This window comes from Chrysemys picta, chromosome 11 (genome assembly GCF_011386835.1).
Source record: "Chrysemys picta bellii isolate R12L10 chromosome 11, ASM1138683v2, whole genome shotgun sequence".
Classification (NCBI taxonomy): Eukaryota; Metazoa; Chordata; order Testudines; family Emydidae; genus Chrysemys; species Chrysemys picta.
In genome coordinates this window covers 47595929-47884286 of record NC_088801.1, presented here as the reverse complement: position 1 = coordinate 47884286, position 288358 = coordinate 47595929, and the positions used below count along the sequence as shown (strand labels likewise).

At 40.0% G+C, this 288358-nt stretch overlaps 2 protein-coding genes across 2 annotated transcripts; one reads left to right on the top strand and one right to left on the bottom strand.

The window, feature by feature from the left end:
* Positions 1-34353: 34353 nt before the first annotated feature.
* Positions 34354-36161, top strand: LOC135974362 (uncharacterized). Its single transcript, XM_065561951.1, has 2 exons — positions 34354-35020; positions 35574-36161. Exons 1-2 carry the CDS (start codon positions 34480-34482, stop codon positions 36041-36043), a joined length of 1011 nt encoding a protein of 336 aa, XP_065418023.1. The 5' UTR covers positions 34354-34479; the 3' UTR covers positions 36044-36161.
* A 19936-nt stretch (positions 36162-56097) lies between these two features.
* On the bottom strand, positions 56098-282954 carry ZNF804A (zinc finger protein 804A). Its single transcript, XM_065561982.1, has 4 exons — positions 281687-282954; positions 123645-123788; positions 63735-63865; positions 56098-59532 (listed from the first exon to the last, which is right to left on the bottom strand). The coding sequence occupies exons 1-4, from the start codon at positions 281795-281797 to the stop codon at positions 56250-56252; spliced, it is 3669 nt and encodes a 1222-aa protein (XP_065418054.1). The 5' UTR covers positions 281798-282954; the 3' UTR covers positions 56098-56249.
* Positions 282955-288358: the final 5404 nt, after the last annotated feature.

Here is a 288358-nt window from a genome sequence, read left to right as displayed (position 1 = left end):
AAAAAAACAATCCCATAGGCTAAGTCCCATAAGCCTGAGTCAGCTGCCACAGCTGTGTGTGTTTAATTGCACTCTATACATACCCAGGGAGGCCAAGGGTTACAATCACAAAGGAACTTAGCTGCCTTGAACATGACTGGGATTCACAAAGCCTGAATTAGGGTCTCACCACAGGCTTTCTGCACAATGAATGGAGGGAGATAGGCACCTGAGAATTGGAATCACAAAAGCTCCCTGCCTAAGCTAGCCAATGGGAGATGTTGAAGAAAGGTATGTGCGAAGCCCCACCCCTCTCAAGGAGTTCAGCACCAGAATCCAGGCTGGAGGGAAGTAGCACCTTTTGCTTGGGATTCCAAGCTGCAAACCCTCTTCTGGAGTTAGATGCCGATGCTGTTTTTGCAAGAAGCTGGGAGAGGGGAAGGGGGAATTCCCTCATAACTTTTAGCCCAGTGGGATGTGGGAGACCTGTGGTTGAAGTCCCTCACCCTCCTCAGGGGAAAAAGGGATTTAAATAGGGATCTGACATCTCTCAGGTGAGTGGGCCAACCCCAGGGCTATGGGGTATTCTGGTATGGGGGTCCCTCGATCTCACCTGTTGAAGCTGTTGCACTGTGGATAAATAATGATATTGGGGCAAGGAGGAGCACAAGCAGCGTCCAGTCCTCCAGCTTTAATGACTTTCATTATTTTTTCCAAAGAATATCCCAGCATAGCCCAGTGGTTAGGGCACCCTTAGGCAGAGGGGGGACTTGAAAGGGGGAAGGGAGGGAGTTCCAACATCTGATGTGAGTGCCCTAACCACTGGACTAAAGGTTATAAGGGAGTTCCTCCTCTCTCCCCTCCCCTGCTGGCTATTTTGTGTGAGCTCACCTACAGGGACCCAATCCACTAGCTTAGCTCTGATTCTGATCAGGCCCTGCAAATTTGTTAGAAGTGAGGTTCTTACCCACGAAAGCTTATGCTCCCAATACTTCTGTTAGTCTCAAAGGTGCCACAGGACCCTCTGTTGCTTGTTAGGTGGAAAAACACTTATTTTCCCCTGGTTTGTGCATCACTCTGGGGTTTAGGTATCTGGACCCCCATTCACTCCAAAAACTTAGGTGCCAAATGAGTTCAAGTGCCTTACAGGGTTTGGTGGTAACTGAGGAGGGCTTTTGTGGATAGCAGTTGGCCTTATTCTGGGATTTAGGTGCCTAAAGTGGCAGTTTGGTGCCTAAGTCCCTTTGTGAATCTAGCCTGTTAGGGTTACATTTAGATTACTGGTACGACTACAGATAACACAGACTCAGGCTTGGTCTACACTACCCCCCCTAATTCGAACTAAGGTACGCAACTTCAGCTACGTGAATAACGTAGCTGAAGTTCGAAGTACCTTATTTCGAATTAGTTGAAACTTACCTTGGTCCACACTCGGCAGGCAGGCTCCCCCGTCGACTCCGCGGTACTCCTCTCGGCGAGCTGGAGTACCGCAGTCGACGGCGAGCACTTCCGGGTTCGACTTATCGCGTCCAGACTAGACGCGATAAGTCGAACCCAGAAGTTCGATTTCCAGCCGTCGAACTTGCCGGTAAGTGTAGCCAAGGCCTCAGTCACATTATTAATCAAATATTATTAGTCAAAGATTAGTCAGCATGATACAGAAAGGGAAATACATTAGGAAAGCAGTCTGACAGTCCAGTCCATTCCAACTATCCTTCAGAAACTCACCCCTTTAAATACCATACTTGTTTATGAAAAAGAGACAAATAAAATTCCTTTCTCATGACCTGTTGACCCATGCAGTTTCTTTCATAGCATCTCAATTTATATAACGGATAAACTAAACGCAGCTGTCAAAAAGTCATTATCTCATCAATCACAGAAGACACCTGTAACAACAAGTATTCCCTTTCTTGGTTTCCTGGACATTTAGACCCATTTTCTAAGGTTCTATGGGTCAGAGCAAGAGGTCACAATCTATCAATCAACACCACATTAAGATTTAGCCTGATTGATAACAAAGGATTATAGATACAGACCATTATGGGACTTTGGTTTATCTGCTAACTGAGTTGCCCACAGGAAGTCTGTGGTGGAGCAGGGAACTGAACCTTAGTCTCCTAAGTCTTAGACAATTCCCCCAATCATTGGACTGTCCTTCCTCTCTGGGATACCTATGCTCACATTAGCATTCAATTGTAGACTATAAAACTAAAGATAAAAGTACTGCTCCATGGGAGGTATAATTACAAAAAGAATAGTTGAGTAAGATGGGAGGAATTAGCCCAGTTTTGACTAGGAGACAGGATGATAGAGGTGTGTGTGTGTGTTGGGGGTGGGGGGACAAGGCCAGAAATATGCACTATTCCTCCTATGAAAATATAGCAGATTTTCTATCGAACTATAAAGGTAACATGAATCCCTGATGCAAAATTCATTTGTATATTACTCAATTTAACTGTACAATTGTCCCTCCCCCAAAAAGGAAAATAAAATTTAAATACATTGGTTCGAAATTTTTTAGAAACTAAAAAAAACCCACCATCCTATTGAACCTAATATTGTGCAACATGGCTGAGTATCTGGACTTGGCTTACTAAACTGCTGCTCCTTGTGTTCTCCATCTGTGGGCCTGGGAACACATAGGTCAGCTTGTCCTCTTACTCCTGCATGTAGCTACTCAGCTCTCCTCCTCCTCCTCCTCCAATAAAAATCCTTGAGTAATTTCTCCATTGTCCTGCAGACAACTGGCTCTCTCCCAGAGGGTACTGAATGTGGAATGTAGACTTCCCATTTCTAATTCCTGGCCATACCCACTCCGTTATTCCATGGAGAAGGCTCTCCATTTCCTTAAAAGCTGATTTTGCTGTTTCAGCTTTGCTCATCTCAAAAGCGTTCAATTCAGAGTTTGAACCAGTAGCATCAAAGACACCTTCCTGCTCAGAACAAACCCCAGCAATCAGGCCGTAAGAAGTGGGATGGTTTCTAACAAGGATAGCAGTCCCTCTAGACCTGGAACATGATTTAAAGAGTATCCTTTCACTTGTTAAATAGCTGCAGAAGTGTAGTCAAGTGAGGCTATGGGTGTTAGCCAACCACTACATAACCTTGTGACATTACCTGTAGTTATTCATATGAACAGCTTCACCATAGCTTTGTAAATGGCTTAATGTGGGCACATGTTTATGTAAATTTATATAAAAATGTAGGGGAGAAAATGTCGCCTCAGACTATTTTAAGGACATAGTGCATCTTTAACAAAACTGAGAGTGGGAAGCTATTATTTCTGGATCATATTCTTGGATAATTGAACTAGCTATTGGAAAATATTGTATAAATATTCTAAACTACGTAAAAAGTATGAATTATGAATAGGTTCCCCCCCCAAAAAAAAACAGATATAAAGAGTTCTGAAGAGCTCATGATATAGCTTCCTTCTTAAAATACTGGGCCACTGTTAATACAAACTGCCCATCCCTTAAGGAAATTATACTCCTTAAGATGGCAGAAGGCTGGTATTTTAAAAGAGGCCCTAACATTGAAAGATAATGGAAGCTGACAGCCTAGCTCCCTTTGATAAGCCCAGCCTGAAAGATGAGCTATCAGGTCAATTCCTGTTCCCATTGACATGGCTGACTGCATGTGTGAGATCACAGTATAAAAGTTCTGCCAAATGTGATATAGCCTGCATGGAATAATCTGTCGATCACTCCATCAGACATTAAGACCCAGGTTTTTAAAGGTATTCAGACGCTGCTTTGCTCAGTGTTGCAAGGATCAAGTACAACTTTCAAAACGGAGTTAGGCCTCTAAATCACCCTTGTGAATCTAGCCCTAAGTACCTATCTTCCCTGTCAGGCATCATTGGCATTCACAAAGCCACTAGTCAGCTGCCACCTAATCCATAGACACCTATGTTTCCAATAGTAAAGTCCCCTAGATACTGAAGTTTTTGCAGGTGGGCACATGCAAAACTGCCATTGACATTGACAGTCTGCTTGGTGCCTAGTTCATGCCTAAACCCCAGTGGAATTCACAAATGAAGTGTTCCCCTGCCTATCTTACTCTATTAGCATTCCCCTTACACATACTCTTAGCCTTCACAAAAGATGGTGAGGGTGCCCTCACCTGCACTGTGGAAGAGAGAGGTTCAAATCCCCACTCTACCTGATTTGAAGCAGGTTGTACAATGTCTCCCACATGTCAAGAGTGTGCCTTAACCACTGGGCTATGGGGTATTCTGTCTCTCCTGTTGAAGCTATTGGGCCTACCACCACCACCTCATGTTTAATTTTTCTTAAGAAAGGGCTAACCTTGTGTAGGCATCTTACTCCAGGAGACAATTCATAGCTGTGAATCCCAGATGGAGACAGGTGCCTAACTTCCTCTGATGGGTAGGGCTTGACATTTCTATTGGGTAGCTTAGGCTGCCAACTTAGTGTACTGGCTTCTCAGAATCACTTTTTGGGCATCTAACCTCCCCGTGAATTGTATAGAGAGCCTGGGCACCTAACTTGGGGTTGTGAATTCTACTACTGCTCAGCATTGCACAACCTCCTTGCGAATCTAGCCCTTACAAGGCTAAGTCTTATTGAAAGTCCATAGGACTTGGGCTTTTAAGTCCCCTTTGAAAGGGGGACTTGGATGTTTAAATTACTTAGGCCCAGATTTTAAAAGTTATTTAGGTATTACTGTCCTGAGTGTTGCAATGCCTACCTGACTGAGGAGACTAAATCTCATTTTGCAGAGGGATTTAGGAGTCTAAATCCTAAAATACCTCTTGAAAATGAGATTGAGGAGCCTTATTCAGTTAGGCATTGCAGTGTTGAGCATAGCAACACCTAAGTACTTTTACAAATCTGCACCTAAGGGTCCATTTCACCTGTCATTGAAGTCAATGGCAAATCTCAAAAGATCACTGACCCTTCAGAGGAGGGGTAGCCTAACTGAATTATGCCCCACTGAGAGTTCTGGGAGCATACAGTATAGTAATTCCTGGATGACATTTATTAAGGAAAGTTTCCCACTACAAAATCTTACCACATTTGTAGGGATGTGCATTGATAGTCATGTGGATTTATAAGCACCAACCAAAAGATCTAGGAAAATATGAATTAATTAAATCACAATATTATTGATTAACATACTCACAAAGTGACCTGAATGTTACCTCTGGAACAGAACCTGGAGCCCCTCCCAACCAACCCATAAAGCAAAAGCCTATATAGTCACTTAGGTTTGGAAAGTGCAATAAAGATTAACATGTCTAGGCTCTGTAGGACTAGCTAGGGCTGCATTGACCAAACCTTTAAAAAAACAGGTGTGCTCTTCCCCAACCCCTCCCCACCCTGGCACATGCCTCCACAAAAATGAAACCAATTCCACTCCTTTAAGCTACATGGTGTTAAAGGTCGACACACCTATTTAGACATCCTTTGTGCTCCTTTCCCCCATCTAGTCCTTTATGCCTCCCTTCTGTACCAGCCTATGCTTTGGGATATGCTGAGCTAAAGGATGATACTCCAGAGTTGAGGGGCCCTCACCAAAAATATCCTGCCACCATCCACATTTATATCTGGAGGTTCTTAGTTCAGCTGGAACTTAATGTAAGGAAAGAGGCAGCCTCTATGAGCAGCTCCTGCCTTAGTAGGGCTGTTTATAGGAGTGTCCAGGAAATGGTGAAGACAGCCATTCTCAAACTGTGGTATGCATACCACTGGTCAGACATGGGCAGCATTCAGGTTGTACACAGATTGGTTTAAAGTATAGTGTCTGCATAATGATCCATTATAACTCCACTGATTAAAATTATGAAAGCAGCAGGGATAGACTGACCGATTTGTATTGCAGATGGATGAAGCTGGTATCAAACTTTTCTCTTCTCTTTTTTGCTAGAAAAGAGAGAGCGAGAGAGAGAGAGCACGATTGGACTATCCCCCATCACACATTTTATCTTGAGGCCTAATCCAACCTCACCAAAATAAAAAAAAAAATAAAAAATCATTGACTTAGGTGGAATTTGGATTTGGCCCTAAAAAGCTTTCCCACTGTAGGAAATAGAGCTTTTGTTTTGCAAATTATAAATAAGGTCTGTTGTAGAGTAGTCTTATCAGAGATAACTGTTTATCTTCAGTCAATTGTTTTCTTACAGATTGTTGTAATTTGTGATTGTTGATGCTTGTAACAATGTTCATTCTGTCTTGCATTCTGTATTCTGTCTTAGTAGTTCTGTATTTTTATAAAGTCCAACAACAATAAATATAAAAAAGATTAAAAGAGCATAAAATTGCTAATGTGTTGGAAAACAATTTAAATCCTGTTTCCTGAACTAACAACTGGATTAAGATAATTCTGTTTACCACATTCTGCACCTTTTTTGACTGATATTAAACACTGTAAGGATATATGCCAGAATTTTCTAATTTTGGTTCCTAAAATTAGGCACATAATCCATACGTAGGCCCCAGAATAAATGGTCTGATGGTCAGAGATCCTGCAGAGTATAAGTCCAGTTTAAGCAGAGGAAATGCCTTGGGCCTGAGTTTCCACTGTCTACTACCAAAAATGCTGCGATTCTCATCTGGTATATTTTGCATTTACTTTGTATACGTGTAAAGAACTATACAAAGTGCAAGGCAGTGGGGGTATTGGGCCCTTCTCATTTTTTAAAAAAGGACTCTGGCATTACTTTTGTTCTCTCCCATGTAATGCCACATTTATTAAGTTTGTTCTACTTGTTTATAAATTATCTACTTGGACTCTAATCATTTAACACTTTTTTGACTTGCTTCCAAAATTAAGTTGTTCATGCCTTGGATTTAAAATAGCTGTTCACAGCTGCAGCAAATCGATGCATCCCTTGAAGATAGATGGAAATAGCATCAAAAGGAAAGCGGTTTGTTTGTTTATTTAATTTCAGTCTGTGAACTCATTCTAAACTGAGGGACAGAAGGAATATTCACCAAAACTGCTTCATTGAGGGGTTAGACTAGATGACGCTTGGGTCCCTTCTAACCTTATGAATCTATGATTGAGAAGCCACTTAATAACCATGTTATAGGAAAAACACCGGGATAAAAAGCCAATAGTAAAGAAGTATGATAGGCCGAGGAGAGAAATCGCAAATGAAATCATTAGCTAATAACTGATACACCCTGAAAGGAGTATAAACGCTTGTTGCTGTCCTAGGGACTCCTCTACCTAGTGTGCAAAGTTTTATTAAATTCTTATAATTGAAAAGAGCTTTTGTTTATAGAGATTGTTTTCAAAGAACAAATAGACCAGCGGTTCTCAAACTGTGGGTCGGGACCCCAAAATGGCCTGGGCTGGCTTAGACTTGCTGGGCTTGGGGCTGAAGCCCGAGCCCCGCCATCTGGGCTGAAGCCGAAGCCCAAGGGATTCAGCCCTGGGCAGTGGGGCGCAGGTTACAGGCCCCCTGGCTGAGGCTGAAGCCCTTGGGCTTTGGCTTTCACCCCTACCCTGCCTAGGGCAATGGGGCTCGGGCTTTGGCTTTGGCTCCCCCGGGGGCAGTGTGAATCAGACAGACTCAGGCTTCAGTCCCCCCTTCTGGGGTTGTGTAGTATTTTTTATTGTCAGAAGGGTGTCACAGTGCAATGAAGTGTGAGAACCTCTGAAATAGACTATTGGATTCTAAAGTATCAAATTCCCCTTCTTGTTTCTGCAACAGGGAGATCTTGAAACTTCCTACACAATCTTGCAGAAGGCTTTCACAACACTGATGGTGAAAAAAGATCCAACTGAGGACATGCAAACCATGTGTAAAACTATTTCACACAGTTTAGTCACCAGTTAGAAATCAGCAGGCACTCTGTGTGCCACTGGTATGAAGGTGAATGTCATGTGTGCCCCTGAAAGTTTTTTAATTTTCTTTTCTTTTTTTCTTTTAATTGGCACTGCTTTAAATAGATGTCAATAATTCTGTGGGTAAACAGGAAGCTGTGGAAAATATGCCAAGAAGAACTTTCAAATGTGCTCACTTCAACTTTCCTTCATAGCCTGTCATAAAATGTTTGCTAAAACCTCTACCAACTTGCTTCTTTGTTATAGTTTAAGTGTTCTTTTTGTGTGTATGATTGGTCATGGGGATTCTTCATTTCATTAGAGGCCATGACTAAAACATAGTGAAAGGTTCAGATCAAGACCCTCTCCTCACCTCTTCAGTCTCAATCTCTTTGGAACCTGCTTTCTAAAATCCAGGTAGATGATACTGTAAGCTTTACTAGAGGGGCCTCTGAACTTTATTGGGAGTGTTCCAGGAGAAAAGTCTGTGTGCTGCACTCTAGCCTTAGAGATTACAACTCCCATCATGCCTGGAGGATAGAGGGAGAGACTTCCTCATCCAGAGAGAGCAGGGGTGGACTCCATTTTGGGAAAAGGAGTGAGATTGCTGCTGCGGAGCTCTGTCCATACCAGGAGCTGCTGCTGAGAGCCTGCAAGGGCTTTGATCGAACAGGGAGCCTCACAGGCTGTTGGTGACTTCAGTGGAGCCAGGGCAGAGACTGTTGCTGTTCCTAGAGCTGACTGAGGTGGGCCTGCAGTGAAGGAACTGTGCGTAACCCCCCACTGTTGTTTGGGAAAGTATTTGCAAGGGAAGGGGCACAGTGGAGAGTCTGAGTCTAAGGAGAGGCGGAGCGATCTTCCCACCAAACCAGGACCCAGAGCTGCTGACATTTCGTGGGGCCAGCTCCAATCTTCAGAGGGGTTGTGCAGCTTGTTGCCTTGGCTAGACTGATACACAGAACCAACAGAATGCTGCAGATCTTCAAGCTGCAGATCTTCAAGCGTGCAAGTGTCTAGGACTCTGAAAACCAGAGCAGTGTATGCTCCGGGATGGGGTAAACTGTGGCAGTGTAAATGCCAGTTAGATGAGTTTCATTTATTACTGTATGCTATATTTGTTAATTGATATTATTCAACTGCCCCCTGTGGATTTAAATTAGTAGTTACATTTAATCTTAGTCTGTTATACCTTGATTTTTTTAAGTTGTTAAGTAAAGGTGTGTTATCTCTAATTTAAGTATATTGAATGTATATTATTTATAATTGATATTTTTGAGTTACACCCATGCCACAGATTATAATTAATAATAATATTAGAATAGGTTTATTCCTGGAGGTTCCCAAGGCATGCCTTTGAGGGTGTACAGGGGCCATCCAGGTGGAGGTACCGCCAATTTAAAATTCCTTTCGGCGTAAAGGGTGAATAAAGGATTCCCAGCTATCCAATATCACCATTGGGATACTCAGGATCTTCTTTAATGTCAACAACATCAGGCACCTGGGCACACAGGTGAGTGTTGCCTGCTCCCGAGTAACCCAGGGAGGAAAGGGGGGTTACAAGACCCAAATCTATATCCCCTTCACCAGCCAATGGGAGCTGTGGGAAGCAGTGGCCAGCCCGTCCCTGTGGCTCGCACTGCTTCCTGCTGCTCCCATTGGCCGGGAACAGCAAACCGTGGCCACTGGGAGCTGTGGATGGCCATGCCTGCAGAAGGTCAATGTAAACAAACTGTCTCGCGGCCCACCACCGGATTATCCTGCAGGCCACATGTTGCCCACCACTGCCTCACACTCTGTCTTCCCGTCTCTCAGATTTAACTGGGAGATTTGTCTGAGTAATGAGTGCAGAAATGGCTTCATTTAAGATTTTGACCAAAACTGAAAGATGAAGAAGTAAGGGTCTCTAAAACATGGGAAAAATGGAATCTCCTAAAATTATTTTTTTTTAACCTGACACCACTTAGAGGGCCAGTTCCTCAGCAGCTACAAGTTGATATGGCTTTTGGTGAATGGAATGTAAACACCAGCTGTACTTTCTAAAGATCATTTTAGTTTCTTCTAACACTGGTAGAGCAAAATAATTTGCACTTTGAACTGAAACCCATGGAGTCCTACTGATTTACACTATCTGAGGATCTGACTCCACAGGCTTTTCAATAACAAATTCAAATATTCTTGGCTCTGCTTAAGCCTGGATATTTGTGAAAACCACTCCCACCGCCAGCAAAATCTTCATGACTTCGCTTATTTTTCATCTAAATCTCAAAGTCTCTGGAAAATAGCAAGTAGCACAGCTCAACAAGCTTGTGTTCTATACCACCCAACTATCAGCAATATTAGTGCAGCCACTATAGTTATTACCCAAATTAGAATTACTTTATAAGTCAGCAACTATTGATTGCTTTTTAAATTACATCAGCTTTGCTTTCAGCACTTCTCACATAAAAATCAAAAGAGATTTAATCTCATTTGAGTTGTAAATGAAGTTTCCTTACTCTCCCTCCCCACACACACAATACAGAGCTATATAAAATACACAACATATAACTATCTCCTGGTTTTTAAAATGCAAAAACTAGAAATGTTGGAAGAATATCAACGTGAAAATTATTTTGATGTCCATGTTATAGAGAAGAATAAAACAGCCTTTAGAAATTGTGTTTGCATTCCACCAACTTGTTTATGCAAACACTTACAATGTATAGGGCATTAGGAAATAATTTACCTTTATTAGACTTTCTGTGAGGATGCTATAAATCACTGTTTTCATTTGGAGAGCATTATTACAAGATTTAACGGAAGAAATTCCTCCTCATGGCCCATAGGAGTGAAAGGTTAATGGCATAATGAATTCCTATAAAATAAATAGTGGACTTTTACCATCCTTCAGCCAGCAGATGGTAAATTAGTAGGTAATAAATTGCATAAGTAATCTGCATTCACAAGCCAATAAATAATATCCAGAGGCTAGTTTTGCTTGCTCTAGGTGACAGTGCATTAGTGTGACTATACAGTTCCACAGGACAATAGAAAAGGTACAGTAAATAGACTGCAGTTGATATTGGAGGACCCTGACTTTTAGCACTGATACATGCCTGATATTACCAGACAGATATATCTAGGATATTATAACAACATTCATAAATTTTACATTGCACAGTGAAAAAGAACATTTTCTACAGGTGGCAAATATATATTCTTGTGGTCCTTTTAACGTGTGACATTTACTCTACTATCATATTACCACTGTTGGCATTTCACTCCGCTAGTGCAATGACTGGGGAAAAATGTTAATATGCAGCAGTGCTCACAAGGGAAACAGGTTTCAGAGTAGCAGCCGTGTTAGTCTGTATCCACAAAAAGAACAGGAGTACTTGTGGCACCTTAGAGACTAACAAATTTATTAGAGCATAAGCTTTCGTGGACTACAGCCCACTTCTTCGGATGCATATAGAATGGAACATATATTGAGGAGATATATATACACACATACAGAGAGCATGAACAGGTGGGAGTTGTCTTACCAACTCTGAGAGGCCAATTAATTAAGAGAAAAAAAACTTTTGAAGTGATAATCAAGCTAGTCGAGTACAGACAGGTTGATAAGAAGTGTGAGGGGAAACAAACACCCTAAAATAAGCCTGTCTCTTGCTGAGAAAGTTAAAGATATCAAGCTATTTTTCTAAGCAGGGTTGTTAATTATCCATTGAATCTGCAAGAGCTACACAACTGAAAATGTGTTGATTCTTTCCAGTAATATGAAATCATGTTGCCTTTCAGTGTAATTAAATCAAAATACTATTTAAAAAAAACCAAACACTTTTAAGTAGCATTATTTTCTTAAACACAATAAGAAATCATCAACTTCCTTCTTCGTTTCTACTCCAAAATATTTATAATAAAGGGTAAAAATCTTAAATATATTTTCTTTCCACTGATGAAGTACAGAGAAGATCCTCGGGGAATTCTTTGTTGCTACTGCTGATGCTTGTATAGTGATATAGACCAGGATTACTGGAAGTCAATTGAAAGGCTGGTGAAGTGAATGCTGCTGCTGGAAGTATAAGAAGTATAGTTGTTAGTTTCTGTCCGGAGGCAATAGGTAGCTGCTGGCAGTTAGTTGGAGCTTTAGGATATGATTTTTATTCACATTCACTTGAATAGGAGAGGCCCAGATTTTTAAAAGTATTTAGATGTTGCTCCGCTCAGTGCTGTAAGGCCATAAGACCAGATCCTCAAAAGCATCTAAGCCCAGCATTTAGGCACGACTGGCATTCACATAACTTCTGTTCAGCTGCCACCAAACCCTGCAGGTGCCTAAGGTCCCTAAGTGCCTATGTTTCAACTGTTAAATCCTGAGGAACCTGTATTTCAGTGGCTGGGCATGCACACAGTCACCCAAATCCTGATGCATTTCAGCAGCTTGGCATTTAGCTCATGCCTAAACCCAGTGGGATTAATAAAGTAGCACTCCTCATCTTTCTTGCCCTCAAGGGCCGATGCAGTAGGCATGCTCTGAGAGTGCCTAAACCTGTCCAAGGAGGCAGTGGTAGTGGTACTGCTGTCTCTCTCTTATAACCTTTAGCATATGCTTAGAACACTTACCCTTGAAGTGGGAGACCTGGGTGCATTCCAGCCTAATGTACAGAAGGGACTTGAACTTGGGTCTCCCACTTCCTACCAGAGTGCCCTAACCACGGGCTGTGAGGTATTCTGGGGGCTGGGCTTTCTCAGTCTTTCCTGTTAGACTGTTCCAAAGTGGATTAATAATTAAATAGTCACTGGATGAGGGTGAGAGCCCTAACCACATGCTATAGAGCCATTTCTCTCTCTGGCCCAATGGATATTTAACTATTCCTTAGGTTCCCCCCTCCTTTTTTTTTTTTCTTGAAAAATGGCAGACCTGTCTTAGGCACCTAATTCCAGGAGAAGGTTCATGGCTGTGAATTCCAAGTGGAGAGAGATGCCCCCTCCAGCCTGGAGTTAGGTTCCTAATTCCTTTGAGTGGTGCTTTGGCCACACCCCTCTCTTCATCAGTTTCTACTGGCTATCTTAGGCAGCCCCTCCGTCCCTCAGCATGATGGCTTCTGTGAATCCCATTCTTAGGTGCTTAACTCTCCCCTCGTATTCTGTACAAAATGTGGGTACCTAACTCAGAGTTAAAACAACAAGGAGTCTTTGTGGCACCTTAGAGACTAACAAATTTATTTGGGCATAAGCTTTCGGGGGCTAGAACCCAGTTCATCAGATGCATGGAGTGGAAAATACAGTAGCAGGTTTAAATACACAGCACATGAAAAGGTGGGAGTTGCCTTACCCAGTGGGAGGCCAGTCTAACGAGACAATTCAATTAACAGTAGGATACCAATTGTCTCGTTAGACTGGTAAGAAAATATATTGGGCCAGGTCGTTAGCTGAATAAACTATGCTAATTTACACCAGCTGAATATCTGGCCATTCTTGTAGGCAATAATCCTGCACTGGCCAAAAGTATAACTGGGTTAAATAAAGACTTAGATAAATTCATGGAGGAAATGTCCATCAATGGCTATTAGCCAGGATGGGCAGGGATGCAACACCATGCTCTGGGTGTCCCTCTCCTGTTTGCCAGAAGCTGGGAGTGGACAACAGGGAATGGATCACTTGATAATTGCCCTGTTCTGTTCATTCCCTATGGAGCACCTGACACTGGCCACTGTCAGAAAACAGGATATTGGACTAGATGGACCATTCTTATGTTCTTATGCATTGGCTAGAGATGGACTAGCTGACCAAAGAGTATTTTCCATGTCTAACTCCTATGATTCTATAGTGTGATAATATTATTTAGCCTTAAGTAGTGTTTTATATCTTCAGCATGCTGTGCCAACAATATGCACAATTAACTGTCTATTATAATTTCAGTAAATGGAAATATATATTTGATGAGAACAAGATTTCAGGCTCAGTTCTCTTCTCACACCAGTTTTACACTGGTGTAACTCTATTGAGTCCTGTTTTGCCCTGATATAAGTCAGATCAAAATCGGGGACACATGAGTATTTCCTATTCGTAGCACTGACGATTATAAGAAAGATAAGACAAAAGCCAGGAGTGTTTTCTTATTTCACTTATTGTGTGTGGGGGGGGGCAAACTTTTCTTGAACTGATTGAAGAACACCAACCTAGAAAACAGTACTCTATTATGCTGTTGCTGAGAGTAAAGAGTTATTGTAGAGAAGAGACAAGGAATGTCAGAGCTCCCTGGGTTTTCTTTTGTGTATGTGTATTTCTTTGTTGTTTTTTAACTGTGTACTTCATTCTCTGGCTCTTAAATCATGAGCCAGTTAAGTGCTTGCTTGCACTGGGTAAACTAACCAGAACTATGCCATCATTGCCAGCAACATTCCAAAAACAAAATACTTGCAGGTGGACAGGCCCAAACATAAAGAGCCATTTTACTGAGAGAAAGTCAGGAGGTAGAATTGTTTGCACATTGCAGTCTGCATGGAGTACGCCATTTAGGCCATGGTGTACAAATTGAACGGATGCCAGGGCAATTCAGTTTAAATACATGGGATAAGCTGAAAGACTTTTGAACATGCTGTGGAATTGCAGAGAGTTTAAAAGGTGGTGCTGAGGGTGTGATTCAAAAAGCTATAGTTATGAGTGCTAATCTTTTTGCTTTCTAATCATACAACTACAACGGTGCAGTTGTTGGAATGGATAGTGACATTTTAAGAGTACTCGAACTGCCTCTGTTCACCTCTTTAGATAGACAACATATGAAGCACAACATGTCATAGCTTTTATTTGTTAACAAAAAAAGGTATTTAGGAGACTTGCTATATGTATACTTAAAATGAAAAGATTCATAAAATATGCTATCCCTTCTGCTCTGCTTCAAAAATGTACCCCTTACTGTTTTGCCTCATATGAAGATATATGAATAGACTTCTGGGGTATTGCCTGGCTGTCTGGTTAATTTTTCATTTTGTTGCTGCCGGTGGGTCTGCTTTTCAGAGTGGGTCCCAGGTGTGCATGTGTTTGTGTGTGTTTTGAGGCAGGGGAAGCAAAACCCTTGGCATTAGTTTTTGGTTTAAAGATTCTTTCTCTTTTATCTGCCTAAAGCAAGGTTTCTCACTGTTTTGATCTATGGAGTACAAACATGACTTTCTATAGCAGCATTATACAATAATTTCACAAAGGCCTTCCAAGGAGAACAAAGTAGAGATGCAGATTTCATTAGGATCTTCCTAATCCGGAGAAGTTAATCCAGCTCCAAAGTGCCATAAGAAGTGCATATAATTAACTGTCATTATATTAATATGGTACTATATTAAGAGTACACTATTTGATTGTTTGCAGTTGTAAAACTCCCATGACCATAGAACCTGGGGTTAAGAGGAACATAACTACCCTCTTCTTCTCCTCAATTATAGCTGACTCCTTAAAGTGGAGCACCTATCCCCTTCAATTAGACACAGGAGCCCAGGCCCTCCTGTCTTGGAATCCTGCCCTCAGACACACACACTTGATGCTCACACATGGTCTCTTGGATGCCTACGATCAGACCCAGCTGCTAGGATGGCATTGTGCCTGCTCACACAGTGCAGTGCCAGTTTCACTTGGGTGCCAAGCAAAATGAGTTTAGATGGGCAGTTTGCAAGCAGCATCTCATCTATAGGAAGTCCCTCCTCTGTGACAGCACTGACCGCTGATGCCAAATGCCTCTTTATATTTGATCACATCTGTTGTCACTATGGGTGCCAAAAAAAGGAATACCTAAACAGAGGGGGAAAGGAAGACAGAAATCCTGGGTCGTTATGGCTGCCGAAAGACTAGCTGTGTTCAAACATAAACCCATTAAAATGACTTAGGATATCAAAATCTTTGTTAAAAAAAGAGCACAGCCCCAAAAGAGTCTGTTAAGGCAAATTCACAAGTGATGACACCAGGAGATAAGGAAAAAAAGGTAGTAGAGACAGAATACAGTTTTGCATGCTCCCTAAGGAGGGTGAAAGCACCTGCAGGCATATCACCCCTGCAGGTGCTCTCACTTTAGATTATCCTGGGTAAAATTGGAGAAGTTCAGGGTTAGCTGAAGCTAACCCAAATCTTTCTCTCTTCATTCAAAAGTGTACATAAAATCTAGGTTTCATAGTCTTGGTCCCAATAACCATCCCTAAGCCTGCCTACCTATCTATGCATATGTTTATACTCTGCTCATCACTGTGGTGGCTGAGGTCCTACACAGGGCCGGCTCCAGGCACCAGCTGAGCAAGCACCAGCTTGATTGTTCAAGGCAGCATTCTGCTCAATCCTAAGGCGTCACGGCAGCTTTTTTTTTGTTGTTGTTCTGCTCCGGCCGTCCTGTAGGGGGCGGCGGCATGGAGAACCAGAGCGCCCTGCAGGACAGTCCTCTTCCTTCCCTCCCCGCCGACCGGAGCGGAGCCCTCATGGCAGGCGACAGGAGGCGGCGTATCGGGAGGGGCCGCATGGTAGCGCCCCTGCTGTAGCCCTGCCCGACCACTTCTCTCTCTCTCCTGCCTGCTCCCTCTCCCTCCCACCCCCCAGCCGGTCCCCCTGTACCCGCGCTCCGGCCATGCTGCAGGTGTTTTTTACATGGTGCTTCTAACATGGTTCTAGCACTCTTTACAGTCACCTGATATTAACCAATATACCCTTCTAAAAAGCATTGGTATATATCAGTGTAGCTCCATTGCCTATAGTTTTCTCTTATGATAAGTCAAACTACTGACCAGTATTTTTTAAAGTTATAGAGAATTCCTAGTGTGAATTCCTATCCTCAAAATCCTCAATGACATCCTATGGTATTTCAGGAATCAGTACAAAGCCTCTCTCTTTGTCTTCATGACTATCTATGGATTTACTATCCTCAATTTTTCTGACCTAAGCCCAGATTTGTAAAGGTATTTAGGTGTTGTGTTCTGATTTAGGAGCCTAAATAACATTTTCAAAAGGGATTTAGGCACTTGGTAGCCTCAATCCCATCAAAAGTCCTGTGTGCCTAAATTGCTTTGAAAATAATATTTATACTCCTAAATCAGTTAGGTATTGCAGCACCTACAAACCTTTAAAAACCTGGGCCCTAATTTCTTATTTACCACCATGCTTCCTTCTGTCCTTCTTTGCATCAGTCTTCATGGCTGAGGATCTGAGGGAGATTCCCAAATCTGAGCCAGTCTTTTTAGGTGACAAATCTGAGGAACTGTCCCAGATTGAGGTGTCATTAGAGAAGGAGGCACAAATTGATAAACTAAACAGTAATAAGTCACCAGGACCAGATGGTATTCACCCAAGAGTTCTGATGGAACTCAAATGTGAAACTGCAGAACTTCTTAGTGTAGTTTGTAACCTATCATTTAAATCAACTTCTGTATCAAATGACTGGCGGATAGCTAACGTGATGCCAATTTTTAAAAGGGCTCCAGAGGTGATCCCGGCAATTACAGGCTGATAAGCCTGACTTCAGTACTGGGAAAACTGGTTGAAAATATAGTAAAGAACAAAATTGTCAGATGCATAGATGAACATAATTTGTTGGGGAAGAGGCAACATGTTTTTTGTAAAGGGAAATCATGCCTCACCAAACTACTAGAATTATTTCACGGGGTCAACAAGCATGTGGACAAGGGGGATCAAGTGGATATATAGTGTACTTAGATTTTCAGAAAGCCTTTGACAAGGTCCCTCACCAAAGGCTTTTAAGCAAAGTAAGAAGACATGGGATAAAAGGGAAGGTTCTCTCATGGATTGGGAACTGGTTAAAAGGTAGGAACCAAAGGGTAGGACTAAATGGTCAGTTTTCAGAATGGAGAGAGATAAATAGTGGTGTCCCCCAGGGGTCTGTACTGGGACCAGTCCTATTTAACATATTCATAAATGATCTGGAAAAAGGGGTGAAGAGCTACCAATGGATCTCACAAAATTGGGTGACTGGGCAACAAAATGGCAGATGAATACAACACACAGTCAACCTTTTGGAACTCCTTGCCAGAGGATGTTGTGAAGGCCAAGGTTATAACAGGGTTCAAAAAAGAACTAGATAAGTTCATGGAGGATAGGTCAATCAATGGCTGCTAGCCAGGTTGGGCAGGGATGGTGTCCCTTGCCTCTGTTTGCCAAAAGCTGGAAATGGGCAACAGGGGATGGATCACTTGATGATTACTTGTTCTGTTCATTCCCTCTGGGGCACCTGGCATTGGCCACTGTTGGAAGACAGGATACTGGGCTTGATGGACCTTTGGTCTGACCCAGTATGGACGTCCATGTGTTCGTATGTCCTTCTCCCCTATTCCTGCCTCTAAATTGTAGCTATTAGAGCCCACTTCTATGTTCTCTTCACTTCCTCTCCCTGTTTCTCTGCATCTAACCTAGGGCAATTTTCCCCTTGCTTACACCCAGCCCCCTTTCCCAATTCTATCTCAAGAACAACTTCTTCTGTCTGGCCGATGACTCTTAAAAACAATCAATTCCCCCTCCTTGAGTTGCTCAGTTTCACTGCTCAGTCTTTTATTTACTTATTTACTTATTTACTTATTTATTTGCAGTATCATAGTGTCTGGAGGCCCAAATTAAGATCAAGACTCCATTATGCTAGAAACTGTACACACACATAGCAAGACAGACCCTGTGCTGAGAGGCAAATCTCCATCTAGAGCTGAATCTAAAAAGATAAGAGAGACAAAGGATGTGAGCTGAAACAGAAACATACAGCTGTGAAGTGGTTTACCCAGGGTAGTAGACACAGTTTCCCTCTTCATTCTCTTTGCTCTGCCATATATAGAGATAATGCCTCTAGCTTGTAGTTTACCTGAGTAAAATTGGTTCTGGAGAGCCCTGTGCTGTTTTTATATAAACACAATAAGGTGTTGCAATTTTATTGTAATCTGTTTTTTGGCTGTAACCCTTTGGATTGGCTAATCTGTATCAGGTTCTTTGTGATTCTCACTCTTTTTTCTAAATTATGTCTTTTATCTCCTTGTTCCACTTCAGGGTCCTCCCCCCCCCCCTTCACACAGTTTTACATCCTGAGGCTGAGATATTCTAAGCCCCCAATTCAAAAGGGTTTGGATGCTCAAATCTCCTTAAAGGGAACGGAAGGTCCAAATCCTTTAGAGGTATTTGAAAATCTCAGCCTGAACTTTTTTTGAGTTTGACATTTCTATCCAGTTTATCTTTACTTAAGATGCTACGAACAGCAACGTACACATAGGGTATTCCATCGATTATTTGTTAACACTTTATATTTAGAGAAGAATCCTTGATAAAGTCTCTTATTTCACACTAACATGGCTCTAATACATTTTAATGTGCTTGCATCTTGTCTGATGGGAGTGTTATCTGATTCACAGATTAGGTGACAGGACCACACAGCATCACATCACTCAGTGTTCTCTCACCTAAATTGCTAACGAAAGAAACATGCCTAGTGAGGGGAAGGGCTCTAACAAAGAATGGCTTTTATTCCATCTTCCTGTCTCCTTTTCTTGTGCTTTCTGCTCAACTGACACTGAGTGTTTGATCATTTATGAATCTAAAATTGGGGGCTAACTTTCCTCTCATTTCCTAGATTTTCGTATGGTTTTATAGCCCTTTCTTTGGCAATTCACAGAGCCCAGCCTAACCATTATGTGACTTGGGGACTGATCCTGAAAACCCTTATTCCTGTGAGTAGTCCTTACACATACCAGGAAGGCCCTTTGAGTTCAATGGGACTATTCACATAAGCAAGGAATGAGCCTATTGCTAGACTTCGCTGTCAGTACCACTGTAGATAATGGCACCTCTTCCTCCAAAAATTCATATATTCCTATAAATGAACCACAAAATAGATATTTCAAGCCAAATTCTCCTCTCTTCTCTCCATTGACTCCAAGTATTTCTGAACAAAGCTTTTGGGGGAAAAATATCCATTTTAACATTTCAGGTGTCAGGAAAAGGGCTCAATTCAATTCTCCTTGTGCAAGAGAAGCTCCCACTGAACTCAATGAGAGAGACCAGTACTCAACAGCTAAAAAATCAAGCTGCTTATTTAGATAACTAACTGTGGATTTGCTTGGGCCTGTGTTAGACACCAAAGTTTAACCGAACTGTGGTGGGGTAGAAACATTTTCCAAAGCACAGGCCTCTACCACTTGAAATTTCATGTAGCAGTAGTAAGCTTGTATCTTCTTATGTGGAACCAGTAAAGGGAAACATGCAACACATGCTGAACCATTGAGTTACATAGGCACAGCAGGAGAATAATCTTTTTACTCCTTACTCTGAATAGCCCAGCTTTATCTATTTAATCTTTTATGGGGGGGTATTTAATGCATTTTTGTTTGTAATGTTATTATTGTAGTATGTAACTACTGCAAAAATGAGCTTCAAGGGCAACCTAGATGAGACTCTGAACAAAACGTGACTAGAGAGAGTTGGACAATAAATATAACAAACCAAAAAAGAAGGACAGTGAGCTGACTGGTTGGTTGGTTTTATTTTTCCTGTCAATGTCTTTATAATTCTAATTTATAAGATATAAAATAAGATCTCCAGGTATTTACATGTGGGAGATAACTTTCTGAGGATTTTATCGCCCCTTGTCAAGATATAATTCAGTTTGAATTCAGCCTCGACAGCAGCCCACCTGTGCTAATGGTATTTGACATTCTGCAAATAGCTCATGAGTTCAAGTGCAGGGTCTGCTCCCTTGATCACACAATACCTGAGCCAACCCTCATTGATGTCAAAAAAGTCAATGGGAGCTAGATCATAGCATCATAACCCTTATCATAAATAGCATAGTCCACAGTTCAGGAAAGCATTTAAGCATGTACTCAAGTCTATCCATATTCAAGAAAGCACTTAACATATGGTTAATTTTAAGGATGTGCTGCAGTTCCATTGTCTTCAAATGGGACTCCAGCATGTGTTTAAAATTAAGAATACGCAGAAGTATTTTTTTTCCTAAATCAAGATAATTGATCATTTTTTTAGTTAGAACATTTACAAAATGTATCTTTTATGCAGTAATTTGTATTAAAGATCTGAACTGTCAATTATTTCTAGATTTTTTTTCATTTCCTTTCATACACATTCCACTATTACAGATGTACTGCTGTTTTTATTTGCCAAACAAGTCTGATTTTATTATTCTGTTCATTTCACACCTGGCAACACAGAAAATGCAGAGATAATAAAGGGGAAACCCTTTAGTGATAAGTAAAACAACTTGAACTACAGTGGTGATGTGTGTTATTTTCTCAACCAGCAATAAGCTGTATATGAAGTTTCCTGGGAACTACAAGTCATTGTTTGCCAGAAAGTTACCAGAATATGCTTTACCAGAACCAGATAGTACACATTGTAACTATTGTGAGGAGAAAAATCTAATAAAGGATGCACTCTAACATGATGAAGAATATATATAGCACAAGACGTGGATCGTGATGTCAGCAAATTGAGAAAATTGCATATGAATTCATACTTATTACTTTCAGTAGGAAACAAAGCCTGGTATGTAATTATAGCAGGAATATAAGAGTATGTTTAGATTTGGAAAAGTGACTCCAAAAATGGCATTGTACAGTTCAATGTCACTTCCCTCTCAGTTTTGCTTAGTTATAAGTAAATAGTCTTTTCTTCTATTTATTAGCCCTTCAGATAACTTTGAGATCTGCAAAATAAGCTGCATTTTTTCTGGCTCATCAGTAGAGATGGGCCAAATGAAAATTCCAGACCAGAGCACATGTGAAATATGCATCCAGATATGCATTTGGCTGTGAACAATGAATCTCAAGCCCATTTTTAACCAGCAGCAATAAATACTCTAGTGTAGGCATTTAACTTACTATTCTGTTGAAATTGTGTTAGTCATAGTAGAATCTGGCTCCTTCTTCCATAGCATTGCATGGTCAACATAGTTAGCAGGAGTGATGCGGAGGAACCATTAGAGTTGCCCGGGATCTGGCCCATGAAGTTTTGAGTTTTTGCAATGTTAAAGTTAATGTAACAATGAGATGGAGAAGTTAGAGAGAAAGAGACTGAAGTATGGGATGCATATGGAGAGACAGGTTAGTATAAAGAAGAAAATGTAGGCATCGTCAGCATAAAGAGGATAGTTGAAGCCACATGAGTTGAAAAGATCACCTAGAGAAAGGTTATAGAAGGAGAAGGGGAACACTACCCTTATAAGGGCCATCCAAACCCCATGAAAGATAGTGGAAAATCATCCAAGTCTTTAGATTCTTGCTCTCCAACTCTTCCGAGACTTCTTGAACAACTACATTAAAACATGCGTTTCTGAGGTTCTCCCTCATGCCTTTGGCATGAAAAGTGCCCCTCAAAATTTATTTAGAGTTTTATGTTAATTATGTTTACATTTATTACCTTCTTTGCACCAATTACTTGCTTTCCACCCGTTCTACTGCTACTATAACATATTAAGATGTCAGTGAAGCAACAGACATGTCAGTTGAATAAATGTTGTGGCATTAATTTCCAAGTTTCCTTTATTTGAGAACTTCTATCTTTAAAAAATATTTAAAGAAGAAAGTCAAATATTGACTAAACAATTAGCAGAATTTTATTTTCAGAAGATTAATGAAACTAATGTGTAAAATCCATAGAACTTTTCACACTTTGCACTCCTTGCAATAGTCATACTATGGAGAACTGAGGGGTGTGGGGAGTTACAATTTGAACTGTGTTTTGCAAATAGTAAATATTATAATTATTTTATCAATGACTTTGTTGTTTGAAGAAACCTGCACAACATTTAATCTGAGGAAAAAGTGAAAGTTATTTACAGCCAAAGAAATGTATCCTGGCAATTTTGGACTTCGTTTTTGATGGAGTGGTGAGCCTGCAGGGGCTAGCGAAAAAGTAGGAATATATGTCATCTTTTCTTTTAATTATATACCCATGTGCTTTATGTAATCAAAATGAATACATCAATTTGTTACATATTTAGCTGGAGGAATACCGGACATATGGAATAAAATCCCCATGGGCAAACAGTCTCACTCACCTGAAAAACAATGTGTGTGTTAATAGAGTAATTTGTTAATTAAAAAATCTAAAATGTCCACCAAAGCTATTTATTTCTGAATTACCACTTCCTAGATTTGAACAAGATTCTGAGTAAAATGTAATTAGAAGCTCCCTTTTTCCTATGTCTCCAATGTTTTTGAGCACAATCAATTTGACAAGTATCCCAAGAGCTACCACAGCAGCAGATGGTCTATATACTATCCTCATCAGCACAGAGCACCAAGAACACAGAAGATAAAACAATTTCACGCTTGTTGTTAAGGCTCTAAGTTACAGTGCTATATTGAATTATTTTCAAATTAAGCTTCTTACTTGCAATGGAACACAACACAGGGACAATTGCAGAAGACAAATAAAGATGAGTAAAAACATTCATTTATACAACTGAATAGACTGAAAGTATTTTTAGAAAGCAATGAAAATGTGGGAGGTTTCATTTAAGCATGCTAGCTTTAATAGGTAAACTTGAACTTGAATATAAAGACTCTATCTAGAGTCAGATTCCCTTGGTACCAAGGAACACTTCCCCTTTTCAGCTATATCACAGTCCATTAGATAATGGATAGCTAATTTACTGTGGTAAACACAAAGAAATTACTACATTTCATTTTAGAACTAATAACCCTATGCTTTTTTTAATGTAGTGAAAGATGCAAAGACAGATGATTACCTTAGCTCCAGTATTAACTTAAATAGGCAACAATTAGATAATTAATTCCTAGGTATGTATCAGTGGCACAATGACAGGGAATACGAAAAGTTTATGCCACTAGGAAAAGGAACAGTTCTGACTGGCTCTGTCTTGCCACCCAAGGAACCCTCCAATTCTCTTATTTGCCTCCACCTGATAGGTTTGTAAGGAGAGTGAGGAGCAAGAGGCTCTTGGCTCTCTTCAGAGGCTAAGACCGATGACAGTCCTGGTTCATAGCCTGTGGAAGGAAGTGTTCATGAAAGACTAAGGAACTAGGATGGTGTTGGAGAATGTGGGAATTTTGGTAATACTTCTATGAACAAGATGAGTTACTCAGTTTGCGCACTGAGCGCTAAGAATAGGAGGACTGAAGCATTGCTGAATGGCACCTACCCTATGGGAATGTCTGAGATAGATGTGCCATCAAGCACCAAATCGACTCAACCCATGTGAATGAGCAACCCAATGATTGGAGCATTAACTCCTAATGATCAGCAGACAAAAAACATCTGACTTTCTCCATCCTCTCTGCAGGGAGGTGGAGTGAAAAGTCCAGAGCAGGAGAAAGTGGTGTGACTAGACTATTTCAGATTGCTGCTGAGAGCACAGAGCCACACAGATACAGAGGGGTCATGGAGAGGTGTTCTTGGTCAGAGGAGTGGGGTGAAGATAGATTCAACATGAGTGAAAGTAGTGAGCAGTGTAGAAGGTGTAGGTATGTATTGTAGGGTGGATAAACAGGTTGGTTGGTTGGTCAGTCTTTTACATTCAGAATTGCTCCCTGTAGATTTGCAGCTTTAAAAGGGGGCAGGCATAGCATTTTCCCGAAGAAAGTTGCTTTAACAGAAAAAGCTTCATGTCCAAGCTGAATTGCTGCTGGGAATATTCCTCTCAGAGCTGTCAGCCTGTGTTTCAAACAAAATAATCATTCTTTTGAATAAGGCAACACACAGTACATAGAATGGTGCATGTAGTTATTCTCTGATGAAAAACAGGCGTTCCCTTGTCTACAGCTGAATTTAAGAACAAAAGACATTCTTATCCTATTCCCTACCACATACCTTTAACCTTCCAAATTAAGTCTTCTATTTTTGATCTGGGATCAGATACATAATGTATTCTTGACCTGTGCATAATCTACCTACCGGAAGAATATATATGATAATCCTCTGATAAATGATTTTGATTGAAAAAAGTAAGCATGCAGAAGAAAGGTAATTGAAGTAGACATATATGCGCAGAATATACTAAGGGTATGTCTACACAGCAAAGAACAACCCACAGCTGGCCCATGCCAGCTGAGTTGGGCTTGCTGGACTCAGGCTGTGGGGCTATTTCATTTCTTTGTAAACTTTCTGGCTGGAGCCCAATCTCGAGGACCTGCAAGGTGGGAGGGTCCCAGAACTCAGGCACCAGCCTGAGTCCAGCCCCAGTGTCTACACAGTAATGAAACAGCCCAGCAGCCAGAGGCCCGCAAGCCCAAGTCGGTTAGCACAGGCTGGCCACGGGTTTTTCTTTGCTGTGTAGACATACATTATACAAACATACATACAAACATTATAAACACATGTAACTTTAGTGCCTCGTGGCCAAGATGGAGTCTGCTCTGCAGGCAGCTCTTGCCAAGAGAAGGCGTACGCAGGAATGCAGCAGCAGAAATCCCTTCCACCCCAGGGACACCTGTTCCAACCCCCCCCAGAGTGAACACACCCACCCACAGGGAAAGTACAGTGGATATAACAAGGGAAATATTTATTTACAGAGGGATGAGAGTAGAAAAACAACAAGGGGAAATATAGGGGGAGCAGTAAGACAGGGCTGCATCCAAGCCAAGGCCCCACAGGCCCAGCGGTAGCACAGTCTGGAAGGGCAGACACCAAGCAATGTGTCTGCACACAGAGTTCAGGAGTCCTGAGCAAAGTTCCAGTCCAGTGGTGAGTCTTGGGTGCTCCTGGTCATCTTCGGCACCAGTGAACTTTCCCCCAACAAACCTCTCCGGTGCCCTCTTCTGCCGCTCTCTGCAAAGCCACACAGAGCGACCACCTCCCCACTTAACTAGCTAGCAACCTCCCTCCTTGTCCCCAATGCAGAGTCACAAGCCCCAGTATTCACAGCCCCATGCAGCTCTGGGCAGCAATGATACTGGGTCCAGCTCCAGCCCGTCCTTCTCGGGCAATTCCTCCCTGGCACAGTGCTCCTCCTGGCTCCTGTCCTGGGGTGTCCCCAATTGGCCGCCCTGTCCTTCCCAGGCTTCAGGCAGGTTCTCTGCTGCTTCACTTTGTGAGGGCCTGCGGGCTGCCTCTCCCTCTCCCTCTTCCTCTCCCTCTCCCTGGAGCTCCAGCACTGCCCCCTGGCGTTTCCCTCCTTTTTTCTACTCTCCCCCTCCCCCTTAGGAAAAAGATTTAAAGGGCCATGCTCTCTCAACCCCAAAGGGGTTACACACAACTTGTAAGACACAATGTACTAAGATGACTTATGGTAAATAATGTTCTGTAGTAGATCAGATAATTGCTATCATGGGAACATTCTGTTCATTACTAGATGTCAGCATCACAATGCAAAAGTTAACATGCCTGGGCCACGCATAACCATGTGGGTTCTACAATCAGTTCATATTAGTGTGCCCTACCATTCAATGATATGTTTGATCTCTTCTTGTGGTATTGCCCACCCATAACACCTTTTAGTCTTTAGGACGGAGGTTTCTATACTTCATTTTGTTAATTGTTCTTCTCTCTCTCCATGTGGTACCAAGTTTATATTTTGGCATCCAACTTGCATTCCACTTTGATGGTAATTGCTTATGTCAGTTCTTTGCTGGAGTGCAGCAGTGGGCTGTGTGTGTGTGTAGGGCAGTGGTCCCCAAGCATTTTACATCGCCCCCCCTTACCCTCGTCAGCACCACCTCCCACACACCCCCAGAGCCAGGGCCAGGAGCTGGGCCATGAATCCAGGAGTGGGGGATGCGAACAGGGGTAAGGGAGCCAAGGCTGGGCTATAGGTGGGGACATTTGTCAGAGGCATTTTGAATTCTAATCCTGTCTTCCAAAGTGCTTGCAATGCCTCAGAGCTTGGTGTCATCCTCAAATTTTATAAGCATTCAATTTTAAGTTATTAATGAAAATATTGAATAATTCCAGATCCAGGACAGACCCTATGGGACTCCTCCCCATTTGGCAGTGAATCATTGATGATTACTCTTGGAGTATGTTTTTTCAACCGGTTGTGCATCCATCTTATAGTAATTTCATTTAGACCACATTTCCCTAGTTTGCTTATGAGAATGTCATGTGGGATTATATGAAAAGACTTACTCAAATTGAGATATATCATATCTACAGCTTCTCCCTATCTAGGAGGCCAGTAACCCACTCAAATAAGATAATTAGACTGGTTTAACATGATCTTTTAACAGATGCATGTTGGCTGTTACTTATAACACTATTATCCTTTAGCTGCATACAAATTGATTGTTTAATAATTTGTTTCAGTATCTTTTCAGGTATCAAAGTTACACTTACTGGTTTATAATTCCTCAGGTCCTCTTAGTTCCTCTTTTAAAAGATAGGTACTTATGTTTGTCTTTCTCCGGTCTTCTGGTGCCTCACTCATCCTCCCTGAGTTCTCAAAGATTGCATCAGTTAGTTTCCTAAGTATGCTAAGAAGAATTTCTTTCAGCCCTGCTGATTTGAATGTATGTAACTTACCTAGATATTTGTTAACCTGTTATTTTCCTATTCTGTCTTGTGTTCCTTCCCCCTTAGTATTAGTATTAATTGTGTTAAGCATCCGGTCACAATTAACATTTTCACTGAAGACTGAAGTAAAATAGGCATTAAGCACTTCAGCATTCTTGGTGTCATCTGTTATTAGCTCTCCTTTGCCACTAAGTATTGGACTTATACTTCCCTTCATATTTCTCTTGCTCCTAATGTATTTATAGAACTACTTCTTCTTGTTTTTGTCATAGAATCATAGAATCATAGAATATCAGAGTTGGAAGGGACCTCAAGAGGTCATCTAGTCCAACCCCCTGCTCAAAGCAGGACCAATTCCCAGCTAAATCATCCCAGCCAGGGCTTTGTCAAGCCAGGCCTTAAAAACCTCCAAGGAAGGAGACTCCACCACCTCCCTAGGTAACGCATTCCAGTGTTTCACCACCCTCCTAGTGAAATAGTTTTTCCTGATATCCAACCTGGACTTCCCCCACCGCAACTTGAGACCATTGCTCCTTGTTCTGTCATCTGCCACCACTGAGAACAGCCGAGCTCCATCCTCTTTGGAACCCCCCTTCAGGTAGTTGAAGGCTGCTATCAAATCCCCCCTCATTCTTCTCTTCTGGAGACTAAACAATCCCAGTTCTCTCAGCCTCTCCTCATAAGTCATGTGCTCCAGACCCCTAATCATTTTTGTTGCCCTCCGCTGGACTCTTTCCAATTTTTCCACATCCTTCTTGTAGTGTGGGGCCCAAAACTGGACACAGTATTCCAGATGAGGCCTCACCAATGTCGAATAAAGGGGAACGATCACGTTCCTCGATCTGCTGGCAATGCCCCTACTTATACAGCCCAAAATGCCGTTAGCCTTCTTGGCAACAAGAGCACACTGTTGACTCATATCCAGCTTCTCGTCCACTGTGACCCTAGGTCCTTTTCAGCAGAACTGCTACCTAGCCATTCGGTCCCTAGTCTGTAGCAGTGCATGGGATTCTTCCGTCCTAAGTGCAGGACTCTGCACTTGCCCTTGTTGAACCTCATCAGGTTTTTTTCTGCCCAATCCTCTAATTTGTCTAGGTCCCTCTGTATCCGATCCCTACCCTCTAGTGTATCTACCACACCTCCTAGTTTAGTGTCATCTGCAAACTTGCTGAGAGTGCAGTCCACACCATCCTCCAGATCATTAATAAAGATATTAAACAAAACCGGCCCCAGGACCGACCCTTGGGGCACTCCACTTGAAACCGGCTGCCAACTAGACATGGAGCCATTGATCACTACCCGTTGAGCCCGACGATCTAGCCAGCTTTCTATCCACCTTACAGTCCATTCATCCAGCCCATACTTCTTTAACTTGGTGGCAAGAATACTGTGGGAGACAGTATCAAAAGCTTTGCTAAAGTCAAGAAATAACACATCCACTGCTTTCCCCTCATCCACAGAGCCAGTTATCTCATCATAGAAGGCAATTAGGTTAGTCAGGCACGACTTCCCCTTCGTGAATCCATGCTGACTGTTCCTGATCACTTTCCTCTCCTCTAAAAGTTTCATAATTGATTCCTTGAGGACCTGCTCCATAATTTTTCCAGGGACTGAGGTGAGGCTGACTGGCCTGTAGTTCCCCGGATCCTCCTTCTTCCCTTTTTTAAAGATGGGCACTACATTAGCCTTTTTCCAGTCATCTGGGACCTCCCCCGATCGCCATGAGTTTTCAAAAATAATGGCTAATGGCTCTGCAATCTCACCCGCCAACTCCTTTAGCACCCTCGGATGCAGCGCATCCGGCCCCATGGACTTGTGCACGTCCAGTTTTTCTAAATAGTCCCGAACCACTTCTTTCTCCACAGTCCTTTTCTAGGTGTAACTCATTCTATATGTATGTGCTATTCTTTTGTACGCATCCTTAGCAATTTGTCCATGTTTCCATTTTTCAGAAGGATTCCTTTTTGATTTTTAAGTCATTAACCTCTTGCTGTTCTTCTTGTCTTTTCTTTGCATCAGGATAGTTAGCTGTAGTGCCTTTAATATTGTCTCTTTGAGAAACTGCTAATGTTGACAATAATCTGTCTGCATGTTTTCCTCTATTGAAATATTTCCTTTCCCTCCCACCTGCTGGTGAAAAACCATACATAAGCTTGACTTCAGCAGGAGCTGTGTTAACATGGGACTGATTACCCCCAAATCTAGACATGAACCTCCAACAGATCTGGGGATATTTGTGACTTTTATATACCACATTCTGTCACTTCAGTGTATAAGTAGAGGCATCCACCCCTTTCAGGTGATGGAAGAATTAGGAGAAAATTCAGTGAACACAGTTTCCAGTTGCTGGTGCAGGCTATTTCTTCATAGAGGAACAAAGGGTCCTATCTTCTGTGCAAGAATCAGTAATCCTGTAACAAAGAAAGCTGGCCTTCTTCTCATTTGTGTACTTCCACTTTCACATTTTACTGCTGCACAAACTTATTTCAAGAAATAACGTTCATAAGTGCAGACAAAAGGGTGAATACATTAGCTCTATAATAAACTCAAAAGGCTGAATATAATTATTTCTTTTGAAAAAGTGATGCATTTGCAAATAAATAAATAAAAAATTATTGCTCTCTCAGATGAATGGGTTAATTTCAGTGGCACCGTATAAGCTGTTTATCAGTGGAAAATGCAACTACCTTAAGTGCATTTTTTTTATTTCTCTGAAGAAATGATTTTTTAAAAGAAAACCTGACTTAAAACCACAGAGCTGGTTAAAGGAGAAAAAACCTTATATATGAAAAGAACTACACTGAAATATATTTTGAGGCTGGAAAACAAAGTCTGTGGTCTTATAGCTGCTGGCAGAGCAGCCTGTAAATCAATGACAGGCAAATCAATAAGATAATCTAATGGGACCATGAGAACAACTTGAAACTCTAGATGTTGAACCAAGGTCTGGAACAGATCTGCCACTGTAACTGAACTATATCTTAAATTTGAAGAAACAAAAGAGTTTTGAAAATCTTTGACCCATTCTTTTGACAGAGTAGGTGCAATTCAACTGTAAAATAGTCAATACAAGTAATAATTCCCTTAACGACTACAAGTGAAAAGGTTTTACTTGATGTAGTGCATAAATATTTGGCATAATTGTTGCTGTTAAAAATAAATCTTCAAAGATCAGAAAATGTCAGTCAAAATTATAAACTAAATTGTAGAAATAGACTGTGAATTAAAATTTGGTCCATTCCAAAAGAATGAAGCTATGGAAGATCAGAATTATCTATTTCTTTCTGTGTAAGGAATGGAACATTTTAAAACAAGTCTTAGGAGTGAAAGTAAACTTCTGCTTCCAAGTCTAAAGTACAGAATATCTGAGTTGGCAGTCTGAGGAACAGTCCTGAACTACTTACTTAAGCAAAGCTGCTGAAGGCCATCGCTTGAGCAGGCCATTACACTGAAGTCAATGAGAGTTTCTCCTGGCTAAGATGTTCAGGATTCAGCCCCTAGCAGATAAAATAATAATATACCTTGATCAGAAACAAAAAAGTTATGATACCAAAGCAATTTTAAAAATTCTTACAAATCGTAGCCCAGAAATTCAGCCCCAATGTTGGCGAGTGGCGTTTTCATGGAAGTTGGACTGGCACATTGCATGACTGTATTTCTCCATGTCAATTCTGTATGCATCTCCATTTGGCTTTAATGGGAGTCCCATGTAGACTTTAAATTACCAATAACTTTTATGTGAGCTGGATTAAGCCTTTTAAGAAAAGTGCTATAAGCGGTATTATGATCTTATAAAAACAAATGACAGTGTATTGGTCAATCTCCTATGATTCCTCACCTGGAACTCTTGCAGATGTCAACAGAAGTTCTGGGTGCCGGTGCACATTAATGTACTTTTTAAATCCAGGGTCTGATTTTGCTCCAGTTGAGGGCAATGAAAGTTTTACTGTTGACTTCAGTGAGAGCAGGCTCAAGACTCAAAATATGTTATACAATAAAAACCAACCCAAACCTCATTGGAGTGAATTAGGGTCTCTATATTGACTTCAGTGGGATTTTGATCAGGCCCTAAAACAGCAAGAGGCAGATCCTTGAAGGCGAGGGAGTTTTAACAATTTACACCAGCTGCAAATATGTCTCAAAATATGCCTTATAGCCCACTTTAACCCTCCTATGAGGGGGTGGGGATGGATGGATGGTGTCACAATAAAGATACCAATAGTTACAAACATGTAATCTATATAGGATGTGGGACCCTTTTTTGACATGTTTTGGGTTCTTCACTTGTCCCTGACACCACAAACTATTTGCCTCTAAACTAAAGAGAACCCTCTTCCCCTTTTCCATAAGACTTTTCCATTTAACCATTTTAAAAGTCATTTTTGCAAAGGTGATACAACAATGAAGATAGCGGAGAAGTGTTTTGAAATGCCACTCTAAGTTTGGGAAGTCCTTTATTATTCAAGCAGTGTCACACTTTTTTTTTTAAAGCTGACTCTGCTCCAAGCTTGAGACTTAGTTGTGCTTTGAAGACATTAGCCTGTGTTTGGTGTGATACAGAGATACATCACTCCAATGGGAGTTCTAGGAGGCATTGTGCCCTAGTAAGTCATAATACTTCCTGGGCTTTGCTGGAATACAGGGAAGAGCACTCATTGATGCTTCCCTTAAGGGGTCAATCCCTTCCACAGCCATGGTCACCCCCTCCCCAACCCCTGCCCATTTTCAGGTGATTAGCATATGAGGATTGCAATAGTGCTGGCTCATTCATGAAATACTTTGTTTTGAAGATGTGGTCAGCAAATCTAATTTTTTCCCACTGAACATTCTGGGGTGGAAAAAAAAACAAAACAAAAAACCTTTCCAAACTCTCTTGACCAGAAAGTTGCAGATTTTCCTTGGGAGTTTGCATGTTGAAACAAATTGACTCATCCCAAGGGAACGTAAGTGCAGAAGAGTTAAAAGGGGCACACCTGGGCATTAGAAGCCCTTTCTCCATGCAGCAGGAAAAGTAGCACCTGGTCTCCCTCCCCTTGAGGTGGCAAATACCAGGTTTGGTTAGGACCTGTTGTGGGCATTATGCTAACCGCCCCTTTTTAGGGGGGCTGGGAAGGAATTTTTCCCTCACCACCAGATTGGCCTAGCTGGAGGGGAGTTTTTCTCATTTTCCCCACAATGGGTTTCAGGGAGGGCTTATTATGGTGAGGAGGAAAGGGGGTTGGGTTGTATGTCACAGCTCATTATGTAAGTATGGGGTTTGTGTCTGGTATAGATACTCCATAGGGAAGGCATCCAATGGCCAGATAAATGGCTTGGTAAAGGACTTAAAAAGGAGATGCCGGATAAAGGAGTGGACATGGGGGGGGGGAGGGCGGGGTTCAGGGCTCATATGATTGGTACGGCAGGGAACCAACCCCCATTTCTTATAGCCCACTTTAACCCTCCTATGAGGGGGTGGGGATGGATGGTAAGGTCCAAGCAATGGGTTGGCGGGGGAACCTGGATGGAAAATGAAGGGGGGGCTGGTGGAAGCCCCCAGGTAGTTATTGAATGAACATGGAGTTGCCTGCACTGTACACTTTTATCTGCCGGGTAGTTCCAAACATTTAATAACAAAGTTGCGGCCTATTTAAATTCATATCAAGCGTCTCCTGTCCATCTTTTGGAATAGCTGGACAACTGCATTGTTTTTATAATGTTGCTGTATGTTATTTGTGAACAGCAGCTGCATATCATGCCAGATAGGGATGCACAATGGTGGTGATATGTTAACAATGTTCTGAGGTTTCAGGATCCTTTGGGATGGAAGGCACACACAGGATCATTAATATTCATTAGTCAACACTTTATTATAATAAAGGATGAGTTATTTACAAAGATTTCTTACATCTTCAGAATTTAGTTGTAACTGTGCTAATCTTATTCTATAAATCTTAATCTTATATAGCGTAAACTAAAACAGGATTAAATACAGTCCATTTAATTATTCTTACATATGAATGTACATATTAATTTACAATTTTATGACCTAGTTTAATATTGGATAACCATATTTTACAACAATATTTTATCATCTAAAGTCCTAATAGAAAATTAATATATATGTATGTCTAACATGGTAGGGCATAAGTGTGTCAACTCCGTCTCTCTCCTCAAGTGTAGTATAGTTATTTTTCATAATTCCCAAATGAACAGATGTTATTAAAATAGATTGCAGATACTGTGTAATAATACTTCAAGAGCTTACTTAAAGGAAAATTATATCCACAACTATTTTTATAGTTTTTTTTATGTTATATATTTTTGAGGCAAATTTTTAGAGGCAGAACATTTAAGAGGCTTCTATGATGATTTGTGGAATGAGATTAGTGTTATGAGTGTATCGTATACTTATAAAATCATATTGTTCATTTCATTTTATTTCAGTATTGTATTCCTTCACTGAAGTCAAATAACATGACATCATATAAAGCCCAGGTGATTTATCCTTCAGTAGTTCCATAGTTTGACCTACCACATTTTTAGGGTGAATTTATTTCAGTGCCCCAGTGCTCTGTCATCCTAGTTCTGGTTACATGACAACCTTGATGGTCAGTGGAACATGCAAGCTGTGTTATGTCATTATATGTAATTCTAATAAAGGGCCAGAGTCAGATAACCTTATTCATTGCTGGGTAGTACTTTATTCCAAGACTAGTCACATTTAAGTCAGTGGGGCCATTTGTGGAGTAAGGTGCTACTCCAAGTGAGGCCTGGTCTACACTACGGGTTTAGGTCGACTTTAGCAGCGTTAAACCGAATTAAGCCTGGACACGTCCACACAACGAGGCCCTTTCTTTCGACTTAAAGGGCCCTTTAAACCGGTTTCTTTACACCACCTCCGACGAGGCCTGGTCTACACTACGGGTTTAGGTCGACTTTAGCAGCGTTAAACCGAATTAAGCCTGGACACGTCCACACAACGAGGCCCTTTCTTTCGACTTAAAGGGCCCTTTAAACCGGTTTCTTTACACCACCTCCGACGAGGGGATTAGCGATAAAACCGGCCTTTGCGGGTCGGAATTGGGGTAGTGTGGACGGAATTCGATGTTATTGGCCTCCGGGAGCTATCCCACAGTGCTTCATTGTGACCACTCTGGACAGCGCTCTCAACTCAGATGCACTGACCAGGTAGACAGGAAAAGACCCGCGAAGGTTTGAATTTCATTTCCTGTTTGCCCAGCGTGGAGAGCACAGGTGACCACGCAGAGCTCATCAGCACAGGTAACCGTCATGGAGTCCTCCCAGGATCGCAAAAGAGCTCCAGCATGGACCGAACGGGAGGTACGAGATCTGCTCGCCATATGGGGAGATGAAGCAGTGATAGCTGAACTCCGTAGCAGTAAAAGAAATGGAAAAGTATTAGAAAAGATCTCCAAGGCCATGAAGGACCGAGGCCATAACAGGGACACACAGCAGTGCCGCGTGAAAATTAAGGAGCTACGGCAAGCCTACCACAAAGCCAGAGAAGCAAACGGAAGGTCCGGGGCAGAGCCGCAAACTTGCCGCTACTACGCGGAGCTGCATGCGATCCTAGGGGGTGCAGCCACCACTACCCCAACCGTGTGCTATGACTCTCTCACTGGAGAAACACACAGGGAAGACGGTTCGGGGAACGAGGAAGATGACGATGGAGGTACTGTAGGTAGCTCACAGCAGCAAGGAAGCGGAGAAACCGTTTTCCCCAACAGCCAGGATATGTTTGTGACCCTGGACCTGGAACCAGTAACCCCCGAACTCACCCAAGACCCTCAGGGCACACAGGAGACCTCTGGTGAGTGTAACTTTGTAAATATTTGTAAACATTACCAAAAAAAAGCAAGCAAGTCTGTTAACGTGTATGGGGATGGAGCGGAAATCCTCCAGGGACATCTCCAGAAAGCTCTCCTGGTTGAAATGGGGTGATTTTATTAAGGGGGACATTCAGAGGCGCCCGTTCCTGCTATTCTGACCAGAAATGTTCCCCGCTGTTAACCACGCGGTGGGGGGGAGGGGTGAAGTGATCATCCCAGAGAATCGTGTGTGTGTGGGGGGGGGGGGGGGGGAGGCTTTACTTGTGTTTGTGCCGCATGTTAACCGGGAAACCGCAGCCCCCTCCTTTTACATTGAAACCCCATTTTAAATGGACAACCCAATTCATCCTTGATATGGGAAATGCGCTGCTGTTTGCAACCTTTCCCGCATGTTAAGAAGGTTAAAAAAGCCAAAACACTGTGGCCTACGATGGCTGCCTGCAAGCCGAAATATGCGACCTTGTAATGAAAGAGTGTACCCATTGTTCCCTAAAATGTGTCTTTTTTAACCACCTCTCCCTTCTCCTCCACCAGCTGCAAATGTTTCTCCTTCGCAGAGGCTCGTGAACATTAGAAAGAGAAAACGTAAGACGAGGGACGAGATGTTCACGGAGCTGCAGATGTCCTCCCACGCTGATAGAGCACAGCAGAATGCGTGGAGGCAGTCAATGTCGGAGATGAGAAAAGCCCAACATGAACGAGAGGAGAGGTGGCGGGCTGAAGACGATAGGTGGCGTCAGCTTGCAGACAGACGGCAAGAGGCAATGCTCCGTCTGCTGGAGCATCAAAGTGATATGCTCGAGCGTATGGTTGAGTTGCAGGAAAGGCAGCAGGAGCAGAGACCGCCGCTACAGCCCCTGTGTAACCAACAGCCCTCCTCCCCAAGTTCCATAGCCTCCTCACCCAGACGCCCAAGAACACGGTGGGGGGGCCTCCGTCCACCCAGTCACTCCACCCCAGATGATCGCCCAAGCATCAGAAGGCTGGGCTTCAATAAGAGTTAAAGTTTTAAAATGCAGTATGTCCTTTTCCATCCCTCCTCCCCCACCCATCCCAGCTACCTTGGCAATTATCCCCCTACCTCTGTAAGGAACTAATAAAGAATGCATGAATGTGAAAAAACAATGACTTTATTGCCTCTGCAAGCGGGATGGGAGGGTGGGGTGGGGTGGTTGGTTTACAGGGAAGTAGAGTGAACCGGGTCGGGGGGGGGGGGGTTGGAGGGTTCATCAAGGAGAAACAAACAGAAGTTTCACACAGTAGCCTGGCCAGTCACAAAACTCGTTTTCAAAGCTTCTCTGATGCGCACCGCGCCCTGCTGTGCTCCTCTAACCGCCCTGGTGTCTGGCTGCGCGTAATCAGCGGCCAGGCGAGTTGCCTCAACCTCCCACCCCGCCATAAAGGTCTCCCCCTTACTCTCACAGATATTGTGGAGCGCACAGCAAGCAGCAATAACAATGGGGATATTCTTTTCGCTGAGGTCTGAGCGAGTCAGTAAACTGCGCCAGCGCGCTTTTAAACATCCAAATGCACATTCCACCACCATTCGGCACTTGCTCAGCCTGTAGTTGAACAGGTCCTGACTCCTGTCCAGGCTGCCTGTGTACGGCTTCATGAGCCATGGCATTAAGGGGTAGGCTGGGTCCCCAAGGATCACGATAGGCATTTCAACATCCCCAATGGTCACTTTCTGGTCCGGGAAGAAAGTCCCTTCCTCCAGCTTTCGAAACAGAGCAGAGTTCCTGAAGACGCGAGCATCATGTACCTTTCCCGGCCATCCCACGTTGATGTTGGTGAAACGTCCCTTGTGATCCACCAGGGCTTGCAGCAGCATTGAAAAGTACCCCTTGCGGTTTACGTAGTCGGTGGCTTGGTGCTCCGGTGACAAGATAGGGATATGGGTTCCGTCTATGGCCCCGCCACAGTTTGGGAATCCCATTTCAGCAAAACCATCCACTATTGACTGCACGTTGCCCAGAGTCACTACCCTTGCTATCACCAGGTCTTTCATTGCCCTGGCAAATTGGATCACAGCAGCCCCCACAGTAGATTTGCCCACTCCAAATTGATTCCCGACTGACCGGTAGCTGTCTGGCGTTGCAAGCTTCCACAGGGCTATCGCCACTCGCTTCTCAACTGTGAGGGCTGCTCTCATCTTGGTATCCTGGCGTTTCAGGGCAGGGGAAAGCAAGTCACAAAGTTCCATGAAAGTGCCCTTACGCATGCGAAAGTTTCGCAGCCACTGGGAATCGTCCCATACCTGCAGCACGATGCGGTCCCACCAGTCTGTGCTTGTTTCCCGGGCCCAGAATCGGCGTTCCACGGTATCAACCTGCCCCAGTAACACCATGATTTCCACATTGCTGGGGCCTGTGCCTTGTGAGAGGTCTATGGCCATGTCAATTTCCTCATCACTCTCGTCGCCGCGCTGCAATCGCCTCCTCGCCTGGTCCGGGTTTCGCCTTGGCATGTTCTGGCTCTGCATATACTCCAGGACAATGCGCGTGGTGTTCATAGTGCTCATAATTGCCGCGGTGATCTGAGCGGGCTCCATGATCCCAGTGCTAGCTATGGCGCCTGGTCAGAAAAAAGGCGCGAAAGTAGTATCTGATGGACCAGGAGAAGGAGGGAGGGAGGGAGGGCCGAGTGACGACATGGCGTACAGGTACAGGAACAGGGAGAAACACAAACAACTGTCACACAGAATGGTGCCCCCAAAGATTAAACTGGAAACCCTGGGCTTAGCAGGCCGTTGATTTCACGGAGGAAGGGGAAGCAAATGAACACAGAACAAATCTATTTTTTACATCTTAAGGTGGCAGCCGACGCTGCAGCATGAGTGACAGCCATACCAATATGACGACGACAGGTACCAATCATAAAATACCATCATCTGCCAAAAGGCAAGGGGCTGCTGCTGTGTAGCAATGCAGCCCCACGTCTGCCAGCCCCACGTCCGCCAGCACCCAGCATCGCCCTCGGCCTCTTCTGGGTGCTTAGCAGACAATACTGGGCAATTGGCAGAAAATAGTATATTATGACTGGTAACCGTCATCATCAAAACAGTAGCATGTCTGCCCAGGTGGCCATGATTGACAGCCATACCAGTATGACGACGATGGGTACCAGTCATAATATACCATCGCCTGGAAGGGGCTGGTGCAATGCAGCACTACGGCTGCCAGCCCCACGGCTATCACTCATGCTACACTGTCTACCGCCAAAAGGCAGTTAGCAGCTGCTGCTGTGTAGCAATGCAGTCCCACGTCTGCCGGCACCCAGAGGACATATGGTGACGGTGAGCTCAGCTGAGCTGAGCGGGCTCCATGCTTGCCGTGGTATGTTGTCTGCACAGGTAACCCAGGTAAATAGGCGCGAATCTATTGTCTGCCGTTTCTGTGACGAGGGGGGAGGGGCCTGACGACATGTACCCAGAACCGCCCGCGACACTGTTTTGCATCATCCGGGCATTGGGATCTCAACCCAGAATTCAAAGAAAAGGCGCGAACCGCTTCTCGGCTCGAGCTGTGGCGCAAACGTAGTATCTGACGGCCTAGGGGAAGGAGGGAGGGGGGCCGAGTGACGACATGGCGTACAGGCACAGGGAATTAAAATAAAGAACGGTGGCTGTGCATCAGGGAGAGACACAAACAACTGTCACAGACTGGTCCCCCCCAAAGATTAAACTGAAAACCCTGGGTTTAGCAGGCCGTTGATTTGACGGAGGGAGGGGGAAGCAAATGAATACAGAGAAAATCTATTTTTTTACATCTTAAGACGACGGTGCAGCGTGACTGATAGCCCTCGGCATCTTTCTGGGTGCTTGGCAGCAAATACGGGGCGGTGTATGACGATGGTCTTCAGGCCTATTGCACAATCGGCTGCTCGGGGAAGACTCTGCTAACGTGCGATGACCCGACTTGTAATAGGCCGGCTAACAGTCATAATACACCATTTACTGCCAAAAGGCAAGCCCCACGGCTGCCAGCACCCAGATCGCCGATGAAGGCTACCAGTCTACTGCACCGTCTACCGCCAAAAGGCAGTTAGCAGCTGCTGCTGTGTAGCAATGCAGTCCCACGTCTGCCGGCACCAAGAGGACATATGGTGACGGTGAGCTCAGCTGTGCTGAGCGGGCTCCATGTTGTCTGCACAGGTAACCCAGGTAACCCAGATAAAAAGGCGCGAATCTATTGTCTGCCGTTGCTGTGACGGGGGAGGGAGGGGCCTGACGACATGTACCCAGAACCGCCCGCGACACTGTTTTGCATCATCCGGGCATTGGGATCTCAACCCAGAATTCCAAGGGGCGGCGGAGACTGCGGGAACTGTGGGATAGCTGTGGGATAGCTACCCATAGTGCAATGCTCCGGAAGTCGACGCTAGCCTCGTACTGTGGACGCGGTCTGCCGACTAGAGCACCTAGAGCATTTTATGTGTGGACATACACAATCGGCTGTATACAACCGATTTCAATAAAACCGGCTTCTATAAATTCGAACTAATTTCGTAGTGTAGACATACCCTGAGTGTGGCCCAGAATAACTGTGTCATGCTACATTTAGGATATCCCATACAGCATCTTTAACCCCTATACTGAACAGTATGCACCAGTTTTGTTCGCTCAACATAGAACTTTCATGGCGTTTTAGTGGGGGCTTTGGCCTTGTGCTGGTCTTTTGCCCAGGGTGAATTTCACTCCTGTGGGGTATTTCATGTATGAGATTTCCATCTGTTTTTGCTGATCTTTACTGCGTTGCTATGAATTTCACACTGGGTATTTGTAATGGAGAGACAGGTATTGCTGTGTTAGTAGCACTTTTTAATTTAGTTGGATTGCTTTGCCTCATAAACTATTATCCAGCAACCATTGCTGCCTGGCTGTTTGTTTCATCTGTTGCATCAGCATGATGTAAATGCTAAAGAGTTGCATGCTGATGTAAGTGGGGAGATGAGTGGGACAACAGACTAAAGGCAGATAGGAAAATATTGAGAAACCGGCATGAGGGCAGGTGGCAATTTACTGTGAAATGCAGTCATGACATAAGACAACTGAGTCTAGACAAGAAGCAGCAAGAAACTTGGAAAGCAGAAGTCAAACTAAGAAAGATTGAGATAAATCAGGACATCTAATCAGTTTGGAGGTGGAAATACTGTCTTGTGAAGGTGAGGCTTCCAGGGGTAAACACTATATATCCAGTATGGTAGCATCTCTAAGCCAAGCATTTGGAGAATATCTTGCAGATACCATACCTGGTATTTCTGAGGCCTCATCTTTTAACAGCAGATATTTGACTCATAGGTAGAGTGGATAAATAAAAGGTGTAGAAGTTGCCCCCAGGCACTCCTGGGTCAGGAATATTTCACTCTAGGAGATATCTATTTGCAATTGAAAACGTGCGTTGATTAAAATGTCAACATGGAAATGTTTGCTTGTAGTATAGTCTATGTGCAGATTGGATTTAAATTCATAACATCTGTAACCATGATCAGTCTTGCAAGCCCCGAAAACAATTAAGGTAGCTGCAAGGAAAAACATTAATCATGACGGAGCAAAACTGATGAAGAGTGTAATGCAACAGGCATAAAAAAGCCTGTTTGAGTCTCTCATTAGAAATTTCAAATACCGGGTATGCTTGAGCATTGCACAATGGAGCTTTTTGGCAGGAAAACTGAGTACATGAGTGATAGTGGTGTACCATACTGTGGTCCCCTACCTATGGTGAACTCAGATATAATGAAACTATGTATAGTAGAGTTGAAAGAAAGTTTCATATTACTTCAATGTAACGTGCATGTTGCATTTCCATTTCTAGTGACGTTCTACTGATATTGAAGATTTTTAGTCAGAAAATGACTTCCATTTGGTCATCAAGAATGTGTAGGGGGCTTATGTTTGGTTTTGAAAAAGTAAGTTTGATATGTTGTTTCACCATAGATTGAATTGAGTTTGACAAAAACACCCCCAAAATAAATCAGAGATTTGTTAGAATCAGATCACTCTACATCTCTGCTTTTAAAATGTGCATATGCCAGGATAGATAAAGGCCAAAGTTACGATATTTAGAGGTGCTTGCCAAAGTAGAGACATTCTTGGATTTTGATTCATCCCATTACAGCACGGGAGGGCAAACTGCAGCCTGCAGGCCGGATCCGGCCCATCAGGGTTTTCAGTCCTGCCCGTGGGATTGCCAGCCCCTTGGTGCAGCAGGGCTAAGGCAAGCTCCCTGTCTTCCCTGGCCCCGTGCCGCTTCTGGAAGTGGCCAGCACCACGTCCCTGCAGCCCCTGGGGCGGAGGGGGCAGAGGGCTCCTTGTGCTGCCCTTGGCTGCAGGCACCACCCCCTGCAGTTCCCATTCACCAGGAACGGGGAACCATGGCCAATGGGAGCTTCAGGGGTGGTACCTGCAGGCGCGCGGCAGAGCTGCCTGCCCCACCCCAATCCCAGGAGCCACTGCTGGACATGCTGGCCACTTCCGGGAGCGGTGCGGGGCCAGAGCAGGCAGGGAGCCTGCTTTAGCCCTGCTGCGCACCGCTGCCACCCCAGAGCCACTTGAGGTAAGTGGCGCTGGGCCCAAGCCCACATCCTGAACCCCTCCTGAACCCTGCACCCCAACCCCTGCCTTGAGCCCCAGGTTGCACCCCTCCTGCACCCTAACCCCCTGCTCTGAGCCCTCTCCCACACTCTGCACCCCCTCCTGCACCCCAGTCCCCTGACTTGAGCCCCCTGCTGTAACCCTCCTGCACCCCAACTCCCTGCCCTGAGCTCCCTCTTATACCCTGTACCCCTCCTGTACCCCAATCCCTTGCCTTGAGCCCCTTCCTGCACACTGCACCCCCTTCCACATCCCATGCTCCCTCCTGCACCCCAACCCCCTGCCCCAGCCCTACAGTCATGGCCCTGCATACAATTGCCCCACCCAGATGTGGCCCTCAGGTCAAAAAGTTTGCCCACATCTGCATTACAGAGTGAGAGTAGCTAGCTGCAAAATTATCATCTGTATCCAAACATATCCAAGTTTGAGGAGTTGGAACCAGGGTTTGAGCCCAAATCTATTTTCGAATTAAACATCAGGGAATATTTGTGGCTTGATTAATAGAAATACTCAGCACAGCATCTCTGAAAATCTCAGCTGGCACTTAAGGTCAAACAATAGGAGTGTGTGTCCTTAGCATTGACTGCACTTTGACCAGTTTTTGAGTTTATTGCTTCTTCTGTTGCTGTTTTGCTGAGAAGAAATTAGACCACTGAGTATCTGTTTCACCACAGTATAAGGTCCAAGATGTTCCGAGTCTCAATGCATAACAGTCCCAAACTAACAGGGAGCTTGGTGTGAATTATTATTTTACTGCTTCGATCCTTCTCCCAAATTTGACTTTCTTGATATCAGCTGGATGCAGTGAGTCATGAACAGCTTTCTGGAATTCTGCTTTGTTACCCTCAGAGGAATTATTGATGCGTAATATCTCTATCCAGAAAAGCAGAGTTCTCTGCTACAGTATACTGTAATTCATTAACTCTAGTTTGTTTTTTCTTTTTTTTCCCTTTTTTTTGTAACTAACCAACATTTGAATGGTATTTGACACTTAGCCATATCATTTAATTGTTACCAAATAAACATGGAGGCAGTGAGGGAAGCAGTTTTTTTCACAAATAGGTACACTAAATGCTGTCTATTGGTGGAAGTTATGGGCAAGGCCACATTTATCTTTTAGAGAATAAGAAGTTTGGGTACAGAAAGATGTGGCATCTATAATTAAACAGCTAAAGCAGAAAAGAGATTGAGCCTTCTAAATGCACCTATTAAACTCAAAGAGTTACACTGTAGCCCTTACCCCTCTGACACTCCTGTCTAAACTGTCTTCAGTGATGTCAATGGAAAGATCTTTGTTGACTTCATAATGCTTCAGATGAAGTTCCCGTGAATACGTTTCCGAACTATAACAAGTTTATTATTCACAGTAACCTGTTATTTAAGGTTATTATTTTCCATATAGTTCCCCCAGACCATTCATTTTCTTCCACTTATAAAAATACAGGGGCTTACTTGAAACAATGGAAATTCATCCATACAATAAAAAACCTGCACATTTTTTAATGAAAATCACAATCCAAGCAGCAGTCTTACTCACATAGCTATAGAACCCTTTAATAAATCAAAATCAAGCTCCTGCAAAGCTGATCAGCTTTTCATTACAAACAGCAAAAACCCAACAACTCATTGAAACCTCCCTCTTTTCATGTGGGGGGACAAATTGTAAATTATCGAGTGGGACTTCAGCTGTCAAACGCCTACAACTCTTATTTCCATAGTGCATATGTTTTGTTATGTACAAAATTTGGTACAATGACTGAGATACTGGAAATATAGTTTATTTGCTGGAATTTCCTATACAATTCCTAATGTACAAATGCACAGTATTCTTAGTATGCTAAGTCTCAGTAAATTTATGGGTTCATGCAACTGGTAGGAAAATTAACAGTTTTGTCAGACAAGTAAACTACTATCGATTTTTTTTAAATACACCTCTACCCCGATATAACGTGACCCGAAATAACACAAATTTGGATATAACATGGTAAAGCAGTGCTCCCCGGGGGCGGGGCTGCGCACTCCGGTGGATCAAAGCAAGTTCAATATAATGCAGTTTCACCTATAATGCGGTAAGATTTTTTGGCTCCTGAGGACAGCGTTATATCGAGGTAGAGCTGTAGTTAAAGTCCCTCTCACATTGACACAATACATTAAATTCAGAATCTTTTATTGGATTCAGGAATTTGTAATTAGATGCATGAAGTTGACAGAAATAGACCCACAAGCTGGGATTTGAATATGAATTTCCCCAGAGTTCAAGAGACTGGGCTTTGGTTCAGATTAATTATTCATTATCAGATTCATGATCTTGATGTTTCGTAACAGAATCATGAAATCATTACCACTTGACATCAGATTCATAAACAACAGTTTCTTCTCAGATTCATAATAAATTCATATGCATGTCTATTGGATTTTTAAAATCAATAATCCCTTACTGCCAGAGCTAGCCCCAAGATGCAAATTTAGATCCAGATCTGAATTTCCTTAAAATTTGCGGGGTATTTGGATCCAAGATTTCAGATCAGGAGCATCTCTACTCAACATAAATTTATCAGATTCATGAAAGCAAATGGCCCTATCAATTTCTTAAATTTATTATGTACCAACAGGTTCATGAAATTAACAGTCACTTTCAGAATCATAAATTTATTTTCACAGCCATGAATACATAAAACTTGTAGTTTTCTGTGGAAGAATATGGATTAATCATTTCATGAATAATGCAGACATAATCCTGAACTTTACTATCATGTACTGAATACAAATATTTGGTAACTATTTAATAGTAAAAAATAATTACAGACTTATAAAAATGTTCAACACAACAATGAACTGAAGTTTTGCATGTTTGTTGTGGAAATATGAATGATTATAGGAAAGATGGAAAACATGTATAACAGTGTTTCATTTCATCTGCCATTTTGACACGTTCTTTTGTGAGGACACACAGAGATTGCACTAGAACACCCCTAAGCTGAACACCTGAAGTCTGTTGAATTAGTGCTCATCGTTAGGAGGAAGAGTTCTGCAGCTCAGTACTTGTAATGTATCTGATGTAATTGTGCATGTTCCATGTCTAACCACTAGAGGGCATCTGTATGTATCAAAATCCCTAGTAGTGGAACAGCAGAATGTGGTAGAACAAGAAACAACTCTGCAGCATGTTACTTAGCGCTCTGTGTTAACTGGTTAATTCCTGGGTCCAGATGTACCAGATCTAACAGTCCTACACAGCAAAATTTCAGTCACATACTACGGGGAACATTATTCTTCCACCATTGACCTTCCATGAATAAATCCCACCTTTCCTTGCCTGCCCCTAGTGGATGCCACCCCATTGCTCAAAACAGAAAGAATCGGGGTAAGGTGGTATCTGAACTTCATGGTCAGGAGTTGAAGATGTAATGACTCAGGTGGTTTGATGTTGAAAACACAGGTGACAACTGACAAGATAGGTGTAGGGAGGGGAAGCTCACTGATCTTTGTGAGGCTATAGTGAATCCTATAGTGGTTGGGTAGGAAATGTGCAGTTGGCCTAAGATGCCCGGGGAAAGTATACTCTCTTCAGTACCTCAGTGTAATTTACTGAGAATGTGTACTCAGCCTTAAATTACTCCCTTATTTTAGCACTTTTTTTGCATGTTTAATAAACTTGTGTGTGTGTGTATGTGTGAGAGCGAGAGTGCAAGAGAGAGTGCATGTACACGCCACTGCCCTCTATTGGATGAAATCAGAACCGTCCTAGGTGACCAGAGATAAGTAAGCTTGGCATAATGTTTATCTTTTTATAATTTTGACATATAATATCAATGTTTATTTTGTAAGGATTTGTAAGCATTTGGTAGGCATTTTGTAAGCATTTTTATAGATTTTTGTCAATTTAAATTTTCACAGTTGCAGGAAATTAGGGGGGTGAGACAATTATTAATGATAATAGCCATTGAGATTCAAAAAGTTAAAGCTTTATAAACCATGTAAACACAAATTTTCAATATCACTTATCGAAGTATGCAAAGTAAATATCCTTAAATCAACAAATCATACCTGTTTTTTTTACTATTCATTTGCTAGTCCAGTTGTAACAAGACTAATTCAAAAGTCTTTATCACTGGATTTTGATTCTAAGAAGTTCTCAAGCAGCATTTTTCTTGCTTTGTCGATCTTTAAATTTTTATTATTATAGATAGAAATATATTTTTGCCGGCTTCTGAAATTGGGTGAAATTGATTTTTACTGACATTTACCGATACAAATCTAATCTTTCCAATCCTATAGATAAGTTATTGGTTCTACTGCTAGAATTATACAAAAGTGTCTCTCAGAAATTCTTATCTTGGTCTGTGGTAATATCTGCTTAATCCTCCCTGTTCCTCCCTCCTGATTATGTAGGTGATTGCATGTGACAGCTGGTAACTCATCAGAAGACCAAAGAAGCTGGTAATCAAATGTTAATCAATTTTTATTTAAAAATACCTTGTAAGACATTTTTTTATTGTCACTGCAGCTTTTGCAAAAATTGTGTAGTTTTTAGATGTTCCTGCTGACACATCTGCTTGTGAGATATCAAATCAAATCTATCAGCCATCTTAAGCATCATAATGCTGCATGATAATGAAAAACAGATGGAAGGAATTTAGTTTTGATACAGTACTTCACACTATGACATAGAAGCACAGAGATTTTAAAATATTTAAATAGCAAATAAAACCCCTCAGAATGGCTGCATTCATGTTTTAACACACCTCTGCTCTCTGCGAAAAATATTCTATTAGGTGTTTGCTACTGAAATCTTTTCAGGTAATTAGTCCCTTTGGTGCCTGAAGATCCAGGGGTCCTGCTATTTATGCTAATACCACATTATGTCAGGAAATCCCATCCCTTCAGCATCCAGGGGTTAAAAAGTAAAAGAAATAATAAATGGATAAAAGGAGGTAGTGGGTTTCCAGAGATTAACTATTACTACTTTCTATAGGCCCCAGTACTGCTTATTCAAGCTTCTTGTCCTCATCTTTAAAGACCTTCATAACTCCGTCCCTCCATTCTTATCTTTTTTTCTCTCTCATAAAATTTCTTAGCTCTGTGAATGATAACAGCCTCAACACTTATTGTCCACTTTATCTACAAGCATCCTCATGCTTTTGTCCATGTTGTCTTTTACAAAGCAAATGCCCTCAACAAACTAGTTTGTATAACCACCACCCTGTCTTCCTTCAAGGTACTAGCCTGGGTAGCAATTATTATTCCTTTAAAATCAGGAACCTGATTTTACAGAACACAATATTTACAAATTATTCTATCATATCTGTCCATGTCTTACCTGACTTCCATCTCACCTCCACTACACTTCCATGACAGTACTTGTAACTGTGTACGTTAGTTAATCTCTATACAGTACTTTGAATATGTAAAATGCCAGGTAGGAACTAAGCCTTCTTACTATTTATTATTATTGCTGAGTAGTCATAAGGCTCAAGCCATCCAAAATGGCTGTTTAGCTTGACATCAGATGTCCCTATGTTCTTTCTCACTGTGTCTATTTAGTTTGCTTTTCCTCCCTTCCTCCCTGCAGAGCAGTATTTTCCTTTTTTACATTAAGCCTGCAGATATACACTTTATATCAGTTTGTCATGGAAGAAATACAAAATATCCCAGATTCTAGATTAAACTGCTAGTCATTTCCTAAGACTCCAAACTTGGCCTGACGCTAACATGGAAAACAGATTCCAATTAACCCTGGTCACAGTCAGACTGAAGCAGTGCTCCTGAATGCCTAAGACAGGATGGCAGGACACCATCCTGACTTCATAGAATTCCTCTACCTACGTAAATCAAACATTTGGTAGAAATGCTGCAACAATCATGAATCCATAATGCACATATTCAGACTGTTCATTTGTATGATCTCATTTTGATATGACCATGTAACTCAGCCACAGCATAGTAGTCCCGTATCTCCATATGGCATCTGGGCTTCCAGCAACAGATCAACATTGAAATGAAACTTCTGCACACTGCTCCACCAAAGTATCTCCGCTAATGCGCATGAGATGCAAACTCCTCTCAAAGTGAGAGTGTAATTCATCTCCATGCCTATCCAATTACATACCCCCCCCCCCTTTTTTTTAATGTTTCCAACATGGAAAACCTTTTAACATAGAGAACTCTGCATGCTAGGTGCTGACCTCTGTGTCTAATAAGACAGTAAAGCACCTGACTAAAAAAAATAATTGTTTTAAAATCATAAACATACTGTAACTTATCAATGAAATGTCCTATTCAACTACCTAATGCCATTTTTTTCATGTTATTTTTACTCATATGCTACTTTTAAACTGGCTGTACTTTGTTCTTAAGTAGACAAGAATACAAAAATATGCAGTGACAGTGACATTGTTCCCACCTATCAATAACACCTTTGTAAAAAATACAATTAATTCTTTGAGAATTTCCTTTGCACCCAGGCCCTAGAACAGATGTATACTGATGTTGCCAGATGAAAGGGCCTTTTTTTTTCTTTTCTTTTTTTGTTCTGCTTGTAGAGAATAACAACTTACGAAATAGAAAGATGACAGAGAAGTTGTACACTGAAATGTAGTTCTATTGAATTATTTCTCCAGAGAGAAAACTGAAGCAAACTGTATGCAGGTCTTCTCTCATTAACCTATCTCTTCTTGACAAGAATTGGTTGGAGGACATTTTAGCAGAAAGCACAGCTGGTAAACAAAATAGCACTGTTAATGTGAAAGAGAAAAATGTACAAAATACAGATAAGCACCAAAAGCTATCTGAAACTATCATTCCACTGAAATAGAAGTATATATCACACAATACAGTCACCTCCCTTTCATTATTCTGACCATGTCAACACCCTTCACATACTTGAAGACAGCCAGCCAATGAAGGGTTTCAATCACATCAGTTGCAAGTGAGGCAGTGATAATCTGTCCCTATGTGCATGTTAGAATATATATTTAAAACCCACCCTACTATTCACAGTGATATTTCCACCAGCAGCTGATACATTTTGGGATGTGGATTTTTCTGGCCTTTTCCTTTCATAGCCACACACCCTGTATGTCTCTTATTATGGTTTCATTTCTTCTACAAACATTCCCTTCCATAACCACCATTAATGCCCCTTATGAAAAAGGGAATAAAGGTTGGTGTATAGTATAGGTTGCCAGAGCTGAAATGACCTAATAATCACAGTTTCTAAGAATCCCTTATATGTAGGTTTTTTGGGGTCACATTCCCTCATATTGCTGGGTTTTATCTTTTTTTTTTCAAGTGAAACTTCCTGTCTGATTTAGTTTTCATTGACACCAATGTCACACCAGTGTAACCCCATTAACTTAAACTGAGTTACTCCTCTGATATATTCCAGCTTGAGGGGGTGATCAGGCCCATTTAGAACAGAACTTTCTTCTTCTAGGTTTTATTCTTGAACCTTCCTCATATGACTGCTTTGGAGCCGCAAGGAATGTGTGTAAAATATAAGGGATGATTAGAAGGTCCAAAACTTGCCTGCTTGAGTGATCTTTACTGTGAAGGGGTGCTTATTTCAAAATAGGAAAAAAAATCAATTTTCAGAAATGCTTTCCTATCCATTCTGTTTTCTTTTTTAAAATTGAAATCAGTGTCCTCCCTTTTTAAAGCTATCAGACATGCAGTGCAGCAACAACCTTTTTAATTTAAAATTGATCTTCTAATTCACACAAGTAATGGAAGATCCATTGCGCATTACTAAAATTTGCAACTTAGTGAACGCTCTTCTTTTTGGATTTGTGCACCAGGCCCCTGACCCGACACAAATGAGATATTTAAATACTGTGATTGTGTCACTGTAAAGTGCCCACTGCCTCACACCATCTTAATACTGTATGAATCTTGTCATGCTCAGTAACGACTCAGAAATCAAGTGGGATGGAGAGAAAGCCCAGCATTTTATTAGCTGCACAAGCACTTAACTCTTTGTGACTCAGGATAGACAATGGTTATATCTGTTTTTGAAACCACAATGATGTATAATGCAGAAAAATTAAAAATTAAAAGGATTTTGACAATTAACTCCAGATCCATTCTTTGCACCAACAGAGATAAAATAATAACGTAGAAATGTATCTAATCATTTTACTGAGTTGTGCTCTTCTTTATTTCATATTAAATTGGAATTAAATTGAAAACAGTGAATATGTTAGTGGAGTTAGTAAATAAAGAGCCCTCTTTAAACACCCAGCTGAAATTCCATCCCCATTGAAGCTAATGGTACAACTCCATTGTAGAAGTCAATAGTAAAACTCCATCTGGGTTCTGAGCACATGGGACATCTATAAACGTAAAAGCTTTAAACTCAAATGAGAAGTCTTTGAATTGGTACAGTGGGTATATTTATTTTTACAATTAAATGGGGAATGACTTAGATTTTATTTGCAAATATAAATTCTAAGAAACTTTGATGTCACTAAATGACAAAGAAAGGAAATTAACAAATCTTTATAAAATATTCAAAGTAGGAGTAAAGAGAAGAAATAGTATAAATAAAATATTTAAGTATATAGTTACTGTAAACGTTAAACCAAAATTATCTACAAAATTTCTCTGTACATATTATATAATAAACCCAAATTATCTACAAAATTTCTGTGTACATATTATATAATAAGTCATGTAATTTATACAATTAGTGACATTTGTACAGTACTGTATATCATATTTTATAAAAAAATCTCTAATTTCAATAGAAAAAAGAGTTAAAATAACATGGTAAAATTTTACAATAAGACAACATATTGCATATACATGTGAAGTGGTACAGTTTGCATATGTACAATTACTGAGCAATATACAGCAATGCAAATCAGTATATTCTGTACAGCTCATGAACTTTAGAACAAAATAACCAACAGGTTAAAGTTTATAAGCCTTCCTTACAAACAAGCAGCCTCTAGAAATGTGTGTGTTACAGATTTACTGCTTAGATTCCATTTTTATTTGGGACGTTTTAGGAGATTTATAAAATGCAGTGATCCAAATCCTCAGCACAAGCAAATCCGTGTGGCTCCATCGAAGCCAACAGAGCTGCACTGATCTCCGCCCGCCGAGGAGCTGGCCCAATATGTTTACAGCAATACGTTAAATACAGGGCGCTATCAGATAAATATGACCATATTGCTAAAATATGTACATTGGGGAAAGACACTGTAGAAAATGTACTGAAGGCAAGGTGTAGCATTTTGGGAAGCTATGCAGTTTTATAAAAGCAAGCACAATATACTAAACTGAAATATGTATGGGAAATAGATGCTGGGACCAGCACTCTGTATGAGAAACTCTCCCAAGAAGAAAAAATATAATTTTAAAAAGTCTAGTTTTGATACAGGAATTAATAGAATATTCATATTTCAACAGTAATCACTTTTTAGTATCATGATTTCACTCTATACCAATAGCTAAAAAGAAGAATGATAAATGATGCTTCGTTGCACACTGTAAGAGTATGAGAGCTCCTTTGAGAGAAATCTCCCATGGTTGTGGGACTACCAGTATTATGAATCCCTAAAAGAGTCTCAAAATTAGGACAGTTGGAGTCAAAAATGAGGGCAGCAGAAAAGAAAGGTAAATTGTTCCAAGTAACGTTATCTAACATTTTGCAGTAAAGTTAAAGATGTACACTGATGTGGACTATGGCAATTTGTTTAACTTCTCTTTACAATACTGATAAATTGAGAAGGTAACTGAGCAGTAGAATGAGCATATTTAAAACCCTAAAATGTAATGGTTCTGATGTTCAGTTAAATTTGAGTTAAATTGAGTTAAATGTGAATGCAAAGAGCAGTGTTTCTCAAACTGGGGTCGCTGCTTGTGTAGGGAAAGCCCTGGCGGGCCGGGCCAGTTTGTTTACAAGCGGCGACCCCAGTTTGAGAAACACTGGCAAAAAGAAACAAGACAGTGCTGGAAATGCTGGATTTTAACAGCTGAAGATTCACTTGCTTTCTCCATTGCATGTACAAAGGAAAAGAAATGTACTTTGGCATTTCTCCTGGATACTAATTTGTAGATATCTCCTGTAGGCCCCAGTTCAGTAGTTAAGTACCATATGTGCCAACCTTAAAGCACATGAGTACTTCCATTGAAATCAATGTGACTATTAATGTGCTCAAAGTTAGGCATGTATTTAAGTAATTTGCTGAACCAGGGCCTTAAGAATGGAGATGAGTGAAGAAAGTTTGGAATAAAATTAGTCCATGTTCCAAATGCTGGGGCAGCATCAATAGTTGAGACCTTGTATAATTTTATCTTTTAAGCCTTTGTCTTTTTTCTCTGAAATGCCAATATAATGATGTGAACCTAAATTTTATGCTTTCTAAACTGAAGAGCTTTTAAGCATGCACACAATGCATTCATCTTCCTCTAATACAGTGTTTCTCAAACTGGGGTCGCGGCTTATGTAGCGAAAGCCCCTGGCGGGCTGGGCTGGTTTGTTCACCTGCCCCGTCTGCAGGTTTGGCCGATCGCGGCTCCCACTGGCCGTGGTTCACCGCTGCAGACCAATGAGGGCTGCTGGAAGCAGCGGCCAGTAAATCCCTCAGCCCGCACTGCTTCCAGCAGCTCCCATTGGCCTGGAGCAGCAAACTGCGGCCAGTGGGAGCCGTGATCGGCCGGACCTGCGGACGGGGCAGGTGAACAAACCGGCCCGGCCCGCCAGGGGCTTTCCCTACACAAGCGGCGACCCCAGTTTGAGAAACACTGCTCTAATAGACTAGGCACACAAGACTGTGCGGTGATGTGTCCACAACTCCCAGTGACTTCAGTTTACATTTCTGGGTGCTCGGCAGCTTACAGTTGTTCAGCATTGTGCACGATCAGGCTCTAAAAGGTGTGCTTTTTACAACTGTCTGGGGATCAGATGTCTCAATCTGTAAACCATTTTGCTCATTCCTACAGAAACCCCGTGTGAGTTTATTCCTTTCAGGCAGAGTTAAAATTTAGGATAATCTGTGGTTAAGTTCAGTAAAATGAACAATTGGATTCTTCTGCTTTCTGTATGTATTGTAGCATTTTAACTGTTCTGTGTACTTACAGTTTAGAAAGGCAAGTGTACAATTAGTCTAAAATGCCTATAACAATGCAAGACGATTATGATTCTTAATGCTTGAAAAATCCTATTTAGAACATTATTTTATGGTGCATATTACCTGAGAAATGGCATGCCTCCAGGAAGGTCATGGTCTGGACAGATTGCTGCTTTCCAAGGACAGGAAAAAAACACATTTCTCATCTCAGTGGAACATATTAACTTTTCAATCATTTCTTTGTGTAGCTGTTCTGGGAATGGGAAGCCATTTAACAAAATCTATAACCTAATTTAGGTTTATCATTGCAATCTGAAGATAAATTAATTCCAACAACTCAGGTGATTTAAAGGAATGGTAACTTATTTTTATTCCTTTACCTTGGAATCAGACTCCAATCATTATATAAGTTGGCAATATGAGTTGGAACTGCAAAACATTAAAAGGCAACATTTCTGATTAGATTTGAACATTCTAAAGAAATTAATTCGATTTAAGAAACTTGGCAGGTTGTGTATCTAGGAATCGTAGTGTCTTCAATTATTCAGCACTTGCAAAGATTTCCAAACTTTAGAATGAGATAGTAAAATCAGAAAATACAAGTATACATTCTACAAGTATACAGAACTACACTTAGATTATGTATCCAGTAAAGATTATTTAGTAATACAATAGCAACTCACATGAAATATTTATTAAATAATTTAATTTAGCTTGTTCAATTTGAAATTCAGTCGTTGATATTAGAAAACATTTCTGTATTTCTATATTTGAAGTCACATATACAAAACAGTGCTAGTTCTTAGCGTATTAATCTATAAAGAGTACTTACAGTACTTCTTGTTATTGGTATTTTACTTATATCCGTTAACTTTATACACTATTGTAATGCAGTTAATGTATATAATATATAATTTTGCAATATCTTAAAACTGTTAAATTCCTTAATAGACAATACATTTAAGCTAAATTCCAGTGAAAGTGTAAAATCCAAAGTATAAAATAGAACTAGTAGAAAAATTTGTAGCAAATTTGGGGGATTTTTGAAAACAAAAAATGATTTTTAGATGAAAATGTTTGTTGAAAATTTGAAATTTGGGAAATTTTGACTAGCTGCAACATAAAACTTGTTAATAAAACTGTACATAATTGTTTTTCACAGTATCTTATTATTTTCTAATTGTAATGTTATAAAATTGCTATTTTGCCCCTAACCTTTCCTAAACAATGTGTTAAATATAAATTGTTACTTAAATCAGAAATTAGTCTAAAACCATTAAAGCAGGAAAAATACGTTTCACACACATAACATAAAAAACATTAGCCGTTAAGCTAGCCTTTTCATATGCCAGATTAAACAAAATTAGGCATAAAACCACAAACTGGAGGGATGAAAACTAAAAAAACAACAAATCTTTTAGTTAGATTTTCAAAGTTGCTCAGCACCTGCAGCACCTGTTACCACAAACCCATGTGTGACCTCTCAGCCTCTTGGAAAACCAGGCCATCAAAGTGCTCCTTTGTACCAGCCTTTAGCACAGTAACATAGTTTTCCTCTTTACAATGGTACTATACCTGCAAGATGTTGGAACAAGTAAAATATGTGTACCCAGAGCTTTAAAATTGTATTTGAAAGTGATTGAAATGGCTTTTGAATGTAATATGATATTAAAATTTGCTTGATTGGCAGAGGTAAGTTTTAGTATTATAGATGGCAAATATAACAATATATTTATACCATTTTACTCTCTCTTAAGAGTGAAGTTGGTATTAATTATTTAATATATTCTTCAAAAATTATCTTTCCTTGAGCTTCACTTTTACTTAATTTTATCATAATCATATAAATGAAGAAAGGAAGCCAACATGAATTTCAAAATTATCCCTTACATTTTATTACAAGAGGGTATGCTACTACCACTATGAGTGATTTTGCAAACCCTCCTCTTTATCCACGTGACTAGTCCCATTTACAGTGAATGGGACTGGTCATGTGAAAAAGTGTCGCTGGGCTAGGGCCATATACATTTAGGGCTGTGTCATCATTATGGACCTAATCCAACTCCAGTAATGCCAACAGAAAGTTTCCCATTGACTTATATGAGAGTTGGATCAGATCAGACCTAAATAAGGGGATTGGGGTAGTAGAGAGGAATGTCAGAAGGACCAATTTATATATATATTTGACAAAATGCTATTAGAACCATACAATATGAAAACATTCAGACAAAACTGTTAATGTGATAGTAAGGGTTTGATTCAACCGCTTAAAAGATTGGAAATTCCTAGTCAGGGTTGTAACTTTCCTCAGTTCAAATACGCCCAAATATCCTTGCCATTTCCACTTATCACATGAAATGATACACAAGTGGCAACATTCTCCCTTCTGATATGCTTGTTTGTCTCCCACTGAGGTAAACATGAGCTATGTGTCCACCAAGGGAACAATGTAATTATTTGGCTAAATTTTCTGAATTGATCACCATTTAAATGTGCCTATTTTTAGGCATAAAATAAATTGCACTCACAAAAAGGGCACCCCCCCCCCCTTGCTCCCCTGCACACACTGCAGGTCGCATGACCAGCTATTCCATTTCCATGTAGAAATGTGGGTTTTGCAGAAGCAAAATGGCAAAACAACTTTGGTGGTTTCAATCACGCATATGTGCAGATGTGGATGACATCTGGCAGGAAATGTAGTGCTATTTATGCTGAAGAAGCTAAATGCAGTTTACTCCAAATGTCCTTGCTTTTTCCCCCATGTTATTTATGTTACTTTAAAAGAGTTGGTTTTGGTTTAATAGAAAAGAGAGCGTCTCAAACAGTCAGCAGTTTGTCCGCATACTACAAGTAGACAAAATTTGTCTCAGTGACATCAAACTGCTAACACAAATAGATCTATTACCCTTTGTCCCTGGCTCGGTAAGACAGTTACCCTTAAGGCGTTAGCCTCTGAGCTTGGTGATAAATCATTGAATGATAGGAAAGCTGATTATCCAAACATAGCAGGAGTAGGCTATGTTATTCAAGTGCTGAAACCCATCATCTGTGAGGCTTACAACGAATGATTTTTGATATACTTAAATAGTTAACAAAAAATTTATTGCAAGAGATAGTTTGTCACTAGATTTACAGTTTCAAGAAACATAGTACAAAACAGTGCATCAGCTTTGTCTAAACATTAAATAGGTGCAAGTTCACAAAGATTAAAAAAACAAAAGGAGCATACTTTACAACATAAATTACAATACTATAAATATATTTTATATACATTATACATATTCTAAGACATGATTTTCATATATTTATAGTTCATATTAGTATCAGACTATTCAGTGCTTTAGTTATATTATGGAGCTGAACTTTACATACATATTTGCATTGTTACACTTATAGTAAATGATTCAAAATTAATGAGGCATTTTAACCAGTTTATCCCAGTCACTTAAAGAACCATTTGTCAAAACTGATGAGTGGTTACTTATAGCAGTATGTTCATTTGGAGACAACTCTTTCCATTTTGATTGTTGAAAACTTGACCTAGAAGAGGGGCTGCAATGGAATGACAGCTGGGTGCGGTGAAAGGAGCGAAGGAAACAATGCATGAGGTAATGGGGGGAAAGCCAGGTGACTCGGATGAAGGACAGAAGTTGGAATTAGTGGCAATTGTGGTGGAGCAACAAAAGTTGTGTGGGTTCCTGGACAAAGTCTAGGTCCTACTGCGAGATGAGGTAAAGGTGTTCTTGATAGGGTTGGGACCTGTGAAAGAAACTGTTGGTGAGGCTGGAGAACCTTAAATGTACTAGCAGCGGCAGCAGCGGCAGCATGCTGCTGTAAAACAGTGTGATGGATTGTGGTTACAGAGGTAGAGCATAATGGCTGCTGCAAGGGCAAAGGCTGCAGAGGAGAATTAGAAGGTTGGATTACAGTGGGAGGAAAGGCAAACTTCACCTTGTTCGCCAGCATGTTTTGCTGCATGAGCTGCTGATAGGCCTCAAATTGCAAGTCTTTGTATTTTCCATGGTTTTCTGGGGGAAATATCAATGTCTGATCAGGCAACGTAAATGGGGCAAGTATCTGTTCAGTGGTTAAAAAGGTATGACTATTTGTATGTGCTTCTTTGAATGACAAAGGTGGAGGGCTGTTAAATGTGCCTGAATTATACCGCAGCCATTCACTGGTTGTGTCATTTATTTTTTCTTGTGGTATGGTCTCTGCTACTTCATATTGGCATAGATATGATTTACGAGGAGTTTGTTCCACATTTCTGTCAATACTGGGCACTTTATAAGGAGCTTGACTTTTACGAGCCCTTACATTTTCATGTTTCTTTTCTTCTTCTAGCTTGTTCTCTGGTGTTGCAGTTGTCAGAATACTATGTTCAATAACAGAAGCAGAGGAATGCGTGAAGTCCTCCAAAAATGTACTTGGAGAGCTCTCCACTGCTGAACACTCTGTTGACTTGTTACTTTCTGATAAAAGTAAACAATCAGATTGTAGAGTGAACTTGTTTTCTACGAGCTGTGTTGTTTGCACCACATTTTCTGTATAATCTTTTATGGGTTGAGTTTTTGTTTGTTGTATATTTTCTTGAGTTAACAGTTCCCCCAAAATATTTAATGTAGAATTGCCTCTGGGAGGTCTATGGTTTTCATTTCTTCTTGGTTCTTTGTTGACAAATATGTGATGGGTTCTAGATCTTTTTCTCCTTCTTTTCCTTTTAGGCTTACAATGTGCAGCTAAATTACTTGTTTGCCTGAGATACTCTTCTGATAAAAATGCTTGTCTACATGAACTTTCATCTGATGAACAAGAATATGTATGTTGTCTTCGCTTTCGATCGGATCTTTCAGGTTCATCAGTCAGAAAGTTGTAGGCTCTCTTGATGGACTGGCTTTGACTTGTACATTTTTCCAAACATTTATGATCTGGGCTACAGCTAGCTCTTCTGACCTTACAGCTACATAATGTTCTAGAATACATTAAGTTATGTCTTCCCGAATTCAAAGTCAGTTGTTTTGATTGCCTATGAGAGTTTGCTTTGTACTTTCTGTGCAGAGGTTCAGAGCCAATGCAGTGGTCATCACTATTTTTTGTGTTCCAAGTCCCACATGGGCCTTTGTCACCATGTATGTGTGTTGATGTGGACATGGTTCTTTTGTGAGCGCTGTTTTCAATGCCAAGTTTTTGACATGACTGTTGTAACTGCTCTGTAGCTAACCATATGCTTCCAATTTCATCTCTGCACTTCCCTGAAGTATTCTGAAGGTGCTGATGTTTTTCTTCATTGACATAATTAATTTCCTGTTCAGCTGTTGAAGAAACTTCAGCATCTGCCTTTGCTGTTTCCTCATGATGGTGATGACATAATTTTCTCCTTCTTTTCCTTTTCCTATTTGTGTGAAACCATCTTTTGTGAGTTTCTTTGTTCCAGACTTTGTTGTGTTTATCATCTATCACGGTGTCCTGTCGTATATGGCCTTTGGAAATGTGGTATTTTTCTGTTTTTCCAGTCCTGAAAGAGGCATCCAAGCACATTTTATCTTGATTTGTTGCAGGTTCACAGCTTTTAGCTAACGAAACATCTGTTATAAGTGATGTTGCTTGCTCGCACGCATTTTTATTAATTTCTGTTTTGTAATCAGCACATTCTGAAATAGATTTACCTGTGTCATCTAAAACAAGACTCTGGTTGGACTCAGTTTTGTGATGAGAATGAGATACATTTGACTGATTTTTAGTTTTCTCCATGCAGTCACTTGCTCTTGATGACTTGAAGTCAAAACATAAAGGATTACAGCTATATGAAATGGATGGTTCTGTATTTGTGTAAATTAACATTTCAGAGGGCCATTGAAGAACAGACGATCCATGTTTGCTCAGAACAGGAACAAATGGTTCACAAGGTCTTTTATGTGTCTCTTGTTTGTTTTGTAAGGCTGTACTCTCGCCTTCAGAATTTGATGACATATGTACATCAGACCCAAGTTTTTTAATTTCTGCTTCAGTTGTGGATGACTCACTATTAATGTATTTATCATTTTCCTCTGTGATATCTTGCAAAGGTAAGCAATCATCAGTGATATCAAGAGCTGGGGATTTCTTTCCCAACCTCTCAGAACTGTGACTTTCTACGTGTAGCACCTGATTATTAACGGTAACTGTGGACAATGATTGATCTTGTAATGTTGTTGAACTGACATCAACACAATAGCCATCTAAATCACAAGACACAGGTTGTTTCAAATGAGAATCAGCAGGAACTAATACTGTATTATCTAGTATTATATTATTCTCTTTATTGGATAGTTCTTTTGACTCCTGAACTTCAGAAGCTTCTGCTGTGTCAGTACCTTTTTCCATCAGTGGGTGAATGTAGTTTTGTTTCTCCTCAGAGCACAAAACTATTTCTGTTGCTGATGGAAACTGAAAATTACAAGCTCCTGGAACAAATCTACTTCTTCTGCTAAATCCATGTTCACTAGATGTTTCATCATTATATTCATAGAAAACAGCAGCTGAGGACTCCAACTTCACTGATGCTTTCTTAGGAAAAGCAAAAGAGAATCCTATTTTATGTCCATGGGCTCCTTGAACTTGATCCCCAAATTTGTGAGTGTCAGATTTGTTATTACTTGCGCTTTCAGAAGCAGAAAAAGCACTAGAAGTAACTTCTTTTGCATTCTGTGCATTGTGCATTAATGTACAATTGAAATTTTGTTGTTTGTTAGAAGAGTCTATGATAGTACTTTGTGGAATTTCATGGAAATTATCTCTCACAGTAACTGTAGTGGACTTGAACATGGGACCACTCCCAGGAGCACTAAAAAACAAAACAAAACCTTCCATAAGTACACTTCAAAGAAATTAGATGTTCAGAGTTACTGCATTCCGATTGTACTATTATTTCCATAACATTGTGTTACATTTGTTTCCACAAAGATTTCTAGGGGAACAGGTTAACTATTCTAAATCAATAGCTCCAAAACAAGACTACATTACAGCAGGGACTTTCAAACTTCTTTCTACTGCAGAATATAGTAGGACTGAGCATGTCTCATAAATCACCTCCGTCTCACAGAGACTGCCTCCCCATCCATATGTGACCACCCAGTCAACCTCTCCTCCTATTTGCGATCACAAACATAACTGTGAAAACCTTACCAAATTCTTACATGCAAAAAAATAAGATTAGGTGAGTGTTTATGTACTTTCAGCTGACCCTAGTGCAATAAGTGATTTATCCTTCATGAAAAAAATTAATCACACTGTCTACTTTTGTTCTTGATTTTGTCTCCTCATCCCATCTGTTCAGTTTGACTCAACAAGAAGCAAGGAGATGAGCCAACAGAGCACCAGTAGTCTACAGACCACAATTTGGGAATTTCTGCATTACCATAAGTCATGCTACTTTTGAAACTCAGCCAGTAAAGGCCTATCTTTCACAATTTTTTTTTAACTGAAAAATCAAACTGACATGTTTGAAGTAATGATGGAAAAACCTGAAAACCTTCACAGATTCAATACCGGTAATCATCCAGAAGCATGGATGTCTATCTAGTTTAATCTATTTTGGCTGGAAATTGGGGTGGGTATCTCACAAAAAAGGGGTTTCACCTGAGAGAATTCCTGTGTTACCTGACTCCAGATAGGTTGAAAATACCTTTAGAATAGCTCTTTCACAGAAATAAGTTTTGCCTTATTTTACTAGCTTAACCTACTCTAATATTAGCACAAAAATATTTATTTATTTACTGCCTTGCATAGCCCCTATAAGAACAATAATACAATAATTATTACATACAGACAGAACACAACATTCAGACACAGTCTTACCCTTCATATAAACATCATCCCCTCAAAACAGAAAAAGCATCTGACAAAAAACAGAATGGAAACAAAGCCAAAAATATGTTTGTTACCAACCTCACTAAAAAGTGGCTTTACAATATGATCTAACTTTAGTGACAACAGTTAGGAAGGTAAGGGGAAGAGGCAAACCCCCTTTCTCAAAGAGTTTTGCACTTGCTCTAAGTTCCATAGGCTGCAAAGCCCAGGAGTAGAGCGGCCATGACCCAACCACTTTTATGCAGTGGTTCCACACTAAATCAGACAGAGAAGCAACTTGACCATATGTCAGTGAGTGGTGTTTGCAACCTGGTGCATGGGATTGGACTATTCAAATTTGGCCTGGCCACCCTTCTGTCTAGATGGAGGGGCAACCTGGCCAAATGATGTTGTGATGTGGAGCATGGAGAGTCTGTTCTTCTACAGTGGAGCACAGGGGAGTCAGCCAAGAACTTGACTCCTGTCAGCAACTGGCTGAGGGAGGCCTGGGTCCCTGTGGGAGAGCAGGCACTGAGCAGGGGCCTTGCTTGGGGGGAGAGGTGGCAGGGATCAGAATTTTTCCTCCCTCCAAAAAAAATCTGAATTGGTGCCACTGCCTGAAGTTTTCCAAATTCAACATTTGATGGACATTTCAGAGGAACAGTTTCCAGAGATAGGAGCACTCATCTGAGAATGAGTGGCTAGCTGCCAAATTAAGACTAACAACTAAGACATCACAGCAGACTAACTGTATCCCAAACTATATATGCCTTTACAGATTGTTACTAATATCTGAACTACAGGCAGAACTCAATAGTGTGTGCCATTGGAGAGCATGGAACACAGGGATTACATGTTCATGTCAATCTGCCCTCCTGGGAAGGACTGATCCTTGCTTCTGCACTAGCTGAATATTTTGAAAATTCCTCAAAGCCCACCTGAAGTAGAACACATTAGAGGAGTTAGGGCTGGTCGAAAGTGTTCTGTTTTAGACAGAAAACTGGGTTTTCCACAATTTATTTTTATGAAAAGTGTTTGCTGTAGTTTTGGATACTAATTTAAAAACACATTAATTGGCAGCTCACTGCTCTATTCCTGACACACAGGATCACCCGCACCATGAGCCAGTGGTATTAATCCATAAGGCTAGATCAGATTCTTTACTCTCCTAGTCCTAAAATGTACATTGCATTCTATTTTGTCAATTAAATATTTTAATAAGGTTTTCATTTAGTTGAAATTATACTAATTTTAATGCTGCTTTTGAACCTACTCTCAGTTACTTAGAACAATATATGGGAATCAACAGATCTATCTATCTATCTATCTATCTATCTATCTATCTATCTATCTATCTATCTATCTATCTATCAGAAAAGTAACTGCAAAAATAACATCAACCTCTTAACTATATCTGTTCCTTTTCATCTACATTTTCAATGATCTTTAATTCTGTCAGTAAAGTTTGTAAGTTCATCCATTTTACACATGTAAGTGCCAATTTTGCTAGAAAACATGTTTTTTGTACTCACACATGTATGCACTTGCAAATATTTTGGGCACAGTTAAGGAGTTTGAACCTATATGTCTTTATTCCAACACATGTATATTAGCATACTGACAAAATGAGGTACTTACTATGTTAGCATTAAAAAGAGTCAATACAGTATGGATGTGCAAGCTGGACTTATGTACCATAAATAAAAACATAAAAAACTAATTTCTGATTGCAGAATTCATATTACTGGACATGAATTGTAGAGAATTTTCAGATCACATGAGTTTATAAAGCTAGTAGTTAGAATTTTTGCTTGTAAACAAATCAAGTTCAATATGCAAGTCATTGAGATAGAATAAATATGGAATCTCAGTGTAATTTTAAACAGTCACTTTTCACATTATAGTCAGACTTTAACAGATATGTTTGCCTTTTTTCTGATGTAGCAAGTAACACTCCTGAATTGTGCGTCTTAAGCATTTATAGCCATATCTAGATGCATACACTATCCCAGGAGTCCAACTAGCAATTTCAACTCAGTATATACACTAGCTGCTCCATTGTCTTTCATCCTATCTGCTGTATACCATTAATAGCTATGCCATTTTGTATTATCACTAACACAGCATGGGGAGTTAGAGAGAAGAATTTAGCTGTGTGTTGTTTAAAGGTTGCAAAGCCTTGATTCAGTAGTGAAAAAACCTGCCACTTCTTGTTAATATATATATGTTGCCTCAAAGAAATTACAAACTGTATGACTGTACTGTTCATTCCATACACACCTACCTGCATCCAGGACATGCCCACTTATTTAGCTGGACTTTGTTTCGATATGTCGTGCAACATACAGATGTTACCAATTTTTAACAGAAAACTATAGACCTCACATTCAATTGAATAATGTGGCAGTTCACCGAGCGAGATGCAGGTCTCACCATAGACAACATCTGAATAAACATTCCATTTACAGATTAACCACCGACTAATTTTTTCTGTGATTGTTAGATCTATGTTGGAGCAAACTGAAAGTAGTTCAAATTCTTTTACACTGAGTTGTCTGTTTCATAAGCATGTAATTTTTTGGTAAAAAGGCTGTCACTTCAAACTAAGAAATATCAATATCAACTAGAAATATATTTCCAGATTCAATAGAGAATATACATCTGGTGAGATGTGATTGTTATGGTTAGACTATGCACCCTGATGGGTTCAGAAAAAGGAACATTTTCTTTTAAGGTATTCCCTTATATAGTTTCTCTAGCTATTAAAATTTTAAACTAGATTTCCTGATGCATTCCCAGGTGAGCAGTTCAAACTCTAAGTCACACAGATTTGTTACATCCAGGAAAGATAGAGTGTATCCTTTCCTCATCAATAAAATAATGCCAAGCTTCAAATGCTTGACCTAGTTCTCTAATGCTTTCAACACTGTGCCTGGCTTTATGAAATATATATGGAACATATTTTTAACTAAAAATACATGTCATTTTAGCTCCACTAAAAAAGTAACGTTAAACATTTATTTCTTCACATAGTGCCAGCTCACATTACTGCATACATACAGCTTAGAGCTTGCCATAAAAATATGTGCATCTTGTTCTGGGCTTAGGATCTTAACAGTCATGTGTCCCACAACCCCAACTAATAGTTTGGGGGTTATTTTTCCAGTGCTTTTTCCATTTCAGTAGTTATTCACTCACCATGCTGCCTCTTTCCTCAGTTCAGCTAACTTGTGCAAACGTTGGAGGGCTTTTTCCTGTTTCCTTTCATCTTTTCTTGACTTGGAAGCTACATTTCGAGCAAACTCCCTCTGTTTCAGTTCCTTGAGTCGCTATTAAAAATAATAATAAACATATTTAATATAAAGAGAATCCCTGACAGCCCTGGTAAACAACTATAAGACTGTCATTTTCTCTTGTTGGGTATGTAAATACACCATAGCATTACCATTACTATGGTGTTATTTTGTTCTGCTGACAAAGTTCAGTTGCACTTTTGTTGGGTTTTTTTATTTTCGTGTTAGAAATCACACATTTAGGTAGTTCAGCAATATTCAAAATATTACATAAGATTACTGCATGGTCCTTTCCCAAAATATATTTATTGAGTAATGGTATGTTGTTGTATCTTTTTACTTAAACAATTTAGACCAAGTTCATCCCTGGTGTAATTCCATAGAGTACAATGGTGTTCCATCCGTAATTTTGTCTGCTATGTTGAAAGGAAAAACAACAGTTATGTGTGAAAAACATTTTTGATACACTGGCCAAAACAATCCAGAAATTAATTTTATTTGACTTGATGGATAGCTAAACTTTCCCCTTAAGTACAGGCTTATAGCACCTATGCCTTAATTTGCTTCTGCTCAGAATCATAACTGCTACCTCCACATTTTCTTTGTGAAAGCAGGTTTCACCCACACCCATTATCTTCTGTGTTGCTAGGCTGAGCAAAGGAAAGTTTAGAATGTTGTTTCCTTCAAATGATAAGTCTCTTTTTCCTGGTTACTGTCAGCTTCCAGATCATGGCAAAATTTGTGCTCCAGTTGAGTTTCAAAACCATATCTCCCACAGAAACTTTGCAGATTTCTACTATATGTCATTGATGTGGTCATCTTACACTTCTGTTTCCAGTATAGAGGCAATCACATATTCCATGTATGCAATGGGATCAGGAGCTTTCCTCTCCAGTTGGAAGTGGATGCCAACTCACCAGATATTTTTGTTTCTGATCTGATTCTCCAACACCATCTCAATTCATCCATCTGAGATTGCCTTGTAATTAACACAGCTTTATCTCACTGCCATTCATCAAGTAAATCTATTTGTTTGGGTGTGCCTCTCTTCACCCTACACAAACTTTGCTCCACATGAATCATGCAAGCAAGCAATTTGTTTCAGATTAAAGTTTAATCAAGTTTTCCAGTGAAACAATTTTTGTCTCAGATCTACCAGTTTTTGTATTTTGAAGAAGATGACTGCAGTAAAACTCTGAGCTACCAGAGATTTCGATTTCAGAAGATCTTTCGGATTTTCTTCCAGGGGGTCAACCCAATGAAATTAATAGGCAGTGGATTTAAATCAAACTAAAGGAAGTATTTCTTCACACAACGCACAGTCCACCTGTGGAACTTGCTGCCAGGGGATGTTGTGAAGGCCAAAACTATAACTGGGTTCAAAAAAGAATTAAATAAGTTCATGGACGATAAGTCCATCAATGGCTATTAGCCAACATGGTCAAGGACACAACCTCATACTCTGGGTGTTGCTAAGCCTCTGACAGCCAGATGCTGGGACTGGATGACAGGGGATGGATCACTTAATAATTGCCTTGTACTTTTCATTCTCTTTAAAGCATCTGACATTGGTTATTGTCAAAAGATAGGATAGTGGGCTAGATGGACCATTGGTCTGATCTAGTATGGCCATGCTTTTAGCAAAATTTCCCAGTATCTGACCTAGATGACTATCTCTATAATCCCTTCAAATTTTCAATATTAATATAAACCCAGCCTTACTACATCTTATACCCTATCCATCCAGGAGTCTGTTACAAAAATATCTTTCATCATGACTGGTAGTTTCCATTCCTTCCTTCCCATAACATTTTAAATTCTCCACACAGCCCACTTTCCTTTTGCTATAGTAATAAATAATGAGACTAGCCCTTAATGCAAATGCATATAACAATCAAGATCTATAACTTTGTTTATAAGTGAGGTGTATGTTGTAGGAAACCTTTTACCCAACAACATTTGTGAAGGTCTGATTAATTTGCTATACTCCACTTTCTGAGAAATGTTTTTTTTCCCTTTTGCATTGTTTTTTCTATATTATAAAACTGCACAAAGATCCACAGTCACACACTGACCTTTTGTACTATAATGTACCTCGCAGCTGCACATAATGTGAGCCAAAACCATACCTGCTAAATTTGCCTCTGTACATAGCCTATTTAATACCTTTTATAGTTCATAAGAGGCTTCTTCCTCGTTAAATTGTTCTTCTTTCTTCCAACTCATACACCACACACTATCTCATTTCACCTATTTGCCTCAATGAACTCTCATCCCTCTAATGCTACACATTTTGTTCTAGCATGAACTCCACATCCAAGGCCCTGCTTTTCAATGTGTTTGTCATGAAAAATAGAAGTTCAAGGATATGCAACATGAAACATTTCAAAATATTGAATAGTATTTTAGCTGTTAAAATCAATGGGAATCCTACAACTAAAAATCCCATATAACACTTGAAAATGTAGCCCGTCGTATTGCCCACACAACTTCAGCTGTCTTTTTGCCTTGAATCTTCAGTCACTACTGCCACAGTGTTCTGAACTGTACTAGATATAAAAATAAATAAAGATATTGTAGAGACTGTATGCCGAAGGCCAAACAAAATCAGCAATTTTCCCTCAGATATGGAATAACTATACAAGTACCAGGTGGATAAATGAATAGACAAGGGCAAAAAAACCAACAACACACACACATACACACAACTGCAGCAAGAATGGGAGGGGAAAAGTTGCGCTACAGTCACAGTAAAAACGTACATTCACAGACGTACCCACATGCCGTCATGTATCCACACATAGCACTTGAAATGTAAATGGAACAAACTTTCAAATCTAACTGTACTTTAAACAAACTGCAAACAGTCAAACCAATTACACTTTTAATCCCGAAAGACAAACACGCTGGCAGCGCAACTAAAACAAATACATGAACTAACCAAACACAATGCTACCTTATTAAAATTAAACATTAAAACAAACATTTACAGTATGGCTCACAACAGTAACCAGGTTTCCCTCCTGTCTCCTCAGAAAGCCTATCCTCCCTCATTGGGGCTTCAGCTAGCCTGAAAGGGGAGGTTTTCAGCCAATGTCCCATCACCCTCTTCTAGTAGGCCAGCTCCTCCCTGCCTTCTGAATCTCCCTCTCCCTTTGCCCCATAGTGGATGAAGGTCATCGTACCCTGGCTGGAGGGAAGAAGTCATTCTACTTCTGCCCTCTGGTGCAGGATGCCTTGCTATGCTTCAGCAGGTAGACATGGTAGTGCTGACTTGGACCAAATCCCAAGGAATTCCCTTGGATCTCCTCAGCCAGCCAGCCAGTTCAGGCCCTAGGTCTGCCAGTGCTTCCCTAATGGAGGCCCTGAGGGTGGTGGCAGCAGAAGTGAGAGCCACAGTAACTCTAGGAGCTTCCCAATGGGACAGGTCGCAGCTACACTAGCACAGCCCTGGAGGTATCCACCAGTCTCAGGTACTTTGTGCTCCAGATCCTGCAGTCAATAGGGGCAGCTGCAATAGTTCTGAATCCAGCAGGTTGAGTGGAATCTGTCTCTGGCCCTATTTCACTGCCTGGTGAGTATCTGCTGGATGAGGGAGGGGAAAGCAACCCTCTGTTCCTTACATGAGGGGATGAGACTGAGGCTAGAGTGAGTCAGTTCTGTAGGGAGCCCCATATGTGTGTGCTGCTGTTGTGATCACCTGGACAGCTGCTATTTCCTCTGGACCTAGTGTCTCCCTTCTCTACTTCTGTAGGGGGAGAGGGAGGATAGCAACTATTTCTGATATAGGAAGCCACTTTTCCTCTTCCCTGCTTTCTTCATCCTTGTGCAGGGCCTGGCTGGGATGGCCAGCTGGCAACTTGGACAGTAAGACTGTCTTGATTTCTTTGAGAATGAATTGGGTATGGCAGACAGTGTATTACTTTAAGGTCTTGTCTTCACTACATTGCTGCTTGAGCTATAACTCCAGGTTTGCCCCATAACCCAACTCCCATCCACCCACAAAAATCTCTAGCTCGAATTAGGTGGGGCTTTAAGCTTGAGCCAGCGAGCCTGTCCCGTGCTAAGGTTGATGCACTAGCTAGAAATGCAGTGGGCATGCAGCAGCTGGAGTTACAACATTTTTTTCGGCTTCACTCCTACCACTTTGTGTAGCAAGAATGTTGTTTCACAATGTGGTCACTCTCACTCTGTTCGCACTTAAGCTAGGCTAGCTCAAGTGAAGTAACTCAAGTGTACTAACTTCAGCTAACCAGGGCCGCCCAGAGGATTCAGGGGGTCTGGGGTTTTCAGCGGCGGGTCCCGGCCAGAAGGACTCCCTGCCGCGGGTCTTCAGGGCAATTCAGCGGCGGGTCCCGGAGCGGAAGGACCCCCTGCCACCAAATTGCAGCTGAAGACCCAGAGTGGAAGAAGCTCCAGGGGCCCAGGGGCCCCGGAGCAAGTGAAGGACCCCGCTCCAGGGGCCCGGAAAAACTCTCGTGGGGGCCCCTGCGGGGCCCGGGGCCTGGGGCAAATTGCCCCACTTGCCGCCCCCCGCCCCCCCCCCGGGCGGCCCTGCAGCTAACTGTTGCAGTGAAGAAAAGCCCTAAGTCAAAAACCTCTGGTGCTTAAGGATGACTGCCTTGGGCTCCTGAAACAGCTAGTTTTTAAATGGATGCTTGAATGTTATGTTTTGTGTCTTTGTCCTAGCATGTATCTTCTGTTCTCACTTGGCAGCAGCCACACCTGGTGCCAGATGGCCACACTATTCTATTTGATTAACAAGGAGACTGCAGGATTATCTACTGGGCAAGCAGCAATTCTTGCCTCCTGCTTTCAGTGGCATTTCATTCTGGCAGACAGAATAGATTTTGGAGGCAGATATTAAGGTTCGCTCAGATATCTCTGCTGGCCCAGTTCAGGTTCTGTGTGTTTTTCAGTGGGGGATTGATGTGTACCTCTCACTGGGAGTTCTGTTGGTCAGTAAAGGGATATTATTTTCTTAGAATTTCTGCTAATTTTGGTGGTAATTATGTGTCGAAAGATTCAGGAATAAATGGGTTCTTTCTTGGTCAGATAACTCAACTGCAGTCCATATTATCAACAGGTGTTGGGCAGGTTACTTTAAATCAAGCAGCTTACATACATGTTTATGCTACTGCTTGGTCATCCCTGGAATTGATAACAACACTGCCAATATTTTCTCTTGTTTCAAGGTAAATAGACAGTGAAACAATGCCTCAGGCCAGTTTTGAGCAGGTTGTTATGCCATCATTTTTGTGGATCTTGGCATATGAGGGCACTGGGATTGCCAAAGATCACTAGCCATTTGGACATAGAGAAGTGACAGTGCCAGGTTTTCTGACTTCATGTCATTCAAGGTGCATTCAGGCCTTTCCTTACAGTACTGGCCCATACCAGAAGTGCATTTAATGAAGTTTACAGAAGTGCCCAGTAAAATGTTCGTTATATTTCTTTTGCTATTTCCCCTCTCTCTCTCTCTCTCGTATTTTGCTCTTTTTCACTGAGATGTAAAAAATGCAACATCGCACAATTTACTTAGCTACGCTCTGTGCCTGTCTTTGCCATAGCGGGTGATGCTGCTGCTATTCCATCTGTCCATTCAGATGTTCTCAAAAAAATTTGTTGAGAAACAGATAAGTGAAATATTATGCTCACAGATGGATGGGTCCTCCTTTTTTTCCTACAAGTTCCATATTATATTTCTGGTAGCTGTGTATGCCTTTGAGAGAAACCACAATGAGTCCAATGAAGTTATTTGAAAGGTAAATAATCATATATTACTCCATTGTGTGCTCCCAAGATAGTCAACAAAAAAGTGAGGGTCTATTACTCTGCTAAAAAAGTGCAAGGTTAAACAATTCAAGCAAGACTTTTGGGTGTATGATAGCTGTACTCCAAAGCAAAAGACCAAACGTTTGAGGCCTCTTTTCATAAGATTTCTTACCTCTGTGTATTCTTGTCTTCCAATAGATTATATGATGCTCACCCTGGTGCCCACTTTGCACTCATGTCTCTCTTTTCAAACTTAAAGTAGTTCATTTCATAAATTCATTCTGAGCACTTAGCATGGTGATGGATATTAAAAATGTATAAAAGGGAGAAAAAAACACATTGAGATTACAAAAGTAGGGACTTCACTGCATACTGCGGAGCTCAATAATTTTTTGACTGTAAATGTTTGTTTTTCCTCCAATGAGAGATTTATGCAGTGAATAAGAAAAGACTCATGCAATAGGACAAGAGAAGACAATGTTGTTAAAGCTAAAAGGGTTGTTTCTTTTTTAATTTTCACAAGGAAGCTGAGCCAAAGCTATACAGAAATTAGAAAACATCCTTTAATAGCACTTCATTTCAATTATTGTAATGATTATAATATTGTGATTCGGTTTCCATTGAAATTAATGGGGCTACTTCTTTGAGAGACTGGTCGCCAATGTGAGTAGAGGGTTCAAAATCTGCCCTAAATTGTCAATGTTATATGTTTGTATTTACTGCACAATTTGAGGTCTTAATCCTTGCAGGTTTCAGGAACATAATGAGCATGAAAAAGGATGTTAAAGGTTTCCTAGGACAGCTGTAGTCAAAGCTGGATAAAGGGCAGATGCACATAGCTGCATATCTGGCTCTTGTATGCAAATGAGCCTCTACTGCTCAGTATTTCTTTCAGGCAACACAGCACTGCAAAGCAAATATCATGATGTCGATCTAAGCCTCTTATCAGCTTAATCAGGTACTATTTGTTCAGTACATGTAAGTTTAAGCAGAGATGAAACATTAAATGTTGGTAAGTAAGCAAATTATTCTGTTTGATTGTTGCATGTAAGTAGGTGCCAGTTGTGTGAGGTGCCTGGAGGCAGCTTTAATTTCCATACCTAACTTTACAGGGAATGTTTGTTTTTCCTCCATCTAACTTTTTGTTGCAGACTTGCTCTCCTCTCAGCTAGTCTTGGATGGTCCTTCGTATGATAAGCAATGGTGATGAATATAATCATTATAAGTGTTATATGAACAACTTACACTATGTGATTTGTATTTTATAATGGACATCCCAACCCCCTGTACAGGAAGTGTAAGTGGTTAAAAAAAGGGTCCCTTACTATCTAATTTTCACGGTGTATTTGATACATTTTCTACATGGCGTTGCAGGGCTTAATTCAGCAAACACATACTAGCATGCATAGTCAATGACTCCTGGTCATAACAAATATACTTTGCAGTAGGTTTTAGCAGGTCTAAGTCCTGAGTTACCTTTATCTAGTCTCCAAATGTATGTTTTTCCCCTCTTTTTGAAAGCCAGAGTAAAAGATGTGGCATCCTAGCAAGTAGAGAACTCAGCAAATAGTTAATGATTGATAATTTAAGTAAGAAATTTCACTGAGAGAACTAAAGGCCTGTTTCTCCATTGCTCTGCACCTTGCATGGTCATTTACAATGGTGTAAAGGTGGTGTAAAATGCTACCATTATGACTAGGTGTTCTTCTACATCCATTTTGAATTCACTTGGTGAATGACATCACAAGGTGCAGAGCAATGGGAAAGCTGACCCTAAGACTCCAGTCCTGCATTGGATCCATGAAAGGACTCTAAGGCCTGGTCTACACTGGGTGGGGATCGATCTAAGTTACGCAACTTCAGCTACGTGACTAACATAACTGAAGTCGACATACTTAGAACTACTTATCGTGGAGTCTTCACTATGGTGAGTCAACTGCTGCCGCTCCACCATTAACGCAAGAGCGCTCGGGATCGATTTATCATGTCTAGACTAGACGTGATAAATCAATCCCCGCTGGCTCAATCGCTGCCTGCCTATCCAGCCGGTAGTGAAGACATAACTTTATACTCATCCTGAACCCCATTCATTTTACTGAGACTCCACCCATGTGAATCCAGCTGAAAGATCAAGATATAACATAGCAACATTTTACTACTTCTATAGACCTCAATTGACTGCCCTTCTGTACACCCACACAGGGTAGTAAGGAGGCATAAGGAGCCCTTTATGCCCATGCCCAGGTTACCTACATCACCAGAGTCTGTGCACTGAGGGAGAACAGCTGGCACCAGACTTCTATCCTCCTTTGACTCAGGAGCCTGGGAAGGAGGTAGAGCCATGGCCATGTACATACACATCAGCTACTGCAGGGGAGGGAAGTAACCTGGACCATCAAAAGGGTTAGTATGGATTACTTTCCTCTGAAGCAAAAGGAAAGCTGCAACCCTATTGGAAATATCAGAGTCCCAATCTAGTTCCTGCCCTGCTCCTGGGGAACTCACTGGGGCTGCAGAGTTACAGTCTAGCTCTTAGTATTTACTATGTATTTGCCAATATAGTTATCACTAGCAGTTTAAAAGTTGGGACTTGAAGTGCATTGCAAATATTTTCATACACATGAAAGAACATAAGAACATAAGAATGGCCTTATTGGCTCAGACCAATGGTCCATCTAGCCCAGTATCCTCTCTTCCGACAGTGGCCAATGCCAGATGCCCCAGAGGGGATGTTCAGAACAGGTAATCATCAAGTAATCCATCCCCTGTCGCTCATTCCCAGCTTCTGGCAATAGAGACTATGGACACCATCCCTGTCCATCTTGGCTAATAGCCATTGTTGGACCTATCCTCCATGAACGTATCTAGTTCTTTTTTTAACCTGGTTATAGTCTTGGACTTCACAACATCCTCTGGCAAGGAGTTCCACAGGTTGACTGTGTGTTGTGTGAAAAAATCTTTCTTTTGTTTGTTTTAAACCTGCTGTTTATTAATTTCATTTGGTGACCCCTAGTTCCTGTGTTATGAGAAGGAGTAAATAACACTTCCTTATTTACTTTCTCCACACCAGTCATGATTTTATAGACCTCTATCATATCCCCCATTAATCGTTTCTTTTCCAAGCTGAAAAGTCCCAATGTTATTAATCTCTCCTCATATGGCACTCATTCCATATCCCTAATCATTTTTATTGTCCATTTCTGAACCTTTTCCAACTCCAATATATCTTTTTGAGATGGGGCGACCACATATGTACACAGTATTCAAGATGTGGCCATACCATGGATTTATAAAGAGTCAATATGATATTTTCTGTCTTGTTATCTATCCCTTTCTTAATGATGCCAAACATTCTGATCGCTTTTTTGATTGCTGCTGCACATTGAATGGATGTTTTCAGAGAACTATCCACAAGATCTCTTTCTTGAGTGGTAACAGTAATTTAGACCCCATCATTTTATATGTATAGTTGGGATTATGTTTTCCAATGTGCATTACTTTGCATTTATCAACATTGAATTTTATCTGCCATTTTGTTGCCCAGTCACCCAGTTGTGAGAGATTCATTTATAGCTCTTTGCAATCTGCCTGGGACTTAACTATCTTGAGCAAATTTGTATCATCTGCAAAATTTGCCACCTCACTTTTTACCCCTTTTCCCAGATCATTTATGAATATATTGAATAGGACTGGGCCCAGTACAGACCTCTGGGGGACACCACTATTTACTTCTCTCCATTCTGAAAACTGACCATTTATTCTTACCTTTTGTTTCCTATCTTTTAACTAGTTACCAATCCATGAGAGAACCTTCCCTGTTTTCCCATAACAGCTTACTTTGCTTAAGAGCCTTTGGTGAGGGACCTTATCAAAGACTTTCTGAAAATCTAAGTACACTATATGCACTGGATCCCCCTTGTCCACATGCTTGTTGACCCCCCTCAAAGAATGCTAGTAGATTGTCTAGTAGACACACTACTTTTCTACTGCTGGAAGATCTAATTTAATCCAAGCAGTAGGTTCCTAACTGAAGCAAAACCACATAACTGCATTAAGTGCATTTCTTACATCACCTCTACAAGCCTTCTACTCCCTTGCAAAGGGATACTTTAAAAAAAAAATCAAGATATAAGCACTTGTAACAATAGCACTTCAGACTAATAGGCTTAAAAACATGGAGAAGCCATAAATTAATAAACACACTCAAGCTAGCAACAACACTTAAAGACTGAAACGTGGAACAAGATGCATTTGAATACTGTGATAACAGTAGTAAGAGAAGGAGAAATGAGCAAAGGTACAAAGTTATGTGGCTGGTATCCCAAAAACTTTAAAAGGTTTGATACTTTAAAAACTATAATAAAGCCAATGTTAACAGAGTCGACCCTGTTTAACAAAAAGAAAGTCAGATAAATTCATTGGAACACAGTGAAGCTTTCATGAAACTTATGAACGTGGGGAGAAAACCGTTATTGTGTAGTGCCAGATATAGCGGGGGCCCTCTGCTCTACTGAGCCCACTCTCCTGGTTTACAAAGCCACTGCTGTTATAATCCTGCTTTTCTCTTGAGCATAGACTAACAATTGTACCAAATTATGTGGAATTTTTCTGACTTTGACAAATATCCAGGTCACTGAACTAATTCTCAGGTCAACAGAGGCATAAAGCAGTTTCTTAGCTTACAGCCCCAAGCCCCTAGCCAATGTATCTACAGGACAAGTGCTCTTTCCAGCTTTTTCTAGGGTCACACTGTGATCACTGGCTCCTACTTGGCTTTCTTACTTTTTGTCTCTGCCATTCTCTGTGTTTTGCTTTCCCTCCCTCCCTCACACACCTGGTCACAATATCCAGTGGAATCCCCCACCCACATAGTGCTAGTTTCTGGGCAAATTCTATTAGGCCTTGTTTTAGATGCAGTAACATAAATGGTTCTTCCAACTGTTTTACTGTGAAGGGTGCTTTCAAACATAAGTTTGAATGAGGTTTTATTCAACCCACAACTAGGTTTCACCCACTTAATACACTAATAAGTAGCTTCAGACAGTTGTCATTTTATTTTAAAATCAGCCCATCAATGAAATATTTCCTCCTCCTCCCCCCAAAGGTGGAATTTACCCACTCTAGATTACACCTGCTTTAGGCCATCCATAGACTAGATTCAGGCTCAGAGCAGTAAAACAGAATTTCCATAAAGAATGAGCATCATAAAGATTTTAGGAGCAGTCATTTGGGATAGCCTCTGTAACTCGTGATACATTTTCTGACCTAGTTCCCTAACCTGGCAACCAAGAAAGTTGGATTTAGGACATTAATCAGCATAAAAAATGTTTTGACTTGAAAAGAGGATAGCCAATCAAGTGGAGAGACTGGCAACACCCTGGAAAGAATTAAAGGAGAAGCAGTCACAGAAGGGATACAGAACCACAGAACAGGCATCACACAACCAAGGTGATCAAAGTGAGCATTAGACGTCTAAAAAGAATGAACTTGTAGCAGTTCATTCCAGAATGGACATTAGTAAAACTGAAGATTAGAATAGTCGAAAATAATGTTATGTTCAGTGCTTCAAGTATATCAGTATATTCCTACCTGAGTGTTTACCAATGCTTCTCTCTGCATCTGTTTACTACTCAAATGGTTCCTATCACTCTTGTATTTAAGCACTATTGATTATTTTATCAACATCCATGTGGGTTAACATTATCCCCATTGTACAGATGGGAATTGGAAACACTGAGAGATTGTGTTATGGCCAAGATCACTTGGGAAGCCTGGCAAAGTCAAGAATTGAACTCTCATCTCCAGAATCCAAGTTCTGTGCCTTCGCTGCAACATCATTCTTCATCTCATCTTGAGCAGCCTTCCAAGGGAAGCAGTGGGGGCAAAAGACATATCTGGATTCAAGACTAAGCTTGATAAGTTTATGGAGGGGTTGGTGTGATGGGATAGCCTAATTTTGGCAATTAATTGATCTTTGACTATTAGAAGTAAATATGCCCAATGGCCTGTGATGGGATGTTAGATGGGGTGGGATCTGAGTTACTACAGATAATTCTTTCCTGGGCATCTGGCTTTTGAGTCTTGCCCATGCTCAGGGTTTAACCGATCGCCATATTTGGCGTTGGGAAGAAATTTTCCTCCAGGGCAGATTGGCAGAGGCCCTGGGAGTTTTTCGCCTTCCTCTGCAATGTGGGGCATGGGTCTCTTGCTGGAGGATTCTCTGTACCTTGAAGTCTTTAAACCACGATTTGAGGACTTCAATGGCTCAGACATAGGTTAGGGGTTTGATACAGGAGTGGGTAGGTGAGATTCTGTGGCCTGTGTTGTGCAGGAGGTCAGACTAGACAATCATAATGGTCCCTTCTGACCTTAAAGTCTATGATTCTAACTAGTGAAGGTTTGGGGATGAGAAGTCCAGTTTCTCAATTTGTTATCGCACATTCATGACCTGAATGCTTATTTTAATTTAGGGGGCCAAGCTCCTAGACTACTTCAGAGGGATCAAACTCTCCTCGCAATAGAGGAACAAAGAATAGACTTCACTTAGCATATTATTATTTGTTAAACTACACTCAGCATATCATTATTTGTGCTCACTCAGCTGTGGTTGAGAAGCTAAATGAAAACAATCCCTGCCACAGGGAGCTTACAATTATAGGAAACAAGATGCACCAGGAAGCCGAGAGAAGGAATAATATTAGGGAACTTTAAAAATATTTGAAATAATATAGTATGGTTAAATGTAAATGCTGCAACTTTATTAAAATCCCTAAAACCAACGGGGGCCATTCCCCCCGGCATGGATGTTCCAATGCGGATTTGAACTGGGCACAAATAGCCTGGGTTCTACAAACCTGAGGATGGGGATGAGGGCAAAGCACCCTTGCTGGGATCCTGGCTGGAAGCTAAAGTCCTGTCCCACTTCACTCCTCCACACAGGAGGTAGGAGAGATTATACTAGGGGAGCCACATGCTGCACGAGACATATCTCCCTACTGTGCAATGTTGTGCTCTGGGCCCATGCCCAAGCAGCCCATTGAGTTACAGAGACCTCACATAGGACCCCTTTTCCCCACCAACCATCATGCAACCCACTAAAGTCATTTAGGCCCCCAAAAACTGGATCTCTGAGATACCAGATGGAATGTGAAAACCCCACAAAGAAGTTTGTCAGTTTCACTATATGCTACACCCCAAACAAAATTTGGTAATCAGCCTAGCCCCCAGCATCGTAGGAAATCCAGTAATTAGGTGGGCTGGAACAGAGCCCAAAATGACTACTTGCCAGCAACAAGCAAGCAGAGCTCAAAATGGCTACTCCCACCAGTAGGAGCAAGGAAGAACCACCCCTCTTCCCTTGCCCTGTCAGACAAGACCTAATCACCTGGCTTCTCTGGGTCAGGGTACTTTACTTGGATGCTGTGTGAGTTGACCTACCTCCTGACCTGAGAAGGGAGGGAACGAGAAAGGAGAGTGTCCTCCCCTTTTCTCCATATATACATGTTTCAGGGAGAAGGAGGGGGAACAAGGAAGATCATATTTAGCATTGGCCCAGACTCTCCTGCTTTGGGTCTACCCCTGTCCTCCCACTCTCCAGAGTATGGAGGTGTGTCCATTGCATCTGCATCATCAAAGTCACACCCCAGCTAGTGAGGTGAATGCTCATTGGGTTTACCTCTTGTGGGCATTGCTGAAGAAGCAATCCTTTAAGGGGAATTTAAAGGTAGTGAATTTCCAGTCCCCCATGTGGGATGAGCCTGTATTGGGGCCCTCTACTACCCTCCTTACATCCTGCCAGCAACTTCACACAAGTTCTTCATATACTGTGTAATAAAGCACAAGGTATTTCCATTACTGCTTGAAACTCCCACTGTAGCTGTTTGTGGAATTGTTTGTTTCTAAATGATCAAGTATAATAGTGGCATATTTATAATGCTCTTTGCACTAGGACTAGCTGGAAACGAAGAATTCCATTTCATGAAAAATTTAGAGGTTTCAGTATTTGGATTCATTCCACTTTGGGGAAAAAAACTGAGACCTTTTAAAACTTTTTTTGTGAAAAAACAGAGAGACACCCACCCCCAATTAATTTATTATTTATACGAAATGGAACAGCTCCAACAGGAGAGATTTGAGATAGACCTGTACCAGACCAGCCAATAAGCAATTGGTTAGGGCACTCACCTAGGGTATGGGAGACGCTGATCTGCCAGAATTGCAGCAAGGACTTGAATCTGGGATTCCTGCAGCCTAAGGAGTTACCTAACAACTCAACAACTTTCTATTCTATGGGTGAAATGGATACGTTTCCACACAAAAATTGTTTTGACAAATTAGCACATTCCGATGGGAAAAGAGTTTTAGTGACTATTTCCAACCCACTCTATGTTGAACTGCTAGATCAGGGGTCGGCACCCTCTGGCACGTGGCTCGCCAGGGTAAGCACTGTCCCAGGCCAATGGGGGCTGCGGGAAGCCGCGGTCAGCACATCGCTCGCCCGCGCCGCTTCCTGCTGCCCCTATTGACCTGGGAGGGTGAACCGTGGCCGGTGGAAGCCGCGATTTGTCGAACCTGCCAATGCAGCAGGTAAACAAACTGGCCCGGCCCGCCAGGGTGCTTATCCTGGCGAGCCGCATGCCAGAGGTTGCCGACCCCTGTGCTAGATGTAAACCACTGAGAAAGCAGGTGAGTGGTAAGGGAGAAGTTCATAACTTTTTTAGTCCTAGCTATTTTATGGTAAATTAATTAAACTAATATGTTGTCATGGTTGCACCTACATACAGGCCCAACAAAACAATCACTGTCTAAGCAGCACAGAAATTGTAAACAGAGGTTTCCTCCATGTGGACTAAGTTACACACTGACTAAATGAGGAGTTTAATTGCTAAATTGCCGATAGTTGAAAGGATGCAGAATAGCTAAGCAAGGGACTGGGAACTGCAGTGTGGAAGCTGGGGAAGACAAACAGGCTTGGTGCAAAATCTGCAAGACATTAGGGACTGCAAGATGCTGAGTTGTCCCTGGTGGCTTATAGCGTTTGATGGGAAGGGAGCATGGAAGGGCTGGGGGGGAGGCAGCATTTGAGGGGCAGTCAGATCAGACAGCCAGGTGATGGGCTACTGTTATCCTATGTCCTTTATTTTATTTTACTAATCTGACCTAGAATCAATTTAAGAATAGTGTCTTGTTTAACTACATTTTAAACTGGTTTAAATTTCTGGTTAAAATGGTTAAACTTTCAGTAATTTGCAATAATTTCACAGTAAAACAAGAATATTTTCACTAGATCTGGGTAAATAGATTTTGTGTTTGAATATTTAGACACATTTACTTGGTCTGTGTCTCATTTCTGCCCTGTGTGAATATTCTAGCAAAACAATTATACTAGGAGGAATGGTGCCCAAATCAGTGAATGTTAGGGAACCTTTCGAGGAAGTCCATTGAGTGAGTTGACGACTTAGAGGATTAGCAATGAGATACAATTTCATCTGTACTGTAGGTTGCTAAAGTAACTAGAAACAAAGGCTATGAATGACATGATTTAAGCTTTTCTTTAATTCTGTCCTAACTGGAAGCATAAAGTTTTGGGAGACTCATGAGAATTCCGTCCCAAAATTTCAGATTGAGAAAATTCTGTTTAGGTAATTATATGGCTGTCATCACCTTAGAATTTGAACACCTTTTGCCTCCCCTGGTCATGGACTGCAGAGTGTCTGTGAAGTCCCTCACCCAAGCTAGAGCAGCCCCAAGAATTGCAAGGGCTATGCCTCCTCTCACCTCCCCTTTCTTCTTGGGGCTTGTGCCTGCTTCCACCCTGGAATAGGCTCTGTACCTGAGATTGTTGTGGAAGTGACACAGAGGTAGCAATCAGACATATTCCCTGGGAGGGGTTTTTGCCTGCCCTAAGTCCCCTTTGCACCAACCTAGCTGGCGATACAAGCCATAGCACATCTGACCTCATGCTTTGCCCAAGGCTCAGGAAGTCTATGGCTGATCTAGGTATGAATCATGAGTCTGTCTAGTGCCTAAACCAAAAGTCCATCCTTGCAAGGAAAGAAGGGTTCAGCTATGATTAAGATTAATGGTCTAAACATATGACCAGGAGCCAGGAATATCTGATTTTTAATCTTTGCTCTTCTAGGATATGGTACTCGGGCCTTTTTTGTATCAATTCTCCTACCCGTAAAATGCTATGTACTTGACCCTAGTTTCCTCTGTTTTAATAAATTTAAATTCAAGCTAATATTAATTTTACTATTTATTTAAATATTTCTTTCTATATTAGATATTTTTGTTGTTGGACTTCATTAATGTTTTCCTGAAAATCCAGATATGCCATGGAAGTAGTATGCTGAAAGAATTACAATTTAGTCATCATCTCTATTTCTTGACCCACTTTTAGCAACTTTGGTGTAGTCTGTGGTTTTCTGAGTGTTAAGTAAGTTGATCCTTTAAAGTAGGTTCTGCAATGTTTCCTATAGCTAATAGGTAATCAGTTTTGCTGTGTATAATTTCCTGGTAGATTGTGTTTAGTTCTTATTTAATTAATGGTATTATGATTGTTACTTTCTAGTTCTTGGGCATCTCTCTCCAGCTGAGTGAACTTCAAGAAGTCTATTTCCTATTGTCTTTCCTTCTCTGACATGGAGTGGCACACTTTCTAAATTCATGTATTTCATCCTTAAAGTTGTGCCACTACAAGGTCCATAGTATAGACATAGCCCTAGTTAACCCTGCTCACACATTCTAGGAAGTGAGATGGAAACATTTCAGTTGTGTAAAATCTCCATCTCCTGCATATTATCTTCTAAATCTTAAAGTGATGAACCAAAAAGCTCAGCAATGGTTAGGCAGTTGGTGTGCAGTGACTGCCACTTGTCACAAACATCACAACTTTCTCATCTTTGCCTTGTGATTCCCACCCCTTCGCCCCCGGCTGCTCGTTGTATCCAACTGGTCTCCCTCCTCTTGTACTGAGACTGTAAGCAATCTGAGGCAGGAACTGTCTATTGCAGCACCAAGCACTATGGGGTTAGGGCTGCTAGATGTTAAGTCAATACGAACAAGAATCTTTACTTTCCATGTTTACCTACCTGTGTCCTCTCCAGTATAGAATATGCAAACCTACTTCTGTCAGTTGAACAATTCTGCTCTATTTGCAACTCATTTGGAATTTTTTCTCTCTCAGTGTTTTGCTGAAGCCACCTTTCATATCCCTGCATTACACAAATGTATAGATACTGCATTTAGTGGAAATAATGGATTTACACATTGCACAATAGTTATTTGAACTGGTTAGCGTAACTTAAATTTTGTGTTGAATCCAAACTGCATACTGTGATGTTGTTAATGCACAGCTTGAAGGTGTTCACATACCACGGTGATGAGCAGGATAAAGAGAACAGAAACTGAAGGGAGCACAAAAATTAATTTGCTACATTCATTTTGCATCTGACAGTAATTTTGCATACACAGTATCCTCCTAGAGAACCAAGGATTTTACTTAATGCTTTTGAAAAACATGAGATCTAAAATAATCATAAAACTTTATGTTAATAATTTATAATCCTGATGAATGATCATGATACTCAAGTAACACACCTACTATACCTTTAAGTTTCCTTTAGGAAATGGATGTTTACTGTGCTATAGAAAAGCAATGCAGACATACAACATTTATAAAACAAATTAAATATAATACAATTTACTTGTAATCTTGTATATTTCATAAATCATTGTTACAATTTTCTTGCTGGTTTTTTTGTGCTTTGATTCAGCATTTCAAAAATATGTTTCTCAGTTACTCATTAATATGGGGCCTATTCAATAATTATTGAATTAATTAATATGGGGCCTATGGAGCTATTCAAATTCATTGTTAACTGGGATGCCTTATTGTTTTTTATTTATTAATCATGGGAAATAACATGACAAAACACTTGTTATATACACACTTGTGATATAAAGCTTGATTAGTATCCTTTCTCAAACAGGGTCTGATTTAGTCACTTACAAATAATAATTGAATAGCTTAGGATTTTCATGGCACCTGTAACCACTTAAACCGAGAATGACATGTGCCTTTTAAAATAGAAATCATTGCTTCCTAAGATGTTTAGTAAAGTACACCCTCGTTTTATTCTGTCCCTGATGGTTTACATGTGTATATGTTTTAGTTCATCATGCAGCTGGAGACCTAGCCCTACTTTGCTGAGTATAATATGGCAGTGTCATCACTTTGTATTATGACCTGCAGTTCTAAACATATGGTAAATATAGCTTTCATATTATATAAAGTAGAGAAGAAGCTCTTTCTGTAAGCATTATATTAAAACAAACAAAAAAGGAACTTTACATAAGTAATCTTGATTATTGTTAGAGTTAATGATTCCGCATGAAGACTAAACTAGAAATTGCTTTCGATGGTTTTGAGAGAAAAAGAGAACTATCTCCAATGAAGCAAGAATAATTTAGTCACAGAAATAAGAAATTAGAGTGGGGGGCTGTGGGAAACTATTGGGTCATCTAATTTACACTGCTCTACAGCCAAAACGCTTCTGAAATAAATGTAGTCAAACTTTACTAATTCTGGGTCACTGAGAACGAAAATGAAAATGATGCTTAAAATTGTTGATTGGCTCTAGTTTTCAAGATATGCTATTGGGTCAGTATATACAACCCTTGACTTGGGAATGGCAGAGGATAAGTGAGTTATAAAGGGAAGGGATCTCAATTTAAACCAGAAATGACTAAACTATACCTTTAACTGGATCTATGAATAAATCTATGACTGGGTTTGGACAGTACTTGCTTTTTAGGCAAACCAATGAATGATGCAATCTGAAGCTGGTATTGCGTCATACATGATATGAATTGCATCATGTTATTCCTAGAAGTCATGGATGATGCAATCATAACGAAGCTTACATCACTCTGCTGAACAAATTGCCCTATATCAGCTCAAGAAATCATACAGTGTCGTGCTCTCTTATTTGTCAGTGTTTGATTTTGCAAAGGGACACATTTCTGTTTAGCCAAAGTGAGCAGAGATGCCTCGTACTTGTGTGAACAGTGCAGATAACTTCTGCTATGTTTGTGGTGAAGTGACTTTTGCATCACAAAAGCGCAGTATAACCACTATGGTTAAGAAAGCCTATCACCTTTATTTTGGCTGCAAAATTGGAGATCAGGACAAGAGGTGGGCGCCACACATATGCTGCAACACTTGTGCAACAAATCTTCGCCAGTGGTTGAACAGGAAAAGGAAATCTATGGGTTTCCATGTTCCGTGACCGTCAAAAGGATCTTGTCCCATTCTTCTTCATGGAAGGTGATCTTGTAGCCTGCAACAATATCGATGGTGTGATGGCAGCCCTCAACATCGTTCACGATCCAGATGAGTGGAGACTGTTCATTGATTCATCAAAGACGAGTCTTAAAGCTGTTTTACTGCATAATGGCAATGTTTTGCCATCAATTCCAGTTGGTCATGCAGTCCATATGAAGGAAACCTATGACAACATGAAACAACTTTTGAGGTGCATAAACTATGACCAACATCAGTGGCAGCTTTGTGGCGATTTGAAGGTTGTTGCTCTCTTGCTTGGTCTGCAGACTGGATACACAAAGTACTGCTGTTTTCTCTGCGAATGGGATAGTGGTGCAAGAGATTCCCACTACATCAAGAAAGATTGGCCACTCCGACAGTCATTGGAGCCCGGGAGGAAAAGTGTTCAGCATCCACTTGTTGAATCAAGGAAGATTTTGTTACCACCCTTACACATCAAGCTGGGTCTGATGAAGAACTTTGTTACGGCCATTGACAATACGCAAGCAGCTTTCAAGTACCTCCATGGAAAATTTCCAAGGTTAAGTGAAGCTAAGATAAAGGAAGGTGACTTTGTTGGTCCTCAGGTTCGTGAACTTCTTTGAGATGATGCATTTGACCATGCACTGCGTGGCAAGGAAAAGACGGCATGGAAAGCCTTCCAGTTAGTGGCAATAAATTTTCTCGGAAACAACAAGGCAGACAACTACAGGTTGTTGGTGGAAAACCTCCTCAAGGCATAGAAAAGCCTTAGTTGCAACATGTCACTAAAGATACATTTTTTGCACTCTCATCTAGATTTTTTTCCACCGAACTGCGGAGCCATGAGCAACGAGCACAGAGAGCCATTTCACCAGGACATTGCAACAATGGAGAAACGCTATCAGGGCAAATGGAGCCCATCAATGCTTGCAGACTATTGCTGGACAGTGACAAGAGATGCTCCATTTAATGAATACAAGAGACAAGCCAAGAAGCGCCGAGTAGACACTGAATAGGACTAAACTATGTACAGAATAGTTTTTTGCCTTTTGTTTCATATTACATTTTATTTATATAACCCTTTTGCTAATTATTAAAGTGTTACATAAACAGGATAGGTGAAATATTATCATGTAAAGCAACCATGAACACATGAAAAGACCTAGGTTTACAATTTATGATTTAAAACTCTACTATCTACACAATATACATAGACATAAAATGTAAAAACTTAAATATCTTAGAAACAGTAGCCAATCAGTTGTTTTAATTGTCATATTTGAATTCAGCACATCAAAATACATAATAAAAAGCACATTTTATCTCTGAAGCAGACAACTTCTCAAAAATTGTAGACCAGTGTTATCATGCTGCCAATATGGAATTGTTTCCTGCAATATATTCTACAGTGACTTACTCAACCTACTCAAGTTATGGTGCTTTTGCTCTTCCCTTTAGGAGACTATTCCACAGCCTTGTCATTTCCATCATAGAAACATAGGGCATAGTACTGTAAAAGACCTCCTGGGTCACTGAGTCCGGTCCCCTGCTACCACAGGCAACCATGTCAAAAAATATTATCAAGCCCCAACTTAAAATCGGATAAATTGTTTGCTCCCTAGTCCTAATGGACGGCTATTCTAGAACCCTCTGATGGCTAGAAACCATCTAATTTCCAGCATAAATTTATTCGTAGTTAGGGTGACCAAACAGCAAATGTGAAAAATCAGGACAGGGGTTGGGGGTAATAGAAACCTATATAAGAAAAAGATGCAAAAATCGGGACTGTCCCTATAAAATCGGGACATCTGGTCACCCTATTCGTAGTCCACTTATACCCATTTGTTCTTATACTAATGTTGTTCTCCCCTTCTCTTCCCTCCCTCACGTTTGCCCTCAGATGTATTTCTAGAGAGCAGTCATAAATAGGAAATATTTCCTGGCTTACATTCTAACTGTTCCTTTGCTCAGTTTGATGTCATTACTCCCAGTAATACCTCCTAAATCACCTTATATAAATCTTCTCCATCTTTGAGGTAAAATCCTGGCCCCACTAAAGAAAATGCCAAAATTCCCACCAAATTCCACCAAATGCTTCTTAAAGTATTTCCCCAAAACCTTTAATGAAACCTGCTAGGCTATGGTTTATTTTGTGAACCATTTTCAATTTATTTTATGTTTGCTGTTTCTAATTGCAACTGTTTATTTTACGATTGATCCCTTGGCATTACAGGACATTTCAGGTCACTTGATGTCACATGATATTACTCCTTCTGCCCCCAAACAAATTTCATTACTTCCTGGCGAAAATTTTATTTAATTAGAAAACACTGTTTGGCCACAAAACCAATTCTGGATTTTTCTTCTGACTCATTTTGTTTGGGAATAAAATTCATCTTGTACAAATTGTTGTAAGCAAAACAAATAATATATTCATAAACATGGTCAAGCAAAACTCAATACTTTAATTTGCTCTATAATTTGTGAAAAAAAAAGAATTCACCCAGAACTTCTGTTGCATCTTACATATTCCTATCAATAGCACCTTTTGTTACTTGTGATGCCCCTGAATATTCAGCTCAGAATTCACATTGGCTTTTTTAGTCATAGCACATCTATTGTTTACGGGGGGGTGGAGTTGACTTTGCACTGGTATGGCAGGAATACACAATACAACCCTGATCCCAAGCCTATTTTATGATGCGGTATATTTAATGTTTGTTTCCTCATATGGAATATCTGTTTTACCTCTCTCGTTAAATTATCTAAATGATCCTACGTAAATTCAATGAAAACAGATGGAATTTGAGTTAAATGGGAAAAAAGACCGTTTCCAAAACCCTGAACAAAATCAGGCATCACTATTAAATGTCTGAATAAGTGTTTAATTATCACAAAAGAATGATAGTTATTGTTAAGTTATATTAATTTGTACTAAATAGGTCACCATACAATAATACATGTTATTTAACAAAAGAAAAAGAAATGATTCCTTACTCTACTTTCTCTCCTTTTTCATGCTTTTCCCAAGGCAACATTTTGAGAAACAAAAGCAAACTTTAAATATTTAAAGATCCATGCGTTTTCCAACATCATGAGGCTTATGTCAACCTAATTCATATCCCTCTTGTACCCAATTCTCCTCTTCTCCCCTACCCTATCTGTCACCCTCATAACATCATATCCTGCAACAGAGTAGGGTCCCTGTACTTTTACAAATAATAATTTTTAGAGCATTAATGAAGGATTTTTTTATAACATATGTTAGATAAGATTGACTAAATGACCATAGCATTCAACTTTTTAAATGTGCAAAATTGCTGAGTATTGCATACTGAATATTTCATCGTGATAGCTGGTAAGTAACCATGTGTATAAAAGCAGTCTGGTCAAACTGCAAGCTTTAGGATTTTTTGTTTGTTTGTTTGTTAGCTTCAGCAAAACTCTGCAGAGCACTTCATAAATATAAAGGCTGGAACCAAAGAAAACAGTATAAAAATGGAAGTAGCATCTTGCCTATCAAATTAATTTTACTAGATAATGAAAAGATCATAAAGCTGAGACACATTTGTACGTCTGGAAAGTGGTTGCATATGCTCGATCTCTTGGGTTAAAGGTATTGATTGTAATGACTTAGGGCCCAATCTTGCTCCTATGAAGTCAATGGCAAAACTCCTACTGAGTTCAGTGGGAGCAGGAGCAGGCTCTTTAATTATCAAATGAAAATTTTCAATAACACTTAAAGATGCTTCTTCAGTAAAGAAGATGAAAGCCAATTTGGGTACGGTGTCCTCTGTTCCCTGTAAAGGTCACTTGACCTTTCATTGCATTTCTGCATCATTGTGGGCTGCAATTTCAAAAAAACATGTGCAGGTGTAAATACACATAAGGGCTCATTCTAGGCACAATCAGGAGCTAGACACTGTGGCCTTTTTGAAAAAGAGGGGCTTGGTTTAGGAGATAGACGTCCAAAGACTATTTTCAGAATTGCTCTTTTGCTCCCCATGTGTGGAGGTCTGTTAAAGGCAATCAAGGCTAAGGCAGGTGTAAGCTAGATGGTGCAAAAGGTGTTGCTGGGATGCACTTCAGAGGCAGCAGCTGGGTCACAAAAATGCAAAATTGTTTACTTACTTGTGTCTTATTAATAGCAAGCTCAGTTCACCAATCCCATGGATCATTTCATACATGATGGCTTGGGTTATCCAGCAATACCATTGAATGATCCCCTATTCTCCCTTCACCTTAGCTTAATAGCCCTTCACTAGTTATTTGTAGATTACCTGAATGTTTTCCACATGTTGATCTTCTCCACAGTCTTGCTGTGACTACACATAAAAACAGAAGAACGGCCATACTGGGTCAGATCAATGGTCCATCTAGCCCAGTATCCTATCTTCCAACAGTGGCTAAGTCCAGATACTTCAAAGGGAATGAAAACAACAGGGCAATTATCAAGTGATCCATCCCCTGTCATCCAGTCCCAGCATCTGGCTGTCAGAGGCTTAGGGACACCCAGAGAATGGGGTTGCGTCCTTGACCATGTTGGCTAATAGCCATTGGTGGACTTATCCTCCATGAACTTATTTAATTCTTTTTTGAACCCAGTTATAGTTTTGGCCTTCACAACATCCCCTGGTAGCAAGTTCCACAGGTGGACTGTGTGTTGTGTGAAGAAATACTTCCTTTAGTTTGATTTAAATCCGCTGCCTATTAATTTCATTGGGTGACCCCTGTTTTTTGTGTTATGTGAAGGGGTAAATAACACTTCCTTATTCACTTTCTCCACACCTTTCATGATTTTATAGATCTCTATCATATCCACCCTTAGTCATATCTTTTTTTTAAGCTAGTCTTTTTAACTTCTCCTCATATGGAAGCCGTTCCATACCCTTAATCATTATCGTTGCCCTTCTCTGTACCTTTTCCATTTATAATAGATCTTTTTTGATATGGGATGGCCAGAACTGTACACATAATCTGTGATCTGAGTGCTGCTTTATTGGCACCCAAGTTTTGCAAAGTTCTGTTATGCAAGTTCACAGATTACCAAACCAGAAGGGACCATTGTTATAATCTAATCTGACCTCCTGCATGTCACAGGCCACAGAACTTCCTCAACTAATTTCTAGAGCAGATATTTTAGGAAAAAAAACTATAAAATTTTGATTGAAAAATTGTCAGTGATGGAGAATCCACCATGACCCTTAGTAAATTATTCCAATGGCTAATTACTCTCACTTATAAATGTATGTCTTATCTCCAGTCTGAATTTGTCTAACGTCATGATCCAGCACTTGGATTCTGATATCTTTCTCTGATGGACTGAAGAGCCCATTATTAAATATTTGTTCCCCATGTAGGAAGGTTGCAATCAACTCTCCCCTTAATCTTATCTTAGTTAAGCTTGAGCTCCTTGAGTTGATCACTATAAGGGCATGTTTTCTATTCCTTTAGCCATTCTTGTAGCTCTTCTTTGAATCTTCTCCAATTTATCAACATCCTTCTTGAATTGTGAGCACCAGAGCTGGACACAACATTCCAGAAATGGTCACACCAGTTTCAAATACAGAGGTAAAATAATCTCTCTATACCAACTCAAGGTGCCCTGTTTATGCATTCAAAGTTCTCATTATTCCTTTTGGCCATAGCATAGCAGTAGGAGCTCGTGTTCAGCTGATTATCCACCATAACACCCATATCTTTTTCAGTCATTGCTTCCCAGGATAGAGAGCCATCCATCAGGTAAATATGGCCTACAGTCTTTGTTCCTAGATGTATACATTTTCATTTTCAAACACACCGTTTGTTTGTACCAGCTTATCAAGTGATCCACATTGCTTTGTGTCAGTAAGTGTCCTCTTCATTATTTACCACTCTCCCAACTTTTGTGTCATCTGTAAACCGTATCAGTGATGATTTTATGTTTTATTCCAGGTTGTTAATCAAAATGTTAAATAGCATAGGGCCAAGAACCAACCCTTGCAGGACCCCACTAGAAACACATCAGTTAAATGGTGACTCCCTGTTTACATTTTGAGACCTATCAGTTAGCCAGCTTTTAATCCATTTAATGTGTTCCATGTTCATTTTATATCTTTCTACTTTTTTAACGAAGATATTGTGCGGTACTAAGTCAAATGTCTTATAGAAGTCTAAATATATTATATGAGCTCTATTATCTTTATCAGCCAAACTGGTAATTTCAGCAGAAAAAAGATATCCAGTTATTTAGACAGGATCTGCTTTCCATAAACCTGTGTTGATTGGCATTAATTATATTACACTTTTAAAATTCTTTATTAATTGAGTCCCATAGCACCCATTCCCACGACTGATGTCAGAGTGAGGGTATATCTACACTGCACACTAAGACAGCAACAGTGATTTCAAGCCTGTGCTTGGGCATCCACATTGCATTATATATCTGTGAATCCTGGTCCCAGGTTTCAGAGCTGTGCTAATGTTTCCATACGCAAACTTTCTCCCAAGTCTTGGTGCGATTCAGGCTCTGAGACCTGCCTTCACTTCCCTTCTAAACCAGGTTGGCTTTTTAACCAACACAGCCTTCTTACTTGCTTGTAGGATTGTAACTTTTTGGGCATCTAGCAAAGTGTTCTTAAACAATTCCCAATTATCATTCACATTTTTTTATTTAAAATCTTCCTCCCAGCTGATTTGATTCATAATTGTTTTCTGAAACTGGCTCTTTTAAACAACCAACTATATATATCTTTGGTTTAGGCCAGGGGTCGGCAACCTTTCAGAAGTGGTGTGCTGAGTCTTCATTTATTCACTCTGATTTAAGGTTTCGCGTGCCAGTAATACATTTTAATGTTTTTAGAAAGTCTCTTTCTATAAGTCTGTAATATATAACTGAACTATTGTTGTACATAAAGTAAATAAGGTTTTTAAAATGTTTAAGAAACTTCATTTAAAATTAAATTAAAATTCAGAGCCCCCCGGACTGCTGGCCAGGACCCAGGCAGTGTGAGTGCCACTGAAAATCACCTCGCGTGACGCCTTTGGCACGCGTGCCATAGGTTGCTACCCCTGGTTTAGGCTTTATTCTATTTGCACATTATAAATGTGATCTAGTCATGGTCACCTGTTTCTAAGTTACCATTAATTTTAGCTCTGTGATCAGTTCCTCTTTATCTGTAAAGATGAGGTCTAATATAGAATTCCCCCATAGTAGATGCAACCAACTTTATGAGTTATGAAATTGCCATCTATAATATTTAGAGATTCCAGCGATGTTTTAATATTGGCACCATGAGATCTCCCACATAAGTCACTCAAATTGAAATCCCCCATGATCATACTGCTTTCCCCCCCTACACATTATAGATAGGTTCATAAAGAAAAGGTTCTCCTATTCCCTAGTGTGATTTGTGGTCTGCAGCAGACACTAACTAATACTCCGTCTTGTGCTTTATGTGTTAAGATATGACTCATAAGCATTCGTGATCATTTTCTTCGGAGTCATCAAAAGGTAATGTCATTTTGACAGAGTGCCATTCCCCTAACCATTTACCCCCCTGGATACTTCCTAAATAGGTTAAAATCAATGGTGTTAACATTCCAATAACAGGGATCATCCCACCAGATATCAGTAATACCAACTGGATATAATCTATGCTCATTAATGAGCAATTCTAATTCCTCTTGTTTGGTACCCAGGATTCTAGCATTGGTGTATAGACAATTAAAGAATTTCTTCTTTTCATGTGTTTGGTTCCTCAATTAATTTTGTTCTCAACATCTCAATTTTGTTCTGAGGGTTCAGATCTTCCCTGTTTTTCCCTCTCCTTTTTGCTATTAGTTTAACATCCTCCTGCCTACACTGTGTGGCTGAGGGTGTGTGCATGTCTTTGACATCCACGTAGCATGTGAGGGACTACCTACATGGTTACCATATAACAGAGGTAAATCAGGCTGGAGTTTCTCATATGAGTAAATGCTCACCAGCATGAAAGCAAAAGTAGCCCTAGGATGTCCAGATGGCCATACCACTTTCCCTTATTGTTCTGATTTAAGGAGTGATTTACTAACAAACATTTTTGAATAATCAATTTAATATCTGACCCTAGTTATAACCGACCAAATTTTTCCTCTAGTATTTATTTTTCACCTGGTATTTGTAAATACAGTTTTTTTTATTTAACCTCACTGGGTCATTATCTCTTTCTAAATTTTTCTGCTATGAGCATTAGTCTGCAAATATGAATTGACTGTATAAATAGTAATTTGGTTCTTTCTCCATTTTCCATTTCCTAGTTACAGGTTCTTTATACTCAGCATTTTGACCAAGCCCCTTTAAAAACATAGTGATTGTTGCTTCTGTGCATCTCTTTTTCAAAATAAATTGCAATTTCCTGTATTTAACTATGGCCTCCTCTGTGGGGCTCTCATCCTGTTACACACACACACACCATATCACAGTACCATGTTGATTAGGTTTCGTAAAACCCTAAAATTTGCCCTCTAGAAATCTAATCTGCTTGTATTAATGAGTTCTCCAAACCATTCCTTACCATGTTGAATTCAAGTAGCTCATGGGCACCTAACTTTCCTGTTACTCTCGTTTTCTCTACCAACTTCTTTATTTTGGTAAGGAACATTCCAAGAATGGCTTGCCTTTATCTCTACTCTACTTTCTCAGGTCCTGATCCTGAAAACACTTATGCACATGAACAGCTGGACTGTATGCAAAGTTATGTATGAAAAGTTAAGCACATGCGTTTTCTGCAGACTCAGGACCTAAATTATTAAGCTGTCCTCTAGTAGTTCAGGAATCTCTGAAGATCCATGGTGAGCTATTTCCCCTTGATGGCAGTATTCTGCAGTGCTCAGCTCCTTAGCAGTTTGTCGAATCATTTTTCATTTTTATTCTCTTTCAGTCTTTGGGGTGTATAACAAATGCCATGACAGTTTCTCATTTGCTTTTCTCTTCTTCCTTACTCAAAGTAGTTCTTGTTGCCCTCTTCTGTATTAAATTGAATCACACTTAATTTGTAGTAATAGTGTTTCTCCTCTACTTCTTCCTTTCTAGCTCTTCTGTATAGCTTGTATCAAGCAATACTGACACTGAATTTATGATAATCATTCAAACAAGTTTGTGATGTTCACTGTGTCAAGCTCTCTTATTTATAATTCCTTCTAATTTACTTTATTCGTTGAAAGGTTGGTCAGTCTCTTTCATATTTTATTCTATACAAACAACAATAGAAGTCTGATGTTGTGGCAACAGGGTTCCTGTAACTGATATTCCAATTTTTCCATATGCAGTCATCACCACTTAAAAGAACCCTGGTTAAAGAACACTCTGGTTACTAGTGAAGCAATCTCAGTTTGTAATTTTCAACCATCATTCTTCTGCTTATAAGTACACAGTTCCCTCTTACAAAAAACACTTTGAAAGTTGCAGGCATCTATCTTCAGACGATATTTCCCAGTTCCAGCCATTGTATTGATCCGCTGTTTCAGGAAGCATGGATTACAAATTGGTTCAATTTCTGGCTTTGTAGCAGTCGTGTTCAGTATACTCCCATTTATCCAAAACCCCTATTATATGAACCTCTGCATTATCTGTATCCATTCCTTGTCCCCCACATATCTCATGCTGGGGGACAAGGAAGGGACTCAGATAATGCAGAGTTCAGATAACAGAACAGAGTGTGGTGATGAGGAGGAGCCTCCAGTGACAGGGGAATGCCACTCTGCTACTGCATGGCTCCTACCCTCTCGATTATCCAAACTCCCAACTTGCCAAATAAAATCCATGCCCCCCCTGCTATTTTGGGTAAGCAGACATATGTTGTACCTTCAAGATGTTCCAATCATTGAAACATGTCATATGAATAAAAATGAAGAACCAACATAATGGACTTTACATTTCTCTTCCTATCGTGTTACTAATTAACTTTAAGAACAAAGATTATTCTTCTAGGCAGTGTGTTACAGTTCTAGGATAAGCTGTATCTGTGACCCCCCTCTCCCCACTCTCTCTCTCTCTCTCTCTCTGTGGGCACCTCTTTCAAGTGACGCCCTCCATTTCTTTCAGAATGGAATTCTGTGATTCACTGCAGCTTTAGAATGAACCGTCAGGCTATAGCACCCCCGTTTACCAATTGTGTTTCCTCAGAAAATCCAACTTGGTTTGGCCCCCCCCCCATAGACTTCCTTCAGGACCTGTGACCAGTATGTAAAAGCAGAGGTACAAGACAGCGTCTTCAAAACAAAGTACTATTTATCTGTCTAAGGAACATAGTAATCAGTGCGAAAAGGGTTAAAACAACAAAAACCCATATGTATTCTGTGTTGCCTAAGCTTGGTATTTCCCTCAGGACATAGGTAGGCCTGATTTAGCTCCCCTTGTTGTGCCCTCCCACTTTTCCGGGGGACCCCCCGGCCTGCTACTCAACAGACCTTGTGTCTCTGTCTCTGAGTCATAGCTTTTCAACCATTTTCAAACCCTTTGTTTTGGATCCCCTTGAGGTCACAAGCTAAGACCTTCCACCCCATGAGATCAACCAAACTCCTGAACCCAAATTGGCTGAGGTAAATTTCAAAGAAATTAACAATAACATTGTCTGATTATTGACTATTGTGGCTTTCTGCAGTCATTGACCTTGGTTCTAAGCAAACCAAAGGTAACGGAGGTTCATTTTACCCTTATGCATCCGAAGAAGTGGGCTGTAGTCCACGAAAGCTTATGCTCTAATAAATTTGTTAGTCTCTAAGGTGCCACAAATACTCCTGTTCATTTTACCCTTAGTTACCCTTTAAAAAGTAACACAAAAGCCACCAAACCCCCAGATTATATATAAAATAGTCATAAAATTAATAAGCAACAGAGGGTCCTGTGGCACCTTTGAGACTAACAGAAGTATAGGGAGCATAAGCTTTCGTGGGTAAGAACCTCACTTCTTCAGATGCAAGTAATGGAAATCTCCAGAGGCAGGTATAAATCAGTGTGGAGATAACGAGGTTAGTTCAATCAGGGAGGGTGAGGTGCTCTGCTAGCAGTTGAGGTGTGAACACCAAGGGAGGAGAAACTGCTTCTGTAGTTGGATAGCCATTCAAAGTCTTTGTTTAATCCTGATCTGATGGTGTCAAATTTGCAAATGAACTGGAGCTCAGCAGTTTCTCTATGGAGTCTGGTCCTGAAGTTTTTTTGCTGTAAGATGGCTACCCTTACATCTGCTATTGTGTGGCCAGGGAGGTTGAAGTGTTCTCCTATAAAATTAATAGATAACTTCCACATTCTTCACACAGTGCTATTTTATGTTTACTATACTTCACTAAAGAATTTCCCAAGGAAATTAGATATTGGTTATTTTCTTCTGTTTTACCATATATTACCTTCAATAATCAAATCCAAATAATCCATTGCATAACTGTTATTATCTAAAACACCTTTAAATAGGCTGAATTCATAGACACCTATGATTTAAAAAAATGGAAAAAAGTAAGACTAATAATTAAGACCATATCTTATAAGAGGAATTGTATGAACCAGAACTATATTTTAATTCAGAACTTGTTTTTCAGTATATGACTGAGTGGTAGCAATGTCAATTAATATATTCGGATAGCCTTTCCTCTTTAATGCACCCCAGAAGCACTAAGGATTGAATATGACTCTGTAAGCCCAGGGTAAATGTGCCCTTGATTACAGATCACTAGGATATGTTATGAAAAAATAATATTGAGTTCTTCATTCAATTAAAAGGTCACCCTAACCTCACTTCATTCTTAAATGCAGAGGACAGTTTCTAAGGTACATAATGTAATTTCCCTGCCCACAAAAACAATGATGCCTGTATAAGAAACTAATTTCCTGTTCTAAATACAAATTTCTCCCATAAAAAGGTGAGGTACACATTAAAAAGAAACCATAAAGCAACATCTACCACACTATACTCCTAAATCTAAGCTGTTCATATGTCCAAATCTTTGAAAATAGACAGAGAAGCACATAAAAAGCTATCCACATGACACATAAATAAGTACTGAAATTAACCAGGTGGACTTACTCTGTAATTCAACTGTACAGAAGATGGATTTAAAATGTCTACACTCAACACAATAGCCTGAAGACATCCATGGTTAAAATACTACACCATAAAGCAGAAAAACAACAACACTTCATTAATCAAAATTGTTACTTATTTGGGGGAAGCGGGGGCGGGGGGGAGTGCTTTAAGCCCCCTCTCCCTATCATTCTATAGGACACATATGGAAACAAACAAAAATACTAGCTAGCCCTGAAATAATGTCTTCAAACCATGGCAGCAAAAATCTTGTTCAAGCTTCTCAAACACCACAAAAATAATCCATCTCCCAACAAGAACCCTGTGCAAATGCAACTCTTGGCATTTTCAGACACTTAAACAAGCCTTACTACAGCACTCTGTCATTAATACATTTTTGCAGAATAGGCATGTGGTTCCTCATACACGTGATTTACACTATTAAACTGAAACAGCTACCTCTCTTGCCATATAATTTGGCAGAAGAGCTCTTCAGCTCATCTTTTAATCACATTAGCCATGTTCCTCTGACTCCCACTCTTCCTTTCGCAGCTACGCAGTTTTTCAATAGTCTTTTGGTGAAAACATCCATAAAGGAGAAAATAATAAAACAAATTGGATATCTCATGTGGAGCCATATAAACTCCACATGAACCAATTCATGAAGTCTCCTCAAATTTCCTCTATTGTAGGTGTGCATTGTTCCTCTCTTCTCCCCATGCCCTATCACATGGAAGCCTTTAGATTTCAAAGAGTTGTTCCAAGGTACCCTGACTTCACACAGCCACCTATGATGTAGTCTGTGAATACAACTCCTGAAGAAGCCCAGGGTGTTGGGGGATCACTCATCTGCTGCCCCAGGACTTCTGGTGCACTTAATATATGAGGGTACCGTGAATTATATTGTTGTGCTCTGCAAGTTGGGGTGGGAGGAGAATCTATCAGAGACCTGCCACCCCTTGTCCCATCCCTATCTCTAGAATTCTAACATTACAGAACTACTATTGAGGATTCATAGGGTTAGGCAAAAGGAGGGAGCATGCAACACAAGTGACATTTTCTTCTTCTGCAGCTCCTGGCCAGGTTCTTGGGCTTGAGCTCCCCCTGTTTGTGGAAGCAGAGAAAAGTGTGTAGTCCTTTGCTGAAGCTTTTCACCCTTTCATCCATTTTTTTTTCATCATAACTCCTACTCATTTCACTGTTTCCTTGGCCTGGGGCATAGTAATCCTTCCACTCCGGCTGTTCAGAAAGTTTCTGGACTTAACAGAGAGAAGAAATGTGTACTACAAAAAAGACTGCCTTTGAAATATGTCAATTGTTCCACAAATTCCTCCCTCTGTCCCCCCCCCCCCCACACACACACACAAACACACCCCTCCTAGAAGGATATTCAAAGAGCCATATGTTCCCCTTTGTAGGAAACATATGGCAAGAGCTAAAACCCATAAAAATCTACTACAAAAATAGGCTGCACAAACAAGTGAATGTGTGCCACACAACCTGCAGCAGGTAGTTACTGTGACAGGGCATCTCTAACTATGGCTGTGTCTACACTGCACACCACTAGTGGTGGCATGTAGGTTATGTGTAGCTACACGCTGCAGTGAGAAGCAGGCTGCATGCCCATACCGCAGTTTGTAGCTCCCTGCTGCTTGCTCCCTTCCAGAGCCTTTCTCCACTGCCAGAGTATTTCCTGGTGACAGAGAAAGACTCCAGCAGCAGGGAGGCAGCTAAAAATAGCAGTGTAGATGGGAAAGGCACTGCTTGAGCATGTAGAGAGCCATGTAGGGTACATACACTAAAGAGTTCAGTGTGTCTTTACTTCCCTAAGCATGTCTCACCATCTACACTGCTATTTATATCTGTGGCAGGGGTGTGTGAAGTGTGTGTACTTACACACTGTAAGGAATGTGCAGTGTACACGTACCCTAAGTGAAAGCATGCTGTAGTGGGCTTAATATAGGATGGAGAGTCAGGACATCCATGCTCCCTTCCTGGTTCTGCCACAGACTTATTGTGTGACCTTGGGCGTTTAACAATCTGTCTATGCTTCAGATTCTTTACTTGTAAAATGGAGTTAATTCACCATTAATATTAAATAACATTGATTTTTAGTCTGCTTTTTGTATCTTTGGGGGAAGAAGCTCCATGCTCCCAATTTGTGGGTGATCATTCATGTTTGAATTTCACTTTATATAGTTAAGTGTAGCTGCATAAATATACAGACATCACAGTTGTCAGAAGGGATTGAACACATAATCTTCAGCCTCAAAGCCATAGGCCTCTACCACTTGAACTAAGGGAGAATTATTCATAACTTCATTATTCAACCTACTTTTCAAACTTAGTTATAGACAAACACTCCAATGATTATAATTTATATAGCGAGTTTTACATTTCAATGTTCAGCCAGGACACATTCTGCAAGATGTGATTCTCCACTTGATTCTATGCAGGGAGATGCATACACTTATGCAGAGTCCCATTGACTTTAATGGGGCTCTATATTTATACACTACTACTCTGATATGCAACATAGTGAAGGATCAAGGGCTTAAATACTATGTTTTGCTAACAGTTGACACTGGTGTTATTGAGCGTCTTAAAGTAGCTGAATTAAAGGACATCTTTTGATGTAGTGTCACTAGGCGATAAGCTTATATAGAACCTACTGTATTTAGTTCTACTGAATTATATATGGAGATATACCTATCTCATAGAACTGGTAGGGACCCCGAAAGGTCATCAAGTCCAGCCTCCTGCCTTCACTAGTAGGACCCAGTACTGATTTTTGCCTCAGATCCCTAAGTGGTCCCCTCAAGGATTGAACTCACAACCCTGGGTTTAGCAGGCCATATATAATTCAGTAGAACTAAATACAGTAAGTTCTATATAAGCTTATCGCCTAGTGACACTACATCAAAAGATGTCCTTTAATTCAGCTACTTTAAGATTGTGGGAAGTTGTTTTCTCTATGGAATTTCCAATCTATACTGACTTCCAGTCCTTTGCTGTTCAATAAAGTGCTGTAATGGATCGAATCCTATCCTGTACCAATATTCTAAATAGGAGGAGGAGGGCTGGGAATTTATTTGTTATTTTTCTACCCCCAAAAGTTGAAGGTGTTATTGATACCTTTGGGTGAATGCTTAAAATGGAGATGAAGAAAAATTACTTTCTGTACTTGTACTCTTCACGTTAAAAAAAAACTCATATCCTCTACCATGCAGAAAATAGCACATGTGCAGAACAGTCATCCTTAACTGTTTTCAAAATGCACTCTACCTCTGATATTCAGTGCTTTTTGAGAAAGCTACCAATATTTTATTGTTTAGCTTGTCTAGCAAATACAAACATTTGCTTAACAATTTCAAGTGCCATTTAATAGCTGAAAAGAAAGAAAGATGATATAAAAATCTAGGTTTAGATGCATCACTGTTCCCCTGCTGCACTGAATGACTTATTGACTAAAATTCAATGCCTGGTGCATTATGTGTATTTAAGTGTGCGTAACACAGACATGAGGTAGGTATATTTTCCATAACTCTGCCCAGTTAAGGATTGCAACTCTCAGCATTTTTCACTATTGAAAGTAGAAGCTGCATAATTATGATTTCATCTAATATTTTCTATAAGTGCAATATTTCAGGTGAGATTGTCCATAGCAGTTTTATGTCCTTTAAATAACTGTTGAAGTGTCAGTTGTTCTGGTTAGACAACCTTTGCAGTTTGAGGATCATCTGTTCTGCCGAATGCCTAGGTGTTACTTGCTGGTAACACTGTCAATCAACTCACAGGAAGAAATAGTTCTGCAAGCTAGAGTAGTTGTAATGACAAAAGAGAAATGTGATGATGAAGGTGGAGTAAACTTCAGAAATGTGTCCTTTTGCCGTGCTGCTAAACATTTTAGCCATGTAATTTGGCACTTCAGAGACAGTGTTGGATGCCAGATTCAGTGATATAAAAGCACTGATGTTCCTAAACAAGCAGACACATTAGAACAGTTAATATTTCTGTAAAAAAAACAGATGTTATGGAACAAATCAGGTCTCCTTACCCAGAAAATACATCACAATGATGATTTGAACTCTATCTTCTGCTTGTGGCAATATCACTAAATATAAGTAATGTTCTCTGAGATTCCTGCTGACGCTTAATATACCAGCTGGTATCCTACATTGAGAACTTCTGCAACTTGCATCCAGATCTTTCAGTCTAGTACCAGTGATGGCACTGCGGTTTTTACTTCCACGATAAACAAATTACACAGTGTAGAATACATGGCAATAGATGGTTTCTTCCCCTCCCGTCCAACAGGCAGTCAATTGACATTACTGTAGCAACCCTTGCTTCCATGAAAAGTAATATTAGGCAAATATTTAATGTATTCAGTTTATATTACTGTGATTTAATGGCTGGAAACAAAGGGGAGTCCATAGACTACCAGAAAATAAATGTCCAATGCTTCTCAGGGGACCTAGATACCATGGTGTTAGAAAGGCTATTATAAATATAATATAAATAATATAGGTTCGTATTCATTTAAAGGACTTGATACTGCATTTGTACAATTTAACTATATTTTGTTCTTTCACGATGACTCTCTGAATGTGATTGCAGGGGAAGTGACTTCAGCTACCTCAGTCTCAACATCATGCTCAAGCACATTAAGAGCTTTCAGCCATTCTTTTAGTACTAGCAAAATTTTGATTTGTAGAAGAGGCTGGAGTCATACAGTACAAGTAGAATATAATACTCAAAGCCCCTTGTACTGTGCAATACAGTAAATCTAAATTATATGACAAGGCCACTGGAATTGTATGACCAGGCCTATCGTGGTGAAGAACACTACACCATCAGCTGCATGCTGCCACAACTCCCTCCCTTTCAGAGATGACCTACAACAGCCTTGCCTGCTGTCCTAAATTAACCCCCATACTGCTGTTACAATTTAGCTCTAGCTCCCTTCCCTCCCTGAGGGGCTTACTGCATCTTTTGGAAGGGAGCAAGGACTCCTCAGAGTCAAGTCTGGGGAGTTGTGGGAGACGTGGATTGTGGCTAGGGAGCTGCTGGAGTTAAAAATGGGCAGGGGGAAGGGTTATAGACACTTGTACTTCAGAGCTCCTGAACTGAGGGGACATTTTGGAATACTGCAGGGCAGGGACATCCCAATCTGCAGAACTTCCAAGGTGCACAGCACGGGCAGTCATGGCAGGTGCCCCTACTATCTTGTAGTGGAACTCTCAAGACATGCAGGAGGGATTCTCTCTTCTGCCCACCATAGGAGGTTAGCAGCTGGAGAAAGCACCTGTCTAGCAGTGCTCTCAACGTCGGTCAGAAAAAGAAAAGAGAAGGTCAGGCACCTTCTCCAAAAGCCTCCCCCCTACTGCCTGCATTTTCTTTGGCTTCCTTAGCCATTGTGTGGCCCCCTCTCCATCATCCCACAAAATCTCTGGGTCTGCCATTTCTGCAGCACAGATAGGGACAGCTATTCACACAACCACATTATTTTAGATTATACACCAGGGACCATATCGGAAAAAATAGCATTACTGTCCGAAATTCCATCTACAAACCAAATTGAAACATGAAAACGAGTCACGATAGATTTTTATGTTCATCCCTCCATATTCTTACATGCTTTGATCAGCATGAAATAGTTAATAATATTGACACTTAAACTGCTGCTGTTATATTCCAGAACTATCAACCCCTTGAAATGGAGAGAGAATTCAGATGTCTCTTATGGATGTTGTTTCAAGCTCACTGCAGACTCACGAAGAAAGAACTGCATTGGATATTCTTGTGTCACATTTTAAAGTTATCTTTGCCATTACATCTGCTAAAGATTTTTTTTTTTTGAATGAACGGTTAGATTCTGGAGCACAAGATCACAGCTTCCAGAAAAAGTACCACTTTATCGACCCACTGAAAGCTGTCCTAAATATTCTCCTGCTTGGTTGGTTTTTAACATTGTAAAACATGAAATTAAGACAATGCATTTATTTTGCATTCTACTCATCTCAGGCTGATTAGTGCAACTATATTTTCACACCATTCAGTCTTAGACTTAGCAGCGGCACCGGAGGCAGCAAACAGGGCGGCTAACAGGGGAGTTTGAGAGGGAGTTCTCATTGGAGGAGAAGAGGCCTGCAGGGGCAGGGTGCTGGGAGGGACGCCGAGCCCTGATTAGGGGGCGGGGCTTGGCTGAGTAGGGGGCCCATAAAAGCGGCCGCCCAGCCAGGCAGCGGCACAGCTGCGAGCAGCGGCACCGGAAGCAGCAAACAGGGCGGCTAACAGGGGAGTTTGAGAGGGAGGTCAGGGGGGAGGCCAGGGGGGAGGCAGGAGGGCGTGGTGTGGTGTGTGCTCTGTTTCCCCAGGTGCCGTGGACAGAGATTGCAGCAGCCATGAGCCAAGCAGCAGCAGACAGAATGCAGATGGCTGCATGTGGGAGCTGTGGTATGTATATAGTCCTAGCAGGGGACCTAGAAAAAAGGTATGTGTGTATGAAGTGTCGCCTTATAGTGTTACTGGAGGAAAAGATTAAGGGACTGGAGATGCAGGTAGATACCCTGGTGGAGTTTAGGCGGGGGTTTGAGCAGCTGATGGAGGACAGGCAAGGCAGGGCTGAAGGGGAATGCTCTAGGGTGCAGGAGGAGGCAGTAGTAGATGACAGCGAGAGGGGAATGAAAGGGGGAGAACAAGGGAAGTGGAAGCATGTGACTGTGAGAAGCAGGCCAAGGAAAAGGAGGGCCAGTGAGGGGGGGATTGAACTCAGGAACAGGTTTGGTTGTTTGGACAACGAGGTGGAGGGGCAGCAGGTGGTGACTGAAGCTGGGACGTTGAGGAAGAAGAGAAGAGCGGCTAGTCCATTAGAGAGAGGGGAAGTGATGATGGAGACAGCGAAAAACCTGGGCCCTCAGAGGATAGAGCAAGGCAAAAGGGGGAGTATAAGAGAAGATAGGAACAGACACAGGTCAGGACTAGAGGGATCAGAGACTAGATTACTAGATCGCAATGTTGCCAGGCAACGACAGGTCTATGTAATTGGAGACTCTTTACTGAGGAGATTGGACAGGCCTGTGACCAGGGCGGACCCGGAGAACAGAAGGGTGTGCTGTCTACCGGGCGCAAAGATACGTGATGTGGACCTGCGGTTGAAAAGGATCCTAAAAGGAGCAGGTAAGAACCCCTTGATAATTCTTCATGTGGGAACAAATGACACGGCTAGGTTCTCATTAGAGAGAATCAAGGGAGATTATGCCAGGCTGGGGAAGACGCTTAAGGAGATAGAGGCTCAGATTATCTTTAGTGGGATTCTGCCTGTTCCTAGGGAAGGGCAGCAAAGGGCTGATAGCCAACTATTTATTCTAACAATCCTAAGGGAGTGGTGCTATAAGGAGGGCTTTGGGATGTATGGCCACTGGGAGGCTTTCGGGGACAGACAGCTGTTCTCGCGGGATGGACTTCACCTGAGTAGGGAAGGAAATAGACTTCTGGGAGGGAGGCTGGCTCATCTTATCAAAAGAGCTTTAAACTAGGAAGTTTGGGGAGACGGTTGGGAGATGTACAGTTAATCTCCACGCCAGATTCCAACATTGAAATGGTGAGTGAAATAAGAGGAGATATAGCCGGGGAGATGAGATTGGACACAAGAAGGATAAGGGGGAAGGACATAAAGAGGCCTGTAACATATAGTGTTACTAATGGGAGACAGGCGAAACAACATACATTAGGGTGCTTATACACCAATGCGAGAAGCCTAGGTAACAAAATGGAGGAATTGAAGCTCTTGGTCCGAGAATTGCAACCGGATATCGTAGGAATAACTGAAACGTGGTGGAACGGCAGTCACGACTGGAATACAGGTATGGAGGGGTATGCGCTGTTTAGGAAAGACCGGAACATAGGTAAAGGTGGCGGGGTGGCATTGTATGTCAATAGTGAGATAAGCTGTAAAGAAATAATAGTTGATGGAATAGATAACATGGAATCCGTCTGGGCAATAATCACACTGGGTAAAAGGACTACTAGAGTCTCCCCAGAGATAGTGCTTGGGGTGTGCTATAGACCGCCGGGATCGACCCAGGATATGGATAAAGAACTATTTAATGTGTTTAGAGAAGTAAATACTAATAAGAACTGTGTAATTATGGGGGACTTTAACTTCCCAGATATAGATTGGGGAACAAACGCTAGTAGCAATAATAGGGCTCAGATGTTCCTAGATGTGCTTGCTGATCATTTCCTTCATCAAGTGGTAGCAGAACCGACGAGGGGGGAGGCCATTTTAGATTTGATTTTGGTGAGTAGTGAGGACCTCGTTGAGGAAGTGGTAGTAGGGGATAACTTGGGCTCCAGTGATCATGAGCTAATCCAGTTTAAACTAAACAGAAGGAGTAACAGAATTAAATCAAAGACTAGGGTTTATAATTTTAAAAAGGCTAATTTTAATAAACTAAGGGGACTGGTAAGGGAAGTGGATTGGGCAAACATATTAATGAATCTGAAGGCAGATAAAGCCTGGGATTACTTTAAGTTAAAGATGCATGAGCTGTCAGAGGCCTGTATCCCAAAAAAGGGAAAAAGATTACTAAGCAAGAGATTCAGACCGAGCTGGATGAGCGACCGACTCAAAGGGGCGATTAGGAAAAAACAGAAAGCGTACAAAGACTGGAAGAGGGGAGTGATCAATAAGGAAACTTACCTTAGTGAAGTCAGAGAATGTAGAGATAGAGTGAGAAAGGCCAAAAGCCGTGTAGAGTTGGACCTAGCGAGGGGAATTAAAAGCAATAGTAAGAGGTTTTACAGCCATATAAATAGGAAGAAAGCAAAGAAGGAAGAAGTAGGACCGCTGAAGACTATAGCCGGAGAGGAGATTAAAGATAACCTAAGTATGGCGCAATATCTCAACGAATATTTTGCATCGGTGTTTAATGAGGCCAATGAAGATATTAGGGATACTAGCACCATGACAGAGGGGCAAACAGAATGGGGGATTACCGTTTCCGAGGTAGAAACAAAACTCAAACGCCTTGATGGGGCTAAATCAGGAGGACCGGACGATCTTCATCCGAGAATATTGAAGGAATTGGCGTGGGAAATAGCAGGCCCCTTAGCGATAATATTTAATGAATCTGTAAACTCGGGGGTGGTTCCGTTAGACTGGAGAATAGCTAATGTGGTTCCTATTTTCAAGAAAGGGAAAAAAAGTGATCCAGGTAACTACAGGCCTGTTAGTTTAACATCTGTAGTGTGCAAGGTGCTGGAGAAAATTCTGAAAGAGAAAGTAGTTGAGGACCTCGAGGTTAATGGCAAGTGCGATAAATTACAACATGGTTTTACGAAGGGCAGATCGTGCCAAACGAATCTGATCTCCTTCTTCGAGAAAGTAACGGACTTATTAGATAAGGGAAATGCGGTGGACCTAATATACCTGGATTTCAGTAAAGCGTTTGATACTGTACCCCATGAGGAATTATTGGTTAAACTGGAAAAGATGGGGATCCATATGAAAATTCAGAGGTGGATAAGGAATTGGTTAATGGGGAGAATGCAGCGGGTGGTATTGAAGGGTGAACTGTCAAGTTGGAGGGAGGTTACCAGTGGAGTTCCTCAGGGATCAGTTTTGGGACCCATTTTATTTAATCTATTTATAACTGACCTCGGAACCGATTGCAGGAGTGGACTGATAAAGTTTGCGGATGATACGAAGGTGGGAGGCGTTGCCAATTCGGAGGAGGATAGGGATATTCTGCAGGGAGACTTGAATGAGCTTGTGAATTGGAGTATCAGAAATAGGATGAAATTTAATAGTGAAAAGTGTAAGGTGATGCATTTAGGGATGACTTACAACAATTTTAGCTACAAGCTGGGGACACATTGGTTAGAAGTAACGGAAGAGGAGAAGGACCTAGGGGTTCTTGTAGACCGCAGGATGACTATGAGTCGACAATGTGACGCGGCGGTGAAAAAAGCCAATGCGGTCTTGGGATGCATTAGGCGAGGTATATCTAGTAGGGATAAGGAAGTGCTGCTTCCGTTGTATAAGGTGCTGGTGAGACCTCATTTGGAGTACTGTGTGCAGTTCTGGTCTCCCATGTTTAAAAAAGATGAACTTAAATTAGAACGGGTACAGAGAAGGGCCACTAGGATGATCAGAGGAATGGAAAACCTGTCGTATGAAAGGAGACTGGAGGAGCTCAGGTTGTTTAGTCTGACAAAACGAAGGTTGAGGGGGGATATGATTGCTCTCTTTAAATATATCAGAGGGATAAATACAAGGGAGGGAGAGGAATTATTCCAGCTTAGTACTAATGTGGACACGAGAACGAATGGATATAAACTGGCCGTGGGGAAGTTTAGGCTTGAAATTAGACGAAGGTTTCTGACCGTCAGAGGGGTGAAATATTGGAACGGCCTTCTGAGGGAAACGGTGGGGGCGAGGGACCTGTCTGGTTTTAAGATTAAGTTAGACAAGTTTATGGAGGGAATGGCTTAATGGTAAAACATATTAGCTGAGGAATACCAAGCAATGGTAGGTAAACAGTATAATGGCTAACAAGAGTCAGGCTGGAGACTCTTGCCTACATGCTCGGGGTCTTACTGATCGCCATATTTGGGGTCGGGAAGGAATTTTCCTCCAGGGTAGATTGGCTGAGGCCCTGGAGGTTTTTCGCCTTCCTCCGCAGCATGGGGCAGGGATCTCTAGCAGAGGGTTCTCTGCCAATTGAAGTCACTAAGATACAGGATTTGGGGACTTCATCAGCAGAGTCAAGGAAAGGGTAGGGATGGTTTTGTGGCCTGCAGCATGCAGGGGGTCAGACCAGATGATCATAATGGTCCCTTCTGACCTTAAAGTCTATGAGTCTATGAGTCTATGAGACATAACCACAATTCCAAAATAAGTGATTTTATGACAGTGAAAATAATGCTGCTTTTCAGTGCAAAAATAAAACTTTGCACTTACACACATAAAAGAATTTTATGTAACTTTGGGGGGATATAGCATTTACTTCACCACCTCTCTCCTAGTGCTTCAAAACATCTCCTATAGAAAAGCACATGGAAACCCAGATTTCAGTCACTGAGGATTTTCAGCAAGGATTGCAGAGGATCAACCTCCCCAAAATCAAGTAAAAAACCCCCAAAATAATGAACTTAATTCTGAAGTACCAACTTTATAAAACCTTATAATGATACAAAAACATAATAGCTTAATTTCTACTATATAGCAATGCTATTTCATAATCCATATACAGTTATGCATAAATATAAAGAAAAAAAATCCCTAAACAGGTTAGTTCCTACAGAAACACAGTGAAAAGTAACTCGGTTCCAAAAGCTTAGGTGGAGTTCCCCTGGGTCTCAAATAGAGTCTTTGTCCATCAATTCTACACAGTCTGCTGAGTTAACAGCTCTGCAATATCTTCCTTCCTCTTGCTTGCAGAAATCTCCAACTGGAACCCAGCTAAACTCAGTCCCCTCCTCTGCTGGAATAATTCAGTTAGCTAGTCAGTTAATAAATTAACCAACCAATCAGTATTAAGTATATAAATCACTAACCCTGTTACAAGAAAAATACAAAACTAAGAAAATATAGATGACTCTTTCTCCATCATCACATTTAAATAACAGTTGGTAAACACTACTGGTTAAGACAATTTGACCAAAATCAAATAACATTCAAGGTATACAATTAAAAGGAAAGAATTAGTTTTCCCTCACAATTTCTCCTTTCTATAACTAGCCCTGCCAGGACCCCTCTGCTGGAAAGTTAACAATACCACTAATCTGAAAAATGCTTCAGAGGGAAACCAGCCTGCTTTCTGCTCCTGTGGCTGAGCCTCTCCTAACCAACACAGGTCACATGTCTTCTTTTAAAGCAGCTGTCCCGACTACTTGCCCTCAGTGGAGTCCCTTAGTCCAGCTACAGGGAGCCTATTGAGCATGCCCAAGACTACCACCTCCAATTCTAGAAACTTCTTGGCATGGAATGCTAATTGGGTATCTGCCTACCAACAATGACCCAGACACAACTCATTCCTCTCCCCGTTCTCCTCTCAACATATCTTAAAGAGATATCTCTCTATTAGGTGTTAGGTTACACTTACAGAAATCAATGGGAGGTACTGGAAATAAAAGATACATCAGGGTCACTCCTTTCACCAATGAAATGTAACCACTGTTGGAGTAGAAGATGACAGCTGTTTAAGAGTGCACGCCAGTTCTACACAACTGTTTAGAACAGGAAGTGAAGAAGAACACTGTAATTAGTTGAAGCTGCAGGGGAGATTAATGTAACAGAATCTAATTACCTGACTTGGAATTTGGCCTATACTCCAGAGTTAACATCCTTGTGCTTAAGAAAAATGTTATAGAACTTTAATTAGCACAATGGTTAAGGTCTTGGTTTTATGCTGCAAAGACAGCAACTCCAGCAGCACAATGCAGGGGAAAGTGCCATCTATTGAAGCATCATCTCTTCTTGTAGACAACTGATGCTAATTGGATGTCCCTTATCAGAGTTCTGAGCTGCCCCAACCCTGCTCAGCTGGTGAGAGCTGATGAGACCAGAACACAGGGTGGTACAGCTAATAGCTTTACTGTAGAATCCCATTTCTTTAATGAACAGCAAATTCACAGACCTTAATAAATAAGAGCCTTATGCTTATGCTTGGAAACTGAAACACACGATTTAATTTTTGCTCTCTCTCTGCAACAGCGAGTATTGAGCTATCATTATTAATAGAAAACATACTTGTGACAGAGGACAAAATTGCGGCATGCAACCTTTGATGTAAGAATTAAACTGACAAAGCCATTATGGAAGAACAACCACTCAAAGTACGACAGTCACAAATGCACAACTTTTAAAAGCTGAAAAGAGCTGCCAAGGTGTCAAGACAGGAGAAAAGCCAGCATAATTAGCATACTCAATAGTTCAATCTATTGGGAGGGAAAAAAGCAGAATTTGTTTTTGGACAATTACAGTTTAATAAATGGAAGTGTCAGTTTCTGTATAGTTATTTCTAAAGCACCCATTAAAATGTACTAAAGGCCAAAACCTCTTAAAGTCTCTGTCATGTTAGGCAGCACACTATCATTATTTCATATTTCAAGTAATTTTATTGTCAATGATAGCAGTTATAAATGTACAAGAAAATGTTTTCCCAGCACTACCAAACCGTTTGCTCTACCGAGATTATTTGTGCTGCTTTCTGACAATAACCCACAGGTGACCATTATTTTAATTTTGCACTATAGCCAGTGTACACTTTTTTTCCAGAAGACAGACAGACAAACAGTCAGACATACCGAACAATATCACAGAATTCCTATTTAATTCTTCACCAACAATGAAGTTCACTGCTGTGCAGTGGATCAGCAAAAGGCATATGCACCACCTAAGTTCAGCTGAAGCCCACATGAAATCCCACTGAAGTTCTTTTGCAGGAATGGGCCCATATGTGAGTAAGTGAGCAGAATTTGATCCCACATTACTATAAGCTATATCTACACAGGAAACTAGGAGTGTTTGATTCTACAGCTCATGTATACATACCCATACGAGTGCTCATTCAGCTAGCACAAGTATAAGTAGTTGTGTAGCCATGGTAGCACTTGTAGCAGCACAGGGGCATGGCTGAGCTATACTGAGTACAAACCTGCCTGAAACCGGTGGGTATGTACTTGGTACAGCTCAGCCTTGCCTCCGCTACCACTACCAGTGCCATGCTGGAGCCACTGCTATTTATACTTGTGCTAGTTTGATGAGCTTGATCTATACCAGCAGTTCTCAACAAGGGGTTTGGGGCCTCCTGGGGGGTCGAAAACAGGTTTCAGGGGGTCCACCAAGCAGGGCCAGTGTTAGACTCACTGGAGCCCAGGGCAGAAAGTCAAAGCCCTGCCACCTGGGGCTGAAGCCAAAGCCTTAGCAACTTACGGCGTGGGGCCCCGCCCCCAGGCAATTGTCCTGCTTGCTACCCCCTAACACTGGCCCTGGCTTTTATATACAGAAAAACAGCTGTCGTGGCACTGGTGGGCTGTGGAGTTTTTATAGCATGTTGGGGGGCGGACAGAGAACACCTGATCTACATGATTAGAGGAAATCACATCCCATAGCCTTACTGTACTCAAAGTGGCCTTTTCCTAGGATTTTTACAAGAGTTCTTATATTTTGCTTACACTGTTATTGATGGTGTTCTTATTGAAACCTGAAAATTCCATTTCATTCAACACTGGTCCTTTTCTTTTTCTGTTTGGCAACTCTTTGGCTCTTCCCTCCTTCCCATCTCTTTCTTATGGAAGATAATTTGACATGACTTTGCCTTGCTTACTTTCTTGTTAATCGGGTCAGGTTTATCAGCAGATTCATGTTTCCTCTGCTGTTAGCTGTCTGGTTATGCAGAACCAAAGCAAAGGATACCTCATAATAAGAAGTGGCTACTTTAAAAGCAAATTCTGTAGCAACAGAGCTGTGGATGAAAATGTGTCCGATAATTAGAATTTTCAGAGTAATGTCAATCAAATTATAATTGCTACCTGTTACTAAAAGTAAAAAATATTTGGAACCATCATGTTATTATCGGAGGGTTTGGTAGCACTGCCTATTATTGGTTGCCTGACACGTCTCTTTATAAGATCCTGTTTTCAGTAGCTTATAACTTTGCTAACTTTAACTGTTTGCCTGAGATTTTACATGCTGGGTATCTACCTCAGGCTGAACTGTTTTGGAAAATTTCAGCAAAACCAAATCAGTAATTTCTGAGAATGAGGCTGGGGGGGAAACCGCATTGTTGTGCTGATAATAAACCATATTGGTGATCTTTCCTTTGAAAAGGGCTAGCGCGCTTGTGTTTTGGAACAGGACTGAAATTTGGATGTGTGGTTACCTTGTTGCCAAATTTGCCCACGTTATAATCCTTTGAAAAATTGCACTTTGCACATGCTCAGTAGAGATTTCTTAGATTTAAGCAGATAAATTCACTGAAGATTCTGTCTGCACTGAGCTTTCTTCAGCCTGTGGATGAGTAGGACTTCCCTGCAATTGCAGCTCTGGGTTTCTCTGGGCTGTGCCAGGTCCAGTCACCTGAACTGGGAGCAGAGAGCCTGTCTTTTCTGTGCTCTGTGACCCCTCCCTCACCCCACTGGGCTCAGGAAGTGTTAAGGATGAAGATTCCTGATTCAAATGCAGAGGGGACAAGAACCTGACCTCTAGAGATCTTGGGGGGAGTAGATTGGACTGGGGGAGACTGGGACTGGAGGCTGACAGGAAGGCAAGGAAAACTGGGACTGGGAGTTGCACTGCAGGGGGGAGCCCAGGAGACCAAGAGCAACTGGGAATGAGAACCAGTGGGGTGAGGGAATGAAGTGAAGGAGGATGGAAGGCAGATCTGACAAGAAGCCAGGGTGTGAGGGGAGAACTGGGAGAGGCTGAGCAAAGAGACAGCCCTCTGAGGGGTGACACTGAGAGTCTGGATGAGAAGCCTAGGAAGGTAAATTGGGGGCTGGGAGCCCGTACTGCAGGGGGAGACAGATCAGATGAGGAGCCAAAATGGGGTGGAATTCAGACTTTAGGAACAAGGATCAAGAGATTGGGGGTACTGGGAATGGCCGGGCAAGGAGACTGGCAGTGGGAAAGGAAACAGACTGGGAGTTCACAGGGAGAGAGAGGAGTTGGGGCAAGGAGTCTGGGAGTAGGATGAGGAGCCTGAGAAGTGGAGATTGTGACTGGCTAGGGTTAGAAGATTGGGACTGGCACAAGGAGTCAGGGGTGAGAAAGAGACAGGACACGCATGGCAACAGATTGGAGGGGGTGGGGCACAAGAGGGTCATACTTGGAGGGAATGGGCAGAAGACTTTGTGCCCACTATAACACCCCCTTTCAGAGTATAGTAAGGAACCCAAAATTCTTGAATCTCACTACTCCTCTGCTATCAACCCACTGGCAATGTCTTCTATTCCCTTCTAGTGCTGGCCCACACAGAGAATAAGTGTTACTCTATTAGCTCAAGAGGTGGAGGTCTGTGCGGTGGATCCAAAGGTTCCAACCCTGCTGATGATGTATATGGGGGTCAACATGATCCCACATGATGGAATTTCTGGTAATTATTTAAAAATCTAGGAAATCACACCCTCATTAAATGTGCAGGATGAACCTGCTCTGGAGATGAATGAGGACTGTGTGATGACAGAGACTGTTGACAGTAGGACCCTGCTTCATTTGTTGCAGAAGTTGGAAGGGATGTACTAGGCAAAGAAAGGTGACGTAACTGGCACCAGATCACAAAGCAGGACTAGGATGCAGGTCAGCTGACACCCAGTCCAGTGCCCTATCTACTAGACCATGCTGCCTCCCTTGGAAGATGTGTAGTGAATGAGGCAGAGGATTTTCAGAAGGAGGAGAAAGGATGATATCATGGTTGAGGCACTTAAATGCTGCTCTGGGGAACTGGATTCTGTCCCCGCCTTTGCCACAGAATTCCTGTGTGATGCTAGTCAAGTCAGGTAAACCAAACTTTTCATAGGTGGTCACTAATTGTGTATGCCACCTCTTCTGGGTGACTCACTTGAAACCCTGGGGTCTGCTTTGCAGAAGTGCTGATCACTCTCAGTTACAACTGAAGTCAACGTGAACTATGCTTTGAACATATAAAGTGTTATGTAATGCTGACTACCCTGAAAAATCAAGTGTTAGGTCTCTCAAATTGAGACCCACAAATAGCATATACTTTTGACCTTATACGCTCTGTGCGTCAGTTCCTTATTTGGGTGGTGTGAAAATACATGAATATTTGTGAAGCACTCAACATCCCAGAAAAGCCCAGGAGGAACTTAATAATTCTGACTTCAGAACAGGGGTTGAGTAGTCTGTAGTAAACAAGGCATGGGATGTACGCTGAAAGCAAAATACTGACTAGCTGCTCATTAAGTGAACACTGGCCATCCTGCGCACTGTAGAAAAAATAGTATGTGATTATGTAATTAAAGACTGTAGCATAATGCATATGCATAAGGTAGCACAGGAAACCTAAATTTTGAGTGCTTGACTTTCCAATCTTAATGATGCTTGTAATGTAGTTTTTGTATGTGTAACACACTGTACAGACAAAGCAAACTTTTACTATTGGCTTGACTTCACTACTGTGCTAAATCAGTGCTGCTGCAATTGATGCAGTGGTGTCTGTTTAGCGCGTCTGGTGAAGATGTGCTACATCGACAGAAGCGCGCTCTCCCGTCGACATAATTAATCCATCTCAATGAGAGGCAGCAGCTATGTTGGTGGAAGAGCATCTCCCATCAACATAACATGGTTGTATATACCACATTAAGTCAATGTAAGTTATGTCAACTTAAGTGGCAGTGTAGACAAGCCCTATCTTGTTTTTCCCTCCTTTTGCCTGTGACTTTTGCTTTTTGTGCCTGGCCTTAACTTTTGGGAGCAGGCACTGTATCTACCCGTGTGTTTGTATGCAACATAGCCTAAGGAGTCACTGATCCAGACTGGGACCTTGGGGTACTACTGCAATACATAGTTAATGATAATAGCAACAAAGAAAAGGGAATTAGGGAAAAATCTGGATCTAAGGCTAGGTCTACACTACCCGCCTGAATCGGCGGGTAGAAATCGACCTCTCGGGGATCGATTTATCGCGTCCCGTTGGGACGCGACAATCGATCCCCGAATCGACGCTCTTACTCCACCAGCGGAGGTGGGAGTAAGCGCCATCGACAGAAAGCGGCAGAAGTCGATTTTGCCGCCGTCCTCACAGCGGGGTAAGTCGGCTGCGATACGTCGAATTCAGCTACGCTATTCACGTAGCTGAATTTGTGTATTTTAAATCGACTCCCCCCTGTAGTGTAGATGTACCCTAAGAAAAAAGTCTTCTCTTCATTTCATCACACAGAAAGGTTATAAGATTTTCAGCAGTGGGGAGAGGAAGGTGGGCTCAGTTTATAATATCAGCTTTTAATGTTAATATTTGGTAGTGTTAGCATAGCATGATGACAGGAGGAAGCTGCACCAGAGCAGCTGGGCATTTAAAAGTAGCTGCATTAATCATTAATGAATTTGAATTAATATTATTTATTATTTATTATTTGTATTACAGTAATGCCCAGAGGATTCAGTCAAATCTAATTTAAGACAAGATGCAGCAAGGTGGTATAACACACCAGCAGAGGATAGAGAAGGATAACAGTGTGCAGAAGGCATGCTGGCACAGTTAGATTCACGTTCTCTCGTTTTAAAAAATATATATAAACAAACAGAAGACATTAATTATCTTAGCTGTTCTATGCCTAACTATTATTAGTTGTCAGTTTACCCTACGTGGTACTGTAGAAGTGAATCTGGAGGAGGTATTTGAAAAGTTTCTGCTTTACAGATTAGTTCAGGGAGAGTGCTTGTCAAATGTGCATCATGGAAGAAAGCACAGTGGTGATCCTGGGAGAAATTGACAATTGGGTAATAAAATATTGCATTACTGGCAGAGAGGAATCAGAGAGACAATATAATATGAGTAAACATTCGGGAGGGGCTAAGTTATGAAAGGCTTTGAAGGTAAGGTAAATAACTTGTATTTAATACTGTGACAAAGGGTGTGGGGACTGGCATGATTATAGTAATGGAAGTAAAATATGATAGCAGAAGTGATTTGAATGGACCCGAGAGACATGTGAATGTCAGGAAGGGCAGCAAAGAAAGGGTTGCTATAGTTAAGACAGAAAATGCTAATAGCCAGGGCGGAAGTATGAGGTTGAAACTTTCATATTCAAGAAAGTTTGTAAATAAACAGACAATTTCTACCTCTTCAGAAAATTACAGGCTGCTGAGTGAAATGTGAAACATTGGTATGTAGGTTTAATATTCTACTTGCATTCACTTTGATTCCAGTAGAACTAAATATTCTATATACTTTTCCAGTATGGCCTGTTTGTTCTAAACACACCTCATCACAGTCAATAATCCAGTTAGGAAAACAGTATATATTAGACAGGAACAAATCTTCATGGGCTAGGAAATGTATTAAAAATGATATACAATATCTTTCCAATAATTTATAATTACTAAAAAAATGCATTTTATGGCTTGTTTGGTAATGAGAAAATAAAAGTGGCTAGAATTGCAAGAAAATTGCAGGTGTAGTATTATATTTCACTCAGTAATATTCCAGTCTAAACTGACAGATTGAAGTCCTTAATTGAAGTGGTCTAAATCCCTGGGACAGCTGGTATCAAATGGCAAATCATTACTTGACATGTACCTTATGAGTAATATGAGTACTGAAAGGAAACTAAATTACAACTCTTGCTGTTTCAGAAAGCATTGCATGAGTTCTCCCCCTAAATACACAGAAAATAAAGTCTGTTAATAACTAATACAAACGGATTTACTTCTTTTTACAAGTATTTGCAATAAAGCAGTGCAAGATCAGTCATTTACAAATGTTCGATGCCAGCATGTTATTAAAGGAGAACCAGCAGAACAAAACATTTTTTTATAATTGGTTTTGTGCTTTTTTGCCTGTGTGATATATAAAGAAGATCTGAAATAAATTGTATGTATCTAGATTGATCAATCAATATTAGTCCATTCTATGGGTGGATTCTAATAATTACAAAAAGGGAAAATATTACCATCACTTTTCACAGTCCTTTTAGAGCTGATACAATTTAGAATTTTGGCTGTAAAGCAGAAGAGTCAATTGCTAAATGTAATGATATTTCCTTTCTTTTTCATGTGATTTGCAAAACCAACAGACCAAATTCAATCCTGGTGTAAATCCAGTGTAGCTCCTTCCCCCTGCAGCATTCCAGGTCTCATATTTGCACTTAGATTTCAGCAGCACTTCAGAAGGGGCATGTCAGGACCTGGGTGTTACTATGTCTCCACCCCTGCACAGGGGCAGATGAGAGTAGAGTAGTAGTGCTGTGGAGAGTGCTGCCCATATCAATTTTTAAATGTAAGAAGTGTATTTTCTTCAGCACCCAGGAAGCATTATGTCCTATACGGCATTAAAAGTGCAACTTGCTGCATTACCTTGTCTCTTAAAAGACATAATTTAGACTTTAATTTTATTTATAGAGCAACTACTATGCACCGGGAAGGCAAGGCCAATTTCCAAAAAAAGTCATGTCTGTTAGCCTAGTATCTCTAAAATAAACTCATACTTGGAATTCTCTTTCTGCCTTTGTGCTCTGGTCACAGCCTTACATTTTAGCAGAGTGTGATCTTGATTTCTGTGCCTCACCTTCTTCATGGTCCAGTGCTGTACTGTCATTTGGCAATCTTGCTTTTCTCCCGGGATCAGCAATATCAGCATTTTTTAAATGGAGTGGAAGGAAGAAATAACAGAGTTCTACTGGAACATTTCTGTCCCTCTCAAACATTACAAATCAGACACTGTGTAGTGGAAGTATGTAATGAACATGCCCAAACTTGATAATACTCCTTATAATTGTAACTACTGATGATAATACATAAAAAGCTATATTTAAAAATCATAACAACCATAACAACTTAGAAAATAGATGTAATATAATTGGTTTTATGCTTTTTTGCCTGTTCATATATAAAGAAGACCTGAAATAAATGTATATATATATAAAAAATAGTGGCTGCCATTTGAATTTAACATTACCATGGGCAGTAAAGAAAAACAGCTCCTTCTGCAGAAAAAATATATAGAAAAAAAATGCCAAAGTGATTTTCAGCAGTGAGAGAGAGCTACCTATGGTTCAATTTAAATAAAAGCTTTTAAATCCCAGTCCATGTTTAATTAACATTCAAGAGAGTCAAGATTGCCTGCACATCAGGAGACACAGAAATGAGAAATATCACTGTGCTCTAATGTGATTAGCAAACCGAAAGAAGCAATATAAATTTGCTCCCTATCTGGAAACTAGTTTTCTGCTTGTTTGATTGCAGGAACTCAAGGGAAGTGGTGGAAGCCCCATCACTTAAGTAATTTAAAACTAGAGAAGATGAAGTGCACCAGAATAAGCTGCAGCGAAGTATTTTGCCTTGGCAGGAAATGGACAGGACAGGATGATGCCGAAGATATTTTCCATCCCTGATTTCTGTAAGCCAAATTCTACCAAGGACAGGAGCTATATTATTTCCATGTAGGAAAATGGAAAAATTGGTGTTTCCACTTCATTTTTGTGATTTCTGCCTGATAATTCCACTGGGAAATAGGGTTTTTCCCCGCCTGCTGCAGAAGGGGCAGGGACTTTGGCACTGAAATTCTCATTTCTTAGAAAATCTACTGGGCCAAGAGCCATTCGTGCTGAAGCTATGTGCCGCTGATCAACTTCATGGCCCACAGAGTCTTCGACAGCAGCCCAACTCTTGCCATATCGTCTGTGTCTTCTGATTCCACTCCTCCTTTTTAAGCAGGTTTCAGGGTTTATTAGTGACCCAGCAAAAGCTAATGCTGAATCAGTCAGAATCCAAGTGCATTGGAATTTTCTGTGTCTTTAAGAGAATGACACTGCAGACAATGACCTTCCTCAGGTTCTACCTCCAGTCTGCTCCCTCACTGAGTTATAGGAGACCTGAATCTCCGCAAAGCACTCACAGGGTGAAGGTAAAGCAGGATGTATGTACCAGAACCAGGAGGGAGCAAGATATAAAAATGAAGTGAAAGAAGTTCAACATCCTCACTTTATAAAAAAGTTGACCAAATGGAACCTCACCTTTATGGGGCTACCAAACTCTGGTCCGCTATATTGTGTCTATAACCTTGGATTTGTTTTGTATGTGGAAGAGTTCTTGGGAGTCTTTTGAAGCGTTTAAGATTTCACTTTGAACAGGGCTCAGTTCCAGTATGCTGCTATAATACAGGACAACATTTTAAAAGCCAAGTGTTCCAAGATGGTGTGAGTAATAGCTAATCAGTATTTTGTGGCAATGACAACACTCTCAAGACAGTTTGCTGCCTTAGCCTGATCCTATGTCAGTAATGTGAATGTGACGTATCTTGAATAGACAGACATGAAAAAAGTAATATAAAATGTTGTTGGTCTTCAGCCAAGAAGTGGTTGATTTTAGGGCTTTGCAGCAGGTCAGTTTCCATTGTTAGAAATTTATGCTATGGAAGTTAGTCTACTGTATGTTTATTTACACTACATACATGTTCTTATCTATACGATGTACATAAATTCCATTATTCTTAATCCAAGATTAACTCAACTATACACAGCTCCAGAGACTCAGCCCCATTACCTGGAGCTGCCTTTGTCACTATCCCTCTAGATCTCAAATTTCCCTCCCCATTGACATAGGACCTTTATCCATGTCTATCATCCTCCAGTCAGGACCCAGAAGAGCAGCAGCAAATTCATGATCAGCAGATTGATTGCAATGCTCTATTCATGCTCAGTAGATTCATTACAATACATTTTATGGAGGTTTGTTTTATCACCCCTAAATATACTGGGAGGTTGTTTTGTTTTTAATCTTGTGCAGCAAAGGTAACAGAATTGTTTTTTATCAAATTCAAAGCAAAATTCCTATTTCTGATACGTTCCCTCTGTCATTTTGAGGTTACAGGGATTAAAAAGCAGTGAGGTATCATAATAGAAAGATCAGGTTCCAACACACCACTGCTTATGGCTCTTTTCCCCCCCAAATACTGTCTCTGCTGACAACCACACATCCATTTGCATTTTCTGATGTATAACAGATATAGTTTGAGCTACAAGTAATTCTCTTGCATAGATCTTGATGGGGAATTTCCCTTCGGAAAGCCTGCAAGGTCACAATAGCTCTTGTTAATTTACTTAGAATAATAATAATATGTATCTTTAATGGATATGCATCCTGTGACAGACACTTTGTTCATCACAATCTTTGTTGAAAAGTTTGGGTTTTTTTTTAAAGAAACCTTTGGTTATGGAAAAGTGGAGACACACAGCGTGTTTTGTTTCAAGTGAAGAGTTAAGGCGGGTTGTGCTGTTCATTATCCCTTTCAAACAACATAATTTCTTCTCAAAACAATGATGTTTGGATGTTGTGAATGGCAGTTGGCAGAGGAAAGAATGATGGAAGTTGGCACAGGAAAGAATCCACTATGATGGATTAGGATATTTATTTATTTATTTTCACAAAGAAAGAAAATATCCACACATCTTGATTTTAAAAAAAAAAAAAAGCTTAAAAGATGACTGCAAGGGTTTGGTGGGTTTTTTTGTTTTTACATTGTCTAAGGAATTAGACAATTGACAGCATATATTTACAGTAGTCAGCATGTTAACATTCACCACTGTATAATCGGCTGCCCTACATTGTTTCCTATATAGGTGCACATAAACTTAAGTTTAAAATGTCTTGAGGGGGTCATCTGAAACCTTAGTAAAATTGGGGTTTTGTAAAACTGATCTCATTTTCACCCTTCTTCTTCACTTGTTATGTGTTAGTTCAGAAGTAGTTTGTGATGTTATAAACACCCAAATACGAGCAAAGACTCCTTTCCGAATGGCTACATTATAGGTATTCTCTATAATCAGAATGCAGTATCTCAGAAGGCCAGTGCAGAGAAGATAATGTGGGTTGAGAGGAAGGGAGAAGCCACAGGATCCATGGTTATGCAGATCTAGTGGCAACAAAACTTCACACACGTGGAGTGGGGTGCAACACCTGCTACTGCAGCCCACAGGCATTTCTCACCCTACAACTCCTGCGTAGGTCCTTGCACACAACTAGTTTAATTATATAAGGAGGGGTGATCTTCATCCAGTGAGCCATATGTTGAGGAATGGCCTCTGACTTTAATGAGACCATTTTGTGCCTGAGTTGCACTCATATGACTGTAATCTAGCTGCATGATTAAACTCTCTTTGGCATTAGCTCTGTTATTTTACTTTTCATCCACATCTTGGTGTTTTTGTTATTTTTAAATTTGTTTTGTTTTGTCCTGATACTGAAAGAGCACTGAAAGATCAGATATGCTTCTGTGGTGTCAGGTGGTTAGTCAGAGGTTCCAGGACAGTGCTGCGGGCTTTCAAATTCAGAAATAAAATCACTTTGTTCTTGTGGAAGCAAAAGTCCCTCAAGGAACAACTGATTCGGGAGACCTTGTGTGATCTGGCCTTCCTCACTGATATAACAAAACACTGCACTATGCTGACTCTCACGGGCTGTTAGATGAAGGTCATTTATTGCCATATACTGTATATTCAGCTGCCGCTCCAACACTGAAGTGTTCTGAGGAACACCTACAGGAATTTCCATTTTTCCCGCATGTCAGAAAGTTATAGGTAACATTGCTGACAGTTGCCCAGACAGAAATACCTCCAGAGTCTTCACAATCCACTAAAGGAATGTAATCGCTATTTTCTATGTCAGAAGAGATAAGGCAGATATCCCTATAGTTGAAGCAAGTATTTTTTATAAATAGAGGATCACCTTTACTGCAGTTTTAATTGATGTGACCAAAAAAGAAAAGATTCTGTGACAAACACTGTATTCATCCTATGCTTCCTTATCAACAGAAGAGAGACAGGGTGATCCTATGGTTTGAGTAGAAGCCCAGGAGTTTGAAGAGCTGGATTCTATTACCACATCTGCCGTGGACCTTGGACAAGCTATTTAGGCCCACACTGTCCAACAGCGAGTTAAATGATAATGCTTAGCATCCTTAGCTCTGATTTTGTCCTCTCTGAATGGGTATCTGCTGCTGTTCCCTTGCACTTGGAACTGCTCGGTGTTTTGTTTTTTTTTCTTTTTCAAGTCCCTGAGGCAAGGACTTTTTTCCCCATGGACACACTTCTTGTAAGTACCCTTTACAGATGCACTGGTGAACTGTACTGATGTTACTCCCCAGGTCTTGTGGTCAAAGCTAAGAACAAGAAAACACTAAAATAAATTAGATCTTGAGGCAACAGCCTGAACCTCAAGAAAAAAATGTGTTCTGATGTCTCTCTCTCTCACCTGAAGAGAAAGATCCCTTAGCATGATCATGAAGCCAGATATTCAGACTTGTCAAACACAAGAAATCAGGGCAGCTCTTGACAAAGCAGTAAGGCTCCCATTCAAAGAGGACAAAATTACAGGTAAGTAAATAGTTTTATTATTTTCTATTCTGCTGCTACATCAGGCTATAAACTGCTGGAAAGAAGCAAGTCTTAAAGAACATCCTCCTTCAGTAATGTCTGGCTGCAATAGTTCCTGAGATGGGATAAGGACAATCTCCTGATGGTTCACCATGAGACTACCATACCCTAGGAATGTGATGGTTTGGGGAGCTGTCACTTTGTAGCATCATTGTGCTATCACCAGTAGATCATCCAGATAGCATTAGGTCTTGATGGCACTGGGATTATAGATAGCTGCTCTGCAGTCTGTGGTATATTGGAAACTGGTTAAAAAAATGACAAGCTACATCTTACATGTGAGAGATTTCCAGGTCCAGCTTGCAGGATGGGGGTCTCTGAAGGAAGCCATGTGATCTGGGTCAGCTGAGTCAGTTCTGCAGCCAGTTTAGAATAAGGTGGGGTGAGTTGGGCCTCTCTGTTTTTAGGGAACAGCCTGCTTTATGTCTGTTTCAGGGTTCTTGTGTGTTATTCTGAAGACTGAGAAATAAAGTTGTGTTATGTAGCAACCTTTCACCAGGAGTATTTATGTCTTTATCTCACTTCTCTGTATGGATGACAAACACAACAAAGTCCATAAACTTTGTCTTGTGGGAGAGGCAATGAGCGAATAGTTAGACAAGTGGCTCCCAGATTGTTGGAGCAGAAAGAGAAGAGAGGGAGCAAGAACTGGCCTGCTGAAATGACTATTAGGTGCCTGCTGAGTGGAAGCCACCAAAAATGACATCATCACTGACAGGCAGAATGTACTTGATTAAAAAAATGCAAAAAGAACCTTGTCTCTTTCAAAAACGTGGGGGGAGGGGAATCAGAAAACTCACCATATCGAAACCAACAGATTGCCAAGTTAGCGATGCTATATTTAGGCAGTTGTATAAGTGGTCTGAATTTCTGACAATATCATTTGTGCTGAGCACGCACAACTTCAGACATCAAGGGGATAGTGATGCTTACCCAACTTTGTAAGACAATTTGACATCAACGGATGAAAATCACGCCATAAGGGCTAAATATTCTTTATTACTATTATTTCAGGAACAATATCCTAATTTGCCAGGGTTAGTACAGAGAATTATCACTTTGTTTGGACGCACTTTGTTCTACAGATGGACTCAGACTGCAAATTTGCATCGGAATCCCTAAGAGTAAGGTATTGTATTCACAGTTGATCCAAAATGTGAAGGAGACTAGTTTCTGGTTGTTATTTGGATGCAGACAGAAATCTCATATGATCAGCTGGCCTTACAAAATATCCCCCGTTTAGGGCTGAAATTTCATGAGCGCTATGCCTTCCCATATCTAGGTATAGTGCCTAGTACATTTTGAACACCACTGCAATACAAATAAACACACAAAAATATTAACCATTGAACACTAGTCTTTATTTGGCATCACTCCTGACCTCTAGGATCCAAAACACTGTCTTCTCATCCCATCTATAACTAATAGAGAAAAGACTAAATGCTGCAGTCTTTGCTGAGTCCTCTTTGCTTTAAAAATTTGGCAGTGACTGAGAGTGCTGCTGAGTTGGCTTGTTCTGTCCCTGCTGGGGATAGCGAACTCAGTATGGTGTCAGTGACAGTTCCTACTGAGTCTCAGTGTTGCTTTTTCCCTGAACTTAGGATCAGCTCATTTTATGAAAACTGTTTAAAAAAACCTGACGAGTTAAATTTAGTATCATAGGAACATAGAAACTGCCATAAAGTTTGGCTCAATGCTCTGTCCACCTGTCTGGCAGAGGCCAATGAAGGTATAAATCCTATGAAAGAGAGAATCAGAAAATCCTGCCCTTAGAAGAAGATCTATATTCATTATTTTTGTGTCTTAGCTAAAGTTCACAGGAGATTTAACCATTTTCTTTTTATAAATTTGCTTTTTATTTAAAAAAAACCACACCTGGATAGTTTACTTTTAATACTATATATTGTTCTACTGGAATGACTTGATTCATGTTGCTCATAATGAAAGAATATACATGGGATTTAAGTGGGTGACGCTAAATTCCAAAAGGGAAATTCATTGCACATAGCCAAAGATTCTACAGTTATTTTCATACGTCCACCATCATTCTTTTGAGTTTCCAGGTATTCTGCACATCTGAGTTGCATAAATAAAAATGCAGAACAGTTAATTGTAACCCAATTTTTGAAATTCTGCCAACAAATGACTACAGCATGGTGTTACAAAAAACAAAATTAGTTTCTCATTTAAAGTCTCTTTCTCTCCTGCCTTTAACAGGAGGCTTTTGTGAATAAGATGCTGGATCTCTGTAGGCTTCTACATAAACTCTAATTATAAACCATTTAAGGGCTGATAGAGTAATTTGTGTACTACCTAATTAAAAATGTAGTGTTTACTCCTGCTAGTGATGAGAAAGAGAGAAATGATGTGTCCCAGGAAGATGCTTTGGAGGGAAAAAAAGGCAGGGCAACTATCATTCTGGAGAATGTGGTTGTGTTAGATGATGGTGCAAGTGGCACAGAGAGGTCCATGAGAGTACAACAGAGATAAATGTTTTGTAAACTTGCAAGCAACATAGGAGACTCAGCACTATGTTTGGTCCTACACTTCACTCTTTATGTACTTTCTAGCTCAAGGAATCAAAGTCATTAAATAAAACTATCCAACTGAAACTACGAATAAGGAAATAATATCTAAAATATTTTTTACACCTTACTCTGAAGCATACTGTTCTGATCACTGTCAGAGACAGGATACTGAATTAGAGAGACTAATGGTCCTATCCTGTAACACAGTTCCTATGGTCCGGTGATTCCACTGCCTTGCTTCTCACTATGAATTCAGTATTGCCTGTAGCAACATAAATAATCATAGTGGCATGCAGTATTTTAAAGAAGGTTAGTATTGAATATACAAATATGTGCATTTCAGAGTTCACAATTAGCTCATAGCTAGCTGTGAGTCAAAAACTGTGTATTCTTCTTATTTATATTTTTATCATTGATCCATTTAAAAAAAAATTACAATTCATTTGAGAAATGTAATTGGTGGTAAAAGAAAACCTAGCAATAAGTTCTCCATTCCTGTAGAATCAACTGTGATGAGAATTTCCTATCTGCATCTGTGGTAAGGACTGTTTCCTAGGGCACATTTAACTAATAGACTACAATATTTATTTATATGCCAAACTACTGAGAAACTGAGAACCACTGAATTTTACGTTCATGTTTTTCTGAGTACGTTTCATCACTCCCTGCTTCCATTCACTTTTAGAATGCTCACAGTTCCCATAGACCTGGGTATTTTCTCTCACAGTCAGGTCACCTTGGAGGTTCCCTTGTCAAAACATCTTTTAAGATTTATTTCTAAGCAAACTGCACATTTCAGTTCTCAGTTCTAGGGATTACTAACTATGGACATAGTTGAAACCTGGATTTTCAGTCACCTCAGGGATTTGGACACCCAGTTCCTCATTAATTTTAATGAAAATTGGTGGGGAAATCCTGCCTACTGAAGTAAATGGCCAAGCTCCCATTGACTTCTGCAGGGCCAGGAGATCATCCTGGGTATCCAAATCCCATAGGTGGCTTTGAAAATCCCACCTGGAATGACTACATATCTAGCAGATTCCTCTTACCTGTTTGTGAGCATGGTCATATGAGTTAATGTGATTGTCAAACTCCTGGTGTTTGTAGTACTGTTTGTCACAGAGTTCACAGTAGAAGTTGGCCTTAAGGTCTTCTAGGGCTTTTGCTATTGTGTTCTCCTTTTCAGCATAATCCTGAAAAAAACAAACAAACAAAAAAAACAGCAGAACTTTAGTTGTCCCTCTGATGCTAGAAATTGGATTTGTGCTCTTCATTTTAATCATATTTGTCAACATTGATACTGCCATAACTAAAAGCATGCACATATTTACCAGGTCACACTGCACATATTTTCTGTATCAGGTGAGAGGCACACAGTTGTGCACATTCCGATTTGCTACACAACTGAAGGCTACTCTTAGGATATCAGAAAGATACAAGTCTAGAGAAGCAATTTGTTTAAAGTTCTGTCCAAAAAGGCCAAATATTTATCATGCCTAAGGTCACATTAATGTTAATGTCTGTCAAATAACCAATGCTTAAAATGTTCAGCGTATAGTGTACCTAACCAGAACAAGCATGAAGACAACAAAATCACTAATCTACTCTGGTTACAGGGCAATTCCAATGAATGATGATGATACAAAAAATAAAATAAAACAACCACCCTTAGAATGACCTATCTGAAAATATACACAGATAGATAAACTAAAGGATCATTTCTGTGATGGAGGTTTAATGATTTTTTCCCCTCAATTTGTTATTTGTCATCGGTAAAAAAGAAATACAGCTCTGCTTGTCATTCATATATTAACCTCTTGCAAAGAATCAGAGTTAAAAATAATCTTGTTTATTATTGGAGAATAAATTCTATAAATTCCTATTTGATGTTTTCTTTCCCAGATACATTGACTATAGTATTGCCTGTTCTTGAAGACCATAGTCAGTGTCTGATTCTGATCTCAGATCAGTTTGACATCAGGGTAACTCCATTGACTTCAGCGGTATTACTCCCAATTTGTAGCACTGTGTGTGAGATCAGAATCAGGCCCTAACATTCCAATTGGTATAAACGTTAATTACTCCAAGTCCATACACTGAGGAAAGAATACATTTGTCTGGTTAATTATTTGGTGATTAGTATGAGGCTTCTTAAACCAACTTTAGTTTCTATCAGTCTGTTTCTCTCAACAACCTCCTTTTTCAAGGAGTAAAATAAAAAAAAAACACTATGAAAAATTATTTTATATTCATACCACCTAATATTGACCTTATCTCTGAAAAATGAATTAAAATGTTCCCTATTATACTTATTTATTAACAATTGTAAAAGCATGTCATACAAAGTCTGTTTTTAAAATAGCTTGTATAAATTTGCAATACATTATGGAGTTTCCTAAAAAGTTCAGAAGAGGTGTTTTTTTAAAATAAATAATGGGAGTAACAATCATAGTAACTTCAGTTTTAGAGTTGCATCTTAAAATGGTACTTATTTCAATATAATTCAAAGTGGCAGAGCAGCTGGCAAACATTGTTGATTCATTCACAAGTAGCATAATCATAGCTATTTTATCATCTACTTTCATTTGTTACAATGAAATCAGATTGAGTATTTGCTATTAGGATACAGTAGATAGCACTATGGGGGTAGAGTCATGAAAAGAATAACAAAATCAGCTCAGAATTTTGTCTTGAATGGAAGCTAAATGGCTCAATGTTTCTAATGAGGAAGGGGAAATCACACATTTTTAAAAATGTTTTTTAGATTCTTATGTTTTATAAAAACTAAGTTTCATATAAAAACCAAGTGAGCTATCCGTTCCAGGAATGAAAGGTGCTACTCTATACTTAGAAATAAATGTATAGTGTATGGGGGCCTAGCCTGGAAGCCCTGCAGTTACTAACTTGTTTGAAACTCTCTATTTCAAATCACTTCTATAGTTGCTTAGTGTGGATGAGTTTGGGGTTGAAGTGGGGGCAGTACAGTCAATCTCTGAGGGGATGGAATGTCTTGCAACACTCTGCAGAAACTGGTATGGAGTTGCGGTGGTGGTCTCCAAAGAGATTCACATCCAGTCTTACAAAATTAAGGGGTGGAGAGATTTGTGAAATGAAAGCATTATTACAGCTCTAGAATGTTGTATAAGACTGTTTAGAGGGAAACGTGCAAGTACAAGAATATGCAAGACAGGAACAGTGACAAACCATGATGATGCTATTTTTCATTTCTATAACACTTCATTTGAGGATCGCAAAGCCCTTTACAAATCAAACACTGAGCCAGATTCTGTTACTCTTACTCAAATGGAATAGCACCTAATTTCTTTAATATCCTCATTGATGTCAATGGTACTGCTTCTGGAATAAAGTACTACTTATCATAAGAGTGAGACAATCAGGGCCACTATAACTGAAATGAAGTTTACTTTGCAATTATACTCGGCAGAGCCAATGCATCATAACAGAAATAGCAGTTCCTTGGGCCATGGTAATCATGCCACCACAACACTTATGCAGCCTTAGTGCTTAGACTCATACCAGTCATTATACAGGGATCACTACCATTGAAATACACTATGGAATTTTTAAAAATACACAGCAATTCTGCACAACAATATATAGCAAAAATAAAGATGCAACTGTGACGTTGCACTCCATATGTTTATGGAAATATGCTTATGAGTATAAATATAATGTAACTGGAATATACTTTATACAAAAGGTCTCTTGTAAGGTATCATTACAAAGCTTATAATCTACTGGGTGTGTTCATCTTATTTGTATGAATGTGTCATTCTTGTATCTGAAGCTAGAAATATTGTAACTATGCAAAGTGTGGGCCATTAATGGTGGCTTGGAATTTTGATGGCTCCCATTGACTAGGACAATTGGTTGTGAATGGCTCTGTTTACTTGCAAATCTTCCTGGGTATGTGCAGGCCAGCCCTGAAAGAATGGAGAATGAGGTCTTACAGTGACATGTGATCATGTCACCTAGTACTGGAATCCATCTTAAGCCTGGTGCTTTTCCATTTAGAAGGAGGGGTGGGGACCCAGAGAGACAAAAGATTCCTGCCTTGTGCCAAAGCTATAAAAGGGGGTGGAACAGAACAAAGGAGGCTGCCACTCATGAGAAATCCCCTAGTTACCATCTGAGCTGGAACTAACAAGGTCTGTACCAAGGGAAAGGATTGGGCCCAGACTAAAAAGGAGTCTAGTCTGTAAAAGAAGCTTATTGGAACATCTCTGAGGGTGAGTTTCTTAAATGTATTAGGCTTAGGCTTGCGTGTTTTGTTTTATTTTGCTTGGTAACTTACTTTGTTCTGTCTGTTATTACTTGAAACCACTTAAATACTACTTTTTATACTTAAGAAAATCACTTTTGTTTATATCAGTGTTATAGAGGGCAGACAATTTATGAGTTTACCGCGTATAAGTTTATACAGAGTAAAACAGATTTATTTGGGGTTTGGATCCCTTTGGGAGCTGGGTGTCTGGAGATAGGTGACTTGCTGAGCAGTTTTTGGTTAAAGTCTGCAGCTTTGGGGGCGTGGACCAGACCTGGGTCTTGTGTTGCAGCAGACTAGCGTGTCTGAGTCAAAAAGGCAGGGTTCTAGAGTCCCAAGCTGGCAATGGAAAATGGTCTTAGAAGTAATTCCAGCACGTCAAGTGACAGTCCCAAAGGGGTCTCTATGACCGAATCCGTCACAGCAGCTACATCTAGTTGAGACTGCAAGTGGAACCAAGTAGGCAGACTGTAATAACAAGAGATGGAACCTGGCCAGAACACTGGGGAAACATCACTACTTTTAAAGAAAAGCTTAAAGAAGTCTGGAAAGACCTCAAATGATCAAAACCTTTGGTTTTATATCTCAGTGCAAATACTATTGCAAGCCTTTCCCATTTTTCATGAAGAACAAACCTGATCAGCTGGCACACTAACTGTAACTAACCTGGGCACGGGATTGCTTTGCTGGTATTCTGCATGGATTTTCTGGTATCATGGTACATTTGGGGATTTCTCTTGGCCTTAGAGTGTGTCTAGTAGCCAACTTTGGAGACCTATTGCTGCTGAATTGGAGGTGGTCAGTCGATGGGAAAATGCAAGGAGCCTGGTATTTTTCTGTGCATTAAAGAAGTGGAGAATTGACTCACTTTGTTAGCATCCCCAAAGAAACAAGATAAGTGAGAGAGCAAGTAGGCCACCAACTTAAGGGGGGAGGGGAGGAAGGTAACTTGCCCAAAGTTATCACAGATTGAAATGGTACATAGTGAGGGTGTACATTTCAGGTTACTTTCTCCCCCGGCGCAGCTCCAAAGACTGCAAAAAGATAAAAGAATGTGGTTTCAGCACTTTTCAGGAACAGGCCTTCAGTGTCCATTATGGGCCTATACCTAAAATATACTCTGTGCATTTGGTATGTTGATCCTAAAAAGTGCTGAGCACCTCTTGTGAGGTGCCCTGTTCTCAGCAGGATAAAGCCGATAGTATGCAAAGGCTAATTCTTAATTAGTCATATAAGATTGTTAGTAGAGAGCTGTGTGATGTGATGCTCCATATTCTTGATAGAAATATGCTTATGATATGAATATGGTATAACTAAGATATATTTTATGCAAGATGGCTTATGTAAGATATCATTGGAAAGGTTATGATTTACTGAATGTGATTATCCAATTTGTGTGCCTGTATCATTTCTGTATCTAGAGTTAGGAATATTGACTATGTAACAATTACAACTGTGGTTATACTTGGAAACACCCACCAGACAGTAAGCAATCAGCCTTCATGGGCCATTAGGAAAAAGACAATTAGTCTTCCAAGATGTAGATCCCACATCTTCCGGGAGTTCCTTCCTGTGGACATTGCAAATAAACCTGGTTTCATGGTTTCTTTGACACTGCAAGGTCAAGTGATAATGTCACCTGGTAAAAAGTACCACCTTGGACACTGCTGGTACTTTTCTACTGGAAACAAAGGCTTCCTGCTTTACGTAAATTCTATTTAAGGCTGGGGTGTAAGGCAAACAGGACTCTTCTCCATTGTCTTTTTGCCCAAGAAGAAAGACTGCTGAAAGTACCTGAAGAGACAAAGGAACTGAGCAGTGGGAAAGGCAAGGGCTGAGTCCGGACTAAGACAGGAGTCTAGTCTGTAAAGAGAAATAACTGGAATTCTAAGCTACAGAAACTCTGCAACAGTTGGTGAAGTGAGAGCATGTATCTGCTGTTCTACTTTGCTTGCACTAGCTTCATACAGTCCATGCACAACAGGGTTGAGGAAGGTTCTACAGATGCTCGGAAGTAAAACAGAAAGAGTGAGATTAACTAGTGGAATAAGGAAACCACTATTAATCGCCTAGAAAGTTCCTGGCTCAGCGTTAGGAGAAAGTACCTCTTTGTGTGATTCTTTACCATTGTTGCTTGACACTCTGCACAGATGCAGAAGAGGGGAACATTTTTTTACATCTTCCCAATCTTTTTTTCAGCCACTCAGACCAAGTCAGCATCTAAATCCAGATATACAAAGATATTCAGGTGCCTAAGGAGGATAATAGGACCTAGTGGTATTTCAATAAGAGTCAGGCACATAACCTGCTTCAGCTCTGCTGAAAATCCCACTAAGCACCTATCAACGTACTAGGTGCCTAAATAACTTTGAAAATCTGGCCCCTAGTCCCTAATAAAATGTCCTAACTTTGTCCAGATGAAGATGGGTTTGAACGCTAATACTGAGCACAAAGGACTCATCCGGTTTGCGTAAAATGAAGCAGATTGCAATTTTTGTCATCTTCAGTACAGGCTGCAGCCCACAGAGAGTAGGTCTATGCAAGGTTTTTTACCTCAAGTAAACTGATTGCCAATTAACTGGAGGTGGTTAAGTTGTTTGTAAAAGCTAATCTGGACACTCTCCAAACATTTGTTCCAAGCTAATTGTGGGAACAGTCTAGGTAAACTGCAAATGGTTTTAGCCCAGAAAAATACATTTTGGGAGTGTCCAGACTAGTCTTTAAAAATTATTACCTACCCCCAGTTAACTGGCAATCAATTAACTTGAAGGGAAAACACCCTAGTGAAGACAAGCTTGTTATATCCTTGGGGGCAACAGTTTTAGGAAGAAATCACTGGAGACACAGCGAGCTGTAAATCTTGGAGCAGCCATTTATTGCTACACCAGAACTAACCAACAGCCAGCCCAAATAGGCTGGGCTATCCCCTAATAATCTAACTCAGTTGCCATAGCAACACAAGATTATATTACCACAACAACCAAATACACAACAAAGTCCTCTGAGACTACTGGTTCCAGCAACCAGTACTCCATCTTGTTCCAAGTAATAGGCCACATCTTTCCTACCCCACCAGAGTCCACTTCATTAAAGAGGATGGCAGCTCTGATGTACATTTTAAAATTCCGTGGGTTACAATTGGACCCTTGAACTCACTTAGGCCATTTCTGCTGAATGTTGAGCTACCTCCTTGTTAAATCGACATTATCAGGTAGTATTGAGGGACACATCACATACCAGCATATGAAATTTTAGGGGGGAAAAAGGTGCGTGTTCCATAAAACCAATATTTTTATTAGTCACAGAATCTAAATAACAAGAACAAGACAAAAGAAAAGAAAAAGGATGGGCGGAAACACAAAATGGGCCCTGATAATGCAGACAAGGATGCATGTCCTTAACTTTATGCACATGACTGGTCAATGGGACAATTCCTGTGTAAAACTTAGCAGGTATGAAATTGTTTGCAGGATCAGGGTCCATGATGATTACCAAATACCTTCTTCTTATCAATCAAACTCACACCTTCCTGTGACTACTGTGCAACATTTTAATCATATTTAGTCTGGGACCATAGATTTTTATCTCAGTGTTCCATATTCCTCTTTTTTTCTAGGCTTTGGGGAAAAATCATTTTTAATTTTACTCTTGTTTCCACCTTTAAAAGATTTTTCTAAAATAAAAGTAAAATGGCAATATAATAGTCTCTTTAATTAAAAATCTGACTTTTTTTCTGCCATAGTGTATATGTTCCTCTCAACACCTTTTTAAATTTATCTTTGATTGGTTACAATTTACAAACTATTTTCCTTTCAAATAAATAACCCTAAGCCTTTTGTTATTTAAATACAAATCAATGACTCCAAAGTGTGACTATTATACATTTGACCTATTGAGGAATTGTATTTTGAATTAAAGTAAATATGTCCACTGAGTTTTCACAGTCAATTTGTTTGTTATGAACAGAGCACTTCAGAATTTAAAATGATGTCTATTCAAATAAATGCTGGATGAAATCCCAACAGAAGGCTCGGTGATTTTTCTTTACAGACCTTTTTTCCGATTCCATTTTACAATGGCTTTCCAGACCATTAAACCTTTTCATGGAAATTTACCATCTTTCTTCTATCTTTTTATAGCTTCAGGGATCCATCAGTACTAGCCTTACTTTATGTGTTACGAAGTTATGTGCCACAAGTACTTCAATATCAAATCATTGAAAGGATACCTTAGCACTGGGCAGGTCTAAAACAATCATCAGGCTTGCATGTGTCTGTCTTCAATTCTATTTGAAGTAGATAGGAAAAAGTTCCAGCCTGAACATTAACCAAGAGAGAGATTCTAGTTTACAGTCCTGGAGCACTAAATTTCCACTTATCCTTCAGGGAAGGAGTATCTTTCTTCCAACATTATTCAATAAAATCTTCCACTATTATTCAATAAAATTCATCCTGAAGGAGCAGATAGGTGGAATGTTAAGTTCAGGAACTGTATCTGATGCAAAAACTAAAAATTCCAATACCCAGCCAAAACCAACTAGCTCCAAAGCCCAACTAAAAATTCAACTTGTAATTATGAACCTGTGCAATAGCTCAACCAGAAGGGATAGGCTTGATGCTTAAATTATTGGGTTAGGTTCTTTGGCTTGTGTTATGCAGGAGGTCAGACTAGATGAGGCTCCATGACTAAGGCTCCAAGGTCCTATGGTAATACAAATATTAATAAAATAAAATAATCATAATTAATAATAAATAATGTTCCATTCTGGCCTAAAAATCTATGATTTTATTAACCTGGCTCCTGTGCCTATGTTCCAACAATAGTGATTTAAACCTGATAGCTCTAGAGTATCTGCTGTCAGGGCCGGCTCTGGCTTTTTGGCCGCCCCAAGGAAAAAAAAAAAAAAAAAAAAAAAACGGGGCCAGAATGGCAAAGCAAAAAAAAAAAAAAACCTGCAGATGTGCCCCGGCTAGCGGGGGGGAGGGCTCTGCAGTGCTCCGGTTGGCTGGGACGGAAGGACGCGGGCTGCCCTGCCGGGCTTGCTGCAGGGCACTCCCGTCCTCCACGCTGCCGCCCCCTACAGGGCGGCTGGAGCGGAACACCACCAAAAAAAAAAAGCGGCCGTGCCGCCCTAGGATTGGGCGGAATTCCGCCTCCTACAAGCTGCCGCCCCAAAAACCAGCTTGCTCGGCTGGTGCCTGGAGCCGGCCCTGTCTGCTGTATTTACCACCCTAACATTCTCCTTCAGTTTTCCATTGCTACCAGAAGTGAAGTAAAAGAAAGTATCTGGAGGAACAAAGATGACAGCGTAAATTAGCTATTCTGATATTTAAAAAATGACAAATGCTGCAGTGTGATCCCAGACAGAGAGCTCCAGAGCCGAAGGTAGGCTGCTTTCTGGTAAAGAGGTGTGCAGTATGTCTAACAGTTGTGTGATTTTTCTTATACTACCTCCATTGGGGTTCCTAGTGCTTCTTCCATCCTGTGAAGCAGGTATTGAATAGTCTCATAGTCATTGGAAGGAGAGGGTGGAACTGGGACCATTCAGCAATGATAAAGAGATGGAACTGGATATACTGGTGTTGCTCTTCATCAGATACTTGCATCTGTATCAGTTCCACATAAGACAACTGGAAGAAAGAACTTTCTTTCTTTCTCAGACACTGATCTGCATTTATGCTCGTTAGAAAAGTGGTGCAGAATCCTATCCCCTTCATTCATGAATGAAGACTTGTGAGCAGGAACAGCTGAAGAATGCTTTGAGGAAGAAGGGAATTAAATGCAATGTAGAGCTCACTGGGGCACTTTTGGAGGAAGACTGTTCAGATCCAGGATGGTCTTGTTTGTCCAGATCCAAAGCAGGTCTCATGGATATGTACAAAAGAAAAGGTTTTAAGCAAACTCCTCTTGCATTTAGAGTTTTTTGGACCACGAATGGCAATCTGAGCATTTTTTGGTGATATGTCTCTCACCAAGACAAAAGAAACATTTTGAAAGCTGTCACTGTAGCATGTGTAGAACTACATAAGCTAGCTTTAATCTAGCCTTTCAGAAGCTGTCCCACAGTGCCCCATGCTGACAGTTAAACCAGTGCAAGTGTTCCTGTTGAGGACACGCACCGACATCAATTACTGCGGTGGCTGTACATCGACTGAATTTTGTAGTGTAGGGTCAAACTGCAAAGTTTACATCTGGCTTTCTTGAAGCTTGAAAGGTCATTTGGATTCAGGGCTTTGGTTTGGTCTAACATTAGTGATCAAAACATTTGGTGACTGTGAAATGATCTGGGGTCCCAATCAAGTTCCTAGCACCCAGGTGTCTGTGTTAGAAAAACATGTCAGCGCAGCCAGCTGCCTCAGGCTGGAGGCTAAAATCCATAGAGTTTTATTTCTGACATCGCTAATTAGCACACATTCAAAAGAAGGACTTCATAAAAACAGCATACTTAACCACTACGCATGCGATTACGTCTCTTGAGCGTGGGAGAAACCTCTCCATTGCCTAGCTGCTGTGGAAGGAGGGCATGACTGTGGTATGTTTCTTAGGTGGGAATACTGGGCAGTAATATAACAAGCACTCCCTCTCCCATCCTCAGCTTTTATTCCTTCAGTGCCTCTTAAAAGTTCAGATGTTGATTGCTGTTTTATGTCAGTATTTCTTAGTGGTTATAAAATATGCTACTTTTGCAAAGTTTATTACTATACTGCATAACTATATATTTCTATTTCTCTGTATCTGATACAAATTGAACTAAAACAAGGAATTTAAATTTTACTATGGTAGATTTTCAGGCCTTCCAGTGAAAAAATTATAGCATTTGTCCACCCAAACTGGATTCCATCATGTGGTAAAATGTTTCATGCTGATGGAAGTCTTTTCACTGCTTCACACAGCCAATTTACTTCTTTAAAAGGTGGAAGGTTACGCAATAGTGAATGCTGACATTAAAGCTGCCAGCAGATGCTAACTAACACACACATATTTTCCCCTATTTAATCCACAAAAGAGATAGTGAACTTCTAAAGGTTTTAGAGTTATTTTAGTAGTTGGCTTTGCCAGCACTGATTTATCTAGGATCTTGATGTATTTTGTTTCTGCTTCCAGTTGTAAACTGCACCAAAGCAATTCCCAAATTGTGTAACATGTAGATTAAAATTAATGAGTTTACTTCTGTCTTTATCAAATAAATGGCCACCCTTTTCATGGCCAGCTTTTCGATTAAGTTTATCTACAAAATGGGTATTTTTGACCATCTATTGACAATATTTCTGAACACTTTTAAGTCTTTATTGATATGAAACACGAGTTCATCAATCAGTTCTTGTGTTAGGATTCTGAGTCAGCAATTGTCCTGTGGTATCTTTAATTCGTTACAAACTAAATCCTTTAAAGATCAGCAACTAGAATTCAAAAGGTCAGACATAAAAGTGGCAGAAAAATCAATGCTGACACCTTCTGTCGTCCTACAGAACCCATGTTGTTGTTGTATATGCGTAATTCTTATTCTCTCAAAGCCAGTCTCACGTATGATTGGTTGAGTCCATTGTGTATATAAAGTACAATATATATATATATAAAAAAATTGTATTAACACACTGCATGAGAAAGTTGTTACTTTTAGCATCAGATTTACCACATAGAAAAGAAAAAGCAAAACAGTGATATTGCCATTTGCATAGATTCTCCAGAACCCAAAGTCACATTTTTTTAAGAAGGACATCAATAGCTACTGCGAAGTGACTGATTCTATTCATATTGTTGACCCTTTTTCACTCAAGCAGCTAGTCAAAGTTTGAGGGCCTGAGGACGTTTCAGTTGGGAGAGCAGAAGGAATCAAATAGCAGGAAACCATTTCTTTTGCTCACAGTCACCAAGAACACTCTTTTCAGCCTGCAACCATGACACAAAAAACCTCTCCCCAGGTTTCTTCTAGGGACAGACAGAGTGTTTTCAGCTTCTCCTTCTGGCTGTCTCTCAGTCACTCTGTTCTGCCGTCCCTCACATGCACACACACACCTGATCACAATACCCAGTCCAACCATCTATCCATGGAATGCTTGTTTCTGAGCAGACCCTATTAGGTCTTGTTTTAGGTGTGATTGTTTTGTAAAAATATTTTAAATTTAACCTATTTTTCCCATCTATCGTCCAAATACTTTGTTTATTATTTCAGCAGGCTATATAATTATTTATTTATACATTCCAATTCATATAGTACCTATCCATAGATAGAGGTAGATACCCTCCAATAATTAAAATAATTATAATAAATAATAATCATAATAATACCAACAACTAAGCAAACATAAATACACTGCCCAGCCACAGGACTGATAATATTTGCAGATAATCTTAGTCGACCAATAGCCATTAATCACTGGCCTGTAGCCCACCCTTAATCTATAAATTAATGTTCAAGATAGAAATGATAACTTTTCAATATGCATTGAAGGTTAACAAATCTAGACTCCGGCTGAGGCAAGGAGTGAATTTTAGATGCAGTGTAGCTGGTCTTGTGTCATTTAAAGTAAGGACACTTCAGAGCCTCTGCTGATCAGAGTTGGCTAGTGTCACATAGGGAGGGGAAAAGAGATTTCTCGAGTATCCTAGACATAGGTGCTGAGGGAAAATGAGGATGAGGGAGCATCCCCATTTTCCTCCAGATTGTTAATTGTTCTATTAGTGTCCCCTTCCATGCAGCTGCATGAGTAATGTAATCTCTCTCCTGATCCTCCCTTCCTAATATTGATTAGGACCTATTTAGGGCTTCACAGGCCAAAAACAGCATCATCAACTCCGCCTGTAAATCAGATATGAGGCACCACAGTTCTATGATCTCTATGTAAAACTCCATGTGTTCACTTCAATGGGATTATTCACTTGCTTAAAGATAGGCATATCTTGCCAAATTAGCACCTCAAAAAACAGGTAGCAGCATTTTGTGCTAGATTCAGCATCTGAACAGCCAAGCTGTAGTCCAGGGGCGAGCAAACTTTTTGGCCTGAGGGCTGCATTGGGTTTTGTAAATTGTATGGATGGCCAGGTAGGGGAGGAGGTATTGGCCCGGCCCCCACCTCCTATCTGCACCCCCGGACTCTTGCCCCATCCAACCCGCCCGTTCCCTGACGGACCCCCGGGACACTTGCCCAGGGGCGGCTCTAGCTTTTTTGCTACCCCAAGCACGGCAGGCAGGTGGCTTTCGGCGGCATGCCTGAGGGAAGTCCGCCGGCCCCGCGGCTTCGGCGTACCTGCCACCGAATCCACAGGACTGGTGGACCTCCCGCAGGCAAATCGCCGAAGGCTGCCTGACTGCTGCCCTCACAGCGACTGGCAGGCCGCCCCCCGCGGCTTCCGGCCCCAGGCACACGCTTGGAGCGCTGGTGCCTGGAGCCACCGCTGCACTTGCCCCATCCATACACCCCCGGTCCCTGTCCCCTGACCGTCCCCAGACCCCCGCCGCCCCATCCAACCCCTCCTCTCATTCCTGATGGCCTCCCAGGGACCCTTACCCCATCCAATTACCCCTTCTCCCTGTCCCCTGACTGCCCCCCACTGGGACCCCTGCCCCCATTCAACCCCCACTCCTGCTCCCATCCACACCCCGCCCCCTGACCATCACCCCGAACTCCCCTGCCCTCTACCAAACCCCCTGTTCCCTGCCTCCTTACTGCGCTGCCTGGAGCACCGGCGGCTGGCAGTGCTACAGCCACACCGCCACCGCCACCATGCAGCACAGAGCACCGGGTCAGGCTGGGCTCTGCAGCTGCGCTGTCCCAGGAGCTCACAGCCCCACCGGCGAGCATTGTGCCGGCGGTGGAGCGTGCGAGCTCAGGCTGCGGGGGAGGGGCTGTGGGTGAGCCTCCCGGGCCAGGAGCTCGGGGGCCGGGCAGGACAGTCCTGCAGGCTGGATGTGGCCTGCGGGCCATAGTTTGCCCACCACTGGTGTAGTCCCATGTAGAGTGTTACAGTAGTCCCCTCTGTCAACATTTGCAAAAAACATATTCTAGTTTTGAGTGTCCAATTTGAGGTACTTTGGGCAGAAATTCGAAGCATACTAAATCAGTGGTCATGGTGGATAATTTTGTCCTGAATTTGTGTGGCTGAGCAGTGTATGTGACGCTGCTGAACGAAAGATGGCTGCAACTCTTAACTGATACACAGTATGCAATTTACTATAATGAAAGACAATGAAACAAAACAAAGACATCAGCATGTTACCGCAGGCTTATTAAATGTCTCTTTGTTGGCCTCGTTTCTTTGCAGGGAAAACTGCCACTGAAATCAGGACCTGACCCTATAGTTATTCACATACCCTGTTTATGATTCGGTTTCCATTTTTAAAGAAGCAGTGACCTGCTTCCAGAAGTATGCTTAGATGTTGTATGATAATTGCCTTCTCTATGAATGGAATATTTCCTTTTTGGAATTATTTTAAAAACATTTGGGTTAAAGATTAACACTTATAGCAGCAGCATTGCAGAGGAGATATGAGTATTTAAAAGACTGTAGTTCTTTCTATTTATTAGAGATTACAGTCTTGTGTTAACTTTAAATTGCATTACACAGTCTGAAAATCAGAAAATACAATGCTTTTATTGCTGGCCTTTCATGCTCAGTCTTAAAGATAATGAGACCAGAACAGTTGAATGGAAATTCATTACCTTTCAGGAAGCTCTCCTGCAATATTTCCTCTCACAAATTAGTTAAATATTTGCAGGTAGGAACAGTCTTCTTCTCCTGCCTATTCAATCCTAGTCATAATCTCATTGTTTATGACATCCTAAGTGCACCCACACAAATAATTATGACATAAAAATGTGAAACATTTCCCTTTAAAAATAATGAAACCAGATAGAGGAGGAGTCTGGGGTAGAAGTGTGAGAAGCAATTTTAAAAATATCCCCGAGAAAGACAGTACACATGAAGATGTAAATTGTTTTAATGTATGTTTAAAGAGTTATTTGAAGCTAAAAAGCATCTCCCTCAAAACAAACAGAGTAATATAAGGTATGCTATGAAAACTAGGGCTGTCGACTAATCGCAGTTAACTCACAAGATTAACTCAAAAATTAATCATGATTAAAAAAATTAATTGCAATTAATTGCAGTTTTTAATCGCACTGTTACACAATAGAATACCAATTGAAATGTATTAAATATTTTGGATTTTTTTCTACATTTTCAAATATTTTGATTCCAATTGCAACACAGAATACAAAGTGTACAGTGCTCTCTTTATATTACTATTTTTATTAAAAATAGTTGCACTGTAAAAATGATAAAAGAAATAGTATTCACCTCATACAAGTACTGTAGTGCAACCTCTTTATCATGAAAGTGGAAATTACAAATGTAGATTATTTGGTTACATAACTACACTCAGACACAAAACAATGTAAAACTTTAGAGCCTACAAGTTCACTCAATCCTACTTCTTGTTCAGCCAATCACTAAGAGAAACAAGTTTGTTTACATTTATGGGAGATAATGCTACCAACTTCTGATTTACAAAGTCACCTGAAAGTGAGTACAGGTGTTTTCATGGCACTTTTGTAGCTGGCATTACAAGGTATTTATGTGCCAGACATGCTAAACATTCGTGTGCCCCTTCATGCTTCGGCCACCATTCCAGAGGACATGCGTTAATTAAATTTGTGACTGAACTCCTTGGGGGAGAATTGTATGTCTCCTGCTCAGTTTTACCCACATTCTCCCATATATTTCATGTTACAGCAGTCTCAGATTATGACTCAGCATATGTTGTTCGTTTTAAGAACACTTTAATTGCCGATTTGACAAAACACAAAGAAGGTACCAATGTGAGATTTCTAAAGATAGCTACATCAGTCAACCCAAGGTTTAAGAATCTGAAGTGCCTTCCAAAATCTGAGAGGGACGAGGTGTGGAGCATGCTTTCAGAAGTCTTAAAAAAGCAACATTCCAATGCAGAACTACAGAACCCGAATCACAAAAAAAAAAAAAGAAAATCAACCTTCTGCTGGTGGCATCTGACTCAGATGATGATAATGAACCTGCGTCAGTCCACACTGCTTTGGATCATTATCGAGCAGAACCATCATCAACATGGCCACATGTCCTCTGGAATGGTGGTTGAAGCATGAAGGGACATATGAATCGTTAGCACATATAACATGTAAATATCTTGTGACGTCGTCTACAACAGTGCCATGCGAACACCTGTTCTGACTTTCAGGTGACATTGTAAATGAGAAGCGGGCAGCATTATCTCCTGCAAATGTAAACAAATGTGTTTATCTGAGCGATTAGCTGAACAAGAAGTAGGACTGAGTGGACCTGTAGGCTCTAATGTTTTACACTTTTACTTTTGAATGCAGTTATTTTTTGTACATAATTCTACATTTGTAAGTTCAACTTTCATGATAAAGAGATTGCACTACAGTACCTGTATGAGGTGAATTGAAAAATACTATTTCTTTTGTTTTTTACAGTGAAAATATTTGTAATAAAAATAAATATAAAGTGAACACTGTACACTCTGTATTCTGTGTCATAATTGAAATAAACATATTTGAATATGTTTTCTACAAAAATAGTTAAATAAATAGTAATCACATGATTAATTGCAATTAATTGTTTTAATCACACGATTAATTGTGATTAATTTTTTTAATCGCTTGACAGCCCTAAAAACCATTATCTGAAATATAGCCGTATTCTCTAAAAATGAAACATAATCCCGCATTTCTACAAAATTAATCTGAAAAGAAGATAGGAACACAGGAAAGAAGGATTTTAAAATAATCCTCCTATAGATGAATGTTTCTTTTTAAATAAATATATAATGGATTTACCTTACAAATTCAACTTTAAACCTGGTTTTTTTAACAATGTTCAATGTAGCACGAGCCTACTCCTGAGTGGTGGTGAATGCTCTCTATTCCCATTGAACTGATTTAGCCCCAATTCTTGTAGGGTTGCACAAGGACTATTCACAATAGCTGGTCTGCACTACACAACAGCTGGTCTGCATACACTGCACTACACTACAGACACTACAAAATTAGGTCGGCTTCACTACATCACTCAAGGCTGTGAAAAATTTCATGCCCTGTGTGATGTAATTAAGCGGACCTAAGCCCTGGTGTAGACACCTCTTGGTCAGAAGAATTCATCCATCAACCTAGCTACCACCTCTTGGAAAGGGGGACTTACTACAGCAATGGAAGAACCCCATCGGTCACTGCAGTAAGTTCCTACTGTGGTGTTTCTAGTATAGACATACCTTAAGTTCCGTAAACCTGGGAGTGCCTCCTGCCCCCATTTTTGGTAGCAAAACACTGTAAAAGGATAAGCCACCCTTTCAGCATCAACCTACAGGAGCCTGGCTGACCTATCACAGATGGAGCCAACTGTTCAAGGAACAGGACTTTGCCTGTCTGAGGGTCAGTCTTTCCAGCGCTCTCCCACAGCATTGTGACTGAGCAGTACCCTCTACTCAGGACCGTGTTATAAATGCCACACTTTAGCCCTCATTGGGAACTAGGGTAGTCAGCACCTCACAGGACCATGCCACATATTTTTTGATTTGTAATTTATGCTTCAAGACATGTCTACACCACCATGTAAATTTTCAATGTATGCTCTTGGTTATCAAAGTGCAGAGAATAAACTAAAATGGGTCAATTTTCACTAGGGTAACATCCAGTAGCTTGCACACATTTAATCTCTTTGGCCAATCCTGTTTCTAAGCTCTGAAGTAGGTCACAGTATGAAACCAAATTGTTTTTGCGTGTGTGTTTAAGTCTAAAAACAAAACCTATATTAACAAGTTCAGTTACTCTCCTTTTGGGCTGACAATGTGTACTAAATTGTTTCTTTGACACTGTCATTTATCACATCAGCAGATTTTGCCATAATGTTGCTTTTAAATAGAAAGATAGGTTATAGCATGACAGAGGGCAAGAATGAACAGGCATGGCAGGACTTTAATAATGTAGTTTTTCTGCATTTTCTTCCAAATCTCCTCAACTCATAAGATACATTTCAAACATAATGAACTAGGTTCCTAAGATTCAGGTAATAGGTCCCACAAAGACATATTCCAGTGTGAAGACTTGGCTAATGTGTATTATTCAATAAAATACAACTTCACTATCATCCACACTCCTTCCCCCCCTCACCCTTTCCCAGTTTCAGACTGAATAATCTGCATCTTGGTTACTCATCTACTTGTTAATTCAATAGACTGTGGACTTGGGATGTGTAAGGAGAAAAATCACTGCAGTTATGGCAAACATTAGAAGTATTAAACTACCAATCAATAAGTTCTGAATGATTTTCAGAGCCTTAGCACTGGAACATTAAAACATACCTAAAAACAACTTCTCTCATTATGTAGCAACGTGAGACTGGAACCTTGGAGCCCTACTTTGTAATTTCTGTTTTTCCTATATAGGGCTGGAACTTTTCTTTTGTATTCCAGCTTTCTTAATATCCAAATATCTGCTTTCTGGAAAAAGCTGAGGGTTTCACAGATTTCTGACGATTTGCTTCTCACCTGATTATTTTATTTCTTTATCACCTCTCATATTCTTTACCAAATAGTCTTGCCTTTTTCAAGCTTCACTTTGGTTCTAAGTTAGTTCTCTTCAAACTAAAGGCATCTCTATATGCTGAGTTAGTGAGCAGCAAGCCAGCGTATGAATCCACAGCACACTAACTGGCTGTGTGGATCCCGCTACCATGCACTAAGAGTCCCATAGAGTGCTTTGATGTATTCCCATTTGCAATGCCAAAGTGCACTATAGAACATTTAGTGCACAGCAGCAGGGTCCATGCAGCCAGTTAGCATGTGGCAAGCCAGGGTGCAAATCTACAGCACTCCAACTTGCACTATGTGCAGTAACTCACCATGTAGACAGGTCCTGAAATTCTTAGCAGAATATTTATTTGCTGGTGCATGGTTTGGCCTTACACCTCCTTTAAAACCTAATATCTCCATTAGCATCGCCACTTTTTATCATTGTAGCTGGCTTAATGAGGGCCAAATGGCAATGAGGAATCGAGCCCTGCTTTCCAGTTAGAATGTAGTTGCCACTTCTACATTGCTGAATGTACTAATTTTACGTGAACAGAATGATGATGGTACAGTCAGTGTGCAAACAGCCATGAAAAAGGCTAAGGGCTAGAACAGTGACCTAATGTAAATAGAAATGCACAGTATTAAACCACCGCACAACCAGATAGCAAATGCTTTGGATTAGTTTTCTTTGTGTTGTTGATTATTTTTTAACTTTGCCTCCTGTTTATGTGACTAATCATCACACCTCACAAGAGGAGACGATGTGATCCAGTGGAATATAATATAATTTTATATAACAAAATCAACACTTTTCATAGATGGCTAGCATCACAGACTGTTAGGACAATTTACCACCTCTTCATTGTGTATAATATTAATGACAGACAATGACAACATGACTGTTTAAATACAATTTCACTTCCACCACTGTCAGCTTACCAGCACCTTGGTCAAATACACTTTTATGGAACTGTCATCTCACTTTGTAATATTTTTTTTTCAGGATTAAACCATACCATTTGAAGTGGTATGCTTACAGAGAACTAGTGTGTACTTCTCAGTTGGACCTATCTTGCTGAGAACAGGCTAGCTAAAGTTTTTGCATTCACCACTGAAAAAATATGTTCAGTTAGCAGCGCCATAAACTGTAACAAAAAAAAAATGTGAAGAAAAATGTTGGGCACATTTCACCCTGCTCTAGTCACAACTAACTTGGCCCTGATTCAAATGGGAAAAAACACCATGTACTATTGCCAACCCAATGCCATCTGGCTGTCTCTAGGTACTACTACGGCCTCCACCACTATAATGTGAGAGAATACAAACAGTCATGCAGGTTTTCTTATGTTAAAATTCCCATTTTTTTGTTTCGGTCCCTCTCCTTTTTATTTTGGTCTGACATAGTAAATGAATTCCTTGCTTTCGTCTATAGGAATGTGCTAGCACAGATTTAATTTTTAACTACTGTAAATTAGCACCGTTTTAAAGAATGCTTCTGAGGAATTTTTTACTCCATTAATTTCAAGTTTAGCTTGACCTAGGGCTAGCAACATTACTTTTAAATATCTTTTAATTCATTCATATATAAAAACTGTGAACCAGAACTTTTGTACTCAGGATAAATATGTAGGGAATGTTTGTAACTATGTGAAAACAATCTCTGATATTACTGAGTAGGGTTTCCATACGTCCGGATTTTCCCGGACATGTCTGGCTTTTTAGTCCTCAAATCCCTGTCCGTGAGGAATTTCCAAAAAGCAGGACATGTCCGGGAAAATAGGGAGGCATGGTAAGGGGACCGCCTCCTCCCCGGGCTCCAACTTTCCGGGGCCAGGCAGCGGCTGTTCATTCTCCCCACCTGGGCAGCCGGACTCGGGAGCAGCCACTGCTGCAGCTCCCACTGCTGCGGGGGGAAGCGGCCTAGCATGTGGCGCTCGGTGGCTGCGGCTCTGGCACCCGGGGTGTGAACCCCCTGAGCCCGGGCCTGCTGCGGGGACTGAGCTGGTGCAATCCTGAGGGCGGCTCCGGAGTGGGGGGCAGCAGGCCCCAGCCTCCGCGTCCTGCTCAGGTCCTGCAGGGGAACCAACGGGGCTGCCGATGCCTCCGCCCCGGGGCTGCCCGCGGGATTGCACCAGCTGGGCAGCCAGCCCAGATGGACTGGCTCGGGGCTGGGCACAGCGTGCATGCTGCCGGGTCTCTACAGCAGGCTCGGGCTCGGAGGGTTCGGGCCCGGGCGCCAGAGCCGCAGCTGCCGAGCACCACGTGCTTGGCCGCTTCCTCCCCCCGCAGCAGTGGGAGCTGCAGCAACGGCTGCTCCCGAGTCCGGCTGCCCACATGGGGAGAACGAACAGCCCCCCTACTCTCCCTCCAGGTACCGCCTGAGTCCTGCCTGCACTCGGGGCCACGCCGGACTCACTCACCCCAGCCCCGCGCTCCCCCTGCATCTCCCGAGCCTCCCTCCAGCTCTTGCGGAGGGAGGAGGAATGGTGTGTGTGGTGGTGGTGGGGGGGGGGGTTGTTGGGTTTTTTTTTGCTCTGCCACCATTTTTTTTCTCTCTTCTCCCCCTCCCCCCGCGTCCTGATATTTGACCTGGGTAATCTGGTCACCCTAGGGGGTGGAGTTGGTGCGGGGACTTGGGGAAGGGGTGGGGTTGGGGTGGGGACAGGGGCGGGGAAGGGGCGGAGTTGGGGCGGGGCCCCGTGGAGTGTCCTCTTTTTGCAGTATTGAAATATGGTAACCCTATTACTGAGAAAAAGCAATTCAAACTTGTGTGTATGCAGAAGTACTGATAACGTTTATTCAACATCTATTCATACCAAGGTAATGTTATGGGCTACACACACAAAAATCCCTCTTTCACAAAAAGTGGGGGAGGTGTTGAGGATTTTCACACTGGGGAAACATGCTCAGGATCAGGATGGCTGTCACTTTTTCTGTCAAGCTTTCAAAAAAACAGCAGCATGCTGCAGCACTCAAAAAACAGCCCAGTGGATAAACTGAAGGCAGTTTACACTGCTCTACAGCCAAAACGCTTCTGAAATAAATGAAGTCAAACTTTACTAATTCTGCGTCACTGAGAACATAAATGATGCTTAAAATTGTTGATTGGCTCTAGTTTTCAAGATATGCTATTGGGTCAGTATATACGAGCCTTGACTTGGGAATGGCGGAGGATAAGTGAGTTATAAAGGGAAGAGATCTCAATTTAAACCAGAAATGACTAAAATACATCTTTGACTGGATCTATGAATAAATCTATGACTGGGTTTGGACAGTACTTGCTTTTTAGGCAAACCAATGAATGATGCAATCTGAAGCTGGTATTGCGTCATACATGATATGAATTGCATCATGTTATTCCTAGAAGTCATGGATGATGCAATCATAACGAAGCTTACATCACTCTGCTGAACAAATTGCCCTATATCAGCTCAAGAAATCATACAGTGTCGTGCTCTCTTATTTGTCAGTGTTTGATTTTGCAAAGGGACACATTTCTGTTTAGCCAAAGTGAGCAGAGATGCCTCGTACTTGTGTGAACAGTGCAGATAACTTCTGCTATGTTTGTGGTGAAGTGACTTTTGCATCACAAAAGCACAGTATAACCACTATGGTTAAGAAAGCCTATCACCTTTATTTTGGCTGCAAAATTGGAGATCAGGACAAAAGGTGGGCCCCACACATATGCTGCAACACTTGTGCAACAAATCTTGGCCAGTGGTTGAACAGGAAAAGGAAATCTATGCCTTTTTCAGTGCCAATGATTTGGAGAGATCCAACAGATCATACCAGCAATTGTTACTTCTGCATGGTACCTCCAGTTGGGAAAGGTGTGTCAAAGAAGAAAAAGTGGACTGTGCATTATCCAAACATTCCATCAGCTATATGCCCAGTACCCCACGGAGAAGGACTGCCGGTTCCTGATGCACCAGAATCATTCTCACTTGAGTCAGACGAGGAAGAGGAAGGGGAAGAAACTTCTGGTCCTGAACCATCAATGTCAGAGGACCCACATTTTCTCCCATCCTCCTCCTCTGAACCACACCTCATAACACAAGGTGAACTGAATGACCTTGTCAGGGATTTGGAACTACCCAAGAGTAAGGTAGAGCTGTTGGGCTCCAGATTACAGCAGTGGAATCTCCTGGCAGGTGATGTTAGGGTTTCCATGTTCCGTGACCGTCAAAAGGATCTTGTCCCATTCTTCTTCATGGAAGGTGATCTTGTAGCCTGCAACAACATCGATGGTGTGATGGCAGCCCTCCACATCGTTCACGATCCAGATGAGTGGAGACTGTTCATTGATTCATCAAAGACGAGTCTTAAAGCTGTTTTACTGCATAATGGCAATGTTTTGCCATCAATTCCAGTTGGTCATGCAGTCCATATGAAGGAAACCTATGACAACATGAAACAACTTTTGAGGTGCATAAACTATGACCAACATCAGTGGCAACTTTGTGGCGATTTGAAGGTTGTTGCTCTCTTGCTTGGTCTGCAGACTGGATACACAAAGTACTGCTGTTTTCTCTGCAAATGGGATAGTGGTGCAAGAGATTCCCACTACATCAAGAAAGATTGGCCACTCCGACAGTCATTGGAGCCCGGGAGGAAAAGTGTTCAGCATCCACCACTTGTTGAATCAAGGAAGATTTTGTTACCACCCTTACACATCAAGCTGGGTCTGATGAAGAACTTTGTTACGGCCATTGACAATACACAAGCAGCTTTCAAGTACCTCCGTGGAAAATTTCCAAGGTTAAGTGAAGCTAAGATAAAGGAAGGTGACTTTGTTGGTCCTCAGGTTCGTGAACTTCTTTGAGATGATGCATTTGACCATGCACTGCGTGGCAAGGAAAAGACGGCATGGAAAGCCTTCCAGTTAGTGGCAATAAATTTTCTCGGAAACAACAAGGCAGACAACTACAGGTTGTTGGTGGAAAACCTCCTCAAGGCATAGAAAAGCCTTGGTTGCAACATGTCACTAAAGATACATTTTTTGCACTCTCACCTAGATTTTTTTCCACCGAACTGCGGAGCCATGAGCAACGAGCACGGCGAGCCATTTCACCAGGACATTGCAACAATGGAGAAACGCTATCAGGGCTAATGGAGCCCATCAATGCTTGCAGACTATTGCTGGACAGTGACAAGAGATGCTCCATTTAATGAATACAAGAGACAAGCCAAGAAGCGCCGAGTAGACACTGAATAGGACTAAACTATGTACAGAATAGTTTTTTGCCTTTTGTTTCATAATAAATTTTATTTATATAACCCTTTTGTTGATTTTTAAAGTGTTACATAAACAGGACAGGTAAAATATTATCTTGTAAAGCAACCATAAACACATGAAAAGACCTAGGTTTACAATTTATGATTTAAAACTCTACTATCTACACAATATACATAGACATAAAATGTAAAAACTTAAATATCTTAGAAACAGTAGCCAATCAGTTGTTTTAATTGTCATATTTGAATTCAGCACATCAAAATACATAATAAAAAGCACATTTTATCTCTGAAGCAGACGACTTCTCCAAAATTATAGACCAGTGTTACCTGACGCTACTTAAAAGTTATTTTCTTTTCTGACTTCTAGGTAATTTTTATATGGTAAAGAAGAGAGGGGTACTATTTCCATTTCTAGAGGTGGGATGTTCATAACTAAGCGGGAAGGAATTAAAATGGAATCGTGTTTTGGATTTCTAAGAGGCTCTAACTATCAACTGCATCTCAGTGCAGGACTATTCCACTGCCACACAGTGCTGGCTAACAGTGGTAAGCAGGTTAAAAAACGTGATTTAAGCCCATTGGAGTTGACGTTCACCATTGCTAACCAAGACCCTTCCACTGCTAAACATATGGTCCTTACTCAAATAAGTGGTTGCAGGAATCAGGCTCTTAAAAATTATGTATGAATACAGTATCAGCTTGCTTCCCATCAAGAGCAGAGACTGATTTGGGGGCAAATTTCTTTGTAAGATCAAAGGTGGGGCTGCAGCCCGAGCAATGGTCAATTGTAAAATAATATGTTACTATTTCTATCTTCCAATGCTTGTACACTTTGGAAATACAAAAGGGCTAAAGATTAAAATCTCTGTGATTTATCAATACTGTTTTGTGTTGGCATTTTATTATAATTTGAGCATCAACCATTTAGTGACACAGATTATTAAAACAACTGTATATGAAAAAAAACAGTAAACAAACACAACAAAGAGTGCAGTTTTGTAATCTGACTCCATGGGTACTTCAGCAGTCCGGAATGTCTGATTACTAACATTTTGGCTCAATAGTTCTCCTTTCTAAGCATTTGTTTTATACTGTTTATGTCTTTTTAGCCCAGTCACAAATATGCCAACCAATTTATCAGACTATAATGGAGCTCAGCATTGGTGCAGCATCCAATTCAGAGCTGACAATACAGAGCACCTATCTATTTGATGTGTATGACCTTAGTAGGAGCTGAGTGGGGAAGCCATTGTCTTTAACAATGGCAGTAATGAGATGAGGAGGCGCTGCCTATTGAGAGATGTACAGGGGTCAGTTGATGTGAAGAAGGCTGAAGCACATAATCAAGGTTTGTTGTTTGCCTTACACAGTCACACTCATGCTTCAGAAACGACTGTTCAACTATACTCATTTATTCATAGCCATTCCTAACCAATGATTCCTAAGGAAAAAAATGGCAAGCAACTTGAAACATTACTGGGACTCTCAGAGTGGATAATTCCATTTAAGGAGAACACATTTTTTACTCTAAAGCAAACATGTTTTGTGATAAGAACAGGAGTACTTGTGGCACCTTAGAGACTAACAAATTTATTAGAGCATAAGCCTTTCATCAATATCACATTACATACAGTAGCTATAAATGTAAAATCAGAGATTGCTACGTTCATTGCAAATTAATTGGCAACATGAAATTGAGAATATTCATATACACATTTTTTTTTTACTTCACATTTCTAAAGTGTGCCAATCAGAAGGGTAACATTTTCAAAGTGTCTAAGTCCCCTTTCAAAAGTAACTTAAGAACTTAGGAGCTCAAATTTCATTAACAGTCAGTGGGATTTAGGCTCCTAGGTCGCTTTTGAAAATGGGTTTAGACTCCTAGGGGATGTTAACACTGCAGCAGTGAGGTGTGATTCCCAGCATGGGTAAACTGATTCACACTAGCACTGCTTGAGCTAGCCTGCTAAAAGTAGCAGTGTGGACATTGTGGAGCCAGCTGTGACTCAGACTAGCCACACAAATGTAGGCCCAGGGGATTGGCTAGCCCAAGCCACTGCCTATGCTGCAACATCCACAGTGCTGTATTTAGTGCACTAACTCGAGCAGAACTAGGGCAAGTCTGTATGTCTATGCTGGGAATCACACCTCCCAGCTGCAGTGTAGACATACCCCTAAAGGCTAGATTTTCAAATGTGGTAAGGCAATAAAGATGCAGCTAGGTGTCTAGTGGAATGTTCAAAATACTTATGCAGGTTAGGCATCTGACCCTCATTGCAATCAATGAGAGTCAGACAGCTTACCTGCCTAAGCGCTTTTTGAAAATCCTACTAGGCCCTAAATCATTTAGTACCTTTTGAAAAATTTGCACATCGACAAAGAACAACAGTGACCCAATGTGAGCAAGGCTCTCCGCAGTCATTTTTATCAACAGCCTACTCAGTATCTGCCTCAATTTACTGTGCCCCCTTTTGTCACATAATCAAAGGTTACCCCCCCACAAACACACTTCTGAATGTTCATGTGATCTGGCAGCTGCTGTCATCAGAATGTCTACTGAATGAATTTGTTTAAATGAATTAAACATCAGGATTTACAGAGCATGTTGGTCTGTCGCTGTGTGACTTCCAGAAGGTGTAATGTAGCATTGTAATGATGGAGTGACACTGTGCTTCTAGTTGAATTATAAAAATACATCCAGTTTACTCCCTATAACTAACGTGTTTTAATGTCACTTCAACGAATACAAATGTCGACTTTCTCCCTCACACACACATTTTGTCTCATTAAGTAACATCTCACATCTTCAAACCTCTGAATCTCTTTGTAGTTGTGGAGACAGAGGATGTGCAAGATTTTTCTATTGTTTCCTGTAATTATAATCTTCATATGATTTCTTATAAGAATGAAAGTTGTATTTTCAACTGAAAGATAAAGGGCAAAATTTCCTCTATGGCAGCTACTTTTGCAAATCAGCCTTCTTAAACTGATGTCAGATAGCAAAGCACATACATTATCTCAGTATCTATAATGGGGCAATTGAGCTCGCAGTTTTACAAACAAATAGGTGCGATCTGAATTACAGTATGCTCCGTAAGAAGGAAAAGTTTATTATTAGCTGTATTATTTAATATATGTCTCTATAGTTCAGTGTGATATACCAGGGTACAACACAGACTAATGAGTAACTGTATCACCCCTGACCTCTAACTGAGGGTGCCCTTCACAATGCCTTGCTGCTGTAACTTCCAGCCTGAACTGTTTACAGTCTCTAGCATGTACGTCCCTCCCAGCTACGTCTGTGTGTGTGCTGCAGCCAGCCAGACACACCTTAGCTGTTACCAGCCTTAACGATTACCATGGAGTGACCCCAACACACTCCCATTTTCCAGAAATGTATGTCCTGTACTGCCCAGCCCTCTCCTGGACAGGACAAATATATTAAGTCCATTATTCCTTTAAGGGAATAATATGCTCAAAACTTGTTACCCCAAATGGAGTTATCCAGACACTTCAACTTGAAGACACTGGACTAGATAAAACAATAAAAGAAGTTTATTAACTACAAAGAGATATATTTTACCTGATTACAGGAAATGAGACTTATGAGAAAAATAAAGATAAAGTGATTACTGGTGCGTAACTAAGAACTAGATAAGTTCATGGAGGATAGGTCCATCAATGGCTATTAGCCAGGATGAAGAGTGATGGTGTCCTTAGCCTCTGTTTGCCAGAAGCTGGGAATGGGCGACAGGGGATGGATCACTTGGTGATTACCTGTTCTATTCATTCCCTCTGGGCAGGGCCAGCTCCAGGCACCAGCTGACCAAGCACGTGCTTGGGGAGGCACCTTGGGGCGGGGCGGGGCAGCGCTCGGGTTTGTATTTATTTATTTATTTATTTATTGGTTCGTCGGGGCAGCACTGGAGGGGTTTTTTTGTTTCCGCGCGCGGCGCTCGGGGTAGCAGGGGATTGGCGCGGCGCTCGGGGTGGCGGGGGCTGGCGCAGCGCTCGGAGGGGGGCGGGGGCTTGGCGCGGCGCTGGGTGGGCAGGGGCTGGCGTGGCACGGTGCTCGGAGGGGGGCGGGGGCTTGGCGCTCGGAGGAGAGCGGGGGCTGGTGCAGCACGGCTCTCAGAGGGGGGACGAGGGCTGGCGCGGCACGGTGCTCGGAGGGGGCGGGGCCTCGGCGCTCAGACGTGGGGTGGGGACTGGTGCAGCACGGCGCTGGGGGCGCGCAGGGGCTGGTGCAGCATGGCGCTCGGAGGGGGGTGGGGGCTTGGCGATCGGAGGGGGCAGGGACTTGGCACGGCACGACGCTCGGAGGGGAGAGGGGGCTTGGCGTGGCGCTGGGGGGGTCGGGGGCTGGCGTGGCACGGCGCTCGGAGGGGGGGCGAGTGCTTGGCGCGGGGCGGGGCGGGGGCTGGCGCAGCACAGCGCTCAGAGGGGGGCAGGGGCTGGCGCGGAGCTCGGAGGGGGGGTAATTTGTTTGGAATGGCTGCTATATTCATCACTTCCATCCATATATTTCAAAGAGCTATAAACAGGCTTCTGAAAATTCTAACATATCTCAGGCTTTACAGAAGGCAGCATTTCTTCTGACCAAGAAGGGATGAGCATAGGTACTCTATATTTAGCTTTAAGAGCTGGATAAAACTGCAGCTACTAGACTATAGCATGTTGTTTTTCATACATATGGAACAAAATGTGTACATTTAGTCTAGATGATCTTAGCTCAAGGAAAACAAAAAAGAAATATAAAGTCTTCATAAGAGAGAGAGAATTTTCTCTCGCATGGTAAAATCCTCCATCTTTAATCTACTCAGAACTCTACTCACTAGCCGTCAAGCAGGGAGATGTTAAATTAAAAGACATTTAAAGGGACTATAGAATAATAACTACACAGTGGGAAGAAAGAACATTGGTTCATACACCTATAATTCACTAAGTATTTTTGGCACTGCACCATTACATTTATGTCAATGAGCTCAATATCAAATTCCATTCCTGCAAAGAGGGTCATAAAGGGAACGAACCTTTACAGACGTATCTATCACATGGAGTTTCACTGACTCATTTGTGCAAAGGAACAACCAATAGAGGTAACTTTACTGGCCAAAAAGAACAAAGAGACACTTGTCCCCCATCTTCACCTCAAAAGACTTCCTATCAGAAGCTGATAAGATGTGCAAAGTGGTGAATTTTAAATATTCTTTAATGCATCTTGACCCCCAAACAATGGATGCATATATGCTAATGAATCAGCCTGTGATGTGTCCCATTACCATATCCTACTAGTACATGAAAACACACACAATGCCAAACTAGGGTTGCTCCTTCAATCAGATTTCTCTGATGTTCCTATTCCACTGACATTAGTTTTACTTTTGGCAGTAGGGCAGACTTGAGTCCTATGATTTCCCCTAAGTTTTGGCACATACGCTGCAGAATTTGCAACAGGCCCTACAACTTGTTGACATCTTCATAAAAAATGTTGGACTATTTCATGCCATTTTTCTGTTTGGAAACTTGTTTTTTCTTTTTTTAAACAAATCTATTGTGATGCTTCAAACAGCTCATGAACATTCATAGGCTGAAATTTGTTGCCTAGACTATTCACTGTTACTATTAATTACTGTGGATTTGGCACCTAAATCACATGGTTTTGTTTCTATTTGTTATTAAACAGAATAATGAATAGCAACTATTCTTGTTTATAGGCAAATATGGGAGTCTGTGCAAAAACAAGTAATTCTCCAACCATTTGTGTGACTTAAAGCTCATTAATGCAAATGTTCACAAATAAAGAATAAAAGGAACACATACATAATAGAATGACCAGCTATTTTGAATTCAAATGACTGTTTGCAAATGCTGTTTTCTAGTATTTGACTAGCTCTATTCAAAGCTCTGTAAAACTGAGTTTGACCCACCGTGAAAGACTGAAAAAATAGGATTTACTGATTATTATTATTTGTTAGCCAGAACGGGTAAGGAATGGTGTCCCTAGCCTCTATTTGTCAGAGGGTGGTGATGGACAACAGGAGAGAGATCACTTGATCATTACCTGTTAGGTTCCTTCTCTCTGGGGCACCTGGCATTGGCCATGGTCGGTAGACAGGATACTGGACTGGACCCAGTACGGCCATTCTTATGTTCTTATGTTATTTGATTAAATAAAGACATCTCATCTCCTAAGAGACAGAAACACAGAAGCGATGATGTACTGGGAATTCCACAAATGGGTAGAGGTCTTCATTTGTTTATTTTCTCCCCTGTTCCTTCAAATTATAATAAACTCATGTTTTATGGGAATAGTGGAAGAAGTGTTTTGGTGGAGGAATTATTCTTCCAAATAGTTCCCAGGGTAAATTACTAATTATAATTACTAATTATAATGACTAATTCCATCTTTTATATTGTGTTAAACTTGTCTCCCAATCTTTTCTATAGGAGATTAGAACCTGGTCCCTGGCCCTTCTTTCAGGATACAGCCATTCATTTTAATTTCATTTAATTTCCCAAGAGAAAAGCACTGTTAATAGTATTAGAACTACAGTGTCATGTCAACATGTATTGTGCTTGTATTACTGGAAGATCTCAATAAGACCCTTTATTCTAAACTATGTAGACATCTAGACAGCTGCATGTATAATATTATATTCTATATGCAAAGACAGAACTGATTGTACAAAATATTCTTAATTTATTCTGCTGGACTTTTTACATTCTAATGAGAAAAAAGGCCTTAGACGGTAACTTGCAAACATACAGTTTTCTCCACTCTCTCCTCCCCCTCTCTTTCCTTCACTCACTGTAAAATGGTGAGCAATTAAACCAGGTTGCTATATTTGGTATATCTAAACTTCACAAGTTGATAGCATAATGATTTTAATAACTACTTTAAATGTAACATGGTGACAAGTTGACACCTGAGGTTTGTGTCCTGCAATTTTATTTTTCAAGCATTCTATTGTTATGCCAGAGGAATAGCAATATGATTAGGAATACATTTAAGAGTCATTCCATGCTATTGCTTCTTGTTTTTTACTCAGCTTTTCTTTTTTCAGTTTAAGCTTCACAGACACACACGGTACAAAGGTCTTCGATTTGGCACTAATTTTGGAGGGTTTGTTTTCCCATAGTGTACAGTACTATGAACAGAACTGCTGCCTTGGAAATTCAGATGGAGAGCTTTCTGGAAAGGCTGCTGCTACTTCTTCAGCAAAGGGTATACAGACACAAGTGAACATTACTAGAGGCATGCCAAGCATTTAACATTCATGGTCCATTAATTAAACAGTGAGAGATTTGCCCAGCAATATAGTGTCACAATAACAATATAATATTGCACTTCTATAAAGCCCTTCCCTCTACAAATCTCAAAGTGCTTTACAAACTATTAATTTAGCCCCACAAGAATAAGAATTACCATCTACATTTTATATCTGGAGAAAATGAGGCAAAGAGAAGTGATTAATCCAAGGATACCGTATGGTTTACAGCAGAGCCAAGATTAGAATCAGGAGTTCCTGTTTTACCCAAAAGACTATCTGTTCCGCAGTCCAGAATTTAAGGATGAGATAACATTTGCATTTCAAACCCATATTTTTAGTCCAATGTAACTTTCAACTACTTCCTAATTTTACAGTTTTATTCTAGAACTCCCAAATTCAATTTAAAAAATTGTTTGCACAAATGAATAAACTAAATGTGTAGGGCTGAATTCTCTCTGAAGACATAAAGTCATGGTGTGAATTTAAATGGGAGATTTTTGCAGGTATCTGAATGCTGAAGTTGGTCCATATCCATATGATCTAAAATGGAACTCACTACTGCGTTTGTATGCTGACCAAAGAAATCAAAATGACCAATCAACTCCTTATACAATCAAGCTATTTCTCCCCCACAGTGGACACTTGAAGGAAGTCCTACCTAGTAGGAATCTATAGAATGCTGTACTAGAATACAGAGACAGGGGATTTGGAGAGGAACAATAAAATGTGTAATAGATAATTCAGTCAGACAACATAGACAAGTGTCATTTAATTATTTCACAGTGTCATTTGAATAAAAAATATTTTTATAATTATTAGCACCTCAGAAACCCTTCTGTCCCTGTAAGAATAGGGTGTATCTAGCTGGCCCATTTGAAAACTATTTTATTTCCTATTCTCAAGAAGAAAGAACATTTAGGAAAAAGTGCTTTCAATTATAGAAGTGTAACGGTGGTAGGTTGCCTGAACCCAATCTATTTCTTGGTGGGTCTTTTACATTTCCTGGCACCAGTTCCACTGGATCCAGCTGCCAAAGTCTTGCAAAATTTCTTTAAACTCAAACCATGATAACAAAGGTCCTTCCTCTCGGTGTTCTTTCTGGGTGGAGTGCTTTCTCACTAGGGTTGCCAGGTGTCTGGTTTTTGACCAGAATGCCCGGCCAAAAAGGAACCCTGGCGGCTCCGGTCGGCACTGTTGACTGGGCCGTTAAAAGTCCAGTCAGTGACACAACGGGGCTAAAGCAGGCTCCGTGCCTGCCATGGCTCTGTGCAGCTCCCGGAAGCAGTGGCATGTCTCCCCCTCCCGCTCCTAGGCACAGCGGTAGCAAGGGGGCACTGGACGCTGCCCCCATCCCAAGCGCCAGCTCTGCAGATCCCATTGGCCGGGAACCGCAGCCAATAGGAGATGTGGGGGTGGTGCCTGCAGATAGGACAGTGCATAGAGCTGGCTGGCCACGCCTCTGCATAGGAGTTGGAGGGGGTCACACCACTGCTTTTCTGAGCTGCCTTAGGTAAGCGCCATGCAGAGGCTGCATCCCTGACCCCCTCCCATGCCCTAACCCAACCCCCTGCCCCAGCCCGGAGCCCTCACACACCCTGAACCCCTAATTTCTTGCCCCACCCCGGAACCAGTACCCCCAGCCCAGAGCCCATACCCCCTCCCACATCCCAACCCCCTGTCTCAGCCCAACCCCTCCTGTACCCAAAACCCCTCATCCCTGGCCCCACCCCAGAGCCCTCAACCCCTCTGACACCCCAACCTCTTGAGCCAGTCTAGTGAAAATGAGCAAGTGAGTGAGGTTGGGGAGAGGGCAGGGCCTCAGAGAAGGGGTGGGGTAGGGGGCGGAGCACAGGCGTTCGGTTTTGTGCAAGTAGAAAGTTGCCAACCCTATTTTTCATTCCTCTTTCATGGCCTGGGAAGGAGAGCATGAGTCACCCCTTTCCCTTCTAGGGGTTTGAAAGTTTACTAGCAAAGCATTCTCTCCCTTTGCCCTCTCAATGAAAGCTGCACTTTCTCCTGTGTTTTGTTTTCATTGGTTGGAGGATCAGTAAGATACCGTTAACAGGAATCATTGTTTGTACACCACACCCATTACCATAGCATTAGAGCACAATCATGAATTGCTGGAGATGAATGATACAGTAGGAGGTACAAATGATAGTTCAGATATGTTCACCTAACAGTGAAAAAGGGCAAAGAGTGATCTAAATCTAAAAGATGACACAGAAAATAGCAATATTTGGCTGCACAATTCAGGTACAACATTTTGAAGCCCATGTAAAATGTTACAGGGATCCAGGATAAAAATAGGAGTTTAAAAATAATGTGATGGCTGAATTTCATCTGATTTAAGTAATCTAGCTGCAGTACTTTGAATTAATTGCACCCTATTCAGCCTCAGACCCTTCAGTTCAATAGCAAGAGATACTAGTTAACACAGTAGCATGGATCAGCATCCGTTTAGCAAGGATTCCAAGACATCTGGGGCACAGTCCTGCAAACCCTTGAGCACTGAACTCAAAGACACTATTCATGTGAGTTAAATTACTTAAATGCTTAAGCATCTGGAGGCTCAGACCCATACATACTATCAGAATCAATAGTGACTACATCTATCTAAAAAAGAAAAAAGTAAGATATACCACATTGCAACCCGTCAATATTTTAAAAACCTACAAAAATATATACATATTGCACTGCGTGGGAGCTAGCATACAGTCCATCGTCTTCAACTTACTGCTATAAATGAATGTGTTGTTCAGCACATCTGCGTGCCATTGTCCACCAGATCAGCATGAAAAATGGCCTCAGTGCTTCAGATGTTGTGCAAGTAAAAGAAATTACAATACAGAGGAAATAAATCATTATGAGGGAAAGGACTCACCAATTAATTTTGTCCATCGGTAAAACCTTGTTTTTCTGCATGCAACACAAGGAAACGGCTGTGAGTCACGGAGAATTAAGCATCAGCTGCTCAGAGAATACAGAGCCAAAAAATTCAACTAGAAGCAATGGTTGCATACTTTTCATTTTCATTTATGTTTGTCTATGTAGAAAATAAAACGCCAAACCAAAACAACTAATGTAGTCTTTCTGGATGTAGTACTTCAGCACAGTCTCATAAAAAAAACCTGAAAACATTTTTCACTATGATATTTCTTAGTCTGTTAGATTTTTCAAACTCATGGATTTGGAATTATGCAGAAACTAAATTAACCCATCAACACTAGCGAAGGTCCCGCCCACCGAATCTCCCAACCCAGTTTATTTAAAAATATGCAAGAAAAGCAAGAAAATAAATTCTGTTTGCTTTTTCTTGGGAAAGTTCATTAATTTATTAAGAATCTATGTTTAAAAAGCCAGTTTCATGCAAGAACGGTATGCAGCAAAAGCAGTGCATTTATGTACTGTGTTGAACCTTTCCATTACAATGCTATTCCGTGGAAATGATCATTTTGAACCTTTTAAAATATGAATATTTAGATGATGACTTTGAGGTGCTACTTGTTTGTGGGGCAGGAACTGTAACTGGAGCTAAATAAACTATCAGGGAAAAAGCCTAGCTTCTGCTTAGCCCAGACTATGCTTTTTACCAAGTTAACCGGAAGCACGGTCTACTTTATAATTATTACCGATAGCTCTTTTCCACGCTCTCACATGTGCATTCTCACTACCTACTGCCCTCAAAACACCCAATCTATACCCCTTCAGCAACCACATCAACAAATAGCGCTTCCTCAACTTCATGACCCTTCCCCATGGTATCATCCCATAGAACTCTTGTCTTTTTTATTATTATTTGAATCATGTTTACACCCAAAAAAGATACAAAAATGATAATGGATTGAAATGAATAAAGTAGTGAGATCAGACGTTAGTATGATTAATTCAGTTGCTTTTACTACCCAGGTCAATTTTCTGAGAAGTGGTTGAGGCCCCATCACCAGAGGTGATTATAGGGGGGGTAGATTATAGTTTTGAAGGATCAACGCAAAGAAAAATCCTTCCTCATACATGTAGTTAGACAAGTTGAGGCATGAGGTCTTTCCTACTCCTGTCACATATGATAAACAACTTCAGAAATGCCTAATGTATCAGGTGTATAGTACAAAATTAACCTCCTGTGTCATTTGATGTACCTGGCATGGTAGCTAGTGTACTTAAAATAACAGTGCCCTGCTCAATTGCTGCAGCAGCATGCATCAGTGGAATGGTTAAATATTTGATGTTAATGTCAAATTTGATGTTAACATCAAATATTTTATGTTCATGTCAAATTTTTAGGCTTATATTTCATGTATAACGTATGTCATGTAACATAAACAAAAAAAAAGATAGAATTATTGCAAGACATGAAAAGGGCATCAAAAGTGCAAGGACAGTCAAAATCGGCATGAGAGAAAATGGTAGACAGAAAATGCACCATTTATCATGCAGTATGTCCTTCTCACAGCACCACTTACAAAGTATATGGCCCACATTCAAACTATTTCCAGTCTGGAAATTTTCAGATCAGGTTAACCTAAGAAGCTGATATTGTTCAGTCAGTGTGGAGGAGGAAAAAGGTCATTCACAGAACAAATACAACGTTACTTTTAATATCATCATCTTTAAGAAGTGCAATTGTCTTGCAAGAAGCACAAAGGTTTTTCAATAAAATATTATTGCGCTGGTACATCTAATGTGAGCCATATGCACCTTGACTAAGGGCTGGAGTCAATATATTCTAAAACAACAGGAGACACTTAGGGAATAGAAAAAAACACAAGTCAAACCTTTGACAAGTTAAGCCTGTTTACTCTCTCAGATGAACTGGGAGACCCCAGCTGTGTGGAGGGCACTCTAGGCAATGACTTTATGGTAGAGAGACCACCATGGCCTACAGCATAGTCTCAACTTGCTTGCTGCCATAAAATTATGATTTGAATGAAACCGGGTGCTGTGATGTGGGGCATCATCACTATAGCTGTGGGAATGGAAAAGGGAAATGTGAGAAGTGTAGCGGCGAAGGAGGAGGAATCTGAAAGGGGCTGAGATGTGAGGAGCCACATAGGGGACAGGGGGGAAGTTGAAAGAGGGATTTGGGTAGCAGTGAGTACGAAAGTGGAAAGGGAAGATGTAGCTAAACTGGGGAGGAGGGATGGGAAATTTCAAGTAAGGGATGAAGGGGCTAGAGAGTGCATGGAGTAACAATGATGGATTTCACGGGGTCGGGGAGGAGGGAAGCCAAGAACAAAGAATTGAAGGATTTGACAGTATGAGGAATTAAAATGAGGTAATGCATATTCATCAGATATACAAATTAGTTTATTGCAATATCTGCATGAAACCTCCAGCTTTCTGAATCTCCAGCTTTAAAGTATTCCCATATCCATTTTCCCCACACAGTGACATTGAACTGTTTTTAACTGAAATCAGTGATTTACTAAGTATATTCCATATCATGATATGTTTGTATTATTACCTGAAGAGCACCTTTGCAACATCTGTTCAGATTTGATTTCTGTATCTTTGCTATGCTGTAAATCACTTGGTTTTGTAATGGATCTGTCGTCACATACAAGCAAAGGCACCATGTTAGCCAGATTCACATAAAGAATACAATTTATGATCTTTTCAATCCAAGAATGCAGGCCTCTATCACTTAACTAAAAGGGTTAATGGAAAATATTCACTATTCTCAGTAGTAACACATTTTTCATCCCGTTTATACTCCACTCACTGGAGGGAGAAATCAAACCAAACACCTGACTGGGTCTGTTACCATCCAGTACAGGGGAGTGGTGCATACATACACATTCACACACACTTAGAGCTGAGGACAATTTACAGGCTGAATGAAATTTTACAAACCTGAAATTTCAAAGAAACCTAGGGTGAATTTACTGTGATCTAGGGCCCAACTGCAATCAAACTAGAATGGACCATTTATGATTTTGGATAGAAAACAATACAAAATTAGTTTTGCTTTTGTTCTGACCTGAAACCCAAAGTGAACTGCCGGGTGTGTGACCCAAAATTTAAAAGTTTCTGTGACACCCCAAAACTGCAGGGGCTTGCACTGCTTCACACATAAAGCAGTATATTGCAATTAGGAATAATCTTGCTGCTTGTAATTCCATAAATTTCTAATGTATTTTTCACTATTTGACTGCAACAGTGAAGCTTTTAATGGCTGCATTGCAATAAACAGAGTTAATCCATTGCCATCTGCCTTTATTTTACTGACCCACTCAACTGCATACTGTTGTGTACAAGAAGCATGAAATTCTGTGGTCTTGCTGAATTAAATTTTGATTGAATCTGGGTAGACCTAACCAAGAGAAATTTACCTTTTTAAAATATATTGCAATTTTTAATTACTTTAGTTCATGTTGCTGTCTGTACATTGGTTAATGTCTACTGCTAGCTCATCCTCAGAAGCCCTCATCTGTCATGTTTCAGGCTATTAAACACTATATCACATTCATTTACATTTTATTTGCTGTTTATGTTCATTACTAGCAAAATTTCCTTTAATGTGAATTTTTATTTGCTGTTCACGTTGATTACTATCAAAATTTCCTCTCATATGTGCTGCAATTAAATACTGGGGTTAGTTTTCAAAGAATGTAATGTTGACTAAAACAATAAGACAGCAAGCGATGACCCATCAGTTTTGCAAAGATTAAAAATGTTAAAAGAGATGAACAATTGAGAATATTTTCTATGCTGGTATGCTATATTTCAGGGGCTTAGAAATTGGCTGTAAAAATCAGTCCAGAGGGTTTTGGTTTTGTTTGCCTGTTTAATATTAATTTTAAAAACATAGATGTTTACCTATTTGGTTGCTTTAAGTGCTTATACAGCAAAATTAAGCCCTCATCTTGTAGTTATATTAGAGTCCTGTATGTTGCCAACCTTCCAGGATTGTCCTGGAGTCTCCATGAATTAAAGCTTAATCTTTAATTGAAGATAATGTCATGTGATGAAACCTCCAGGACTATGTCCAACCAAAATTGGCAATCCTATCCAGGGTGCTGTGTCTGTAGTACAGCAAATTTCAAAGATGCATCTATCAGCTTTGGCAAGTTTCATTTTGAAACTTACACAGTGAAGGGAAAATAGAGTAGCAAAGTGAACCTTACCAAAGATGGAAAATTTCACTTTGAAGTCTGCTCTTCTTCATACAGAGCATATGACTGAGGGTCAACTAGGGAGAGGATTAAGAACAGGAAAAAAGATGAAAGAGGCAAAGAAGAAGTTGGGTGAAGAGGAGTGAAAAAAAAGAAGAGCTGGAATGGGGACTGGATGGGGCAAGGAAGAAGAGAAACAGAGGGGAAAGGAAAATGAGGGCAAAAGCAACAGCACTGTAAACAGCCAGTTCATTCCTCTCTCTTGATCATCATTTCTCCATAAAAGATATGGCCAGAGCTGGAACTTAGCACAGATCGAAGAGGAGCGCCTTGCTTACCTTAACACATTGCTAGTATGTCTCTGATCATTGGCTCCCTCAGCTAGCTGTGCCTTTTAGGCAGGGTACACAAATGTCTTCAATTGTATTTGAGCTACTTCTAAAGTGCCTATCACTCTGGTTAGCTAAGTGTTGTAAATGAAATATCTGGCGGGACCGGAGAGAAGTGGAGGCAAGAGCCTACTTATGTGAATATCATCAACACCCTCAAGGTGAGGCTCATGGGCTAACCTAAAGGTTTGTATCCCTGACACACATTTTAAAAATGAAGCCCTATATACTGTGTTTTGCTTCCTGAGTGTAATTCGCAAAAGGGCTCATTCCTCCTGTAATGTTTTCACCCCTTCCTCTTCATTTTAACATAAAAAGTTAAAAGAAAAAAAAGAAAAAAGTCTTTCCCCCTTGGTCCATATAGTCAGTTAAGACATCTTAGCACTTTCAGTTCATTCCACCCTGATTAGATTGAAAGACTGACAAAGGAGTCTCTGTATTTCATCATAAAAACACTAAGGAATTTTCTGAGCAGACTTAAATACTGGGGAATTAGTATTTAATATGAACAGTTCAATGAGTTTAACACACCTCTAGATAACTGCCTTCAGCAAAACTTCCAACTCCCGCCTTTCCTGTGCCCAGATCATTAATAATGTGCTACTTTATTTTGATTGCCAAAACAGGATGTTCCCTTAGCACCTAGACATCTGATTTCAGTATGTGCGTGCATGTGCACACATATGCCCACACCCAGGCACATACACGCACACCTTTCCTATTACTCCAGTAAAGCAGATCCCAAATGTACAGTTCCTGGTTTTCTTTCCTCCCCCCCCCCCCCCCCCAACCAACTATATAAAGCTCATGATAAAAAAGAAAGAAAAAAAAATCAAAAGAATTAAATCAAAGTTAAAATATGTGAGAACTGTATTTAATAATTCATCCATTTAGGGTATAATGCACTCAAGGACATCACTTATTATTAGTATTACAAATACTTCAGATATTTTTATTTTTGAAATCTATATGAAAACACTATTCTGAGTTTCTGAAGGCTATTTAATCCCTTTGCTAACCATATTTTAGATTCTTTCCTGATTTGATTGTTTTAAATTCTATAAGCAACAGCAAAACTAGCTAAACAAATGTCAGTCATAATTATGTTACATTCACTCATGAGACATTAGACTTTGAATATAATGGACTCACTGTGATATTATGATTATATCAACACTGGGATATATGGCAATATATTGTTTATTTAGAGCCACATTTCTGGATCCTGTTTAAAGTCCACTGTTTTAATAAAACCTCTATAACACGACACAATCGTTCTTTGTGCTTTACATGCCACAAACCTATATTTGCATGTGCAAATACATATTGCAAATCTGGTAATTTGCATGTGCAAAGTTAGATACACATAATTACCTAATTTGTGCTCGCAAAAGTGGTTTTAACTTTTTTCTAAACAAAAGTTTGGTATTCCCATCCCTTTGGAAATTTGTAAATTTAATTTTTTTTTTGGCCCACTTCAGGATGCTTGGAAATACTGGAATTTCCTTTGGAATGGGAATTCCAGGTGCTGGCCAGCTCTACTGAGCGATAGCTTTTGAAGAAATGACTGTAGTCCATGAAATTAATCTTTAGAAGCCCCCAAAAGATAAAAAGGAAAAAGAACTGAAATACCAATTAACAAGTGTTTGTTTTTTAACTTTGTCTCAAGATCTGCTTACCACAAACCCTTTTCATTTACCCTTTATTCTGTTTTCTTTGATAGCAGAGGCTGTGTGAAGACTATTACCTTTATCATGCCAGTCAAAAGAACTATGGGATCTATGGGGAATACTATGCAGTTGTGGCTAGAACTAGGCTTTCACAGTCTTTGTTTTGGGGATCTTGAGACTGCTTTCTTGTTTGTTCACAAATCCTTCACTTGAGATTTACTTAATAATGTTATGCTGCATGTACTGCTCTTCACACAACTGCCAAAAGCCATTTCATGGAACAAAAACTCAAACTGACAATTCAGGAGATCATATGTCATGTAAAATTGACCTATTTTAGATGTGAGAGAGGTTAATAGACGTTCTGACCTGTAAACCAAGTGGTAGCAGGTGTCTATAGTTTTCAAAGATTATATTGTCTTTCATTATGGTATAGTGCTAATCAGGATATTATTATTTTATTGTACCAGCACCTGGGTGCCTCACCCAGGTCAGTGCCCTATTGTGCTAGGTGCTACACAAACATATAGTAAATTACAGGCCCTGCCCCAAACAGCTTACAGTCTAAATGACAGGACAAGATGAATAAAATAAATAAGTGGGCAAGGGAAAGACAGATGAAGTAATGGTGTAACAGGATGGTTAGTGCAGAGTAGCTGTGTGAATAACTCATAGATGCAACTGGCAACAGCAATGACAGCTCCCCACGTCCCTTGCAAAAGCCAAGGGAGGACAGGATTTCAAGAAGAAGAGTATGGCCAACAGTGTTGACAGATGCGGATGGGTCAAGATGGATGAGGATGAAATAGAGGCCCTGATGTCTGGCCACGAGGAGATCATTAGAGATTTTGGTGAGCGTGATAGAATAAAGGGGTAGATGCCATATTGGAGAGGGGCAAGAATGGTGTTGCAGGGAACAATATTGGTGCTTGTGCGTGGCATGCTCAATGGGTGTGGAAGAAAAGAGGAGATGGGAGTTTTACAGGAAAGTCGGGTCAAGGCTTCTTTTCTTTGCTCCAGAAGGAACCTGAGAAAAGTCAGATGCTGAGGACCGAGGTGAGTATATTTGTGACGAAAGTCAGAAGACAGGAAGGAACAGGATTACTGGGGCACGTAAAGGTGCTAAGAAGGGAATGAAGGGGAAAAATCGCAGTGTCTGTGGCAGTGTAGAAGGGAGATAGGGAGGCTGAGGGGCAAAGAGGAGGTTGCTCAGGATTTTAACAACTTTTTCTTTAAAGAAATCACCAGGATCCTGCACAGAGGGAGAAGAGGGAGCAGACGAGAGGGAGGGATATTCAATTTGATTAATAGCTTCTACCATTTACCAATAAATAGTTATATAATTAAAGACTTGGGATAGATTCAATCAATAGAGTTGGTCAAGATTGCTCAAATTTCAAAATTTGAAGAACATTTTTGATAAAAAAAAGGGGGAAAATAGGAAGAAATTGTTTCCCCTTTTTTCTTCAGTAAGCTCTATAACTGAAAGCATGGAAATGCATGAGGATGACTTGCTTTTGTGTTTATTTATCAGGTATATTACGTTGAGCACATATTAGTAATTTTGTTCATTCCAAAATGAACCGAATGGCTACTTAATTCACAAGATAACTGCATGGAAGTGTAATGGGAACACAGGGCCCCTTCACGCCTGTGCACCTAGACTAAAGATTTGTAGAGGTCATGCAAGAGAGTAAATGTGTGGGTCTCACTCCCACTTACACTCTCACGTACCTACGTAGTCCAGGGCACAATCTACTAATGCCAAAGGAATAGAACAGGTTACAGAACAAACTCTGGCTCAAGATACGTATCCAACACTGTGTTTTATGATGTTACCTTAAGTTTGTACACACTATATTTAAATATTGTCAAACCTTTGAAAATAATGAATTTCTCTTAGCTAATCCAAAGACATGCTGACATTTTCAGTCCATTCCCATGACTTCTGTTTTGACAGTTCACTCAGGTGAATGATTAGTGTTTTTAAGCAGGGTATGAACTTCCCATAATAGGACTACAATACCAGAAAAATACCTCAGCTGCACAATATGAGGGTCGAGACTGATAAATCCACAAAAGCTCCTAGTTTGTATTTCTCATGGGGAATACCTTAATGTCTCCATAGCATCCCACAAAAGAAACAGGACTGAAAGAATTGACTTCTAGTCTCAGCCCTAACTACTGCCATTATGCTTAACAATATGTTCCAATTTCTGCATGTGTGCTGGTTCAGCAAAAGTGGTAATTAATATGTCATTAGGGTAATAGATCACATTGTCTAGCCCTAGTAACAAAAAGTTCATGATTCTTTGTAAAATAGGCCACAAAGAAAGCAATTACACTGACAAAAGCCTTTATGCATACTGTTATAAAGTAAGTCTTTGAATAAGGTTCTAATACTATTTGCTGGCATAAGTTACTTCACTGAATTTAACTCCTTGTACACATTTTCTTAAGTCTCAGAATATGACACTGATTCATATCTAAGCAAAGGATTTACAACTACTTTATGACGAAATAATAAAAGGGTCATTTTAAAAAGAAAGAACAAGTTCACTGTATTATATTTTTTAAGAAAGCTGTAACGGCCCAAACAGGTTCATGAAAATGATGTAGAGTTGAATAAAGAGATATACCACTACCCCGATATAACGCGATCCGATATAACATGAATTCGGATATAATGCGGTAAAGCAGTGCTCCGGAGGGGTGGGGCTGCGCACTCCGGTGGATCAAAGCAAGTTCAATATAATGCGGTTTCACCTATAACACGGTAAGATTTTTTGGCTCCCGAGGACAGCGTTATAGTGAGGTAGAGGTGTACTCAGAGGCCCATCAGTGGGGCAGGTAATTTACTACCAGGGCCCCTTCTGAAAATAATGGTTAACAATGTTTTTTGAGCCAGTTCCCAGAAATGCAGTACTACAAATGTAAAAATGACATGGTAGCATTGCAAACACTGTTTGTTTTATGTTATTTCTTGAGCCACTACTACATTCCTTCCTGTAAATAGCACTTCTGTACCACATCCCATCTTACCTTTCCAGCATATCAATGTGCTGGCACGATTTGTCTCATTATTGCTCAGTAATTTGAATTTGGACTTTCAACTGATGCCTTGTCAACATTACTATCTCTCCCAACCTATTAACTAAATCCCTCATGATGCTATTTGGTTTTGGTACATTTCTTAGGGGACAGCTATGTACATCACCAAACTAATATCATGTTGGGCCTGACTAGATCGTGTTGATAGAAGTGTCAGCAGAGAGCCCAAAGCCTGAATAGGTATGGAGGCTATACTTTTGCCTCTCTGAAAATGGTTCCATTTGAAACAAAGGTGTGGGAAAATACAGGAAAGTTTGTACTTCAACCAACCATGCTGCACCAGTTTTATGGATATACCTATAGTTTCTAAGGTGTTTCTATCCAACACCTTTCATAGACACTAAATTAACTTAACAACTTAGAAAAATATTCGGTCCATATTGGTTGCAAATGTGAACTTTTTTTCTTCCTTTTCCATTATTTCTTTGTAACAGAGCCAGAGTCTGCAGTTTGTACTCTGTCAAAATGTCCAAGAACTGGAGGATTTGGCCCAAAGGTAGATTCTTAAACATTTAAACCTCTACTGAGATTTCGGTTTCTCTCTCAGACTTTCAATGTAAACAACATTTGGGTATTATGCAATATCTACAGCTAAATTTCTGGATAGATATTAGCATTAGCCAAGATTTTCATCCAGATAGCTGGACAATTGTCAGTTACATGGAACCCTTGTTTATAAGGTGTGACTGAATGAGGTGTGTATATATATATATATACACACACCTCATTCAGTCACACCTTATATATATATATATATATATGCCAGTTATCATGTGTTAGATATCTCAACCCTCAAGAGTTTATAGTCCTTCTTGTATAATTTATGAACCATTTCCTCACAGGATTTTCTCTGATCTTTTCTAACTTCCTACTACTCCAATCAACTACCATGATAAATAGAAGGCCACAAAAGTGTTTATTATGTCTCCAATTGTCTTAAAACACAGAATTTTACAAAGTGACCAATTAAAATAATGTCCTCGTTGTCTCCCTTTTGATGTAACACAATTATGATATCTTTAGACATAAGCTAATGCACATAAAGGTGCAATCCTGTAACCCTTATTCATATGCATAATCCTTTCTCATGTGATTTGTCCCATTGACGACAGAGAAATCATATAAGAATTGCAGAATCGGGCCCCAAATTCTGCCTGCATACGACTGGGATCAGTTCCTATTCAAATCTTTCTGATACTTAAGAAAGCCTTTGAGCGATTCTATAATACTACAGTCTCATATGCTGGTTTGCTAAGGTTTGCAGTACATCCTGGGCTTCCCACCAACCCAGAAGAGCAATGGAAGTTTGTGAATTATATCTCTTCTAGCCATCTTAGTAAATATGTTGTGATGCTTAAGGATAGACTACGAATCCATATGCAGGATAGGATTTATAGTTACAGTCTTCACATACATGCACTCTCCTTTCAGCATTAGGTGAACAGATTATGAAAACCAGTCATGCTATTCAACTGCAGGAATAGCCTGTTCAGCCTTCGGTTTCTTTAAAATAGTTGCCTGGCTATTAATATTGCCTAGACGCAAAATATATTTGCAGATGCCATGAACTCTGCTATTTCTTATTCCAAAGGAACAAGCTACCTTGAATTCTACACTATTGTTTATGGTAAATTGGTTTAGTTTTGCCATTTGTATTTAGACCTAAATGTATTTAGACTTCATTTTTCCCCCAGTTAGAAAGGTAAATTAATACAATTTGAAAGCTGTACATATATTGTTCACTTAGCTCTTAATTCTGCCACCCTTACTCCTATTGGGAAATACTTTATTAGGTAAGTATGAATTTGAAATCATTATGAAGACTCAGCATGAACAAAGGAATTTGGGGTCTGCTCCTTTAGTCTAAGGAACTTTTAGGAAGTAGAAAACACTTTATAACAGTTGTTTACAGTGATGTTGTAGTCATGTGGGTCTCAGGATATGAGCGAGACAAGGTGGGTAAAGTGATATCTTTTATTGGACCAACTTCTGTTGGTGGAAGAGACAGACTTTCAAGCTTCAGCTGTGAAGCTCAAAAGCTTGTCTTTTTCACCAACATAAGATGGTCTAATAAAAGATATTGCCTCAACCATCTTGTCTCTCTCAAACTTTATAAAGCAGCATTGCCAAGTGTTTATAACGTGGAGCAGGGAGTTAAGAGAACATGTGTCCTACCTCTCTGAGCTTTGGTTTTCCATTTGTAAAACTGGGGTGATGATATTTGCAAAGTGTTTTGAACTCGTCAGATAAAAATGGCAATGTCAGAACAAAGTGTTATTTTTATTAGATAATATATCTTTATTAATAGCATTTAAACAAAGAGTGGTAAACAGCAGCACTTTAAACAACCCATACCAAATAATCTGTGTAACACCATGCTCCAAAAATTGCATTCAACTTGCAAAAAGTCCTAAGGTTCTCTAATGTATGGAACACATCATTTTAGGCCTTGGAAAAGATATACATAGATAGTAGCAGCTGATTTTACAAGACATGCAAAATTCCCATTGACTTCAACGAGAGCAGGTGTGTGACTTAAGAGAATGGCAGAGATCAGTTGCCATACATGATTGTCCACAAATACAATTTACCTAACCAGTCTTGACACTAACCAGAAACTGATCAACTCATTGTTCTTATGTGCTCATTAGAGGCAACTAATATTGCCCTTAAACTTAATATAGTCTCATCATTAGCCTGAATGCCAAGCTGAAACACATAAATTCAAGCTATCGGGTAGTTTATCACACCGAAGTATGCACAGAAACATCTTGTATCATGCACCATCTATCATATGAATGAATACAGTGTAACATTAGTTAAAAAAACACAAAGAGCTATTTTTAAAATAAGCAACAGGTTAATTTGAACTTTTTTAGATGTGCTACAGTGTTCACTTTTGAAAGCAAGTGTTCCTTGCTTCTACAGAACACCGTTATGAGTAGATTTTTATCATACTGCATCTTCCACAGCAGTAGTGAATTTCATTATATATGCTTCTTTGGAAACTCATTATGCTACCATTTTTTAATCATTTCTCATCCATCAGTGCTAATGTATGCAAATACCCCAATAGAGTAATGGTCTGACAGAGTACAATTTGAAAATGAAGTGACATTCAACAGGAGAGAAGGAAAAAAACATTGGGAAGCAAATTTCTAATAAACCTTAGCTCTCCTCTGCTGTTGCAAGCTTGACAGAGTGCAAATATTGCAATGGTGCGTTCTGCTGTGCTACTTTTATATTATCCTTAATGCTACTTTAGTATAATCACAGGGAAGACGTTATTGTTTGACTTTCAAACTTATTTGGAAACTTTCCAAAACTTTTCCACATTAATATTTTCTGACTAAATAAACCTGAACCAGCTTTCCCTTACAGTACTTGCACTGGGAAGCAAACAAAAAATCAAGCAAAAAGAAAAGGAATGCCATCATTGATATTCAGGGCAAAGAATAAGACTCAGGGAAAATCTAAATGTTAATCGTGTATCACTTCAGCTGCGTGGTCAACAGCTTGACATAAAATGTGGAACAACTCCAATCCAGAGGAAAAAACTGTGCGATCAGACTCAGGCCCACTATAATTCAAAGAATGAAATAAATTTGTTAGTCTCTAAGGTGCCACAAGTACTCCTGTTCTTTTTGCGGATACAGACTAATATGGCTGCTACTCTGAAACCTATCTGATCAGGAAGTCTCAGATAGAAAGCACCTAAAGGACACAATATGAAGGTATTAACTCCACTCTTGCCTGTCAGGGGATATTACTGCTTGCCTATCTCACATTGGTGTTGTGAAAGCCATTTTGCAAGGTGATGAGCTCTCTAAACTTCCAGACTATTTGTGAAATGCTTTGGTCCTTGGTTGGAAAGCAGTCTATAAATGCCAATTGATATTATTAACAATGTTAGTTTTATACACAGTTCAGGGATTAGTAGACTGAGTTGTAACACATTTTAATAGAATAACTGGCTACTAAAAGGCACATTTTAACAACCAACCTCTACATTTTGGAAGCCCATATAAACATAAGTGCAAAAACTATGTGGAATACTAAACCTATGAGACAATATTTTTTGATTATCATAGTTAGCTCGCTCTTTTCCTCTGTGTCTATTTTACTTGTCTTTTTGGTTCCTCTTATGTCTGTATCTGTCTCACTCCATTCTCTTTTTATTGTGTATTACTCTTCCTTTTTTTGGTGCTTGACTCTTCCCTCTTTTAGGCTCAGTTTTCATAGTAGGCTTCCATTTTTCTCCCTGTCACTTACTCCCTTCTCCATGTCCCTCCCCTCTCCAGCCCCCCCGTCATTGCCAATGTCCTCTTGGATGAACACACAAAGGCATACTCATTCTGGAATGAACAAATGCTAGTCCATGTGACCAGAAAGGGTGGCAGGGATACCCAGAATTGATCACTTTCTCCAGTCTTACATTTGCTAGACAACTAGTGCTAACCAATGCTGAGAATAAATAGTGCATGAAGACACTGGCTATGAGTTAAATAGGTCTCTGTCTGTCAAACTGAACCTATACTGCAGAAGAAGAAAAGAAAAAAGGCAGACAAAACATATGAAGAAAAAGGAAAAGTTGGGTAGAAGGTTGGGTACAAAATGATAGGGAATCCAAAGTTTAAAAAGATAAATATTCTATCATAATTTTTCATCAATGCAACACCATTGACTTTAAGGGAGAAGCAGCAGAATATGTTTTTGGAGCAGTTATCTCCCTGTCTCTCCCCCCCCCACCACCACCCCAACACTCCACCCCCACACAAAATACCCAATACAACTTTACCTCATCTTCTCATTCCTGTCTTTCCTTCCCATCTACATATTTGTGTCCCTCATCACGTAGTACCTGAGCAACTATAATTTCCACGTTTGTCTCTTTCCTTCTACTTTTCTTTTCAGTGACTCCTCTTCCTTTTCTTTCAGTGTTGGTCTCTTTGCTCTTTTACATTTGTTTTGACACTGTTATACCTTAAGACGCCTAGAGACTCTCAATTTCCTAGCAAAGGCCTAGCTTTCAGAACATGGGCTCAGTGTGCCAACATTTCTTTATCTTGTCATGATGTTAAAGGGTTATCAATGTTACTCCGAAAGTACACCTTTTTGCTGGCTCACTGAAGTTCCGAAAATGTGCCCAGCCTCACCAGTGTCTGACATGTAAATTGCCAATCAATGTGAAGGAAAGAAGCAGCACAGCAGGAGTACACTTCAAAAAGTTTTGAAGTTCTTATAATCTTCCAAGGAGAATCAGGGAAAACTCTACTTCTCTCCCAACCTTTTCACAGATGTATAAATCAGAAGATTAAAGGCCAAATTTGCTTTACTTACTCATGCGCATAAGTAAAACAAGCAGGATTAGGTCTATAGTTAGTATGTGCTACATAGTTATTTCAAACAATCTTTCTTTATGTGAAGAGCAAAATAAAAACCGTCTTGAAATTGTCAGAAGTGGATTGACATTTTTCAGTGAAGATTGTCATTAGTTTCACAGCAGGGCTAATTTTTAAATTTAATGTTCCACCTCATATATAAAAGAAAACATCCTAGTGGGATAATAACTTCTAGCAGCCAACTGATTGCATATAGTTGCTGTTTTTGGAGCATCTCTTTAAGGAGACAATAAAATAAGAAAATAATAGCTCTCAGATGTACAGATTATCTGAGTTTGCAAGAAAACACTGATGTCAGGACTGCCTGCTGGTATGCTTTTCTTCTTAATAACTATTTTACAGTAAATAAAATGGCAGCAAATGGTCAAGTGGTCAGAATTTATAGCGTCAGCTTTATATTATCACTTCTAGATATGGGTATTCTGAAGTCACTTCTGTAGCAAACTTGTTCATAATTTAACTCAGAGAAAGGTAAGTAACAATAATAAACATTATTCTACTAGATATCTCTATTCCATCAACTGTGATAGCTTACTGATACTACAAATGGGAAAATATTTCTGTGTCAATATTTTTTGCAGTTTTCATAAATTATAATTTTATTATTTCAATAGCAACATATGTAAATAGCAGCATGTATATAAATACATAAACACAATTTTAAAAATTACCTATTTTTGATCAAATACAGCCTCTGGTAAGCAACTGGTTTTCCCCAACCCACTTTTAAGTTTGTTCCATGCATGCTCAGTGTGGTGAACAGATCTTAAGCAATCAAAGACAAAGTTACTGGCTCAGCTTGTATTAAAATCCCAATTCTGACTACCATTCCATTGCTCTAAATACACACTATGTGAATACCCAATGTGGGTATTAAGTTTAGCCTCACAAAATCAAGCTCTTTTAAAATGCAGGTATTTACAGAACGTTAACCTAGTATAAAACTGATATCGTAACCTAGTATAAATTGATTGTACATTCAAGTATCGTTGATGTAGTCATACAATCGCTATTAGCACATTTTCATTTTGTAGTTATTGGCTGCTCTTTTTACAATGAATTCTGTAATAAAATCATATGGTGAAAATAGCATCAGCCCAGTACATGTGATTTGTCCATCTTTCTATTTTAAACAGTTATAACTTTAGTATTTACACAGGTATAAAAGCCAGATATTGATTAGTTTAAGACACGTTGCTATTCTCCTCCCTCCTGAAATTAAAAGTTGACAGTTTTGAAAAGTGAAATGTTGCATGTTAAGGATCATTGAAGTGAAAAAGCCAAGATATAGAGAAGCCTAGTATTCATTGGTTTTAAACTATATTACACAGAGATATTTAGCAAGTTCCCCAAAGGGTGGACTGTACAGGAATCACACCAGGAAATTACAAATTTGTCCAGATTTTCCAGAATAATACATCTTTGGGTTGAGCCTAAGCATGGGAAATATCATACTTTGAAAGAATTACTCTGAGAAAATTAAGAACAACTAAGAAAAAAGGACTTGGGGGTGTTGAGTGAGTATTTCAAATAGTCTTTAACTACAGTCCTTAGCTAGTCCCCCTGAAACCCAGAAATGCAGACACTTAGGGTCAGATTCTCAACTTGTGTAAATTGTTATAGCTCTCTGAAGTCAATGCTGTATGACAATTTATACTAACTGAGGATCTGATCTTGAATCTCTGCCCAAATTGAACTTTCATTTATTTGTTAATGAGATAATGAAATGCTGAATGTGTTTATAACCAAAACAAAAATTCAGCCTGTCATGCAATTACCGCCATTGACTTCAATGTGAGCAGGACTGAGCCCTAAGGTACTTGTTTCAAAGTTTCTCTGGGTGACATTTAATAGTGCTCTTCACTAAAATAGATCTATATAAAACATCAAAGGACAAAAATTGTGACAAAGCTTATTTGGCTCTAAAACACTGAAAGTTTGATTTGTTAATAAGTCTTGTCATTTCCCATGTAGTTTATTTTGAAAAGGATTCTTGAACATACTATAGTTGAGAATTATAAGCTTTTAACGGTCTTTAACACCCATTGATTCTATACAAGTACTGATGATGTAGTGGACCCAAAAACTCTGTCTCCCACTACTATCATGGACGAGGAGAGACAGAACTTGTCAGTCACTGGTGGGTAGCCAGTATCTCACAATCATTATGCAAGCTACTGCTGACAAACCTGAAGGTCAAAAAGCAAACTGATGTGATTAATATGAACTATCAGGTTCCTCAAATCTAGAACAACTTAGCATTGCTCCTGTAGGATTTCCCATGGAAAAGTCCTACATAATGTAACAAGGATCAAACCAGCAGAGTTCTATATAATTTACAAGGGTATCATTCTCTTTCTATAGAATGTTATGGGTTGTGTAAAAGTTCTTTAAAAAGAATATATTTTTTCCAGTAAATCGGCTACTTGCCAGTCCTCTTCCCCACCCCTGAGCTCTTCTAGGTATTGCTAGAACCTTTATTCCCCCAGCTTGAATGTTTTGGAAAAGGAAGGCAACACAGCATGCGTGCTCATCTCATGTACATCCTAATGGTTACCAGCTGTCATCTCTCTCTCAAATTACCACAGTGATACTTAGGAAACATAACAGATCCTGAGGCTTTGGACTGGCACCTTAATCCTATGGAAATCCAGAAGCAGTCACACCATCACAGGGTGTACATGTCTGTAAGAATGGAGGTGAGAGGGAGCTAAAAGGCAGACTCCCATGAAGACAATGCCAGGAAGATTTATGATGGTCATGCTCTGCAAAGGCCTACCTTAGCATGTTTTGAGGATTCCCAAAATTGGCTTAATTTCTGTATCAATGTTTGGCTTTGTGGTCATGAAAATACTGAATGTTTCCTGTGTTTCTAAGAGAGCTAAAGATGCCAAATTGTTTCTCTTTTCATTTTCATGCAACTTGTGCCTTTAGTGAACTCTATACACACAAAATAAGGGAAACCATGAAAATGGTATGTTCTCTCAAGATTTCTGTCCCAGATCAAACAGGAAATATGAAGATCTCATGTGAGAGCCTGTTTGCATAAGATTTCCAGCCCAGTCTCTAGAGCAAAGATATATGGGTGCATTCAGGTAATTTTCAGAGGAACAACAAAACCTATAGACACCTATAAATCACAACCAATCTGCCAAAATTGTGTGACGTCCACCCATTGTGGTGAACACACACTCTGCTTTTTTTAATATAAGTCTTTCTCCACAGATACACAGCATAATAACTGAACTTGGATTTGATAACTCAAGTTTCTGGTCTTTGTGCCCTTAATAGGAATAAACAACTCTGTTGCAGATGCTTTCATTTAACATTTGAAAATGTCCTGTGGGATGAGAAGATTTAATTTTCTGGTCATCTGTCATTTTAATAATGTGCTTGTTGTATTGCAGAACATTATCTGCCCCTCTAGCCCAGGTCCTGGAAGAGATATTCAACTAAAATGAGAGTTGCTATATGATTGCTACCACTTTTAAAAAACAGACAAATAATATATGCCCTCAGAATATATTACTCTTCATCTCATGAAAAATGAAATAATATTTTGCTGTCATTGACTTAAATTTATCAACGATTTTTAAGTTAACATTATATCCAGATAACCTTTGTTTCCATAATTGTGCACATCATCCAATCTATAATGGCCTATTTATCTTTAATCTAATGTTCAACATGCTGTGCATTTCTTTTATGTACTGTCAATGTGGGGTGATCCTAATGTGACATAATACTGAGTGCTCAGAGAGAATTCATGTCAATATTTGGTTGAAGCAGCATTACCAATTTGGTTAAGAGGTCAGTAGACAATTTTCTAAAAGTCCTAAGCTTGTGCAGTGCCCCTTGCCTTCAATGGGATGTATGGCTCCTCAACAGCTCTGAAAATGCAGCTATAAATGGACAATGTTAATATATTGACAATATACATTAAATATGGGATTTTTAAAAAACTCTCACCTTTGACCTACTGCAATCAGTGGAAGTTCAAACATAACTATGTCAGTGTGAGAAAATCCCATCCTAAGGGTCAAATACAAGTCAGTGCAGAATTTGCCATCCACATTCCCTAATTAAATAAAAATAAAATTGGTTTGCAGAAGGGAAAAACAATTTTGTATGCATCTAGATGATGCCATTCAAACTTTACTGTGATCAGTGTGGTAAACCGACCTAAGTTAACCAGCCAGAAAGAGTCATGATACCTTTGCTTTTTTATAAAGAATAAAATCATGAAGATAAGTGGGACAGTGTAAATTTATGAGGACTTGTAGCTATGATATATACATTATGATTTTTTCCCTAAGGTCCTAATTCTGGAAAAGATACCAGTAATTTGATGCATGCAAGTGGTCCCCTAACGGGCCTCCAAAGCCCATTGAAGTCAATGGAAAGATTCCTGTTGACTTCAGTGGACTTCAGCTCAGTCCCATGTGCATAAAGTTACTTAGGTTTTTAAGGATATACTTTTCAAAGGGCCTAAGTCCCATTTTCAGAATCACTTAGACCCCTAAGTCTTGTTTGAACTTTATCCAATAGCTTCAGTCAAGGGTTAAGGTAAGTGAAAGTGGGGAAGAAGTAAGCAAATAAAGAAGTGCAAATGCCTCCTCCTCTGCTAAAAGCAAGGAGAGCTTCCTGTCCTCTCCCTGACTTGTGTAAGTAGCACTCCCCAACATCTCCTTCTTTCTTTTGGCTGGTTCAATGAGACCTTCCCTTCATTTTTCAATCTACTTTGACCACTGATTTCAACTGTAATAAATAGCTTCCATCTTAGGAGCTTATATAAATATACAGTGGGTTCTCTTCACAATTTGTTCTATTTTTGTTCTAATTTGTTCTATTTTGACATATTCTACTATTACTAGTGGAATTCCCCATTATAAGGAGAGGGAATATCACTGGAATCCACAGAAGCTTTCAACACAGTACACGTTGTTAAGTGTCCCCCACTGTAATTGAAACATTTTCTCCATCACTATGATCTGTCCATTCAGATTCATTTTTACTTATAAATACTCGTGGGTGTGCTAACTAGTCCTTTCTACAACTTTTGTTTCCTATGGTGCAGCTGAGAAAAATATAGTTGCAGAAATATTAAATAAAATATGCTGCCAAATATAAAGGGAAAGTTATAAGCATGTTTGTAAAACAGGATCTGTCCCTTCTGAGTGAATATATGACTGGTGCATTTCTATGATTTCAGTTACAATTTTTATGCTAGCTATGCAATTTTGAAATTATTTTTGAGTTAGGACTTTTTAGGCTGGCTGAGACAATGCATGTCGACTGACCTGTTTCCTCAAATGTCTCAAAATACCTATGGACCTGCTGGCTATTTCATTCGGTTTTTAAAGATTGTGGCCTGATTGGTTCTTCCCATGGCTTGTTTGCCATGGAAACTGTTGCAGCCGTTGGCTGCTGTTTCTGGCTATGAAATGCCACCAGGCCTGACAAAGAGGCCTAGTGCTTCCTCCACCCCCCTGACTGGCCACTGAGGGACAGGAACCCAGCCCAATGCAACCTTTACAAGCAAATAACTTGTAGCCAGCCAACAAATCAGTTGATGTTAAACACTGGATGCAATAAGGCTACTAGCTAACCTTTTCAACCACATACCAGCTTCCTGAAACTAAATGAAATCACAAAGGTCATGACAACCATTCTGTATAAGTATCAACCTTTTTAGTTTTGTTTTATTTTTCAGTCTTTATTAATAGAAGGACACCTTAGCATTCTTACACACTTGTTTTTAACTTCAGCAGATGGCTGGTAGTCTGGGTTTGTGTTTGTGCAGGAGTGTCTATAGCTAGGACCCACAAACTGCATTTGAGAACGGTTCCTATATAATCAAATACATAGAACAGTCTTGCTCTCTAAAAGATCACACCCCCACACACATATAATGAGGAAGGAGTTGTATATTTAATCCCAAGAAATCATGTTATTTTCACCTAATATTGTCGTTAGAATGTTAAATATAACAAGCTGTGTCATCTTGAATTTTATTGAAATATTTCATTGTAACCCTATGTTGGTGTGGGAAAGGAAAGAGATTGACTATCAACTTACACACCATTAATTTGGACAAGCTATCTTAATTAGTATCAGAGTTTTCATCTCAACATTAGCTTCAATCTGGAAGTGTTTCAACACTCCCTGCATCAGCTATTTGGCTGGAACCTAAATATATTGATCTGGCTTTATGATTGATAACGCCTTACTACGTTGGGAACTGATAGTTAAATAAGATGGCTGCCTTCCCGGACTGTTACAACATGCTTATAAGGAATTGTTGATTTATTTGATGTGATTTAATCAACCTAATAATTAGATTAATTTGATTACATTATATTAACCCACTTTCTTTTAATTTGATGTGTTTACATGTATTCATGCTTTTGCTTATTTAGTTTAATAAACTATATAAAATTGGAAACCTGTCTGGTTTGGAAGTTTCCTCCACGGACATCAGGGTTCCAAACCTAAGGACTCCCTGGAGTAAACAAGAGGCAACTCTGAGACCCCACTTAGTGGCAATCAACAGAATTGTCTTTATAGTCCTTCCACAACTGGTGCCTGAATTGGAACACTGTTGGTTTTTGAGGGAAAGTTGACTTATGTATTGAGCATTTATTTCGATCAGAAGTGTGTGCTCCAGAACCTCTGGGAATCTGCTGTTGTGGTTATGAACCAGACAACCTAAAGCTTGACCTGTTCCACACAATGTATAGAGAGAGAACATACAGGATGTAGTGGAGTGTCATAAAGGTTTTTATCACCGTAGATGTGGGATGGGCACATTGGCAGAGCCACATCGGAGTTATGTAAACTATGCCAAAATGAATGTTTATAAAACTTTGCTAACCAGAAGACACCATCGCATAGTCTGTGTCTGCAACATATACAAGACTGTTTTTTTAAAACATCAGCTCAGTCTGTTTTATAACTCTCCAACTGTACATCCCCTTCACTTGCATAGCTATGTGTGGTCTGGCCTAAAAGAAAATATAAGCCTATCCAAACACTAAGGGTAAAATTCACCTCTCTCCACACAAAGGCCAAATATTCATGGTATGTTCAGGGAAACTAAGTTCATCACTTCTCCCTATCGGGCAGACTATAGCTCATCCTTATCACCAATGACACTTCAGCTATGTGGAGATCCCAGCCAGTGAATCAACAGAGCCACTTGCGATGGATTCCTTCCCGATGGTCTTTGATAAGTCAGTTTACAGCCCACCTCCATGACACACAAGGGATACGGAGGCTCCCTACTGTGTGAGTGACTTTCCCACACCAGCACATAGCCAGTTTTAATTGATGTTGACCAGGGGTGGCTCTAAGTTTTTTGCTGCCCCAAGCACGGCAGTCAGGCGCCGTTCGGCGGCATGCCTGTGGGCGGTCCGCTGGTCACGCGGATTCAGCGGCATTTCTGCGGGTGATCTGGCAGTCCTGCGTCTTCGGCACCTGCCACCGAATTGCTGCCGAAGCCGCGGGACCAGCGGGCCTCCCGCAGGCATGTCACAGAAGGCTGCCTGACTGCCGCCCTCATGGCAACCGGCACACCGCCCCCTCCGGCTTGCCGCCCCAGGCACACACTTGCTGCGCTGGTGCCTTGAGCCGCCCCTGATGCTGACAGCCTTGCACTAGCCCTCTGCACAGGTTCAATTTCACCCTAAAGGGATACACCATTTAAACTCTCATTGCAATGCCTTAGATTTGGTTAAAGTTCTGCTCTATACAGATTATATTAATAGTCTTTGCTAGCTTGGCTAGAGTCAGTGCCATGACTCTCAATCAGGCATACATCATTTTAAGGACAGTAGATGCCTTTCCTGTTCTGCCTAACAGCCCATGAAGAAGCTATTCTGAAGGAGACTTTTCTTGATTAAAAATCTTTTTCACATATAAGGAATTTCGCAAGTACATACCAAGAACTCTGTGACTGAAGTCCCACTACTTCCTGTGATAGCCTTGTTACTAATAATAGAAATTTGACTTTTATAATTCAGAATGTAATGCCATTACAGAGGTGTTATCTGTGGAAGCCAGTGCACATTTAGCGCTTGAGGCCTGCTGTACTTTTCTCTTCACTCTCTTTTCTTGCCTCCCTCTCAACCACCTTTCTTCAGTCTCTTTTACTCCTTGGGGCAGCACAGCCCTACAAGTCAACCTGTTGCTAGCTGTGTTCCTGTTGAAAGTTTTTAAGTGCCTCTTGCAAACATCTATGAAACTGAGTCTCATAGACATTGGCCTAGTGGCCTTGGAGCATCTGCAATCCATACAGGAGATCCTTTGGAATGAGGCTATCATCCATACAGTGCAGATGACCACGCCAACAGAAATTCCGTGTTTGATAATTGTGATTAGATTTGGTAATTTTGCTTTTTCAAGTACTTTGGTGTCAGAAACTTTGGCTTCCCCCTTGATATTTAGAATACAATGACGAGCGAGGGTGTGGAAGTTGTTCAGCCTTCTCTTATGCCTTCTCAAAAGCTATGTCTGGTAGAGACCCAAACCATGATATTCAAGACTAGTTTCCTGTTAGCCTACATGTTCTTGATAACTTGACCAAAAGTGGTGGGTGCTTTGCTGATGTGACAAAAGAATAGCATGCATAATTTAGCAAGTTATGTGGTTCATTACCTTTCCAGTAATCTTGTAGCTTGCTTTAAATTGAAATGACAGGTGACTATTATAGATTCATCTGCCCACTGATGCCTTAATATATCCATGATGATGATATTATATTTGCATATCTTTAGCACCTTTCTAAATACAATTTGCAAACACATAGTTAAGAGGCACAAAATAATATGAGGTAAATGATATTACATGAGCTATTTAATAATGGGCTCCTCAGTCTAGCAGACCAAGTTATAACAAGATCCAATGAATGGAAGTTGAAGCTAGACAAATTCAGACTGGAAATAAGACATAAATGTTTAACGGTGAGAGTAATTAACCATTCGAACAATTTACCAAGCATTGTGGTGGATTCTCCATCACTGATAATTTTTAATCAAAACTGGATGTTTTTCTAAAAGGTATGCTCTAGCTCAAACAGGAATTAATTCAGGGAATTTCTATTGTCCATATTATGCATGAGGTCAGACTAGATGATCACAGTGGTCCCTTTCTGCCTTAGAATCTATGAAGTATATCAGTTTTACATATAAATAAATCAAGGAACAAAGGGGCAAAATGACTTACCAAGTCAGACCGCTGAGTCCTGTGTCTCAGTTCCCTGCTGATATCAGCTAAGCTGATACTTTATGACAATGAAAATTGCCTTTCCAGTGAAATAAAGGAATCTTTAATACTGTTAAGTTGTTCATGTATAAAGGACCATACACTGTCACGTATCTGCATGAAGAACTGGGGGATCAATTCAGATCAGGGAAGTATATGGCTCAAAGTGTCTAGAACATGTATAGTTGTAGAACTGTCAATTTGAGGGAGGAGGATGAAGCAGAAAAATCTTCTGTGAGGTTCAGGGGTTCAGCCCACCATGTCCTTCACTGCACTTAAAAGTTAGCACTAATTTTCAATATTAATAAATGTTTCTGAATCTAAAAGAGTGACGATATGCCGTAAGTTACTTTGAGAATGAATACTGTTGATCTCACTACACTCAGAAGTAATGCTGGCTCATTCTGCTCACTGCAGCTGGATGAGGTGGGTCCTTGTCCATCTGGCTGGAAAAGGGTGGTTGCCCCTTTTAGCCCCCCTCCTCACACACACACATACCTCACCCCACAACTAGTAGTAGAAGTGGAGGAAAGGGGAATGTTTACCTGTATAGAGCAAGTAGGTGCAGGAAACTGGAGCAAGTAGGACCTGGACCAGGTCAGAAAAGGGTACTGCTCTTCCTTCTTACTGGAAGAGTAGAGATATTTATACTCCATGTAGCCCTGGTGAAGCCCACTTTTACCTGGATTGGAATGACAGCACCCACCCACCCTTTACATTTCCAAAAGGACTCTGCTTCCTCAGGACCCACTGTGGGCAGTATACTAGTTGCCCTTTTTTTCTGTGGGGCTGGAAAGCAATTTATCCCTTATCTTCAGATTGACCAAAGCAGGATGAGGTTTTTTTGCTTTCCCCACAGTAGGTCTGGGACCCAGTCAGGTGGAGTAGGTGGGTTAGATTATAGCATTGCAATCTGGTACATAAAATTTGTGGCAGATGTCCAGTGGAGGTACTCAGTAAGGAAGGGATGAAGTTATCAGATAAAATGGATTTAAAAAGGATTTGAAGTAAAGCATCCCTAAGGGAGCTGAGTAAGGTGTGTGTGCGTTTGGGGTTCCTAGATCTGTTACAGTGGGGAGTTGACCCTCCCCCTTTGAGGGAGCTGTGGAAGGGGGGCTTCAGAGCTCCTATCACAGGTACAGCATGGGGCCAACCCTCTCCTTGTCTAACCCCATTTGACTTTATATGAGGAGAGGGCAACAAGATCCCAGAAACGGGTCAGGGTCCCAGGCTGGAGACTCTGTGGAAATGTTTAAGGAATGATAAAGACCTGCACTGCACAATTTGTTGCCAGGTTCTCCCAGATATTTTAAGTGAAAATAGTTGCAGCCGAAACCACATTCATTGCCTCCTGTCTTTTTTTCTGGTGTCAGAGGCAGCTCTAGATTTTTTGCTGCCCCAAGCACAGCAGGCAGGCAGCCTTCAGCTGCATGCCTGCGGGAGGTCCCCAGTCCCACGGATTCGGTGGCATGCCTGCAGGAGGTCCGCCGGTCCCACAGCTTCAGTGTACCCGCCGCCAAATTGCCGCCAAATCCACGGGACCCGTGGACCTCCCGCAGGCATGTCGCCGAAGGCAGCCTGACTGCCGCCCTGGCGGGGACCAGCAGGGCACCCCCCCGCAGCTTGCCGCTCCAGGCACGCGCTTGGAGTGCTGGTGCCAGGAGCCGCCGCTGTCTGGTGTGGCCGGGCAATTGAGCCACTTACCTCTGATGTATCCACACGTGCCCCAGGGTTCCTTACTCCTGCCTCAGCCCATCACACATTTCAGCAAAAATTAAAGGTTTCAATCAAAATTGCATGCAATGTATTACAAATAAGCACGGCAGCATAGTAGCACCACGTTGGCTTAATTTCTTTTAAATTTCTTTTAAAGGTTAGCGTGTGCAAATTATCCTGAATCAACATAATCTCAGCAAAGGTTAGACAATTCTCTATACCATGGCATTCCCTCTAACATTTTGCTGTGAATGTTGTGTCTACTTCATTGTTCAAGCCTGGGGTACAAAACACCTAATCATAATTTTCCACATTTGTTCTCTCCGTGAGAAGAAACTTTCATTGGTGAGAGTGGTGAGCACATGGATCCTGCTAATTCTCTGGAGAATATGTTGGTTCATTTCCTCTCTCTAACCTAATCTCCACTAGGTTCACACTGTCTGGTAGTTCTGTAGAAAAAATTCATACAATGTATTTTTTTAACCAGAGATCTGATTATTATTTTATAATTTCCTTGCATAGTGTCTTCTGGGGATAAATCTATTTTAAACTACCTCCAGTTCTTGTAGTTTTATCCACTCTAAGGAGATACAAAATTCTTGCCTTTCTAACTTACATTTGTAATGCAACATTTGAAAGATTTCTGCTCAGTTTCGTATCAACACTGTTTAAAAATAAAAAGGTAGTAGCGGATACTATTTATTCTACTACAGCATGTTGCTGCTCTAAGTTCCTCTTCCACTCACAAAACCTAGATGCTAGGCACAACAGAGATTATTTCAACATTACCATCTGTCTCCTTGGCAGACTTCATACCCAGCAAGCGGCTGTCAGTTTGCTGGTGACTTAGAAGTTCCCTCCAGATGTATTGTGCCACAGGCTGCTGATGGATTGCCTTTTCTTTCTAAACACTGTCCCCCACCCCAGCCTGGTTTTGATTCTGAACAATCTGAGCATGTTTATCCATTTAAGTATAAACCTGCATGACATATTAAACTACAGAAAACATCAATAAGGGAATAATATGGTCCTGACATAAGCCTGGTATGCTAAAACAAGAACATTTCATCCTCAGTTTGTTTTGTTATAATTTGTTACTACACTAGGGACAGTATTCAAGCCCACATTTTGGACACTCTCAGTACAGCTGGTCAAAGGAAGCCAAGCTAAGGTGCTTTGGAGGAGGAGTGTACCGCAACCTGTACAGAAGCTGGGAACAATATCTTGGACATTAAGGCACATGGACAGCTGGGAATGAAGGCCTAATCATTAGGGTATGGTGACTGATAGCAGCAGCTAGGGACAAAAGCCTGATACTTTCCCAGTCTTTTAGGTGTGGCAGCAAATCCTTATCCCCCTCTTATACCTTCCCAGAATGAATGAGGAGGGATAGATCACTTGAGCTTGTGTAGAGTGTACACAGTCCTCCTAAGTGTAGTTTCAAAACAATCAGTACACTCACTCACACCAGAAGAGGGCTAGCCTCTTTAAAAAAAAAAAAAAGATATATTTTACTCTTTGATTGTCTAACTCTGATTTGGACTGCTGGCTCTCCTACTCAAAAGAGGAAGAATTCCTTTTGGAGTGGGGCGGGAGGATGTATATGTTCTCAGAGGAACTAGCATGTCTATTGCCTGGGCCTTTCTGCATTGATTTGTCATGTTGCAATGCATGGGAACCAAGTACTAAGGCTCACCTGCCTTGTTGCGCTCTGTGACAGTGAACAGGGGAAACAATGCTGGGTTCATTTATTTATTTATTCCCCCTTCGGGAGTTTGTCCCCATAATCCTGATTCAGACAGGGGAGCAAAATTTCTCTCTGGCCCTTTTAAACATCTGCAAGATAAAGTAAGAAAGATAATTATTATAATTCTTCAATAAAATGCTTTTTTCCCCCTGAACACTAATAATGGCCTTTTGTCTGTATAATCAGAATTAAATAGCACTGATTGTTGAATCAGTGTGATTGGAAAACAATATGTAGTCGGCTTCATAAAATGTAAACTCGCTTCTTCTGTCTACCCTTTTTTCAGCATTTTTTGAAATATGTATGATTTCTTCATTCTGTATCCTCTACACCTAATAAATGTATTTACTTGCTTTTAAATGTTATTACAGTCTTTAGATGTTCTGTATGAAGAGCACAGTCACTGAAATATTTGTGGGTACCAAAGGTGGACAAAAGACAGGAAAAGCTTTCTTTACAATGAGATTCAGTGGACGGAAACATTGCAAGCACAGTTTTGATATGAAGGGCTAGATCCTCAGCTGTTGTAAAATGGGCATAGGCCTGGCGCAAAAAGTTTGAATCTGACTTTTGTCACGCTGTTTTTAGGTCATATTTACAGTAAGCCGAAGTATGAAACATCATCAAATAGCTATTTTATTGGTGGTTGGGGGTTAAAGTAAATCAGTGCTGATATTTGATGTTTTACAATCATTTCTAGCTTTTAAATTAATTTTTTTGAATGATTAATACAGTGAAGAAAAAACTTGGTGACTATATATCTTATATAAAGCAATAATTGGTGTTAAGCTAATCCATCACTCAATGACTAAATCTGCTTCATTTTTACTCAATTTTGTTTAACTACAGTAAAAACATTTCCTCACTTGTACTCTCCTGTCCACAAATTTACAAATTTGAAACACTCTGCAAGTGGTTTCTGAAGATATGTGCTTCATTTTCTCCCTTTGCATATTAATGCCATGTGTTCTTTTTTGTCTTGTCCCAAACCACTGATGCAATGACCCTTTAATATAAAATAGTAAACACATAAGTGTAGAATTACCAGCACCACGTACAGTTATTAGTCCCAGATCTTATTTAATATTAATAGGATGTTCCATGTGGTTGCCAGCCACAGCAAGAAGTTATCCACAATCCTAGCTATAACAGTATGCCCTGGAACAAAAGACATCTAAACAAAACTGAAGAGGATACTTGCTCTCTCTCTCTGTGTTTCTAAAGGACATACAGAAAACTGCTCACAGAAGTAACACATGTCTACCTACTCACTGGTAATGAAAATCACTAGGAACAGGGACACAGGATTCAGGTTTCAGATATATCTCAGTACTGAATAAGCCACTGCAGAGGGAACTATACTGAAAACAAGACCTATGTGATTGATCAGAAAGCCATTGAGGTTCAGACGATGGTTATTAATTGGTTATATTAGTTATCATTCTCAGCTGGCATATTTTAGTTGCATTTGATATTTTTAAAGGAAAGATGTAACAATAACTACTGGAGTCAGTGGATACTGACTAAGGCTGGTTGAAGTTTTTCCATTGAATTTCTTTTGTGACATAATGTTGAGTTTTTGATTAAACAAATTCTTTTTGCAAAGAAAAAAACTTCCCAAGAAAATTTAGATTGGGGAGGGAGGGTTGAAAAACCAAATGCCTCCAAATTGAAAAATTTGGTTTCAGATATGCCATCATGGTGCCTCATGGACATTACCATTTAGTTGTCTTATGACCCCCTTCTCCTCCATGTGCTTGGCTCCTCACCAAAACTTCATCTCCCATGAGGCACCATGGGGATAAGACTCCCATGATGTGCCACCTCCCCTCACCAAGAAAGGGGACAGATGTGCACCTATAGGAGAAGTAATCCATCCTGAAACCCTGGCTTATACAAAATGGGAACATTGGGCACCTGAACTATAAGGCTCATGGGGTACCACAGTGGCATTGCCAAATCAAAATATTTTGTTTTTCAGCTAAAATATTTCAGTTTTTGATTTTTTTCACCAAAAGTCAAAAATTTCTGTAAAAATACCTCCCTTTTCCTGATCAGCTGTAATACTGACTTCTGCAATGTGACTGGGATGTTTGCTTTTTAGAACCTGGGCTGGGACTGGGGCCAGGAACTGAAGTTTGATATCTTGTCAGCATGAGCATAAGAAGTCCCTCAATAATCTCTTCTATCTGTCATGTTGTTCAGCATATGAGAGACCTCCTGGCAAGATCATTTCTAAACAAGGACTAGAGTATCATAAATATGTGTGTTGATGAGATGGAACTGTATCACTCTTACCCAGCAAGTTTGGTCTCTGTCCTAAAGGCCTTGGCTACACTTACCCGCTAGTTCGGCGGCTGGCAATCGAACTTCTGGGTTCGACTTATCGCGTCTAGTCTGGACGCGATAAGTCGAACCCGGAAGTGCTCGCCGTCGACTGCGGTACTCCAGCTCGGCGAGAGGAGTACCGCGGAGTCAACGGGGGGAGCCTGCCTGCCGAGTGTGGACCAAGGTAAGTTCGAACTAAGGTACTTCGACTTCAGCTACGTTATTCACGTAGCTGAAGTTGCGTACCTTAGTTCGAATTAGGGGGGTAGTGTAGACCAAGCCAAAGAAACACTTGGGTGACAGTATCAGGTGAATGCTGCCTCAGAGTTACTCTGGTTTTCATTCCCAGGAAACTATAGATCATTGGTACAAGGGTGCTCTCTATTCACTTGTATCCCTGTTTACTGAAGGCATTTGTTAGGAGGTAGTTATTCAGGTTAAGATACTTGTCATTACCTTTGACCACACTTTCTTCCACTGAAAGCTGCATATTGGAAATATTGGAATACTAGAAAATGTTCTTTTCACTTGTGCAGTTTTCATACAGTGCAGTGCCATACTTATCCCTAGTGAACTTCACAACATCATCACATAACTTGGCTACTTCAAGGTGTGATTATTTTAACTGCCTCTTGAATGGCTCTGAGGAGTTCTTCTCTATCACTTACAGCTATTTCAAGATGTAGCAGTGATTTATTTGACAGAATATGTTTTGAGGAGTTTCCATTCTCATGCATCATCTGCCTATTAAGAATCCCATTGTAAATTTTTCGGTCATCAGCTCATCATCTTGTGATGGGACTTAAGGTGTGGAGTTCACTTCCCTTAAACTGCATCTCGTTAAAATTTCTTTACATTTTTAATAAAATATCCCATAAAACTCCCCCCTCCCACACACACACACATTTACATTCTTAATATGACAGCTATTGCCCTCATAGTCACTGACCCCTCTTGTCTCTTTTCCTCCATGTTAAAACTCAAACAAATAAGATAAATTGAGAGTCTAAGATTTGGGTTTACTTGTTATGTTCTTTTTGTATTCATACATTAGCCTATTAGTTGTATAGCAAACCGAATGCCTGTGTGTTTGGAAGTGCAGATTTCATACATAAATTATTTACTCTTTGATGAAATATCTACAAATAAAAGCAAAGAAGTAATCTCTTCAATTCCTGTTGACTAATTGGGCTGTTTAACTGGAATTTTAAACAGAGCATGACAAATTTAAAACCCACAATGTATACAGATAGAATTTTTATAGAAACCATGCCACAAAAACAGCATGGTATCTATTGGAGAAAAAGGCTTTGTTGTCATGTTAGTTTATTTTTTAAGGCAACAGTGTACAGACCTGAGGTGAAATTCTAGCCCTATTGAATCAATGGCAGGACTACCATTGACTTCAGGGTTTCACAGCAGAGGAGAATTTTCAAAAAACCTAAGTGATTTCAATGAAAAAAATCAATGGACTCAATCAGGCCTGTGCCTAGAATCGAAATCTAGCCCATAACGAATAGTATCTTTCAACCAGGGAAACAGTGACAAGGTTGTAAAAAACACTGGTGTTAATTAAAAAACTGTTGTAGAAGTAAATTAAGTTACACAACAAATACATGTTCTGCTATACACGCTCAATCCTTTCCTTTACTTTAATGAACAATTATGATTTTTACATATTTTCCATAGTACTCAATATTACACACACTTAGGACAAATTCTGCTGTCATTTAAACCTCTTCTACCCTATTGATGTCAACAGATTTCCACAGGTTTAAATGGTTGCAGAATTCCCCCCATGTAAGTTTTTAGAATTGACCTTGGCCTCTAGTTGAGAGTCTTTCCAAAGATCTGGAAGTTTCGAACATGAAAAGTTTTTTCTTTTCTTGTCTTTTTTCTTGAAATTGTTCTTCAAATGCTGGTAGCTTATTTCCAACCATTATTTAACCTTTTACAAAACCTTTAAAATGGAGGAGGAATCGACATTGCCTTCTCAGTTCAAATGACTGTTTGGAACTTAAGTCATTTTAATTCCTGAAGGAAATGTCCAAGTATATTTAATGATGATGTGGTTGTGCCTAGTAATATATTAATATCTCTGACTATAATTGCCTTGATTAAGTTCTAGTGTTCAGACAATTCTTTCATACTGCATCTACTATTTACTTAATGAATAATACATTCTCCTGTAAAATATATCTTCTGTGTCACACCTAAGCCTGTTAGAAAGGTTAATGCAGCATTTTATAACACTCAGGCTACGATGGAAAGTAAAAAAGCTATTCCGACAAGCAGAAATGTCAACACATCTCTAACAATACACAAAATGACACAGAATGAAATGTTACCAACTGCTGGGTCTGAAAAAAGCATTTTTGACGTAAATCCTAAAATAAACAATAGGATAGATTATATTAAAACAGAAGTTACTTAATGTAACTTTATCGGAAAGATTTTCACACACACAAGTTTCCAAATCAACTAAAGTTAAATCTGTTAAACTCCCCTATTCCCTAGTTTTGTGTAAAATTTCTGCTTTACTCTATTTTTCTATTTATAGCATTAATTTTAATAGTAGGGCCCAAAATGCAAAGAGATCCACAAAAGCTGACCATTACTCCAACTACTTTGGTGGAACTCCATCCAGGAGCTAGGTTCTTTGCTTCTACATCCTTGTGCAGGACTGGGCCTTAATCAGCCGTATGGCCTTTTGGGGTGAGAACATCATGGCTTTCAAGTCCCCAACTTCACTGCATGTTAAGTCTCAGCATTGATACTAAATTAACATATGTTTTATATTTCATTTAAAAACTATCACATTGCCAGTGAGAAAATATATAACTTCATACACACAGTAGGTGGTAGACAAATTAAGCTTGCTTGATGTAATCCTGATCTCTTAAGATGCCTCCAAGAAAACAAGAGGTCTGTCTGGGGAGGGGCGCAGAAAATTGGTCTCCTTTCTGTGCTGGAGCAGTAAGTGGTGCTTGTCCCAGAATAGCAATCACCACTTTCAAAAAGTCACATATCACAGCATCTTAATGAGCTGAGCAAAAGTCACAATAAAATATGAAATGAGGAAAGTTGTTAAATTCCCCTAGCCTCATTGTGAATCCTGTTTCATTTACCTAGTCGGTTTTTGCGAAGCTACAAACACCTCACCTCACTCATCTGTGGCTGTTGAGAGTTAAGTCTACATATTACAAAAATGTGGCTAAGGGTTTGATAATAACCACACATGGTCAGGAAGATCTGTTTTCTGTCACATCCATAAGAAGGGAGTTGAATAATACAGTCCTCCTGTTGTAATGATGAGGCATTGATTCAGGGCTGCTTCCAAAACAGGTCACCTCCTGAATTACCAGCACCACTTTCTGAAGAAGCACCTTAAAATTTCACTCACTACTTCTTAACTGAACAGTGGCTAAACCCAATCCTGTTCAGATGTGTGACCTGATAAGAACACAGCCAAGTGCCATGGCTGTGCTGAAATGATGGAAAAATTAAATAAGTGGGCAACATCTTGCTAAAGCTCCATACAAATCAATAGCAATTTTGCATAAGTTAAGATATAAGGAAATTAGCCCAAATACGTTCAGATAAAAAAAGCACAGAACAACTTTCTAGAAACAAAGAACTTGGATGCTGATGTGACCTACAGTATAGTTTCACCACTGGCTCTGTACAGTGTCTCAGAGGGATCAAGTTGGGAAACTGTCATCTATGGAGCTCTGTATCAGTGGATCTGAGTAGCAGGAAAACAGTAATCGCTGCCACATTGAATTTGCAAACATAGTTTTAATGGCATGTGGTTCCGATGCCCTTTGCCATTGTTTTGGATGCCAGCTTTGAACTACATGTACATAAGAGTAGTACTGTAGTAGTTAATAAGTCACAGTAAGGATGGGGTTTTTTTTTATTATATATCAGATGTTTTATATGGGAGTCCTCCAGGCGATCAGTCTAACTAAGGAAGCTGGTTACTTTAAGATTTTTGTTCTGTGAGGAACTATAGTTTTAACTTCAGCTTTCCACATGACAAAAAAAAATAAGAATGCATTCTACATTGTTTCAATTCAGTTACTATGGAATGTGGAAAATATGTTCTTTTACACTATAATCATAGCACTATAATGACTGTCTTGCTAACAGACTTTCAGGAAATGTTGAAACCAATTTGGCCCTCTTCCTCTACGACTTTAATCTAATCTAATCAAAACAAAATCTAAGCCAAATAGAACAGATCAGTTAATAAAGCCCCATCTACCTCACTCTAGAAGTGCTCTACTTGAAATTCATACTTGCTTGTCCATTTCAGGTCTCTAATAATGAGCATGGATATGTTTTTCATTCAGTGACAGAAATGGAGGTAGAGAAGGGAAAAGATGACAAATTATGAACATAATGTCTCTGTTTGATGTTACTAGTCATTTTAATGGGAAATTAGGAGAAAACATTTAAGAAAAAAATCCATCCTAAGGTATTTAATTGATTTTTTCATAGGATTGGACATTAGAGGAAATTTCATTTCTGTAAGATAGATATTGCAGATGAAAGTATTTTTAGAGGTAGACAGAATCAGTCTGAAGGAGTATGGATATTTACAAATACAATGTCTGCACAAGTATCAGAGGGGTAGCCGTGTTAGTCTGAATCTGTAAAAAAGCAACAGAGGGTCCAGTGGCACCTTTAAGACTAACAGAAGTCTTAAATGTCTGCACAGATCCACCTGTAGGAGGAATGTTTTAATCCAGCCTATTTTCCAATCAGTGCCCTGGTGTTGAGTAATACAATTCCACAGAGTAGCATTCTTACTTGATCCCTCCGAAATTTGTGAACTGAGATATGGTACGACAGCATTGACAGACCCTTAAAGAAACAAATCACACCATTTTGTATCTCTCTCTTTCCTTTAGTGCTGAATAGGTCAGATACTGGAAACGGGAGACTGGCTGGCAGCCAGGGAGATCATTATTTCAGTGGCTGCTCATATCTAGCTATTTTATTGGTTTCAGATTTTCATGATAAGGCAATTTACCCTCACACTCTCTCAGGGGGACCTCCAACTGCCCCAACCCACAAACAGCCCAAGTAAATGGCTGGGGGAATGGAATCTACAGAGAAACTAGCAGAAATGCTGCATATGGCCATTAATGAAGTCCTTGCAGGTAAAATGCTTGAGCCATATTCAAGAATGTGAGGAATAGAAATGCAGTCTCTCTTCTAAATAAAGAAAAAGTGTGACTCTTTCTGGAGCAGTTCCAGCACCTATGAATAAAGCTGAACAATTAATTGATTTTTCAGTTAGAGGCCAAACTAGGAAAATCTTAAAAAATTCTGCTCCGTTCAAAGCAAAAAAAAATGTTTGGGCTTTTTCTAACCAAGAAGGAAACCCCCACAAAAGATTATTTACATTCAATGGAAATAGTTTGTTCAACTTGAAACAAACATTTTTTTCATTTCATTTTCTGTCTTGTTTTTCTTTAAAAAAAAACATTTTGTTTTTTTTTAAATAAGCATAGCTAAATTTCAAAATGAAACTGTTTCAAAATGAGAAATCATCATTTTGAAATGATTGAAATGAACCATTTTTACTTTTTCTAAAACAATTTTCCCTTTTTCGTCCAGCTTAAACTATTCACCAACTTTGACCCAAATTTGTGAATAGTTTTGGTGCCCCAGAAAACACATTTTTGGCACATTTACTATTTGCCTAAATAAACAAACAAATAAGTAAATTTGCACAGCTCTATCTATGAGTCCTGTGGAAAACTTAAAATTTGGTATGGATGTGTTCATGAGATCACAGATGTACTTATTTGTGATCCAAAGAAGACTGGATTAGATTTGGTCAATTTAAAATGGTTTTAAAGTGAACTTTGTGCATGCACACTGAATCCTGTTATTGGGTAACACTAGCAATCTGCCATTGTTCCATTAACACTGAATATGCATATGTCTGTTTCTACAAATTGAGTGAAAATGTCCATTGAGAGAGTCTCTCAGCACTCATTAGGATATATGAATGTGTGCCTAAAAAAGCAGAGTAAAATTTTAGTTCCAATAGGTAGTGGTTTGTGACTGTATGCACGGAAAGTGGCAATGGCTCTTCTCACTTTCGCATGTAGAATAGTAGTTTACGCCACAAAGCCCTGGTCTATGCTACGAGTTTAGGTCAAATTTAGCAGCATTAGATCGATTTAACCCTGCACCCGTCCACACGACAAAACCATTTTTGTCGACTTAAAAGGCTCTTAAAATCGATTTCTGTACTCCTCCCCGACAAGGGGATTAGCGCTGAAATCGACCCTGCTGGGTTGAATTTGGGGTAGTGTGGACACAATTCGATAGTATTGGCCTCTGGGAGCTATCCCAGAGTGCTCCATTGTGACAGCTCTGGACAGCACTCTCAACTCAGATGCACTGGCCAGGTAGACAGGAAAAGCCACGCAAATTTTTGAATTTCATTTCCTGTTTGGCCAGTGTGGCGAGCTGATCTACAAAGGTGACCATGCAGAGCTCATCAGCACAGGTGACCATGGAGTCCCAGAATCGCAAAAGAGCTCCAGCATGGACCAAACGGGAGATCCAGCATGGACCAAACGGGAGATCTGCATCTGATCATTGTATGGGGAGATGAATTTGTGCTATCCGAACTCCATTCCAAAAGACGAAATGCTGGAATATTTGAAAAAATCTCCAAGGGCACGAAGGACAGGGGTTATAACAGGGACCCGCAGCAGTGCTGCGTGAAATTTAAGGCGCTCAGGCAAGCCTGCCAAAGAACCAGAGAGGCAAACGGCCGCTCCGGGTCAGACCCCCAGACGTGCCACTTCTATGATGAGCTGCATGCCATTCTAGAGGGTGCCCCTACTACTACCCCACCTCTGTGCTTCCCTCCTTCCCCACCCCTCCCGGGCTACCTTGGCAGTTATCCCCCCATTTGTGTGACGAATTAATAAAGAATGCATTAATTTGAAACAACAATGACTTTATTACCTCTGCAAGAGGTGATCAAAGAGGGGAGGGGAGGGCGGTTGGCTTACAGGGAAGTAGAGTGAACCAGGGGGGCAGGTTTTCACCAAGGAGAAACAAACAGAACTTTCATACCGTAGCCTGGTCAGTCATGAAACTGGTTTTCAAAGCTTCTCTGATGCACAGCGCACCCTGCTGTGCTCTTCTAACCACCCTGGTGTCTGGCTGCACGTAATCAGCGGCCAGGCGATTTGCCTCAACCTCCCACCCTGCCATAAATGTCTCCCCCTTACTCTCACAGATATTGTGGCGCACACAGGAAGCAGTAATAACGATGGGAATATTGGTTTTGCTGAGTTCTAACCGAATTAGTAAACTGTGCCAGCAAGCTTTTAAACGTCCAACATTCTACCACCATTATGCACTTGTTCAGCCTATAGTTGAACTGCTCCGTACTGCTGTCCAGGCTTCATGAACCATGGGAGCAAGGGGTAGGCTGGGGTAGGTGCGACCGCACGGTGCTGCCGACTGGGAGAGCAGCCCGAGGCAGAAGCCTCCAGCTGGCATGATATTCCAGGCAGGACTGAATCTCCATTCAACGAAACTTAAAGAAGAGAATGACCTGGAATCATTCCCATTTTTGTCCAGGCATCCCCAACCAACCTAACCGAGGTCGGCCAGGAGCACCCACGGGATGATGACGACGGTTAGCCGTCCGCAAGGCAAGGCAAGGGGATGCTGCTGTGTAGCACTGCAGTACTGCATCTGCCAGCAGCACCCAGGAGACATATGGTGACAGTGAGCTGAGCGGGCTCCATGCTTGTTGTGGTATGTCGTCTGTATGGATAATCCAGGAAAAAAGGCGAGAAATTATTTTTTGCCGTTGCTTTCACAAAGGGAGGGAGGGAGGGGGGCCTGATGACATGTACCTAGAATCACCCCCGCCAATGTTTTTGCCCCATCAGACATTGGGCGCTCAACCCAGAATGCCAATGGGTGGCAGAGACTGCGGGAACTGTGGGATAGCTACCACAGTGCAATGCTTCAAAAGTCGACACTAGCCTCGGTACTGTGGACGCACACCGCCGACTTAATGCGCTTAGTGGGGACACACACAATTGACTGTATCAAATCGATTTCTAAAAAATCAACTTCTATTAAATCAACTTAATTTCGTAGTGTAGACATACCCAAATAGTCCTACAGAAATCAATGTGGAGTAAGTACAGGTTAGCAGTTTAGATTTAGGCCCAGAAATTTTAGGGGCAATAACTGAACCCATGTAACATTTTTTTTTTTTGAGAATTATTCTTTTTTAAACAGCAGAAGAACTCTGTGTGCATGTATGTTTTGGGGCTCAGTCAGGTAAGAACTGATTCTCAACACATTCTCTCAATCCCAAATAATACAGAAAAAAATATACATAATATAGTCTTTTTGATCAGTGTTATAAAACTTAAGTCTTTGCAGCCTTCATTGCCTGTAAGATCCACACCTAGTGTTCTGGACTCACTCCTGCAGAGGTAATAAGCTTTGTGCTAGGTTGTGGCTGACTATACACATGTCCCACCCTTTTGTTACAGTGCAGAGGCTACACACTGTCCCAGTCCTTGTATTCTTTAAGCAGCAGAAAGGGAAATTCTAGCCTAGCATAAGATTCCCCAAAAGGATTTTGGAGAGTTGGAGTCATGGCCATTCCATGCCTTACACTCTATCTGAATCAACTGATGGAGAGCACACACTGTACCCGTTAAAGCCTGCTCTGGCATGTGCTTTCCCAATGAAAAGAATTCTGGAAGAATTCTTGGTGAGTCAGAGAACTTCTATGCTCTACTCACCAGTGAGTGCATGTAATGGATTAACAGCCACAACATAGTTCTTATTATTCTAATTAATAGAAAACCAATACTTTTCCATCTTCCCTGCCAAAAAACTATTGTAGTAAAACCAACTCTGCCCTCTAAAATTGTATTCCATTGTTTTCCTACTAGCTTTGCACTATGCCAGCTGGTTTTCTCACAGCAATATGCTCTTGAATTAGATGATTGGTTTAATAACCTAGCCAAGAACTGCAGCTCTAAATGGCTGCACAGTGCTTTGAAGTATAAACTGCCTTTAAAACAGATACTATTAATACTAAGTAGCATAAACAGGATCCTCTGATTTCCTCCAGTGCCAGAGGTGAAAAATATACCGTTTCTAACACTATCTATTGTTTCAAAATTAATCCTAAAGTGGAATTTCAAGATATAACTTACTACAATATTTATGCAGCTTTAAGAATCATTTCAGATAGATACGTGAACAGAGACTTTATTAATATTAACTTATAATTTATCTGAAGCCAGAAATAGTTTAATCAAATATCCAAGTAGAAACGTAAGCCCTGTGGTCTGAAGCTCTACAGAGTAAGAAGCTCTCAGCATCCATCTGTTGGTGAACAGGAGGACGTATAGCTACAGCGAGAGCTGTATTTGCATGAACTTTCTAGCCAGAATTCCTCAGTGACACTTTGGGAGGCACCATAACTGTACACAAATGCAGAATTGGTGCAGTAGTGGAACTAAACAGAGAGAGAGGAAAAAAAGGGGCCTTAATATATGGCAAGGAGTCTGATCAAGGGTTTTACGTGCTACTGGTTCTCCTCTGCTAAGGCCCCTGTGATGTTGAAAAAGCATCACAACAAGAGATAACAGACTGGGATCTTCTCTGTAAGAGCTGTTGCAGAGGGCTTCAGAAGAGGTGAGGCAGAAGTGGTGCCTTGATGGGGTACAATGCAGAGAGGGCTCTTTGCTGAAACCACAGAGGACAGCAGCAAACTTCAGTTAACTTTGCTGAAGCCCTTCCTACTCAGCCACTAAATAAAACTGAAATCATTATTGCTGGGTCAGGTGGTGCAGCCTCAGGACAGGACCAGGCAGAGCTTTACAAGGGACTGGAGACATCACTGCCTGAGTGTATTTCAGAACTCTGAGACTATGCTATCCACTGATACAGAACTCTGAGTGGGGCTTAGCACATGGGGAAATGACGTGTTAAAGGAACATCAGCCTATTGGACGTTCACACAGGCAAGTGAGGAACAGAGTTAACAGACTACTGCTTAAGTTACCGAGAGGGTGTTTTACTTATTCTTTTAGTCATGTTATTGTTGTGTTCCCTTTCCCCCAAATAAAGTTCTCCTTGTTTCATACACAGACTCAGTGCTTGTGATTGGAAAATATTGTCTATTAAGAGCACCCAGTAAGATATTTAGTGATCTTAGAAATTCTGCATGGGGGCTTAAGCTGGTGGTGTTTGTTAATTTTAATAAAGACCTCTAGCTACCTGAACCTGGCCCTTGGGTCTGCTGACAGCATCTGGCAGATGGTTACAGAAACATCTGAGAGTTGGGGGACTAAATACACTGACCATGAGTGATGAAATTCATACACCACTCTTGCAAAAATCCCAAGGAACTGGACTTTGAGGAAAGAACTTCAACGGATTCTGGGGAATTGGAACTACCCTCACCAGCCCCTCCCTCCAAACACACACCTGACCAGGTCTCAGGGCTGTAATGCAGGCCACCTGCAGCTCCTATTCCAGACTGTATGCTGGAATGTTTTCCCACAATTTCTTGTGCCAGCATGTTTTAATGTGGAGATTATTATTCTTTTGTTTCCTACACAGCCAAACAGTTAATTTCTTCTAGCTGCTATTAATCCTCTCACCTTTCTTGCTGTGTACACTGTTCCATTTTCTATCTCAGCAGTGATTACAGAAAGCCACTGTAGGGATGGTCAGTCAACAATGGCAGAAAATTTTTCAAAGGTCACTTCCTGCCTCCTCTTGGGAAACACATTTACACATTTGCAAAGGAAATTTCAAGAACCAGCCCAGTGGCTTGCTGTAAGAACATTGAGGGAGTACCAGATTTAACACATGCCTACCCATCCATTGCTTCCAGCACTTGGGGGCCTTGTGGGGATGACTGAACCTGTAATCATTAATGAGGCAAAACTCCTATTGTAGTCAGTAGGAATTTTTCCAGAATACAGACAGTACAGATCCTTAGATTGATGGCTACTCACACTACAAATGTATCTTGTTGGCCAGCCAAGGAATGACAGTGGTGGCCTTACAAGAGCTTGCTTGCCTACCGTCCCTGCTGCAAGATGAGCACTAAAGGATAGTCAGTAGATTAACGTGGTGAAATAGTGCACCTTAAAGCAGACATGTGATAACTGGTCCCAATCCTGAGGAGTTTTTAGACCAGCTTTTGTGGTTAACAAGAAGACACTCTAACATGCTTGACTGGTGCATAACTTCTACTAAAGAACAGGGCAATTCAAAATTTAGAAAGTATTTCAAAGATAGACAAACTATATTTTCCTTGTAGATTTTAATTCAATGTTTATTAACTATTTTTAGGGTGTGAGTTAAATTACTTAGATGACAGGAAGCTTTCATTTGAATTTATGAGAAGGCGCATGTGTGGGGAAGGTAGAGTTATATTTAAAGTTGCAAAATGCTTTGTACTATATAATCTATTTTTTTTTTAGATCAATAGAAATCAAATACAGAAAAAGCCTTGTTTTGAGAAGCAAGGAAACTATGCATGACTGAGATTTCAATGAGGTTTTTATTTGCCAAGGTGAGTGTTTTCTTTCATAGTACAGTTCTTTGCAATTGGATCGATAAAATAAGCTCCAAACCCCCCAAAAACCCAGCCAACCAACTAACAAAATTGACTGTCCATATTTTCATAGTATTTTACAATTCAGCTGATCAATGATTATAGTAGATTTCTTTCGTACAATGAAACGGGTTTATGGTGCTTGCAGATATACACAAGCAAACTTGTTTGAACAGCTGAATAATAATAAACAATTGATCAAAATTAAAATTTTTACATTCTTTGCAGCTAGCTTAGTTACCCACCCGATCACCATAGCAATTCCTATTAACAGCAATAAGAAATATTTCTCAGTGGAAAGTTGATCATTTTAACACTTTGTTAATGATCATAGGGCAGGTCTACACTACAGCTGTGGTCGATGCTCTGAGATCCACTGGTGGTCGATTTAGCGGGTCTAGTGAAGACCTGCCAAATTGACAGCAGAGCACTCTCCAGTCGACCCCCATACTCTACCCCTGATGAGAAGAGTAAGGTAAGTCGATGGGAGAGTTGGGACAAAGATGCTTTGTATTATTGTATTACAATTAAATGAAATAGGGTTGCTAGCTTCATTCCACAAATTTTACAGGGCACACTACAAAAAATGGAGAAGGAAAATTATGTATAACTGAAGGGGTGGGCATGTTGTATGTATATGTGAGAGGGAATGATATTGAGTATTGTGTTTGACTATACAACAAATCCACATCTTCCTGCATCTGATAGAAAGATTCAAAATGAAGGGGGTTATTTGGTTCAGAACTTTCAACTCTTTTGGAAAATGTATTTGACAATAAATAAAAATGCCCTCGGGTGTACAATGTATCTGGAGCTAACTCTAATGCATAGGAACATTGATTTAGTAATCCTACCACAAAATACAGTGATTTATTGTCTATGTTTGAAATACAGAACTCTTGCTTCAGTTGTGTCCCAGAATTTCAATATTAAGGATGGTTGCTTGAACTTACACCACAATAAAACAGCTGTTCACAGCTGAAAAATATCCATTAAGTTGGCTTTAGTAAAATTCTCCTATCTATTTAAAAAAATATATGCAATAACCACAGTAGGAATCATACATTTCCTTTATGGTAACTTCACTTATTTGCACTATGATCAGGTTGGTGTATGTTAATTAGCAATTATTATATTATAAACAGTTTATGGCATGATGCATGGTTACCTTGCATTACATTCTAATATTTAAAATACTTTCTTAACTGAGATGCTATCCTCTCTTACTAGTTTTAGTTTGTCACTATACTACAGATGTCTGCATTCAAACACAAAATTAGAACTACAGCTCAGTAATCTAAATTTCAAATTAAAACAGCCATTGTTTTTCGGTGCATTAGCAACAGAATGATTTTGCTAGATTACATACAACAGTTTACTGTTGTACATGAACTTACAAAGTAACATGACAAAATCTGTTAAAATAAGGATTCCATATGTTACTTTTTTATGATCAACTCTTTAAGTGAGCTTTGATGAATTGCCATGGCCAACAGCTCTAAAGAGGCATTGCAGATGAAAGGAGGGGGATGACAGTTCTCCCGGAAAGAGTGAGACTGTCTTTCATCTGTTATTATGTATTACAACTTCTGGTAAGGCAGGTGAACAGACGAGATACTACATTAAAATATCTTTTCTGGTTTATCAGTTATGTATGAAATACTGTATCAATGGTTCCACGGTATCAAGAAATCAAGAGAAACTGAGTATCAAACCCCTACTGTTGTCCCTAGTCCAAAAACATACTCAGAGCTAATGGGAGTTTGGCCTCAGTAGAGAAACCAAAATTGTGCTCATAGGCCCCGATCCCACCATTTGTTACATGCAAACATGAGACGCCCCGCTGTAGTCAATGGAGCTTTTCATAGTCGGTTGAAACATCAGGGTCTTAATTGTAACAGCTGCCTACAGATATAATTGAAGCCACTGCATATTTACTACCATAATTTACATATCATAATTACTAAAAGCTAAGTATTGGGAGATTTGTAAAGTCTGAATCATCACTACTTGACCAGAATAGCTCCCCCATCTGTCCCACCTCTGATGTTTTATTCCAAACTAAAAAAGTGTTTTTAAAATAATGTTTAATAAATCAAAATATGCAATAATTGTAGCAGTAACAAAGGTCTATTTAACTTTAGTTACTAAAAACAAAAATCTAGTTGGTAAGACTATACCAGTTATTGCAAATAGTTTATATTTCTTAATAGTATTCAATTGTCCACTGTAATTATATAACAAAACAAACATTTGCAAATGACCCTACTTAGAGAGGAAATATTTACTGTGTTTGTTTCCCAGAGAATAAATATTTGCTATACAAGTTTTTAAACTAATCCCAGGACTTTGAAATATTGATTTAGAATATTTAAAATACTGTTAAAATTGCTCCTATGACTGGATTTTATTTAACCATCAGAAAAAAAGTGATCACAATTTTTAAGTAATCCCACTAATAATTCTTTCAAATTAATGTTAAGAAAATGCCTTAATTATTGTAAAAAAAAATCAAGCTTTTAGTCAGTGTCTTTCCAAAATAAGCTGAAATTATTAAGATGTATATCGCTTACTCTGAAATGTAATATGACAGTCTATTTTTCAAGCAGTATTAGCAGTAGGGATGTTTAATTGTTTCACTCCCCTTTGCCGCAATTTGTTGCAAAGGCCAGTGTTTAAGGTATTCTCAAAACAAGATTTACAAGATACACACGGGAGTCTTGCTTTGCAAAGTCCTTTGATGGATGGATTCAGATGACCCTGGAGGGTCAACTGGCAAGCAGAGTCTGAGATTTGTATGTGATGTACAAAAAAAAATGGAATGGTTGTAAATATCCTCTCCACTGCTTCCCCTGGTTTATATTGGTTGGTGACAGCAGCATTCACAGGTCCAGCTCCATAAAAGGACTTAGGCACTTAAAGTGGGAGTTGAGAGCCTAAGTCCAAAGCCCCCCTCCTCAGCTTCTGCCTAATGCTAGAAGTCCCTAAACTCCCTAGGTGCCTAAATGTTCACTGTAAAAGTCCCCTAGGAGTCTAAGATTTTGTCTTTGGGTATGTGCACTGCTGCCTTAATCTAGGCACTTAGAGACCTATCTCACATCTAAACTCCAATAGGATCCTCAAACCTGGTACAAATAGGTGTTTGCACAGCCATCTCAGCGGAGGGGCCCAATAAGATAGGCATGCTGAGAGCCTCAGAGGGGATGCAGAGCAGAGAAGGAGCCTTACAATGCCTAAGTCCTTTTGTGAATTTGGGCCATAATCCCCCTGAAAACATTTGTAGCAAGATCTTCAACCTTTCCCACTTTTCACTTGTCTCTCCTTTCATCACTGCAACTGTTCTGTCGTCATTGTGCCTCCATTATATCTCACAGGTTTCTATAGCACTTTATACCCTGTCTAGGACCTTTATAAAGTTGCCTATCACTGTGGTATATGAGCGCCCTCCCAAAGCTTCTGCCTCAGTCCTATCTATATGTTACATGAATTCCTGCAACTCCACTCCCATGATGCCTCACAATACCTTAGTTAGACCAGAGTCAGCTAGTATCTGGTTCACTTCTGGCTCTTCTAGCTGAAATGCATGTTTTGCAGTTTCTCTTGGCCATTTGTGTCCATCTGTGAAAAACGAATAGACTTGAGTGTTCAAAGTTTCTCTGCCTTTGTCCCAGAATTTTTTTTCCAAGGTTTTTTTAGTTTCTAATGGAGTTGACCTGCTGTGCCCTGTTATGTTATGTTAGCTCCTCTATACTTAGCACTTTTTCTTCAGCCCACACTTGGATTCCTTCTTTTTTTGTTTATAAAAAACACAGCAACTGTTCCCCTCTGCCAAATATTTGATATTTCAAATCACTCAGCCAATCAAATACCTTAGTGTCCAACAGAGATTGTCACTGAATTTTATTCCATTCTACATCTTGTCATCACTTAAAGGGACAAAGGTAAGTTTGCTCCTCATTTTCTTCAGCAGCCACTGTCCCTTCTTTCTTAACCTTTACATGCAGCCCAGGCCACTACAAACTGAGAATTTCACAAATAATATTTATAATAATAATTTGGATAAAGTACACTTTTTAGCCAGAAGAACAGATTTGTGAGTAAACCATTCCTTAGCAATATATAGTGCAAGACTATCTACATATATAAATGAAGGCAGAATCAGCTGTGATGACTTGTAAGTGACATTCACTGCACCTAACTACTGGCTCATTTATCTGTATTTGTAATTTTGCTGGAGCCCAGGTTAAGAGGATCTTCAATATTTTGCCCATCCTGATTATCTCTTAGTGATAGCTAGTTTTGTTAAAGATGTACTACATTGGGTTGGTTTCATTTGCTGTTCTGTAAAACAAATGGGTTTACTCTGCACAAAAATGATAACAAGATGATTTCAATAAAGATAATGTAAATTATCCCATTTCATCTGCTTTACCAAGTGTTTTGCTCATCCACTAAACGCCCAAACAATCAACCTGTCCCAGTATTTTTATCACAATATCCTTTTACACTCCATTTCCAATGAATTGTCACTATTCATTGGTGACGTTAATTACACTAGAGGTAGGTACTGCAAATACATGTATATGTATTGCTACTATTAACATATTTAACTCTCTGCACTCATTTTTTAACCCAAAAGTTAACAGGCATATACTATAACATGTGGATCATCAAATGTAATGCAATTTTGTTAGGAAATCATACATAAAACAATTTCCAGGAATGTATTGACTATTATCATGCACAAGCTCTTGTAGATGGCATGAGCATTCGTAAATAAGTGGGAAGTTAAGGATGTTACCATGCCTATGTTACTGTGAATATTCTTTGAAGAGTACATGTGATACATTTAAAGTGCATGAACATCCAAACTCTAAATGAAAAGTTAATGAAAGGATAGCAAAGAAAGGAAATGAAGAATAAAGAACAACAACAAAAAGACAAGTAAATGATTTTTTTTAAAGGATTCTTGCTTTTATACAAATGACTCACATCCTAGCCAAAGCCCCTGACCTGGGAATGCATTATTGTGAATTGGCATGGGTCTTTGTGCATGCACAGTGAGTCTGTCCATATGGAACCCAGAGCAGTAAAAGAAGATAATAGCATTTTGCCACACAACAGATTTGATCCCAATCTGCATGTAGATTTTTTGGTATAATGGAAATACCTAGATTAGACTGCAAAACTCCTCTTGATTTCATTGGAAACAGGACTGGATACAGTATCAAAGAGAGGAACTGGTAAATTAACAACCAAGGAAGACTGCCTGATTTGATCATAAATATGAAATCTCATGTAAACTATTGTTGTTTCTCTGTTTGAAGGGCCTATTTCTGCACCCAGGAATATTTCCCACCAAATTCATTCAAAAAGAAAGGCCGGTCTACTGTTTAGGGAGCAAGCAGGGGACTTGGGAGAGCTGCGTTCTATTCCCTGCTCCAACAGACTTCCTGTGTGACTTTGGGCAGCTCAGTCAGTCTCTTGGTACCTCAGTTCCACATCTGTAACTTGGTGCAATAGCATGGGGAGGTGGGGAAGACTAAGGTGCTCAGATACATTGACGAGGGCAAATAAGCTAGATAAATTAACAGCTGGAGTCTGATCCTTTTACTCGGAATGAATAATACCTTTCTCCAACAATGAATAAAGTGCTCCTCTACATGAGTGAGGATATCAGAATCTGACCCTCAGAAAAACTAGTGTTTCTTTAAAAAGAACTGTTACACATTCAAGGTAGGAAAAAGTACGTAGTTTGTCAGTATTATTATTGGACAGTTTAACTGTTAAACATATTGGCCAAGCTCAGCCAGTACAAATCAGCATAATACCACTGACTTTAATGGAGCAATACTGGATTTCTACCCGCTGAGGATCTCTCCTATTATTTTAAAAGACCTGATGCTCATATTTTACCATTCCACATTGTATATGGAATGATTTTGAAATATAAATTTGGGGGAGGAACAGTGTTGTTGAACACCTTTTCCTTTTATTATTCTATTGGAGTGGGCTGAGAAGACAATGAAGAACTAAATTACAAAGAAAGTGCTTCATGTAGCATTTAACACTGTGTGGTATTTTATGTTTTTTTCCCTCCATCACTTTTTAAAGCTTTATCTCGGGTTTTTATTTTATTTTATTTTTGTAGGAAGCAGACTATACAAACAGGCAGTTAAAACAAGCTGAGTCAAAACACTGGAGACTAACTTTGCTTTATTCTAACAACTTGTAGTTTTTGAATAACTTGTTTTCAGTAGCTTTGAACAGCAACATAAACATTAATAAAAACAAGATAATTTGATGGGAGAGAATGGGAACAGTGTAAGCTGTAACAAGAAATCTGAGAGCGGAACACACTGAGGAGAAGGCGTATTGGTACACAACTCTAGTTAATTTATCTCCATTGGCACATGGCAGAACATTTACCTCAGGGTAAATTCTTTCCCAGAAGAAAGGATATTTCCTACTCAAAATCCAATTATTCTTGAACAGGATATTTAGGGATAGTGGTAGCAACTGATTTCCATTCGCACTGATGTACCACTGGCATTGTGTACATTAGCATAAGCAAATGATGGAGCTAGATTACTGAGAAATACAAAAGTATATTATAGGTTGAGCTGGTTGAACGCTTATACTTAAAATTGCCTGACATGTTTCATTATAAGGCCCTGTGTTTGGTTGTTTACAACTTTGCCAAACTTTAAATATTCAGTCTGAAATTTTCCATGCTGGGTTTCTGCCTCAGCCTGAATTATTTTTTGGAAAGCTTCAGCAAAAATGATTCTGAGAATAAGGTTAGGGGGAAATACCTTGTTTTGGCCAGGTTAAAAAATTATTCCAATGTTTTCACTGAGAAGTTCTAGCACCTCCATGCTTTGGAGCAGGAAATTAAGTTTGTCAGGGAGACTGCCCTGATGTCAGAGATGTGCCTTTTGCCATCCCCAAGAGAAACCGCCTAAATTTGGACAAGTTAGAAGCCCCTGAAAAAAAAATCTCAGTAGTGGCTGGTTAGAATTTAGCAGCTAAAATCTCTCAAGAGTCTGTCTGTACTGAGCATGCACCAGTCTAGGGATGCAGGGGCTGAATAGGACTTTCTCTGCAATTGCTGCTCCCAGCTGCTGCAAGCCACTGTGATGCTGGACATTAGAACTAAGGCAGAGTTCCTGTGGGGAAAAAAATTATGTAATCACCTAATTAAAGACTGTATGATAATACATACACACAAGGGGGAGGGGTGAACTAAGATTGTACTGGCAACATTAATTGTGGCATTTCCCAGCTTTTGACTGTGCAACCATAATATTCTTTTAATGTAGTGTGTGTATGTCATATAAACAGATTATCATATACTATAACAAAGAAGCATATATTAGTGATACAAATATTTCAGTATTTTAATATAGAAAGTCCCTTATGTGAAACACAAGAAAAAAAATTACTAGAGAAAAGAAAGTAAAGTTAATTCATTTAGTTACAACATGGAAATAAGCCCCTTATAAGCCTGATTGCACTAGTCCTTAAATATAAATGTTTAACTAACACTTGGCAGTTCCAATCAAATGCTGTAAAATACTCACACATCATTAAAATAAGCAGATTATAATGAATCCTGAATAAGGGCCCAGTCCAACTCCCATTACGGGTAAGCAGGTGGTGTTCCCATTATGCTCCTAGCATGGAATGCACACACTGGATATTATCCAAACTTAGCTCTTTCAGAGGGTTTTCCTTAATTGTTAACTTAAATAACAACAAACAAATCTCAGCCTGAACGTCCATGTTTTTTGTTTCTGCCTGAAGGACTTCTGACTCTGCTGCTAGTGACTCTGCTGCCCTAGAGAAACTCACAACCCTTTTATACTCTTGAGATAGATAAGAACAGACTTTAAAAAATTATTAAGATGATGTTAAAAAAAAGTGAACAGAGTTTGAGCATAGGAGTTTCTGGTTATCAGGGAATAACGTACAGATTATCGAGGGTACAAAGTTTGGTTTAAAATCAGGTGGCATAAGGAATACATAATCTGCAATATCCCTGATTGGGGGTAAAAGGTTGATGGGTCAAAGTACAGGCATTGAGATATGAGGGTATGAAGTTCATAGGATGGCTATGTTCGGGTGTGGAGTATAATGAGTGGTATGATGATGAGGATGGATTGACCGTCATTTGGTGAGATTTAATGTTCAGGGAGTTTATGGTTCCAGTTCATATGATCCAATGGAGAAGGTCACTTGGTCCCTTTCTCGTAGTGGGAGAATGATGTTACTACTACTCACCTCTTCTGGCTGCTAGGAGGAGCCAACAAAATGGCTCTGCATCTCCTACATCTTCCAAGCTAGCACTTGACACCCTGTCATAAGAAGCACTTCCATTGCCTTTAATAAGAGTTGGACTGGGTCCTAAAAACAGCATACAGGCTATTTTTGGCATAGTCCCATTAATTTTTTTGTTAGCTCTTGCCAAATGACTAAGCCCTATTATACACTGAATTCTATAAAACACAATATAGTCATAATGGGTGTAAATATTAAAATCCCATTATTAGATCCCAAGACAGCCATATTCAGAAAGTTTAAGATGAAAGGAAGAACATTTAATTATAAAAAGCACCTCAAAATTCAGCAAACTAAATTCCAACATTAAAAAGGAAACTAAATTTTCAGACATGATAATGATACTAAATCTAGTCCAAAAAGTCAGAATTTTCATATTTTTTAAATTTCTTTGCAAACTTTTCTTGTGAAATATGCAAGGGCGGTGAGGTTTATTCAAAGAAATTTGACCAAATCTGTGTTGAACTGGCCAGACATGGAGACACCCAAGATCAAACATATTTTCTTCATTCAATAAATTAAGAAAACTAAGAAAATATCAGTTGGCTAATTTGCTAGACAAACTAAGAGTGCTACCATTTTCAAAAGCAGTTTGTAAAAAATGGGAGTTGTGGGGCCTCCTTTTCTGTTCACTAGCATTTATGGTGTATTACTAGGACAATGGTGGCACCTCTGTTGTACAATGTATTTTGCAAATGCAGACAAAAATACAGGCCTTCTCTTAAAGAATGCACTATCCAAACGATCTACCCCAGTGCATATATATCAAGCAGGTTCATTTTTAGGCGCCATCTTGCTTGGAATATTTGGCCTAGGGTTTCCAAGTATTTTTTCAATATCAATATTAGTGTCACTAAACATTCAAAAATGAAATGCTCCTGGAAAAAATTAAAGAAAGGACAGACTACAAAAAAAAAAGAAGAAGCACTTCTGTCTCTGTCAAGTGACCCATCATGGATTGCCCAAGCCTTGAAAACCAGGTGTTTTTCTTGTGCCACTGTAGTTAAGTTGTTGGTTCTGTATTTATGAGTGTAACTGGCAAGGATGAATATCCCATTAGAAGCTACTTACACTCTGTTTACAGTTTTAAACAACTTGGACCAAGGTTTGTCACTGCTTAACATATTCCTCTACATTAATGTTCCAAGTTATCTTGCAGGCAATTAGGTAAAAACAGATAATCCAAGGATGAGCAAGACTCACTTCCAGTCCGTGAAGTCAAGTCTTCCCTTATGCTCAAAAAACCTGCATGGGACAGGAATCTCTGCACATTTCCTGAACATTTTAACTGGCAGAGTTCCAGTTTCACTGTTCCATTTGAGGATGGGGGAGCCTGGGAGAAATGGTTTACAAACCATACACTTCCTTCTTCCATAGAATGGTCTGGACCTTCTGTGCCATACATGTACTATATGTATACAGGCCTTAGCAATTCTGTATTTCTTCCCTGCCCTGATGGCATCACTACTCCTTGCTGGTGGAAGTCACCCAGGAGATGGGGCTCGCTGTCTAGGATTATGCTGGTGAGGTTAGCCTAATTTTAGGAAGAAAACCAGGCCACAATGAGTAATCATCCTCTGATCTCATTCCTGCAGACCCACAGAGCAGTGTGCTCAGAGGAAAGCTTAAGTAGGTCAGTAGGATAAGAAAGACCATGCAGCAGAGCTGATACTGCTAATCTTCTTCACTCTCCAGCCCAGCTGGAATGAAACTGGTCTCCATCCCCTCTACTTACATCGAAGCAGAAAGGATACATGGAATTAGCATAGATGATCCACGGCATCAATTATGGATGTTGCCACTACATACACATGCATCATTTAACTATGCCATAAAAACTGCCATGTTATCTAAGTCATTATATACATCCCATCAATGTACTAAGTGAATGTCAAGGGTGGCCCCCAGAATTGAATCCCAGACACTCTTACTCTCCCTGGTGCAGAGCTGAGCTGTGGTGCAGGAGAAAAATCTCGTGCACAGACTGTGAGGAGGGAGAGTGCAAAGATCATTTTTTTTAGGCTGTATTCAGCACAGATTTGAACTAGAACATGAAGATATATTGGACAGTGCTTTGGGAATGCCTAAAGGCAATGCAGCATCTCTCGTTATGAAAAAGATATTCATTAGTATTTAATGTGTTCTTAATTGGTCAAAATAGATGTGATTGTTTAGTGGATTCTTCAGTGAGTAATTAAATACACTTCTGGGAAATTCAATAACATTGCAGACTGTAGTCTGAAGCTGTAAATTTTCTGAACTTATTGGAAGATATAGGGAGGAGATAAGGTACTGCTGATAAATCCTCAGGGCTGCCACAAAACCAGAGTCAGATGTCAGAACCTATAAACTTCCAGAGACAGCGCCTCAAACTAATGTTTTTTGGTGCACCATCATAAATGATTTCTGCTGTGTAGTTTTGTCTCCTTGCGCACACCATGAGGACTGAACAGATTCTTGTGGGTACACAAGAGTAGGCTTGCATCTGTGATGAAGCTCTCCAGGGATCCTCTGTAAGTCTGCTGTGAATTCAAACACATGGTGCTAGTCCTGAGGGCAGTAGTTGCCTCGCCAAAATAGAAGACTAAGATGTTTCTCAAAACATAAAAATGAGTGCTGACTTGGTACCTGTAAAATAATGCTATCACTAATTGCCATGCACTAGATAAAATCATTAACCCTTACTTTGCACTGGTACCGCAGTATAACATTTAATCTTTCACACACATCTTGCTTTTAAATTACATTTTTCTACCCAATTTTATTTGTAAAGAACTAGGAAATTAATTACATATAAATGGTGAAGGCTCCCAAAGGAGAGACAGGCTCAGCATTGCAATGCCTGACTTTAGGCACCCTGCCACCTAGAGTAATCCGCAACCCTGAGTTCGGGGCCCAGGGCATCTATACAAGGCATGGGGAGACTCCAGCCTCTAAAAAAGGGATTCATAGAAGCAAGTGAGTGGGGTGCTGCCTAAGTTAGCCAGGAGGATGTGCCGAGGAGAGGGGTGTGGCTCAAAGAAACTGAAGTGCCTAACTCTGGGCCAGAGGGAGGTGTCTCTCTCTGCTAGGGTTGCTTATCTGTGTCCGCTCTCTTGCAGTTAGGCACCTAAGGCCGGTCAGCCCTTTTTCACAAACAGTAGTGCTGGTGCAGCTGCTACTCTCCACGTATATCCAATATCCCAGTGGTTAGAACAGTTATCTAAAATGTGGGAGACCTGGAGTCAAATCCCCACTTTGCCTAATCTGAAGGAGGGCCTTGAACCCAAATTTTGCCCTAACTACTGTGCTATAGGGTATTCACAGGGTGAGGAAGGGGCCTCCATCTTGCCTTTTGAAACTGTTCCACTTTGTATGAAATAATTAAATATGCATTGGTCCAGAGAGAGTGACCTGGACTCTATAGCGTAGTGGTCAGGACACTCTCCTGGAAGATCCAGGTTCCAATCCTCCTGCTCTCATAGCTATTCAAGTATTTCTGTGTTGGGTTTCATGCTGTCCTCAGATGCATAAAAGACTCCCATTTACTTCAACAGGAAACACACATGATTCTGAAAGCAAAATACAATTGTTAGCTCTTCTAATCTCCCCCCACCCACAAATGATCCACTTCATTCTTTAATTTTTAATTATTACCAAAATAGTGTTTGATTAACAAAGGGTCTAACAAACATATACATGTAGATGATTCAGAGTTTAAATCTTAATCTTCTTTAACATGTCCCATAGCACCCTAATACACAATAACAGAGCACACAGCAATGATAGCACACTTTAGAGACTATTCCAATGCAGACCTTAGCCATAACAGGTCAAATTTGTCCCAAGCATAAATTCCAGTAAAGTACCTCAATCCAATAAACCAAGAGGAATTTGGCCCCGTATACTAGACAGGAAGGGGATGAAGTGTCATGTTGAATTATTAGTTTCCTGGATTGCATTTGTGTACAGAAATACTAATTTTGAACACAGACCGGCTTATTCACTCTTTGTATAGTAATATTAAAAAACAAAACCTTTATTGCGGAATTGTAAGAACGTTAAACATAATGTGCCAAATCCTCCAGTGTGGTGAGATGGCTTGTACCGCACTGCCAGAGTAATCCGGATGTAAAGCCAGTTAACCGTTCCAAGGAGAAGCAGCCCAATATTAGGGCAATCTTTCCAAGTTGTCACATCAGTATAGGATGCTCTTTTGCCACTTCCCTCCCTGCTGCTGATATAACAAGGAGAAGGTGGTGTGGCTGGATTGTCCCTGTGCTATGCTGAATACCAGACAGGTTGTGATCCCTTGTGATCAGTGCAGCCTGGCACAAGTTGGAGCAGCCCAAGAGATTAGTAATGCATACAGAAGCACCAGGATCAAGGGAGTGAAAAGGTAAGCTTTTAGCCTCCTTTGCATACCAACCCTGGCCTGTTGCAATCTGTGCATTTGACTGTATCTGAGGATCTGACCAAATGGCTGTTTGCAGTCATTGGTTACAATCTATCCTCATCTAGGGATTTTAAAAACACATTTTACTGACCAAGTTGAGAATAATCATCTTGTCAATTATGTAAAAGCCACCTGACACAATAGGCTTATGTGGTGGGTTATCTCAATTCTGAGTAGCATGGACTAATATATGTAGCTCCCATTATTTTAAAAAGTATACTGAAGAATCCAATAGCACAGATTTGCATTAAAAACAGAAAAGGCATGATGTGGGATTGCACAAGATATACAACTGTGTAAAATATGGCACCCTGTATATAAACACAGGGATTAAATACAAAGCAAAACAATTCTGAATAGATTTCTCCCAATAATTTTTGAAACTTTAGGCTTCAAATTTGCCTTTATGATGTTCTTACTGTTATACATGAATAATGTTTATAACAGGGAGAAATGTGCCAAGAATACAATTCATTTCCTTTTATATAAATTGATCTTTAATCAGAAATATAATGAAATCTGTATTTCAAGGAATTGTTCTCTTATTGCAGCTGTTAAACTCAGAGGCTAAGGTCTTCAAACTGTGTACACATTTGTGTGTACCAAACCTCTGACTTGTATACAGGGCCGACGAGAGGGGGGAGAAGCCAGTACAAATTACCGGGGCCCAGCTTCCCCCCCCCTTCTCCTTACCGGGGCCCGGCTTCCCCCCACTCTCATCGGCCCTGTTTAGCTGGTCCGCCCTTGCTGAGGGGGCCCGAAAAAAAAATTTCACTGGGGCCCAAACCCGCTCTCGGCGGCCCAGCTTGTATATACACATTGAGTGAATCAGTGTGCACAAAAAAGTGCACACATCTGTAAAAATATGAGTTTGATGTTTTCAGACACAAAATATTTGAGAAAGGAGACACACACCAGGGTACCTCACATTATCTGAGAAAGCACAGTAATACATGTTGATCCAGTTAGGAATTTCCAAGGTACACCTCATTAATTGGAACAACCCCCAAATATTTATTTAATAAAACACCTGCTACAGGCCTGTTTTCCTGAAGCCTTATTGTGAATAAGCTGCAAGTGTTTACATTTTCTCTTGAGACTTACAGACTGAGCAGCCTGAAGATGATGGAAATATGAAGGCACATAAGGACACTTTTGGAAGTTTGAAGATTAATGGATTGTTATGTTGCAGAGCAGCCAGCGCACTTGAACTCAAGTAGTGGATAATTTCCTCCAGGAGAGAAATGAGTGGACAGAAGACTCATGATTAATAATTATCCTAATCTACTTTTATTTATAAATGAATCATTCCTGCACAGAGGTTTTCAACAGAGTGGGATTTAACAGGAAAGCAAGATAATTTGTGTTTGAATGCAGAGGCTGACAGCAAAGATTTCTCTCACTACATGCACTCAGACAGTCTTCTGTCACATCAAAGCTCAGAGTCCCTTTCCATATGTAATCTTCATCTCTCAGCCTAAGAGAGTCCCTGGTTCTCATCAGAGCTGAAAATGCCCAGGCTCTTAAACTAGTTTTCTTAACTCAAGATAATATTTTTCAAATGTTATGCCACATTCACAATACTTTTCAAATATTATATCCTCATCCAGCACAGCTAGCCATGCCTAGGGTTACTAGAATTGGACTGTTTAAAAGCAATTTCAGAAGAAGGCACATATGTAGACAACGACTGATTTATTGTACTGTGGACAGCAGAGAAGACTTTTTTTTTTTTAGTGGAGTTGAAGGAAGGCACCATAGGCTTTAATGAACTGTGTGCAAGGGGAAGGGAGATGGATGGAGGATCCACTATTATAAGGAACCTCCTATGTCTCTCCTATTTTGAAAGGGCCTACTAAATAGCTATATAGTTTGTGTTCTACTGTAGCTTTTAAATATTGCTTTTACTTCACTTCACAAAGAAGTTTTCTTTAGTGACAGGACTCCTGTAAAGTGTTCAGCAGAAAGATCTAAATGTCTGCCCACTTTGGGGTAGTGACTGACTATAACCTTAAATGTAGATTACAAACATAGACAGAGATTCTGATCAGTGTAATTTCTAATGCAGAGGCAACTTTATTGTCACTTCCTGATTTGGAATTCTTTTCTTTGTGTATTGCTGTTTTTTTGTTTGTTTGTTTGTTTGTTTTTTAATATAGGAGTTTTGCTTGTTTAGTATGGAACAAAAAATTGAATACGACCTTAAAGTAATTACTTAGTCCTTTAAAAAACAACATCGATTTAAATGAATCTTCGGGTGGGCAGATAGTTTGGAGATTCTTGGACTCTCTGAAACATTCATTTACAAACATTCACTTTTTTATTTTAATACACAGAAAAATCTATTAGTGCAGCTAGGAAATGCCTTATATTCAACACAGATCCTTTCTTCTCCTACCTGAAAGGTAGGGGCTTGCATTGGCTGGGGAACTGAAATAGGGTAGGAAAATGAACACCTTCATTCTGATGTGTCCTTTTATGTGACTCAATAAGCAAAATATGTTCGAACTTCAGTGTTGTTTTAAAATAGTGTTATCGGCAGCTACACAAAGAAGACTTAACTTAACTATGTGATTAACTTAAGTATGCTACTTGGCATCTTGAGCATAATCACAGGGTTTTTGCTGCCATATGGGTGATAACTTACAATCGTAAGTTTTTGACATTATACTTGCTTCAGTTTGACATGGTTAGATGATATCAGATGATTCACTGAAGAGGGCATATTCTGTGTTTCTAAGAGTGAGGAACCAAAAACATCTCTTTTTATCAGCTGAAATATCATGAAGTTGTAAAACAACAAAAAGCTGCACATTATAGTGAATCACCCAAGGGTTCACACCGAATTATAGTGCTAATCTTGAGGATCCCTTCCCATGTCTACTTAAGATAGGAGGTTGCCTAACAAAGGTAGTATTCATGAAGGTTTCACAATACAGTCGTCTGCATTAATGGGCCTCATTAACATGCTTCTGTTCATCAGAAAATGTCCTAGTACACTGCTGAGAATAGTTACTCCTGTCTCACTGAGAAATGAACACTGTATAGCCACATATATTGTTGAAGCCCAAACTCATCTTCAGAATATTAAACAAATAACTATTTTAGTACTCGAAGGAAAACAAAGAGTTAACAGTCCACATATATTATCAACAGGACAATCCCATGATAGATGTAGAAGCAAGACCCTCAGGAACCAGTACACAGTATCTGTGCAAGAGGTCTGCCAAAAGCCAGATACTGCTGTTGGAAAACTATCTTTCACATCTGGTAACAGTTGGGGGAGGAGAGTAGGAACTGGTCTTTCCCTATCATATTAGGAGCAGAAAAAAGGAAGGCAGGAAAGAAAGAAAGAAAAAGTGACAGAGTGAGCAAATGGCACATTTCTTTCACAAACAATTTAAAATAGTATTTTAAAATAGTCCAAATACAAATATTTCATATTTCATTAAAGGGAAAAAATAATTTTGAGGAACTAAATCCATTCAAGGATTCTTATTCTGAATGCCCGATACATAAATGCCAGCATTAGTATATTTCCCTTTTCCATGGCATAGCTGTGCATGTTATTTGATACATAAGCCAGTGAGCTTTTATTCTGCAACCACAATATGTGTGAGATCCAGATGGGTTAGTACTGGGGGAAGTGAAGCAGTGATGAGGGAGCACAGCAAGTGTTATTCATGACACTAATTAGGTTGCATTTTAAAATATGCTTTTTCTATGTTTTTATGTCTTTCTTTGGAACTGTGTAAAAATCATTATGAAAAATTGAGGAATTAATTTCTGGATGAATTCCATATTTCCTTGTTTTCTGTATTTCCTTGCTTTTAGACATTTGGACATACGCACAGGAGGAGTGGTTGGGGAATATGCATATACAAATGGGTTTAATTTTGAAAGCAAGCTACAATTAATTCTTCTTTCTGACCCCAAATTATACTAAAATTCTGTTATTTGTGGAAGCGTCATTTTCTAAATGGAGATGATGAATTTTGGCTTCACATCTAATTTAGATACATTTATCATTAATTTTCCACATTCTCCTTCCTAACCTTTTGTTCTGAGAAAGCCAAACTGTTACTACAGTGTAATTATTAAGTAAAAGTGTCAGTATTCATTATTTCCTGTGAAAACAACCATCCTGAGTTGTTACCCATTTTAACCCACCAGATTTTATCATTTTAAGCATTGCCTGGGAATAGATTAGTCTACTGTACAATACTCTGATGTGGATTTATATTTCAATATCCACATTCAATAAAGGAACACACTCACTGAATACCTCTGTTGAATAAACTAAAGAATTCCATCATGTTAAGATGGAAAGGAGACCGGGGTGGAGGGGGGTGTGTGGAGGCAAAACAAGCACCAACATATCCTGTACCTAAGTAACTGCTTGGATTACAAGAATACTCAAACCTCTGAAAGAGGCATTTATAAATCTTTCCCTCTTTCCCTTTTATGAGACTTCGTGCCATCATTTCTACCAGCAGTTAGGTCTTAGCATTTAACATTCACAGAAGCTGACAAGCTTAGCAAATTCTTTTGGCTTTAGGTACTCATCTGCCATGAAAATCAGCTTGCAATTTTTTTTAATGTAACTGGTAGCTAAAAGGCGCTCCTTATCTCAATACATGAAATTAGGAAGAAATGTTAGGGAACAAAACTGGTTTTAACTGAGGAACTGGGGAGACTGTAGTCAGCGTCTGCTATTTATGAGAGATGAGAATTCAGATCTAGGGTGTTCCTCAGACTTTGTTTTTGGGAGAAGGAGTTATAAAAGAATTTTAATATACTGGTGTCATAACTATAAAGGGAAGGGTAATAGCTGTCCTGTGTACAGTACTATAAAATCCCTCCTGGCCAGAGACTCCAAAATCCTTTTCCCTGTAAAGGGTTAAGAAGCTCAGGTAACCTGGCTGGCATCTGACCTAAAGGACCAATAAGGGGACAAGATACTTTCAAATCTTGGGGGGGGGAGGCTTTTGTTTGTGTTCTTTGTTTGAGAGTGTGTTCGTTCTCAGGACTGAGAGGGACCAGACATCAATCCAGGTTCTCCACATCTTTCTAAACAAGTCTCTCCTATTTCAAACTTGTAAGTAAATAGCCAGGCTAGGCGTGTTAGTTTTCCTTTGTTTTTCTCAACTTGTAAATGTACCTTTTACTAGAGTGTTTATCTTTGTTTGCTGTACTTTGAACCTGAGACTAGAGGGGAGTCCTCTGAGCTCTTTAAGTTTGATTACCCTGTAAGGTTAATTTCCATACTGATTTTACAGAGATGATTTTTACCTTTTTCTTTAATTAAAAACCTTCTTTTTAAGAACCTGATTGATTTTTCCTTGTTTTTAGATCCAAGGCGGTTGGATCTGTATTCACCAGGAGTTGGTGATAGGAAGGAGGGGGAAAGGTTAATTTCTCCTTGTTTTAGATCCAAGGGGATTGGATCTGTGTTCACCAGGAGTTGGTGGGAGGAAGGAGGGGGAGAGGTTAATTTCTCCTTGTTTTAGATCCAAGGGGATTGGATCTGTGTTCACCAGGAGTTGGTGGGAGGAAGGAGGGGGGATGGTTAATTTCTCCTTGTTTTAAGATCCAAGGGGTTTGGATCTGTATTCACCAGGGAATTGGTGAAGGTTTTTTCAAGGCTTCCCAGGAAGGGAATCTAATTGAAATGGTGGCAGCGGAACCAGAGCTAAGCTGGTAGTTAAGCTTAGAAGTTTTCATGCAGGCCCCTACATTTGTACCCTAAAGTTCAAAGTGGGGATCCAGCCTTGACAACTGGTTGTTTGGGATTGTGCTATATTAAAGGTAAACCATAAGAGTATGTGTGTATGAGAATCAGAGATTGAAGGGTGGTTTTTTTATTTTTTTATTTTTTATTTTTTTGCGGCGGGGTGGGGGGAATATAGATGAAGCATCTCTCTATAGCATAATCTGGAAAAGAAGCAAAAGATGGAGGGGAATGAGGGAAGTCGAACTGGCCCATAGTGTTTGTTTCAAGAACAGAGAGATGATCATGCCAGAGAACTTCTTGGCATAGATAGCAGATGCTATGAGAGGGATCATTCCAAAGCATGATTCTTTACAGAAGGATTAGGGATACTAGGGGAGATAGGAAGAGGAAACTAGCTGTTGGGCCCAGAGTAGATAAGAATGTTATTACACAGTCTGACAAGATGAGTGAGATAATATCTTTTCTTGGACCAACTTCTGTTGCTGAGAGACAAGCTTTTGAGCTTACACAGAGCTCTTCTTAGCTCTCTCTGTATGGCTCAAAAGCTTGTCTCTCTCACCCACAGAACTTGGTCCAAGAAAATATATTACCTCACCCACCTTGTTTCTCCAATATCCTGGGACCAACATGTCTACAACTATACCGCATACATTACATAGTCTGGATTTCTACTGCTGTTAATATAAATCAAGATTTTGGGGTACCATAGTAGTTATTAGGCTGAGGGGAAAGGGCAGGAATCAGGAAATATTTGCAATGGATATTACTTTCAATATACACCATGAGTGAAATTCATCCCTGTGCAGATAGCTAGCACAAGGCTGAAGGTAGAGTTTAAGTGATGCATAAGACTTTGGCCAGCCCTCTGTGAATTGAACCCTGTGAGCAAAAACAGTATCTCCCCTCTTTCATAATGATATAGCTGCAACATGACAACATGTTGCAGTGTTGTCCTGAAGACACCAGCTTCTGAAGAATCCTTTGTAATTTTCATATTATAGTTTAATTCAAAGATGAACCTTTTTATTTATTTACATAGGTACAACCACACTTCCCACTTCCAATTTCATACAAATTCCCAGAAATACAGAGATGTTTACTCTATATTTACATTCAGATTTTCAGAAGTGCCCAGCGCTGGTATCATTCTGCTTCTTCTGAAGTCAACAGAGGCCATTGGGAGCAGAGTGAAGCCAATACTGAGCAGTTTTAAAAATCCTAGCCTTACTGCCATAAACTAGAAGGACTCCGTAAAGCAGCTTTTACAGGATCATTCATGAAGATACTGCTCCTTTCTTAAATTAGGTCTGATTTGGGGGAAAACAGATGAAAGCACTAAGAGCTCAATCTGGCAAGACATCTTTTACAAGGCACTGAGTTTGTGGGAGTGGAGGGTGCTTAATACCTTACCAAATGTACTTGGAATTTCACAGATTAAGGCCCTAAATGTGGAAAGAGAAATGCTATGAGTGCTATGGAAGCCCCTGGTAGTGACTCAATAGTTAGGGTAGCATTCCAAAATCAGCTTAAAATAGAACATAGATCCCTGTTTTATTTTGTTTCAAATATGGGTGGCCAACTGGTGCGAAATTTCATGCAGGATTAGTTTTTAAGCCCTTTGAAATTTATGTATATTTTTGGTTCCTTTCTCAATTTTTTGATAGGAATTCTTGTATTTGGACTCTAGTTGAACTTTTTCCTTGGCTGTCCTGCTTTTCACTGTTTACCACTCTTTCAGAGTCTCTCTAGATAATATTGTCTATCAAAACAAAACTTGGTAGACAGGTGTATCCTGTGGAGAACTGGTGCAACAGGGAGATTTTTTTTAAAAAAAATTGGATTTAGGATAATTTTTAGCTGTTATTCACATTTTAGCTTTAAGTTTATGTGCTGTGCACACAAACATGTTTGATGAAAGTTGGGTGCACTCAGATTTGATTTGTTGATTGGGCCTGGGTGCACACACAAGTCTGATTGGGATGGCTAGGAACAGGGCCGGCTCCAGGCACCTGCCCACCAAGCTTGTGCTTGAGACGGAACCTGGAGGGGGGCGGCGCGGCGTGACGCTCCAGCTCCAGCTGCTGGGGAGAGCGGAGCCGCAGTAGGCTCGCCACCCTCCCTGCGGCGCTCTGGCCGCCGGGGAGAGCGGAGCCCCAGCCGGGCTCTCCTCCCTCCTCCCGGGGCTCTGGACGCCGGGGAGAGCGGAGCCCCGGCCAGGCTCTCCGCCCTCCTCCCGGGGCTCCGGCCACCAGCGGAGCCGCGTCGGGCTCGCTGCCCTCCCGCCCGGTGCTCCGGCCGGTCGGGGAGAGCTGCCCGAGGCCGGGCTCGGCGCCCTCCCCTGCCGCGCTGGGGGCGCGGCGGGAGGCTTTTGTGCCTGGGGCGGCAAAAAAGCCAGAGCCGGCCCTGGCCAGGAATACATAAAGCCTTGCCTGTCAGGAGCTACACTTTTCTGTCAGATTTTATCCTACCACAGAGAAGGTTCATGTGCTGCTGCTGACTGGTGAGGTGTTCGTAGGCTGCTTGCAACAGAGCTGCACTACTCTGTATAAGCTCACATTCTCCCAGTTTGTCCATTTTCAACCTCCAATTAAGGATTAAAAAACCCTAGGAGAGGGTAATACATACAAAATTCTGTTGTGAAGTGGGTAGGTTTTTTTAAAGTGTGTATCAACCCTAACAAACCCATAAAAGTAGGGAAATGAAATATTAAGCCACTTACCAGTTCAGACCTTCTGCTTCTCCACCCATTAGCATATACCTTACTATTGCCCCACCACTGAACATCACGGGACATGTACCACTGCATCCACTCCTATCCCCTAGGGGTGTTTGCTTTCCACCACTAACATTAACTGCCATTCTGCACACAACCCTTTATCAAACTATTTTTCCAACATAGCCAAACACACCACCAAACATGCACAACTAATATTGGTTCGGGGGGAGGAGGGAAAAAGAAGATATAACTTGGGAAAGGGGTGTGTGGGCAGAAGGGCAAAAAGAAAGGGCTAAATTAAGGTGAAGCTGCAGGGAAACTCTCCACTGGCCAAAAGCCCATATGACATATGCACAGGGGAAGTGTGTTAGGGCAGGGAAGGATGGTGCTTATATGTTGGAGAGAAGCTAGACCATGGTGTGTAAAGAAAGAGGCACATTCTCTTTACTTCTCCAAAACACCTGGCAATAAAAATCTGACAGACACTTATGCATGTGTGTAACTTTTTTCACATTAATAATCCATATAATGATAAAGCTCTAAATTTACAACACGATACAATAATCCATATAATGATAAAGCCCCAAGTTTACAACAGGATATGTAGATGCATAACTATTACAGCTGCATGGAATTTTTTTTCCATCAAATCATTTTTGACAAAATTTCCCGAATAAAATATTTTGTGGAAACATTTGTTTGATTCAAAGTGTTCTCTCTTTTTTTAAATGAAAAAAAAAAAGAAACCAACAAATTTGTTTTCAATAAAAAAATTTGCTTTTCAAAACCAACTTTATTGTTGAAAACAGACTTCATTTTTGAAAATTCAACAATTTACAAATATTTTCAAAAAAACTGTGAAATTGGAAATTTTTCATCCAAAGTACTTACCAATTTATGACCTGTTTCAGTAACTGCCTTCTTGAATTCAACAAAATGAGCCAAGATTGCTCTCATTTTAAGTTACATTATTTCACAGAATTGCAAGGAAACTTATTCAACAAAACTTTTTAATTAAAAAAATTCATAAACATCGTCAGTTGACTTAATCATTATTTTATCAAATTGTTCATAATGCTTTAACCCTCAAAATGAATTTTATCAGAGTACTAAAAAGAAAGTTTATGGCCTGAAGTAAATGAACAATTTTTAAATTCTTGAGACATTTTGTACTGAAGTAAACATAAATGTGAAAGTAAAACATTAGGAAAAAACAAACATAGAACAGAAACAAATTACACACAATAGACAAAATATTAATTCAATTTTCAAACCTGGTTAATTGTTAATACTGTGCCATAAACATATTTAGGGGCCTTGGATGCATCCAGCAGCCTCCCCATAAACCCAGTGCAGTTGCATGCAGGAAGGGGAGGGCTATATCCCCTGTACCTCACTATCCCCAGGCATGTGGGCAAGGAGTAGGCTAAGATAGAAAAAGGCCAGCATAACTGAGCTGGCATGGGGCAATAGTGGCTGTTATCTGCTTCTGGTGAGGACAAGCTGTAGATTATTTCTCCCAGAAACACAGGTGGATTACCTGCCATCCTTTACACAGAGATCGATTACAGGCACAATCTAGTCCTGAAGTTTTTTTAGACAGTGTATTAGATCTCTGTGCTACTAAAAGTGAATCAAGTCTTATGCATGGGCACTGTGAAACACAGAATATATGATGGTGTTAAAAAATGTAAAAATGATTGAAGTTCCTTACAATTATTTATGAAAATTCATGGCATCTCAGAGATGGCATATTCACCGTGTAATGCAAAACATGATATTGTTAAATGTGCTTTGCACCATATTTTTATCTAACAGCAAAAGAGTTTGAATTCTGAAATCAATGCACAAGAGCTAAACTGTTGTCTGTGTGACCTGTTTTCCTATCATTGTTAATATAGCACCCAAAACTACAATAGGCATTTAATTAAGCACTGAAAAAATGAATGTTCGGATTACCTAAGTGTTTACAATCTAAGAGCCTGACCATGTAAACACTTGCACAAGGGAGTAACTTTACCCATGGAAGAAGTCCTATTAAATTTCATGGAATTACTTATGCAAGTAAAACTTTTCAAGTGCTTTCAAGTGATAGCAATCTATATTTAAGGTAAGGCGCGATAAGTAACAACAACAAACACTAAGGTGAAAATAGTGTAATTTGTTACAAAAGTAATGTCATGCTGCTTTCTAGGTTTTTTGTATGCATATCTTAGGGGCCCCACCATATTAATACCAACCCACCCTTTAATATACAAATAGTAAGTCAATTTCAGCTCCTTGTACAATGTGGAGTAGTTTTGAAGTACCACATGCAAAGTGCTTTCCACCACAATGTAACTAGAGAGAATCATGACCCAAAGATTGTATAATGAGCAAAATAAATGTGCTATAGGTTTCTGGGCATAATGGGGCATATTGTGCCATTGAGCTATGTGCAGAACTCCTCATGGAAATCAATTGGGAGTTCAGCATTTAAAAAAAACAAAGTAATTGACAAGATACAGTTTATACTGCAGTGGCCCTAATGAAATCAAGGATGTCATTGTATTGTGGAGGAGGGTTTTGGTTATTTCCTTTTTGGATTTACTGAACAAAGTCTATTTTGAGTGAAATCTATAGAAGGTTCACATATTCAAAAATTCCAAGGCCAGAAGGGACACATTGTGATCATCTCGTCTGACTTCCAGTATAAAACACAGGCCACAGAACTTCCTTAAAATAATTCCTAAAGCAGATCTTTTAGAAAAACATCCAATCTTGATTTAAAAATTATCAGTGATGGAGAATCCACCATTACCATTGTTAAATTGCTCTACTGCTTAATTAACTTTCTCTGTTAAAAATGTATTCCTTATGTTCAGTCTGAATTTGTCTAAATTTAACTTTCAGCCATTGGATCATGTTATACCTTTCTCTGCTAGACTGAAGAGCCCATTATTTAATATTTGTTCCCCGTCGTAGATACTCAGACTGTAATTAAATCACCCCTTAACCTTTGCTTTGTTAACCAAATAGAGTGAGCTCCTTGAGTCGATCACTATAAGGCATTTTTTCTAATCCTTTTAATCATGCTGGCAGCTCTTCTCTGAGCCCTTTCCAATTTATTAATATGCTTCTTCAATTGTGGGCACCAGAACTGAACATAGTATTCAACCATCAGTCAAACCGGTGCCATATAATAAACATGTTAGTGAACTGACCTTGTAGTCTCAAAACATTTAATTATAGAACCATCTAGGTTATTCCTAAATATCTTCTCCGTTTGGATTGTGTCTGATATTTTGAAAAATGAAGAAAAAAATTCCAGCTCTTGAGTATTCTTGGGTGTCACTGTTTTGTGCAGGGATCTGCTGAACACAAGTCACTGCTCTGCTAGGTTGCTTCTGAAATCCCAGTCCTAGCAGCAGAGTACTCAGTGAGGGAAAATTAAGGGGGGCATGGAGTCCACTTGAAACACACAAGCCTGGGAGCCGGTGAGATGAATGAGAAGGAAGAGACTCATTTGGGGCAGAGAATGAGCACCTGCACTCAAGCTTATCTGCTTGACAATGCTTCCTTAAAGACTCAGGCTATGACTACACTAGAAAGCGGTGCACCGCTGTAAGGTCTCTAGTGTAGCTGCTCTAAGCTGATGGGAGACAGCTCTCCTGTCGGCTTAATTACTCCAGCCCCGGCAAGCATTGGGAGGAGCTCTCCCGCTGACAGAGCACTGTCCACACCAGTGCTTAAATGGGCATAAATTATGTCTCTCGGGGGGTGGTTAATTCATCCACGTATGTTCACTTAAACTGTAGTGTAGCCATAGCCTCAATTTAAAAGATATGATAGGGCTGAATGTAGCTGGGGAGAGAACACTTCCAGACTCTCCTCTGGCTGTGACAGTCTCTGCTACAGCAAACAGCCTCTACATGACTGCCTAGTGCCTACCCAGGGCCAGCTCTGGCTTTCTGGCCACCCCCAGCAAAAAATAAAAAAAAAAAAAAAAAAAAAACACAGCGGTCAGAACAGCAAAAAGAAAAAAAACTGCAGCGCGGCTGGAGCCAGGGTGCAGGGGGACTCCCTGCCCTGCAGATGTGCCCTGGCTAGCGGTGGGAGAAGGAGGGAGCGGGGGGAGAGAGAGAAGGACGGTGGCCAGGGCTTCAGTGGGGTGCTGCCACGTGGCCCCTCCCGCCGTGCCCTCTGCTGGGAGGGCTCCACGCCGCTCCAGTCGGCTGGGAGGGAAGGACGTGGGCTGCCCTGCCCACACTCCCGTCCTCCATGCCGCTGCCCCCTACAGGGTGGCCAGAGCAGAACAACAAAAAAACAAAACAAAAAAAGCAGCCGTGCCGCCCTAGGATTGGGCGGAATGCTGCCTCCTACAAGCTGCCGCCCCAAGCACCAGCTTGCTCGGCTGGTGCCTGGAGCCGGCCCTGTGCCTACCTGGAGAAGCTGGGGCCTGATTGTGATCTTTCACTGGGTTTACAACTGTGTATCTTCATTGATTTCACAGAGTTACTCATAATGTATACAAGCAGAAAGTGGAGGCCAGAATCCAGCCCTGAGACCTTTAATTATTGGATTTATTTTTCAGAGCATCATTTACGCACATTACAATTTATGCATAAGAACATGCATCTGAGATTAATTTTTAATGAAGGCATACATACATTCCAAACATATAATTAAAATGCTTGAGCTGGAACCACTACCCCGAAAAAATAAGGTCACCTCTCCACTGAACAGCACTATGACATGAACATCTGTCACTTAAACAAATGCCACCAAGTAAATCTACCTAAACAGTTCTGTTATCCATACAGAATGGAGAACAGGGTTATATTTGCAGGTTTATGGGATGACATCTGTTTGAATGACAGATGCTTGTGCCACAAGAGTGCTGTGCATACTTTGTTTTATTGATGGAGTAATCTCTTCTAAAGGACTCCATACACTACTACAATAAATTAAGAATTCTTACTTTTATGATAGACTCTTTATATATTTTTTTAAATCCCATTTACCAGGGATTGCAGCTGTAAAATGTAAAAAAGCTCCATACATTAAAGGCAGTCTGTTGTATTTAGAGTCCTCATGTTATTTATGCCAAAGCTTAAATCCATGTGTTCAGATTTCATTATCTTGGTTTGATTATGAGATTGCAAACAAGTCATGCAAATCTGTAAAACATTCATTATCATTTGTATTAAAATTAAGCCCTGCTTTAGGTATTTCGAATTTTGGAATATTTATTCTTTCTACTGTATGTTAGACTAGTCCATAACCAGGGGTGAAAGTAACTTAAAGGACTTACTGGTACGCCGGAGTCCTGAGCGGGGTGTGTGGCCTCAACCGGAAGAGGCATGGCCTCAACCGGAAGAGGCAGGGCCTTTCAAGATTTAAAGGCCCTGGGGCTCCGGCTGTGGCTGGGAGGCCCAGAGCCTTTAAATCACCCCAGAACTACCAGCTACAGAGGCGTCTCGGAGCCCTGGGACTCAGGGGTGAATTAAAGGGCCCGGGGCTCCGGCCCTTTAAATCACCGTGGGAGCCCTGCTGCCACTGGAGCCCTAGGCCCTTTAAATCACCGCTGGAGAAGCCGCTCCAGACCATACCGGCTTACTTTCACCTCTGTCCATAACAATACTTATCATTGTGTTGAATTATCTACTGCAGGGGTCGGCAACCTTTCAGAAGTGGTGTGCCGAGTCTTCATTTATTCACTTGAATTTAAGTTTTCATGTGCCAGTAATACATTTTAACGTTTTTAGAAGGTCTCTTTCTATAAGTCTATAATATATAGCTAAACTATTGTTGTATGTAAAGTAAATAAGGTTTTTGAAATGTTTAAGAAGCTACATTTAAAATTAAATTAAAATGCAGAGCCCCCTAGACCGGTGGCCAGGACCCGGGCAGTGTGAGTGCCACTGAAAAACAGCTCGCGTGCCGCCTTCGGCACGCGTGCCATAGGTTGCCTACCCCTGATCTACTGTATGATGGCCATTACACACACAGCACTCCTGTATCCTTAACTGAGCCTGTTGTGCCTCTACTAACTACATAGGTTATACTATACCGGGGTCGGCAACGTTCGGCACGCAGCTCGCCAGGGTAAGCACCCTGGCAGGCCGGGCCAGTTTTATTTACCTGCTGATGCGGCAGGTTTGGCCGATCGCGGCCCCCACTGGCCGCGGTTCGCCGTCCCGGGCCAATGGGGGTGGTGAGAAGCCACGGCCAGCACATCGCTCGCCCGTGCCGCTTCCCGCCGCCCCCATTGGCCCGGGACGGCGAACCGCGGCCAGTGGGGGCCGCGATCGGCCGAACCTGCCGCGTCAGCAGGTAAATAAAACTGGCCTCGCCTGCCAGGGTGCTTACCCTGGTGAGCCGAACTTTGCCGACCCCTGTACTATACTATACTAACTACTAATTATATTGCTACACTAGCTATATAGGACACTCACATGCAATATCCTTGAATTTCTGCCTTAGTAACACCTTTAACACGTAAGGCACAGAAGGCTGTTATGTTCAATGGCAAAAAATACATTAACACAGAGTTAAGGTTGCTTGGTAGTGTGTCATTCCTTTTCAGAATCCAGAATCTATATGTTTGCAACCCTAGCAGCACACATTTCTTTTCCGTCAGCAGTCAAGGTACCTGTGTTGTCAGTACCTCCGCTCTTTGTCTTTGGAAACGGTGTGTTAATCTATCCTGAGATCAGGAAGTAGCCACTTGCCCCCACACACCACATATACCCCCAGGGATGAGTAAATTACAGATTTTCTGAAAAAAATCTATCCAAGGCTTGCCTACGACCACTGCTCATTGCCTAATCCTTCCATAGCCTTAACCCCTCTCCCTGTCCCAGCACCCCATCATACTTCCCACTGGGATATGGCCAGATAAAATTGATTTTGGCCTTTGTGGTCATGCAAATCTGTCCTTTCCTCTCACCTGATTCCCGTAAGAGTAAGGCTGGTGGAGGTTAAGTGATTATCAACCAGATTATGAAGAATTTTTAAGGAGTCCATGGGGGCTGAAATTCTCTCCCTGGCTGATACCTCAGAAATGAAGGTTAGCAAGGCAGAAGGGAAGTGAACCATCAGCACCAAAGGAGGGAGGCTGTCTTTGCAAAAGCAGGATGAGTGGCCGTCAATATCTCAGGTGAGCCATTATAAAGGGTTTACAAAAAAGAGGATTTCCGTTTGATAGCCAAAAGGATTCTAGAAATGTATTCTTCTTAGGAACTCTCAGCCTGAAAACCCAGTCTGGATAAGTTTCAGCCTCGGAAAAATTCCAAAGGACCTTCCCATGGAAATAAAGAATTTAAAATGAATCTATACAGTTAACTGTAGATAAGATTTTCTCCACTCTAAATCACCGTTATCAGTCACATAACTCTTTCACTCTTTTACCTTTTGGGATACATTTGGAGGTTGTGTGTTTATTTTATTTTTTTAAGTTTTGAAACAAAAAATGATTCCAATATCATTATCCTCTAAACAGGTTGAATAATACACTTTAGATGGACAGACAGAGTCTCCCTCTCTTTCTCCAATAATATATGCATATACTTTGCAATCTGTTTAACAGTTGATCACCTTTGCTGTAGACATTCAAAAGTATTCAGACTGATACCCAGACTGATGTTGAGTAGCACCTTACCACAAGTCAGCAGTACTACTTCTCCTGAGTAAGGTTATCAGAACTGGGCCCTAAATGATAATGCCTATGTTTATAAAATGCTTTCAGATCCTTCAGGTTCAGGATGAAATAAATTATATAAATATAAGATATTACAATTTCTATTTCCTTTTTTTATTTCACAGTCAATGTTCATTTTTCAAACTATACTGCTTTAGACTAGTTTAATTATTTTAAATGTGCTGTTACTGGAAGTTATTGAAGGGATAAAAATCAATTCACTGACCTTTCTCTCCCCACCCCTATTTTTTTCAGATAGTTTCCTTTCAAAGTTTTGCTTGATTTTGTAGGGGGGAGGAGGTTATTTTATTTTATTCTTTTTCAAGCTCTCCTGTGACTTTAAAGTGATAGATCTAATACTTCAAAGTATTTTATACCACTAGTATTGTTTTTTAAAAAAAGGAGATCAAACCATTTATTTGTTACAGTACAAAAGAGAATTCTGAAATTGTAACAATCTTAGGCTAATTTACATTAGATGAAAGTAATTGAAACTAATGGATGTGAAAAAAAGTGTATTTTACATGGGTGATTTTATTTATTCATAACACCTAGCTACATCTTTAGCTGTTAATACACCTTTTTAATTTACTTACATGTTTTACTTATTGGTATTAAGAACCATGAACTAATATACCAATCATACTGAAATAAGTGCACAAATATAATTTGATTATTTAAAATGTGTTGAAATTATCAAAACATACCAATGCAACATTAATCTCATATGACCACAAAGGAATGATCACACATACTGTACATTAGAACTGTGATTATCCAAAAGATAGATTGCATCACTCCAACTTCAGAGCACTGAGGACTGGAATAATGAGGAGAGCTGGCCAGCCAGGATCCCCTATATGCCAAATGCAAAGACACTTGGTTGGTTCCCCTCGTTCTAGGCATCTGCCCGAGACCTGCTGGCTCAGCAGGACTACAGCACATAAACCCCAGGATGCGGAAAGAGCCCTCCGTGACAGCTGTCTCAGTCCATTTCACATGAATTTTAATGAAATGCCATATTATTATTTTCTCCTCGCAAAGTTAGTTTTAATAAAGCCTCTGCTGGCTCCCCCAGGTATTACTTCATGGTCCCAAGAACCCCTCTCCCCCTTTCCTTTCTGTTCTTGATCTTTCAATTCTCTCATTCATTTTGAATTATATGGAGGGTATTTGTAAAGTATTTTGCATAGTGACCAGCAGAAGTGGAGACAGTGCTTTGTATTGGGCCCAATATTATCCACCTGCAGGAAAATCTCTACAGTATCCTCCTAATCCTTATCTACAAAATACAACTCTCTTCACTCCATCAGCCCGTACATATAACCACATTCCTTGCCAGACAAAATCAGCTCCACTTTGGATGGGGTAATAAATATTTTGCAAGGGATCTGACAATTTACAGGGTATTGGGCAGCTAAACATCCACACACACACACTCAAAATTCCCTTTCATCTTCATGCAGTGATGGGAGTTTCTGGTGCTTTTACACTGACCAAGGATAAATTACAAAATAAAAGCTTGCAGTGCAAAATTTTCAGTGTCTTTAATTACTAAATGAAAAATACATTGTCAGATGCTCCGCTATTAATTACATATCATCACCTGGAAACTTGTGGCTGGTGAAATTAAGATCACAATGAGTGATTCAGACCCACTTTGCATAAAAACAGATTCTAAAGAACGTTTAAAATGCTCTAAAAGAAAAGCCATTAGTAAAGCTGTTACATATTGTAGACTCACAAGGTAATTCTTAGCAAAATGATTAACTGTTATTAAATACATAAGCATGTGTCTAAAGAATGTGTGTTCTATACAGCACACTTCCCACTAAAATTCAGACTAATGAACTTAACAAAAAATAAACAAAAAAATCAAAATAATATCCTGATCTTCCCCCTTCTGAGATCAAAGGCATAACATCCAACGTCTTCACTGGTGTAAGATCAGGGCTTCAGTAAATGACTCTTTGTCAAGAGGAAGAGAATACCAGGACACCAACTATGACCTTGAATTGCACAAGTCATAAATTGGCACAGAATTTGCCCAAATAGGAGATAATTTATAATGTAATTACTGGTCCAGAATATACAATAGCTTATATTAAACAGTTCACATTTAATTACAATTACAGCATAGTGGTATCGGAGATACTGCAGTTATTTCCAATTGTATGTACAGAGAAACTCTGGCATCTAGTATACTACTGTAAAGAAGATGAAGGTGAATATTGGCAACCACTCTAACATGGTGCAAAGGGCATATCTAAAAGCAGAAATTATTTTTAATTTAAAACAAAAACATTACAGATAACTTCAGCACACTCCCCTCCCCCCTAATTTTAGTTTCCAGGTGTTGTCTGCAAGAGCCAGGGCTTGGAAAATTCTGCTTGATTCTTGTTGAGGGTGAGTAATTTATTACGGGGGAGTGAAATGCTGTTATTTTTCTCATTAACAATCAATGTAATAAAGCATGGGTACGTGGATTTTTTGGTCTGGGCTGCTAAATTCTCATGACAATTTTGCAAGACATATCTATATGGATATTCTTCTCTAGGAGTATTTGTTACATTTTTGGCAAACATATTGAATTCACAGCTTTATAATACATATTCAAATATCCCAATCACTAGGACTTCAGTACTATGGTAACAGGAGGAAGCAGAACAGCAAATGCACTGATATGATCTTAAAGGCAAGCCAAGTAAGTTAGTTTTCAGTTAGTTTACTTATATCGGGATAAATTAGTAACTGCTATGATAAAATGCATAATAAAATACCTAATTTTTTTTTAAAAATTGCTCAATGTATGTGAAATTCAAACTATCTGCACTCTGCAGGGGACTGCCTTTAAAGAGAAAATTCAGTCTTCCCAACTATCTTTGACAGATTTGCCGCTCCAGCAGGAAAACTGGGAATTAACACTTCACTGGACTAATGGACTGAAACCTTCAGTAAGATAATCAAGACTACACAAGTTCTCAAGGACCCAGAGATTGATTTATTTCAGTGCCATTTCAAGCATTAGTTGTTTTCTTTATATTTAATACAAATTAATTTACAAGGTTACTAGCCACACTCCTGAGCATGCAGTGGGTGTCTGAAGCCACCTCTTCCACAGCTGGTTCAATGATAAGCAGTAATGGCACATGCCTCTTACTTCTGTGTTTCTTCCTGTTCCATGAACACAGTCAAGGATTTGACTTTAATCAAATATAGAAGAGTGAACGCTATAGTACATGCTCACAAAAGACAGGGAACTCAAAGAAAAACTTTAACATTGTTTATAAAGAGAGCTGTAGTCTGACCAATGACTTGTGCTGCACATCATTGTAAATCTGAGAAAAATCAGCTGTTGTGTTTTCATGCCACACGTTTGATCCCGTCCTCTTCTTGGGTTTTATTGTATTTCTTTCTTATCTCTTTCTTTTAACCAAATTACACCTAAGGTGTTTTTTATCCAGAGGTGTTATAAACAAAATTATGGACTGAGATTGTTCAATGACATAGTCTGATTGATCGATTACATATCTATAGTCCTGTTAGGGAAATAAAATGATTATAATAATATCCATATCCATAGAAAATTATATACTAAAATGACTGTTGTATGATACAGAATTACAATTTTTAGATGAGTTATACTACTATAAAATAATTTTAATATAATGTGTTTAGTACCTTAAAAAGAAAGTCATCTTTGCACATAGTTGCCCAGTAAAAATACGTTTTTCAATAAAGTCATTTACCAGGGACCAACTTGTTTTGCTACTATTAGAGTTTCCCCTCTTACCTATTTTATTTTGCTTTGACAATGTATTTTAAAGGCAGTAAAGCAGAAAGCAGTAAAAGAAGCAATAATGAAGGAAGAGACACACAAAGTGATCCTTAATGGATTGTCAGCTCATGAAGGCAATTCACAAGCTGTAGCAAAATAAGTTCTATGCACAAAAGAAATCAATACTCATTGTAGCATCCTTCCTGCTACACTGCAATTTATCAGCTAAACAGAATACTGTCACATCTCATAGGCCTCAGAAAACTAGTTGCTCTCAGAAGCAGTATTTATTCTATACCGGTTCCACCACAGCTGAATCTGATTTGTTTATAACATAGGTCTGCTGCCTTGCAATTTGAAGATCAGGACAGGGCAGCCTGTTTAACAACAAGGGCCAACAATTTTGCTTTACGAAGTGCAGTCTGAGGGTCAGATATGATCCAGGGAATCCTGGAACGTAGCCTGAGGCTGCCTTCTCCCTATGATTTCAAGTAGAGGACAAAGTTGTTCAACTGCAAATTTTTATTGCTGGTGATCTCAGACAAGTTTATTTCAGCCAAGCAGGCATAATTGAATGCATTTCTTTTTAAAATTAAAATACATGTAAATATGTATTATGCAAATTGTATGTTTTTCTGGGTCTCCTAATGTGTTGTCAATGCAGCTTTTGATGTAGCAAAGTCTGAGCACCACTGCTTTGAAAAACAGGACAACAGAGGACCTATTTTGGAGAAAGCAAATTAAAGCCTTCCATGATTTAAATTGATCTTTAAAAAGCTGTAAATCTAGAAGTATTTACACACTGGGAAAAACTCATCATCATGTAGCTTCTGTACCTAATACATGTGAGGATGAGGAGAGGAGGGTAAGAGGAAAAAAAGTAAAACCTTATAGAAATTTAGTCTTTCAAAATGCCATCACCGATGCCTGCAATTTAATAACTTTTTTTTTACTGAATTCTTGAATATTTACAATTTCAATCTTATACAGTGGAAACATCAGCTATCCTCAGAGACACAGTATGTTCTGGTATGAAACACTGTATATGAAAACATCATAAAATTAATCAGTAAAAATTGTCTCAGTCATGTAATACTTTTCTGTATTTTCACTGATCAACAATTGAAACTTTTCCCCCTTTGATATCAGGCAATCATGTTCATGGAGTTAATATATTATTTGGCTACTTAATGTAAAATACCAGGCTAGTTAATAAATTAAGACAGACTCTTTAGAGATTATTCCTGTTTCAACATTTACAAGTCTACAACTCAGCATGCCTTGTAAAGCCAGTCACTATACTTGTGATACATACATTATTCAAAAGAATAGGATTGAACCCAAAGAATGATATTTTAACTGTTACCAACATTTCTTCTGGATAAGCAAGCCTCTGAGGTAGATCTCTGTCTACTTGGTGAGATCATGCGCTCTATGGGGGTGTGATTTCTAAAGCGCACTAACAGGATGTGTATTAATTGGTGTGTGAAGACCCTGCTGGTGTGCTTTAAATAGCATTAAAGTAATGCTATTTGAAACAGTACTATGGTAGAGTTCATTTAGGAACCTTTACTGCAGACTAATTAATGCACAACATATTAGTGTGCTTTAGAAATCACACCCCCATAGAGCACACTACCCCACCACACAGACATGCCCGAGTTTAAGCAATATAGGACTCAAAAGCTCATCACCTGGACAGATGAACATATTTCTGCATGTCAGATAATACAAACAGGTGTTTAGCAAAACACAATGGGATTAAAGAGAAGATAAATCCAGAGTTACATACATAAACATATCATTGTCTTGCTGAAAGAGCCAACATATGCTTTAAACCTTCTAAATATATCAATCAGTTTGAATGCAATATGAAAAATCTATGTTAAATATCAGGGATGTAAAACAGGAATGAATGTATTAGAATGCTTTTTCTGGACAAAACCAATTTGGAGCCACCTGCTCTCTTTTATTTGCGAATGCTTGAAGAACCTTCCTCAGAATCCATGTAGATGATGATGCAGTTTCTGTTTCAAAATGCTTTGTGGCCAGACAGTGTAAGTGGATGGTTGAAAAGTACAAATCTAGTTAAAATTGCATGGGGCCAATCTGCCTGTTTATTTTTTTCAAATCAGTGCACAAATTGTGTATGTGTCTGTGTTTAGGGGACTCATCACATAACTACTCTGCGTATAACTGCTGTTTAAATAGGGGAAATCCAGCTAAAACAAAACACCAAAAATGGTACCATACCCCCACTTTTCTCCTTCAGTTAGGACCAGAATCTGCCAACCTTACTTACAGTGAGTAGTACCTTACTCCACAAGTAGCCTCACTAAAATCAATGGGACTCCTTAGGAATTAAAGTACTACTTAGCATGTGCAAAGATGGCAGAATACAATCCTCTGAATTCAGCTTACTGTCTCAAACAGGCTCTGAAAAAAATTACTTGAAGGTAATCACTGAAGACTTCATTCCCCACTCCCATTCCACTCCCAACTGCTACTACTAAATACTTAATATGTATCTGTATACCCTACAATGTTATATGTCTTTATTGAGCATTAGAGAGACAAAGTAGATCTTAAGAGGTAATATCTTTTACTGGACCAGTTGCTGTTGCAGAGAAAGACAAACTTTCGAGTTTACACAGAACTATCCTACAGGTCTGGCATTATTGAGCATTGACAGTGATACCCTGAACTAGTGACCATGTGCAAAGAAGATTCTCACATTTATGTTTTACAAATGTTTTGGTTCCAGGGGAAAAAGAAGTCCTGATTGACACACAGTAATTTTCCTCTGTTCGTCTTTAGAGGCGCAAACCATTAGCACTGACAGGACCAAAACCACAGAAAAGAAACGTCACATTCAAACTGAGATTATAATTTTGTAAACACTATCTTGATAACAGCTGCATGAACAAACAGCTTTCTTCAAGAACAGCCCAGCTTTTGCTGATATGCTCCCTCCTTCTCTCCAAGCAAAGTAAATATTCAGTCAGAAGGCTGAAGGGACAATACAATAGATGGAGTGAAATCCAGGTGGGTGTGGCATCATCTCTTTCTGGGAAAAAGATGACTACTATTCTGGTAACCTTTACTTGCATTGAAAAGCAATATATTCTATGAGTGGTCTCTCTAACTTCAATGGAACTATTCAGAGGAAGGTACTATTCAAGGTAAGCAGATTTGAGTCTACTTCTAAACAATCAGCAAGGACTAACACACAACACTGCTAATGAATTTCACTAATTGCCAGTGATGAAAATCCTGCATTTGCAAATATTATGTTGCAGAAACCAATTACAGTGTTAGCATTTTCTAAACACAAACGTTGCATGGCTTAGGAAGAAGAAAATGTTAATATTTGTTAAGGATACCCATTGAAGTTTTCTATGTTGAGTAAGAATCTAAGCAGGCTATAATCCTTTCCCAGATCAAAGTTTAAGCCTTGTTTTGTTCATTTTTGTTTTGTTTACTTTAATAAAGTAATCTCACTGTGTACACTTATGCACAATGATGCTATGTTTTCACCTTTGGACTAACACTTCTCACTATGAACCTCTAGTAGTAATCGTTTGAGAGTGTATTGTGGTTTTTAGAGGCTAACTGAATCAATGTGCTGCAATGTCAAAATGTGTAAGTTTTGCTCTCAAGAACCATGATTTAATTCTCACTTCTAGTAATAACAGCTCTTAGATGAGTTTTCATATTTCAGCATATCACAGCCAAAAGTTGCTTTCTGTTATTGTTACCCATTTAAATTTGAGAAATGAGAGAGATAACCAGCAGCAGATTGAAATGTGCTGATTAACTGGCAGTATGTAAAGAAGCCACCAGAAGCCAGAGGTTTCGGATAAGGTAAGAAAATGTGTTGAAAATGCTAAAAGGCAAAACTGAATTACTGACAGATTATGTATATACATAAAGCTATTTTTCCTTAAGAAACAACAAAGACAAAATACCATAGATTGCTTCCTTTCCCACCTTCTCCAAAGTTAGTTGTAAATATCTAATTTTCATCTGTGTATATTGTGACAGGAAAGTCAAATGAAGACTTCCGCATTTATTTTGATTGGCAAAATACCATATAAAATCATAACTACACCCAAATCTAACCACCTATTATATAATATTTATAACTATAATAAATACACACACACACACACACACCCCTATTGCTTGTATAACAAACAATAACATTGAGCCAAATGACCCTGTAAGCTGTGTTATGTCATGGAGAGAAACAAAAAGGGAAAGAAAGGTACCAAAAACAGTTGACAAGGATGAAGGCTCTTATGGATTCTCACAGTCAGTCAAGCTACCCAGCAGGAAGGAACCTCTGAAAACATCCCCAAGCCCATCCATATAGCTATCAGACCATGTGAACAGACAAGAGGTCATGTGGAAGGAAGAATTAGAGGAGGAGACAGGAGGAGAAGGGAAAAAAGTTCATAGAATCATAGAATCATAGAATATCAGAGTTAGAAGGGACCTCAAGAGGTCATCTAGTTCAACCCCCTGCTCAAAGCAGGACCAATTCCCAGCTAAATCATCCCAGCCAGGGCTTTGTCAAGCTAGGCCTTAAAAACCTCCAAGGAAGGAGACTCCACCACCTCCCTAGGTAACACATTCCAGTGTTTCACCACCCTCCTAGTGAAATAGTTTTTCCTGATATCCAACCTGGACCTCCCCCACTGCAACTTGAGACCATTGCTCCTTGTTCTGTCATCTGCCACCACTGAGAACAGCTGAGCTCCATCCTCTTTGGAACCCCCCTTCAGGTAGTTGAAGGCTGCTATCAAATCCCCCCTCATTCTTCTCTTCTGGAGACTAAACAATCCCAGTTCCCTCAGCCTCTCCTCATAAGTCATGTGCTCCAGACCCCTTATCACTTTTGTTGCCCTCCGCTGGACTCTTTCCAATTTTTCCACATCCTTCTTGTAGTGTGGGGCCCAAAACTGGACACAGTATTCCAGATGAGGCCTCACCAATGTCGAATAAAGGGGAACGATCACGTTCCTCGATCTGCTGGCAATGCCCCTACTTATACAGCCCAAAATGCCGTTAGCCTTCTTGGCAACAAGAGCACACTGTTGACTCATATCCAGCTTCTCGTCCACTGTGACCCCTAGGTCCTTTTCTGCAGAACTGCTACCTAGCCATTCGGTCCCTAGTCTGTAGCAGTGCATGGGATTCTTCCGTCCTAAGTGCAGGACTCTGCATTTGTCCTTGTTGAACCTCATCAGGTTTTTTTCGGCCCAATCCTCTAATTTGTCTAGGTCCCTCTGTATCCGATCCCTACCCTCTAGTGTATCTACCACGCCTCCTAGTTTAGTGTCATCTGCAAACTTGCTGAGAGTGCAGTCCACACCATCCTCCAGATCATTAATAAAGATATTGAACAAAACCGGCCCCAGGACCGACCCTTGGGGCACTCCGCTTGAAACCAGCTGCCAACTAGACATGGAGCCATTGATCACTACCCGTTGAGCCCGACGATCTAGCCAGTTTTCTATCCACCTTACAGTCCATTCATCCAGCCCATACTTCTTTAACTTGGCGGCAAGAATACTGTGGGAGACCGTATCAAAAGCTTTGCTAAAATCAAGGAATAACACATCCACTGCTTTCCCCTCATCCACAGAGCCAGTTATCTCATCATAGAAGGCAATTAGGTTAGTCAGGCACGACTTCCCCTTCGTGAATCCATGCTGACTGCTCCTGATCACTTTCCTCTCCTCTAAATGTTTCATAATTGATTCCTTGAGGACCTGCTCCATGATTTTTCCAGGGACTGAGGTGAGGCTGATTGGCCTGTAGTTCCCCGGATCCTCCTTCTTCCCTTTTTTAAAGATGGGCACTACATTAGCCTTTTTCCAGTCATCTGGGACCTCTCCCAATCGCCATGAGTTTTCAAAAATAATGGCTAATGGCTCTGCAATCTCACCCGCCAACTCCTTTAGCACCCTTGGATGCAGCGCAGTTTTGAGATGAAGAAGGCTCTTGGCCAGCTGATTGGAACTCAACTCAGCCCAGCAATAGGGCCTTGATTTCTGTGGCAGTTTCCGGAAGCACAAGAATGAAAGAAGGGACATTCGCAAATAGAGGTTTTTTCTGAATTAAATAGTGCACCCCTTGCTTTGTTGTTCATATCATTCACCTTCAACCTGGACTTAGGCAATGTTTCTCTGTGCATCTCCTACTTCCACAGAATGTCCAGCTTCCAGAAGAATGCAGTGCTGATGTGCAGTAGAAACCACTGGAATTTGGTGCAGGATTTCAGCCCCATATGCCACGGGCCCCTTATTTCCATATATGTTACTTCACTTGTCTATTCAGAATCCTCACAGTTTCCATTCAATAATTACTAAGAAATGTAGTCTACTTCTGGGTTTCCTCCCAACTTTTTCCCTTTCAGACTTAGTCTTGCGGTATTCCATTGGAATCAAGCAACATCAATAGATATTGTATACATGCACTTCAGCAATGTACATATGGACATGCCTTTTTAGCAAACTAAAAGATGCTGCACTATTTTACATTTCTGTACACTTTTCTTTGTGCTACAAGATTGTTAGTTTTGCCCAAATGGCTCATGAACATTCTCTGATATGAAAGGATGTTGAAAGGTTCAATATACAACATATAGTACTATATAATTTTGCAAAGCTTTGATGACTTCCTAGATTGCTATTCCAATTGCTGGCTTTATTTTATTTTTGTTGCAGAAGCAATGTTAGTATCCTTAAAATAAAGTCATACATTATACAAAAATGCCTATTCAAGGGATCACTTCTGTAAAAAAATCCAACAGAAAATGTCTACAGGAAAACAGCAACCATGACTAGAGACAGAGGAGCAGGGATGGGTCGAAAAGGAAGAGGTTACTTATCTTATATTTCCAACCACCTCCAGTTCAGTTCTGAGAAAGCAAAGTGTTTCAATAGCAGTAAGAGACCCTCTATAGATAAAACAGCAAATAACTAGTTTCTGATTTCTTATATAACAAATGAAAGCACTGCTGCTTCTTTCTCTAAAATATATATGAAATGTAGGCATAGAATAGAAAAAGCTCAGCTAGGAATATGATTGTGCTTTATAAAAGACGTGTTCATTGACGACAAGTTCCTTTAACCTGCAGAAGTACTCTATCAGAATATATTTGGGCTGAGTATTTATATGTATTTTGAAATGTTAGATTATGCTGAATGTTTTAATATTGCAGAAACTAAAAGCTCTGCATTGAAGTTTGCCTCTCAGCTAGTTGTAGCAACAAGAATAACCCTGAAGAGCAGCTAGAAAAAGCATATAGCAATATCTATCCTACATTATGTTTTAAATAGCTTTTTTAGGGAATGACTTTGTCTAATTTTCCTCTAAAATAATCTTCTCCCAGACTATCAAATTTATTTTATTGATATTTTATGTGTATTAAAAATAGTCATATTTATAAGAAATGCAATCAGAAAAGTGAGAATTTTGATCCTCTCCCACAAAATATCACAGACATCTATGAAATGGACTCCATAAAAACCTGCCACCGAACCTCAGATAACAAAGCCTTTAAGATCATTCATAGGACTAAAACAACAGATAAAACGATGGAAGCTGACATTAACTATGTGTACACTCACCCCTTACACTCACTGGATATCATTGTCTAATATATTATCCCAGTATAGTGCCCAGTTGACAATTTTGAAATTGTTAGTGAATTTGTTTTCAAATATTTTTCAAAACAAATTGCACAAACATTTTGTTGCTTTTCAATCAACTGGCCAAAATATTTTGAAAATAAAGAATATCTTGGCCGTCTTGGATGTTACTGTTACCACTTGTAATGTTTGTGTGTTACAAAGAGTATCTCTGTGCAAGCTACTAAACTGCTGAGAAACACACAGAGAGAAATGTGAACAGGTGGCTGGAATCATTTCTAGAAAGGTTTTCATCATCACTGCAGCAAACAAGAATCTCATACGCAGGGCTTCCTACAATTTCATTTTAGTATATTCTTTGAGGCCCTCACACATAAGTTATTGTATAGAACAGTAGGTACTAAACCTATAACCTGTGTCAACTCAGATGATCAAGTATAAAGTTCAGTGACAAAAATAGTTTATATATATGGAAACTGTCATCACAAATCTGAATGATAATCAATAGCCAACGCATAACCACCGACTGAAAGATCATGGTTTGAAACCTCAGTCATAAAAGTAAAAAATAAAGGCACACCCCATTCATAACTGGATAACCTATTCCTAATCATTAAACATTAAACATTCTGTTCTTTGAGGTTCACATTTTATTTAAAGAAATTAAATCAAATGGATTAGCTGTGCCACGCAAAGCACTGACTGGCACCTGCTAACTAGTTTTAAATATTTATGATGAGTGACATGGTGGTCCTATTGAAATCAATGGGAGCTTTGCCGTTGACTTCAACAGGGCCAGGTTTCCACCTTCTGAGCACAAAACCAGTTGAGACACAATGAATTCTCAGTATGTTGAGATTTAAACCTTTTTACAAAGCAAACATGACTCCTGATGCCCTGTTGGTTTAATGTAAAGGCTTTCCTGGATAGATAGAGGGTCTGGTAGTTTGAACTCACTTCCCTGTGGACAAGATCCAGTGATTTATTTCTAATAATTCCCTGACCCTATTATTAAGTCATACAGAGATTATATGGATTTTCTGTCTATATTAGTACTTTTTTTTGCATTTTTGTGCTCAAGAAAGTAATATTGTTATCAGCTGCTTCAGTTATCAGGTTAGTATATTTTCTGGTATATATATATATATATATATATATATATGTTCTGACTTAACAAAGAAACATTGGCCTTGCTAATTGATTCATCTACCATATTGATACCCTGCCTAAACGCATAAAAGGAAAGTGAAACCCCACAATGCATGCACACCGACACATGTGGTACATGTAAAAAAAAAAAAAAAACAGTGAAACAGGTTTTCCCCTCCCCTAATATGAAGGATCAGCTTCCAGAAAGGGCTGTTATGGCTGGGGTTAGGTTGTGGGAATGAGCTCTCAACATCTATAAAAGGCCAACGTCTCTGATAGCTTATGATAGCCAAATTCCTGATGACATGCCTTCACGTGGCAGGGTTTTTTGTTTGTTTGTTTTAATCCAAAAATGGGGGTGTAAAAGGTGGGTATCTGATACTTTTTAAAAATGACCAGACAGCTCAGAACAGATGGGGCTCTCCAGTTCAGGAGGACAGCTTACCTAGGAAAAGGAAAATTCTGGATCTACTAGGGCTGGGTCAACATGGTGGGAAAAGAGTGTGCCTATATTAGTTCTGCTGGGGAAAGGCCCTCTCACTGTGGTAGATGTCAGGGATGCCACCAAAAGACATATCTGGCTTCAAGACTAAGCTTGATAAGTTTATGGAGAGGATGGTATGATGGGATAGTCTAATTTTGGCAATTAATTGATCTTTGACTATTAGCAGTAAATATGCCCAATGGTCTGTGCTGGGATGTCAGAGGGGATGAGATCTGAGTTATTACCGAGAATTCTTTCCCGGGTGTCTGGCTGGTGAGTCTTGCCCACATGCTCAGGATTTAGCTGATTGCTATATTTGAGGTTGGGAAGGAATTTTCCTCCAGGGCAGATTGGCAGAGGCCCTGGGTGTTTTTCACTTTCCTCTGCAGCGTGGGGCACTGGTCACTGCACCTTGAAGTCTTTAAACCACGATTTGAGGACTTCAATAGCTCAAACATAGGTTAGGGGTTTGATACAGGAGTGGGTGGGTGAGATTCTGTGGCCTGCGTTGTGCAGGAGGTCACACTAGACGATCATAATGGTCTCTTCTGACCTTAAAGTCTATGATTCTATGAATATTATTATAGTTTTTTTGGTGCAAAAGTGACTAATTCAGTGCAAACAGTTTATTATTTTTGGTGAGTTACCGAAGCACAGTAGTAGATACCAGTTATAAGGAGAGGTGAGACTGGCCTGTATGTCTCTTTGCCAGGGACCACTGCTAACTGTGGAAGTTGTCTCAGCCCTATGCCAGAATTTTGCCCACTTCAAGTCGGGCAGCCACAGAACAGTGGGATTTCTGGTGATCAGCATCAGACCTGTCTCTAGATGGTCAAGGGAATTATGGCCAGAGAGAAGAGTGAGACAAAAAACAGTGACCTTTACAGCCAAAGAAGCCCCATATTATAAAAGTAGCAACACTGAATGTATCCAGTTTGAATGGTAGAGATGTGGAAGTAGCTTACATGATGGTAAGAAAAGAAATTGATGTTCTGTGCTGACAGCCGGAAACATGATGGATGTGGAACTCAGGAAAGGAGTTTGGCTTAGATTGTAAACTCCTCTACATGTGTGATAAAAGGGGATAAAGTCGAGGTGGTAGCAGGGTTGCTAATTTTGGTTGGATGTATTCCTGGGGGTTTCATTACATGACATCTTCAATTAAAAATTAATCTTTAATTCCTGTAGACTCAGGACAATCCTGGAGAGTTGGCAACTCTTGGTGCTGGTGAGAAGTGAGTTGAGGAAAATTGCGATTGATAGCAATACGAGTCCAAGTTAAAAAGCACAAGTTGATTTATGGACTGCAGCCTGATACCTAGTGAGAAGGTAATGCTGCAGCACAAGACTCCTATAGCAAAGACTGTGGTAGAGTGTTGGGCTATGAGAAAACTAAGCACAATAGAAATAAAATTAATGTACATACAGTAAGTTAAGAGGACATGTGGCAGAGAAGTTCCCCTCACATCCCTATTGGCAGCTTCTCTGCTTGAATGGAAACATCCCACAGCCCATAAAAAAAACATGCTGTCCTGCAACCAGCAGGGCTCTATTTCCAATGGCACATGCACTGCCTGGCCTCTGCTGACTGGGGGAAGCAGATTTGGTCCAGGTGCACATGATGGATGAGACAATATCTTTTAGAGGACCAACTTCAGTATGTGAGAGAGACAGAAGCCTTCACAAAGCTACCTTGACAGGCCCACCCACAGCGAAGCAGGGAAGAGGGATTGGAAAATGTAAGCTCTGGGGCCGGGACCATCTCATTGTTCTCTTTGTACAGTATCTAGCACATTGGGGTCATGGCCCATGATTGGAGTACCTAGGCACTACTGTAATAAAAAAAATTAATACAGGACAGAGGGGAAGGACTTTTACTAAAAGAGGAAAAAGATCAGAACATCTGTTTGGGGAAAAGCCTGGGAGAACAGCAACTCCCATAATAGTGAAACATGTATTAAATATTGCATTTGCTAACAGATTTTTATATTTTCACAATTATAAATAAATCTTGGATTAAACTTTTGTAAGAGCATCTGAAAAAAATCTTTAATATTACCACAGCAAGACCATGTGGCTGTGCTGAGTACACCACACCTCATGAGGCCGCTGGAAGCACTTGCAGAAACACACCTCCGGCATTCTTTAATCAATACTACCACACAATCTGCCATGCCTTATTGCCTAACTCTCCAGAGCGACCCTCCATCACATAGCTCCTTTTAGATTTGATTCAATGTGACAATACTGTGTGAATAAAGTGATTGCTTTATAAAGAAAGACTTTAAATAAAAATGATCCCAATAAAAAAAAAGAAGCAACAGAAACATCTTTCCACTCCCGTTCTCCCCACATATATGAGGTGTCCCCCACCCCTTCTAAAAAAAATAAAGGATTATTTTAGAGGGTTTGGGGGGTTGTTTTAGAAAATGGATAGTTTCTGCTGTTCTTTCTAGTTGCCAGTGGGCCCAAACTGCTCCCTAGCTGCCAACTCAACAGGCCATTTCAATTAATTAAACTAAAAATATTTGCTTGTAATTGCATCAAAATCTGTAACAAATACAAGCCTCTCTTTCAGACACAGATGCTGTTTTCTGTCAATTAAAGATCCAGGGAAAATGCAGAAAATTTGTTTTCACAGGGTCAAAATCTGCCATTACCCAGTTCTGCAGTGCTGACAGCCAGATAGGTCTGGGTGCACTGAGGTGAAGCTTCCTACTCCCCCCCACCATCCCCAGCTGGTTAAAAGAGTAGCATTCCCTAACATGCCTCCCCGATATGTCCTCCACCAGCTATCGGTCATACAGCCCAATATTGGAATTCAGTCTCTGCTCTTCAGGTGTCATTTGGCTAGGGATAGCCTTCCCTCCTCCCTCAGACGGGTGCAATGGAGAAGCACTGCAGCCTGTCTGCCTTATGATGAAGTTACCCTCCACACCCCAGCGAGAGAGAGGGGCAGCCATTTAGGTGCTGAGCAGCAGATGCACAGGGTTTCAGTAGGAGCCACACAGCTCCATTCTGTTTGGCATGGCAGAGCTAGGATTTGTCCCAGTAAAAATTATTTTTCTGCATTTTTTCTGGATCCTTAATTAGTGAGAAACAGCAAATGTGCCTTGGGGGCGGGGAGGGAGAAGGATTTAAAATAAGCAATACAGATGAACAAGGGAACGTATTCAATAGGTGGATCATTTGCGATCAGTTATGTGACATGCACATCCCCCATATGTGAATGATGAACAGATACTCCTAGTTAAGATGATGGCAATTCCTCTATGGAGTCACATAAATGCAGCATTTTACTGCTTTAGAACAAAGAGCCACATTGCAAACCCATTGTGTACTGTCATCCTGATTTTCAAAAGACTAAATAGCTGCAGCCCCTCTGGGGGAGGGGGAGGCAGCACCTCTAAAAATCAGGGAGTATTGTACATTTTCTTCTTAATCACCAGTTTTTGTTTGGAGGGCTTTTTATTTCCCTCCTCGCCTGTCTTTTATTTGCTCCTCATGCACAATCGAGACTACCAGCTGAGAATGTGTTAGGGTATCCCCAAGGATCCTGTGGGGAATTGTCACAAATTATAACAAAGTTGCAACCTTATTTGGATTGATTATTCATCATCTCAAAATAAACATGTTAGATACTTTGGGGTAGATTTTATAATGTTTACTTTATATTATAATGACCCAATCTCCCAAATGCTACACACACATAAGTAATCCTCTTGCCTTTCTTTCATGTGTGTATATATACTCATAGGCCTAAGTGTTTGCTGAATTGAGCCATAAAGCCACCACATTTTGAGAAAAATGCTTCAACTGAACATTTTCTCTTTACTTTTTCACATTTACGTTTATTAGGATTTACAATAAAATTGGAGAAATCTCTATCCTGGTAAGAATGCATTTGGGTTTGTTTACTTATCCCTCCCGCCATTAAGGAATTCTTATTCCTTTAAAATCAGTTCTACAAAGATAAAAAATAAATTGGTTGTATCTGACAGATAAATGGGTACTTTAAGGTCAATTAGCAAAGCCTCCTTCCCTCTCCACCCCCATTAATGCACTGGCCTTTATCTGTTTTCAGTGATGTCTGTGACTTGATGAGTAAAAGAAAGCATGAAACAAGCATCCCAAGAAGCAGAGAATAAATCTCTAATGCATTAGCATTATACCAGACCCACTGCTCCATCTGTTAGCAAATTTTAGACCATGGCAAACCCCATTACATTATTGCTGTCATCAATATAAAATGGATAATTGCATTTTTCTAAGTGATATGAATATTGTAAAAAAAATGCAGTATAATGAGTTGTGTTCAATGTTTAAAATTCTTCACATTTTGCAGATACTACAGTTATCAGTAAACTTGGAATTCTGCAAACACTTAGACAAATAAATAGTTCCACTGGAGTCAATAGGACTACACACCCTGTAAAGATACGTGTGTGTGTAGGTTTGCAGGATCAGAGCACAAAATACCAACCGAGGAGAGTAACACTGTTTTATTGGAATAAACGTTTCTTGCTTTCCAAAGGTATTCTTATTTTTTTTTTAAATGTGGTATTTCTCTCTATGAAAATGAAAAGTCCATATTACAATATTCTAGTCTTTAACAGAAAAGAAATAACTCATTGTAAAATGAACTGAAGTAAGAAAACGTTATTAAAAAGAAAAGAGTAATTATTCAGTACTGTTTTAATCTGCATTTGGAGAGAGATTACAAAGGGTGCCTTGTAGCCATCAATGCACATGCTGCATAATCCCTTCTCTCTAATTGCAGATTAAAGCAATGAAAAGTAACTTTTTTTAAATAAAAGTGTGTATTATTTCAAAATAGCTAAGATAAATATACTTTAATGTGCACAGCACACACACACATGCCAACACACACAGTGCTTTTTAAAATGTACATATAAAACAATATACAAATACAAACATCAGTATCAGAGAAATCTATGGATTTCCCTCCCTCAATCCTATTTTCCCATTTTTAGATCAGAGATATCCACCTAAATTACGGCTGCTAAATGCATAACTAAAACCAGGATGAGCACAGTTTGCAAAACAGATACAATTTAGCCTACTTCAGAAGTAACCACAAATACAATAAAATAATTAGCATCCTCTACAAGAAAGGCAAATATAACACCTGTGACATTATACTGGAGCTGAGATAACCTAGGCTTGCTAACTGCTGCCCCAGTGTGGTGTGTATTTTAACAATCATAAATACTTGGATTACTCAAAACAAAACAAAAACTGATTAATATGTTTGTTTCCCATTTCTTTGTCCCATAAATTTTTTAAAGAAATTAATAAATCCTTTAAGATATAAACGGTTGTATATTGAAAGAGGTATTTGCTAGAGCTCAGCAGTTGACACCATCCTGCCTTTACTTACAACCAGTATAACCTCAGATTACCCACAATATGAATGGAGGAGTTTGGTAGATGAAGTCCATAGTCAGCAGTCTTCCTCACAGAACCTGGTGAAAACCTGCAAGTTACACAACAGAGGTAAGAGGTGGTTTGGGTTTGGAGAGCTGACTGTTCAAAGGGAATGGATGAACAGTGGAGAGGAAAGGAGAACAAATGCCTATGGTAAAAAGCCCAAACAGGATTCCTTTTCAGTATCTAAAACCTGCAGATATGGATGTGAACAACTTTATTCCCCCGAGTGGGACTACTCAGGTGCATAAGTGTTTGAAGGATCAGGGTCTATGAATCCTCCTTTAGTCAAGAGAAATAACTCACTGCTATGATTTCTACCATCCACAATAAAAGATCACCTGTCCCATGTTCTGGATGCCTTTGTCAATATTGTACAATAGACACTCTAACCTGCTCCCAAGTCAGAATATCAATCACAACAAAAATATATATAATTACATTTAATTTCCAGAACTTCTCTTCTGTGAGGAAGAGGGGGGGAAGGGAGTCTAATGAGTCCACCGTGGGTTGCATTGATTTAAGTCAGATCACCTCACCCAGTCATTCCTGTGCTTACCTCCTTCATGCTCTCCTCTACACTTGGCATGCTCTCTCCAAATCTAGTCACCAAGCCAACAGCCTCACTCCATTCAAAACCCATGTAAAAACAAACTAAGAAACAAAAAAAACCTCACTTCTGCCATACAGCCCACAAGAAGGGACCAATTGAAATTCAGATTAAAAACTGAGAAGGGTACATGAACAAAGTCATAATAATTGTGGATCCTCTCTTTAAGACAAAATATTTCTCCACCTCTCGAACTCTTATTAACTTATCAGCTGTGGTTTAAAAAAAAAACAATGCACACATTGTACAAATAAATGTTACAGACTCTCTTGATACAATAAATAAGTACACGACCTTACATAAAAAATCTATTCAATGGTATGTCTGATTTGTTTCACAAATATGCCACAATCTCAGTGTCCAGCAATCACAAACAAAAGGAATAACAGTTTTAGAAATGAAGGTCATGCTCCATATTTTTCAGATGATTCAACCCACTCCTATCACTTGTCACAACCTGCTGCTTTTCTTGAGATACTGATTTGTTTGTTTGTTTCTGATATGAGACACTGTTTCTCATGGAACATATTTTCTTTTTCCTTTCTCTACACCTTTCTCTCTTCATTCCTTGTTGTCTCTGATCTCCTATGCCATCCCCATTCAAAGTGTCCATTTGAAGACAATGCATCCCTCTTTAGGACTTAAAGTAATGCTTATTGAAATGTTGAGTTTGTCTTTGCATAGAGATGGAATTGCATTAACTTGTAACAAAATTTTAGAGTTTGGACAATTTTTTTAGAATGCATCTATACTGCCCTGTTACCAGTACCTGACCTTTGTCAGAGTCATAGGAGCTACCATACCACATCACACTAATGATCCATCTAATATAGTATTGTGTTTTTCACAACAACTAGTATCAGATATTTCAGAGGAAAGTACAAATAACCAAGCTATGGACAACCATTGAATAACCTGCCCTAGGGGACGTTTCAGCCTAACTCTATTGGTAAGTGTTTGGTTTATGCTATGGTTTCTATTTCTCCTCCATAGGGTTGCAGGCTATTTTCCAGATCCATCCTTCCCACATCCCTCCCTCCGCCCCCCCCCCTCCCCCAACAAACCCTCTATTAAAATGAATGCATGAGTATGCAGGTAAAATATTAATGAAAAGAGCCCTGGATATGTTCTACAACATAAAGGACACTCCTAACTACAATGAATGTTCATTACTGCATCTGATCTCTTGCTAAAAGTCCTTGGCTTCTACAAGCATTGGACAGGATGTATTGTACACCTAGATAAACTATTTAATACTAATAGATTGTCACTTCAATTTAATAAGTATCAGCAATTCTAAATTGTAAAATAATACTCAGTACTATTTTGCAAATAATTAATTTACTACAATTGTCCTTCCTTTGTAAAGGAATGGTCCTACATAAAACCATTCACATTTTATGTGTAGTTCTCTTATTAGGCTAATTCCCAAGGGAACGTACAAGTGGTTTAAAGTAAAAAAAAAAAGTATGCATTTAAGTGTAAAGTTCTGGCCCTTCTGACTAAATTATCACCTGAGGAAAAACCCTATGTAAAATAATTCACAGCCTATCTGTTCTTCCTTTAATTTCTTTGGGTTTTGAAAGATGCACCTATCATAGGTGGAAATTAGCCACTTGAATGTCAAACACCTTAAGTTCTAAAAGTAGATTTTGTTTTAAATCCTTTATGCATTGCAATGAAAGCAAAATGAATGAAACAAACATTTCAGACAACACAGAGATTATACATGCACATCGCTATTACATAATAAAGTTTTTTTAAATAATCCAAACGTCATTGTAAGGCTCTTTTTCCCACAGAAAATTTAATATTAAAAAGGCAATAGCTTAAACTATTTTGGTGATATTTGTATTCACCTGCCTATTGTTTCCAGTTACCCAAACTAGAAAATCATCAGTCAACAGAAGTGTGTATGTACATATGCAAAGTGGCTTTGTTCTAGTAGAAGCAATTTGAAACATTTTAGGATAGCATGATTAGTCTATACCAAAATCCTGCTGCCCACTGTATTGGGGGTAGGGAAAATTATATATATATATATATATACACACACACAGATGATTCTGTCCATTAACTCATTTCCACTGCAGCTGAGAAACACAGAAACAAGGGGGTCATGGTATCCAGGCCAAACAAACAAATACCCCTCCCCTTCTCAGTGGGGAGAGTTTGGTCAAACCAGAAAGGGGAGGGCCAAATCTTTGCCGGGGGTGGAGAGAAAAGGGGGAAGAGCTCTTGCCCAGACGTGCTGGAGCTGACTTGTGCCTCAGGTTTTTTCTGCCTCCCACTGGCCAGCCATGGGGGATTAGGGAACCCAAATTGTTCTCACAGCCCTGCTCTCATTTAAAGCCTTCTCAGGTATCTAGGAGCCGTCTTGCCTTGCAACCCTCACTCCTTCATGAGCTGTGTTTCCAGGATGCTGTGGGTCTGACAAAGTACCTGTTTTAGGGATCAGGAAGGAATTTTTTCTGCCATTGGGCCTTATTGGCAGGAATCTGGAATGGCCTTCATCATCCTTCCAGCATCATGGAGGCACACTTTAGGTTTAAAAGTAGTAAGAATAGGAATGTTAATGCTAGGAGATAATGTTGTAATCTGTAGTTCTCCAAATATTGTGGTCAGTGTCCAGTGCAGATAAAGGCTAAAAGAGCCAGATCCCAGAGGTAAGAGAGATCTTTTGCCTGCAAGGGGAAGGGAAGGGAGATCAAAGTCTTCACAGACAGAAGTCTCCCTTAGTACATCTGTCATAACTATAAAGGGAAGGGTAACAGCCCTCCTGTGTACAGTACTATAAAATCCCTCCTGGCCAGAGATCCTTTTCCCTGTAAAGGGTTAAGAAGCTCAGGTAACCTGGCTGGCATCTGACCCAAAGGACCAATAAGGGGACAAGATACTTTCAAATCTTCGGGGGGGGGGAAGGCTTTTGTTGGTGCTCTTTGTTTGGGTGTTCGTTCGCTCTTGGGACTGAGAGGGACCAGACATCAATCCAGGTTCTCCACATCTTTCTAAACAAGACTCTCCTATTTCAAACTTGTAAGTAAATAGCCAGGCAAGGCGTCTTAGTTTTACTTTGTTTTCTCAACTTGTAAATGTACCTTTTACTAGAGTGTTTATCTTTGTTTGCTGTACTTTGTACCTAAGACTAGAGGGGAGTCCTCTGAGCTCTTTAAGTTTGATTACCCTGTAAAGTTATTTTCCATACTGATTTGACAGAGATGATTTTTACCTTTTTCTTTAATTAAAAGCCTTCTTTTTAAGAACCTGATTGATTTTTCCTTGTTTTTAGATCCAAGGGGATTGGATCTGTATTCACCAGGAGTTAGTGGGAGTAAGGAGGGGAATGGTTAATTTCTCCTTGTTTTAAGATCCAAGGGGTTTGGATCTGTATTCACCAGGGAATTGGTGAAAGGTTTCTCAAGGCTTCCCAGGGAAGGGAATTAGCCTTGAGATGCTGGCAGCGGACCAGAGCTAAGCTGGTAGTTAAGCTTAGACGTCTTCATGCAGGCCCCCACATTTTGTACCCTAAAGCTCAAAGTGGGGATACAGCCTTGACAACATCTTACCTTCTTCATGGATGGGAGAGCAAGAATGTTCAGAAGTGAGTCCAGCCCTAGGGATTGGGAAAGAGGAACACACGCACACAAGGAGGTGGAGCAGGAGACAGCTGCTATTTGCAATTATTTGGCATCTGACATTCTCTGGAGCAAAACTTTTCATAACATTTTGGAAACAATCTGAAATAATGTGTGAGGGGAGGGAGAATATTTTCTCAACATATGGATATAAAAATACACTTTTCTTTATTCACCAACTAACTGATAATTAAAATATCTTCTACTTAATTAGCAACTCTCTGAAAAATAGTATCAAAAGGAATTCTTTAGAAAGTAATCTGAAGTTAATTCATTTCAGTTATGGGGCTTTTTTAGTTTAATTGCAAAGATATGCAGTCCAAAATTATCTCCATGAGTGGCACTTCAGGCACCATCAACACCCCAAAGCAGAATATCTTTCACAAACTATTGACTTTGAATTTAGCCAATAGTAAATCAGATCAATCCAAAGTTTCTCCAATGTCAAACAATAAACATGCCCCTGTATTCCACCATCTTGCAAGGTAGTCATGTGTTTTTTCACTTATGCCTGCCAGGATTTTGCTAATGGTCATTTCCAGGCTTTGGCGTCCCACTGTTGTACCCAGCTGTGCTGAACTAGTCTTGTCCTTATACTGAGTCTGGGTAGGAGCCAATTAATCTCACTTGTATTGACTATATATGGCAAAAGTAAGCCAAGAGTCCTTTTCTATCAAAACCTACATATGCAAATCCAATTCCCACTCCCAATGTTCTGCTGCATCAAATGGTTCAGCCAGTTCTTTTTATTTAACTTTGGTTCACTGGCCAAGCCCCTCAATTGAGGGGACAGATTCTGGTTTGCTTGCAGAACTCGTGACTCCTATCTGATCAAGCCACTCTCTCAATTTGGAGATTAACATTTTGATATAGACAAAGTGAAAGACAAGCTGTTCATGGGTTTTACAGAGTTTTATTGGCACAGACGTCAGCACACATGGCAACATCACTGTTCAGTAGTACATATAATGTCAATTGAAACCAAGAGGAATCTCCTGCTTTTGTGATGGACAAAACTGACAAGTACACATCAGCTGGCTTTGACTCCTTAGAGAAAGTGCACACTTGTGTCTTATTCTCCATCAGCTTCCTTGGTTTGTGGCTGAGTGTATCTGTGCTCTTCAATAGGCTAACCTTAAAAACCCACATTATCTGTACTTGCATACAAAATATATTTTTTACTCAGTAATTAAGGGTGCCCATAAGTTATACTTTTTCCTGTTTTTAACTATATAGATAATATTATTTGGCCTGTGAATTTATAATATTAGAGATAAGTGAGATGGCAGCAGCATCATATAGGAAGGAATTTTAGAAATTATCGGTACATGCCTATGCATTTTACTCAAATGTTATTGAACAATTTGTAAGTGGGCAAAATTCCAGATGCACAGAAGGGCACAATGCAGGCCATTAACAAAAAATCATACCATTTGTGATAATTATGTCTAGTTGCTGAGGAGAGCTGTCCTCTCAAAGAATACATCAGTGGTTATAGAGGAAAGTATCATCACCAATCCTGCTGCTGATTAGAGCAGAAAATTAAAAGTGTACTGCCCATGACAGTGGTACGGGATGTATTGCTATACAAGAAGGTGGTATTATGATTAAGTTTTTAATTTCTGTGCAAACACCAATATAACCTGCCAAAACTGTTTTCTTCACTGGCTGATTTTCTCCAAAAGAATTGGGAGGGTGCAAAAACATTAGCCTTTTGTATCCTCACATGTATAACATTTCTGTTGCATGAAAGTCTCAGAATGCTTTCAATTATTATAAGGTTCTGCACATATATAAATAATATTCTGTTCTGGCAGCACAGAAAAAATACTTACAAAAACGTTGTACAGCATACTGCATTATTAATTATAGCTTGCAAGTGTTTGAAAAGCATTTTGTAGAGCAAACAGAAAGACACCGTCATGGGTTAATAGCAACTGCTAAACATAGGAGGAGAAATCCTGGCGCGGTTAAATTCAGTGGGAATTTTGCCTCCGACTTCAGTAGGATCAGGATTTTACCAACGATAGATTTCTTAAGGCCTGGGAATGATACCCAGCTCCTAGAAGGACACAGTGCCTTATAGTATTTAGTCAGTGACCACTTTGGCCAAATAAAGAGCTATATTTACATGGTTCCAAAAGGTGTCTTGGCCAGTCCTTTAGGCAGAAAGGACTGTGACTGAAGGATGGGTAGGATTAGAGAGGAGAAAGTGAGTAGAATCTCTAGACAACCTGTTTTTTCCCCTCTGTCCCCCTACATTGGTAGGTGTGGGAGGATTCTCTGTTTTAAATTAATATTTGCCATGTTATTTTGGATGCTTGACTCTCTAAGCAAGGTGATTACAATGCTTTGAACAAAAGTACTAGGTTACTTTGCTACAGTGCTTAATGACTGCTTAATAAAAGCAAGTGACATCTAGCTCACTCTTAGGAATTTAAATTATAATTACTAATACAATATCTAGAAAGTTTGATATTTCGATGATTATATCTCTAAAGAGTTTAAATATAATAATTGAACAAAAGAATCAGAATAATGCTGGAAAAATGGAAGATGCAATCAAAAGTCAAATCCTGTTCACCTCACTTATGCAATTATTCCTATTGAAGTCACAGGAACAGCAGGATTTGGTCCCCAGTTTGTGATGTAGTGGGCATCTGGATAAATGACAGGCACTCTGGGCTAGATTCTGCCTTCAAAAATGCATGAACAATTTCCACTGTGTCCAGTTCTGGAGTGCTTACTCAGACACTACTCCCATGGATTTTAGTGGCTGGAGAAAGCTGACTGACTTCAAAAAGGAGGTCCTGGTACATATCTGAGGTCAGAATTGAGCCTAGTGTTATTGAGAATTGAATGAACAGAAACATACTATACTTCCTTGAATTGTAATGCTGGGTTTAAATAAACTTACTTAATCCACTCTTGCTTTATCAAATACATTACAAACCAAATTAAAACAATATTATAATAGATATTAATATTAAAGTAAATATAACATCCAATGTATGTGCACTTTACCCAGTTTAGCAGTTTTGGGCCCTGATCCCATAAACACTCATGCACATAGTTAACTATGGGAGTAGTTTCACTGACTTCAGTGTTACTATTCATGTGAGTAAAGTTAAGCATATGCATAAGAGATTTACAAGATTGGTCCTGAGATTCATTATGCATACATGAGTTATACATTCGGGGTGGTGGGGGAGGGGAGAGAGGTTTTTAACTCATTCCTGATGAAAAAATATAAACTGCAGTAGTATAGATATAAATACTGGTCAAGATTTACAGATGTGCTGCAGCTGGCTTGAGCTAGTCCATTGGCACAAAGCAGCCATAACTTGGTAGGCCAGAGAATGCACCCAATTGGCCACACACACTGTGCTGCAAACTATAGCATATATTGATTAATATGCCATAATGGTTCCTAATACTCGGTGTAACAATCACATACACACACATATTGATCAACTATGTCACCCTTTCCATCAAGAAGGATTTCAAAGGGTTTTACAAATTAGGGACCCAATTCCGTAAACAATTACTGTGGGACTATTCATAAAAGTGGGCACTGTGATTAGTAGTAGCTAGTGAATGAAATATTCTATTTTATATAAAATTATTTCTAGCTAAACTACTACTGAGTATATTCTTCCACTTAAGGGGAAGTTAAGTGTAAGTTGAGCCAGTGAGCAAATGCAGGATTGGAACCTATGTGCGATAAGCAATATTTATAGATTGAGCCCTATATTTACTGCACAGGAACACATCTTACCACTGAAATATAATCATCTCTACAGGGAAAGACAGCCAAACACGTTACGACGTGAAATGTAGACACGAAGAATATCTATTTTAATTAAAACTGTAAGGGGAGTTGAGTTAGGCATAATATAGTTACATCCAAACAAGAATTCGGTCAAAATTCCAGGGCTGACACTCGTACCTCTTGTCAAGAGTACTAGGAGGCCAATACTGACCAAAAGTGGTCAACAGTGTGAGAGCTTGTTTTCTTTCTAGCATATAAAAGGGTTTGAATGTTATATATTTTAAATGTTATTCTCACTATTTAAGCCATTCTACATATTTAATGCAATAGAAAGAAAAAGCTTCTTTTCTGACCTCTGAATGGCTTTAAACATTTAACATATTTTATAAGAGGCTGTGCTTCTGAGTGGCTCTAAATATAAAATATTAAGAGTTGCTTTTCTATCATTTGAGTGACTGTAACATTAAATACAGTATATTGCATAAGAAGTTGGCCATCTATCCATTAAGTGATTCTAATCTTTAAATATTTTAAAAAGTTGCTTTCTCAGGCTCTGAGTAGCACTAAATATTTTTTAAAGATGTTACCTCAGTTGCTGAATGTCTCATTGAGTGCCTTTTTCTAACACAATAGCTGTTTTCCAGACATTTAGTTCCTCTACACAATCAGGACTTCATCTTGATGAATGGGTATTTAACTGCCTGCCTCATTAAAACTGACCATTGTGCAAGCTCGTTATCTTTTATACTTACCTACATGTACATACCTATATATGCAGCATATGTTTTATGTATGTTAGAATATTTTAATATGAATTGTAATAAAACTAGTTTTATTTTCTGGAGTGGGGCTGACTCATTTTTCACTGGTCTTTGTTTTTAATTTCATGCTTTCCTGAAAAATAATGTATTTCAAGCAACTTTAATTTTCTCAGCATACTCTTCTGAACTGTCTACTTGATTTTTTCAGTTTACTCCTTCTCGAGGGTACTAATGTGCTATATGATCTGATCTTTTAGTTCCAGCAATGTAGACAATCCCTGAATTTCTAACTCTTCCTGCTCATTATACTATTTAAATGTTTTCTTATACACCTCTACCCTGATATAACGCTGTCCTTGGGAGCCAAAAAAATCTTACTGTGTTATAGGTGAAACCGTGTTATATCGAACTTGCTTTGATCCACCGGAGTGCGCAGCTCCGCCCCCCGGGAGTGCTGCTTTACCGCGTTATATCTGAATTCATGTTATATCGGGTCGTGTTATATTGGGGTAGAGGTGTATTATCAGATTAAAGCAAAATGGCTTTTTGATGCAGTCTGTCTCACAAATGGCCAAAGAGGCCTAGACGTCTCTTAAATGTTCATCCTTTTGCTGGTGTAAGAGTCCTCCTTCTTCCATGCGGGTCATCTAATTCTCTGACAGCGTCAATGCTTGCAAGCAATTAAATCTTCCGCGGCTAATACACCTCAGAGATTTTGGAAGTTAGACACCGAAGGTACTCAGCTGTGATCCAGGCTACTTGTTTCTAATCCCCATTGTCTTTTGTGTCTCTGTTACCAGAAAGAAAAAAAAGTAAAGAAAAAACCTCCCTTTTTGCAAAATCACTTTCCTGTTTACATTATCTTCTGGCAGCTTTTCTTGGAACAATCACAGCAGCTTCAGTGGTAGGTTCTTCTCAAAAAGAGCTTAGATCATTGAAGTTCTCACCAAACATTACATTCCTTGACATAGGACAGTTTAAAACAGGAACATTTTATTAAGGGTGTTTTGTTTTGTTTTTTGGATGGGTTTTTGTTTGTTTGTTTTAAATGGCAAAAGTCCCACATTCTGGTCTGACCACACACTGCTCACCTAAGCCTTATCCCCAAACATTGTCAGCAGAGTTCCAGACCTTTAAATGGGCAGGGCACAGGAAAATAACCCTGTTCTTGAATAAAAAAATCCCATTCCCGTTAACATACTCTAGCATACATACATATTAACTTATATAAGTATTTTGGAAGATTTTCCTCATTTAAAGGATACACTAGGGAGTCACAAGAACAAAATGCAAAACTTTATAAAAACAATAATTAAAGAGAACTTTAATCTAGTTTTCCCATTCTCTCCTCTGGAAGAACTAAAATATAAAAAGACTTAAGTTTTTCTAATCAGCGGAATACCAGCTGCAATATCATTAAATCTGTACCAGATCTAACAAATTAATGAGCAGTGCAATTAAGACAATATTAGAGACCTTTATTCTCACTGAATAATAAAAAATGCTTCTTTCCCTATTACAGTATTTTTAACAAAAAATACCATAACAAAAACCCAGAGCTTGGATTTCTCATTAACTGATTGACCTAAAGCAGATAATCTATTTTTAAAAAGGCACCTGTTTTTGAAAAGTAACCCAAAGTACAGCTTGAGTAGGATGGAAAGGAAAGGAAGGAAAATGGGGGGGGGGATCAAGGGAAGCAAAAGGGGAGGCCATGGAAAGAAATTAAAGGGAAAGAGAAGAGGCAAAGGAGAGATAGAGAAAGGGAAGACTACCATAAAGAATAATGGGAGAGGGAATATAATACAAGGAGATGTGCTGTAGGAACAAAATAATAATAATAATAATAATAATAAACAAAAACTAAAATGGAAACGGAGAAAAAGGCAAAGAGAAGATTAAATGAATAGCATCCTGAGATATACAGTAAAGTCAAAGAAAAATGTCTGTAGTAGTTTATTTTGTTTAAGAGGCACTCCACCTTTGTGGTCAAAGAGCTTTGTCCACATCAAAACCAGAGAAGTTCTGCTACATAGCAGAGAAAGAGTTTAGCAGCCCCCTTTCCTTTAGGACCTTCCCCCACCCCCAGTACACCATGTCTGTACTATGCATGTCTGCATATGTCTTGGGAAAAGGGATGTCTGGGTCAGAAGACAGGCTGATGATGCAACATGAGATAAATCTACAGGCTATTCATCCTCATTTAAGGGGGTACAATGTGGGTGAGGCCACTGCAGCTCTTAGGCAGCAGTAGTGGCAGCAGAAGCAGGCATTGTTGCTAATTCCCATTCCTCATGGAACCATCCTGCATAAAAAGCCAGGTAGTTGGGATTAGCATCTGTTGGGAAGAATTGCCCTCTTACCTAACAAAACAGATTGCATCCCACCTGGTAGCTACTGAAATAGTCTTCAGAACTGCTAGTCATAACAGTTCCCTGTGCTCCCTTTCCAGCCATATACTTTCAAAGCAGTATACACTAGATGACTCTCAAAATAGGAACATTTAAGGTGAAAGATGTAAACGCCATGTGTGGAGCACCTAAGACAGTACTCACCACAAGCAGGGAAGGTAACTGAGAACACCTTGCACAAAAGAGTGATATCCAGACTTGCTGAGAGGAAAGATATTCATAGGCAAAGAAATTTCTTTCCAGAAAAGATATGTATGGCAAGCTTTATAGCATAGAAGTGGCTAGTGGGGAAATCCAAAAACAGGGGGCATAGGAGTAGGGATATACCCAGTACAGAAGGAAAAAAATCTGTTCAGTTAAAATATTTCATTAACAGATTTTAGAGTATTCTGAAGAATATGTGCAGTTTCCATCATTTGGTTATGAGAACAGATGGCAGCCTTATAGATTTCGTTTGACCGCCCGGATCATTCAGTCCAGAATAATGAGGCTGATCTGGCTGTACGTGCTTCGATCAGTGATCAACATCGTTCACCCACACATGCCAGGCATAACATAGCAGCTCTCTCACTGGGCTATTGCCCCCAGCGGATGATTGCTGCAGTGCTATAGCAGTTTCTCTGGCAGTAACTCAGCACCGCTGGGGTCTAATTTTTCCAAACATAAAAGCCACAACATGTCTTTAACACAAACAAAATCCTTCTGCCTTTTCTATGGCTATTCCTTAGCCTGAAGCCTCCTTCATGGGCTCAACAACCTTTGTGAGGGGTTTATATGCCCCCTTCCTTGGGGCCACTAGGGGAATTCCATCCCATCCTCTTCTATGGGTTCTAGCCCAGCGGCCTGCATTGAACAATTAGGTCTGCTCCAGTCCCTTTGCTGCAGTTTTCCCAGGGTTACTTCTTACCCAGCCTTCTAAATTCTCCTCTGAATCTCTCCATCTCTTCCCTACTTTTCTCGGGGTCTCTGCCTGCCTGGAGCTTTCTGCCTGGCTCTTACTCCAGCTTCTTCCCCTGCTGGACTTTACCATCACTTAAATTTAGCTCTCCCTCTTTATTGCGGACTCCTTCTGCTCTTTATGGGGAATTGCCTGATTCCCTTCAGGTGGGGTTTATTGCGTAATCAGATTAGCTCAGCCCCAGGTTCTCCAGCTCATAGGGCAAACCATCTTGTTACATGGTGTAACTAGGCTTTTTGCCTTGCACACTATTGAGGGTTCAACTCTTTTTATTGATAAGACATCAGATAAGTCAGCTCACTCCGTTTATTAAAGATTGGTAAAACATGAACTTCTCTCTTCTCAGTTAACTATCTGGAGCACAGGCTTGCAGCAATTACATCTTCCCTCTGTTCCAAATTATTAGGTCAATTTATCTCATATTTATACTCCCATTGTTTACAGCAACTAGAAGATTCCACAAATTCCACTATATTATTGCACATTTTACTCCCCTTTTCTTATCTAGTTTCATACATATTTTACAGGGTACGAAGACATCTGTCCCAACTATCCCCAGTTGTACCTAGCACACTATTTGTATTTGGCAAGTGTTAACAGAACATACATCTTGTTTCTTACAGAAGAACAAAGGTTACCACAATTTAACTTCTAGTAGTTACACAATGTAGCCTAAATACAAAACAGTCTGGAAATATATTGTATTAGCTAACAACACTTTTGAGATGCAGTTTTTTATAATCTCTGAGGCTCTCTTTCCTCTGCATCTAGGCTAGAAGGTGACAAAAAAGGCAGTGAAGTTGACCCAAAATAAAAATAATGAAGAACAGGAAGCTGACACTGTTTATTTTTCTGTGGCACCCCATAGAGTGAAAGATGCTACATATGGGACACAGAAAGACACAAACTCTGTCCCAAGGACTTTAGAATCTAAATATCAGTAAGTGTGCCAATCTGTACTGAGAGGATTGGGCAGGGAAGGTCGAGTGTTAAAGCAATATGATTACTCAGTTTAAGCATGTGCACATCTTGGTAGTTCTAAATTTTTGTTTTAGATAAAAAATAAGGAAGATATAAGAGAACAAATATAGACTTAGAGACTGTGTGCATACTAGAAGAAGAGTATTTTTGTATAGTTTTAATAGATCTGTTCTAACCATGGGAAAAATACTAGAAGAAGAAGAAGCAATAGTAAATAATAAGTGATGAAGGTTATGATCTATTAGGCCCAGTAAAATAATTCTTGCAGTCAGAATACCAATAGAGAGGGTTCAAATCTACACAGAAGAGATGTTTCAAAAGTTACAGTGCTGACAAGCTAAAATTTCAATTACACCTACCACACTATATTTGGTTCTCTAAACAGGAGAATGCAAGAAATAAGAATCAGTTAATGTGGACTGAGGAACTAATCAAAGTTCTAAGGATAAAGAATCTCTCTTCTAAAAATAGGAAAGAGAAGAGCTAATCAAACAGGAATATTTAGAGTCAGCTAAGACTTACAGGGGAAAAATAAAAAGGCAGCAAAATTAGCTAATGCTTGCCAAGCTGTTAAGGGAAATAAGAAGGGTTTTTGCAAATAGAGCAAGGGGAAAGAAATATGAGACAGAATGTTCACTAATAAATGAAGAAGGGGATGAAACTGATAAGTCACAAATGGTAATTAATATTTGTTTGTTTGTTTGTTTTTAATTGGTCTTCCACACAAAAAATATGGAAAGGAAATCTGAGCATTTAATATGGAAAAAGACCCTATACAATAATTCTTGCTAAAAATCACATAGGACAATACGTTAAACATACAGTATAACACCCGAGTTATGAACACCAGAGTTATGAATTGACCAGTCAACCACACACCTCATTTGGAACCAAAAGTACACAATCAGGCAGCAGCAGAGACGCAAAAAAAAAAAGCAAATACAGTTCTGTGTTAAACATAAACGACTAAAAAAATAAAGGGAAAGCAGCATTTTTCTTCTGCATAGTAAAGTTTCAAACCTGTATTAAGTCAATGTTCAGTTGTAAACTTTTGAAAGAACAACCATAACCATAACTTTTTGTTCAGTTACGAACATTTCAGAGTTACGAACAAACTCGATTCCCAAGGTGTTCATAACTCTGAGGTTCTACTATACAAATAATCACAAATTAGCCAGTCTGAATGACACATATTCTAGGATAGTAAGGGAATTATCTAATAGACTTACTGAGCTAGTGAAAAACTATTTATTTTCAAAATATCAACCTGGGAGCTTAAGGAAAAACTAGAGGCTTACATCTATTCCTAGTTAAATAATGGAAAAAATACTAGAGAACCACCACCAAGACATACTAAAACCTGGATTGCGAAACCCTTACTCATGTTGGTGTGGGCACTTATTCACTTAGGTCCCACTGATGTCAACGAAACTACTTACATGAATATGTGCTTACCAACATGAGTAATGGTTATAAAATCTAGTCCAAAAACATCTAGATGGTAATGCAACCATTAGCAATACACACAGAATTCTAGGGTCGCTGTACTTGGACTATTGCACTGAGTTAAAGGTATCACTTTAACAGATACATATAGGAAATATTGGAGCAAGCTCAAGGAACAACAATACATATAATTAGGGTTAGAGGGATCGACATATGAAGAAAAACTGAAATAGCTAAATACACCTAGCTCAGCAAAGATGTTAGCAAGTGTTGGGGATATAAACAGCTTAAACAGAGGACATGGAAGTGGGCATAACTACAAGTAACAGAGTGGAACTAAAAATGGAGAAATCTGGGATGCGTATCAGGAAATGCTTCCTAATAGTGGGATGGAACATCTTGTGGACTATTCCACTTTCTTCATGGCTGGGAACATTTAAAAGTAGACTTGACAAAATAGTAGACAATATAGGAAACAATCCTGCTTTGGCCAGGAGATGGACTGGTTAACCTAAAAGGTTGTTTCTATTTTTTGATTGGTGAGTAATTTAAACAGTAAATACAGTTGTTCCTGCTCCTTTCTATTGGATCCTGCATAAAGCATGCTCTACTTTCTGTACTTGAACAACAATTAAGTCAAACATTTTAGGCATCAGGACTGTAATTCACAATTTGGTAGGCAATAGTAGCCAACATTCCAAGGCAGGTAAATTGGCTAATCCCAACATTGCTACTTATGAAAGAGACAGTAGGAGAAGACGCTACTGCACCTAAAGAACCTGCATGTTACCAGAGCCAGGTTTATGGACACTCATCAGTGCAGCACATAGGGGGAAACACTGTATGATAACAAGTGCAACAAGTGCTCTATTATTATTTTATAGAAATGCAGCACCTAATACATATTCAAATATCAGTATTTATTTCATTGTAAAGTATGCTTTCCTCCCTTATTTCTTATCCCTCTCCTTACTTTAAGGGAAATCTTGAATGAATAGGAAGTTGTTTATGTCCTTTCCAAAATATATTTTTCCTCTGCAGATATCACAGATTAGAAGACGCAGCACTTGTAAGTAATGACCGGAGTAGAACTCTGCTAACACAATGGAGCGGACTCAAGAGCCTTTACAATGTTTAACTTTTAATCACCCAGTCTTGTTTCTAAACTACACTGCAAAGCAGTGACAAGCTTTGCATGGAACTCCAAACTATATTTAGCACTTATGGCTATTCATCTGAATGAAAATTTCAAAGTAATTATAGCTAATAAACATGTTATTTCTAAACCTCTGAGGTGATATTACAAGTATGATAGACCATATGGTTTCAATGTACTTATAAAGCATTGTGCTCCAGTGGGCCTTTTTATGTTGGTTGTACCCAGGAGGTGATACTATTCTGGAGGTGAATATTTCATTTACTAAAAATCTGTTAGTTTGGAAAAAGGAGGAGAGGAAGCATGGTCTCACAGTTCAGGTACATGACTGGGAATCAGGAAACCTGGGTTCTAGTTCCATCTCTACTACCAGATTTCTTGTGTGATCTTGGTAAAGTCACAATTTGTCTCCGATTCCTCACATATAAAACTGGAGATGATATAGTACCTATTTCTCAGGGATGTGGGGGTGACTAATTAATACTTGTAAAGTATATCATGATCCTGAGAGATGGAAAGTGTTAGAGGTATAAAGTATTTAAAGCTATCTGGCAGGAAGTATTTCTTGTTCACAGATCATTTATCCTAATTCATTAATTAGTGTTTGTTAATTATGATCAATGTAAAAAAAAAAACAGAAAAAGTACAAATAGATTAACCCTACTATAATATTGCTATTTTGTTTCAAATATGGCCTGCTAGTAATTAATCTTAGACCTTGAGGTAATACAGTGCTCTCCACTTCATTTATAGCAGATGCTGTTTGTACATTTATAGTCATTACTAAGGCTCTTGGGAGGGTAGAGAGAACTAGTGGGGAGTGTTAGCAACCATGGAAATGAGATAAATGTTACAGACGTATGTTCCTCTGCAATAATTCACCATAAGCTTTCTCCATTATACTTTAGTTAACAACATACTCTAAAAGACAAGAAAGTCTATTTTCTCCTTGCTGCACATGTGACACTCATTAATGTTAACTGGGTTTATGCACACCCATTGAAAGGAGAATATACCCTAAAGATTTTCAGTGAAACAACCAAAGTAGCAATGTATCATGTCATGTGTTCAACTGTTAGGGGATAGTAAAAAGATGAATCAACTATTCTTTCTCTGTTATAATAGTTTAACAGTCAACCATTCTTAAAATAATCAGACAAGGTAGAAACACAGATTCCTGTGTAGGGCCTAATTTATAAAAGGATAAAAAGTCTCCTTTTTTCAGGGTGCAAGCATATATGCCTCTCACTACTTGACTCTGGACACAAATCAGGAAGTCTGAATTGCAAAGCAGATTTGTGCCTGTAATTCAATTTGGCAGGTGTAAAATGCAGGTGCATATTTTGTCTGCATAAAATGAGCCCACAAAGGGACCCTGGGCCTCAGCCATTTGATAATTTACCCCATACCACAGCCTTCATAGTAGGTACTGTATCTTTCAAGTATCTGGAAGTTTATTAGATGGATTTGCTTACTCTACCAAATCAGTCTGGAATATATCCAGTATTATAGCACCTGACACATCCTCAACACAGGGTTGTCTGTGTTGGCTGATGTATGGGTTGTCAGTCTGAGCCTGTAGTGAGACCCAATGCCAGAAGATCACACACAATGCTAGAAAATTAATCCAAAAGCTTTAACCATCAAACTGTTACACACAAAATTCATCAAATCATTCTCACCATTTTTTATTCTTCTTTGGGGACTGCTGGATAAACTGGTCCCAATACTGCCTTTGATGTTCATGCATAGCTCCCATTGAACTCAATAGGAACTGTCCATTTGCATCTGAGAGCAGAATTTGGCCCATCTCAGAGAAAATAAATTAACAGATAAAGCCAAATTTTCTTTTCTCTCCCAAAGCTATATCCAATATTCTTTACTCTTCACTCTAGGTAAGTGAAGAACAGTGAGAAATTTACAGGGAACTATGTTGTTGCATTAAGCAACAGGCCTGAATAGTGTGTAGTGAAAAAACCACACCACCTTAAAGGCACAATGTACCTCCACCTCAGAAGACAAAATCTCTCTCAGATCTCCTGAGTGCACAGTGGAAGCGTGCTAATGCACCATCCCTTGGCAGGAGACATGCTCTCTTTTCCATATCAGGCAAGCTCTGAGTGCCAAAACAGAGGGGATAGGGCTATGGCCTTCCACCTCTTTCTGGTAATTTGTACCCCCAGTGATATACAAAGGGAGCAGTTTTGAGCACCCCCAAAGCACGCTTTGAGTCAGAGCTTCAAAAATTACAGTTAGGGATAGATTTGCTGGTAAACTCGGGTCAGTTTGCACAGTATAAGTCTAAGTGGCACAAAGTGACCTTAGAGTGGGCAGAGAAAGCCAGTGGAGAATTCCCATTGTGCAGGGGAACTTTCCACTCATGGAAAGCTGGTGAGACATCTCCTTTGCCAGTTATGCCAGCTGCCCCTCACACTTGTATAAGGGCAGGAAGGTAATGTTCTCGGGGCAGGAAGAACATGGAGGGGACAGTTTAATTGGCAACTATAGTTTTAATACTCTATGTCAATACTATGCAGCTCTGAGTTCTTTACAAAGTATTTTAAATGCTTCCTTTCACCACCCTGTGTCTGTTTCCTATCAGTTATGAGTTCATCGTAAATTGTTTTGTGCATATACTTCTAATTTGTTCATAGAGCAGTTCCAGTCTACCTGCACTATATCTTCATCAGCAATTGCCACCATAACAATAAAATCAGCACACGTCAGTAGACTCTTCCTAGTTATTTTGTCTTGACACTTTATACCCCAGAGAAAACATAGGTGTTTTCATAGGTAACTGTTTAGCATTTTGAAATCCTGTTGGTAGCAAGTCCTTATCTCTGCACCATTCAATAAGCCACAAAACACTACTATGCTAGTGAAACTTGGGATAACCTTGGCAGGGTCCCTTTAATTTAAACTTGCTGCAATACCTTTGTCATCTCCTTTAAGTCTGTTTGCCGACTCTCTCTGAAACTGTCATTTGTTTATCTGGCAATATGCGTTTGCTAATATTTTCCTCATCCCTCCACATTCTCCCCCCCCCACCCACCCACAACAGACTTTTACCAGAAGCCTTGTTAAGTGCTCTGCAGAGTCAATGTGTGTGGGGGAGAGAGAAGGAGCAATATACCTTTTGGCTGCCCCACAGCTAAATGGCTGTCAAATTATTTAGTGTGCCAATTCTGAAGCAAAAGAACAGCCAAATATTCTCTGCATTTTTCTTCCTTCTAGGGAGAACTGTTCCCAAAATTACAGCTGCTGTTGGCAGATCAATATGAAAAAAGGCAGAATCCTGAACTATTGAGCAACATATTCCATCACTAACTCGGTAGCATATTAAGCCACCATGACAGCTACCATAATTTGTTTTAAAAAACTAATAATTTAAATTAAATACGCAGTATAATGAATTGCTGCTTTTTAATAGTTATTGGATTGTGTCAGAACTATTTTCTGCTAAATCATTACTGTTCATTGTTCAAATAAAAATAGAAGCTTCCTTAGTTTTGTAAATTATTTTGAATAATTCTTATGAAATATATATTTTCATTGTTAATTTCCACAGCAGATTTAATAAGTGAAGTTACAAAATTCATTATTTCAATCAGCCTATCACTATAAAAGCATTAAAGAGCACATTTGAAAAAGTTTCTCCAGACCACAGTAACTAATATGTTGCACTACTGATCTGTGGCACAATATGAAGTTACTTACAATAGCATTTGAAATATGTTCTTTGCTCTACATTTTTTGGCCCAGGAAGCAAGCCACCGTATTTGTAATGTCACATTCTGTACATATCATTCTCTCAATTAATACCTTTATGTGCTATAATTTTAAGACTAAAAAAAATATAAAGACTTTGCATTAATCATTTAGGGTGTAATAATTTACTATATCCAAAGGTTTTATTTTAAGCCTTCTCTAATTTAATTCATTAAAAGATGTTTTTAATGAATTCTGTCAGTTTTGCTTTCCCCGCTCTGTATTAATACTGTGTTAAGAGCAAATTATATTAGAGCATATGTAGTCAAAATATTAAATTCCTAGACACAAAATGATAACTTTTAAGTTGAGGCTATGAGGCTGAATTGATTAACTCAAGTGACTGAATAGTCTGCTGGTCTAAAGAAGTTTGTTATCAAAGCTGGTAACTACCTTTACAGAATCTCTGCCTTTGCAGATAATGATAAATTTACTCCTGGACTACACTAAATGAAAAGGAGGAATGTTCCTTTGCAACTGCTACCAAATGTGCTGTTCAGACTTCTTCCTGATCATTCCCTGTTCACACATCACAAGGTGCTCTTCATTTTCACCCTTCCACTCCTCTGCAGCACAGCCAGCAATTAGTGGAGAATAAATTTAGAAGCAACCGAAACTATTAAAAAACTGCAGATCATTTAATTTTCTTTTACCACTGAAAAGCAGTTTTACTAAGAAGGATGGAAGGGAAACGTGCAAATTATGAACTGCCTAACATTAAGACATTGAAAGATAGAGCTGGACAGTCATAAGATTGGAAAATGAACATCTTTACCCATTTTTCTCTTTTATGACAAATCCTATACTGTATAATGGACGTGGTCTAACAAAATATTTTATCCAAATAATCTCCTTATTTAGGGAAATTTAATTTCAGGCTGATGAATTACAAGTTGTAATTATTGTGAATGTTTAAATGACCAGCTTAATTTAGTGTTGATAGATTTTTCAGTATCTAGCACTCTGGTTGGAACCCCAGCAAATAAAAGCCAAGGATCAGCTAGGTATGCATAGAGCACTAACTTTCTCACCCTTAGAAGTAGTCCCTCGAGATCAGGTGGAGGCACTTGTACTTTGGCTATCTTTGCTGTACTGGTTCTGTGAATAAAAGACAGGTCTCCAGGGCTGTCAGTCTGGTACTTGTCATGACCACTAAATCGCTTAGAAACAAGCAAACAAACAAAAAATAATTAAAAAATAATTCTTCATAAGAGAAGATCTGACTATTTAGGAATTTTGACTGCAGTTGTTAAACTACAGAAGATCTAATTTAGCTACAAGAGCAAGAATATCCTGAGCTAGTGAGATATTCATCCACAGTGGATTTGATTATCCACTGTGTTGCACCATACAGAGCCAACTGTACCTGTGTAAAATTACTTTTAAACCTTACCACTAGCAAAAGGCACCCTTCTATATGTTTGAAGAGATTCTCCTCTTGTGCACAATAATTTGCAGTTTCACAAACTGGCTCTGTGAGTTCAGGTGTAAGCTCTCTAAGTGACATGGCTGATCCAGAAAGGCATATTGTTAGCAAAAATTACACTGCACTTATTCGCCAGCTAGTGCCTAAATAAAGTTGGTATAAGTGGCCTGCATAAACTACAACAGCCAGGAGGCTAAACCTAAATGCCAAGCTGTGCATTGGCTCTCAGCTCAGTAACTGAATCTAATAATGCCATGCTCCATGACTGTCCGTCTACTGATATCCTCTAGCGAGACACATCTCCTTTATGCTGCCTTCTTTCTGATGCCTTTTAATGTTAGACCATGGAAATTGCAATCTGTTTGCCTTTGTGTAACAGAGGATCACCTCACAGAACATATTTGCATGGGAATAGACTTGTGCAAACAGGAGATACAGGAGAAAAAACAGCAGAGCACCTGAAAAGCTTATAGGCTTGTAAAGTGGAGACACTGTATGAAGCTAGTGGTTGTGAGGCGACTACCAGGGTCATTTTGTAGGCAATTATGTGGGAATTCCACTGGTGTGGGCTTTGGGAATTTTACAGTGACTATGGCACAGAAGTCAGAGGTTTTTTCAGAGAGGCATTTTCCTTTATAGATTTAGACCCTGATAGTGTATTGAGCTTTGCTCAGCCAACTCCCTGCTCCAGGAAGCGCACTAAAATCAATGGGCCTCCATTTGGATATAGGAGCTAACTGCAGAATTGAGGCCTTGCTAAGCATTTGTCTTAAGCCCGCCTTTTGACTGTTTTCACATATACCCAACTGGGAGCTTTTTTACCCTTGTTGTACTCTTCAAATTCCCCAAGCAATAGTGACAGGACAATCATTTCAGGGATAACAGTGCATCTGTGTGTCACCACTGGGGCAGAGACAAGGGAACAGACTAATGTGGGTGTGGCTACAAGGAACCTTTGGTTCCAATTATTACCCACAGGAGCTCCTATCTGTATTTGTGCACTGCTGGTATAAAAACTACTGAAGAATCAGTGACACCAGAATTAACTCTGGAATTGCAGATGCAGTGCTCACTTTCCACATATAACTCCTAATCAAGCCCATTAAGTCTGGGTACTGGAACGTTTACCATTGACCATCTATACCTAGGTAAAAATATGAGATAAGGGTATAGATGAAAGCTTAACTAGACCTTTCTGTTCTTTTACTTAGTAAAGTTTAAATTTAAAGATCTAAATTTTCAAACATAGGCAGCTATGCTGCAGATCCAACAATATGCAGAATTGCACATGCAAATGAGTGTCAGAATGCTTTGTATGCACATCTATTGGAGACATAACCCAGCCACATCACAGATTAAAAAAATCTGACCCTAAATGTTGCTTTACGATATATTTTGTGGTTCCTTTCATTACTAGAACTTCTTGTTTGTAAAACTTACAAACAAGCAAGCATCATCAGCTGCAAAATGTTATATCTCCCCAACCAAGGGCCTGTGGGATTTTGTAGTTTTTGTATAAAATAAATACGTTTTGAGGTCTTCAGGGCCTGTGGTATAAATTCTTCCAGTTTGTACAAGTTTGCAATTATTTTCAGTTGATGGCAAAGTTATGTTTATGAAAATGCACAACAGCGGACATAAGCCATAGTGGGTATTTTCATGGTCTATTATGTAAAAAAATAAAGTATTTTCATAATTTCAGAACTACATATTATTCAACACATATCCAAAGGAGCCATTACATTCTGACATGCAAATAAATATATGTCTGCTTATTTAGAATTGAACTCTTTGGACAGCTATGAACAGTACAATCTTACAATCTTAAATGGATCTTAGACATGCCACCTCCCCCAAATATAACAATCCATGATTTGGAAGGGCTTTTTCATGATAAATTGCCTGTACATCCAAAAAATAGTGATAGATAAATGGGTTGGAGAGAATAAGAAATCTCTGTCAGTCCCCCATAGTGAACCTAAACATTTCTCAGGATTGGATCAGTTGGGTAAGTCGGGTTCCTAATCAGTTCTTTAACAGTGTTAAACTGAACAGCAATTGGCCCAAACCCACTGTAGGCCAGCGAGAACCTAACTAAAGAAGAGGCTCAAGACTCACAATTCCCTGCCAAGCAGTCTCCCTTTGCCAAGGGATTGTCTCTGTATGACCATCATTTTGTTCAATACCAGGTTTGAACAAGGGATCGCCATGCCTAAAACATGAGCTTCTAAAACCTGAGCTAAATGATACAAAAATTGGGGTTCATCTGAGAGATGAAGTGCTGTGAGTCTCAGATGCTCAGAACAAGATTTCTGTGGCCAGGGGGAAAATGAAACTCATTGTTCAGTATATATTACTGAACAATGGCTGGTTCACAAAGAATTTGGGTCTGTTACAGCTGTAAACACATTTTAACAAAATGTAAAAGAAGTAGTTGAAGTTGAAAATAATTAAAAACATAAGTAACTCAATAATAGTAATTCAAGCCTCCAGCCTCTCAACTTTCACACGTTCCGGGTCATCTCAGAATTTTTCTCAGCTGGATTGAGAAACAGCTTTACGGAGGACCGGGATGTGTTTTTGTTTATTTATTTGTTTTGTTTTTGTTTTTTGCAGCCAGTGACAATGTTTTATTGACACAACATCAATTAAGTTACAACTCACCATATAACAGCCTGTCAGTTGTCTGCTCTGCCATCATTAAACTGTTCCAGGGAAAACATATAAATGGTGACTAAAAGTTACCTGTAGTAGTAGTCCACAAATGGATACATGCTAGCTGTTATATGGATACATCCTTATGTTTCCCCCATCTTTGCATTTGACTCAAATGTCAAAACCGACCACGCTCTCAGTGATGAGTCAGCATTTCACAAATGAGAAACTATGATACTCTTATTTTTTTGCAAAGCCAATTCCAAAATCTATACTACAAATAAGAGAACCTTCTTATACAATGATATACAATTAATACACGTACCATTGATGATAAATCATTCTGATTTTTATAGAATGCTCATATATGTGTGTGTATATGTGTACACAGCCAGTGATTGACATTAAAAAAGTCAGCATTTACCAGTGGTCAGCACTTAGTACAACCAGGGATATTACATTTATTTCTTACACTTTCCAAAGTCCACTGAGATAAGTTAACAGACTTGCATGGACTTTAACATGCTTTGGATCAGGCCCTTAGACTAGTAAATATTAATTATTCAATTGCAACAACGATAGACATTCTCATACAATTGGAATGTTCCACCAATTTAGAGGAAAATTAAGAATATCAGAAGTACAATCTGGACTAACTGTGGATATTGAGAAAGCTTAGCAAAATAAAACTGCTTCAGAAATCTGCTGAATTCGGGATATAGCTAATTTTGAATGTCATTAAGTAGTTACATATTCTTCATCATATTTACCATCTTCAAGTTAGTCCGATAAACATTAGTTTTGAATGTTATGTTAAAGATATCATATCACATCGACCTTGAGAGATCGCAACTGATATTTACATTAGAAAAATCAAGGCCCTGATTCTCTTCTCATTTACAGCATATGGTTCTAATCTTGCAGTAATTTACACACCTGCTTAAATTAACTGGGTCAGCAGTCTCATTGAGTTCAACAGGATTATGTGTTTAAAGTTAAGTTTTTCCAATATTTAGGCCTAATTAGAAATAACTACCAAGGTCAGTAGAATTACACTGGTATAAAGCTGGCACAAGTGACAATCAATCCCTAGGTATTTCAGGCTTCATGCACTGGTTGCATAGTCTGACATATACGTAAATGCAGATTTTAAAATTTTTTAAAAGTTAAGCATTTAATAGCAAAAGTAATTGGCATGGTTAAGAAACGTTTTTTCACTGATAAATTTGGAGGTGAGCAAATGCAATAGTCTTAGTTTAGAAAAGTCCCAAGATTAAATAAACAGTGAAATGCCCTTTATAATCACAGCATGAGACTTGCGATCCCTACAAGTTGCTTCAGAAATGTATTGGTTTCACAGTAAAACAGCCTCCTGTGCAGTCAAAATACTATAACCCTCCTGTGGATTAGAAGAGTTTCAAAATGCCCTTTTTAAATAAAATTTATGAACATCATTAAAACATATTACACATAACTAAAATTCCTATCAAAGATTTTAGGCAGCATTCTAAAAATAGACAAGAACAAGTTTTAGATCTTAACTGTTATTTTCATTTTATAAAAACATTCTGTTTCTTTAATGACTGACTGGTTTCCTACAATTATTGTACATGTAAGTGTGATTAGCTATTAGAGCTGAACTGAGTAGGATAATTATATTTTTGCATCGTTTTAATACTTTATTGAGTTAGCACATTCACACCAACTGTCATATAGATGAGATTTGAATTTTTTTAAACCCAGATTACCTAAGCATATTGAAATACTAAATGGTATTAAAAAGTCCAGATGATGTAAGCAATAGATTAGAAACAACAGAAGAATGCAGGTTTAAACATCCAACTTGACGTTGTCAATTTGAAAGTCATATGATATATCAAATTCTGTAAAATTCTTGTTAAGCAATTATAAAATCCACTCATGCTACAGATCAAAGACCCAGTTCTTCAGATGTGCACTAAAGATGTAGTATTTACTATCATGAAGTGTTTCATAAAAGACAATGGTAAATATAACAAAGAGTATGGCCTGATTCAGCAAAGCACTTAAGTGAGTGGGTAACTTTAAGCATCTGAATAGTCTAACTGAAGTCACCGGGACTTAAGCTTATGCTTAAGTACTTTGCTAGACTGAGGCTTTAGCTAGTCAGTATACATGATTCTCCAACCTGAAGCAAGTGTCTGATTTTGAAGACAATGGGGCTACTTATGGTAGTAAAGTAGCCAGCAGTAAATGTTTGAAGGATTCAGCCTATAGGTAGCTTTGACTGTTATTTTGCTCTAATAATTGAAATGGGTTATTAGAATAAATAATAACAAAATGTAGGATATGAAATATAGATTATAATATATTTAGTTATAGTAGAGAATGACAGAGAACACAAATTTTGTGAACTTTTTAATTATTTAATTTTATTTTATTTTCAACAACTGAATCTATACTGTATGGCAAGCAGGATTTTTTCTTTAATAATTAACACAAATGTATGACACATTTAGTTACTTGTTTGTATTATACATGCATGCAGAGGCTTCAAATACATTTCCAACAAATTTGTCACTTACATGGCTATTTGTTGAACTATGCGAACTCCATTACTCTACTGTGATTTTAAAAATCACTTTTTAAATGCACTGAACTGAAAATATTTGTAATAAAATTGATCATAAAATAGGTTTTCATGTCCACCACAACATATTTACTTTAGCTGAGCTATGAACAGCAATATTCTAAAAATGTAGAAGAGACAAAGACAACAAACAGCCTGAGCAACAGATGGCATTTTCAGAATGCACTAGTATATCATTATTTTCAACCCCATGGAGTTTTTATAAAAACATCAATAGACCCTGGGAATTGGAGACTTACAATTTAGTTTATTTTTTTAAATTCAGAACAGACTTGTTCAGTAAACAGACAGACATTTAAAGATGTGCAAGATACTTATTGGTATGAGAGATCAAAATAATCACAGAAGCTAAGCTGTAGTCAACACTTAAGCCAAAATTTTCATAACTGAGTGACACTCAAATACATATTAAAGTATTTAAATAAGTTGTCCATCCTTAATGAAAGCCGCATGTGTTACGTATCTTTGAAAATATGATCACTTATTTACATGCCTAAGCCATGAAACTTTTGACTTTAGGACTCAATCCATTTCCTACTGAAGTGAATGAGCCAGATTCTCAAATGGCATAAATTGGAGTAGCAATTTATACTAGCTGAAGATCTGGGCCAGTGACTTCTGCCATTGACTTCACTGGAATTAGGAAAGGCCCTTACAGATGGTCATTCCAAACTTAGAAAATAATGCAAAATATCTCATAACAGTAAAAATAAAACAAAAGACTAATGAACTCTTAGACTGGTGCTATAAATCATCTTAGCTTTACTGTAATGAACTGAGCTCAAATGATTTACATCAGCTGAGGATCTAGCCCTCCAATTGTAAATCAGCAGACCAGCTACTTAGAGGACCACTTTTAAAGGTCAATTTTCCTGCTGATCTAGTAGGGAATTGCATGTGTAACTAGAATAAATCCCTTAAAATATTGTTTGCAATTCTGAAGGACATTTCTGAGAGGGCTTAACAAATCAACCTGTCCATAACTCCAAACAACTGATTATTTGTCCAGATAGGTATCCCTTCACACAACTTGTCAACCCCTGATGAGATTAAAAAGTTGCAAGAGAGCAGCCATGGTTTGGGAATATGAATTGTGAAGATAGATTAGTTAGACCTGACTTCTAGAACATGCAAAGAGGTTACTAAATGGTGATTGTGTGAAAGTTTAGAAGATCCAAAAAGAAAGTGAACAGTTTGTAGCAAATTTGTTATTAGGTCCCAATCCAAATATCATTAAAGTCAATGAAAATACTTTTACTGGACTTCCGTGATGTTACAATTGGTTCTAAATTCAGACCCCATCCTGCAAACAATAATTACTGGGGGAAATTCCATCAAAGTCACTGATGGTGGCAAGTGATTGCAGAATCAACCTACAGTTATCTAAAAAACAAAAAGATCATGAATTAAAATTGAAGAGAGGGCAGCAGAAAGTTTCTTTGGACTTATTTAAAATAAATATTATTATATACATAATGAATGGTAATAATATGGAACAGATGACCAAACAAAGGATGTCTGCTTTAATTATCATTTTTATATAAAAGTGTTGACATAAAAATGAGTTATATCAAAGTCAGACCTGTTGTTTAAAAAAGATGGGCTTTGACTGTTAAAGTTGGATTGATATTCTGGAGCCATCTCGAGAGGGAGAAAAAAAAGCTAGTATTTTTCTGTTTTCTATTTGTGTTTTAATATGAGTTTTCATAACCCAGCTTCTCCTCTCCTTGAATGAAATCAGACTCTTGTGATCATTAATGATGTGGATGATGGGATGGATTGCACCCTCAGCAAGTTTGCGGATGACACTAAACTGGGGGGAGAGGTAGATATGCTGGAGGGTAGGGATAGGGTCCAGAGTGACCTAGACAAATGAGAGGATTAGGCCAAAAGAAATCTGATGAGGTTCAGCAAAGATAAGTGCAAAGTCCTGCACTTAGGATGGAAGAATCCCATGCACTGCTACAGGCTGGGAACCGACTGGCTAAGCAGCAGTTCAGCAGAAAAGGACCTGGGGATTATAGTGGACGCGAAGCTGGATATGAATCAACAGCGTGCCCTTGTTGCCAAGAAGGCTAGCGGCATATTGGGCTACATTAGTAGGAGCATTGCCAGCAGATCGAGAGAAGTGATTATTCCCCTCTATTCAGCACTGGTGAGGCCACATCTGGAGTATTGAATCCAGTTTTGGTCCCCCCACTATAGAAAGGATGTGGACAAATTGGAGAGAGTCCAGCCGAGGGCAACAAAAATGATTAGGGGGCTGGGGCACATGACTTATGAGGAGAGGCTGAGGGAACTGGGCTTATTTAGTCTGCAGAAGAGAAGAGTGAGGGGGGGATTTGATAGCAGCCTTCAACTACCTGAAGGGGGGGGGGGTCAAAAGAGGATGGAGCTCGGCTGTTCCCAGTAGTGGCAAATGACAGAACAAGGAGCAATGGTCTCATGTTGCAGTGGGGGAGTTCTAGGTTGGATATTGGAAAAAACTGTTTTACTAGGAGGGTGATGAAGTATTGAATGGGTTACTTAGGGAGGTGGTGGAATCGCCATCTTTAGAGGTTTTTAAGCCCCGGCTTGACAAAGCCCTGGCTGGATGATTTAGTTGGGGTTGGTCCTGCCTTGTGCAGGGATTTGGACTAGATGACCTCCTGAGGTCTCTTCCAACTCTAATCTTCTATGATTCTATGATTAGGACATTAGTCTATTTTAGTAATATAATTGTGATTTAACATTAGGACTTCATTCAAAGATTAAAAAGAGGAAAAAATGGGAATAAAATATTAAGCCCTTGTTTTAAACAAATCACTTGAGTAATGAGTAAATACGTATAGGAAGACAAATTTGCAAAACCATCTGAAAGATTAAAGAATATATTTTAAGGTGCATCTGAAATGTTTTCCTTGTATGAATGTATCATGTTTCTGTGTTTTGTAGAGCACACTTTTCTCAGGTGGAATGGTCAATGGAGCAAGTTCATTAGGACACAAATTTTGGTTCTTTCAAAACACAACTAACTGTTTTATAACAAGAAACTTTAGTGGCCCAAAACAGACATTTTTTTCCTCGATTAATTACATTCACAGGTATGGTTTTCTTCATTTTTAAATTTGTCTCTTCAAATAGCTCCTGTGCTCCACAAACAGCAAAGAGCAACCAATTAATTCTCCTCGTCCACCTCAAAATTAACTACTGTTTAAGTCCTTTGAACAGGTTTATAACATAATGGATAGTAGAATAAATATCAAAAAGAGATTCTACATAGTCCCAAAACAAATACTTCAGATGGTAGGATGTGTAGAAGGATAAACTCTAACAAAAAGTCCAGAGACTCCCTCCCCAGCCTTTTTCAATTAACTTGCTATATTAACAATCTGAGGCAATTTTAGGATTTTAGAGGCTATGATCCAAAGAATGACCACTCTGTCTCTTTAAGTGGTGGGGGAGAGGTAATTCGGCTGGATGGCCAAATGAAGGGAACTGTGCTTTATAATGCTGGGGGGGAGGAAGTGAAAGCTGCTGCAAAAGGGTCAGCGTGGTTGCTGACTCATGCCCTGGGAATGAGGGGCTTAAAAGGGGCAGCCCTGTGCCTTAACCCTCCCTTTGAATGGAGTAGGCTGAGGCGGGCCAGTCAGCGGCCACCAGATATAATTGTGGTACACTGACCACAATTGTGGGGAAAACGATTTGGGAATGCTTAAAGGGGTGGAACTAATGCTCAGAGCAAGGAGGGACTTGAGGCTGATCCTTGAAATTTTCCTAGGAGTTAACATTGTTTGGTCAGACATGCTTCCGCACAGGATCTGCCATCCCCACGGTGGACAAGGCAAGGAGGTATGTGAACAGGGAGGTGGCCAAAATTCCTTGGGACCCTAGGAGGGGCAGTAATTTCACATCCTGGCATAGTATATGGGGCACCAGAATTGTTTCGGGAGAATGGGGTTCACCCTTCAGACTTAGATGCTGTCAAGTTTTTGACTGATTTAAAAGGCAGCATTAGGAGATGTCTGGAACCTGACTGGGTTTGGGGATGAGGCAACCAAGTTAATGGCTGGCGCCTCCCTGTGGCGGATTTCCAGCGCTGGTACTCTATAGGAAAAGAATACCGTGACTAGATAAATGGCTTGGAAAAGGACTTAAAAAGAGGTGTTCAGTAAAGGAGCAAACAGAGGGCAGCTGGGGACTCCTATGATTGGTAAGGCAGGGAGCCAATCCCCACTATTATAGCCCACCTGAACCCTCCAACAAGGAGGGAGGGTGGATGGTAAGGTCCCAGCAATGGATGTGCTGGAGGGACTTGAATGGAAAAAGAGGGGGAGCTGGTAAAAACACCCCAGGTAATTATGGAATAAACATGGGGTTACCTGCATTGTACACTTTTATCTGCCAGGTAGTCCCAGACATCTAATAATAAAGTTGCAGCCTGATTAAACCGATGTCAAATGTCTCCTGTCCTTCTTTTGGTATAGCCAGACAATGAGTTTGAGTCCCTCTTCCACCAAACTCTTACCTTCAATGTATGTCAATGGCAAGTGGCACAGATTAAGACTAAATAGGGCTAAGATTCACCAAAACTAGATTGCTCCAAATATGTTAATATATTACTCAGGAGTATAAATATACAAAGATGCCTACGCATATATATCACATACACATACCCCTAAACATTACTGTAGGTTTTATGTTAACATATTTGCATTTAAAAATCAACTTATTAGGCCTTTTTTGGTTATGTTCTTCATTTCACTATCCCTTTCTTCACATCCCCCTCCTCACCTTTCCCTGTACATATTCTCTTGGGGCTTCCTTTTCTATTTCATTTTTTATAATAGTTTCTGGTTTGATTAAATCCATTCTTCTTTCACTCCGACTTGTCTTAGTTCCTTCTTACCACCCCCTTTCTCCATGTTCTGACTTTCCCTGCATCCCTTCTCAGTGTTTACTCCATCACTCCCTCTTTTCTGCTGCCTTTCTTTCTTTCTCCCTCCCCCTTTTTCTGTGCTCCTTCTCTCTTTCTCTTCCACTTCCACATCATCCTCTCCTAAAATCCCGATCCTGAGTGTCACAGTTCATGGCAATTGCACCTGCATCTCACAGCTCCTCAACCATCACCCTCTTAGGCAGAGACTCTCTTTCTAATAACCAAGGTTTTTCCAGGCTGTACAGCTCCTTGCCTACACTGTGAGTTCCCCAGAAAGTCAGACAGCTAAACAGGCCTGTCAGAGGCTATAAACAGCATAATTGCCTATAATTAGAAGTTACCACGCAGATCTATCTAAGCAAGCACATTTATTCTTAAGGTGAAAGCTTTAGAGAGAAAACATATTAAAAAATAAAAGAACACATGCTAATAAGCTTACCAGAGATCACCCTAACTCCAACAAAGACGCTGGCAGATGATCAATACTTCAAGCCTCACCAAGGGGTTTTCTGTGATTACAAGTTTATAATAGCTGTTCGCTCAGAACAAGCGCACCCATGAGTCTGAGAGTCCTTCCTTTATACAGTTTGGTCTTTGATATTGAGACTCTGGGAACAAGTAATCAGCAGACAAAAGTCCCCTCCTCAGGACAAAGCTTCTTAAGTCTGAGTTCTTGCATAACCAGAGTGGGTAATCTAGTATACCCTTCCCCCGTAGAGATTTCCTGGGATTTCCATCTATGTTTATTTGTCCCATAAGTTCATTCTTATCTGGCACAATTATTTCAAATAGTCCTTTGAAGATCATAACACTTCCCAGGGTTTACGCTGGTCACATCTTCCCTTATAGAAGTTGCATACAATTCCACAATAACGCATAAACTTTGCATTTTTAATACAATCGACTCCATAGCTACTTAAATTTAATTCAGTCCGATTTTTCAATGATGTTGGGGAAATTGCCATATCTGTCAAAATGAGTTACTGATATCCTGGGGGCTGGGGAAAGGTTATACCCCAGAGGCGTGACAGTGGAAGCAACTGATTTTCTTCTCTTCCACATCTGTGGGCACAGAAGGAACTTTTTCTTCCTCCATCTCACTGAGGAAAGTGGGGACTATACTTTCCCCACCAAAAGTCTCAAAGGGGTTTGTCTCTGCCTCTTTTCCACATCATAGGAGACTTGGGAGGGTGAGGTTTTCCTCCCCTGCTATCTGAGGGGAGAGGAACTCTTAGCCTCATCTCTCCTCCCCATCTAACCCTCACAGGAAGGGCCCCTCTGCTTTTCCTCCCTATCCAAGAAGCAGAGAGAAGCTCTGAGACTCTGTCTTGCCTTTCTGTCCCACCAGAAGAGCAGAGGAAGCCTTGGGGAGATTTTCTGCCTGTGCTCCACAGGAAGTCCACAGGATAGTCTCTCTGCCTCTCCCTTTCACCCAAGGAAGCGGGGGGGGGGACGACTCTCACTAGTGATCTCAGCTCTCTGGGCAGCCTTCTCACTCTGCCATGCAGTCCAGCAGAGTACAGAAGGAAACAGATGAATCTGCAAGGGGTAAGATAGAGCAGCAGTCAGGCAGGAAGAAATTCTGCTCAGCAGTAACCCCTATTGGCCAATGGAACAAATTACTCTAAAATAAAAACAACTTCCAGCAGCAGTTCTGAGGCCCTTCCACTCTGTCCAGCAGGTGGGTTAAAATAAGTAAGTTATTTCCATCCCACTCAATCAGATTGTTTATTTCAATGTCACAAAACTGGATAAAAAGCCATTTCCACTTCCTCTGTTCTGTGTGTGCCTCCCTTTCCTGCTTTTTGGAAGATGTCTTCGATAACTTTAGCAAATATAGTCTCCTGTTTCCTTGAAGCATATTATAATTAATCCCTTCAGGGCATAGGCAAAGTAAGGCTTAATATATGCCAACTTTTTCACAGAAATGATTCAACACTATATAAACAGTTGCGTTAGTGTTCTCCCCAACTCACAAGGAAACCGTCACTTTGACAATCTGCTTTTGGTAGGGTTGCCAATTTTGGTTGGATGTATTCCTAGAGGTTTCATCACATGACATAATCTTTAATTAAAGATTAATCTTTAATTCCTGGAAACTCCAGGACAATCCTGGAGGGTTGGCAACCTCAGCTTTTGGGTTCGAGGTGTAAATGACAATGAACTGAATGACTTAGAGCAAAATAGAAAGGTGTATGCTTCAGCTCTGCTTACACGGGCTGTATCCTTTACATGTTAAAAACGGATTGTGCCCATCCCATCACATATAAGGAGGCTAGGTGGGAATGGGAGGGCTGGACATCAGACTACAATAGAAGACAGTGTATTCTTATGAAAACTCCCAAGGCCATAATATAGAATTTGCCTTAAAACAAACATTTACATTAAACATGTTAATGAAGTCCATTTATATTCAAAGTGATTGATTCTCTGTGAAATTATTTAATGTTTGATTTGCAAACAGAATCTGAGTAAAATGTACATTATTGTTCAGAGCATGAGGTAGAGTTATTGCAGCTTTTCCTTATTATTTATAGTGCTTTAATTCCTTCATAATATAAATGAACTTTAAAAATCCTTCTTATATACACAAACCAGATTAGATCACAGCTAAATATTATTTTAATTTGAAATTACTCAGAGAAAATATTACTCCGGGTATCTATACTTTATGTCATTTGTTTCATATGTTAAGGAATGTATTATGAAGAATACAGAATCTGAAATCAAGAATTTAATTTTCCATTTTAAAAAAACTAGGAACATTTTTACTGGATAATTATTTTACAGTTATATTCCAAGTTGAGTATGATAAAAGGGATAGTTTAGGTTTAAAGTTTTACATTAAATTCTTTAAAAGCAATTCATTTAATAAATAGCATATTTGTTACTTAATTCTCTTGTATGTGAGTATCTTGCCAAATATCAGTGTAACTTTACATTTACTTTCAGAATGAAAATAACTAAACCCTATGCAATTCACTTCATCTGAAATTACTAAATTAAACACATCTGCTTTCTTTCCAACATTATTTTAGTTACTAATTACTTGAATTTAAGATAAACAGAATTGTTGATTTTATAAGCTATTTATTACATAAGCATTAAAAAGGAGGTTGTCAGATATTCAAGAGAAGAGACTATAGTACAACTGAGGTTGTATAAATTATAGGTATTACTCCGTAAACACACAGTTCAAAAGTTGTAGCAGACTTTTCATCAATTAATCTTGCCTGACACATCTTTCCTCCATTCAATAGTCAGTTTAATATAGTGAATATATATGTACCAAATTTTCAATTTGTCAAACATTTCTATACTGGATTTTTGATTTTGCAGCCATAGCCACTAAATATGTGTATTGCCTGCAATCACAAGAATTCTACCATTATCCGTTTAATTTCAAGGAATACGATACTTCCCCAATAAGAAGACTGTAAAGTATATACTACTGAAATAACTGTTGCATTAATTTTCCAACATCAGAAGCCCTTCAAAGACAGTTTCAGATACTCTTGTAGTAGTTACTATTTTTATGACTTGGCTCAAAAGCTTGTCTTAATCTCTTTGTTTGGGAGAAGCTGCAAGCTTGCCAACTTTCGCAAATGTTAATACAGGTCATGTGTTCCAGGGAAGTATACAGTGAACAAGTGCTGTTCCATTTTAACAAAAGGAAATTTAGAATAAGGTGGTGGAGAAGAGTGATAAACAATATTGTTTAAGTCCTACTTCCAGTTCTGTGGTATCCTGCAGACATCTGCTTATACTTTGGTTCATTTTCCTTGAGCTGTTACATGAAGTAACTCACTCAACTGTAGTGTTCCTGCATTACCCATATTTTCCTGGGCATTGTGGCACTTGTAAGCATGGACTTCATCCTTCCAATCTCCCCACACTATAAGTCTTCATATCCGCTAAGTCCAGAAACCAAAATACATTGAGCACAAACAAGTCATCAAAACTACTGGAACCTGAAGAGATGCCGAACCAATACATGAAGTACTGCACATTTTATATAAATATAATCTTAATACACAGACTATGAACCAAGACTTTCCAGTGTATCTAACCAAGACTCCTAAGCAGATCCTGTTAAAACCTTTTAAGCCTGTCTGTACTACCAATGAGATTGATTCTGAAGTCGTTCCTGAACAACTGACTCTCCCTGCTCAGGAAGTTCAGGCCTCAAACAAGTGTTTCTTTCTGTCTCTTCCCTTACTTTCTAAAAACCAAAGACTTTCTAATTGGCATAGACATGGATAGATGAAATCACCTATCATACTCGATTCCAGACTGGAGACCCACACCATTTTACTGAGCTGTGTGTGTTGGGAGCATCACCAGGTAAGTTTCCAGGTTGTTAAAGACTCTGCAATCCTAGGTTAAAGGACTGAAAGTGACACCTCACCCACCCATGCAGCCTGCATGCCCTTTCCAGGTTGGGTTTCTGAGATCCCTATTCACAGACCCCCAAATCGGAGAAAGCTAAAAGAACATGCAGGGAACTCTTTGGGATGGCTAAAGTCCTGCCCACGGGGGGTCCGAGTGAATATGTAAAATTAGTGGGAACTCCTATCCCAAGAAGTGCTCTAGAAACAGTCATTCAACCACCCGTGCCACTGGAGATGGGACCATGTCCCCATTACACCACAAGCGCCAGCGACACACTACCTAGAACTGTCCAGCACTACCGCGTGCTGCATCAATGGCATTGCACCCCCAGCAACCCGCACATCGAGCCGCTGCTGGGAAGGCGTGAAGGGGGGGGGGGAGAAAAGGAGACATTACCAGAGTTTTGTTCCCGTTCTTGCTGAGGGGCCCTCGGAAAACTCCCTTGATGTTGCGAAAGTGCCCATTGCTGAGGTGCGTGGAGCTGATGACAATGTAGTAACACTCCATGGGGCAGCCGCCGCCTCCACCGCAGCCGTGTCCATGCACCCCAGTGCCGGCAGCTCAGGCAGACCCAGGGCGGGCGGAGTGACGGTGCTGTGCTGAGGGGATCGGAGGAAGCAGAGCCCCACCGGCATGTACACCACCTCCGGCTAATCTCGGCAATTAACCCAGCCGCCCAACTCCTCCGCCTGGCAGAGCTCGGTCCCCTCCCCTCGCGGGCTGCGGGGGCGGGAGAGACACACAGGAATTGCAGGAGCCCGGGGGCACGGTCCAGAGTCTCCCGCGGTCTCAGGGCAGCGCTGGCTGGAGGAGGAGGAGGAGGAGGAGGCGGCGCAGCGGCAGCAGCATCTCCGTGGCTTTGCTGAAGGAGTCTGAGCTGCTGCCTCTCACAGGCATAGTGTTGTTATACCGCGCAGCGTTGCCGGTCCATTGCACTGAGCCAATGGCAGGGAGCCACTAGGCTGATCCCGGGAGCTGTCAGAGGAGTACAGCTGTCACACGCCGCTTCCCGCCACCCCCAGCTCCCCCCCCCCCCAGCCCCAGGAGCGGGCTATTGTCTCGGCCCCACTTCTCCAGCCGCAGCGGGAGGCGGGCAGGGGACCCAGGCGGCCGCAGCGCAGGTAAAGGAGAAGGAGCGAAGGAAACCAGGCGGTGGGAACGGGAAAGTGGAAACAGAAGAGGCGGCCCCTCGCCCTGGCTGGCTGGGAACCCTTCGCATCAATTGCAGCAAATCCCTAGCCCAACAGCAGCCCTGCCTGAGACAGCGGCTTCCCTCCCGAGAGTGTTCCCGGCCCGCTGCTCTCCGCCGGGCAGGGCTCTGATCAGGGGGGCGCTTTCTAGTCTAGTCTCTGGTTAGTCCGGGATTTGTGGACGGGGCAGCCAGCCAGAGCAGGGATCAGCCCCCCCCCCCCCCCCCGGCACGCTAGGGGGGGTCTGGCACTGGGCTCTGCTGCCTCTGTCGAGCCCCGCCACTGGCAGCTGCAGGTGACAAGGGAGCTCTCCGCCGCCGCTGCCCCGTCCTCTTCCCTGGGCTGCTCCCCCCTGCACCGTGCAGCTCTAGCACCGTGGCTGAGGGGCAGGGCTCCCCCAACCCAGCGAGCCCCGAAGAAGGGCTGGCCTTGGCTCAGGCCGCGACCGCTAGTCCCGGGCAGGCGATCAGGGCTAAACGCCCGGCACTTGCTCGGCTCGGAGCGGGGGCGTTCCGCGTGCGTGCTGCTCTTCTCCCCTCTAGCTCCTCTGAGCATGGCTCCTTGGGAGTGTATACGGGACTCATTAGCAGGCACTTACAGGGATCAATAGCAGCCAGCGGGCAGCCTGGGGACCAGTCCTTCAGTGGATGTGCGGAGAGCTTTATCTCCCTCTCAGGGCAGCCTGAATTGGTTAATAAGGATTTCAGAGCGATGTCTGTGCCTGGGCATAGGGCAAATGTCACTCTGGGTTCTCCTGCCCCCCTCCCCCCCCCCCCCCCCCCGTGGGGTAGAATTGGGAAAATCCCTGTACACTTCAAGTCACTCACTGAATCACTGAAGTTGGACAAAACGAAACCTAGGTCCATGCTCCTACTACTCCCATGCCAATCACTTCCTAAATACACAATAGGTACCAGACATCTCGCTCCACAAAACTGAGACTATTCTACGTACTAGCAAAGTGTTACCTTTTATCCGGCTACAAACGGATCCAGGCTTCCTAAACCGATCAGACGCCCCCGTGTAAGGGGAAACTGAATAAGGGCAGGGTCGTAAAAACACGTTGGGTGAGGAAAACAATCTTGCTCTCTTGAAAAGAACACTCGTTACAACGCATGTAATGGGGAAACTTGACATAAATCGGAGTTCAGCTTTTTTTGGAGGGGGTATTGCTTGTTTACTATACTAATAATAGACAGGAGTCTTTCAATATATTCAGCTGATATATTTTCTAGTTATCCGCTTGGGGGAGTCTGGGAATCTTTAAAATAAAGACCATGTTTACAAAACTTCCACATCACAGATTGTTTAGTTAGGGGTGGACATGGGTGATGCAGTGTTTTTTTGTTTTTTTTTTTGTTTTTTTGTTTTTTTTAAATCTAGTAAAACCACATCACTTTGTTGATTACAGTTTCCTTGAAAACTTCAAATTAAATTGCAACACTCTTCTAGCACTTCACAGTGTTGTTTTTATTTTCCTAACTGCGGATATTATATCCCACTGAGCTGTGAACGTCTAATTACGTGGTTTTCTCTGACTTCGAGGCACTGTGGTCTCGTTGCTAAGGAATGAGGATGGAAATGAAGACACCTATGTTCTATTCCTAGTTTGTGGCAGACCTGTATCATCGCCACCAAGTCACTTTCCTCAACTTTAAAATGTGTATGATACTTACCCTCCCCTTATAAAGTAGTTGGAAAAAATCTATGGAAGAAAAACACTATATAAAATAATATATAGTCTCTTATTTAGTGTTTTTCTTCCATAGATTATTTATTATTTACCTTCCCCAAATCTAGCCAATATTTAAAACCTACCAACAATTAATACATGGTAAGAACTAATGCTTCTTTCCTTTTTATACCAATAAAACAGATCTTGCATGCAAACAACTCAACACTGTCACAAAACAAAACCTTGTTTTTCCTGTGGATTCAGCCACCTGCAGCTTTATTACACATAACGTTAAGATGTTCCTAGGGCCCCCCTAACCCCTCCAGTCCACTTTACATTCATTGTTTAGTGCCAGGAGTCAGGTTTTGTGGCATAAGATTGCTACAGTTCCCATTTTCAGCAATGGAATCAAAAAGATTTAACTCAGAACTATGATGTAACATCACAAAATGCCTCCCAGCCAGCATTTGCTCCTGGCAGCAAAATATGATGATACTATCAGTTTGTGTTGGAAAATAAGGAAGCTGCTTCTAGGAAATTCTGATGGGTGTCACTTTCCTGTCAGAATTTCCTATCTTTACCATTTATATCCTTGATACAGGAGGCAACAATTTATGATAGGAACCTTCCTCCTATTAGAATTTGCTATCTTCTCTAGTTCTCATCTTGCAGTAGGTAGTAAATTTTGGCAGGTGTCAGTCATACATCAGAATTTGCTAGCTGTTGCTCCAATGAATCAAATGATGAAAGTAGGACATTGTGACAGGTGAGACACTTGTCAGAATTTGCTACTAACTGTTACAGGAATATGCCAGGAAATATAGAGTAAAATCTATCGATGGGCGTGCGCGCACACACACACACACACACCCCTGAAGTAAGTAGCGAGAATACTACAAAATAATATGGGTTTGGAGCCACCTCACCATCATCAATAGTTGGTAGATTTAGTATCACAGCACACTAGACCAAACCTAGTCTTTGGTAGGACTACTGATGTGAATAAGGTGTGCAGGATTGGTCCCTTAAAGTAGATTGTTTGCATTATTTCCTTGTTATGAGGACAGAATGCCAGTTGTGAAGTTTAGACTGCAAGTTTTTTAAGGCAGGGATGATGTCTCCTTATCGGTTTATACAGATCATAGCACAATAGGGCTCTGACCATGACTGAGGCCTATGGGAACTACTACAAAATAAATAATAAATAAGTATTAATAAATTATAGGAAGTGGCAGGAGGCAGGAAAAGAGAACATCACAGGAGAAGAGATGATGTTAGAAGATAGTGTGTGAATCCTTATAGGGGGTATTTCCTGTATAGAAGTGGTATGGGAATTCTATATCATGTCCAGGCATCTGAAAGATGTGTAGTTTTGTTTTAGTTACTTTTACCGAGTGCACTGACTCCGATATAAAATATGGATTTGCTAATATCAACTGTCCATTGAAAACTACTGAAAGCAATAGTTTACAACAGTAAAATGTGTCAGTTGTACGGCAATAAAAGCAACACTCAAAATAATTGTGTTACCACTATGACTCTACCTTCACAAATTTTCATGATCTTCATAGATTTTCTCCTTGGCTGCCATGCTGGCTATGATGTTCCATGGAATCTGCTGAATTCTTCATGCTTTGCCCTTAGTGTCAACTAATATGTTATTGATGGTAGAAATTATGATCCTGGGCCTTTGTCACACTACTGCTAAGTACTTGACCCAAGCACATTAATAGTAGCTGTCAGCAATTGCTTTTTCTGTTTCTTTCCCATAATCATCAGACTATGCTTGGGAACAAAGAACTGAAACCAGCTGACTATGAACATGGACAGTACACAGGGCAAATTTCAATTACTCTAACAGATAAATCAATACAGTTGGATTGGGACTAGTTTAGGGGGAATGACAAAATATTAAGCAGGTAAAACAAGTCCAGGAAGAAAATAAATGTCTGGCTTTCTGTGATTTCATTGCTCCTAGCAATTGTTAATACATTTAGAATGCACATATTGTAGTAATATTTATGTGACCATCATTATTTGATCCCACCATCAACATTGTGAAGTACTGTCTATTTCCTTTTTTTTAAAAAAAAAGCAGTAAAATGATTAAGAACTGGCCATTTAGATTGGCGGTGAGAAAACATCTAATGATTTATAAAAATCCATCTATAATAAAACCTGTAGGCACATGTACAAAGCATTAAGTAACTAAATATTTTGACCAATGTCATTCAGATGAACTCTCCCATAGTCATATGTGACCAACCAGATACTCCACTGGAGGTAAAAATCCAAGGATAAAGTAATATTCAAAAGCCACTTGACCTGCGATTCAAAGTGCATACTGTGTACAGATACAATATCATATAATACTTTGCACTCATATAGTGCCTTTTATGAGTAGATGTTAGAATATCTTGGAAACATCAATTAATTGGACCACACAACAGCTCTATGGAAGGAAGGAATTACAGGTCTGTCTCATCTTATGCGGGGGTTCCGTTCCACGGTTAGCGCGTAAAGTGAAAACCGCATATAGCCAAAATTCCATTGAGTTCAATGGCGGGCGAAATTGCCCACACTACAGGTATAGTATTAAAATTGTTATTTTTCTCTTTTTTTTTTTGTTTTTTTTTGTTTTTGCCGACCGTGTAATGTTGAAATCGTACATGTTAAATGCGCGTAAGATGTATCAGACCTGTACAAGATTCCCAAAGAACTGATGGGTATACTAACACTGAAAAGTCAAGTGTTATGCCTACAGAGCAAGTCAATGGCAGAGCTGGGAACAAAATTATTCTGACTCCAAGCCTCTGCTCTCACCATTGGATAATACCTCCCTGCAGTGCACACAAAAGTGAATTAAAGCTTCCAAGTGTGAAATGTTTTTTTGGGGGGGGGTGGGGGTGGGGGGGATTGAAAATAGACATAATGTACAAAATGGACAGTCTAGGGAGGGAACCCCTGATATAAAATATACACAATCACAGCATTAATATTATATTTCTCTGGGTCCCAAATAAATCGTCTTGAGGTTTTGTGCAAACTCTTAGTAGTTATCCTAGTATAATGACTGGATAAAGGATTAGATCTAATTATATCTTGAATTGTGCAGCATGTAAGTAAAATAGGAATCACTGAGACAAAACTGATTTCCCTTAAGCCAATTTCAACTTGTTCATTTAATGGTTCTACACTATCTTAACATTTTAAGCCAAACTCTGCTCTCGCTCTCTTCAGCAGTGTCTGGAGAAGGTTGTTTTGCAGCCACACTGACACACCTTAGGGTTATCTAATTATCCATCATATGGTTACAACATTCTTTTATTATTCCTTTCATATAGATTCTATCTTTCAGTAGTACTTTCTACCAATTCATATCAACAACAACTCCTATATAATTGCTTTTTAAAAAGTCCCATAAATTTAAGAAGATAATGAATAGACAGAGAGGAGAACAACAAAAATGAAAAGAACTAGGAAGGCTATGCAATCACCTTCCTTGGAATAAGACAAAAAAATATTTGCAGGGACTGAGCAGAACAAAAATTGTTTTGGACTTCTAAAAACAATGTTAAGAGTGGGCCAACCAACTTCTGCCTGGGGTTACGAAGAAAATTCCCCTATGGACAAGTTATTCCATCAGGGCCGGCTCCAGGCACCAGCTTATCAAGCAGGTGCTTGGGGCGGCCGCTCCGGAGAGGGGCGGCACGTCCAGGTATTCGGCAGCAATTCAGCGGACGGTCCCTCACTCCTCCTGGGAGCGAAGGACCTCCTGCCGAATTGTCGCCGCAGATCGCGATCGCAGCTTTTTTTTTCGTTTTTTGTTTTGGCTGCTTGGGGCGGCCAAAACCTGGAGCTGGCCCTGTGTTCCATAATTGCCCACTTCAGGGAAGCTTGTACTTTCCTCTGAAGTATCTGACACTGACCACTGTTGGATGCAGGGTACCTGATTATACAGACCACTGTTTGATCAGGTATGGTAAATCTTATGTTCCTATAACATATCCATTTTCAGTAGAGTGTAATGTTTTCAGACTTCTGGCAGGCATACCAATGTTCCTTGTGTACCAGAGTTAGTTCCAGAAAGTATTGTAAACTTTTCATCATGGTTGTAAATAACTGGCCTACTCCTTACACCCAAGTCTGTGAACGATTTATATTGTGATCTGTAACAAAGAAGAATATCTGGAAGGCTATAAC

What these genes read in the sequence shown, in the direction of transcription:
- ZNF804A (XM_065561982.1), bottom strand. Translation starts at nt 281,797, where the DNA reads ATGGAGTGTTACTACATTGTCATCAGCTCCACGCACCTCAGCAATGGG. An exon ending in ATGACCATGCTCACAAACAG is followed by an intron (nt 63,866 to 123,644) that starts GTAAGAGGAATC and finishes TATTTTTAATAG; the next exon opens with CGACTCAAGGAACTGAAACA. An exon ending in CTGAGGAAAGAGGCAGCATG is followed by an intron (nt 59,533 to 63,734) that starts GTGAGTGAATAA and finishes TTTGTTTTTTAG; the next exon opens with TGCTCCTGGGAGTGGTCCCA.
- LOC135974362 (XM_065561951.1), top strand. Translation starts at nt 34,480, where the DNA reads ATGGAGTCCTCCCAGGATCGCAAAAGAGCTCCAGCATGGACCGAACGG. An exon ending in GGGCACACAGGAGACCTCTG is followed by an intron (nt 35,021 to 35,573) that starts GTGAGTGTAACT and finishes CTCCTCCACCAG; the next exon opens with CTGCAAATGTTTCTCCTTCG.